General features: G+C 38.6%; 1 protein-coding gene across 2 annotated transcripts; it reads left to right on the forward strand.

The window, feature by feature from the left end:
• The first annotated feature begins 8,543 nt into the window (after window positions 1-8,543).
• LOC127422249 (cell adhesion molecule DSCAM-like) lies at window positions 8,544-236,709 on the forward strand. 2 transcript variants are annotated; one of them, XM_051665620.1, is made up of 33 exons: window positions 8,544-8,607; window positions 44,217-44,534; window positions 45,545-45,691; window positions 141,262-141,408; window positions 145,679-145,957; window positions 150,147-150,422; window positions 160,004-160,300; window positions 166,123-166,395; window positions 168,055-168,333; window positions 171,253-171,372; window positions 177,289-177,468; window positions 195,655-195,851; window positions 198,298-198,394; window positions 198,925-199,053; window positions 199,826-199,993; window positions 201,208-201,278; window positions 202,646-202,886; window positions 205,979-206,125; window positions 207,200-207,355; window positions 207,458-207,591; window positions 210,749-210,902; window positions 211,363-211,480; window positions 211,907-212,070; window positions 212,894-212,992; window positions 213,529-213,717; window positions 215,129-215,419; window positions 216,280-216,456; window positions 217,041-217,071; window positions 217,161-217,276; window positions 221,641-221,790; window positions 222,071-222,268; window positions 224,425-224,727; window positions 235,483-236,709. In XM_051665620.1, exons 1-33 carry the CDS (start codon window positions 8,565-8,567, stop codon window positions 235,854-235,856), a joined length of 6,063 nt encoding a protein of 2,020 aa, XP_051521580.1. In that variant the 5' UTR covers window positions 8,544-8,564; the 3' UTR covers window positions 235,857-236,709. The 2 variants fall into 2 exon arrangements, with proteins under 2 accessions (XP_051521580.1, XP_051521581.1); XM_051665621.1 differs by having other exon boundaries at window positions 221,641-221,784.
• The last annotated feature ends 51,649 nt before the right edge of the window (window positions 236,710-288,358 follow it).

The raw sequence follows: 288,358 nt of genomic DNA on the forward strand, positions 1-288,358 counted from the left end.
TGGCTACTGTTTCAAGTCGGACATTACTTCCTTATGCCACGAGGCTGCACCGGAGAGCAGCAAAAAGCTACATCCGTATTCGGTGAACTAAGTCACTGGAAGCAACTCTGGAAGCATTTCAGAATTATTTGAAGTCCTAATGATGTCATGTTTGAGGGACGTTCTGTGGTGTGCCTCATCCAATAGGAGTTGAGAGCTCTATCCTTTAGAGGGCAAGGCTTCATGGATCTGTAGTCTGTTTTGGACTCCCTTTGTTTGATTTTGGCGTGATTTTTATCAGTAAAATTTACGACTTAGAAGGTGGGGGCTTGAGTTATGTTTTTATGACTGTTAGGCCTGCCTTTGTCTTCTATCTGAACACATGAGGCCCAACATTTTGATTAAAAGAAATACATAAAAATCAATGACAATACTTTAAACAAGCCTAATGTAACAAATCATTCATTTAAGTCGCTTTGGATAACAGTGTCTTCTAAATTAATACATGTAAAGTAAGTCTTGTTTTACTTCACACATGTTATTGATTCTTTGTGACTGAATGTTGTCTTCCTGTGCTGTATATTGAGGATCTGCAGTACCCTGATTTATGACATGACAATAGTGGTCAGTAGCTCATGTGTTATGCTCATGAGAGTGGATTGGTGTATTGAGTTTCACACTAAGTTTTCCAGTTGTCGTTGTCATAAAAGTATGTCACATTAAAACACCTGTTCTCTTCATTGTGTCTGGATAAAAATACGCTTTCATTAGATTTCATAGAATCATATATCAATTTTGATGATTATGGAAACAATAATGCTACAAATCAATGACATTATATTTATAATTACTTTAAATATACTTTCACTATGTACTGTATTTGATGTGCAGTTTTAATTGTCAATGAAGAGTTGTCAAATTGTTCAGAAGATAAAGGTTGACTGAATGTGAATTTGGGCCATGGTCAAAACATCAATTGACATATATCTTCTAAATGGTTTGACAAATCAAAATTCTTTTGATCACTTTTTGTCATGAGATCCTCTAGGTAGTACATACAAAATGTTGTGCAAATTGGACCAATAGTGTAGGAGGAGTTCGATTTTTTTTTTTCTTTTTTTTTTCTGAAAACTCAAAACGGCAGATGGAAATAAAATTCAAGATATTCATTTTGCTTCGCTACTCCTTGTAAGTTTGCTAACACCATACAAACAAATTAACCAGAGTGCTTAATGAAATTACTTTGTCCCTGACAGACCATTTTCTCCACTTTTCTAGATTGCTTGTACCACAATGATTGTCGCTTACGGCTATATTTTGTTTATGACATTGGATGGAGATGGACAGTCAAGATAAGCAGGTAGCCTCACACAAACAAAGACAGGGAAATACAGATAAATAAATAAATAAAAGTGTTTTGATACTCTTCTGTTATGCAATTTTACCATGCAATTTTTCCCTTATTTGTTTTCAGGGTATCTTGGAGGGGGCTGGTGTCCTCTAACTACTGATATACCTCAAGGTTCAGTGCTTGGTCCTCTCCTAATCTTGATAAACACAAAATCACTGGGACGTCACATCCATGCTTATGTTTTTTCCACTGCTACACTGATGACACAAGTCTGACTTCTACTCTAGTCCCACAGTGATTGCATGGATCTTGGCTTGCCTGTACAAGACATTTTGGCCTGAATGAAAGAACATTACCTCTAATCTAGCCTGGCGAAGACAGAGCTCTTTGCCACCATAGTAGTTCAAAACAACATCACTGTTCAGCTCAGTTCATCAACAATAAGGTAATTTATGTCAGCTGGGAAGTTGGGACAATGTTGATGACCAGTTTAACTTCACAGACCACACTGCAATGATGGCGGGATCATGAAGACTCTATAACATCAGGAAGACATCTCCTCGTCCAGACATTTGTCATCTCTAGACTGGACTACAGCAATGCTCTGTTAGCTGGACTTCATGTACCAGTATGTGCAAATAAACCATGTAGAACAGTGATTGGATCTGCACCTTCCTAGTCAGGGGTGTAAAAAGTACTCAGAAATTATACTTGAGGATGGATACTGAGTGAAACTTTTACTCAATTAAAAGTCCAAGAATCTTGCCAAAAACATACTTGAGTTAAAGTAAAAAGTATTCACATTAAGCTGTATTTGAGGATTAAAAGCTGGAATGAAATCAAGAGAAGAGACTGTGTGAGAGAGGATGTTGTTAAACTCAATTGGTCTGTTAAAGGATTAGTTCACCCAAAAATGAAAATTCTCTCATGATTTACTCACCTTTAAGCCATCCCAGATGTGTATGTCTTTCCTGAAGAAGAACCTATCAAACCTATTGATTTGATTCTGAAGACATTCATTGATCGACTGGAGCCATGTGGATTACTTTTATGCTGTCTAAATATGACTTTTGGGCCATCAAACAGCTAGCAGTGTCATGGCACACATTCACTTTCATTGTATTGACAAACAGAGCTGAAATGTGTTTATAAAAACCTTAACTTCGGTTCTGCTGAAGAAGGAAAGACGTACACATCTGGGATGGCTTAAAGGTGAGTAAATCATGAGAGAATTATCATTTTTGGGTGAACTAATCCTTTAAGTCGCCTTTTTACTGTCACTGATGACTGTCATACTTCTCCCCCAGTGGCATTCGCAACCTGGTCATACAATCATGTTACAATAACTAAATTTTTTGCAAAATAATTTATTTATGTGGCCTGTTGTACGTTACACTGCAATTTTCTGGTGGAATGAGCACTATAGGCACCAAAACAACAATGACTTGTATCTCCTTTTACTCAAATCACGAGTAAAACGACAGATTATTAGTTCATAAACACTTACTTTTCACTCTATTCCTCACACAATGCTCTCTTATAACATATAAACAATTTTACTATAGTGCATGACTAATTTTAACATTTGCATACATAACCGACTTCATTTACAAATGAAGCTCAACTGACAGAGTGTTGCATATGCAATACAAAGGACTGGGGTACGAATCCCAAAGAGAACGTGAGTTGACACGTGAGCTGAAAGTGTCATAGAAGCACCACAAAATGAACTGGTTGCTTCAGAAATTGTGTTTTTCATCTCACATTTGAGACTGCCCTGAGATGTAATGAACCACATAATTTTATTTTGCAAAAACATTGCCACAGTCACACAATGTGCGTTGCATGAGAAAAGGCACTCATGAATTGCAATGTCGAGCACCCAGCCCCTTGAGACATAAAAAAAATTCAAGTGAAGCTTTGAAGAAAGTTAGTATTGTTGGTTTTGTGAACTGTTTTCTGAGGTTTGCTACCAAACCTTGCTGCTGAACATGTGAATTAATATTTACTCAGATTCCATTATTTTTTATTATCATTATTATTATCATTATCATTGCTGGTTTTATTATTATAATTAATTGTTGCCTAACAACAACAACAACTACAATTCAGCAAGGGAGTAGAAATTCAGCATGGGAGTAGAAATTCATAGATATTATTTAAATATTTCAGTGTATCCGAAGCTCAAATCAGATCTGAAATTCCGCCTCTGCAGATGGTCAGAACTCCACACAGCATACCATACGACACTCCATTTGAAATTACTGACCTCTAGTCTGCCTTCTGTCATTTGTTGCATGCAGTAAAAGGGCGGCTTTAGTCCAGTAAGACGAAAGATGTAATGAGTACTTTCCAAATTTAAATAAAATCATAAGGAGTGGGGGCCTGGGTAGCTCAGTGGCAAAGACACTGGCTACCACCCCTGGAGTTCACCAGTTCACTAGTTCAAATCCCAGGGTGTGCTAAGTGACTCCATCCAGGTCTCCTAAGCAACCAAATTGGCCCGGTTGCTAGAGAGGGTAGTCACATGGGGTAACCTCCTCGTGATCGGCATAATGTGGTTCGTTCTCGGTGGCGCCTGGTGATTGGGCGTGGTTGCCACGGTGGATGGCGTGAAGCCTCCACACGCGCTATGTCTCCATGGCAACACGCACAACAAGCCACATGATAAGATGCACAGGTTGATGTCTCAGATGCAGAGGCAACTGAAATTTGTCCTCCACCATCCAGACTGAGGTGAATCACTACGTGACTATGAGGACTTAAAAGCACACTGGGAATTTGGCATTCCAAATTGGGAGGAAAAAGGGAAGAAAATCCAATAAAAAATAAAATGTAAATGTAAAAAAGTGTAAAAAATGTGGAATGTAATTAAGAAAATGTACAAGTATTCAGTTTAAATTGTACTCGAGTAATGTACAAATACCAAAAAATTGTTCTTAAGTATAATACTTTTTTTTTAATAATAATTTTTACTCAATTACTTTACACCCCTGTTCCTACTTAACACTCACTTTTGCAAGTCTACAATCCCTTCAGAAGTCTAGAATTATTGAGTGGGTGACACCTCATGGAACCAACACAAAGAGGCACAGAATCACTATGATGAACATTCACTGTATCTTGATGGTGGAATGACCTTCCCAACCCCTCTTTCAAGAAACATCCAAAGATTTCCAAACTCCTCCGTGAGCACTTGACTCACAACTTTTAATGAACTTTCAAAGCATCACCTACATGTCTGTCCTAACTTGAATTTTCATAACTAATTTTGTATCAAAGCATTTCTTAGGTTACAGTCTCCTTAGAGTGAATTGCATGTGTTTTAGCATTCCTCATTTCAGTGTTGCTTTGGATAAAAGCATAAGATAACTGAATAAATGGCTTAAAGGTGCAAATAGTAAGTTGCTTATAAAAATGAAAAAAGTTGCTAAATATAATTTTTTACACAAAGACATGAAAAGCACTTTTGAGAAATCTGCATAAAACGATGTACACATCATGTGATGAAGACACTGGTCATATCAGTAGTCCTATAAAAGCTCATACTGTAGATCATATGCGACAGCCTGACTGGATGTGATGTACTCTATTCAAAACTATGAGCGCGAAGTGAGAAATATTATCAGGTTTTGTCCTAAAACACCTGCCGTTTTGGCAGATTGGATGATCATGAATGTAAGTAAAACTTTCATATTTAAATCATATTTATGAATTTGTACTCCCTATAGAGCTGTTCATGTTGTAGTCCAAAAACCCAGAAGAGAATTCACTATGGGTTCCCATGGGATTTTCCTATGGGAAGTATCGTCAAGTAATGTTTACCACAGACCTTATTATACACATAAGTTCAAAAACCCTATTATAAAAACCAATAGGAAAATCCTGAGGGAACCCATGGCGAATTAGACTCTATTTGATGAATTTTTGTTGTTATTATTATTATTATTATTATAATTCTTATTATCAATTATCATAATAACAACTAAAACAACAGCAATATTAATCATAATAACAGCAAGTTTAATTTATTTTTTATTTTTTATGTTTCTATATTCCTCTATTCCTCAAGGAACTAAAAGCTCTGACGTCGTGATTCGTGAGTGCCTTCTCCCTTGCAACGAATACATTTTATTGAGAGCAAGTTCATCATGACTGCCTCTAGGGGGTGAAATGCGAGAGTCGTATGTGAGTGCCGTAGACAGTGAAAAGGTGGCTTCACGCTGCAGATCACAGATAAACTCTAAGACATAAGGCTAGAGTAAGTTCAAGATGGTCACTGCATAGAGCTTGCGGCAGTCCCATCACAGAGCAGTGCGTGACAACATGCGAAAATTTGTTTGAACTGATCCAAGAATCCATTATATGTGAACACACGTGAATGTGTGTAGTATAAGATGAAGAAAAACACAGACTAAAAGTAAAGCAGTAAGTAAACAAAGTCCAGATTTTAAAGTCCAATACCACTTGTACTAATTAGACAAAAAAGAGCCAGCTAAACACACACACACACACACACACACACACACAGAGTGCACCTTTAAATGTGTAAATTTTTAATTAACCAAGTAATAATGACATCTGTACTATGAGATATGTTTTGCACATTTTATCAGATGTTTTTATTATGTTAGATAATTGAGAATCAGCCAGGCAAATGCATTTAGATGAATCACCCTCATAGAATGGTGACATCATTGCAACTGCATTTCAGTGTTCCGACACAATGCAAGTTAGAACAACAAAATGGGTTTTGTACTCATCCAAACATGTTTTCCAAATAGATGTGTATTTTACTCAAGCCTGGAGGGTTGGTTGCTCACAAGGCCTTGTTTTTGTCATGAAGATGCAGTGCTACAGGTGTGTTGCTCACAGTAGGATGCAGAGGTAAGGTGTTGTTTTTGGGCACAGGTAATGCTGTACTCTAATGAGTATTGTTATTCATAAGAAGATCCAGTCTTCAATCTATGCAATCATAATTGCACTGCATTGCCCTTTGCCTCAGGTGATTATAACAGCATCTAATTGGTTGGCTACTACAACATTTCCAGGAGTACAGGTTTTTATCACTCTGTAAGAAAACAAAGTAGTGCTTACAAGGTTTACCTTATACATGTATACATTTTGAATTTTAATCCTTGAATAATTACACACCAAGACACACTGAAACTGAGTGATACTACCAGATTTGACAGTTTTCTTTTTAAAATATAAGTATATTGTATATACATTCCAAATTTACTGTGATGGGATTTAAATAATAAAACAGCTTTTGTTAGGGTACTGATAGTCTGGAGTCTCCATGTGAATATACATTATTTTAATAAAGTACTTTGGGTACACAATGACACATAAGGATTTCTGAGATGATGAAAAGAGAAATCTTTAGCAAAAAAGTTTGAAACGCATGTGGCAAATTTTAGGAAATTCAATCTTTAATCAATGTTGGTTTCGTACATAATTGAAAATCATACAAGGTAAAAAATGTATATACTGTATATTTTACAAACCTAATTCAATTTGAATCACAAATGTCATGATTTTTTCTTAGGGTTACTCCATTTGACCTGAACTCACCCTGCCTTTTAAAAAATTACTTATCTGATGGTTTTAAAAAACTTAAAGACATTGACATGGTCATGAGGGTCTACAGGGGTCCTCTCTGTGATCTAATTTCCTTCTAACTTCCAAAGACTTCAAAACTCCGCCATGAGTCAGAGTTTTAAAATCAACTTTTAATGAACTTTCAAAGCATCACCTACATGTCTGTCCTAGCTTGAATTTTCATGACAAATTTTTCTCATTGAGCAATTGCTATGCTAATCAAAGCACTGTAAAAAAATAAAAAATAAATAAAAAAAAAATCTGTAATTTTAACGGTAAAAAACTGTATAAATGTAAATTGTTTAATGAGTAGTTACCAAATAGTAAACAGTAAAAAGACAATACTGTATGGTAAAATGTTGTAAAAATGAAAAAAAATTTAGATATAAAAAGTACGATTTTCCTGTATAATTAACGTTAAAAACAAGGCAACCACATCTGCCAGTTTTATTTATTTATTTATTGTAAAAAGCAGTACTAGCTAGGTTTCCTCTACTTGAAGTATTTAAGTTGAGAGTACTTGTTAATTTTAAATTCAGCTAAAGAATTACATTTTAAGTTAAGTGCCATCAAAATCTGACAGATCTGCTTACTTAAACTTGTAATTTATTAACTGACTGCTAAAGTTCTGCTAATTTATTCAGTTTTACAGTACAGACATGGGCTTAAAGCCACAAAACTCCTATTTAAAGTGTTTATTACATGCAGAGTCCTCATTCCAGGAAGGACGCACCTGAAATAGGTATATCCTCATCCATCCGCCATCAGGGGAGTGTCTCGGCTCCTTTAAGGCAGTGAGCAGTGAGCCGGGTTGTAGAGAGAGAGAGAGAGAGAGAGAGAGAGAGAGAGAGAGAGAGAGAGAGAGAGAGAGAGAGAGAGAGAGAGAGAGAGAGAGAGAGAGAGAGAGAGAGAGAGAGAGAGAGAGAGAGAGAGAGAGAGAGAGAGGTTATTCTCTAATGTTCTGAGGCAGAGAGGGTGAGCAGCACACGAACCAATGCGATTAAAGCACCACGCAGAAGGAAGATGCGCTTGCTTGCAGCCTGCTGGACGGCGAGAGGTGCTGAACAAGATGGTCTGACTCTGGGATCTCACCTTTATTCCTGCCGCTTCAGCTTCTCCGGACTTTTTTCCCATTCCCATTTCTGATTCAACATTTATAATTTACTCTCCCCTATTTAGTTATTTTTCTTCCCTCTTTTTTGAAAATAGCTTTGGTCCCCCCTTGGTTTAAATGACACACTTGAAAGGTACCGTTGATTTTGCTTTGAAAGTTTTCCTTCTCCTTCGCATCAGCACCTGCTCTGATGAAAGACGTGCCTGACTCAGCATCGCACCTGCATCTAGCATCCCCCCTGAAGCACAGCAGCATCCGGAGAGCATCCGAGCTTTAACCAAGACAATCACACCAAAAACAGCCGCACATCCTTCATGCGCAACGACCGGGCGCAGAAGCGCACAGATAATACGCACGGTGGAGATATTCTCAAGTCATTGGCACACAAAAGCCGGACTGGGTTTTGTTTTCACCTTACCGTTGGCATACGGAGTCGGGGATCAGGAAAAAAGCAGTGGGCAAAGTGTGCGGAGTGAAACGAGGAAAATCTAGCTTGGGGATTGAACGGAGCGGGGCATGTGGATATTGGCATTTCTCTTTCTCCAGAGCATTCTGAATGGTTAGTCTTAATTTTTTCACACTGATTTCAAACTTATTTTACCCTTTATTAGGGCATTCAAATAGAGCTGTCCAGCAAATAGGGCTGTATGCTAATTAATTTCAACATTTAAATGGGTGGTCACCTATGCTAGGAGAGTCCCCCCCCCCCCTCCCCCCCCCCAATAATTTATAACACCACCTTATTAGTCACATTATTGCCTTTATGATGCCAACTATAAGCACTACATACTGCAAAAGCTCAATATAATGATCTTTGTGTACACACACGGGCTTCCAGCAGGTATTGCACAGGTTTCGTGTCGTTTGTTTTACGCATGACGAGATGTTAATGAATGTGACCTCTTGTTTATCACTTTGAGTGTTTTGGAAGCAGCTCATCCATGCATTTTCCATTTCCAATTTTGCATTTACAAATGAAAAGGTCTTATTTAATTTAATTATATATATATATATATATATATATATATATATATATATATATATATATATATATATATATTATTTTTTTTGTTTTGTTTTGTTTTGTTTTTTTGCATTTGGTATATGTTAAAGTGACTGACGTATTTTCCGTATTTGACGTATGACCCTCCTCCATCTGTTTAACTGTTTTATATCAACTAGCCTAATTTAATTTAACTGTGGACAGCAAGATGTTTTTTTCTTTTAATTGGCAAAGACTGTTAATTTAAGAAAAAGAGATTTTAAATACATCTATGGACAGTGTTTAATTGATTAATCATATATGCATAATAATTTGCTGGCATGCAAATTACGTTTTGGCTATTTATACATTTCAGCTATGCACGTTAAATTAAGTTATTTCTTTCAGTAATTTTTGAGAGAGACCCCTGTTGTGCACTTGAGCCTCACAGTGGGTGGATGGTAGAGAAAAAAATTATATTTATTTTGTATAATTTAATCACTTTGAAATGTTAACTGATGAAATATTTTAACTGATAAAAAATAAATAAACAAATAAAAAACCACCAGACCTTTTTAATTACACAATATGTTATATGGTTTACTTAGAGTCTTTAAAGACAGATTATGTGTAAGTAGCTTCTAAATCATACTTTCTGAAATATATTTCTTATATATTTCACATACCAATTAATGAGTCACATAAAAAGACTAGAAAAAGGGTATACAAGACAAATGCAGGGCATAACTAAAAAAAAAAAAATACTACACAACGCCTTAATAGCTGTGTGTGTGTGTGTGAATGTGTGCGTGTGGGACTGCGCCTGCGTGGATGCTTGTGTGTGCAGTGAGAAATTTAAAGCCTTCTTTATGTTTTATTTTAGGTCGATTGTGTATTAAGCATAATTCTTTGTATCTTTCCTATCTTTTTTATCATAGTGTATATTTGCAACAATGTAAAATGGTGTGATTCAACGGTTGTGAAGAAATGGTCAGTAGGTAAAAACATGGAAGGGTGTGTATGGAAGGAGGGAACCATGGAGGTAGAAAAACAGAATGAAGGGAGACTGATCGCCATGAAAAATTGCAGACAGACAGACAAACAGGCGAGCATTATTGAGGGAATGTGACTACATGATGCAAAAGAAGCTAGGAAAAAAACATTATTTGAGGATTTGAAGCAAAATGACATTTGGGCAAATGCTAGCATGGAGTCCTGAATGTGAAGATTTGAATGGCAGTCATGTTGAGGCGGTGAGGATGTTATGAAAGCTTTCCCTCAGAAAACAACAGAAAATAATCCCCCTCTTCAGAGGAGGGAGACAAATATACCCCTGCTCTTGCTGTTTGAGCACCAAACATTGAGCTCTCCGAGGCATCTCTAACTTGGGGCGAATATGAAATAAAATATATTGAGATGTATTTTGTAATAACTTTGAATTGAAATTGCGCCACCCTGCCTCAGCTGAAACTCATAAAAGAACACTAAGATCTCATCAGTCACCATCGCCCAGCACAGCACACTGTGAAATGAGACACAAGCTTTTCTGCTCTTTCTGGGTGTGCTGTGGCTTTTGCTTTGCCATATTCGTATACACATACTGTATGTGCAATGTGTTTATTTGTTAATTGGGAAAAAGTTAAGCATATACAGTGTAAGTGGAATTTTTCCATGCCATTTTGTATGTTAAAAACCTTCCTATTCTAAGCAGCCCCTTTCCTTCTCTTAAAGCAACTGCATTCTAGAAAATTCGAGCTCTCTAGAAGGTTTATCACATGCTGCTTGATCTGTCACTATGGAAACCTCTATTATGAGAGCCATTGTTGCGTGTTTGATCAAATAAGGCGCGTGAATACATGACCCCTGACGTATAACGAAAGGGCACAGATTGAATTGTTATCTACCTGATTTGAGTGCCGTTTGTTAGTATTTTATTGTGTGTTACAGTGTGTGTGTGTGTCCACCATTTTCAATAAGTTGAGATTAAAAATTCTTTATTGCCTACCAAGGCTTAATTTTCCTGAACCTAATTTGAGATATGCAGTTTAATTATCTTTGTCTAACACATATTGTTTTTTTTTTGTTGTTTTTTTTTCTGTAATTATAATAAAGAAAACTGTTGCATGTGGAGTTGACCTAAAATTTCAAGCAGTTTCAAAAATGGCTTGCCTTGTGACATGCTATATTAAAAATGTTAAACATTTTGTTCCCCCAAATTTTTCTATAATTATTATATATGCAGTTTTTAGATGTAGAGAGAGACTACATGGAACATATTTAGGCTTCTTTAAAATTGCTTACCGGGACAATTTTAACCTAAAATCCTAATGTTGAATTTTAAAGACATGTTATAGGTCAACTATGTTGCTCATTACAGCCATGTTGTGAAAAGAAATACATTTAGTATAGTACTGTTTACATTTTATTTCAGCTGTTCAGCTCAAGGTGATCAGGATGAGGCACGTAACTGCCTGAGATCTGTGGCTCGAACATTTTAATCTGCCACTTGTTGTCCACAAAAACACATGCAATCACATGCAGGCACAACGGATTATAATCTCAGCCGTCTAAATCCCGTATTAAAACATGCTGCTGTTATAAGAGATTATGGAACAGCTCTCACAGTAACTGGTCTTATATGAAGCAATCAAAATGATATCATCCGCAATAATTACTTTATTGCACATTTAACTGGGATTTCTTGAAGAGACTAAGGAGAAACACGAAGAATGATTGACTAAATTTGGCTATGAGGAGCTGTGTTTGGTGGTAGTAAATCTGTTGGGGGCAATTAAGGCAGTGTGCTGATTAGAGGCCCATCTGTTCAAGTTTGTTAGATACTCCGGTAAGACCTGTGTACTGGACTCCTCTATTACCTATTTAAAGAGCCCCCCCACCCCCCACCCCATTCCTCAAGTGCAAATCCAACCGTTAAAATACACTGTACTATTTATTTATTTTATGCTCTTTTACTTCAGTTCTGTAGTAATTTCTAATACAAATAGATGTTTTTGCTTGACGTCTGAGGAAAAACAATATCAAGTCATGGACATTTTAAACATGTCAAACCTCCCACTGATTTTAATTTCACTGGCTATCTTACAACACTGGCTATCTTATGGATACAACACACTCTCGCAGTGAAATCGTAAGGATTCGTACGACTTTTCTAAATTTGGCTAATCCGTATGATATCGTACGACTACAGCCAATGACGTCGCTGAACATCGTTTCCATCTAATACGCGACAATTACTTGCTTCTGTCACACACAACAGCATCCTATCATTTTTACACACTCTACTGATCGGTTATGTTTAGATAAGGGGTTTGGGTAAGGGCATGTAACAAGATCCTGAGGTTCAGGGAATGAGGAAGCAGGAGACAGAGATTCCAACACAGGAATGTCTTTTTATTCAACACAAAACTCGTTTGCTTCAAAGCGCAACGGTACAGCTTCACACGCACACAACTCAAGGTGCTTCAACATAAATGAATACGGCAGTGGCCAACATGCATGTAGCTTCTCAGCTGGGCTCTCTCTCTCCACTGCCGCTGTCTCCTCTCCATAAAAGCCCCCATCACTCCTCACAGAAACACAAGACAGGTGTTAAGCACAGGTGGAAATCATTCACCACTCATCTCCTATGCTTCACTCTCCACAGCATGGGGGTTGGCCACGCCTCCGCCCCCACAGGGCATAATATTAATAAGCATGTCCTTGACACCTCGCTTTCGGAACTCACGCTTACTTCCGCATTACACATCCAGGCATTTGCAGGTCATGAAATCATAAGAATTCATATGAATTAAATCAAACGAAATAGCCAACTCATAAAATATGTATGTATATTCATGAGATCAGGTTGCTGGATAATATTAGATTACAATTCTTTTTTTTTTTTAAAACAAATAGAGTGTACCCAATTTATAAAATTGGACTGTAAACCATGTTCACTTACTCATTGAAATTCCATCACAACAATCAATAAAATAGCTTTGTTCTATTAAAATGGACTGTATTGCTGTAAATATTTTGTGGAAGGAATGTCAGATTTGTGTCGCTGTGAAATGCTGTTATAGTCAGTTAGTGGAGGACCATATTTAAAGGTCATTTTGAGAACATGGTGGTATGGCATCCCTAACACATTATGATGACTATTTACTACATTTCATTCATTATGTATGAATTGTAGTTTACTGTACTGTATCTCCAACATGATTTATTATTTCATTAATTGTAATTCTTGCTGATATAGCTGAAGACAGCTACAATTTATTATTTTCAAATACAAGCACATTTATGGAGACCATCTACTGTAGGTTGTTTTAAAGACAATTCTTTAAAGTTATTTGGTTATTATGTAGGCTGCAAAATGCAGTTTTCTTTGACAATCACAAATCACTGTCCAGTGTTCGGTGTAATCTAATTACAAATGAATTAGTTAACACATGCATTGTATTGAACATTACACTGTTTCTTCATTTTAATAATTTTTAAATACATGTATTTATTTTATTACTTTTAATTCTCATTTCTTGTTCTTAATTGGTTTAAAACTTGATTTGTATGTATCTTGTATTTTCGTTATGTAAAGCACTTTGAATTACCATTGTGTATGTAATGTGCTATATATATAAACTTGCCTTGCCTTGCCTAATTGTACATTTTAGTTATCAGATTACAGTTACTGACTTTCAGTTAAGTTAATTACTTTGAAGTACATTACTTGGGTTACAAATTTCTAAAACAGTATTATTTATGCCTAATTTAAAACATGAATTATGTTAAACAGTATGTACGTCTGCTTGTATTTGTGCAACAGAAGAAAGGCCTACGCCCCTAATAAGTCATTATAGTCAAAAACGTGAGCTGCTGAATTTATGACTTGTGTGTGACAAAGAACAAGTAGGAAATATAGACTTTATTTTGAATTTATTGAGCAAGAAACAAAAAACCTGTCTGTGAAGTGTTTTAGAAAGTAACGTAAATAAAGTAATAAATTATATTATTACTTTTTGACAAAGTCATCAGTAATCTAATTATAATTGTATATAAGTTATTAGTAATTTGTAGTTGCGATTACTTTTTTGAAAAACTTACCCAACACTGAAAAATTATATTAATTTCATATTCAATGCATATCTCTCGTTTGTCTTGACCAAAACTTATTTTAGATGCTTTGCCTGCATGCAGACAGTACACTCTCAGAGAACTCTCTCAAAGTTCGAATTTGTAACAAATGTAAAGTTGTATTTTTTAAAGTGTAAAGATTAAGTGAAGTAATTTTTTCAATGCTAAAATGTTTGTAAACCAGCTTAATATTTAGAGACAAGTATAAGAAAGCCATTTGAAAGTTGATTTCCATGAACACTGTAAATACTGTTTGTTTGAGCATCCCAACCAGCCAGAAATAGCAACACTGACTCAAAAACTGCATGAGTTTGGGGCGGGACTATCTTTTTGTCAGACCAATGGCAGATGGGATGAGCGTTCAGAAAACCTGTTTAAAATACAGACAAATCTGTATGTCATCAATGCCTTTTGAAAAATATCATCATATGACTTTTATCGGTAGTATGCATATACTGTATGTCTGCTCTCCCCTCACTGTGCTGTCTTGTTATTTTAAAAATGAAACACAGGGAGAGGTATGTAGGCTAAGATATATCTGACCTAGGTAGGAGAGTGACAGGGTGACAAATGACCATAGCTTGCTTTTTCAGCATTGTGATATATTTTTAAACATGGCATAGACTGTAAGAAGTAAGACCAAATCGGTGGCTGGTATTTTTAGCTGGCGCCTTTCAGAGCACTGTCACTTTTATTAGGTATTTGCGGGCAATGTGTGTGTACATGTGTATTTGATACTGTGGAAGGACGTGCAAATGTTCATGAGCCACAATGTTCTTGCATGTTGTGATTCACACCAATATCATTCATGTATTAACTGTATTTACTGATGTAAATGCACCTGTAGAATCTTTACCACTGCAATCTTTTAATTACTGAAAATATGCCACCAACCATATGTTTGAGATCTTTTAGGTCATAAATTCACAACCAGGATCAAAATGGTTTCAAATATGTATCCACGTAGAAGTCATAGTTTCTGCTAAAATACCAAGATACTTCAGTGATTGTTGCTCCTGTAATGTGTGTGTAATAAATTAAGAGAGATCCAGGTTTTTTTTTTTTGTTTTTTTTAATGACAGTTGGTGGCTAATATCAATTTACCACAATTTTATTGAAACCTGTGTAGGTTTTGACTTTGATTTTGCATGCTAGTTTCAAACACCTAGTTTAAAACCAGCTTAGAGATTTTTTTTATTTTTTTTGTATTCTGTCCTCCAATCTAAAATTCCAGTACAATTTGCTATAGCTGGTGGGTAAACACACACACACACACACACACACACACACACACACACACACATGTTGGTGCGGCTATACTTATTAGGACTCTCCATAGACATAATAATTTTTGTACTGTACGAAATATAAATTCTATCCCCTAACCCTACCCCTAAACCTAACCCTCACAAAAAACATTTTTACATTTTCAAAAAATACATAGTTTAGTATGTTTTTTTTTTTTTAAGCTATTTGAATTATGGGGACACTAGAAATGTCATCATAAACCACATTTATTACATAATATCCTTGTAATTACCAGTTTGTAACCTAAAACAAAATTTCCTAGTAAACCACCCAAACCCGCCCACACACACACACACACACACACACACACACACATATGAACAGAATCACATATGAATATAATTCATGTTTAAAATTTGACATAATACTATTTTAGAAATGTGTAACCCAAGTAATGTCATTAACTTAATTGAAAGTCAGTAACTGTTATCTGATTATTTGAATATTAAATTTGAATATCCAAATTTAAATATTTGAATTTAAAATGTAATGTATTACACTACTTTTTGACTAAAAAGTTAATTTGATTACAGTAACTAATTACTTTGTAATCAGATTACACCCAACACTGCCCAGGGCAAGGGTATTTGTTTTTTTACTGTGGCAAGTTGTCACATTAATTTTCTTTTTAATATATTTATACTTACTGTTTAAATTCTGCATATAAACAGATGTTTAATGGCAGGTTAGTGACAACATGCCCTGCTATTGGGGCAATGTCAATGTGTGTTCAGTGAACTGTATGTTTTTTTTGTTTGTTTGTTTTTGTTTTTTCTGTATGGACAAAAAGAGTTAAAACATTCAATAGCTTTTTCGAATAAAAAAAAATAAAAATACTTTCAAAAATAACCCTTAGAAATATTCACAGCAGTATAAACTGTGACAACAAGCCCCTTTCTCCCCTACTGACTATCTGTTGTTGCTTTTTTTTATTTAATTTTTTTTTTTACTTAGATCATGTTATCATAGAAACATTTTTTTTCCCATTTCATCAACTGCTTGAAAACATTCACAATAATTTAGTGCACCTTTCAGCGTGATTTCCATTTTAAATGATTGCATTTGAACACTCTGTACTTCATTTCATTACAGCTGTCTGGGCTCCAGACGCATGAAGATGTTGCATTTTGATGTGTGTTTTAGCAGTTAAATGTCTCATTAGAGCGCCAGTTGCCTGAGGTTTATTATGTGGTGCTCTCTCCTCTCTATCAGCTGTTCCCCAGAAGTGATTATGCTAATTGCTGTTTGATCAGATGATTAAATTATAATTTGATTAATCCAGGGTACTAAATGCTCTGAATATATTTGGGTTGGCTGGCTGGCTGGTTGTGTAGAGCAGCGGTCCTGTCACCTTGCTAGCACACACACACACAAAAAAAAAGGTGGTGTGACAACCTGAAATGGAAAGAGAAGTGAGGGAAGGGTGTAAAAAGACTCCTAAAGAAATGGAGGCACCTCGTTGTCTTTCACAAAAAAAAAAAAAAAAGAAAAGAAAAAAGAAAAGATTGAATTTTTTAATACACTGTGTAACAATTTTTTTTATTTTTTTTTTATGGGTAGTAAGTGTTATTTCCTAATTGCTTATGCTTCAAAAGTATAGACAATGGCTATTATTCCCCACAAACTTTGCTTTTGTGACCAGGACAGTGATATTTTGAAATGTACCTATTTCCAATGAGGAACAAAAATTGTGTTACATAGTGATATTGATGGAGCAACATCATTTGTGTGAAAATAAATAATGATGGAAGGTTGTTTTTATTGTTTTATTTTTATTTATTTTTTTAAAGGTAGCGAGGGGGCCTTTTACGCCACATTTGGGATATAGTGGGATATATAGGAATATAGCGTAGATATAGGGGTAATAGGCATTCACATTATACATTTCATAACATCATAAACAAGTATTCTATAAACAAATTAATCTCCATTCTGATTGGATCAGTCAGTGTGAGACCACTTCGAACATTCTTTATAACAAATCTGTTCTTTTTATAGGGGGCCTTTAACACATGTAACAAGGGGTATTTTTACTCCAAACACTATTCTATCACTTTTCGGACAGTTATTGATTTTGATTTATTCACCTTGAAAAATAAATAAATAAATAAATAAAAAATACATATTTTTTCTCAAAATAAATGTGATAATTTCAGGGATTCTCATTAGCTACATAAAACTGCAAGATTTAAAAAGTTATTAAATGTTAGATAAAAATTACCACCATTACAAGGATACAGATAGCAAATGAAGCAACCATAAACAGTGGTTTAGATGTAGTGAGGAATGAGTGGACTACCAGATAACTTAAGGCCTGCTCACACCAAATTAATGTTGAATTTGCGAGATGAACTTCTGATGAAAGGTCTATTCACACTGAGACTGTAATGAACGAACTGAAAATCTATTTTTACCCCTGTACAGTAGGCGGTGTTGGATTTTATAACACAAGGCATAGTGATATAAATACAAGTGAAATAAGGTACATAAAGAATAACAGGTAAAGAACATATGATGCATAATATAAAAAAATAATATAAAAGAAAACACTAGCTCACAGTCATTTCTGTATTTAATTATTGCATATTTGTATTGAATTCAGGGTTTCTTGTGCGATGTTAGAAAAGAACACCATTACAGGAATACTTTGTTATATTATCCTTACTATAAAAATAGCAGCAAGGTTCAGCAATTAGTTTTTCTACACTCGTAGTAAAATATAGCATGTAAGTCTTTTTATGGGATATTTCACTACAAGCTTAGTCCAAACAAATTGCCGAGCCTTGCTACTATTTTTTAATGCCAGGAAAATATAACAGGCACAGTGATATACATATTAAATAATGAACATTAAGACAAAACACCAGATGTAATATAAAATCTGATGTATCAGTACACTACTGTAATGTCTAGATGTGTTTTTGTTCATGTTTTGTGTTCATGTCTTTTATTTTAAAGTTTAGTTCCTGTTCCTGTTCAGGTCATGTGGTTTCATGTCATGTTATTTCCTGTTTCTATGCCATGTTTGTTCCTGTTTCCTTGGTCATGAGATTTCATGTTACCCTCCATGTTCATGTGTCTTGTTTTCATTGGTTTGTTGTCTTGTTACTTTGTTATCAGTTCTGTCTTGTCATTGGTTATCATTGTCATGTTTCTCCCTTGTCCATGTATTTAAGCCTCATGTTTGCCATTATCCATTGTCAGGTATTGTGAATGTAACTTTGTTGGATTGGTCAAGTCAAGTCAAGTCATGTTCATGTTTTTGTATTTTGTTCACGTTGGGAGTTGCGAGTTTATGAGTTATGAATATTTATGGCACATGCACATATATTATATGCAGACCCTTAAAAACATAGACTGGGTTTACGTTTGCAGTACAAAAGGTTCATGAACTGAAACTTTCAGGGGTGTATCAGCTACACGTCCAATGTAGGTGTTTGCCAGTTGATTAGCCCCACCAACATGCTGGATTGAGCAGCTTTAGCGACTCTGGAAATGTGACAAAATGCTTGTACCTCATTGGTCAATCAGTTTTCTTCAGATTGTCAGAGGACGATTTGTGGGACCCGGTGTGAATAGGCCATATGAATCCATTGTTCCAATTCAAAAGCTCATTTGGAACAAACATTCTCACTGAAAAAACTGACCTTGTGTGAATAGCCCTTTACACTGACAGAAGCTATCAGTAATTCCGGTTAGTCTGTGTCAGAATCCTGCCATCTCTGTCTAGTCTTGTCTTACTCTTTAGTGGCAGGATCCTGACACTCCTGTTATGTTATATTATGTTATGTTATGTTATTTGACTACTGCTGTTTTGTATATCGTGTTCTTTGCCCTGCTTGTTTCTGTCCTTGTCGTTCCCTGGCCCCACCCCCTTTTTTCCCTCACTATCTGTTCATTTGCCACACCTGCCCTCCTCGTTTGCCTCTGGATTTCTCCCTATTTTTATTCCCCTTGGGTACTTTGTTCTGTGTTGGATTATTCCTTGTGGTTTCCTCCTGTTTCAGTGTGTTTTTCTGTCATCTTGGTTAGTTCTTGTTTTTCAAGTGTTATTTTGTCAGTATATATTTTGCTTTTCGTTTTTTACCCTTTCATTGGTTATTTTGTTTTTGCCACATTTTTGCCTGGGGCTTTTGTATTTAGCGTTTTTTTCCAAAATAAAGCAATTTTTTGAGTTTGAAACTGTCCACATTTGGGTTCTCCAGCAGCAAAACCTAACAGAAGCCTATTTGGGGTTTATGCCCAGGCGCTTCTTGATGCTATTAAGACCAGCCTTATTCATCTTTTCCTTGCCAGACTGGTTGAGCCCTTTGACTTGGAGGTGTTTGGGAACTAGACTGTTGGACTTATTAGGAGGTGGTTGAAAAAATATGCCAACACAGGGAAATGGAGCTCCTAATCGGAGATTGGGACCCCATCTTCGACGATCCCACCTCCCAGCCCCTGTCTGCCTCCTAGTCAATGCTCAGACCAGTCGCTGCTTTCCGAGCATGCCTGCCCTTATAAGCTGTCAGTCTGGAAGAAACAGGAGGAATACTAGGAAATGCACTTCCACCGACTTCACTGCAGTTCTCCTGGAGCTGCCGGCGCCAGCCTCTGCTGTAGCCCCCCAGAGAAACCCTCCCTCTTCGCTGCAGCCCCCCTGGAGGTGCTTGCCCTCTCAGCTGCAGCCGCCCTTGGAGGTTCCTCTTTCTTGGAGACCCCTCTTCCTGACCCCATCCCCTTTTCCCAGGTGTCCCCAACTTTTCTCCAGATCTGGAGCCACCTAATCTCTCCCCCTCCTCAGTGCAACTCCCCTGGCTTTCCCCACCCATCCTCCCTTGGTGTCAAGCTCTACCAGCACCCCCGTGGTCTCAAGCTCTGCCTGTGCCCCATGGTCTGCTAAACTGGATGATCCCTTGACAACATGGGGAGATGGAGCTCCAAATCAGAGATTGGGACACCATCTTCGATGATCCCACCTCCCAGTCCCTGTCTGCCTCCTAGTCAATGCCCAACCCTGTCACTGCTTCCTCAGACATGCCTGCCCTTGTGATTTGTCCATCCAGAAGAAACAGGAGGAGGAAATGCACCTCCACTGACTTTACTGCAGCTCTCCTGGAGGTGCCTGCTTTCGTAGCAGCTCACCTGAAGGTGCCTTCCCACTCAGCTGCAGCCACCCTGGAGGTGCCGGCCCTCTCCACTGCAGCCATCCTGGCAGCACCCACCCACTCAGCTCCAGGCACCCTGGAGGCACCTGAACCTCTCAGCTGCAGCCGCTCTGGAGGCACCGGCCCTTTCAGCTGCAGCCACCCTTGAAGATGCCCGCATCTCTGCTGCAGCCCCCCTGGAGGCACCTGACGACTCAGCTGCAGCCACCCTGGAGGCACTGACCCTCACCACTGCAGTCTCCCTTACCATTGTGGAGCCACCTAATCTTGCCCATTCCTCAGAGCAACTCTCATGGCTTCTCCCACCCACACTCCACTGGCTTCCCCCACCCATCCTCCTTTGGTGTCCAGCTCAAGCGCCACCCCCATGGTCTGCTCTGCCCTTCCTGGTTGGTCCTGCCTAAATCCCCATGGCCTGTCTTGTCTGAACTCCCCTGCTCTGTCCCACTAACTATCACCTGGATTGTTCTGCCCACTTTGCCTAGGTCTGTGTCCTGCTTTCTGCTCCACCGGCGCCCCCCTGGTCCATCCCTTTGAAATCCTCCTGGTCTGTTCCGCTGGCCCCGCCCTGGACTGTTCCTTCAGCCCTGCCCCGGACTGTTCTGCTGGCCATGCCTTGGACTTTCCTGCCAACCCCTGTAATTTCTGTTTTGTTTTTGTAATGTTGGGACACCAGTTGGTGTTTCACCTGGGTTCCCAGGTGGAGTCCTAAAGTACCCCCAAAACTGCACACTTTGGATGTCTCCCTTATATAACACACCTCATTCAACTCATCAGCTCAGTAGGAGAGCCCCCATGAGTATAACTGGGTATGTCAAATAAGAGAGATGTCCAAAATGTGCAGTGTTGGGGGTACTCCAGGAACAAAGTTGGGAACCACTACCTTAGAGAGGGGGTAGTGTCAGGATCCTGCCATCTCTGTCTAGTCGTGTCTAACTCTTTAGTGGCAGGATCCTGACACACCTGTTATATTATGTTATTTGACTTCTGTTGTGTTGTCTATTGTGTTTTCTCCCCTGCTTGTTTCTGTCCTTGTCATTCCCTGGCCCCACCCCTTGTTTCCCTTATTATCTGCTTATTTTCTACACTTGCTCTCCTTGTTTGCCTCCTGATTTCTCCCAATTTATATATCCCCTTGTGATCATTGTCCTTTGTTGGATCATTCCATGTGGTGTCCTCCTGTCTGAGCATGTTTTCCCATCGTCCTGGTTAGTTCTTGTTTTCTCAGTTATTTTGTTTGCCCTGGCCTTTTGTATTTTTATTTTTTTAAAGAACTTTTTTGAGTTTTAATCAGTCTGCATTAGGGTTGACATTTTGACATTTTGTCCCTGGAAACCAGTTTCATCATGTTGATGGTGTAATATAGGTAAATATTGCAGTCAACATGAAGCGGCTTTACAACCCATTTTTTTTCTGTAATTTGACATATTCCTAAAAGAAACAGTATATTTAAAAAACAAAATGGAGGGCAGGACTTTTATGCATCCGGAAATGATTAGATAATGAAAAGTGCTCACTACGTATATGACAGATAGTTGGAGGAGGTGTATTCATGACATCAACCAAAAATAACATTTGTTTCAGAGGCGTAGCAAGTTATTACATTTAAAAAAAACTTGTTATCTTGCTATGCACATATATTACACCAGTCACATCCAGTGTTGGGCAAGTTACAAAAAAAGAAGTAATCCACTACCGGTTGCTTATCTAAAATTGCAATCGGATTACATTACTGATTACTCCATGGGAAAAGTCTTTAGCTTTCTAGTTGCTTTCTAAAACCCATCAAGCCTGCCAAAAAAATAAATAAATATACAAATATGACACTCATAGTTCTTTCTGTACTTTATATCGACTGAAAACAATAACAATTACAGTAACATGACATAAAAAAGATCCAATGCATTTCTAAAAATATAAAATCCCGTTGCGGTGGGGACAATTCATTTTCTTTTGATTACATCCTCAGCTAGCTCTAAGGCCACTGTTATATTGCCAATAACACTTCTGTATAGACTTTTGGATTTGCTTTTGGTTGCTAGCCATTTATCTACATCATTACCTGACACCAAGTTAAGCATGTGGGAAGCACAGCTCAGGTGAGGGGGAAGAGTAAACTGTCCATCTGAATCGGAGGAGAGAGCCTGTCATCATCAGAATCCCATTCTGTATTTTCAGCAGGTTTATACTTTCTGAAGGCTTTTAGTAAATTTGATCCATTGTCTGTGAGTGTCGCTGTGACTTTACCTGACAGTCCAAATGCTTGAATGCACCTGCTTTATGTTGCTTTCAATCACATCATATGTGTGACGTCCCTTAATTCTTTTATAGGCTATGGCAACTTTTCACAGCTAAAAATCACAGGGTTAATCCAATGGGCTGTTATCCAAAATAATCTATTATTATGAATAGTCCAAATGTTTGCAGTTTTAGAGACATACTCTAAACACTCAAATGTCTTTTTAAGTTCAGACTCCATGTCAACATAACATTTTTCCAAATACCTTGCAAATGCCTTTCGGTCTGGTAGAGGCATGCATCTTTTTGTCACTGGTTTCTTTGTAACTATGTCTCCAAATGAGTGGTTCTCAACTGGTTTTGCTTCGAGAACCAAATTTTACATTTGACATCAAGGGGCGACCCACCATACTAAAAAACATAACCTGTATTTAATGTAGCCTGGGATGCATTTTCTTTTATCGTGCATAATTTTGTTAATGGTTTTCAAGTATAAGGGCATATATCAAGTGACACTGTTTTTGATGTTAATGTCAACAACAAAAATAAGTGGTCTTTCCCCCTTTTAAGTTGATGAGCCAATTAAATTTATTATGTAGTTTATTTCCGAATATCAGCATAATTCAAACAAAACATATATTACACAGCAGGATACCTGTCCATAATTTGTCCTTAAGTCTTGAAGGTCCAGACTTTAAAGCCCTTTTTGAATTTGCCCTTATATTTACAGTGCAATGCAATATTAAGCACAGGTAAGAACATAGACAGCTCCTCTTTACTGTGATTAGGTCAATGTTCCTCTTTACTATGATTAGGTCAATATTACTAGTCTTTCAAATAATAATAATAATAATAATAATAACCATAATAAATTATAATATTTGTAAAAAAAAAAAAAAAAAAAAAAAAAATAGTAGCCGGAACACATTTAAAAACTTTTACTACAGTTGCCACTGTTCTAATAAAAATGAGGTCTAATAGATACCTAATAGATTATTTAATATGAAGCTATAACATTTTTGTAAAAATACCACAGTTACTGTTACTGCTGTAAAATCATGTAACAGTTCTGTAAGGGTGATGATGTGCAAATAAAAAAAGCAAAACTTTATTTTGGCGCATAGCACAGTTTCTTCACAATATGACAGTTTTAAAGATTTGTTTTTATTTTTTTACAATATGTTTTATGTTTTGAAGAATATGTGATATAATTTGAAAGAAAGCATATCAACTGAACTTTTAAGAAGCATCAGCATTTTTTATGATAGAACTTGGCAGCCCGGAATTTCACTTGGCCGTGAAAAATTTCCAATGGGGGAATTATGACATGTTCTTTCCATGCCATCCATGACCCAGTCCGAACAGACCTGTGACCCACTTTCTTCATCTGCTCTGGAGTTACTTTTCCTCCCTATCCTGAGCAAAAATCCAGTTAGGTGAGGTTAGACCATTTTCTTCTTGTGTGTGGGAATCCTCCTTTGCAATAATTTTTGCCATAGAATGTTTTCTGTTTAAGTGCTTTGACAAATTGCTGCTCGAGTTAAGAGTGGTAGAAAGTTCTTTGAAAATTAGATACAGTTTGCATTTAACAGTACAATTTTTGTTTTTACATTCAATGACATCAAAATAATGTCTGTTTTTCCATTTGAAGAAACAACCATACTCTTCTGCATCCATTGTAACACGCCGTTCACTCATCTGCCGTCGCATCGATGTGTGTCCTCTATGGTGGTTTGTTAGAACACATGCTCATAAGCTGACACTGCAACGCAAACACAAGTACTTACATAGGAATGCAATTCATTTTAAAGGCATTCTACTTAATTAATATTATTGTCTTAGCAATAAATGTGTAATCCAAGTAATGTAATTTTATTTATGTAAGAAACTGTAGTCATATTACATAAATTGAAAATGCAATGTGTTACATTACTGCGTTATCACAAAATGTAATTATAATACAGTAGCAATACTTTATTATGCCTTACTCCCAACACTGGTCACAACATATACACAACAAGTGGTTATGTGTTGCTACAACATACTAACTAAATTTGGTATAGCATACTATAATACTATTCTTACTATTGCTACAGTATATACAGTAGTATTCATACTGTGCATAGTATGTGAATCCATATGCATTGGAAACCTGAATGACCTACCACATTTGGCAAAATGTGCAGCATACAATGGAGAATACGGCACTGGATAAGAGTATGACTTGACCTTTAATTTCCAGTATGACAAATAAACTGGAAGTAATATCAATGGGGATTCTTGACTTATGCTTCTTTCACATGCTATCAGAATTATCCTACTTCTGACGTCAGAATTACGAGTACTTCACGTACAAATGCTTAGCTATTGGAATCATTGACGACACCAGATTCATTCTCCTCTTGTTTTGACAACATAATATATGTTAGTCAGCATGCTAACGTCAATGGAATTTTGGTTAAATACATGTTATTTTCTCTATGTAAAAATTACAATATGCATCAAATAGTTACTGACATACGTAAGTGTTTATGACTGAAACAGCAAGCAGGTAGCTGAATGCTGGTATCAAAATTAAAATATCAAAATTAGAGTAGGAAACTCATATTTATGATAATTCTGATAGCATGTAAAGGTAGCATTATTATTTGATCACGCTTCCAAGAGTTAAGACATTATACTCATTTGTAAACATTAAGAGTTGCATATTGTATACATAGTAGCAATTCTATTACGAACATTCTAATTTAGTTCTTTATTCTAGAGAATATTTTGTAGCTTCATTAGTTTTATAATCTGGTTTAGAACACAAATCCTAGAAATCTTTGCTGCTGATACAAATGAACTGATGTCAGGAATACATTAATCATTGTATAGGATTTAAATGAATTATATTTCATTACTTTATTGCTATTTGTTGTAGAGATACTGAGATATTGCCTTAAATGGGCCGTCAGGGATGAACAGGTGTACTGAGATGTGGACTGTGAGGTTTGGCATCTTTGTGTCACAAGTTGACTGGCGCACACAGCAATCCGAGCCGGCCATTTGCTCTGCAAGCTCAAATAGACGGATGTGTACAGATGCCATTTAAATAAACACCTGCACCATGATAAAGACACACAGAGGATGTCTTTCACTGAACCCAGAACAGTTTTACATGCCAGGGAGGGAAAAAGCTACTATCCGGAATTTCAGTGACCACAATGAGTGTTCTTGTTGAAGCTAATGAAGGCAGGATGCTTGTTTGTGAAGATGTTCTACATCATTTTGAAGCGCCTCTCTGCACACCGGCCTAATAGTCTTCCCTTTGAGCTGTTAAATAAAGGCTTCTCTGTATTTTCAAAGATGAAATTTGACTACCAACGAAGCACTTCCGACTATGTCCCCTAATTCCCATTCCCTCTGCTGCTGTCCACTAACAGACTCTTATTTAGAGAACGCCAAGATAAAAGTCTGATTTTACTGATTAGACACGTTTTCATAATACTTTACTTGACAACCAATGGAGCAAAAATCATGCTTATAAGCTAACATATCCCATATACTACAGACATTAAAAGTAGTTTGTGTATTTTGTCAATGTTTAAATACTTCTATCTCAGCTTATATGCAGCGACAACTATAAGTAAGCCATTTGTAGGTTGATTTCTCTAAAAAGTGTAAACAGAAGACTTTACTTGACAACTAAAGGATCAAATATCATGCTATTAAGATAACATATTCCATATACAACTGATATTAAAGGTGATTTATGTATTTTTTCAGTTTTTTACACTCTTCTGTCCCAGCTTATATGTAGAGACAACTATAAGTGCAGTTAACCTTTTGTAAAGAAGGTTGATTCCTCCAAAAATTGTACCCTTACGAAGATTGAGAGTTCATGGCAAATTTGCCGCAAACTTGCAGCAAATTCACCACTGATAATTTTCACATGCAAATGAGCTTTGCAGCAAACTTGCGGCAAATTATCAATTGTTGCCAAAGGTTTGCCGGAGGTTCACCACTACCGATGAAGAGCTGCAAACTTCTGGCAAACATTTGTGGCTATTTCAAAAGCTCATTTGCATGTGAAAATAAGGAGTGGCAAATTTGCAGAAAGTTTGCAGCTAGTTTCGATTTTTTGTAAGGCTATACATAAAACTTGAATTGACAACCAAAGGAGCAGAAATCATGCTAATAAGCTAACATAACTCACTTACATTAAAGGTTGTATGTGTTATTTTTCAATGTTTAAATACATCTATCCCAGCTTAATATACAGAGACTATAAGTAAGCCTTTTTAGGTTGATTCCGCCAATAATAAACACTGTTGATGTGTGGTGCTATCAAAACATTACTCTGTTTGTTTGAGTATCCTGACCAGCCCATTGTAGCAACATTAGCTCAACTAACCACATGAGTTTATGGGGTGTGCTTGGAAAACCTGTTGAAAAGTCATTATTTTTGCAATTCCATTTGTGCTAGTCCCTTACAAAACTCGAGAGTTCATGGCAAATTTGCTTCAAACTTGCCGCAAATTCGCAACTAATAATTTTAATAATTTACTTGCTGCAAATTGTCCATGGTTGCCAAAGGTTTGCTGCAGGTTCACCACTACCGGTGAAGAGCTGCAAACTTTTGGCAAACATTTGCGGCTAATCACAAGCCCATTTGCATGTGAAAATAAGGAGTGGCAAATCTGCTGCAAATTTGTGGCAAGTTTGCAGCTAGTTTGCCAGAACTCTAGATTTTTTGTAAGGGGTGGCACAGAAATTACAGCTTCAGCTTTAAGAAGATTCAAATAACCTATATCAATGCTGTTCCATTCAAAGTTGGATCACCAACTATAAAGGCATTCCATTGCTGGTGCTCGGATGATGATGAAAAAGCAAGCAAAGCAGCAAAACTCTTGTTAGCTGTGCAGGAATTTAGTTGTCAATGGAGACATCTCCTAGCAACCAAATCGATAAACAATGATGCAAAGCTAGCATTTGTTCTGTAATGAATTCTAGTAACTTAGATTATAGGACTGATTATATTTAATAAAAGTAAATATTTAACATCTGTACTTTTTCTTGGGAGCCGACATGTTTCTGTGACTTCATGAACCTGCATCACGGTGAAGTCGGAGTTCCACATTTCCACACGAGTTTCTGAGTTGGAAGTCAGAGTTTAAGTGTCTTTCCATCGCATTTTTCCTTATAGGAAGTAGGAAATTCTGACTTTCTGAGTTGAAATTCAGCATTAGTATCAAAATACTTTGTATTTCTGAGTGTCAAATGTATCAAAAATGACTATGGCACATCTGGCCTGTTGTAACATAAACTAATGAAATATGGTGGGAGCTAATTGTGCAGCAATCTAAAAGTGTTTTGAGTTTTTAATATTCAATTATTATCAGAATGAATTAACATTTATTTAAGCAGTTGTGTTCACCATCTGTTTGTGCACTTAGAATGAATAGAAATGATCTGGGTGTGTAGGGTTTGTTTTAGGTTAAATGAGTTTGATAATTAGTAATTATTTATGGTATTAAGAGATGTCAGTCATTGTATGAGCTCTTAGCTATACGCAGTTCTGTAGATGCTGTCTGACAATGTGGTTGATGAATTTCATCATGATTTACTTCACAAAAGTGACATGTCTTAAAGCTGAAGTGTATAATATCTGCACCACTAGCACCACCAAATAGAATTGCAAAAATAATAACTGTTTGGAAACATGTTTCTAATTTAACTGACTGCCTTAATTTTTTTAGGAGTTTGGTTAACATGTGCTGTAGGAACGGAACCTTACTTTAGAACAAGTTGTTAGTCACAGAAGTACACATACAGTGTGATAGCATTGGATTGCTCACATGCTTGTCTCTAAAGAGATATAAGCTGTTTGTCAACCCCTAATGTGCTACACTCAAGTTAAAATAAAAAAAATAAATATTTATAAACACAGACAATTAATTAAGATTCGACAAAAGAACTTGTGTTTCCATTAGACTCATTTATTAAATAAGATTGTGTCAGTTGTGATGAGATTTGGTGTTATGTCACTATATGTGATAATCACTTTAGTCACTATCACTATCATTACAGGTGTTATTCAAGGTTACCTTACAACCTGGTCTCAAAGAATCCCGTTACCATATCTAAATTTTGGCTAAATTACTTTTACGTACCTTGTTATACATATTGTGGCAGTTTTCTGGTAAAATAAAGACTAGAGGTGCTATAACAATAAAAATTACTGTTATTCACTTTCACACTAATTACGAGTAAAATGCAGATTATCACTTCATAAACACTTACTTTTCACCCTGTTCCTCACACAATGCTTTTTATGACTTAAAACATTTCAAAATAGTGTAGAGCATGATGCAAGTTGACATGTGAGTCGAAACACCACAAAATGAGATGGCTGCTTCGGCAACTGTTTTTTTCATCTCACATTTGCCATTATGAATGTATAAGTTAGGTTTAGGTTTAAAGTTTAGGGTAAGGATGTAGGTTTTGTTGATTTAAAACTTGATAGAGCATTAACCTTCATCATTTGTTTTGGAGACCTTTTAACCACGCAGTGCCCATTTCACTTGGAACTGGCGCGATACATATAATGAACCACGAAATATCATTTTGCAAATATATCGCCTCAGTGACATAATTTTCATGAGATTAGACTGTTATCGTAAAACTAGCAGCAAACTTGCCACAAATTTGCAGCAAATTATTTTCACATGCAAATGAGTAGTGTTGGGTTCGAGTCCACCTTAGTCGAGTCCGAGTCAAGTCCGACTCTTTAAACAATCATGCCCGAGTCGAGTCTGAGTCCAAAAGGGTCCGAGTTGGACTCAAGACCGAGTCCATAACAGTCCATGTCCGAGTTGAGTCATAGTTCGAATTAATCTTTTCATGAATTTGAATTAAAATTGTAACTGTAAACTCAACATCAATATTTTAAGCTTATTTTAACTTCACAACTAAGAAAAACAATTTGTCAATATAAATGTAACAAAAACACCCCGTTGCATTTCATATATACATTTTATGATTAGTATACTGCTGTATAAACTTCAAAGTGGTTTCAGAATGAAAGCATATGCATTGTGTATGAAGACAAAACTGTCCTTCAACACACTTCTTATTGCGTCCTGTTGACATTTCAATTATTTGTTGCTTTTTCCCCTAAAACATAGACTAAAGAAAGTGAAAGCTTCATTAGTCATTACAACCAGAGTTATTATTATTTCAAATTTTAATTTAGCTACTTCATTTTCAATTTGTCCATTCAATTTAGTTGAGTTTTATCAAAAATTATGGGTGAAATACATTTTATGTAATTAAATAAATACAATGAACGCATTTAAAACATTTAATAAATGGTAATATTAACACATTTAATAATGCCCATACAATTAAATACAATAACATTAAATAAAAACAGAAAGGATCAGATACCATAACATTTTTTATTTTTATTCTACTACACCACACTTTTTAGTCCTCCTGCTGTGTCCAGGTGTAGCCTACTTCCCTTAAATCAAGATCAGATTTTTATGACAAACTCTCCTTGGGCTGACATTTCTTTTCACATTATATTTAGTATGGATAATAGGTAAATAGAGACTTCTCCCCTCACTTGTGTTCTTCATTGTATTTTCTGACTTTTTTTGCCATTGAAACAAGTGCCAGCTTTACAGGTAACACACAGAGGTTGCGCAACAAATATGTTACGGACTGAGTTGTAGTACAATTTCCATCATGGTCTATTTTATCCAGCATATTAGTTTAAATATCCCTGATACATAGTAAATTTTAATTTGTCTCAATATAGTCAACATTTTCAGTAGAAATGACTGTGTTGTAAGCGAGAGTCTGATAAAACATGTGTTCTATTTAATAATTTGCAGAGTTGGGGAACGTACTTTTTAAACATACATAATTGATATTTCTGGATGAGAGCGGCAGATCATGTCTCGCGAATGGCGATCTCTTTCCCGCACACACATACAGCACGGGCGCAGACGAGAGAGCCAGAAATGTACTGTGAAAGAGTGCGCACTGCTGCTCTCAGCCAGAATAATCACACGTAAGGACATATATGCGTGAAAACTGATGTGCAGTATCAAATACACAGAATGTATCATAGTACTAACTGTAGAGAGCACATCAATAAGAAGACAAAGACAAATCCCGAACATTTAGAGGCAATTTTGAAATCCCAGCCGGATGCTTTTTTCAGGTCTGAAAAAGAGGACATGTCTGGGGAAAAGAGGACGTATGGTCTCCCTATGTTACGTTATTTTTCCGAGTCAAGTCCGAGAAAAATGCATTAGAGTCCGTGACAAGTCCAAGTCCATTCAAATTAGACTCGTGACTCCGAGTCCGAACTTGAGTACCCCAACTCTACAAATGAGCTTGTGATTCACCTCTAATGTTTGCCAGAAGTTTGCAGCTCTCCACCACTAGTGATGAACCTCCGGAAAACCTTTGGCAACAATGGACAATTTGCCTTAAGTTTGCCGCAAAGCTCATTTGCATGTGAAAATTATCAGTGGCGAATTTGCAGCAAGTTTATGGCAAATTTGCCATGAACTCTCAATTTTTGTAATGGTAGACATGTGATGACATGTTTTTTCTTCATATAGACAGTATTCGAACCATGACACGACACTTTGAACACAAACATTTTAGAGTCACACTTGTTTGTAAATACAGTTTTAAATCCCATGCACTGACTACGTGAATTTAGCATTATTGTCTCTACATATTAAACTGGATATTTAAATGTTTGAATCCCCCATGATACAAAAACCTTTAGGGTTAAACATCAGAAAAAAACACACTCTATAGTGTTTAGAATATCGAATGCTTCGACTGAAATTGCCTGACGAGAAGTTCATGCCATCAGCAGGGCAAATTCAGACATTAAAGTCAACAGCGCTTCCGCTCCGATCTCAGCCCGCTGCCAAGTCGGCTCTTAATGAGCTGCTCACGTTCGCTTGTTTAAAACATGACAACTGGAATCAGTGGCATACCACAGGGCCACACTCTGCGCGCTTTACCCTTCGCCGACATCAGAGAGCCGATCTGTCTGCACATATCACAGGCTAGCAGACGGCAGGCCTTTTCTCGACTGTCATGTCCCGCTTAATATTCATGAAAGCAAATTGGGAGACAGTCATTTGGCAAGTGCTGCGAGTGCTAAAGCCTGTGGGGGTTGTAGGAGAGAAGTGCATACTCACAGTGGCAAAAATGCTGTCCCACTCGTCCCTACCTTGTCCTCGATCCTTGTCCACTGTCGGCAGTTGCTCCCTTCAGCACCTTGTCTCATAACACCCCTCCACTGAACCCAACACCCCCCAGGCGGTGTGCTGAGTGCAGCTTTAATTACCCTGGGCCCCTGACAGAGCCTGTCATTGTGGAGCAGATATGCCATGATCCCGTGCAGCAGTGACAGGGTAGACAGTGGTGCTCCTATGCTCACCAGACCTGGCACAAACAGTAGCACATGAACAAAGTTCAACATTGGCTCAGACAGAGAGCACTCATATTGTTGGAGTTATGAGCATAAAGTATGTATCACTTTATTGTAAATTTTTGCTGGATCAAAGATATTGGTTCTGTTTCAAAAACGACTAGGCTTCCTATGTAGAATGATTATGATGCCTTCTAAAGGGCGAAGATTATCTTCGTTCTTAGCTCATAGCTAGAAAGAAGGTTGAAACAGCTGAGCAACAATATACAGTTTGCGAACATTTAGACACATTGCCCACACCGGTGGGGCCAGTGTTTAGAGGAGCATTTAAAAATGAGACGCATGTTGTAAAATATAAACCCATGTGGAATTAAATTGTTAAAATTACTACATGCCTTATTCTACGAATATAATACACACGGGAGTTGTTTTAACCACTTGGTAATGATTTAATATACAGGTATATGCAATAGATAATGTATAACTTGCCATGTTTACATTCTGCATTCAAGGCGCTAATGCTAATGCTAACACACTATACATGGCTATAGTATGCACTGATTAACATCATTTGTTGTATTTTATAGACTTTTGTAGACTTAAACACAAAAATAAAAAAATAAATAATTAAATGGCCTTGGAAAATATTCCCTTTAAAAAATCTCGACTTTTGGCAAATTCATTATTTTCACATGCAAATAAGCTTTGTGGCAAACTCCCCTTACGAAAATCGAGAGTTCACTTGCAACTGATCATTTTCACATGCAAATGAGCTTTGTGGCAAACTTGCAGCAAATTGTTCATTGTTGCCAAATGTTTGCCGGAGGTTCACCGCTTCCAGCGAAGAGCTGCAAACTTCTGACAAACATTTGCGGTGAATCAAAAGCTAATTTGCATGTGAAAATAACAAGCTGCAAATTTGCTGCAAGTTTGTGGCTAGCTTAGATGTTTTGTAAGGGTCTTCACTGTTGCCAAAGATTTGCTGCAAGTCATCACTACCAGTGAACAGCTGCAAACTTCTGGTGAATTTGCAGCAGATCACAAGCTCATTTGCATGTGAAAATAATGAGTGGCACATTTGCGGCAAATTTGCAGCCAGAACTCCAATTTCTTTGTAAGGGGTCTCTACGTGAATTATTGTACAGATGTAGTTTTATTTGCACCAGCTCTGTAACTCTGCACTCCAGTGTGTTCATGTTGAGTGATCTTGACTGAGTAAAGAAATCAACCAGAAAAAAAATGTTGTCCTCAAAGTAGCTGGAGCATAAGGTCACACCCACCGATGACCATTACAAACCCACCTGAAAGTTTGCACTGACGAGCTGTTTCAAACCACAGCAACGAACACGAAAACAAATTTTTTTTCTGGCCAGATTGTGTTTAAAATGTCACACCTATTCTTTCTTCGATTTTGCCTAAAGTATATTTGCAGCCTAAGACACCTTCTTTTGCATTAAAACACACATTGCACAAATACAGACGCAAATGTTTGGCGAACACATTGCAGGTGTGTGGACTTTGAACATACTTAACATGCACTCTTGCATGTGGCAGTAACAGAACTAAAAGCTCTATGTGGACAAGTTGAAATAAATGTGGATTATAAATATATTCCATTCAATGCTAAAAGGTATTGATATTGTTTTGTTTTTTTTCCCCTTAGTGCTTAGTGTGAGGGTACTCTCCTAGGGTTTCCAGCTGTCCTGTACTAGTTGGGATGTTCAATAAACTCTTCAAAGTAAATCAGCTAATAAATGATGAAATCCATCAATTGTAAGATCTTAGTTATTGGCTTATTTGAATAGTTCTTGGTAGACATAGATTCATTTCTGTATTTGGATTGTTAGTGTTTGCCTCATCAGCATTGATTGCACCTTTGCTCAGATCAAATGCATCAGTGGCCCTGAGAGCAGTTTGTGATGGCTGATTAGACAGATGAACATGATAAACGCTGTTGTGTGTGACTGTCAGTGACTTCTGCATTATGTGTTCTTTAATTAAATGGATGCTTGTTTTTCTTTCATATATATACAGGGTTGGGAGGGTTACTTTTGAAATGTATTCCACTACAGATTGCAGAATACATGCTGTAAAATGTAATTTGTAATGCATACCGTTAGATTACTCAAGGTCAGTAATGTATTCTAAATACTTTGGATTACTTCTTCAGCACTGGTAGATTTTTTCACTTGTTTGACTATAAAGTAAGACATGTTAAAAACACATCCTCTGAAAAACCTAAATATCTTATGCAGTGTTGTTTCTAAAACAAGATCAATCAAGATATTTTTACAGGAAAACAATACAAAAAATATTATCAAGAATAAGATATTTGCCCTAATAAAGGTCTTACTAGAAAAAAGAAATTATGATACAACATGAATTTTCTTGGTAAAAAAAATATGATTGTGTCTGGTAACGTGCATGTAAAATGGATAGAAATAGCATTTTAGCTTAGCGTAAAGATGACGATTTACACAAGGTTTATTTCTATTTCTTCTGCTCCAAACTTACTTCAAACTTACTTCTCTGTCTGCTCGTATGAATGTAACACATCATAAGAAAGTGTTTCACCGCTGTTCAAATGCACTTTGGATTGCATCATTTGTATGTATAAATGTTTTCCATCTGAAAGGACTAAATATTAAATGAAACAAATGACAATAAAATGCAAAGTAATCTCTTCAGTAATCAAAATGCTTTTTGAATGTAACTGTATTCTAAATACCTGTGTGGAATACAGTTACTTATATTTTCAATTTTAAATACGTAATCCCGTTACATGTATTTCGTTACTCCCCAACCTTATATATATATATATATATATATATATATATATATATATATATATATATATATACTGTATATATGTATATATATTTACTTTTAGCCTTTAGTGCATGACTTGGAAGTAGATACATTTTAAGTAGTGCTGTCTGTTGATTAAAATATTTAATCACATTCAATTGCATGATTTTCCATAGTTAACCGTGATTAATCACAGATTTTAAAGTGCTGTTTTTTATTTATTTATTATTATTTGGCTATTATTATTATTTATTATTATCAGTGCTCTTTAATTCCTTGTGAATCGAATTGAGTGAACTATTCACCTCAGTACAGCCTCAACACATTTAAGGAGCAATGTAATATTATTTTGCAAAAACTTTGTCAGACACTTTTTTTTTCATGAGATCAGGCAGCATATGAACTATCAACATGAAACAAAATTAAAAGATACACTGTACCTGAACATGACCTGGAGGCCAGAGAGAAACTATAAGTGTGGACATTTCCATTCACAAATTTGAAGTTGATTTGACACGTTCAGTGAATTCTGGGCTTAAACAATGAGCAGATTTTCACGTGGAGGCCATTAGATTGTGACTGGCAGTCTGCCTCTGGCGTAAAGCTAATCTCCTGGTGCTCTCCAAGCCGGTGCTCTTTAGCATACTGTCAGTACTCAAAAACTCTTTTCTCCATTCCCAATTCTACTTCCTTCCTGTGACAATATCCTCATGCAGCACTGAACAGTAAATCTGTGTATGAGTGAATCTCACAAAACATGTGAGAACACATCCTGGCCAGAGAGAAAGAAAGAAATCTTACATTTTTATTTTAATATTAGGAACAGTTAATTTTTTTTTTTTTATGTAAAAAAATAAAATAAAAATCTCATTCCCATTGTAATGCAAAAAAAGCAATGACATATTATTGAAATGGTAAAGTATTCATAAGTCATTGTATATTTGTTGTACTGCCTTGCAATTTATGCTGATTGTAATGCAAAAAATAATTGTATTGCTGTAATTTGTTTTAACTGCAATTTAGTACTTTTTATTCCACTGGCTGGAACTGTGCTTAATTGTCATGTATTTTCATGACACAATGAAAAAATATTAAGGTTTTAAAAAAGGTTTCATTTTCTTTATTAAAAACATATAATCAATTTTTGGTGTAAAATGTGACCTGAATATGTTTTCCCAAGTTTGCACCTTGGTTTGCAATGTTTGGGCAGGTTGGCAGCTTGTTAAATCCTTCTTCTTTATAGAAATACCGAAATTCTGGTCACACTTTACATTAAAGTTCCCTTTGTTAAGGGTATATATAGGGATTCATTAATGACGAATACATTAGTTACAAATGCATTATACATAATTTATATGCAGTTATAACAGCATGAATACTTGCAGAATTTTAACTTACATTTTAACTTACATGTTATAAATGCTTAATAAATACTCTGGACCCACTTTATATTCAGTGTCTTTAACTACCATATACTAAGCATTTAATACAATGTACTTATTATATATTATATATATATATATATATATATATATATATATATATATATATATATATATATATATAATTTCTTTCTTTATTTATTTATTTTTTATTATTTAATTACTGTATGTACACATTAAAATGTTCAGTTTTTCTTGAGGATATAGTTAAATTAGAAAAAACTTTCCTGGTGAAAATCTTTGATAAAAGTATACATGTCATAAAATAAGTAGACATGCTGCAATAAATAGTACATTTTTTCTGCCGTTTTCCTGTAGACTTTTTTTTTATTAATGTTTTTATAATAAGGATCAAATGTGCGAATTAAATTCATATCAAGCTTTTTTTGGCAAGATAAACTTAAGTGTACATTTCCAATGCATTTTTAGACACTATACATATAGATACAAACCAAATTGAATGCTGAAGTTTAATTTGCTGAAGTTTAAAATCTCAAAACTATTTTTTTCTCTGGCTGCCGTTTAGTCTCTATCACGTACACACTGGGACTCTCTCCTGTGGTCTCGCTTTTGGCACTAGTTTAGATGACAGTGAGAGCGCATTTACGGGCGATGCGGAGAGATACGGCAGCTTGCCCGTATCTTTCCCACACCTAGCTCACCGAAAATGCTCATTACTCTTTGAATTAAAATGTCAATGTTCACTAATTATTATGTACGATATGCGTACTTCAGTATGTGTGCAGAGAAGGTTTTTACAAAACATACATTTGTTCCTAGTCTCGTTCCACTAATGTTGATCAATTTGGATTTTTATGAATAAGGGAGCACATGCCCGCAGTTAGTAATTAGCATACATAAGGTCTTTTCCGCAAAACCTCACCTATTCGTTACTTCCTGCAAATGTGTCCTTGTGCTCTCGTCTGAGAGAATGCGTATGCCATTCTTTTAATTAGCTGAAACTAGAGCTATCAAAATTAACGTGTTAACGCATGCAATTTAAAAAAAAAAAAAAAATGCATGTAAATTTTTCTTTAACACTATTAATGAATTTTCCAGTTTTTCCATTAGACACTGACATTTTATCCAGTTCTGAACACTGGATGGAATAGGGCAGATCCTTTGCAATTTGTCAGGGGTTATTTCATCGATGCACACACCATAAGCGACAAACACAACAGCGATTCCGTGTCAATGATCATGTAATGGAGAAAGGACCTCTTACAAAACAAACACAGTTGGGACTTGTGACAAAAATCAAGTACTTCACAGCTTTTGTAAGGTGGAATATAATTACCACAGGAGATCTTTAAGTCTTAACTAAAACCTAAAAACAAATCACACGATAAATGGCACTGATGAGGGACTGTTATGGTAGGCTAACTTGTTCTCCCCTGTACGGTCTGTCATCGCGCTGTTAGGAGTTCAAACAATTTAAACTTTGAACCTGTTGTCACCTGATCTTTTGAAGCATCAGCTAATGATTACCGGACAATTCAGATGAAGTATCATTAAGTGGTCAGTACCAGCACTAAAAACAGCTTTGGACGTGTTCGGAATGGCATACTAACAAACCACTCTTACTATATATAGATATGAAAGAATCTGTAATAATAGTATGGGTAGTATGCCATTCCGAACTCTCCCATTCTCTGAAGCACTTTTCAGCTATGCAGTATGTGCAACTCAAGCTGTACAGGCATCACACAGTTGTGCAGGCAAGAAACCACACCAGAGACAGTTTAGCTGAGATGGACCACTTGAATTAAAATTAATGGGAAAAAATTGGAATGCCCAATATCATAGGTGTAGAAAAGTAATTCCTGCCTTACAGGTCAAAGAGCCAATCACATTTTCAAAGTTAATTCTCATGCGCATTAGATGGACCAGTCTGAAAAATATATATATATATTATTTTTTTTTATTTATTTTTTTTCATTATCCTAACCAACTGTTCTGGAGGTTTCAGTCTTTCCTCATTAAAGTAGATAGGAGCTGTACTTTTATGTTGTTTGTATCAATAGAAAATAGCTGCCCAGGAGCATTTCCAACATGGCCGCCAGGTGGACTAACTTGCCTTGAAAGGGACTTACATTTTCATTTAGTCATTTAGCAGACGCTTTTATCCAAAGTGATGTATAATATGAGGAACAGAAGCAATTTGTCATACAAAAGCCAACAATATCCACAGTATCGCACTGCTAAGTTCTAATCACATCTGGAGTAGGACAGAAGTTAGAAGTCAGAATATTTATAAATATAGACTTTGAGCACACACCAAGTGTAAGCAGCACAACATGAGTTTTAACTTGACACAGCATCCTAAAATGTTGCACAAGATGCTATATGCCAGTGAAATGCATTGCAACTACATTGAGACGCCCAAAAAGCATCAGTCTGACGAATGTGTACTGTACATAGACCAATAAAAATAGCCAGACAGAGAACAGCGTCTACCTCGGACAGACTGACAAACTCAATTGCAAATTGCAAATTGCAAATTGCAAATTGCAGTGCTATGGACTTTAGGCTAGTGATAGGCTTATGATCAGTGATAAGGAAATAAAGCAAACAATATAATAACTTCTAAAGCCATTTATTGTATTGTCTAATAAATCATCTGTCACAATAATGTAATGTCTGAATTATTATAGGCCTATTTGTTATAACTATTATTATATTTATAATTATTTTGAATATATATATATGTATATATATATATATATATATATATATATATATATATATAATTATATTTATCATCATTTTGATTATTATATATTGAATTATCTTTATTTGGGGGCCTATCTCAGCAAATATTGATATATACAGTTAACTGTGATTAATTCTAATGATTATCAGCAACTCCTTAATATATTTAAGTCTGTGATTTTTGCATACAAGTTGGTTCTAAATTGTAGCCTACATTTAGAATACATTTAAGGGCAAACTCGTTGATGAATAAGTTTTATGCACAAATATGTGAGTACACACGGTTAGTGAGTGAGACCCCATGATTGCCAATGACTGTGTATAACAGCGCGAGTAATAAAATTCTTATTGCATTAAGATCAGAATGTTTTCACACCGTTTAATATGAGACCATACACTCAGCCAAGCCACTTGCTGGCAAAACAAGATATTTTAACAGATGGTTGCTTCAGTGTGCCACTTGATGAATGAAACCATATGCCTCTGATTGCCACAGTAAAGATTATCACCATTATGAGCAGTTGTTCACTGCTTTCAATTGTTTGCTTGTCAGTGTTTGCTTATCAAGTGTACCAATGACTGGGGTGTTATATCCGAGCATGTGGGCACACATGTGGTTATGAAAACATGTTTTCTTCTACAGTATGTGCAACTTCTGCTTTGAGTGAAAGCCGCTGAACCTAAGAAAAGGTTGAAACTGCTGCGATTTGAAACCTTGTTAGAAATTTATGAAGTGCTAAAATGTTTGGTCCCGAGGGAAGCGCTGCCAGCTGTCACTAGTGAGCCATTTACTGCCAAACAGAGATTGTACTGGAGCACGGATGGGGCTGTGGCACTGAACACTTAATAGACAGAAATTAGCAAGAGGTCATACAGCATCTTGAACTTTTATTTGGTTGTGATTGGTTAAATTAAACAAATGATGTGATAACAAAAGTTCTCTTAGTGTTGACCTTTACTGCTTTATATACTGCGTATGCATTTGTACACATGTTGTGCATTCACTATAGGCTTATCAGTCAGTTATTTCTCTGCCTCAGAACACCCCCTCATTTTCCAGGGATGCTCAGTATTAACAAATAGTTAACCTACAAACAAAAATGATGTAATTATTTACTCACCTTCATGTCATTTAGGCAGCGATAAAGGGGGAGATCATTTGCATACACTGTGTGCACTGGTAGTGCACCGGGCAATTTTTGTGAATGAAGCACAATCCATAATAAGCCTAAAAAGAATGACAATTACTTAATTTAAATACTGAAGACGCAGCACAATTTCAGCCCTGATTGCGCATGTTTAAACTAGATTGGGGGTGGTTAGTGAATAAGACACAGCTTTTTGCGCTAAAATACCATGCCCAAAAGTGGCACAACTGTTTAGTGAATCCAATTCCACCAACCCCCCCCCAACCCCACTCCCAGTTGTTTGTTCTGAAACCTAGTGAGCTGCCTCCGGAGGCAGCACTTTAAGGCATCATTGGTGTGCTTCCGACGTAAAGTTTGTTCCAACAGGTAGGTATCTTAATGATGGTGCCTTCTAAGATATCTTGTTTTGGCCAAATTCAATGGAAGCATTGTATGTATCCTTCCCCAGGTTGGCAATCCCCAAATGCAATATAATGAGCTTGGTGAAAAAATTAATTTATTTGAAAATAATAGAAAACTGTCTATTTTAATTAAGTATGTGTGTGTGCAATGTATATTAATGCTAATTCGAGTATGACATCGTTTCTCTCGCGTCACCTGTATTGAAATCAGTTGGAGTGCGGAGTGCTATTTAAATGATGTGTGGAGTTGCCTTCTATGAAGCATTTTAAATCGGTGTCTAATGATTCAGTTGGGATACTGCCATGAAACATTTAGGAACCAAATGGCTGTTTTTATTTGACATATTATAGAACTGCTCAATTTAGACGGTTGTTCAGAAGCAAGTAATATATATATATATATATATATATATATATATATATATATATACATATACAGTGGTGTGAAAAAGTGTTTGCCACCTTCATGATTTCTTATTTTTTTGCATGTTTGTCACACTTAAATGTTTCAGATCATCAAACAAGTTTAAATATTAGTCAAAGATAACACAAGTAAACACAAAATGCAGTTTTTAAATGAAGGTTGTTATTATTAAGGGAAACCAAACCTACATGGCCCTGTGTGAAAAAGGGTTTGCCCCACCTGTTAAAACATAACTTAACTGTGGTTTATCACACCTGAGTTCAATTTCTCTAGCCACACTCAGACCTGTTTACTGCTACACCTGTTCTCAATCAAGAAATCACTTAAATAGGACCTGCCTGACAAAGTGAAGTAGACCAAAAGATCTTCAAAAGCTAGACATCATGCCGAGATCCAAAGAAATTCAGGAACAAATGAGAAAGAAAGTATTTGAGATCTATCAGTCTGGAAAAGGTTATAAAGCCATTTCTAAAGCTTTGGGACTCCAGAGAACCACAGTGAGAGCCATTATCCACAAATGGCGAAAACATGGAACAGTGGTGAACCTTCCCAGGAGTGGCTGGCCGACCAAAATTACCCCAAGAGCGCAGTGATGACTCATCCAAGAGGTCACAAAAGACCCCACAACAACATCCAAAGAACTGCAGGCCTCACTTGCCTCAGTTAAGGTCAGTGTTCATGACTCCACCATAAGAAAGAGACTGGGCAAAAATGGCCTGCATGGCAGAGTTCCAAGACGAAAACCACTGCTGAGCAAAAAGAACAGGCTCGTCTCATTTTTGCCAGAAAACATCTTGATGGTCCCCAAGACTTTTGGGAAAATACTCTGTGGACTGACGAGACAAAAGTTGAACTTTTTGGAAGGTGTGTGTCCCATTACATCTGGCGTAAAAGTAACACCGCATTTCAGAAAAAGAACATCATACTAACAGTAAAATATGGTGGTGGTAGTGTGATGGTCTGGGGCTGTTTTGCTGCTTCAGGACCTGGAAGACTTGCTGTGATAAATGGAACCATGAATTCTGCTGTCTACCAAAAAATCCTGAAGGAGAATGTCCGGCCATCTGTTCGTGACCTCAAGCTGAAGCGAACTTGGGTTCTGCAGCAGGACAATGATCCAAAACACACCAGCAAGTCCACCTCTGAAAGGCTGAAGAAAAACAAAATGAAGACTTTGGAGTGGCCTAGTCAAAGTCCTGACCTGAATCCTATTGAGATGCTGTGGCATGACCTTAAAAAGGCAGTTCATGCTCGAAAACCCTCCAATGTGGCTGAATTACAACAATTCTGCAAAGATGAGTGGGCCAAAATTCCTCCACAGCGCTGTAAAAGACTCATAGCAAGTTATCGCAAATGCTTGATTGCAGTTGTTGCTGCTAAGGGTGGCTCAACCAGTTATTAGGTTTAGGGGGCAATCACTTTTTCACACAGGGCCATGTAGGTTTGGATTTTGTTTTCCCTTAATAATAACAACCTTCATTTAAAAACTGCATTTTGTGTTTACTTGTGTTATCTTTGACTAATATTTAAACTTGTTTGATGATCTGAAACATTTAAGTGTGACAAACATGCAAAAAAATAAGAAATCAGGAAGGGGGCAAACACTTTTTCACACCACTGTAATACGTTAAATGGGTTAAAAAAATCATCTCTTGCTGCATTCCATTTAAGTCAGATGTGAAATACTCCTACTCGATATCTCCGATCTCTGACCATAAAGGCATTCCATTGAATTTCATATGTTCGGAACATGATGTATAAGGAAACAAAACTGCGATGATCCTGTTAGCTTAGCAGAGGTTCGATTGTCAACGGAGATGTCTCCTTGTCACCGAATTGCGGAGGAAAAAACGATGCTATGCAATGCTTGCAATGTTGAATGGAATGCAACATAGGCTACGTCTTTTCTTACTGTGACAGGGCAGCCCAGACACAGAGGCTATAGGAGTCCAAATTGAATGAAATCCCAGATGCAGTTTATTGTGCTACAAAAATACCAATAATATAAAATAAAAAAAAAGACATTACACAGGACTTTTAATTATGAACAAGCCCAAAATACACCAGGGAATCTTATTTTGAAATGTCTGGGCTCCCAGGAGCTCTCACAACACATAAGGAAAACTAAATATGCATTTTTACAGTCATTTACAATGTGTCACAAAATAAACACTATAAAGTGAACATTTTCATATAACAAAATGAGTAGTAATTCATTAATAGTAGATCATCAGCAATTGTATGTTATAAATATCTTGTATTCCGATAATCCGGCAGTCAGTTATGAACTCACTGACAGCTGATTAACTGTATGATTCGCTTAAAGGTGCACGCAGTAATTTTTTCCTCATTAAAAAAGTTTAACTCCTAAAGACATGAACTGTAATTTTGCAATATATGTAGGAAATCATGACCACTCACATTAAAATGAAGACTCCAGTCATATCAGTAACCTTATGAAAGCTGTTTTATTCTACATGGAGAGGGTCCGCACGTGGGGGCTGCCATGTTAGAATCACATGACCAGCTGAATAATACACACTTAAACTAAATATATTATTTTATTTATTTATTTATTTATTTTGTTGTTGCTTTTTTTAATAGCCAATAGCCTTTAGTTTGCATCAAAGCTATGAACAATGATTTGCCTCTTGCTATTGCTAGTCAGAGGCAGGTGATATTAGGGAGAAGAGTTTCTCATTCTAGAAAGGATTTGATTGGACAAAAATTTGGATAAGTCCCTGAGTGCAAGATGAGTTGTCGATATTTTTGGTCAATAAATAAATATATATATATATATACTGTATATATTAAATGTGTATATGTGCTTTTGTGTATATGTGCTTTTAGGAGTACACTAACATACAGATGTTCTCAAAGCTAACAGACATAGACTAAAAGCCACAAAACTCCAATTGTAATTTCATTTTTGACTTTAATAGCAATTTGTCACTTGTTCTGTCTTTTGCAGTTTTCGGTGAAGATCTACGTTCCAGCTTATATTTTGTCAATGCATCTCTGCAAGAGGTAGTGTTCTCCAGCACCACAGGGGCACTGGTGCCCTGCCCTGCTGCAGCCGTGCCCCCCGCCACGCTGCGCTGGTACCTTGCCACCGGGGAAGAGATCTACGATGTCCCAGGCATCCGCCATGTGCATCCCAATGGCACGCTGCAGATCTACGGCTTCCTGCCGTCCAGCTTTAGTAACCTAATCAATGACAATACCTACTATTGCACAGCGGAAAACCCAGCAGGAAAGATCAGGAGTCAAGATCTCCACATTAATGCTGGTGAGTCAGAGCAACAGTGTACATGTAATCAAGGAATAGTTTTATCACTAAAGGAATAGTTCCAAAAAGTCAGAAACTCTTTTATGTTCCATGAAAAAAGTCATATAGGTATAATGACGATGATAACAATAGAAATAAAGTACAAAAGAGAGAAATTCAAGAACTAAAATGTGTAATGTTGAGTGCTCCTTATAGTTTTGTACCTTAAGAGTTTACATAGCACTGTGATGCTTTATGATAGACAGCTGAAAAACACTGAAATATTAATGAATCTTTGCTCTGGTCAATTGGGTCAGTTTTTTCTTTTCTTTTTTTTATTTTATTTTTTTTTTATTTTATCCAGGCCAATTTGCATTATCAATATATTTTAGTCACCTGAAACAAAAAGCAAGTGACCCCCAACTTCTTGTTAAATATACAGTATTTAACAAGCATTTATAATACAGTTAGATTTTATTTTGTTTTATTAAAATGTTATTAGAAATTTACATTTATTTATTTTTGCCAGAGTTGGAGTACATTTTAAAACTGAAAAAGAAATAGATTATAGATATTGCCATATTTAAATATGTATAATAATAATCATGCCTATTATATTCATTTAATGTATTTGTTACATATATTTATTTTTTAACAAACTGAATATAAACTACACAAATATTGGTCTTTTGTAATTATATATATATATATATATATATTACCAGAGTTAGAGTACCCTTTAAAACTGAAAAAGAAATAGATTATAGACATTTTAATGTTGATATAGGTATAATAATCATACCTAATATATTTATACAATATATATTTGTATATATATATATTCATATTTATTTTTTAACAAACTGAGTTGATTACACATTTAAACAGAAATAGTAATAGATTATAGATTTTAATATTGGAATATGCATTGTAAATCAAAGATAGATAAAACTACATTTTTAAATTTAATTAAACAACCCTTATGGGCTGCCCTTGAGATCACAGTTTCGATGAATTATTTTCATCTGCAGTATTCCGGGAGCCGTACACAGTTCGTGTGGCTGACCAGAGAGTCATGCGGGGGAATACGGCTGTCTTCAAGTGCATTATCCCGGCCTCAGTCGAGGAGTACGTCACTGTTTTATCATGGGAGAAAGACACAGTATCACTTGTCTCAGGTAGGGCTCAAGTTGCGCTCTCAGGTCATTGCTCATGTTTTTGGGAAAACTCAAACAAAGACTCTTGTACCACAACACAATGCATCATGACAAGTATGATTTATCATTGTCACAAAGTCAGTATCTGGATATGATGTTTTGATTGGTATAATGCATAGGAATTAGATTTTTTTTATTTTTTTTTTTTTATTTTTTTTACTGGATTAAAGTCTAGAGTATTTGGCTGTCATACCCTTTGGCTTGGAAATGGCACTCTCCCTTTGGTAGGGATGGGTCATGATTCTGTTTGATTCTGGTGTGATCCATCTAGCTTTTTAAAAACTCAGTAGCACATTGTATGTGAATGCTCCCTCAGCGTCCAAAAACACATCCAGCCAGATTAAGGTAAACCCCAAATCAGCATAATTTAGACCAATTGTTTGACTGGTCTTTCAGACAACCCAACAACTTGTCGATTTGAAAATATGTAGTTTTGCACATCCCAAACTGACCCCAAAAGCTTGCGAATAAATGCCCTTCACTTTCTAGCTATGACTTTGTGCCCCAGTCTCCCAATGTTGGAAAAAGTGGGTTCCTTAAAGGGATAGTTCACCCAAAAATGAAACATTTTATCATTGTTTACTTACCCATTATATTATTACAAACCTGTTTGACTCTCTTTCTTCCATTGAACATAAAAGGAGATGTAAGGGAGAATGTTAGCAACTGACAACCCCAGTCACCATTCACTTTCATTGCATATTTTTTTCCAAATAATAAACAAGTGGTTGGTGACTGAGGCTGTCAGACAGGGTGTCAACATCTCCTTTTGTGTTCCATGAAAAAAAAAACCAAAGTCATATAGGTTTAGAATGACATAAGAGAGGGTAAATGATGACAGAATTTTCCTTTTTGGGTGAACTTATCCTTTAACATGTTAATGCTGGCTTATCTCAGCTGTATTGAATTAGTTGAGTGCTTCACTTTACGGCTTATTTTTGTGTCATCTCTCTGATTGACTGGCTCTCCCAGGCTGTATTTGCTTTAAATATGAGCAGTTCAAGTGCATTTTTTGGATTCAGGTGTGCAGAAAAGCTACTCCAAGTTCTTCAAAAACTCTGGGACACCCATCTGCAAAGAATCTGGCCATGACAGACTGCAACATCTTGTTCCAATGGCTTTACTGAGCTTTGAAAAATCCATTCTCTCACTAATCAATGTACATCACCGGTTATGACCGGCTGATGACATTTCCATGGTAACAGTCCTGTCAAAATTGGCATGCATGGTTGGTGAAATATGGAGTATTATGCATGATATTTGTCATACCTGTTCTACAGTCTGCTCCTTTATGAGTGGTTCTGCCATTACATGGTCAGTTTTATTTATAAAGATGAATAACTGCTTCATCTGATGTGGTCATGGCACATGCCAATATCAAAGCGTGATGTGAGATGTCAGAAGCATTAGACCCATCCAACACACATCCCACACTAAATTTTTAATGATGAAGGACCGCAGATGCGTGGCTGAAAGCTCTCTGGCCTGTCAAGGTGAAGAATTGTTTACTCTTGCAGAGAAATATGCAATGAGATTTATATGCTGGTATGTCTTTAATTTTCTTTCTTTTTTTTTTTTTTTTTTTTTTTTTTTTTTTTAATAAAGCAAGTTTGGTGAATCATTATGTTATGCTAGTATGGTCAACTTGAAGACTATAAGTTCATGAAAATATTACATAGCATGCTCCTAGGTTAGTTGTGGCGATTTTGGTCTATTTAAACATGTATTTTACACTATACAACAGTTAGTTCTGTGATACATTTGTGCAGTTAAACCAGTTACAGGCACTGATTTTAAAGGTTAAATTGATAAACCATCTAAAAACAACAATGTACATTGTATTACATTGACTTGATGCGAAACGCATGTGTTAGTCTACACAAAATAAAAATTCACTGTACAGTTTTCTTTCTTAATATACATGCCTCATCTTTTTGTGCATGATTCATCAATGCACACTCAAAAGAAAAAAAAAATGCTTGTCTTCTTAAACTTCCATCAATGTAATAAATTGTTCCACATTTGAAACGGCTTTTCTTTTTGGCTGACACTGAAAACTAAAATGGTAACCTGCAATTGTTACCTCAAGGACCTATTTCTACTTGATTTAACTCATAAATATTGCTTTCATTGGTGTAGCTTAATTTTTCAGGTAAATTATTCAGATAAAAGTTTTGAATTGGATAAAAACAGTTTATATAGATGTTGCCACATGAAGCTAATGCTTTAGGTTACCTGATAATAATGTTAACCAATAGCCTAAAAGCTATTTAGGCATTGTTTTAAGCTACTGTTGTTGGCAATACACCTTTTAAAAAATTTGCCCAAATATCAATTAGTAGCAACTAATGCTGTCAGTCGATTAAAATTTCTAATCACATTTAATTGCATAATTTTTGTAGTTCATCACGATTAAACAGATTTTGAAAGTGCTGAAATTTGATACTAGATATACTTCTTTTCCTATCAAAATGCATTTATTTTCATCTTAGTAAAGAAAACAAAACAATATGTAACAATATAATGCTTTATTAACATTTTCAAAACAATGCCTTCCACAGTCTAAAGATAGAAATGCACTAAAATAGCACCAATTCAAGTAACATTAAACATTTCCTGAAGTTTAAGTGGGAGTTTGACTAATTGAAAGAACTAGTCTCCCCATATGTTTTCATTCCAATGGGCATTAAATCTCTTAAACTCTCATCCTCCACAATATTAATCTGCTGGTAGACTGTGGCTATCCGCTTTCCTAGGAATTGTGAAGCCGTGTTCATGATTCGCGTCAGGGCATCACGCCTGCTTCAAGCACCGCTTTGAACTTCACATGAAAAGCGCTTGCAGGCAAAAACATCTCATTCTGCATTTTGGTGTTAGCTAAGACTTGACTTGCTTCTGTGCTAATTAAAATTTGCCTTACATAGGCTGAAAAATACTTGATTTCTATATTTTAAAGTCCCATCTGGGCTTGTTTTGTACATCAAACAGCGTTAAGAGCTCCTTTCTCCATCATTTTATCACTGACAGGGAAGTGCTGTTGTGTGTGTGAGTGCTGTTAAGTGTGCGTCAGTGTAATGACTCCAGGGCGGACACACTACAGAGTTTCCACCCTTCCAGCAAGTGTTTATGCTGGTTTATGCTGTATTAACAGTAAATGTGTTAATCGCGATTAAGAAACATTAACACATTGAACTTTTTAAATTAATTGCTTGCATTAAAAAATTTATTCTGACAGCTCTAATAGCAACAATATTGTAATAATAGCAAATAACAATTACTTTAGCATTGGGATACGCCAATATGCTTTCGAGATCACAGTGACTACAGTTGTTCCAGAATTACCAAACAAATACCATAAAAGCACCATAAAAGTAGTCTGTATGATTTATGAGCAGTATTCCAAGTCTTCTGAAGTCATATGGTAGCTTTGTGTGAGGAACAGGCCGAATTGTTATTCACTCAAATCTCATTCTCCATCCCGCATATTAAAACTAGCATGTTGCGTTTGCTTATGACTGATGTTAGAATCAATGGTGTATTGACATCAAAGTCATCAAACCTGAATGCGATTGCGATGAGATTGGTGATATTTCAGAACTTTGATGAAAGGGGAAAATTAAGTGAACAACAACTTAAATTTTGGTAGGTTCCAGCAGACGAGATTTATAGACCAGTTTTATTGTGTTTTTATGGCATTATGGTGAACATAAACAAATGCTGAGATGAAAACACCTTAGTAGTCCTTTTTCCATTTTACACTGTAAATCATTAATGACACACTAAATACTGTACATCCGAACAGAGCGATTGTGCTTTTAGCAAGGAGAGTTCGATCACTTTTCCTCGTCTACTTAGCATAAATCAGTGTTCGCGAGTTATTTCGGCCCTATAATTCTGCCTTATGCTGGCGATTGTTCTGCAAATCACAGAGAATATGAAATGCATGATTACAGAGTGGGACTTGTCTTAATTAATGAACTGTGATTGAAAATATAATTACAATATGAATTACCTCTCAAAATAAAGACTGCTCCCTAGTCATTTTAAGCGAGGGCCTGTTTTAAATGTGAATGAACGGGGCCTAATGATACTCTAACTTACCATTAACCTGTCATGCATTTTAAAATGGACCTTTCTGTGAGCCCTTTCAAATTCATGGCCACGTATCCGTCCCCTCCCGGCTTTTGATAAACAATTGACAGCTCTTATAAAGAGATGAAAGGCAGCACAGGTGAAAGGGATGCGTGTGTGCGCGTTTGTGAGTGTATCTTCCTCTTGAGTGTCTGGGTCCTAATGCACCTTGCAGGCTGTTTTTGTGTGTATTTCGGTGGCTTGGCTACTGAATATTGATGGTGGACGGGGAGAAGGCCATTTTTCTTTTGTTACCTGGTCTTTTATCCATTGGATCACCCATTTGATCTAGTTTTGCTTTACTGAATGGACGCAATGAAGCACTGGGATGCAACAAACAGTTAAAGTTGACATGAAATCAAAACTGATTGATTGATCGCTCCTGGTCTTAATAATGTTGTAGACTTTACTACCATCTGTATAATGTTCTCACTCCATACAAAACAATCCAGATGATTTTTTTTATTACTATTATTTTATGTTATTTATGCAGATGATCACATACCAGTACTCACACTGATATTTATTTATGTGATTTGGGTCATATACTTTGATTGGCATGACTGGAAGCTTGAATAATAAATAATAAGCGCCATCTTCCATAGCTGTTATGGAACTTTGACCATTCACAATCCAGTCAGTCAGTCTTGATGCTTCTTTCCAAAATATATCACATAATGGAGATAAAATGGGTTGCGATTGCTGTTTCATGCTGACTTTTAAAAGCTTTGGAAAGTAACACATTTTTGACCAAGAAACTGACAGCTCCTGTAATAACAATTACAATGCTTTCGTGCTAAACTTTGGTCCCTCTGTCATATATTACACTGATTTGCCTTTGGCTCCTCTCATTACCGTTTGCTTCATGGCCGCAGAAGTGTCTCTTTCTCCAAGCTGACATTCACTGACATTTGTCAAACCATTAAACTTAATTCACTTTCCCTCCCAGCACAGTTAGAAGGGAAATTACAAGCTCATGCACTTTACTTACTTAATGGTCTGTTTCTAATGGGGCTTTGCCGTAAACATAGAGGGTTTACATTTGCAAATGCATCAATAAGTTATTTTTTTTAAAGGTGACATCATAGATTGACACTAAAGATGTTAACTGCATAATGAATGAATAATTTTTGCTGTCACTGTATTAGTCAGTGGAAATAGTACAAAATTAATTGGTTTGAGCACAGTCCTTGGACAACATGTTTGTACAAATCATCAGCCACACTTAAAATGGGCTGAGCTGGAATCAATTGTTTCAAAATGTGGCAAATAATTTTAGGAACATTAATATAACAAAATAATAATATAAACTATATTTTTAAATTTTCTGAAAAATAAAACAAAATGAAGTTAAAATACCACCATGATGCTCGGTATTGCTAAAGTATTCTGAATGCTTTTAGCACAATGCTATTGGTTACTAGGGTGTTCTGGGTCATTCCTAAGGCATTGCTATGCAGTTGCTAAGGTGTTCTGAGAGGCTTTTAGTGTTTTGCTATCAGTGTTTAATCCGATTACAAAGTAATTCGTTACTCAAAAAGTTTTACATTTTAAATTCTTATGATCAGATAACAGTTACTGACTGATTATTCTAATTACTTTTAAGTACATTACTAGGGTTAGAAAATTATAAAATAATATTATTTATATAGAACACATCTAAAATATGAATTATGTTCATACAGTATGTGCATCTGTTTGCATTTCTGTGATAGATGAAGGACGTGCGCCCTCTAACAAGTCATTGTAAGGGAGAAAAAGTAGACATTTGAATTTGTTGAGCAGAAAAGTGTTTAAGGCCACGTCCACACTAATTTTCGTTTGAAAATGCATCTTTTTCTCTACGTTTTGGCCTACGGTCCACACTGTGTTGACTTTTTTGACAGTGAAAATGCTCTTCCAAGTGGGAAAATTTGGAAGTGCCATCTTTGCGTTGTAGTGTGGACAGGGGAAATGTCCTGGTTACTTTCGTAACCTCCGTTCCCTGATGGAGGGAACGAGACGTTGTGTCGATGTAGTGACACTAGGGGTCACTCTTGGGAGCCCCAAACACCTCTGCTTTTTTGAAAAAAGGCCAATGAGAATTGGCGAGTGGAATTTTCATGCCACTCCCCCGGACTTACGGGTATAAAAGGAGCTGGTATGCAACCACTCATTCAGGTTTTGTGCTGAGGAGCCGAGACCGGGTCCCGGCCATTTCAGCAGGTAGTTCAGCGTTGTGGCAAGAGGGACACAACGTCTCGTTCCCTCCATCAGGGAACGGAGGTTACAAAAGTAACCAGGATGTTCCCTATCTATCACTCACTCGACGTTGTGTCGATGTAGTGACACTAGGGGTCCCTATACAAAACGCCACAACTAGCTGAACTGTGTTGAGTGAACTGGCAGTGTGTGACGGGCAGACTGCTGTGTGCCTCGTAGCCAGCACACCAGGCCATCACGTAACCTCCCCCAATGCTCTTATGAGCGTCGAACGGTCCATCAGGAACAAGTCGACTGCCCAACTATAGGGACAGGCTAGCCCAGCCGAGGCCTCTTTTCCCTCTCTTTTCTCCCCCAAAAAAGTGGAATTTGTTAACTGACTGGGAGCCATAAGTGTCTGCATCGGGGGGTGTCCCTCCCAAGGGGAAGACACCGCGGAGACCACACCCTGCCCAAAAAGAGGGGGGGGGGGTATTTTGTGTGTAATACGTCACATGGTCTTACCGAGTCTTGTCGGAAGTATGTCATGTGGAGAGGTCCCATGGTAGGTCCTACCTGAAGGGGGAGGAGTTTCTACAGAACATGGAGACCCGAGGCAGAGGGGCCTCTGCCCAAGGAAGATGCAGTTTGCCGTCAGGGAAACAATTTTGTGGAAGATATCACATGGGGTCACCTTCGGGGAATGTGGAGCACCTACCTCAGTACAGGGGCTCATTAGCGCACATATTGTGCAGGTCAGTGAGTTTCTCCGCAAACTCAGCTGCCAGAGGGCTAAGGAGGAAAGTCATCCAGGGATTATAGCCTGTGAACACGACTGGGAGTCAAGAGCACACGTCTTCACCTCAAGGGAGGGGAAAGGCACTATGTGCAAGCGGTACACCCGGCCAGTTTCCCGGAACTTACATGCTCGTGCCTGCCAATACACAGGATGAGACCGGCTCAACCCGAAGATTGTAGAACCTCGCAAAGGTGTTGGGTGTTGCCCAGCCCGCTGCTCTGCAGATGTCTGCCAAAGAGGCGCCACTGGCCAGGGCCCAGGAGGCCGCCACACTCCTGGTGGAGTGGGCTCGTAACCCCACAGGGGGTGGCTTTTCCTGAGCCTGATATGCCATCGTGATGGCATCGATGACCCAGTGTGTGATCCTCTGTTTGGAGACAGCACTTCCTTTCCGCTGTCCACCAAAGCAAACAAAGAGCTGCTCGGAGCTTCTAAGGCTCTGCGTGTGATCCAAATAGATGCGTAAAGCTCACACCGGACACAGCAGCTTGGGACAGCACTTGCAGGTTCACCACCTGATCCCTAAAAGGAGTTGTGGGAACCTTGGGCACATAGCCCGGTCAGGATCTCAGGATCACGTGAGAGTAACCCGGACCAAACTCCAGGCATGATTTTCTAACAGAGAACACCTACAGTTCTCCTACCCTTTTGATGGAAGTGAGCGCAGTTAGGAGGGCAGTCTTCAAAGAGAGTACCTTAAGCTCAGCTGACTCCAAGGGCTCAAAGGGAGCTCCCTGTAGAACCTGAAGAACTACGGAGAGGTCCCATGAGGGGACGAGGCGCAGTCTGGAGGGATTCAACCTACTAGCGCCTCTCAGGAACCTGATGATCAAGTCATGCTTCCCCAAATACACTACTGCCCTCCTGCAGGAAGGAAAGCACCGATCCGACTGCGCATCTCTGGGGGTCTTCGTGTCAGGAAGAACACCACTTAACAAACAGCCGCCACTTCAAGGCATACAGGCACCTCGTAGAGGGAGCCCTAGCCTGAGTGATCGTGTCTACAGCCGCGGGTGGTAGGCCACTTAGGTCTTCCGCGTTCCGTCCAGGGCCCAGACGTGGAGATTCCAGAGGTCTGGTCATGGGTGCCAGATGGTGCCCCGTCCCTGAGAAAGAAGGTCCTTCCACAGGGGAATTTGCCGGGGGGGGGGGCTGTCACGAGGAGCGTGAGATCAGAGAACCACGTCTCTGTGGGCCAGTAGGGTGCTACTAGGATGAACTGCTCCTCGTCCTCCCTGACCTTGCACAGAGTCTGTGCAAGTAGGCTCAATGGGGGAAACGCGTATTTGCATAGACCAGGGGGCCAGCTGTGTGCCAGTGCATCTTTACCAAGGGGTGCCTCGGTCAGGGCGTACCAAAGCGGGCAGTGGGAGGATTCCCGGGAAGCAAACAGGTCTACCTTTGCTCGACTGAATCAACTCTAAATCAGCTGGACCACCTGAGGGAGGAGTCTCCACTCTCCCCTGAGGGTAACCTGACATGACAGCGTGTCCGCTATGGTGTTGAGGTCGCCCGGGATGCGAGTGGCTCATAGCGACTTGAGGCGCTGCTGACTCCAGAGGAGGAGATGGCGGGCGAGTTGTGACAAGCAATGGGAGCATAGACCGCTTTGGCTGTTGATGTAAGCTACCGATGCTGTGTTGTCTGTCCGGACCAACACGTGCTTTCCCTGGATCAACGGCCGAAACCTCCACAGGGCGAGCAGTACTGCCAATAACTCTAGGCAGTTGATGTTCCAACGCAGCTGCGGGCCAGTCCAGGAGCCGGCGCCCGTTGTGCCCGTTGCATATGGCACCCCAGCCTGTCTTGGAGGCATCTGTTGTAACCACGACGTGCCTGGAGAGGTCCAAGGGTTGAAGAGGCGGCGACAGATCGGCGTGATGACCATGCGATGTGTCCCACGGCGCCATGCCCATCTCGGGACTCGAGTCTGAAGCGGTCTCATATGCATCAACCCGAGCGGTGTGGCCACTGCTGAGGATGCCATATGCCCCAGGAGCCTCTGAAAAACTTTCAGTGGAACCGCTGTTCTCCATCTGAATGCCTTCAGACAGTTCAGCACCAACTGTGAACGCTCGTTCGTGAGGCGCGCTGTCATCAAGAGTCCAACTCCAGACTGAGAAAAGAGATGCTCTGAACTGGGCAGAGCTTGCTCTTTTCCCAGGTGACCCGAAGCCCCAGTCGGCTGAGGTGCCAGAGCACAAGGTCCCTGTGTGCGCACAGCAACTCTTGAGAGTGAGCTAGGAATAGCCAGTTGTCAAGATAGTTGAGGATGCGGATGCCCACTTCCCTTAGCGGGGCAAGGGCAGTCTCTGCTTCCTTCATGAAGATGTGAGGGGACAGGGACAGGCCGAAGGGGAGGACCTTGTACTGGTACACCTGGCCTTCAAAGGCAAACCGCAGGATGGGTCTGTGTCAAGGTAAGACCGAGACGTGAAAGTACACGTCCTTCAGGTCTACCGCTGCGAACCAGTCTTGATGCCGGACACTTGCTAGAATGTGTTTTGCATCAGCATCTTGAACGGGAGTCTGTGCAAAGCCCGGTTCAGTACTTGCAGGTCCAGGATTGGTCGTAACCCACCGCCTTTCTTCGGTACGATGAAGTAAGGGCTGTAGAACCCTTTCTTCATCTCAGCTGGAGGGACAGGCTCTACGTAGCGATCTCCGCATGCAAGGTTCTCGCCCTTCACCAAGGTGAAGCGGACACCGCTGAACCTGGGTGGGCTCCTGGCAAACTGAATCGCGTAGACGAGTCGGATGATCTGGGTCAGCCACCGCGACGGGTTGGAAAGCACAAGCCACGTGTCCAAACTCTGGGTGAGTGGGACCAAGGGAATGATCACGTCGGACGTACCGGTGGGTGGTGCCTTGCGGCAGGATGGAGCTCGAGGTGCCACGTCAAGGGGATTCGAGCCCCGTGGCCGTGCTGAGTCCAGGGACATCGAAGCACTTACCTGGCTCCTGCCGCCCACCATAAGATTGGCTAAGGAGGGGGGAGGAGGAGTCTCGTCCCCGTAGTCCACCGGACCCAATCTCCGTCTGCTGCTTCACCACCGAGAACTGCTGGCCATCGAGGGTAGCGAGAGTGGGGGAGCTGAAAGACCGGGACCAGGCAGTAAAAAGTGCCTCCCACAATCTTGTCAGCTCCTCATGCACTTCCGGGAAGAAAGAAACAGGGGTGGGGCGTGGCCATGGGTGGCGCTCCAAGCCCAGGAAACAATCATCGAGCCGCGAGGGTTCAGGGGAGAGCGGAGGGTTCCACTCTAGCCCAATGCTCGTGGCCGCCCGAGAAAGCATGTCTGTCATTTCCGCATCGGCCTGGGACTGGGCGACCACTCCCGAAGGAGGAAGCCCAGTCGAAGCCTCTGCATCCGACTGGATGAGCCCGCTCTCTGATGCTTCGCTCGATAACTCGTCCTCTTCCCGGGCTCCGAACGAGATGTCGAACTCGCCCTGAGATGAGCCGGCGATCTCATCCGAGCACCCGACCCGAGCAAGCGAGCGTGCTGGGGAATTGGAGGTCCGTGGGGGGATATCCGGTGGAGGTGGTCCCATTGAGGTCCCCAAATCGCCCCCAGTGCTAACCGGCACGGCCTCATACCCATAGGTAGAAGGAATGAGGTGGGGAGCCGCTGGGATGGCTTGCTTTCTTACGAATGCAAGCCGCGACCGTAACGTTGCCATGGTCATGTTCTCACAGTGAGGACAAGACCCAACCACGAACCATGTCTCTGCGTGGGCAGTGCCCAGACACATAAGACAGCGATCGTGGCTATCAGAAGCGGAGAGATATCGACCGCACCCAGGAATAACACACAGACGGAAAGGCATCTTTAAAAAGATATTCCGTGTGTCCCGCTCTTTTAGAAAGAAAATATTCACTTTTTTTTTTATATACTCTTTTAGTTGTTTCTGCCGAAGCGTCCAGGGGCATTCTCTGCACTACACGGGTGCAGAGGGGGAGAAGCCGCTGAAATGCGCCGTAGAATCCAGCAGATGAGGTGAATGAACTTCGCAGATGAATTCTGCTTCAATGAATAGAACCACTTGGCTCTGAAGAGAAAATCTGAATGAATTGTTGCATACCAGTTCCTTTTATACCCATATGTCCGGGGGAGTGGCATGCAAATTCCACTCGCCAAATCTCATTGGCCTTTTTTCAAAAACGCAGAGGTGTTTGGGGCTACCAAGAGTGACCCCTAGTGTCACTACATCGACACAATGTTGAGTGAGTGACAGATAGGGAACGGAGATATCTGAAAGCGGTGACATATTTGTTGTCATGTGACACAGTCATGTGATCTATTCAACCCAAAACAATCAAGATGGTGGCCCATGTTGTATCGGTGTTGTTGGGCCTGCTATACACTTTAACAGCATTGTTAAAGATAAATGCTACTTTGTATAACTTTCACATTGCATTCCTTCAAAGGCGACGGGAAGTTTACTCGCAATTGCTGTCCAGTGACGGAACACAAGGACAATTGTGTTTCAGGCCGAACATGTAGCGGTGATTTTTCACATGCGCAGTTAGGGGATTTATGAGTTTTCATACGTTTTAGTGTGGATGAGCAACTTTTGGAAAACGCTTGAAAATGGCAGTGTGGACATTTTCAAATGTATCCGGATGAATACGGACGCAAGTAAAGTAATTAGTTATGTGATTTTTTCAAAAAGTACTCTGCAAAGTAAACTGATTACAATTTTAGATAAGTAATTTGTCATTTGTAGTGTGTTTTTTTATTGAGTAACATTCCTAACACTGGTTAGTATGAGGTTGCTAGGGTTTTCTGGGTGGTTGCTTACTTGCCCAAGTTAAAAGAGCCCACCCCCAAGAGTCCATAGATATTGAGGTGTCATTCATGTCCATAACATTGTTATGTGCAGATGTGTAACACTAAGAACAAACCCTAACTATAAATATGAGCATTAGCAATAGTGATGCTTGCCTTAACATGCACCACTAAATATTCAAAAAATCACCCAAGCCCTATATAAACCATAGTTATATCAAAAACAGAGGTTGCTAGTAGCACTTCATAATAATGCGTTTCCATGACCCTCACTTTAGAATAATGGTCTAGCTCATTAGTAATTCCTTCATATTTATGTGGTAACACTTGACTCATTGCTTATGGGTTACCAAAATTATTAAAAAAGACCTCCATCTAACATGCTGAAGTTAATAATTTTTAATGAACAGAAGAGATATCCCAAGGAATACATAGGCTGGGTACACACATTCCTATATTTCTGTAAGGGAAGCTGATTATGATACCATGACCAGACACTGTAGCCTTGATTTAGAGAGCTGTTACATTTCTAAATTAATTCCCGCAAAGGACACAATTGAGGCGCATGTTTCTCTGAAGGTGCATTTCATGATCTTATTCACAATAAATACATAATCATTAACATTTTAGACACATGCAAATATTCTGATTAGTAATGAACTAGTAATAATTTTAAATTAGCCATAGTTAGTTAATAGTTCTCAATAAGGCAAATCGAATTCAGTAATTGTTGATTACCTATTATTTAACTACCTCAGTCATCTGTTCGCTATTACTAACTGATTAGTTAATCATGTTTCCATATTAGTTAATAGTAGTAAATAAAGTGTTAATGTTGTACTACTCATTTGTCCTGCATTAATTCCTGCATAGGTTATTAATGATGCACCATTATTATAAAGTGTTACCAGGTTGCCCTTTCATTTTAGAACCTTCATTTTGTAGCTAGAAACATTAATGATGTAAAAATAACTGAAAAAACTAAAAATAAAAAAAATCTCTGTGAAAAGCACTGTTCAGATTTCCTACCTCCATATATCAAAATTTGACCTGTAGAAGTGTAAAGCTTTTGTAAATAATGAGCGCCTGAGTAGAGGAAGGAATATGCAAGCTCCTCGCTGTGAGCGACTGCCGCTACTTATAGACTATATCAAAGGGGCGGTCAGACATGTTGAAAACCCAGCGCCATGTTTGAGTGAGTGCGGCTGGACCAGAGACAGTGACTGCAAAGCCTATAGTGCATTCTCATTAGAACAAACCCACATGCCTTTCATCTTTCTCAAGCCTATAGATTAAATTGGAGATGGTGAAGCATAAGGCTTAAAGGCTGAAGCTCTCTGTCTCTCTGCTCTACTTTCTCTTTGTGTGTACACCAAATGTTCTAGGAAGTGGGAATTGTGGATGTTTTTCTCTGCTGTATAGGAGTAATGTTAAGATTTCACACAGGTTTAACCTCATGTTTTTCCTTAGCCATATTTCTGTCAAAATTCCTGATTTCATTTTTTAACCTCTGTGGCTCTGCAAGATGAAAAAAACAAAACAAAAAACTTTAGCATCTTCTTTTTGGTCTAGATAAATGAGACACTGTGCATTGTAAAAAATATATATATATATATATATATTTTTTAAATTTATTTTTTTTTTTTTTTGTATTTTTGTCTTGTTTTCCACTAAAAATGTCTAAGGATCTTTTTATTTGTTTTTTCGTTTTGCACCCAAATTTGAATGCCCAATTCCCAATGTGCTTTTAAGTCCTCGTGGTCGCCTAAGTCCAGGTGGCAGGGGACGAATCCCAGCTGCCTCTGCATCTGAGACCGTCAACCTGCGCATCTTATCACGTGGCTTGTTGAGCGCGTTGCCATGGAGACATAGCGCATGTGGAGGCTTCACACCATCCATCACGCTCAACTCACCACGCGCCCCACCGAGAACTAACCACATTATAGCAACCACGAGGAGGTTACCTCATGAGACTCTACCCTCCCTAGAAACTGGGCCAATTTAGTTGCTTTGGAGACCTGGCTGGAATCACTCAGCATGCCCTGGGATTTGAACTAGCGAACTCCAGGGGTGGTAGCCAGCATCTTTTACCACTGAGCTACCCAGGCCCCTAATGTCTAAGGATCTTTAAAATAAGACACATGCACTCACTGACCACTTTTTTAGGAACACTAAGTTCTGTTTTCTGCTGTTGTAGCACATCTGCCTCAACGTTCGACGTGTCATGCATTTTGCGATGCTATTCTGCTCACTACAATTGTACAGAGTGGTTATCTGTGTTACCGTAGCCTTTCTGTCAGCTCGAACCAGTCTGGCCACTCTCCGTTGACCTCTCTCATCAACAAAGCGTTTCCGTCCGCAGAACTGCTGCTCACTGTATGTTTTTGTTTATGGCACCATTCTGAATAAACTCTAGAGACTGTTGTGTGTGAAAATCCCAGGAGAAGAGTTCAGAAATATTCAAACCAGCCCGTCTGGCATCAACAATCATGCCACGGTCGAAATCATTGATATCAAATTTTTTCCCCATTCTGATGGTTGATGTGAACATTAACTGAAGCTCCTGACCCGTTTCTGCATGATAATGCACTGCACTGCTGCCACACAATTGTACAGGTGTACAGGTGTTCCTAATAAAGTTCTCAGTGAGTGTATACTAAAAACAAGTCTTAATAGCTTTCTAATTTTTTCTTCTGAATGAGTATGTCTTGAATTTAGTTTATTTTTTAACCTCAAATTGGCAAATAGTTTTCTTTAAGCCTGAACCTCACTCAATTTTGTTAATTTATTGCTCTTTTGCAGTTAGAGTGGTGTTATTTATACTGCAAAATGCTAGTCTTTAACAGTATTTTTGTCATTTTCCAGTAAAAATGTCCAAATATCCTTAAAACAGGACACATTTACTTGAGAAGCAAAATTGTGTGAGACATTAAAACTTGTTTCCAAAGAAAATATCTTGAATTATGTTTATTTTTCTTACCCCATGATCATTTCTTTCTTTTCTTTTTTTTTTTTTTTTTTTCAGAAATAACCCTCACAAAATGTTGTTGGATTTATTGCTCTTTTGCAATAAGAGTAGAGTATTTATTTATTTACACACATAGCAAAATGCTAGTCTTTAATAGTATCTTGTTTTCTAGTAAAAATATCTAAGCATCCTTCAAATTTACCTGTAAAGCAAAATATATTACATAACAGTTTAGTTGGTGCTTTCATTAGATATAATGTGACAGATAAACAAAAGCATTAAAGTTAGCCTTATCCGTTTTGTGCAGCATTTTTTTTTTTTTTTTTTTTTTTTTCAAATTGCACTTCTCACTGATTTACACATGGGATTCAAACCCATGTCTCCCATGCTGCTGACACAATGCACTTCCAGTCGCACCACATGAGAAGGTAAACACATTGGAGCTGACACAAAAATGTCTAACAGGAGATGCCTGTTGTTAGTGAGTCTGCATAATGTGGCCAAATTCCACGGTGTTGGAACTCTCGAAAAAAAAAAAAAAAACACGTCAGTGAGAGAGAGAGAGAGAGCGAGAGAGAGAGAGAGAGAGAGAGAGAGCAAAAGAAAGATGGATATAGAGTAGAGGGGGAAAAAGAACCTCAAAAATCAATAGCTATGTACATTAATCACACAACTGCCACTGAGAATTATGGGAGCATAAGCTGAAGGATGCATTTGTGCATTTGCAGCATGAGTGCTGGTGAACGTTTAGGGAATACAGAGCAAGAGAGAGAGGTATTGGTTTTCTGATGTCTCCTTTAAGGGTGTGGTGTTCCTATAGAAATAGCTGTTTGCTTTTTGATTTGTATGTAAACAGTGGACGCCATTCTACCTTTATCTTGTTCATATACTTAGAGCGAGTGATAAAAAGTCAGATGAGAAAACAATATCTAAGCTACATTGCAAAAAAAAAAAAAATAAAAAAACATCTTAACAAGTATTTATTTTGTTTTCCAGTACAGATATATAAACATCTGAGATAAATTCACCTGATAAGCAAAACTGTTGAGATTAGTTAAATAAATATATATATATATATATATATATATATATATATATATATATATATATATATATATATATATATATATATATATATCTTGAATATAAGTGTATTTGGTGTGGTGGCACTGTCAGACTTCTTCCACATGTTTTATTTACATTTATGCTGAAAACAAATGAAAAAAGTGAATTTATCTTGCTTTAAGAATGTTTACATATTTTTACCCAGACAAATACTCATTGAGAACATGATTTTTTTAGTGTTGAAACCAGAGTAAGCAACATGATCTCATTCGTATTTGGGCATGTGATGAATACACATTTTATATAAATATATGGATTTTATATAAATGTTTAATCCACTGTCAATCAAAAATAAAAATAAAAAATGTACGACATGCCGATTAAATAAACAAATTAAACATATATATCAGTGTTAGCCCCCCAAATAAATATAATTCAAAATAAAAAATACATTATGATTCAAATAATTAAAAATGTTACAAATATATAATTCTTATATTCATGTTATTTATACTTATATATATATATATATGTAATTAATATATATTATATATTAACATGTTTTTTTATATAATCACACAAAATAAACATGTTAAATAGACTATATATATATATATATATATATATATATATATATATATATATATATATATACAAAACATACAAAAATGTATGTGTACACAACATAAATACAAATTAGATCACCCTGGATTAAGCCCTCTTACATGACTGTTTACTGATAAATAAGAGCAGTATGGTGGCAATTAGGCTGTTTAGGGTAAATATGATTACCGGACGGTCTGGCCAGGCCACTGGGGACTAAGCGAGTCTTAATCTTTAATAAACACTGATTGCTTCGTTACCACCTGATGCTATGCTGCCGCTTGGCTCCGCTCCCCAGAACAGGACTTTTCCCGAGTTTATGGATTGCACTTCGTTGATGCACTGGACCACGGCCAGGGCATAAAATGGCAGCACTCCAAATAGCAGATTAGTAATAAGTGTGGCGTGAGCTAATTAAGGGTGGAACAACCAATTAATTTCAGTTTATAAACGCCTGTAGATTTGGCCTCGTTTTTACCCCAGGTGCCCTGGAATGGGGTCTGTCTATCTCTATCGCTTGGGGAGGTTGGTGGCAGGTATTTTGGGCCATGGTTGAGCTCCTCCATATGATGCAGAGGTGCTTTTGGAGGCTGTTGAGAGAGATGCTGCTTCAGTTTCATGTTTGAATAGAGGGTCTGATCGCGTTTTAAAAGCATGATGTTTAAAAAGGCACTTGAAAGAACAAAGTGCTCTCAGACAAAAGAGTTGTTTGTACTGAATCTTGCTGCCATATATCGTGGATGTGGTCATAGACTGTGTTTATGACTTACTTTTGAATGATGAGGATCAAAGTCAAAACATTTTACTTCCTCCGTAGTCTTAAAATCATTTCCTGATCATTGAAAATTCTCAAGATTCCCTCGTTCTAAGCAGAAAAACATATTGACATTTGTATCATAGATACCTCCCCATTAGGAGTGAAAAAATGCATTGTAATGCATCTAACAATGAAAACTCGATGCATCAATTATGCAGTGTTGGGTGTAATCTGATTACAAAGTTATAAGTTACTGAAATCAATTTACTTTTTAGTCAAAAAGTAGTGCAATGCATTACATTTTTAATTCTAGTAATCAGATTACAGTTACTGTTATTTTTATTTAAGTACATTACTTGGGTTATACAGTTCTAAAATAGGATTATTTATGTAGAATTTAAAACATGAATTATGTTCATGTGTGTCTGTGTGACTGTGACCCTACGTTTCTGTGTAATGAGTCATTGTGAAGGAGAAACGTGTGGTGCTGAGTGTATGACTTGCTTCCAACAATGAACAAAATATAGACATTATTTTAAAACATTTTTTGAGAAAAAAAAACTTCTGTGAAAAGTGTTTTAGAAAGTAACTTAAAAGTTAAATCATTAGTAATGTGATTACTTTTTTGATGAAGTGATTAGTAAAGTAATCTGTTTACAATTTTAGAGAAGTAATTAGTCATTTGTAGTGGATTACCTGCTTGAGTAACTTACCCAACACAGAATTTTTTTTAAATAATCAATTAATATAATAATATATTACAGTTTCATATTATATCCAAAATACAATTCTCGACCTGTTTTCATTTGTAAAAACCCTCCAAATTCAGATTCCAATCTTCTAGTGTGAATGTGTTTGATTGTCCTTCCAGTTACATATGTGTCTTCAGCATATTTTTGAACATAGCTGTTTTAAAATACTTGAATCAAAGTTAACGACATGAAATTGTGACCAGAATTTCATGACTCAGACATAATGCATAACACTGATTGAAACACCAAACACCATGCCACTCAAATCTTCATATCATGCTATATCCTTGTATATATGGACTGCCCTGTATGTATAGGCCTATATATACATATATATATATATATATATATATATATATATATACACGTATATACTTCCCTCAGTCATATCTCTCTCTGTTTTATTTGACCTTCCATTTGTTCATTTTGTACTATGTTAACAATCAGTAACAAGCCATTTAGTTCCTGCAGCCCCTTCTTAACAAACTAAAATTAGTCTGTTTCACTTATTTGCGTTCAGTAAACGTACATTAATATGCCTTATATATATATATAAAAAAAAATGCTATATCATATTGTGCTTGCTATTTAAGAATTTGTGAGCAGATCACTGTGTTCCCTCAGGATCTGAGAGGTCATAAGTATCAGATTTGCAGGTCAAAAAATCACGCAGACCTTAATAAACAACATAATAAATATACATGTCCAAAAAATAAATAAAAAAGGCATGGTTCACTGTAAAAAGTGAAATTGGGCCGTTAAGGAGCTATTTCTACTTGATTACTTTTGTTGGCGGTTGTTTCAGTCATATTAAATAATACTTTTTACTTGGAAAAGCCCCCCAGCTAATTTAGTTGTTACCACATGAAGCATTTTTTAGGTTTCCTTACTAAATTTAATGCCATGTAATACCATGGTACATTTTGTTAAAGCTTTTTATTTTTTTGAAAAATAATTAACTGTTAATACAGAAAGTAACGAGCATCTGCAATTGTCAACATCACAACAGGTTTTTCCTCCCAGTCTCTTGTAACCGGTGATGATGATCATGGCAGGGTGACCTTTGACTCTTGATGACGTACCGTACAAACTTAGTTGTCTCATGGGTGTCGTGTCAGCCAATCATGATGTTTCTTCAGCTACATTTACCTATCACCTGAATTTTTATGCAAGTCACTTTATGTTTCACGATCAAATGTGTAACAAACTGCACTTGTTCCATGCAGTTGCATGTTTTATTTAAATGATCATTTGCAGTATTCTGAATGCACAAGAGTGAAGGGAAGGTCTATTGCATCTGTGCTGAAAAACAGAGAGAGAGAAAAAAAATTTGGAATTGATTTTCTCGTTACTTTCTGCTGTACTTGTGTTGCCATGGCAACATGGTCAGGTTTCTCCATCCTCCCAGGGCAAATGTAATTGTTGTCTGTTTCTCAAAGCTAGAGTCAACATTCACGGCTTCTCCACACATCAAAATCATACACATTTTCCAAGATACTATCGAAGTGTCCAGAATTAGTGCTGGGGGGTTGATGCTGTTTTTCACATAATATCTATAAATGAATTACTATCATGCTGTGTTAATGTCCATAATGATGCTGCCGGATGGAGGGATGTGTCCATATATTTTACATGAATATAATTTGATTTTAATTTAAGATTTGTTTTATAAAATATTTGTAGATATTATTATATTTAAGATGATTTATTATTTACATTTTTCTTTTATCAACAGATTTATCCAGATAACATTCAAGCAGCATACATTTCATTTTCTATAGCGGTAAGCATTGTTTTTAGGGAGGAATTAGATTGTTACGCTATGTATAAAAAAAGTTATCGTTGTGTTATAACAATGTTATAGCAATGTTGTAGCAACATCTTTGTTTTGGTACAAGTGAAGTGGCGTTAGGGGTGAATTAGTGGTGATGGATTTGGAATTTACTTTTCACACAATATCAGTGCATTCCTAGCATGTTGTATTAATGTCCATAATGACACTTATGGATGGAGGAATGCATCCACAGGTTTTACATTGATATAATTTGTTTTGAATTTATTGTAAAATTTTGAGATACTTTCAGATTTAAGATATGTATATATTTGCATGTAATTTCTTGCTTTCATTTATTTAAGAAAAAAAAATTAATCCAGATAACATTCAAGCAGCATACATTTAATGTTCCATAGCTTTAAGCATTGTTTTCAGGGAGCAATTTGATTGTTATACTGTATAAAAAAGTTATAATTATGTTAAAACATTGTTATAGCAATGTTGTAGCAACATCTTTGTTATGGTACAAGTGAAGTGGTATTAGTGGTGAATTAGTGGTGACTGTTTTGGTACTGACTTTTCACACAATATCAGTGCATTTCTATCATGTTGTATTAATGTCCATAATGACACTTATGGATGGAGTGATGTGTCCACAGGTTTTCCACTGATATCATTTGTTTTGAATTTATTGTAAGATTTTTTAGATACTTTAAGATTTAAAATCATTTTGATTTACTTTTAATTTCTTGTTTTAATTAATTTTAGCAACAAATCCATCCAATAACATTTAGGGAGCATACATTTAATTTTCCATAGCTTTAAGCATTGTTTTGAGGGAGGAATTTGATTTTTGCTCTGTATAAAAAGTCATCATTATGTTATAACATTGTTATAGCAATGTTATAGCAACGTCTTTGTTTTGGTACAAGTGTAGTGGCATTGTGGTGAATTAGTGCTGTCCATGCATTTCTAGCATATTGTGTTCATGTCCATAATGACACTTATGGATGGATGAATGTGTCTACAGGTTTTCGATTGATATAATTTGTTTTGAATTTATTGTAAGATTTACATATGCTTTAAGATTTAATTTATTTTAGCAATGACTCTATCCAGATAACATTAAAGGAGATTTTCCATAGCTGTAAGCATTGTTTTCTGTGTGAAATTTGATCATTGTGTTATGACATTGTTATAACATTATAGCAACATCTTTGTTCTGGTCCAGTTAAAGTAGGAGATTAGTGGTGATGGTTTTGATAATTATTTTTTTAAACGTAATATCTACTGTATGCATTACTAGCATGTTGTGGTTATGATTATAATGATGCTTCCAAATGGTGGGATGTGTCCACAGTTCTTTTTATTGACATATAGTTTGCTTTTAATTTATTTTATGATAAAAAAAAACAAAAACAAAAAACATTTTAGATGCCTTAAGATTTAAAGATAAGGTGTGTAATCTTGCCACCACTGGTGCCACCAAATTGAATTGCAAAAATAAAGATTGTTTTCAAACAGCTTTCTGAACACACACTTCATCTGCTATTGATCGAACTAACAGATAGCCCTGCCCCAAATTCATCCCATTGCTTGAGTCAATGTTGTGTCAGGCTGCACGGACCACTCAAAATACAGATGGTTTCTTTATCTTTTAGCAATGATTCTAGAAATGCACTTACATTGTGTGAAAGGTCAATACCAAAACCGTCACCACTAATTAATTCCACTTCCCTTGTACCAAAACAAAGATGTTGCTACAACATTGCTATAACAATATTATAACATAATGATAACTTTTTTTATACAGTGTAACAATCAAATTCCTCCCTGAAAACAATGCTTACAGCTATGGAAATTTAAATGTATGCTGCTTGAATGTTATCCGGATGGATTTGTTAAAAAAAAAAAAAAAAAATTACATGTAAAACAACAATATGACCTTTAAAGCATCTAAAAATATTACAATAAATTCAAAACAAATTATATCAATGTGTTACAGTAGCCAGCTGGTGGGTAGCTGTGCAATGTGTAAACCTCACTCCCTTGGCCTCAAGAGCTGTAGCATTTAGCATCCTTGTTAGCGCACCCCATTCAGAGCGGGCTGGCAGGACCAGTTACAGTGGTGCCGTGACCCGGATGGGAGTGAGGTTTAGGGGAGTGAGTGTAACAGGAGCCAGCTGGTAGGTAGCTGTGCAGTGTGTAAACCTCACTCCCCTGGCCTCAAGAGGTGCACTAGCAATTGACGCTAGAGGGTGTAGCCTTTAGCATCCTTGTTAGCATGCCCACCTCCCATGCTGGAGATGCTGGTTCTAATCCCATTTGGCACGGGTTGGCAGGACCGGTTACAAATGGAAAACCTGTAGACATTCTTCCATCCATAAGTGTCATTATAGACATTATGCTAAGGAAATAATTGTTTCCATACGTATAAAATGGGCTGATATGGTGCAAAGAATTTATAACTGTAAGTTGTATCTTGGGCACCACATTAATTTTACCAAACACTTAAACAATAAAACTTCAGTTGTCAAGTTGAAGAGGGTTGAAAGTTTCTGCAATGTACCAAAAATGCAAGCTTGTCTTGATCAAAAAGACTGTACAGTATAAATTAGCGGTGAGGAGCAAATGGGAGCAGTCTGTTTTCCTGCAGGAGTAATTAGCTGAAACAGTAGCAGGCTGAATGGTCTGGGAGTAAACTAGCTCAGTGTCTGATTCAAACAGGCCTCTGGCTAATATGAGTGTCTCATATGTAATTGTCTCTTGGTGATGCTACCTCTGCACCCTCCCTTTCTAAATTAAATAATTAATACTCATTCCTCAGGGACGTAAAGCTATCCACATGAGTATTACAGATGGCTGTTGATTTTCTCTATTGTTATTTTTGGCTAATGAATTACCAAAAAGGACTTTGGTTGGCAAGGCATGGTTACTACAATCGACTGATAGTTTACCAGAATTCATTCACCACTTTTGTTTTAGTTTTTTGTTGTAATTTGGAAAAGGGTGACCATAGGAATTTGGTAATTAAGTGTATTTTTTTTAAAGCAGTATATACCTGCACCCTATATATAAAATACTATGGCAATAGCATGTAGTCAAGGATTATCATATCTATATGACATGGTATTTACATGGTACTCTAAGGTACAGTAAAAGCCTGATACTACCATAATACATTACACGTCAAAACAACCTTTGCACATGATCTAGTGGCAGAATGGAGCTGTTGACCTTACAGGGACCCCGGTTTAAGTTTAGACTGGGTTAATTATTATCATACTAATTTTAGCTTTGTTTTGTTAGTGTTTAAACTTCAAAATATTTCACCCAAAAAAATTAAGATTATGTCATTATTTACATGTCAAATTGTCATATTTGGGTGAACTATTCCTTTAAATATGTCATAAACATAAAATATGACTTTTAAAGACACTTAGTTACAAATAACTTTTTTCCATATTTTACCAGGGTGCATTTAAATGTACAGAAAAAATATGAAAACGGTAAGTACAGTAAATTAGCACACCAGTCAAATAATACTATTAGTTTGGATTTTAAAAAACTCCAAGTGTTCTCTTAATAGCTCTGTGCTGATAGCTATTAGGACTAATTCCTGCTAATTGCTGGGTTATTAGGTCAGATCCATTCCACATGAGTCTGCCTGCACACTAAGGTCACTTCCATTTCAGATAAGCATCTACATTTCTACAAAGTACACAGATTATGGTCTGTCCCTACAATAGATCAGCCTGTAAAGATTAATTTTGTTTTAAAAATTATTTTATTGACTCCACAATTGCTCCTTCCTGAGAAATGAAGGCCAAAAACAAAACAAAATAATAATTTTATCTAAAAATGCATCCACTGTTTTTTTGACTGCAAAAACTGGATATGTTATCATATGGCCTGTTTAAGCCATTCAGTTCTGATTTTTATTTTATGATATATTAAAATACCTTCTCTTATCCCAGCTAAATATGCAGAGACAAATAAAGACCAAAGTATACTTCGGGTTTCCGCATGCCGGAACTTCTTGCGCACAGTATGCATGACACACAGTATGCATGACGTGGATGCATGCACCTGCCACTGACAATACTAATGTGTATCACAAACAAGTCGTAGTGCACATGCATTGAATGCATTCGTATGCGCTCGCATTTAAAAGAGTTTACTTTGAAAGGCTGAGCGCTCAACTGTGCAAGAGAGGGAACGGTAGGCAGAAAAACGAGGTATACCCGAGCCTTAAGAGTAAGCCGGTTCTCTGGTTCTCCTGGCCAGCTACACAAAGTAACACTGGCTCAACCAATGGCTTGAGTTTGGGTCAGTTCTTCTTCTTCCATACACATTTCAGCATCTCATCCTGCGCCGATTGTGCTACGGACATGAATGATTCCTTTCAAATCATGCAGCTTATTAAGGAGATGGTTGCTAAGTCTTGTATAAGCGGTCAGGTGTACGACGCTTAAAAAATCCCATACACTCAAAAAATATTTTTAAGATTTGCAAATTTCAATTTCTTTTAAATATAAAATTATTGTGTCAATTTGTATTTAAAGATAACACAATTCAATTTAATGGAAATTTGTTATAACATTTAAATGTGAATATCTTAAAGGCTTAATATAACATTGAGGGGGCCTGGGTAGCTCAGTGAGTAAAGACGCTGACTACCACCCCTGGAGTCGTGAGTTCGAATCCAGGGCATGCTGAGTGACTCCAGCCTAAGCAACCAAATTGGCCCAGTTGCTAGGGAGGGTAGAGTCACATGGGGTAACTTCCTCATGGTCGCTATAATATGGTTCTTGCTCTCGGTGGGGCACGTGGTGAGTTGTGGGTGGATGCCGCAGAGAATAGCATGAAGCCTCCACACGAGCTATGTCTCCACGGTAACTCGCTCAGCAAACCACGTGATAAGATGCACAGACTGACGGTCTCAGAAGCGGAGGCAACTGAGATTCGTCCTCCACCACCCGGATTGAGGTAAGTCAATACGCCACCACAAGGTCTTAGAGCACATTGGGAATTCGGCATTCCAAATTGGGTAGAAAAAAAAAACAACAACTTGAAAAGTAAACATGGGGATGGTCTCTTTTCACGTAGTAAGGCAAGGTTAGTGACACCCTAGCAACTACCCACATCACCCTAGCAACCACCCATAACACCATATCCCTGCACTAGAACATCATAGATATGTGAGGGTGGGCTCTTTTGACTCAGGACAATGTACTGAGGCTCTATATGGGACCCATGATGCCCTCGTGGGCCCTTGAAATATCTCAGCTCCAAATATTGTGGTGGGCTCTTTTGACTTGTGGCGGTGTATTGAGGCCCTTTGTGGGCCCCTTAAGACCTGTGAGGGACCCTGGAGGAAGAAGCGGCCCCCTCTATAACTCGGCACTGGAACATTGTAGAGGCAAGGGGGTGAGCTTGTATGTTTTGGGACAGTGTACCTAAGCCTTTGGTAGGCACTGTAAGGCCCTTGGGAACACTTAGGGGCCCTCACCTTATCTTTGCACAAGAACATTGTAGAGATGTGTGGGTGGGCTTGTTTGACTTGAACCTAAATTTACCTATCTTTTTATTTTTTGCAATTCTGTTTGGAGACGCTAGTGTGCAAAAATGACATCATTCATCTTTAAACAGTTTACCTTATTATTCATTACTACCGCAGCCATTTTACTTGAGACAGCCCTCAACCCACTTAAAATGCCTTGTGGACAGATAGAGAGGAGCATAACTAGTGATACTTCTGAAGTGGGTGAAATCTATTTGCTTATTGAAGCTGCTTGCATAATCCTTTAGTTCCAGTTGCCAGCTGTGAGCAAAGATATGCCACTGTGAGAATTTGCATGAATATCATTGAGGGAACAAAGAAATGAGTGAGATAAGCAGACTCCTTTGCATAATCCCACCTAATCCATAATCTGAGCTCTTAGAAAATATCACTGAAATATAAGTGAGGAGAAAACCCATTAATAAGTGCATACAATTAAAAAAAACAAGTATGGACAAAAAAGTCAAATAACTTTTTGTAGACCCGGACAATCCATTATCAGTATTTTTATCATTCACCTTCAATGTTACCACAGTGACGAAGCAACAAAAAAAAGAAGAAATAAAATAAAAACAGGTATGATGCATGCCCAGAGGAATATTTTATTCCTCACAGGTTGCTCGTTCATGGCTGAACATGCTTCATTCGAGTATGAACATTGTCTCAGACGTTTCCCCTAAAACTCCTTAGGAGAAATAAAAAGACATAAATGAGACAATTGTATTATGAAGTGAATGTTGATAGCATAGCTCAGATTATTTGGTCTCAAGAAATTTGACCATAAATATATGCCTTTAATGCACTGTAAGTCACTTTGCAGGACACATCTGTAGTGTGTAGTTTTTTCATTGTTAAAATACTTTCTCATATCCTAATTTAATATGCAGAGAGAACTTTAAGTAAGCCACTAGCAGGCAGATTTCCTTGAAAAGTGTAATTACTGTGACTCTGTGGCACTATTAGTATATTCATCTGTTTGTTTGGGCATTCTGACCAGCCGGACACAGCAACATTTGCTCAAACAATGGCATGAGTTTGGGGCGGGACTATCTCTTTGCCCCAACAAATAAAGGAAAGACAGGGAGAGTGTGAGTCATTATTTAAGGTTTATAAGGTTTATCTCATTATAGGTGGATATCATATATAATTTATCTCTAAACCTTTGGCAGATCTTTTCTTTATGTGCTATTTCATGGCCCCCTCCATCAGCCTGTACAATATTAACATTTCATCCTAAAAGTGATGGAATAATAATGTAAAGGAAAAAAATATATAAAAAGAAGACAATTCTGTTTGAAATATTTATGTGTGTAGAGAAGAAAATGTCCCAAAGGTGAGACACGAGCAGAACTGGGGGGAAATGGCAGGAAAACATGACGTGTGGAGTGTGTGAGAGAAAGAGATGAGAAGATGTGTCTTGTAAGCGGCTCACTCTGGAGCTGTGGCGCATAATCAATGAAGAGAAGTGAGCGCTGTAACCTCTGTGTTCGAGCGGTCTCACTGAGGCCCAGCCTATTTTTATAGGGAGGGCAGGTCTGTTGCTATGCTCCAGCTGAGCAGGACTACTGCAGAGAAAAGACCACACGCCACCAGCACTGGTGCTGCGACTCTGCCGACACCCTCAATGTTGTTGCAGACATTTTGCATTGTCAATTTTTGCGTAATTTTATTACATGTGTGGCGGAAAATTGCATGCACATTAGCCACTGGTTTGTCATAATTGATTAAGCGGTATTAAATTAACAGGAGTGCGGTTGTACTGAATATCAGCACTGTTGTGATTCAGCCAGAGGTAATCACAGTTGAAATAGAGTGTTAATTGGTTTGGCAGATATATTTGACCAGTGTTCATAGTTTTCTGTAACACTTTACATTAATGTTCCCTTTGTGAAGGGTTAATAAAGAGGTTCATTAATGACCAATAACTCATTTACAAATGCATTATATATCTTTAATATGCGGTTATAATGACATGAATAAAAAGGGCAACTGTCATGCACTACCTGCCAAAGAGTAATTTTGCCTCACATGTTATAAATGTTTAATAACACTAATTTAACAATAGTAACCTATGAAAATGTACACTAATGTGGATACATATGAAGAATTAAGGAGAAAATTATAAACCTATTTACATACAGTTCAGTATGGTTTTGAAGTACAGTACAGTAATGAATATATGCGGACTGTAGCAAAATGACAGAATCCCTCTTTTTAATCTGACTTTAATAAACCATTTTTGCATTGTGACAAATCATGAGTTAGGGCATTTTATGTTTTGCAAGTACAAATAAGTGTATTTATTAAGCATTTTTAAAATGCTTACTATTTGGAAAGTATTGCATGAAAGTCCTCCTTTTAATGTTGTTATAACCGCATATCAATAATTTATAATGCATTTGTAAATCAGTAATGATCCCCTTTATAAACCCTTAACAAAGAGAACATTAATGCAAAGTGTTACCCACTTTTCTACCTTATCGGTCATCGGTTCATATCAGGTGTACCAATAAATGGCAACATCTTGTTTTGGAAACATTTCACTTTGTTGTTATTGACAAACAATTAACACACCAAGGTTTCTGTCAATGAATAAGCAGTGCTCTTATAGGTTTTTGAAGAATGTGCATGTACTCGTGCGCGCCGGAGGAATCCCAGAATTTGATGTGCTATTGCAGTGCAATACCGCTGCAGGTGTTGATGAAATGTTAATGAAACAAACACAGCAGCAACTGTACATATGGAAATAAAGCGAATCATCCTCAGACGCCATGTTCATTATTTACACAAGCATCACAGGATAATTACTGTACACTGTAAAAAAATGTCCATAATTTTAACAGTAAAAGACTGTAAACATTTTACGGTAAAAAAAACCCCCTTAATTGGTAAATGTGTAGTTACCTTAAAATGTATGGTACACAATTGTAATATATTTAAAAAGACAAAACATGCAGTTTTACGGAAAATGTTTGTACAAATTAAAATTTTCAGATGTAATAAGTCTGATTTTCCCATATAATTAACGGTAAAAATTTATATCATGGATAACAAGAGAGTACATTAACTTTTTACGGTAAATTATTGTTAAAATTACAGTAAAAAACAATAATTGGGCATTCCCAGAATTCCCTGTGTGACCTACTACATTTAATTATATTTTATGGGAATAGTTATGTTTCTTCTTATTTTTTATATCAGTTATGTACTTTGGGTACATAACTTCTGTTCTGTGTTATATTTGATGTAGTTTAGTTAATGTTTATTGCATAATTTTAATTTCACATGTGTTACCCTGATGGTGTTAAGTGTTTGTGTGAGTGACACTGAGCACTGTCTCTACATGTTTATTTGTCATTGCTCCTGGAAGAGCCTCTATTGATGAACTTAATGTCATCATGCCCTTCTGTAATTACTACAGTGATTAACAATACATTATAAAGTAAAAAGCCGATTTTTACAGTTTTAGAGGGTTAATATCAAGTTTGTCGTTTAATAATATAAAAACGACGATAATGCACCTTAAAATATACAGGCATCAAAATTACATCCTGTAAAGCCTGAAACATGGTTACTGTATTTTTTACAATGAATTTCTAGCAACCACAGCTGCCAGTTTCTTACCGTAAATTTAACAGGATTTTTTTTACAGTGTACGTTATATCCCCTGTTACACGGGCATGTAAACGTGATCACCCCTTATGTGTCTTAAGCAGCTTTCATTTGCTTGAAACGAGCTCACTGTTATTAATATAATTATTATCAGGATCAACTGCTGTGTGCCACAGAGTACCAAACTAGCTAACAGCCTGTCTGGTGTCAAGAACAGACAAGCGCAGTGATAAAAACAGTGAAGCGTTCCAGTGCCATTATATGAAATATCAGCACTCTTGAAACTCGTTCAATCAGATTAGAGGACTGAACTAAGGTTTAGGGTTTGGGTTATGTCTAGGACTATCCAATAACATAATTACTACTCAAATGTTGCCAATAATCAGATGTGATGCGCCTTTCACGTCACATCCATTCAATGAAGAGAATTAACAATGTTTTGCTCTCAGTACCGTTTGTATGGAAGCAGAGGAAAGCCAATTAAAAAAGAATAAAGGAATAAATGATCAATCTATTAATTTGAAAATAAAAATGTGAATAAATAAACCAATTTATAAATGGACAAATGAATATACACATTTAAATGTCTATTTAATGTGCGTTTAAAAATGTAATTGTATTTAGCAATTAAACAGCACATTCATTTTTTATGCACCTTTTAAAGTGCATTTTAAAAAAGCATTTGGAAATTGCTTTTATTCATTTATTTGCCAATTGCTTTTCATGATTGTTTGACTTTTCCTTTTATTTTTCCATTTGCCAATCCATACCTGCTGAAGCCGAGGGGTGCCAATTAAAAAAGAATAAATCAATCTATTAATTTGAAAATAAAAATGTGAATAAACAAACCAATTTATAAATGGACAAATAAATAGACACATTTAAATGTGTTTATTTAATTCATGTTTAAACATGTTATTATATTTAACAATAAAAATTGCATTAAATAAATCTGGCATTTAATTCATGTTTAAAATGCAATTAAATGTAACAATAAAGTAGCACATTAATAAGTCATTTTTAAATTCACCATTGAATTCATTTTAAAAAAATGTTTGGAAATTGCTTTTCTTCATCCATTTGCCAGTTGCTTTTCTTCATCTATTTGCCAATGGCTTTTATTTTTCATTTTACTTTGGCTTTTCTTTATCCATTTGACAATCGAGTTTAATAATGACATTGGACAGTTGACATGTGGGAGCAACCAATGAACTTTCAACTCAGTTTTAAGACACACCCCCTCTACCATGTCCCACTCGAAGGAGATGTAAGATGGTCTGTCATTGGACAGCTATTGATAGAGGTTTACGTGGTCTATGAAGGCAGCGCAAAAGAAACGGTCACGAGGCATATCAGAAGTTAATGGTCATTTGTTGATGCTGCAGTTAAATGCTGTGTGCGGCCCTCCCCAAATGTGCACAGTGGTACGTGTCCAGGAAGGGAGCCGGTAACCGCGATGACATCAACAGAACCGACCCGTGCCACTGACTGAAAGCATGCTCGCGCTCCACCGGCGTGAGGTACCGAGCAGCTGGAGAAAGACGCCGGACCTCCAGGCTGCAGTGGCTGCTAGATCCTACCTGAAGTGAATGCTTCTCTGTGTGGCTAGATCTTCCAGTTATTAATCTATTTCACATGACTTTACTCTATGACCACTCTCTGTGCCATATTTGTGAACAAATCCCCCATATACTGTACCTGGATCATCCACAACCATTGGGATTCGATAAAACTTTACTAAAATGTTTCTATTCATATAGCTTGATAAAGTAATAATGCTGTTCGCTTACACAACCAGAAATGTTTTTTTTTTCTTTCAATTAAAGTTATACCTTTTAAGTGACATGGCTTTATTTCACACAATTCAAGCAGTAAAAGGGGAGAACGGGGGTAAAACACTTTTTTTTTAATCATTTTTATTCAGAAAATGTTTAGCCTAAAGCAGCATTTCTTAAACCATGGGTCATGACCCAAATTGGGTCACATAGCCATACATGTTAGGTCACAATGCATTTTAAAATTAGTGTAATTATTTCCTTAGTAAGTGTAACTGAAATTGCTAAGAGCACATGCGCTCTTTTCAGAGCACTCTTCCATGCTGTTGCACTCTCCAGGACTGTCTTTTGGCTTTTTTTCACAATATAATTTGATAGGCACGCTCTCTTTCTCCGTGAAATCAGGCGAGGCAAGAGTTCTATCAGGTGCTGTGATCAACAGGTTACTCAGCTCAACATTTTTCATGACACCACGATTAATGTGTACAATTAGCCAAATATAAAGATGACACCTTCCATGATTAATTTGTTTGTCTTGGTTTTATATCAAGGATCAGAAAGGTGAGGAGAGCAGCACAAACAATGCATTTTATGGGCAAGTTCAAAGTAATAAGTCGCTCATAATAAGAAGACATCCACAGGAGGCACCTGCAGTTTAAGAGAAAGCTGCGAAAATTCTGTCAGAACAAGATGAAAAGCAGTTTTTCCAAGTGTAACACTTCTCAGTGAAAGGAGGAGGCAAGAACCGGCTTGAGAACTTAAATAATAATTTAATGAACAACTTAATCAAAAACACACAACCATAAACACACACACACAGTACAGCTGCCTGTAATTCTCTCTCTCTCTCAAACTGTCGTCCCCGGCCGCCTTTATCCCTCGCGCGCCCCATCAGGCTGATTGGGGATCGGGCGTGCATCAATCCAGCCCGGCCCCGCCCTCCTCGGCTCTACACCAAGTTACAATAATAGTTAAGAATTTATGTACTGCTGAACATGAGCAGAGTACTGTCTATCAAAGTGTTGCTGGAGAGGTATGTGATAAAAGTAGCAATACTTCACAAAGCACTTTAATGCCAATTTTTAATACAGTGTGTTTAATGTGGGTATAGCTTCTGTTATACTCAATTAACATCTTTATGAAAAGGTGCACAACACAAGATTAAGACATTTGCAACATTATAAATAGTCTTGTACACAATAGATAGATGTGGAAAATACAGTATTTTTAAATTAGCATTCCAAAGAGTCCGCTTTTAAATGCTTGACAACAAGTAAAACACAACAGTAGTTTAAGATCTACCATTTTCAACAAAGTGTGCTTGTCTTCTGTGTATCAGCTGGTCCGCCTTTTCCCAATCATACTCAGGCAATTCTTTCAATAAAAAAATTAACTTAAAATATTAAAAAGGTTAATATAAAGTGTCTTAAGTGGAATGTGATGTCACTGAAAGTGGACGTGGTATCATCACTTGATAGGAGTGAATGAGGTAAGGTCTAGCCACACAGAGAAGCATTCGCTTCAGGTAGGATCTAAAGGCCACTGCAGCCCGGAGGTCCAGCGTCTTTCACCAGCTGCTCGGTAACTCACGGCAGTGGAGTGCGAGAATGAGGGCCACATGCTTTCAGTCAGTGGCACGGATCGGTTCTGTTGACGGCATTATGGTTACCGTATTTTGTGGGAATGTGAGGAGTTGCGTGTGACAGCAGCCTTGCCGGTAATCCTGTTTGTTGCATAGAACGCTTTGTATAGGCAAAATACTCTGAATAGGATATACTTAAAACACTACTACTGTCTCTATACTGATGTTTTCATCTGTTTGTGTGTAAGCATATGTGTTTTGGTGTCCAGTGTGTTTGACTGGCCAACATTGATCACGTATCTTCTTCTTTTGGCTGTTCCTGTTAGGGGTTGCCACAGCAGACCATCCGTGATCCACATATTTGACTTGGCACAGGTTTTATGCTGGATACCTTTCCTGACACAACCCACAATGGCTGGTGAACTCTCACTCACACCTATGGGGCAATTTAGAGTCTCTGGTTCACTTAACCTGCATGTTTTTGGACTTGTGTGGAAAACTGGAGCACCTGGAGAAACCCCACACAAACATGGGAGAACATGCAAAATCCACACAGTTGAGCCAGGACTCAAAATTGGGACCTTCTTGCTGTGAGGCAACAGTGCTACCCACTGAGGCACCATGCTGCCCCCCAACACTGATTAAGTTATAAGATATAACTGATATAAGTTGCAAGGAAACAAACAAACAAACAAACAAAAAACATTACTTATATTCAAGAAAAATAGGGTAGCATGATTTTGTTTCCTGGTAGACCAATAAAAACCTGTGGATCTCATGGAAATATCAATCAGGCAACTTTAGGAACTTAAAGGAACTTGACTATTGCTAGTGGTTAAAATTTTTTTGTGCAATACCACAAGCAGAAGCTAACACATACCTTAATTAGCCAAGCAGGCATGTTTATTAACCAATGCCTCATCTCAAAATTTTAAAATTTATCGGTCATGCCGATATATCGGTCTATAACTTCTGAGAATCCATTAGGTTTTCTGAAATTATGCATGTTGATATAGGTGCATATTTGATATGTCAAGTGACATAGTGATTGTTTTGTATAGATGGCTTTCAACAGTTTTTGATAGCATGAGTATTGTATACAATGCCATTACGAGTGTTCATCTGGGTTAGATGAAGTTATTTCAGTCAAATGTAGTGAGCGAGTGCTAGAGCAGAGATGTAATTATCTTGTGACTGCTAAACTGCATGTCTTAGCAGTTATTACAAAGGTTTATACAATTTAGTCGTTGTCTCTCGTGTGTTTGATATAGCCGCTGCATTGCCAGTCAGTCGCGGGTAAGGCGTTTGTCAAGTCTGATTAGAGTTAACCCCTTAGACGGTGGCGTGTGCATGTGTCACACCCGCTCTGTCCTCCGCTCTCCTCCCTACCCCTCCTTCTCCTCTGGTTATTTTCAGACAGCGCAGCAGAAGAATATTTCCCCCTTCAAGGTCTCCCGCCCACTCCTGTGGGTGCCGTTTCCCTGGAAACCATGTCAGAGTTGACTCCAGGACCGCAGATTGATTGCCCTTTACCAGGTTACACAATTGGCCCATTAAAGAGAGGCAGCCTGCCATTCTAATGACAAGACAAGCCCCCCCCCCCACCCCACACACACACACACACACACACACACAAACACACACACAACCCATCAGTTACCCATCTACGTCTGGACACTGGACTGGACACAGCTTATGAGCTTGTTTATGTGTGGATTACACCTCTCTAGGGACAGGATTGCATGCCAAACTTGACCTGGCTAATATAATTTAAATAGAAAATTTTACATTCTACGATTGGACCGCCTGACTTTACAAGGGTTTGGTCTTACTTTGGCTGTGTCCGACACTGTAGGCAGTTGCCTTAATAGACAGCATTTTTGTATAGAATGTATCTTCTATGGAAACTTTTTCAGCTGTCTTGGTTCTGGAAGTATTTTCTTCCATTCCTTTTTTTTTCTTAGGGTTGTAAGTACTTCATAAAAGAGTCCTTAGCCATGAACCAAACCAACCAGCTCTATGTGAGTCACAACATTACAAACTTTGATTTAAAAAAAAAAAAAAAGTGTTTGAAATTTGGACAAAAAGACAAAGGGACAAGACTGAGTACTTACCGTCTTTAATGAGAGAATAAACTACAATCCCAAAAAGCATTGCAGAATGATGTAATTGAATTAAAAATGATGGAACAATTTAAAGCAATTAACTGTACAAAATATTAATCTAAATACAAATATATATATATAAGCAGTTTGAGAGTGTAGGGAAACCAACTTCGTAGCTTCATTCGCTGTGTGTTATGGAAGAGGCCGGTTGCTGCTGGACTCTTTTGCCGCAGTTTATTTGCCGCAATCCTTTGATTGGTGGATTTTTCTCATCGGGATCATGGTTAGTGTAGTTCTTCACCACAAATTCTGCTATTAAACACAGTTTTTAAAAAATGAATTTGAAGTAATGTGGACTGTTGGTTTCAGCCGGAAAACATACCATAAATTAACAACCTCTGAGATAACAGTAGGTCTGTCTTTAAAGGTTTGTGATTTATCATTAATAATCAGTTCCCATACGAAAAATTAATGGGATTTTTACTTCCGGAACCAGACTGTTGCACTCTATCAAATATGTTGTGATCAGCTGACTGATTGAGTCACATTGCGACAGACAAATGACTTGTTGCTATAAAACTTGTTAGGTTGCGATTGTTAAAGACCATAAAATGTGTGCTGTTTCTTTACATCCATGGAAGAATGTCAGGGATAGGCTGCTCAGATCAGATGGTGAGTTTCTGTATGGCAGGATCTCTAAAGTCATTATGGCATGCTTCATCTAGACATCAGTCTGGGGTGAGAAGCTAATCCCTCAAACATATGGAGATGGCGAGAATTGGTACAACGGACAGAAAATGAATTCTGTCTTAGGAATTATCTGTGTTCTAATGACATAGGCAAATATATCTTCAGGATACCAGGAAGATATTTCATCTTCAAAACATTTCGACAACCATAGACCTAAAATATTCTGTGCAAATATCATTAGTTGAGTGTAGGATACAAGTCTTGATGCTGTTTATTTACATTGTCGAGATGATGGGAGAGGCCATAACCTAATTCCTGGTGCTCTGTTTGCTGACCTAGCTGACCTATACTTTCCGAGCAAAGCTTTCTCAGATTAATCGTGATCAAAGGGCTGTCAGGCCAACTCCTTGTTTTTAAAGAGGTCCAAATCCATTAGGGTTCATAGATGGGTTCCTTAACAACAATTAAAGGTTGAGTCTTGGCTTTATATCCAATATTTATTTGAAACTGTCTAAAGTGTGGAAAAAATCATGTGTTGATAATACAGTCACTTGTTACATGGGTGCAGCATGTGTAGTTAAAGATGTAAGCTGTGATTCTGTACCTCTTTAATAAGGTTATACAAGCATGTGATGCAACTTTTTGCATGAGGACAGCCATCTGAAGCTTGACTTCCTGAAGAGTGTAAACACTGTGGTTCTGTGACGTTTTCAAACCATTTAACTGTTTGTGGATCACCATGTCAGCTTTGGCTACACCAATGGCTTAAGTTTGGAGCGGGACTGCCTGTTCAGAAGATTGGGAAACCTGTTTGGAAACAATCATTATTTTTGCAATTCCGTTTTGTGCCATTAGTGGCGCGGAAATGACACAATTTACCTTAAAAAATGAAATGAAATGGTATTTGCAGTTAGTTTTTTAAGTTAACAAACCTTGTACTTCAAATAAAAATCCCATTCATTTTTTCCATAGACAATTTTTTGAACGATATTTTAACTTATAATTTTGTATATATCTGAATATTCTGCAAATATTATGCACTTTATTAGGAACACCTGTACATCTACTTATTCATGTGACTATCTAATCAGCCAATTGTGTGGTTGCAGTGCAATGAATAAAATAATTCAGATATGGGTCAGGAGATTCAATTAATGTTCACATTAACCATCAGAACGGGGGGGAAAAAATTATCTCAGTGATTTTGACCGTGGCATGATTTTTGGTGCCAGGCGGGCTGGTTTGAGTATTTCTGTAACTGCTGATCTCCTGGGATTTTCATGCATAACAGTCTCTAGAATTTACTCAGAATGGTGCCAAAAACAAAAACATCCAGTGAGCGGCAGTTCTGTGGATGGAAACAACCTGTTGATGAGAGAGGTCAACAGACAATGGCCAGACTGGTTTGAGCTGACAGAAAGGCTACAGTAACTCAAATAACCACTCTGTACAATTGTAGTTAGCAGAATAGCATCTCAGAATGCACAACACATCGAACATTGAGGCAGATGGGCTACAACAGCAGAAGACCAAGTCAGGACCACAGTGTTCTTAATAAAGTTCTCAATGAGTGTATATTGTTTCTATACTTATAATCAACAACCTAAAATCAATAGTTTTATGTTTTTCCATAGTTTTTAATTTGATTGTGTAATTCACAATGCATTATGGCATTGTAGTTCACTCCCTAATTACGCTATGTACACAGTCTTGTACCTTTGTCTTTTTGTCCGATTTTCAATTACTTCTTTGCTTCAAGTTTATAATTTGTTGCTGTTTGGTTTGGTTCATGGCTTAGAATGCTTTATTAAGGATTTTATGAAATCCCTATGGAAAAGATAAATAGGGAAAATTTGTAGATCCTGGTTAAGTTCCACGACCTCAAAATGACTGTAGAGAATATGAACATTTATACAATTCATTTAATTAACACCTTCTACCTTCTCGTTTGTCTTGTCAGATGTTCTAAGCCATTAAAAAAACTTAGTGTATCACAAGCGTAGTTTATGTAATCATTCAGCTCTCTTTTTGGCATATTTTGCAGCCTCATTGGCATCAGTAAACAGCAGTGAGTATGGCTTTTTAATGCCTAATTGGGATCTAATAAGTGGTCATATTATTGCGAGTGCCGGGGTTCAACCCTATTAGTTGCTTGGCTGCCCATAACATTTGCTTCCTTCCTCAGTACCTCAGTGTTGCACGCGTGATTGTGAATGAGATTTCTCTCTCCCTATTTCTCTCTCTCTCTCTCTCTCTCTCTCTCTCTCTCTCTCTCTCTGTCTCCCTCTTTATCGTTTTATATTTGAAGTGCTAAAAATATACCCCCCCCCCCCCCCATTAGCCACATCGTCTCTTACAATGTGTCAGCAATCAGTATGGAAAGCATGCTGTGCAGAAATTACAATGGTCGCTTTTTTCATCTTGCTCTCTCTCTCTTTCTCTTTAGCACCCCACCCCCCACCCACACACACTCCCGCCAGAGCTCTCAAAACCTCTTCCCTGGAGAAACAATCGGGCCTAATTTATGGGTGAGGTGGGGAGAGGCTTTTATCTTAGAATTGCATCTGATCTCAATTCTCATCTCTGATGTTTCAGTATGGTGCAAATAGGCTTGAAGTCTGTAAGGTGATGCTAATTCTCCATCAGCACCATTGCCCTGGTAATTTCTCCACACTGAGCTTTAGTTTAGAAAATGGCACTTAGAGCGGATATCTCGGGCTTGAAGAAAAGATGGTATGATTTGAATAAACTGGTCAATAATAAGTAAGCAGAAATATAGCAGCTGTGCAGCTGTGAAGTTTGTATATACATTTTAGATTGAAAGCTGTTGAAAATATTTTAGAGCTAATTTGTATTGTGTCAATATTGGTTAATGAAAGATTAATCTAACATATTTTATTTATTTATTTTTTTAGCTTACTTTCTCTTTTTGTTATTTTATGGTATTATTATGCTGGGTTGACGAAGCCAACATACTGTTATCCTACAGACTTTTTCCCCCCAAAATCCCTCAACCAAGACCAAAATAATAAATTGCAACTCCTACAAGAACTTTCAAGCTAAATCAACCAAATATGGTACAGACCTTCAGGCAGTCCTGACTCAGGTTGTTATGTCTTTTCTAAGTGAACTGACTTACTGATTTACTGACTTCCTGTAACAGACAAGCAAACATGCCAAAAATCCCATAGACTTAAATTGATGGAATGTCTAAATAGGCCAAGAGCTAGCTAGCTAGCTGGCAACACTCTGTCAACTAGCTAGAATGCCACAGCAATGATCAGTCCCCAGCTAGAACACCCTAGCGATGCCATATACAGGAAGCATATCAATATACAGTCTATATAAGGTACTAGAACCTGCAATATCATTTTCCATGGTGCTGATCACATGAGCTAAAAAACCTCATTAATTCAAAATTTGAGTTTTGTACAATGTGTTGGCTTGGAGGCCTCTATTTCTTTACAAACACAAAATTAAATTTAACTGATAAACAGATTCAGATATATAAAGATAATTTACATCAAAATGTAAAATCATAATTACATTGATAATTCAGTTTGTATTCATAGGCATATGAAATTTTGCTAGTGTGTCTTTGGTTGCACTTATGCTCATACTTTCCCAGGCAAAAATTTGCTGTGATGGAAGTTGCTGGAATTTATTTATATTGAAAATATTTTCTTTTATTTCTTTAAAGTGTGGTTTTGCCTGGTTGTAACAAAGACAATTGCCTATTTATAAAAAAGGGCAGATAGCTTCAATATGACCTACCCCAAATTCCTGTTTAAACAGGAAATACACAACATGGCCAAAAGTAAGTGGACACCTTAAAACCACACCCATATGTGCTTGTTGAATTTTATATTACAAAATCATCAGCAGACGGTCTTAGGGGGTGACAGTGGTCCGGTGGGAAGATGTCAATTAACAGCAGAAAGAGGAAGCCCCATTTAGCTGTGTTTTCAATTGTAATTTAATAAAAAATTGGAGCGGCTACCTGAGGCAACTGTTGACACTGCATTGTGAGCTGTGGCACCACTAAGCAATTGCAGGTTTTTTTTTTCTCTAATGCATTTATACATCATTGCTGAACAGAGGACTCTGTTACTAATTCATCTACATAAAGGAGTACTGTAGTGCCTGAGGGCACAAACAAATGAGAGCAGTTAGCGTAGCATGCTCGGTTCTCCACCCCTCCTCCTCGCGTATACCCACTGCCGACTGCTCTGTTAACTTGTCACTTGTCATCGCCAAAATGGAAGGAACCATATGCCACAGTGTTTGTTGGAACAACCACCCCCAACCTCCCTGCACGCTGCTGGTGCTTCACTGCTATCAAAAAACAAAGTGCCGCTACAAAGGGAGCGATCCCTCACGCAAAGTGACTTCAATCGAGGATAAAAGCTTCGCCTGCTTCTAGTTGCCGTCTGATTCCCCGATTTGCCATCGATGATCAGAGTGAGTCTCTGAGCTCATTTTTATCTCTTGCATAATGCAGGAGTGTATTTCGCTCCAGCGATGGCGAGGGAATATCTGCCCTAGCAGGCTAACACTCTCGCAGCTGTTAACTCTTCTGCTAGTGCCATATACTGTGTGACAGTCTGTGTTCTGAGAGGGAATCCTCTACGTAGACGTCACCAAGTAATCAAGTACAACTGTAAACTTTTCTATTTGCACTTTTGCAATCGGTTACCAGACATCAGCTTGCGCACAGTTAGTGTTAACGTAGCATTAACGTTAATGGGCCTCCAAGTATGAGTTAGCCGTGAACATGTCGCATGAATGTGTGTGTGGATGGTATTGCGTGTCACTTACTGATTTATGGCGTGTGCTTCCGACGAGGCCAGGCTCATTTGCCGCGGAATAATCAAAGCATAACCTGATGCCTTATGTGTCTTTCCCTGGGCTTTTATGGGTTAGAGTCGTACACCCATCAGCAGAGCCCACTAGCACTTCCAGTACATGCAAGGTTAGCTCTGGCAGAGGAGATAGTGTATAAGTACTGTTGGAAAGCTCATCCATCGCTGCTGACTGCATTTCACCCTTCCATTGGCAGCCTGTAATGTATGTTAATGGCACTCTGGAACATTAAGAGAGCGTTGCACAGACGTTTGTCTGGCGGCTCCGAGCGTGTGTACACATGTAGGGGAAGGCTCATAAAACACAGCAACAAGGGCCGTCTGTGGCAGCTGCTTCTTAATCTGATTACATCTCATTCAATCTGAAGAGACCGCTGTCTAATATCTGCAAGTTACATACGGCCACAGCTGTGCATATGTTACAGGATCAGGACCATATGGGCCAGTGCCGATCGCATGCCTCACATGCTGATGTGAGCCAGCAATTGCAGAGATGGTGGTCTTAGGTCTCATGATGTACTTATGAAAAGGTGGAGGAATTTTTTTTTTATTTTAAAGTATTGCTATATTTTACTGTATCAATATTCTTACGCCATGAATCAATATTTCGGGATAAAAGCAGGGGTTTTCAAACTTTTTGATGTCGGGGACCCTGAAATATGATGATCTCCTTGTGATTGATACTATGGAGGCAACTATATTTTCATGTATAAAGTCCCATTTTAGACCACATGTTGTTTGCAAACTTAAATAAATGACTTGTGTATTGTCATTATACTAAAGTCAGAAATGATTTGAATTCTATCTGGAAAATAATTACTTTGTATTAAGTTGACTTGATTTTCTACCCACTATTAGAGGAATGTTACATGTACAAAACTGAGGAAAAACATTTTCAATTCAAATTACATTTATTTGTATTTATTTGTCTGAATGAAAAATTAATAGCCAATTTTTTTTTTTTTAACTTTTTTTCTCTGAAATTTTTAGAGGACCCCCTAGCATTACCTTGTGGGCCACTGGATCCCACTTTAAAAACCACTGTATTAAGTTAAAAATACATTAAAAAATGCAATTCACAAAAAAATTACATGAATATGCTTCTTCTGTGATGAACATGTTTTTTAAAGCTAATTTTGATATTTTTTATGGGTCACACTGTCTGAAGATTCTAGGAAAGAAAATGTCTAAAATACTTGAATTTTGTTTATGTTGCCATAAGTAGTTTGGGACAATATTTCATTTATATTTATTTAAAAAAAATAAGCAGTGAAACAATTTTGTTTGAAAACATTTTGAATACTTGAAAAACACTTATTTTGGAAAGGTAGATTGAGCATCATTCATATTGTGGCATTAGGTCAACAAATTCTCAATTGTTTCTATTCAACCAAAATCCAAAATCAGAATAAGCTAAGAATGTAATTCTGCAAAACACTGAAGTCCAAAGTAAAGTAAAAGATCTTGATATCTTAGTTTTGAATCGCAATACACTAAACAATCGCAATATTATTGTATCATGACCCAGATATGAATATAATATCATATATCACCAGGTGCCTGCTGATTCCCTCCTCTAATGCAGTTCTTTTAATGAATATTGCCCTCATTCTTGCCTCTCACCCACTTCTGTCTGCCTCTGAGCCCTGCTGCCCGTCTCTGCTGACTGTTCCTTGCTTTGACAGTAATTAGTCTTGAAAAGGACATTTTTAGTGGAGGATTTCAATGAAATGTAGACAGTCCTCCCTGCTCCCAGCCCAGTCTCACAACAGAAGCACTCCAGCGAAAATGCAAGTAGCGAAAACAACAATATGGTTAGATATTTTTCATGACAGTACTGTATAATTTACATTAGCTGGGTTGATATTATATTGGATTAGCATAGCTTTTATACAGTAAATTTGAATGCAAAACTCTAATAATCCATTTAATTTGTTAGTATATACATCCAACAGTCAGAGGCATATATAATATGATTGTTAAAGAGAAGAGAGCAGGCGTGTGGTGAACTGTCATAGTGCTGACACAGCATGAAGGTCATCCACACTGTAGGTGGCAGCATTTTTGTTTCAATCCCCTGCTGAGACCTTCACTCTGGCCTTCTGTTTTCCCCCCAGGTTCTGCCTGACCTTTCTTCACTGGGTCAGGAAGACATCTCTCTCTGTCATAGCTAAGAGCCACCAGCAAGCACACACACACAAGTTTAAGGGTGTAACATTGAGTTTAAAGGAATAGTACCCCCCCCCCCCACTATTTAAAAAAAAAATATATGTGTCATTATTTACTCAACTTCACATTGTTCCCAACATGATACCATCAGACTATTTTCAATGTGCTTTTCACATCAGTTCAAATGTGTTTACCTTTTCCTGTGGCGTGACTGATAGCATGTTGCATCAGCAGCATCAGAGACACAAGTTCTCAACCCACGTGGAAACCAGGAAGTAATCGTGTTCATATAATCAATGATGAGCATGGAGGTTGCATTTTCCTCTAAGATTACATTTTTACTCCACTGACGGTTAGGTTTAGGCTTGGGGTTGGGTGTAGAATTCATAAAATATACATCCTTGTTGACTGTACTACATCATTAACAGCTAAAAACATCTCTTTTTACAACTTGCTTTTGGCGCCCCCTGTGGAAATTTCACCCATATGCTTAAAAACATTACCTGCTTCAGCCACTGGGGGCAGTGCATAAAATTTCTGTAAGCAAAAACTTTAACCATAGATTTTAGCTGAAGGACTTTTTACGGATTCACATCTGTTGTTCCAAATCTGTATGCTGTTATTTTTTTTATGTGCAACAGAATAGTAGACACTTTTGACAAATCTTTACAGAGCACTTGTCATTCAAAGACACTGAGTTAAAAAAAAAAAAAAAAAAAAAAAAACTCATAAAAATGTCATATAAATTGTCCATTGACTAATGACCTATATTCCTAGTCTTATATAGCCAAACATTAGCTCTGTGTGAGGAACAGACTGAAATTAAAATTTTTATTTACAGAAAATGTTGCTTTTTGCCCAAGCACTCAAATATAATTCTCCATTATGCTAATTTTAATTGCTGCTCCACGTTTGTTTATGACACAAGCAGGAACTAATGGCATTTTGCCGTCAAAAGTGTTGAGTAAGTTACTTCAAAAAAGTAATCCACTACAGATTACTGAATACTTTTATTTTATTGCATTCAGATTACTTTACTGATTACTTAATGAGAAAAGTAATCAGATTACTAACTATTTTACTTTCAAGTTACTTAGAAATAACAGTTGCATGTACTGTATTCACTTTTTACAGTGTAGTGGCTTACCTGAACAATTTTTCTGGCAGACCAGCTGTCATCCCAGAAAGGCATCTGCCGCTGAATGCTAGCAAATATGTGTTTTGTCTGCATGCTCTAAATTGCAAGTAGGAATTTATTACATTTAATAAAAGAGCCACAGTGGCTTCAGCTTCCATTTTCATTTCTATTTTGTGACAATTTAGACAATTTTATTCGCAATTGTTTTTTGTGCTATTCCTATTTTTCCATAATTTTAATTTGTAACTTAGATGGAAACATGACTATTGGATGGCAAGAGCCACATGAAAAAAAAAAAAATCTACTAATTTGTTCCACAAAAAAAAAATAAAAAATAAAAAAAAAAATCTACTAATGTGTTCCACAAAATTATTATTATTTTAATTTTTTGGGTGAACTATTCATTTAAACCGTGTATCTGTGTGTGTTGCCGTATAAACATATAGGAGTGATGGCTAAAACGGCTTATATTCCGGAAGTGACATCTTTGTTGCAGCTTTCCTTTGCATTATTCTTCTGATATGAACAGGATACAGTTCTTTTCCAAGTCACAATCCTGACACATTACACTCTCAGAGTTTGCCACAGACATGCTTAGCCCTTTCTGTCTCGCTCTCTCTCTGGTTGTCACAGTAACTGTCTCACCTCCACTCTCCAGGCACACCTAATGAGGTGAGTGCAACATGGGCGTAAGAGGGGAGACGGGAAGTAACAGGGTGTTTGCACAAAAGAACACGATTTATTGAAGTCATGCCAAATATGTGTTTTGCATTCTCTGGGTTTCTGTCATATATTTTCAGTGTGCAGTAAGTGTTGATGTCAGTGAATGCCTCCTCCTTTCAAAGACAAACACAGGAGATGCAAAAAAATGCATGATCAGATAGGTAGAGAGAGAAATGGAGGAGAAAGGCAAGTGTGTGACATGGCATGTGATGTCTTGAGGTTGTTAACACAGTGCTCCTCTACATGTGTGTATCTGTGCTCTGTGTGGCTATTTGCTATCTTGCAGTCTCTGTAAGAAGGAAGTCCCTTTAATACACTTACTGTAATGCACAATGGAATAACTTGTGCACAAACTGTTCATTAGCATCTTTTGAACCTATTTTTACTTCATCCCTCCAAAGTCAGATTTGATCATGCCATAAAAAAATCTTATGACCTACTGATATATGGCAGGTTTTTAAAAAATCTGTAAGAACATTTATTGCTATATTTGGAACAGCAAACTACATATTACTAGTACTGTTTGTAACAATTTAGATCTGGCTTTATTAACTGTATATGATATATGAAGTATATTTGCAGGGGACTTAGGACACCATTCGGAGTGGCACCATTCTTTTCACATAAACATGACAAAGAAAGTGACATCACAAGTGAGTCAATACACGACAGTTATTAATATAAACACAAATAACAGTGTAGAAAAATGGCATAATTTCTCTTTTTAATATCAGTATAATAGTCTATTTTTGCTGCATTGTTACAAAAATCATGAATTGATTAATATTATTATTAAGCATTTATAACACATAAGTTACAATGCTAACTGTTTGGCAAGTATTGCATAAAAGTCACCCTTTTAATTCATGTTGTTATAACAGTATAGCAATGATTTTTAATGCTTTTGTAAATGACTTATTAGTCATTTATGAACCCCTTCATAAACCCTTAACCCTCCAATTACATTCAGAATCTGCATACACCTTTTGCATTCGCGGGTCAATTTTGAACCGGTGGAAATCAAATTTATAAATCATTCATAACCCGATGGTTTTCATCTAAATCTATATTGTAATTCATTAATATGTTCTTAACTGTTCATATATGTAAAAAGATTGAACTTTTTGCCATGTTAACTGACAAATATAAAAGTTAAAGTTAATAAAAATGAATATGCCATTTTTTTTAATAATCAAATGTTCAAATTCTTTGACATTTCAAAATATACATTAACTACACCAAAACCAACTGCTCAATACAACTTTGACCTACAAATTTCAAAACTGACCTGCAAACAAAAAATATGTTTTTTATTTTTTTATTGTTATAACTCTTAAACAATTTTTATAAAAAAAAAAATATGAAGAAAAAAAATGATTGTGTATTTTAATAGTCTTCACAAAGTCACAAACATTGGTTCCCGTACTAAAAACTATGAGGTATTTAAAATTATTATATACTGTACCTCTCCGGGTCAAAAATGACCAGTACGCAATAGAAGGGTTAAGGGAAAGGGAACATTAATGTAAAGCAGCAGTCACCAAATAGTGGACCGCGGTCCAGGTCCGGACCACGGCTTGGTTCCACCTGGACCACGGGACATCTTGACATTTGCAGCCCCATCTCACTGTTTCTATAGTTCAAGTGATCAGTTCGACAAAACAATGGAGCTGTGTACAGCGCAAGCGCTCGGACGCAGATAACACTGATCTTTCAGCGCTGCATCCTCGAATAATTTTCTCTTTTACAGAACATGCTTCATTTATACCCTTTCGCGCACTTCACGCAGAGTTGCAGATGCGGTTATTTTAAAAACAGTAGACCATAGCGGAGAAATACTGTGAGCAGCAATATAGATGGATACTGGCATTTTTCGTAAAACACACTGCAGAAAATGAGAAGAAAGCAAAATTAATTCAATTTCATGTGTCTGAAATGAATCAAGACAATGTGCTTCCAGAGCGCCTTTAAACTATAATGTTTTTTCCATCTAAAATTATCTTTATTAATCAGCATGTTTGAGCCTTTCACAAACAGATTATTTTTGTGAAAATTAATCAAAGATCATCTCTCGCATAAATGGCAAGGAAAAACAAGCAAAACTGTGATTTTAATAGTAGCATAGTGGAGTTCTCATGAGAACGTTTCCATTATTTGATAGTCTGACCATTTATAGGCCTACTTAACTTTAGCTAACATTATTTTTAAGCTTCACTATTGCGCTGTGCATTGTTTGTTGTTAGATTTCCATTTTAAGGAAAATATAAAAATGGTCCATTCAGACTTTTACATTTTCTAAATTTTCTATCAGGGTATACCCCTTAACCCCCCAAAATAATATAATTCCTTAACAGTCACAAGGCCTCCTATGCCCCTTGAGTATCTAAAAATATTTAAACACAAATACTGGACTGTTGTCATTCAGCTTCAAAATGAAGCTAATTTTTAGGGTGGCCACCCCGTGCCACCCTTCTGGCCCCACCCCTGCTGGATGCCAGTTTAGTATTTTATAATGCATAAAAACAGTAGACAGTATACAGTGTGGTTTTATTGTGTTCACTTGTTTTTCCAAGATTAAAGGAAAATATGATGGTATTGGAATTTTTGTTTGGAGGATAAAATTCTAATTTAAGAGAGTTTAGAACTAGGGATTTGAAGCTTGCTAAATTTGATCATGCCATTAGAATTGTTAAGTGAATACGTGCTGCTCGCTGTGAGAAGTACTCATCTCTAGTGTGAAAAAATGCCCTGGAAATGACGATGTACTGTCTTCAACATGGCGCAAAATAGTGGATCATTTGGAATGTTTCATGCTATCTGACTGGTGATTCGTGTAATTGTTTTATGTCAAAATTGGGTATGGGAATAGAAAAGAATTTAACAATTATGGTTCTGATTCCAGTTGCTAAATGTTTACATTATGATTGAGGAAGAAATATGTGAAAAGCAGATCATATTTTAACAGAACAGATTCTTGCAAATGGTGGTTACCCAGACTTTTAAATTAAGATTATTAATAAAATACCACTGATTACGACAAAACTCACAATGTGTCATAGTTAACGCTTTAAGCAATTAAGGTGTTTTTAAAGATTTCCAGTTTAAGTGGCATACCCAAAATTAAAGGCTTAAAAAAACTAAACAAAAAAACAAAGAGGGTCAAGTGTATCATTGTAAAGAAAACATATATAGATTATGATACATTCTGAGACTCACAGCATAAGAAATAGCAAAAAAAGTACTTATTTCAGTACTTCAGTACTTATTTCTCTTATTTGACATTATATATCTCTGGGTGTAAATAAGTTGGCTCCAAAAAACTTACCCAATCATGTCAACTGTATCTGAGAAAACATTTATGTTGATATGACAAAGCAATCAAAAGCTATAGCATTACAAAAATAATTTATCATAGTGTCAAAAACATCTCCATGGCTGTGTCTCGTTTGGAAGGCTGCGTCCTCTGGAGGTCGCATTTGTCGGCCGCATACATCATCGAGGCTGTCTCGTTTCATAAACACGAATTGGACACTTCGAATGCAGCCTTCAAATGCGACCTTCTTTCACAGGATTTCAGAGAATGCATGAGGTGTATCCTTCGTGGGCACTCACAACCCACAATTCTTTGCTTCAACGGAAATGTCTAAAAAAAAATTATGCCAATTTGCCCATAAATATGATGTTCAAACGCAAGGAATGTTAATTCCCAAGTTGAAGTACCTCAGTAGATGGGTGCAGAGTATATAATATGTATAATTATATTAATATATAATATAAATAAAGTATTAGACTAAAAATACACCTGTAAAATCTATTTTCTTTTCTCTTTACATCATTATAACTCTCCTAAAATGTACCTCATACATTCCCTTCCAGAGGGACTTTGTTCCCTTCTCACTCAAAGCACTTGCGCTTGTTAAAGAGTGGGTGCTGTCATAGCAACCATGTTACATTCCATTTCTGTTTGTCCTACGAAGGCCGTCTTGTTTAAATGAGGCTTGTTTAAAGGAGGACACTCGGTATACTGCAGCCTTCAAAGGACACGTCCTACCTAGCACGCAGCCTTCGAAACGAGACACAGCCCATGTGTCCAATAGCCTCTCCAAACAAATATGTGGTGGAGTGGAAATGTGCACTGTTACTTTAAGGATCCGCCACCCAATTACCACGAGAAAAAGGCTGCATCCAAAAACGTAGGCATCTGACATGCTGCCTTGCTGCCTAATCAGTTAATGGCTTAACTGATAGCTGTTTTGAATTAATGGAACTCTTAAGAAACTTTTCATCCTGCCTCTGTATACAGCCTCCGAAGGCAGCATTTTCCTGGTCAGCAACCGAGTTAAGACGGAGCCAAGCAGCATCTGCGATGCCAGTTGATTATGTAAGGCCTTCAACCTGCTCATTTCCCCGTTTCGTGACTTCCTCTGCGTCCTGCAAGCCTCACACACACTCAGGTACATGTGAACACTCCTAAAGCCCCCAAAGTACCTAAATCTCACAGAAACCTTCTGGCATTTTTACATTTAAAAAAACAAAAACATGGTGTAGAATGTTTTTTAAGCTGTTTGAATTACAGGGACACCAGGGGTGTCCTCACAAACCACATTTATAGCATAATACCTTCGAATTACTAGTGTTGCAACCTAAAAAAATGTCCTTGTAAGCCAAAAAAAAACAAAAAAAACAACAAACACACACACACACACACACACACACACACACAGACACAAACACACTGAAATATTTACAGCTTTGGTGTTAATTTTTGCTTTGTTGTGCTATTGATCTTTTTTGTTTCTTTTAGTATTTCTGTGAGTCACTTGAATTGAAATTGATTTGCCTTTGTTTTGTGGAACAATATATAATTTTGAAATCTGAATCCTTATTGTGGTGAATTTATTAAAACTCATACTGTATATTCTTCATTTTTATGGACATTTATTTAAGTGTTTTTGTGGGTAAAAAGAAAATACCATTTATTCACTTGAACCCTTTTTGTAACTGGTGGCTTGGAGCTATCTAGGGTCAAATCATTTTTTTTACAGGCCTAAGCCTGTCTGGCGACTAAATATTTTAATTCAGTTTAATTCATTTAACTGAATTATTTGTTTAAATTTCCTTTGGGGGCTGCCACATTACAAATAAAACATAATAATTGTACATAAAAAACTAATTACACATCCAAACACAACAATGACTAAAGGTATGCATAGCATGGAGACATGATTTTAGTAATGAGATTTCACAGAACGAGTTTCATTCTGTGCCATCTGAGCCATCATTGAGTTTGTGTCATTTACATGGCGCCATCTCCTGGTGGCCTTATGTAACATTGTGTTTTGTGTGGATTATGTAGTTATCTATGCATCCGATTACCTTGTGTGTGGGCTCGTTTAAAAGATAATCACCTCATCTAAATAATGTTATGTGATATTTTATGTTCCTTTTAATTTTCGTGAAGTTATAAGTGAAAATGCGGCATACATGCAACATACATGCATCATATGACACATGGCTATTTGATGAGCTTGATGTTTTTACTGATTGCAGTAGTAAGTACTGTGGCATTTGTTTATTATTTTTTTATTTATTTTTTATAAATTATCAAAATGGAACACTTCTGATTTGCCTGCAAATTTCAAAGCACTTGTTCAGTTTTGGCCATAATGCCTACATGCATGTTGATTCAAATGAACTGAGTCATAAGAGTCATTTGTTCAGGAATCGGACTACACTTGTCACGTTGCATGTTTTACGCTGTAGATCTAAAAGAACTGACTCCAAAGAGTCGTTCAGTCAGGAATCAGACTTCACTGGTCATGCTGTTTTCGAGCTGTAGATTCAAATGAACCAGCTCATAAGAGCTATTTATTTGAGAAACGGACTACATAGGTCACACTTTGTTTCGTGCTGTAGATTCAATTGAACCGGCTCATAAGAGTCATTCGTTTGGGAATCAGACTACTGTACACTGGTCATCTTGTATTCATGCTGTAGATTCAAATGAACCGACTCATAAGAGTTATTCATTAAAGAAACAGACTACACTGGTCGCGATGTATGTTTCATGCTCTAGATTCCAAAGAGCCTACTCATAAGAGTAATTTGTCCAGGAATCGGACTACACTGGTCGCGCTGTATGTTTCATGCCACTAATTTAAAGCATCTGCATAAGAATGCACGTTCGAAAGCTGTTTATTTATTATGGAACCGAATGTCAACCATACATTCGGTTCCGGTATTTCTTTAAAAATATAACTGAATAAGAACTGGTTCTTGGTTTCCAACCGTAGTTAAAATATATCCCAATGTAATATGCAAAGACAACTATAAGTAAGTCATTCGTAGGTTGATTTCCCCTAAAAGTGTGAACGCTGTGGCCATACAGTGTGCGGCATTTCAGTGCAAAAACTGGTGTCTTATTCAGTAACCTCACACACTAGTTTAACTAGACATGAAGTGCACTGAAATAACATTTCAGTCATTTTGAAGCTGCTCCCTGTGTCTGTTTTGAAGACCCCCAAAAAGTTTTCAGCATATTAAAGAGAAGCAGTGAGATGCAACTAGCATCCATGACCTCATTTCTGCTCTAAAGAATATGGCGAAGACATTTTAATGAACAATGCTCAGAATGAGCATGGTAACCTTGTGTCCTGCAGGTCTAAGTGACCTAGCCTTTTCATTAAAAAAAATACCACGTGGTGTCACAGTGCAGCTTTAGTTGGGATACACATGAGTAACTTTGATGGTGCATATTCAACATAGCGCTGCTTTCAGGAGAAAATAACCTTCTGTGATGGTCAGAGTAAAGGTTAAGTCCTCCGTATGAGATCAGAATGTTCCTCCAGTCAGATGTTACCTCTCTTAGATAATCAACCCTTACACAAATAAATTCACCTTCACAGTTTTATCAGGGGAGGCAGACAGAGAATGTTTTCTTAAAGTCGCAGTAAAGTGCCATGACGAGTGCAGTTCTATCTTAACATATTTCCTACTAAAACACGAAATGGGGGTGGGACATGTCAAACAGCTCATCCCTTTTAAAACAAAATAGCTAATAGGCTTTAGTTTACAGCCACACACACATACGCCTTTCCACCATGCTGCTCATGCCAGAGCCGATTACTGGGGAAACAGAACTGATCTCAATACCGGCCCGCTTTTCCACTGACTTGAGAACCGAAAGATGATCTAACTAGCAACATTAATACATTACCAGCCCACAAAAGCATACAACATATTGCAGTCTTTGCTAGCGACAGGGCTGGAGCCATTCAAGTCTATTGCAGATGAATGAGAAACAGGCGGGTAAAAGATCAAAATATTACAAATCACAATCGTTTTGAATCACAATAAACTAAATGTAAAGAATAAAGAGCACTTACTCATGCTGTACATCCTAAGATGCTTCTGAAAAATGCCTGCATTCAAAAATATGAATAAACTCCAGCCACTTTCACCGTATTCGACTCCCGTTTCAAAAGTGATCACCTCTGGATGCATTCAAGCGTGAAATTATTCAAACACAACTGTGAAATCACAATTATTCTACTTCTACGAAATGTAAAAATTTAAGCCAGTAGGCCCGTAACCAAGGTAAGTTATGGTATGAAAGATGGTTTTGGGAGGAAATATGATGAAAATACACCTCTTCAACATCTCTATGTTTACAGCTTTGACCGATGCTGTGTACAATGACAGGCTCATGAAGGGTTGGGGTAAAAACTTTTGACTATGAGCTTAACAGCCTAACGGTCTCGCATATGTCAGCAGCAGGGGTAATGGTGGACATGAGTAACAGGTGCCCTCGCTAAAGGGGGGCCATAGAAAGGCTATATTGATATTCTATGATTTTATCATGAAAATGTGATATGTAAAGGATAATGTACAGTCAGCTGGTGGTTATCACAAAGACAGGGTGATCAGGACCCCGACTCGAAGCCTACTGTACTTTATCAATGGCTACTAACCAAATAAATAAATAATTTGACATGAAATATTGATTTGCGTTGAAATTATGTTATAATGTGAGAAGTAAAAAAATCATTGAACAGCTGAGTTACACCTCCAATTTGTTCTGGAAGTGTTTATTTTGTTAAAATGATTCATCTGACCGCTCATTATCCTACAAGACTAATATATAAATAAAGGGACATGAAACATTGACGCGAGTTGAAATTATTTTATTAGCTTACTTGTAGAGATCACAGAGTGTTACGAGAAGTAGGAACGATGACTTACAATACCCGGATGACCAAACGTTGCTCTGTTTTCCATTGGTAAAAATGGTGATCCACACCCCCAGTGAAAACTGTCCTTATGAAATCGGACTTTAAAAAGAGAAAGGTGGGGAGAAAGAGTGAGAGTTAGCAGACAATTTGAGTTTCTTACAGAAGAAAGGCCAGTCATACCTGTCAACATAGCTATGAAGGTAAAATATTTGTTAGATATTCCTGTAAACAGGGTCCATAATTAACACTTTGTACACACCAAATGCATGACAAAATTGGCTTTGGTGAGGAAATAGAATGGAATTATTCACCAGATTGCTGGTAACATTATTAGCAACTACTGAACATAATTTACATTGAACTGTGAGAACAATAATCTGACTCTTGCTAAATACTCTGTTAAAGGATACATCTTCAGTGACTCAAACATTTTGATGGCTGCCTCGGTGTGGAGCGCTTCTATTGTTTTGTTGTTTTTGTTTGTTTGTCCTGTGTTTAGTAATATTTTTCCAGTCAGTTTTTACCAGAGATGAACTGCTGAACATTCGACAGCATATATCAGTCAATCTTTTCCCGGATTTTGAATATTCGGACGTTTTGTTTGACATTTTAGTCGGAGGCGCGGCTGTGTTGTTTAAACGCGCTATGAGACGCAAGCGAGGGAGACGAGCAGGCACGCTGGTCAAACTCCGTCGGTGGGGCTTTCGAACAACGCTGCCGAGCTTTCATCTAGCGAATCTCCGCTCTCTCCCTAACAAAACGGACGAACTACATCTCCTCACCCTCACAAACAAGGACTTTTCAACCTCTGCTGCCTCGTGCTTCACAGAAACCTGGCTGAGTGAAGCTCATGAACAGTTAAAACTGCCCCTTTGAGCAATAATTAATGTGCAATACACAGCTTAGTCTTTTTATATTATCCAACACATCCTACCTATTCTGCCATTACATTCCCTTGCACGTTACATCTGCCGGGCTTCCAGCTGTTCAGAGTGGATCGCATTGCAGAGTTAACAGGGAAATCAAGAGGCAGTGGAACATGCTTTTATATCAGTGAAAGTTGGTGTACAGATTTAACAACGTTAAAGAAGATGTGCTGTCCTAATTTGGAAGCGCTCTTTATTAACTGTAAGTCTTTCTACTTGCCGCTGGAATTTTCCTCATTTATTCTGGCGAGTGTGCACATCGCGCCAAACGCGTGTTTGAATGCAGCACTGCAACAGCTGGCTGATCAAATCACAGACACAGAACAACAATACCCGGACTCAGTTATTATTATTCTTGGGGATTTTAACAAAGCAAACCTCACACGTGAACTGCCCAAATACAAACAGCATATTACATGCCCAACCAGAGACAGAAATATACTGGATCACTGCTACACAACAATAAAGGATGCATATCGCTCTGTTCCTAGAGCAGCTTTGGGACTATCTGATCACTGTCTGGTTCATCTTCTTCCAACCAACAGACAGAAATTAAAATCTGCTAAGCCTGTAGTAAGGACTGTAAAGAGATGGACCAACGAAGCAGAGCTAGAACTACAAGCCTGTTTTGACTGCACTGATTGGAGTGTTTTTGAGGCTGCAGCCACAGACTTGGACGAGCTTACAGATAATGTTACATCATATATCAGTTTCTGTGAGGATATGTGCATTCCTGCTAGGACTTATTTAACATTTAACAATGACAAACCATGGTTTACAGCGGAACTCAGGCAGCTTCATCAGGCCAAAGAGGATGCTTACAGAGTTGGGGATAAAGTCTTGTACATTCAGGCCAGGAACACACTGAATAAGGGAATCAGAGTGGCTAAAATAAGATGCTCTGAGAAGCAGAAAAACAAGTTTTCAGCTAACGACCCCGCATCAGTGTGGAGGGGCATGAAACAACTTACAAATTACAGGACCAACTCCTAACCCCAACTGTGTGGTGGACCAACAACTTGCTGATGACATGAATGTGTTCTACTGCAGATTTGAAAGGCCTAATCTCACACCCCACACCCATTCTGACCTTCACTTCACACAAACACCAACACCTCCTGCAACCCCCCTCCTCCCCCCTCCTGCTACTCAACCTGCACTTAAGATCTGTGAAGATGATTTGAGCCGCGTCTTTCGAAAACAAAGGATAAGGAAAGCACAGGGCCCAGATGGCGTTTCACCTGCATGTCTTAGATCCTGTGTTAACCAACTGGCCTCCATCTTCACACAGATCTTCAATAGATCACTGGAGCAGTGTGAAGTCCCATGCTGCTTCAAACATTCCACTATCATCCCCATCCCAAAGAAACCAAAAATCACTGGACTTAATTACTACAGACCTGTCTCCCTGACGTCTGTGGTCATGAAGTCATTTGAGAGACTGGTGTTGGCCCACCTGAAGGACATCACTGGACCCTTTCTAGACCCCCTTCAATTTGCTTAGTGAGCAAAGGTCTGTGGATGATGCAGTCAACATGGGATTGCATCATATCCTGCAACATCTGGACAGACCAGGGACATATGCAAGGATCCTTTTTGTGGACTTCAGTTTGGCTTTCAACACCATCATCCCAGCTATTCTCCGGACTAATTTACACCAACACTCTGTTCCCACGTCTATCTGTCAGTGGATTACCAGCTTTCTGACAGATAGGCAGCAGCTTGTGAGACAGGGGAAATTCACTTCCAGCACCTGTACAATCAGCACTGGTGCCCCCCAGGGATGTGTGCTCTCCCCACTACTCTTCTCCCTCTACACCAACAACTGCATCGCCAAGGACCCCTCTGTCAAGCTCCTGAAGTTTGCAGATGACACCACTGTCATCGGCCTCATCCGAGATGACGATGAGTCTGCATACAGAAGGGAGGTTAAACAGCTGGCTGTCTGGTGCAGTCAAAACAACCTTGAGCTGAACACGCTCAAAACGGTGCAAATGATTGTGGACTTTAGGAGGAACCCCCCAACACTGTCCCCCCTCACCATTCTAAACAGCACTGTGGCAGCAGTGGAGTCATTCAGGTTCCTGGGCACTACCATCTCACAGGACCTGAAGTGGGAGACCAACTATGACTCCATTGCGAATAAGGCCCAGCAGAGGTTGTACTTCCTTTGCCAGTTGAGGAAGTTCAACCTGCCACTGGCGCTGCTGATACAGTTCTACTCAGCGGTCATCGAGTCTGTCCTCTGCACTTCAATAACTGTCTGGTTTGGTTCAGCTACGAAATCACACATCAGAAGACTACAAAGGACAGTTCAGACTGCTGAGAGGATTATTGGTTGCCCCCTGCCCCCCCTTCAAGAAATATACATTTCCAGATTGAGGAAAAGGCTGAAAAAATCACTCTGGACCCACACTCACCCTGCCCACTACCTTTTTGAACTGTTGCCTTCTGGCTGACGCTTCAGAGCTCTGAGCACCAGAACCGTCAGGCACAGGAACAGTTTTTTCCTCCAGGCTATCCAACTCATTAACAGTTAAAACTGCCCCTTTGAGCAATAATTAATGTGCAATACACAGCTTATTCTTTTTATATTATCCAACACATCCTACCTCTTCTGCCATTACATTCCCTTGCACTGTACATAAACGATTTGTATTTAGATTTGCACTACGTATGTGTATGTGTGTGTGTATGTATGTATATGTATGTATATATATATTCATATGTGTATATGTGTATATATGCGTGTGTGTATGTATGTATATGTATGTATGTGTGTATGTATGTGTATATATATATATATATATATATATATATATATATATATATATATATATATATATATGTGTGTGTGTGTGTGTGTGTGTGTGTGTGTGTGTGTGTGTGTGTGTGTGTGTGTGTGTATGTATGTGTATATGTATGTATATGTGTATGTGTATGTATGTGTGTGTGTGTGTGTGTGTATATATGTATATTGTGTTTATATATGTATATATTGTCTATTGTGTATTCTATATATACTTTTTACTTTTCAGTATTTATCAATTCTTTTTATTAAATTTTAATTATTTTTTAAAAGTCTTGTTGCTGTTTTTGTATTGTTGTGTACTGGAAGCTCCTGTCACCAAGACAAATTCCTCATATGTGTAAGCACACTTGGCAATAAAGCTCATTCTGATTCTGATTCTGATTCTGATTTTCAAAATCTTTTACCTCAGTGGAAAATTTACCATCAGAAGTTTATCTATAATAATTTTTTTTCTTCTTTTTTTTTCTCCAGAACTCCATGAAATACATGTGGAATATTCCTCACACTACGGCACCAAAAAAACCCAAAAAAACATGTGATGAACTAAATCATGATCATGAATCTTTTTTCATGAGTTTTTTTTTCTGAAAGATGAAATTTCACTTTACTGACACAATGAATAACCTGTGTTGTTGGTCACTGATTTACAAGGACATTTATATAATGCAAAATATAGTTTCATGGATAGAAAGAAATACATATTGTTTTCAATAAACAAATTATAATAAATATTGTAATTTGTTTTATAATATTTTTTGTTAAGTTTTGGACCCTGTAGAAATGTCAGTTAAGAAGTTAAGACTTGCTAAATGTACCTGAGAGCAGTAATGCCTCAGGATAGACTGAACAACCTGGCACTCTTCTCGCTTCTGAGACCTTATGGTGACTTTGACCAAAAAGAAAACTCGTAAATTGAAATTGATTGATTCAAAGAATATTTTTAAGTGTTTGAAAATTAAAATAAATAAATTGTGAAATAATTATACATAATACAGCACTGTATTTCCATCTAAAAAAAATAATTATAAATTACCTCCACTGGCCCTAAATATTTCTGTGCCTAGGGCCCAACATTTGGTGCTATGCCCCTGATCAGCAGAGAATATATATATATATATATATATATATATATATATATATATATATATATATATATATATATATGCTCAAAATTTTGCATACCCTGGCAGAAATTGTGAAATTTTGGCATTGACTTTGAAAATATGACTGATCATGCAAAAAAAACTATTTTATTTAAGGATAGTGATCATATAACATAGCACTTATGGTTGTAACCATAAAGCTCTATTTTGGTCTCGTCACTCCAAATTACAGTGTGCCAGAAGCTGTGAGGCGTGTCAAGGTGTTGTCGGGCATATTGTAACCGGGCTTTTTTGTGGCATTGGCTTCTTTCTGGCAACTCGACCATGCAGCTCATTTTTGTTCAAGTACCATCATCTTGTGCTTCTTGAAACAACCACACCGTCTTTTTTCCAGAGCAGCCTGTATTTCTCCTGAGGTTACCTGTGGGTTTTTCTTTGTATCCTGAACAATTCTTCTGGCAGTTGTGGCTGAAATGTTTCTTGGTCTACCTGACCTTGGCTTGGTATCAAGAGATCCCAGAATTTTCCACTGTGATTGAACAGTACTGACTGGCATTTTCAAGGCTTTGGATATCTTTTTATATCCTTTTCCATCTATATAAAGATCCATTACCTTTGTTACACAGGTCTTTTGACAGTTTTTTTCTGCTCCCCATGGCTCAGTATCTAGCCTGCTCAGTGCATCCATGTGAGAGCTAACAAACTCATTGACTATTTATACACAGACACTAATTGCAGTTTAAAAAGCCACAGGTGTGGGAAATTAACCTTTAATTGCCATTTAAACCTGTGTGTGTCACCTTGTGTGTCTGTAACAAGGCCAAACATTCAAGGGTATGTAAAATTTGATCAGGGCCATTTGGGTGATTTCTGTTATCATTATGATTTAAAAAGGAGCCAAACAACTATGTTATGATAAATGGCTTCATATGATCACTTTCCTTAAATAAAAGACAGTCATATTTTCAAAATCAATGCCAAAATTTCACAATTTCTGCCAGGGTATGCAAACTCTTGAGCACAACTGTGTGTATATATATATATATATATATATATATATATATATATATATATATTATTACACACACACTGGTGGCTAAAAGTTTAGAATAATGTACAGATTTTGCTCTAATGGAAACAAATTGGTACTTTTATTCACCAAAGTGGCATTCAACTGATCACAATATATAGTCAGGACATTAATAACGTGAAAAATTAATATTACAATTTAAAAAAAAATAAAAAAGAAAAAACTTCTTCAGAACTTCTTAAACTACTTCAAAGAGTTCTCATCAAAAAATCCTCCACATGCAGCAATGACAGCTTTGCAGATCCTTGGCGTTCTAGCTGTCAGTTTGTCCAGATACTCAGGTGACATTTCACCCCACGCTTCCTGTAGCACTTACCATAGATGTGGCTGTCTTGTCAGGCACTTCTCACACACCTTACAGTCCAGCTAATCCCACAAAAGCTCAATGGGGTTAAGATCCATAACACTCTTTTCCAATTATCTGTTGTCCAAGTCTGTTTCTTTGCCCACTCTAACCATTTCTTTTTGTCTTTCTTTTAAAAAGTGGCTTTTCTTTGCAATTCTTCCCATAAGGCCTGCACCCCTGAGTCTTCTCTTTACTGTTGTACATGAAACTGGTGTTGAGCGGGTAGAATTCAATGAAGCTGTCAGCTGGGGACATGTAAGGCGTCTATTTCTCAAACTAAACACTCTGATGTACTTATCCTCTTTAGTTGTAAATCTGGCTTCCACATCTCTTTCTGTCCTTGTTAGAGCCAGTTGTCCTTTGTTTTTGAAGACTGTAGTGTACACATTTATATGAAATCTTCAGTTTTTTGACAATTTCAAGCATCGTATAACCTTCATTCCTCAAAACAATGACTGACTGATGAGTTTCTAGAGAAAGCTGTTTCTCTTTTGCCATTTTTGACCTAATAGTGGCCTCAAGACACGCCAGTCTATTGCATACTGTGGCAACTCAAAAACAAACACTAAGACAATGTTAAGCTTCATTTAATGAACCAAATAGCTTTCAACTGTGTTTAATATAATGGTAAGTGATTTTCTAGTACCAAATTAGTAATTTAGCATGATTACTCAAGGATAAGGTGTTGGAGTGATGGTTGCTGGAAATGGGGCCTGTCTAGATTTGATTAAAAATGACTTTTTTTTTTTTTTTTTCAAATAGTCATGGTGCTGTTTTTTACATCAGTAATGTCCTGACTATACTTTGTGATCAGTTGAATGCCACTTTGGTGAATTAAAGTACACATTTCCTTCTGAAACAGCAAAACATGTACATTAATCCAAACTTTTGGCCACCAGTGTAAATATATTATTAGTCTCAAAAATATGGTGGCCAATATGGTGAAGGCAAAACTGAAATCCACATTTTCTTATTTTCTTCTTTATTGTCACACAATAAAGCAATACTTGTAATACACTATAGTACGACAGCTTTACAGATCTGCAGCTTTACAAAAAACTCCATACAAGTTTATATATAGAAAGAGAGATTATATATTTATGATAGAAAAGTAAGAAATATGTCACGAAGAAATATTGACTAAATTTATTAGATGTGTCATAATACAACAATTATGAGTAAAATAAAAATATGTGTAAAGATGAACAATGTTCCAAATCCATATGACTTTCATTCTTATATGGAATACAAAAGGAAGTGTTTTAATTAAAATCTCAGTCTGTATTTTCAATACAGTGGCAGTATAGTGCCTCACTTTACATCTTAAAAAGGCATCGTAAAAGAAGTCTATAGGCTTTGATGAAAAACAACCTGGAATTCAAGTAATTTTTCATTGAAAACTTTGCCATCTGTTGCATTCATGAGAGAAGCTTGTTCACTGTGGAATGCATTCATGCAAGAATTTGTGTTGTTTTTAATACTAAACAAGTTCTTGTGTGAGGAATGGGTGAAGTATTCCTTTAAGAAAGTAAATAGGATCAATTTTGATTTGATGAATGACACAGACTTTAAAAAATAACAAAAATAATCCAGTTTTTTTTTTTTTTTTTTACAAAACATGGGCATGAACAACACTAAATCAGTTCCAAGTAGTTTTCCCTAATGGACCAAATGGACTGCTAGTTACTGTATTTGAATTTTTTAATGTAGAGTGCATTTTCTTTAATCTTTAATATGGAATTACTGTGCTACCTATCTTGTTAATAGACTGCCATGAGGAATAGATAAGATAAACAACAAAAGATTTGGGGACTTTTCTTGTTGCGCCATTGTGAGAGATGCTGTGAGAGGAGCTTAGTGCACACATGTTTGTGCAAAGTCTTTTTTTATTAAGGCAATACTCAGTCTCATACAGTAAGAATACACAATACATCTCCAGCTTTGAATACTGTGCTCATAGTTGATTCTTCAGTTTGCTTGTTTGCATACCACCTCCACAGTCATATTAAATGTTTGCTGAACAACCCCAAACAATAAGTCACCATTACTTGCAGCAATAGATACAGCCAATATTAAACTGTAAATATTAAATATTAAAGCTGCGATTCAAAGCGGACATGCAACGCCCCTGGGTAGCAGCTATAATCCCGCAGTTTAAGTCGTGTTTGTTTTGAAGCAATTGGTGTCTCTAAACGGTGCTAAATTAGCCTTTGATGGCCGTGTTTAATTCATGGCTGCGTTGCACAAACAGAGATTGCGCAGAGCGGGGCCTATGAATGATTAAACAGTTCTAATTTTGTTTGATAATCGCACATAACTTGGCTTTCACCCCCGTGCCATCCCGGTAGGTCAGACAGCAGCGGTTCTGGGGTGGGAATGGTGAAGGCGTTCTGATTCAGACAGATGTTTATATCAGCTGTCTACTCAGTTCTTTCAGTCCCTAAAGCATCCCTCCTCAGTCTGTGTTCTGAGCATGCACTGCTGGGATTTGCAGAAGTGCATACAAAGACAGAGTCACTGTTAAAATCACAGTCTGATCAAACCAAATAGCTGCAGGCAAGATTGTAATTAGATCAGCCTGAGGCAGTTCAGAATGAACATCTTATAAAAACATACGGCCAACGTCATTTTACATTCTTATACAAGAATTTAAATTAGCCTTGGTTACTGTTTATACTAAATGAACATCGGGTATCATTTTGCATGAATGTTCCCCTTGTTAAGGGGTTATAAAGGGGTTCATTAACGACCAATAACCCATTTACAAATGCATTATAAATAACTGATATGCAGTTATAACAATATGAATAAAAAGATTTCCAAATAGTGAGCCGCTTGATAAAAATGCTTAAAAACACGTATTCAACATTAGTTACCTAATAAACTGTACTCTTATGTAAAGTAGACATATATGAAGAATTTATAAAAGAGTTGCCAACATTAGAAACCTATGTACATAAAGTTCTGAATTGTCATCAGACTTTATTAGATGATGCATGCTGTGAATGGGCATTAAGACCTGAAAAGTGTTTTTGCAGAGGACTTTAGGTAACTAGGACTAGGTAAGTTGGGACACCACTCAGAGTAGCACCATTCTTTTGACATCAACGTGACAAGGAAGGTGAAAATACAACTGAGTCAAGACATTACAATAATACATATAAACTAGGGTTGTCAATCGATCATTTTTTTTAATCGAATTAATTACATGGTATGCCAATTAATTAACAAAATTAATCGCATGCATAAACATTTGCTGAGAAAGCCCCTCAAATAATAATTATTTAATATATAATGAATAAATAATTATAAATAGTTATATTTAAATAATTATAAATAAAATATATATTATAAAAATAATAATACAGATAATTAAAATGTTGGTGTTGTTCTAAGTGGTTTTTAGAGCATTGCCATGTACTGTAATTTCTAATGTGTTCTGGGGGGTTGCTTACTGACCCATGTTTTTTTGTTTTGTTTTTTAACTAATTTTACACTGTATTCCTATATAAATTATTTAGGAATATGTTCAGTAAATGTGTTTCCATAGTAGTTCTGCGCATGTCTTCTTATTGAATTAAAAATGTATCCACCTACATTTTTGGGAGTTGTGGCCAAACCTCATAAGCATTCTTCAATGTATCTCTTATAAATATTGCAAAACAAAAAGAAAAGAAAAATGTCAAAATCGCAAAAAAATTTTTTTTATTTTCATAATGGTTTAAGACTAAACGTGTATAGGGTTTTTAGAGACCTGAGGTATGTAAGAGTGTGTTTTTTTTGTTGTTGTTGTTGTTTTTTTTTTTTTTTTTTCAAACTTCCATAAATTATATTTTCTATGATTATTTCATATCAATTAAAGTTAATCAACACAGGATATCTATTTCTTTTTTTATTACAAGAGAAATGAGTACTATATTCATACTATATTCATACAAATAAACACAATATCACATTGATGTTCTGTGCAACAATGGTGAATTATCAGTATCCCAAATGCTTGTACACATACATATTAAACTTGTTATTTCTTACTCAAGGTGGCACTGATGTTTCAGTGATTGATTTGATTTACATTTGATATTGCTAGCAGATGTAGAAACAACATTGAAGTAAACTATAGCAAGTGTAACACATGAACAGTATGATATGACTATTGTCGTTTGGGTGTACTACTGTTGTTGTTCATCTGTTTAGACTCAATAATGCCTGAGAAAATACATATGTGTAACATATGTGTAACTTAGATGTAGCATGATGTGTATTGAGCTACATATAACACATAAGATACACAGGTGCCGATTTAAGTTTCTGAACGTGGATGCCCTAATAACTGTGGGGAGGGGCACCACGGGCACGACGAGTTGTTTCGTCAGTTGTTGCGACGAGAAGACATATACTGCATTCCAAACGGCATAAATGATGCCTTCACAGTGCAATTCGAAGGGAATTTTCAATAAATGTATAGTTACAAGAGTATTCAATTAAAAATGACTTGAAAAGTGAGTTAGAATGATCATTTTATAACATCTTTCAGCCCTCCGACAGTGGAAGGTAAAGTCTATGAGGGGCATAGGGATTATCACTTCTGAATGGAACACTCTCATTATGTCAGGTATGTTACAAGGCAGACAAAGCAGTGAAAATATCTTTTAAAATAATACAGACATTGGCTTTACTCTGCAAAAGAAATGCGCTAAGGTAACAAACACTGGCTGCAAGCCACCACAATGCGATAAGGTTTCACGCAATGCAGAACACTTGAGCATTTTGAGCGCTTCACTTAAGGATGGGAGTCCTCTTCAAGAGTCTCGCTGTCAGACTCTTTTTTTCCTTCAATACAAGACACAAAGCCTTCAATATGGGACGTTAGGCATCCTGTATGGGATAAAATATGGGGTGTCTGGCAAAAACGGCATAGGCTAGTTGTAAACCTTAGCAGCAATAAACATTGCATATGCCACCTCTCCCGTTTTTTAAGCATTCTGTGAAGAATGTGTTAATATTTGGATGCCTTCATGAAAAACATCCATAAACTCTCCTACACGGTAAACATATGCAAGTTTGCATTGTTACAATGACAACTAATGTGAACGTGCTAGCAAAAGTGACTTCAGTCAGAACAGAAAAAAAAATCTAATTTTTACACATATAATCTGCAGTTTGAACAGTCAGTCTAAAAAAATAGTATTTGAAAAAAATGATTTTCCTGCAGTGAGAGCAAAGCAGTGTAATTTGGGCTAAGCACAGTGCGTGCACGAACACTTCCACGGACGTAACAAATGCCCATTAACTATAAAAAATTTTATCCTAAGTAATAGGAATGAATATAAGATTGTGCATGCTCAACCTGCTGAATTACAAAGTTTTTTTTCCGTGCGGCAGTGCGCTTGATGAATTCCATTATTCAAGAGTTCAATCTGCAGTTGTGTCTTGTAAAATCCAACGAATAATTCCTCTGGGTCCAGATATCCCGACGGAATAGCGATCTCTAAGTAAGATCCACCAATCAGAGAAGTTCCCAATTACCGTTCGCTTTTTTTATTTTTGAAAATGATTTGCTTCAAATCAAATGCTTTAATGTCGTTAATTAATAATAGAGGTTTCTGGAATGGGTCAAGGCTGAGAAATTATATATATATATATATATATATATATATATATATATATATATATATATATATATATATTTTTAATGCCTTTAGAAAAAATTTATGGGGAATATCGTGTGCTTTTCCATGGGTGCTCGAGCGCCCGAGCAATTGAAATCAGAAGTTTACATGCACTTAGGTTGAAGTCATTAAAACTCATTTTTTAACCAATCCACAGATTTCATATTAGCAAACTATAGTTTTGGCAAGTCGTTTAGGATATCTACTTTGTGCATGACACAAGTAATTTTTATAACAATTGTTTACAGATAGATTGTTTCACTTTGAATTGACTATATCACAATTCCAGTGGGTCAGAAATGTACATACACTAAGTTAACTGTGCCTTTAAGCAGCTTGGAAAATTCCAGAAAATTATGTCAAGCCTTTAGACAATTAGCTAATTAACTTCTGATAGGCTAATTGGCTAATTGGAGTCAATTGGAGGTGTACCTGTGGATGTATTTTAAGGCCTACCTTCAAACTCAGTACCTCTTTGCTTGACATCATGGGAAAATCAAAAGAAATCAGCATCAGAAAAAAATGTTTGGACCTCCACAAGTCTGGTTTATCCTTGGGAGCAATTTCCAAATGCCTGAAGTACAAACAATAGTATGCAAGTATAAATACCATGAGACCATACAGCCATCATACCGCTCAAGATGGAGACACATTCTGTATCCTAGAGATGAATGTAGTTTGGTGCGACCTTGTGAAGATGCTTGAGGAAACAGGTAGACAAGTATCTATATCCACAGTAAAACAAGTTCTATATCGACATAACCTGAAAGGCTGCTCAGCAAGGATGAAGCCAGTGCTCCAAAACCACCATAAAAAAGCCAGACTACAGTTTGCAAGTGCACATGGGGACAAATATCTTACTTTTTGGAGAAATGTCCTCTGGTCTGATGAAACAAAAATTGAACTGTTTGGCCATAATGACCATTGTTATGTTTGGAGGAAAAAGGGTGAGGCTTACAAGCCGAAGAACACCATCCCAACCGTGAAGCATGGGGGTGGCAGCATCATGTCGTAGGGGTGCTTTGCTGCAGGAGGAACTGGTGCACTTCACAAAATAGATGGCATCACTAGGAATGAAAATTATGTGGATATATTGAAGCAACATCTCAAGACATCAGCCAGGAAGATAAAGCTCATCACAAATGGGTCTTCCAAATGGACAATGACCCCAAGCATACCTCCAAAGTTGTGGAAAAATGGCTTAAGGACAACAAAGTCATGGTATTGGAGTGGACATCACAAAGCCCTGACCTCAATCCGATAACAAATTTGTGGGCAGAACTGAAAAAGCATGTGCGAGCAAGGAGGCCTACAAACCTGACTCAGTTACACCAGTTCTGTCTGGAGGAATGGGCCAGAATTTCAGCAACTTATTGTGAGAAGCTTGTGGAAGGCTACCCAAAATGTTTGACCCAAGTTAAACAATTTAAAGGCAATGCTACCAAATACTAACAAAGTGTATGTAAACTTCTGACCCACTGGGAATGTGATGAAAGAAATACAAGCTGAAATAAATAATTCTCTCTACTATTATTCTGACATTTCACATTCTTAAAATAAAGTAGTGATCCTAACTGACCTAAGACAGAGAGTGTTTTCTATGATTAAATGTCAGGAATTGTGAAAAACTGAGTTTAAATGTATTTGGCCATGGTGTATGTAAACTTCTTTTCCCGGAGCAATCGAGAAGGGTATAGCTGCAGGCATTGCTCCAAAAAGGGGCGTGAGCTCCAAATCACCAATGAAGATATAGGGAGCCCCTAACCTAACCCTTTCCCTGACCTTAACTGTGAGTGGAAGTGACGCCCCCTTTTGGAGTTGCCGCAATCCCTTTTTGGATTAAACCCACCCCTTTTAGGAGTAACCCCACCCTCTTTTGGAGATTCCGCACCCATTTGGAGTTCTCCGGCTTGAAGCTATATCTACTTGGAGCAATCAGGGAAAAGCTTCAGAGCTTAACAAGGCTTCATTTGCCCATTCCTACTGGACTGGACTAGAAGATACAAAAGACAGACTTGACTAGTTTCCAACATTACAAGAACAATACTCAACCAGGTACAAAGGCAAACATCATGGCTTAAATACACAAAGACTAACAATGTTTCCTGCAGAAATAGGAACAGGAAACAGTTACAAGACAAGAACCTTAAAGTAAACTTCAAAATTAAAGTTCAACATGACTAGTGCCCCTAATGGCCACTAGGAAGAACACATATGTTACATATACTGTACATGAGCATCAGAAAGTCATGTGACTTTGCCTCAACAAACAAAGTGAATACATAATTCGCTCATCGTTAATATCATCGCATGGCTGCTATTACCTCCCAAAACTGTCTAACAAGCTTTCACATCTAGACATAAGGCATCTGCCGCTGAATGCTAGAAAACCTGAAGATCTTCAGAGCATTTTGTTTGCACACTCTTAACCCCACGTTTATCAAATTTATTTACATTATTAACTTCCATTTTCATTTCTATTTTGCGCCAGTTTCCCCAAAAGTAACCATTTTTTCTTAAACACATTGGATGGAAATGCTGCTTTATTCGTAAATTGTTTTTGCGATTTTCCAATTTTGAGCATAAATTAAATTCGTAACTTGAATGGAAAAATGACTAATCCTGGTCCCTAGATATGCCTTGGGTAAATTATGAACAACTTAAAGGAATGTAAATAATGTCAGAATTTTCTATGCTCATAAACATAATAAACAACCTACCAATGGCTTACTTATAGTTGTCCATGCACACATTCATTATAGGAAAATGTATTTTAACAAAAAAATGGCACGCTTCACCTTTAACAGTGGGATGTTGATGAAACCTGAATAAAAAGAGCTGTTTATTGCCAGAAAAGAAAAAAGGAGCTAACCTGCACAGCTAGCAAGATGGAGTCCAAATATAGATAGATTTCCTCTCTGCGCTCACACATCAGCTTGATTCTTATTTCATGAGGTAATGACATAGAAATGAACACAGATTGTGCATAATTGATCCTGCTGACTGCAATTAAGCACTAACAAGCTACATTGCAAAGGAAGCCCACTCTGAAAAAAACACAAAGCCTCAGTAAAAGAAGATACAGGCTGCAGATATTGTGTGTTAAAATATGTTTGTGTGTTTGAGTGTTAGACTGACAGATGAAAGAAAAGTATAAACTTATGCACTGAACAGCTGGAGTATTCTCTGCGTTTCATGCAGGAAGAGTTGTTGCGGACAGTTTCACCATCTTTCATCTTGAACAACATGCTCTGGGGGAGCGTGGGGCATTGTGAATTTTATGTGAAGAATTTCAAAGGCCTTGCACTGCAGCGGCTAATACTTGTCAGTTTCAGTGGTTGTGCTGTTCAGAATAGTAAGGAATGGTGACTAATTATTCCTCGAATGGATACATCTTTTGTTTAACCAAAAAAAATAAAAAAATAATTTCATAATAAATAATGACAGAATAATGACAGAATGTTAATTTCTGTCATGATCATATCATGACTGTAACATTAACTATAAGCTATTGGTTATTTGTTCCTCCTAAACTTTTCAATAGAAAATAATTTTCCAACACAGGAAAGAAAACTTTACTTGCAAGGTGATTTCAATGGGTCTTTAAATTAATAATTGATGTAAAATATATACAATTAAATATATAAATATGTAAAATATCTAAAATAAAATGTTAAATATTAAAAATATTATCTAATTCTGTTTTTATACAATTAATAATTATTAAACCCCTTAAATCTATGGGGTGCTATATCACGAAACACCAACACTTCTGCATTTATTTTCATTAAAATAACAAAATAAGGCATCAATACATTTGCGTTGAAAATTAGCACCCCCTAGAGATTAATGTCCTTCACATAGCACCTAAATGGATAAGTATATATCAAATGAAAGCTCTCATTCTCAGGAATGTGACTGTACTGTTAATTTTGTTGCCCTAATACCACAGTTTGAAAGATGAAAGTGAAATATGAATTCTGTAAGTCATCAAATACAAACTGATAACTGCTGCTGTAAGCCCCAAGCAGCCAAAAACTTTATATCTGCTTGTACCTTAGGGAGTCTTCCAAAAAATTTGCAATTTTTTACTTGTCTGTGAGCTTGCTTGGCTGAATAATCCAATGTTACATCTTAGATGTCCAGAAAAAAAAAAAACACAAAAAAAAAACATGCAAAACAAATCATCAGAAAAATATGTTTTTTGACTATTGATGATAAAATGTTATATATCATCGCAAAGGAGAGGATCCTCTAATGACACCTAGATTGAGCTTGTAGTACACTCAGAGGCTAAGATATTCAATGAAACAATGAGGGTGGTGCTCGGGGATGAGCCTGAAGCTGAATACCTTATTCGGAAAGGCACGAACAATGACTTCAGAATGAATAACGGATTAATCCGAATAATATAAAAAATATTTGTATAACTGATTATCCAAGAAGCACAAGGATAAAGCAACATTTTAAATAAACATATTCAAAATTACGACAAATTTTTGAATTTCAGAACGGATGACCGTGGTCACAACTCTCGGTCTCTGTAAATTGTGCACGCCTGGAGCTTATCAAGTGTAATATTAATTAAGATACAACATCATATACACTTTCCACTTCTTGAAATGTCTATGTTAATGTATCACATGATTCACAAGTGATTCTCATGTATTTAATTATAGCCTAAATCTGAGCGCAATGTTTTAAATTCCTGACCTGAAGTGATGATTTCATGTCGGCACTCATGATCCATCTCTTAAAGTTGACCACATTTATATCCACATCAGCGATTATGGTTAGTATCTGGTTAAGACTTTATTCCAAAAAAAAGTTAAAATGCTCCATAAAGTTTTCATCTATTAGGAATATATCTCCTTATGTAAAACGAAGAAACTGAAACATGCTTTTTTTTATTATTATTATTTAAACTGTGCTAAATTTGAGAATGTTCAGTGTTCTTGAACTAGAAAGGCGCTATATAAATGTAACATTATTATTATTAATATCATTATTATTATTATTATTATTATTATTATTATTATTATTATCAGAATCAGAATGAGCTTTATTGCCAAGTGAGCTTCCACATACAAGGATTTTTTTTTTCTTGGTGACAGAAGCTTCCAGTGCACAAAAAATACAACAATACAGAGATAATAAAAAACTAAAATAAAAAGCAATAGAAAACATAAGTATATATATAAATACCCAGTAAGACTATATATATATATATATATATATATATATATATATATATATATATATATATATATATATATATATATATATATATACACACACACGTATGTTCAAATAGAAATCTGTTATACAGTATACAGAAGCAAGGGAATGTAATGGCAGAAGAGATAGGATATGTTGGATAAATATATATAGACTAAGCTGTGTATTGCACATAATTATTGCTCAATGGGGCACTTTCAACTATTCATGAGATGGATGGCCTGAGGGAAAAAACTGTTCTTGTGCCTGACGGTTCTGGTTCTCAGTGCTCTGTTGCGCCGGCCAGAAGGCAACAGTTCAAAAATATAGTGGGCAGGGTGAGTGGGGTCCAGAGTGATTTTTCCAGCCCTTTTACTCACTCTTGAAGTGTACAGCTCTTGAAGGGAGGGCAGGGGGCAACCAATAATCCGCTCAGCTGTCCAAACTGTCCTTTGTAGTTTTCTGATGTCCAGTTTCGTAGCTGAACTAAACCAGACAGTTACTGAAGTGAAGAAGACAGACTCAGTGACTGCTGAGTAGAACTGTATCAGCAGCAACTATGGCAGGTTGAACTTCCTCAGCTGGCGAAGGAAGTACAACCTCTGCTGGTGTTTTTCACAATGGAGTCAGTGAGTCTCCCACTTCAGGTCCTGTGAGATGGTAGTGCCCAGGAACCTGAATGGCTCCACTGTTTTTGTATTTATATTGCATTTTTGTACATTTGTATTTATAATTCACTGCAAAATATGTGCTTGACATTTCACATTTTGCTTGAAACCTCCTGCCTCCAGAATAATTATGTTATACATGCAAAGACAAATGTATTATTATAATTATTATTAGGCTTTTATTATAAAAATGCATATACAAGGCATATTTTATTAATATAATCTATAACATTTAAAATGTGCATTTCATTTAGTTTTGACGCACTTCCACTTTAAGCCCCCCAAACCTGGTTCTATCCGAATACAGAGACAGATACAGATAATTTTGTCATATGAACAGTTACAGATTCAAATACAAATACAGATAATGGCTTCGCTGAACACTCCATGTGGTGCTTGAACTGATAATTAGACTGAATGTCTATGGATGAGCTCATCTGTGAGGGCTAAAATGCGTTAGAGCGCCACCTAAATTTCAGATCTGTATATTGTGATGGAATGTGACAGAATTTTTTTTTTTCTAGTCTTACTGCCATCTTGTGGAATAAAATGAGAATTTTCAAAGTACAGTAAAGTGCACAGAAATGTAAGTGTAAGTGTAGTTCTAGCAGCAGACTCGCAGCTGTACATCATCACAACATTACCTAGTTAGCTCCTAGCCAATAATACATCAGCCATTGCTTTAAAAGCTTGCTTTCAATCTACCACTTTGCTGTTTCAGTGTGCCAACACGGTTTCAATCGACAGCTACTATGTCTGAAGACGATTCAGCTTCGCTCCCCGAAGAGCTTACACCCGCTCTGGACTTGGATTCAGTACCGTGCTCCTTACCTTCCATCCAGGATCAGTCAGCTCCTCATCTCCAAGCTTCAGAGTCTCAGTGGGGTCGTTGCCCTCACAGAAGGATCATAGAACCAGCTCGCCAGTAACATCCTGGGAAGCCCGCCTCCCCTCTCCGACGATGTCATCACTCCATTTCAACACTCTGCACCAGCCTCAAAAACCATGATCAGCAAAATCTGGATCGCCGCTCAGTCACGAAGGAGACCTCTTCCGTTCAAAGCCAACACGTCTACTTCATCCGGAATGCACGGCCCATTGATGGAAGCCGTACATTCCACAGCTGAGTCTGTTAAAACAGTTGGCTCAAGGCTCTCATTCCTCAAGTCTTCTTTTCCCTCCTTTTCTTCAAATACAGCTCAAACGGCTTTTCTCTCTACAGAAATTTCAGCCAGCCCTCTATAGCGATTTCAGCCAGCCCTCTATATATGCATGCCGGTCCCAATTTCTCTCTGGCAAGCTCCTCCCCCCGCTCTCACTACAGGTAGGAGTTTTGTCTTACAATCAGTAAGACAATTGACTCAAAGGGTCACACCATCGATTATGTCAATGGAAGCCCCATCTGTAACAATTTTAATGAATCAGTGTGTGTATTCTCTAACTGTGTTTCTCTCATGTTTGTAGTTTTTGCAAGGACCCGCATCCAAAATCTGTGTGTGCCCTTGATGCTTCCGTTCCTTTCGGGGGAAACGAGAAGCTTCTTTCAGGAAATTCTAACCCATTATCCCTCCACCCCAGTCAATGTTTAGTTCTTTCTGAGTATCTCTCCACATACCCCCACCCCATTTTTGTTGATTTTCTCCTAAGTGGCATGGCACAAGGATTTCGGGTCAGCGTCCTTTCCCCCTCTCTCATACACATAGAACTGACCGAACCTGTGGTCGTTTTTGATCTGCTGGAGATAGAATTAAGTAAAGGTTACCTAATTGGCCCTTTCAGTTCTGCTACTTTCTTTCCTTTTAGAGTTAATCCCATTGGCCTAGCCACTCGCAAATATACATGCAAGAAAAGACTGATTTTTGACACGTCCGCTCTGTGGTCAGGCCATATGGCTAGTGTAAATGACATGACTCCACTAGAGGTGTTTTCACTTTATTACGCTTCAGTTAATCATGCCATTCAATTAATTATCAAGGCTTGGCATGGCACCCTCCTCGCCAAAGCAGACATCAAAGATGCTTTCAAAGTCATGCCCATTCAAACTGCCAACTGGCCCCTTTTCAGCATTAAGTGGCAGTCAAAATCTTTTCTTCGCTGTCCGGCTCACTTTTGGTTGTAGAAGTAGCCCGCACATTTCAATTCACTGTCAGAAGGCTTATGCTGGATCTTTCTAAATAAATTCAAGCTCCCATTTGTACTGCACCTGCTCAACGACTTCCTGCTCATTGATTTCCCTGCCTCTCACAGTTTCACTCTGGAGGTTTTAACCAAGCTTTTTCACAAGCTGGATGTTCCACTCTCTGGTTAAAACATTTCTGGTCCTGTTATGTCTTTCGAACTCCTCGGCATTGCGTTCGATACCCTGAATATGCAAGCTTCCCTGCCTCAGGATAAACTAGTCAGGATCAGGTCAGCTTGCACATTCTTCCTCTCATCAGTTTCAGTCTCCAAACGTGATCTTCTGTCCCTCCTGGGCCACCTAAATTTCGCCATGCGCATTATTCCTCAATGCTGCTCCTTCATCTCTTGCCTTCTCACGTTAGCCCATTCTGTCGATAAACTCTCCGACAATGTATCTATTGATGACGACTGCCAATTGGACCTCAAATTTTGGTCCCTGTTACTAAATCACTGGAACGGCATTTCATTTTTCCAAAATGAAAACCTGAAACCTCAGACGGTGTGTCCTTTTTCATGGATGCCGTGCCCCTCTTAGGTTTTGGGTGCTATTTCAAAGGATCATGGTTCACAGGGAAATGACCAGATGGATTTCATACTCTCGCGCTCAACTCTCCTTCATCCAAATTATTCTAAATTTACCCCATTGTCGTTGGCAGTGTATTATGGGGTCCCCTCTGGGCACACAAACACATCATCGTCAATAAATGCTGGCCATCATGCCTCTACTGAGACGTTTGATATGGCAAAGCATCAACTGCAACTTCATTCTCTCAGCCAAGCACATTCCTGGGTTTTTCCAATTCAATCGCTGACTCCCTATCTCGTTTTCAGGAGTTTTATTGACTATGTACCTCCATCAGTAAACCTCTTGTCCCCTGCCCAAATCTTTCAGACCTCCTACTGGACCAAGCCCTTCACTCCTACCCCTTTTAGATTCCAATAAAACTCTCATGCAGAAAGGACTCGCCCAGTCCACACTCAATTCCTATAACTCTGCCTGGGCTCATTATTCCTCCTTTTGCCAAGCACTCCTTTATTTCCCATTTTGGTCTCCTTCCTTTTGCTTCAACACCAGACTCCTGAAATTTTTATTCATCACCCAAATGGTGGCTCCATGCTAGATGTCATTCCCCTGACACCCCCAGTATTTTTTTCCAATCCCTCCATTCACCTGCTGCTCAAAGGAATCAAAAACTCCTGCCCCTCTCTCCCCGAAAAGAGGTTACCTATCACTCTAGACTTCATCACATGATTTCATCACTCAGATCAGGTCTTTTTACCAAGTATATTGACATTCTTTCAGAAGCAGCCTTCCTTTTAGCCTTTTATGGTTTTTGAGCTCTCTCTGAGAACTCTCTCTCCTTCCTGCCTTATCGCGACCTTTCCTTTTCTGGTAATTTTCTTTTCTCCTAACCATTTCTACCTTTTTCTCAAACACTCTAAAACAGAACACTCTGGGACCAGTTGTAGCATAATGATATCTAAAACCCCCAGCTCCTTCTGCCCCTACACCTCCATGGTTAAATATCAGCAAACTCATTCACATTTCGCATTTGACTCTCCCCATTCACCACCCCATCACGAGAACCTATGTCACGCTACTGTTTCAGAAATCACCTTTCCGCAACCCTCAAACATTGCAGTCTCTCCCCCCGTGTCTTCTCGGGGCATTCATTCCATATTGGTGTGGCCACAGCCACTGCCCATCAAGGACTATCAGAATCAAGATGCTCAGCCGCTGGTCTTCCTCATCTTACCAGAAATATATTCGACCCAACCTTCAATCATCACACACGCTCAACTCTCCATCAGCCACAAGTTTCATCTGGTGGCAGCCTGGGGACACTCACTGCTTCATCCACACATTCAACCACATCCACCAAAGTTTGGAAATTATATAGTTGCTCATTTTGAATGTCATAATCAGTTTTTCAAATTACAGATAAAACTGACCAGACATAGTATGTCAATGCTATTACATGTTTGTGAGGGAACTGTGAAGAAGGAAATGTTAGTGTATTTTAAATCAAAGATCTAAAGTGCAGAATTAAGAAATAATGATAAAAAGGGTTGGGGTTCTGCCAAAGCAAATGGAACAGAGAAAATAAGACCAAAGGGAGCCCTGTATTAATAGCAGTGGTTTAATGGCGTGAATCTAACTCAAGCCAATTAAAAGGCAGGCGGAGAGCACAGGGTGGGCTTCCATTCATTTGAGAGAAATTGAGGTTGAAATTAGGCATTGTGCGACCATGTGGCCTGTACAGGGCCTGAACCAACTTTCAATATCAATTGGCCGACTATGATCTGCTTATGGAGATAGAGAGATCGCCAGGAAAGGGGAAAACAGGGGTAGAATTGTACAAATGGCCCAGATCAAAGGACGATTGGGCCTTGGGACACAAACATCACAAGGTCTCCCAAACTCAAACCACATATATAACTTTTGTGAAATGATATGGTCCTTTTTAGGATTAACTTTTCAGTTAAGGGTGATATTGACAACATTGGATGATAACGAGCCCCTGTGCTGGAAGATGTGGCCCTCCATAGCATTTTGTTGAGAGTAGTGATGAAAGGATAGGGTCTTCAGTTGTGTTTTGTTTTTCTCTGTTTGTTTCATACATGATCATGAAACATCAATGGAAGTGGATGTTGTTCATGTTCCCTTATGTTGTTCCTGAAGGGTGATTAATATGGACAGCAACAGTGCCCGTCTATCAGCTGTCCAGGTTCCGGAAATGTTTTTCCCATTAATTTCTTCTATACAGATTTCATAAAATCCTTCATAAAAAAGTTCTAAGCCATGAACAAAACTAACCAGCTCAGAGGTGAATCACAATATTTAAAACCTTGATTTGAAGTGAAAAATATTTTTAAATCGGACAAAAAACAATTAAGCAAGTGAACTGTGTACTTAACATCTTTAATGAGGGAATGAGCTTCAATCCAATGAACCATTACGCATGATTTAAACAAATTATAAATGATGGAAATATATAAAACTATTGATTTAAAGTTGTTGATTATAAGTATGGAATCAATATTTTTACGTTTTTTGCATAATATTCAGACATTTACAAATATATAAATAGTTTGAGAGTGAAGGGAGGACTGACTTGATTGCATCATTTGCAGTGTGTCATGGAAGTGGGTGGTCGATGTTGGGCTCTTTTGCCGATGTTTGTTTGCTGCGACTCTCTGATTGGTGGATTTTTCCCCAAAGTATCATGAATAGTAAAGTTATTTACCAGGAATTCCACTATGAAACACAATTTAAGTTGATATAACATGGACTGATGGCCTCAGCAATAGCATATGTTATCTATTAACAACCTTAGTTTGTCTTAAGGGTTGTCTTTAAAGGTTTATAAGCTATAGCTTTTTCAGACTGGTCCAGCTAATAAATATATGCATTTTAGAGTAAACAAACACAAAAAGATGAATGGCTCTTTTAAATGAAAGGTGGGATTTTCATTTAGCTGCCATATTAAGTATTGTCATGCTAATGCCAATCTTAATTGGAATCAACTGTAAGTAAGCCACATCTCTTTTTCGCTTCAGATGAGTAACACTGTTTGTGTGATGCTGTCGGTGTAGGCAGTAGGCAGCAAGGCTAGTACTCACTATTGGTTTTGTAACAGCTAACATGTTTTAGGCCCAGAGGGAAGTTAAATTCTCCAGCTGTTGTGTGATTCTGGAAATGACCTTTAGTTAATGTCACACATCACACACTTTAATATCACTCTACGACTATACGTCATGACACAAATCTCTTCTGTATTTTACTTCACAGTTTCTATTAAGAAAATTGGAGGCTTCATCAGAATATATTTTTTCTCATGGTAATTATCACGTGTTGAGGATGAGAGGATTCTAATCATGTGGAAGTGGCTGGCGATGAGATGTAGCTAAAAGCTGTAGGCACAAATAGACTGAATGTCCTGAAATGCCCTCTAACCTCTTAAAATACAATGTTCAGGATTTATAATAGAGCTGATCCTGTGTCTTGTTACTAATGAGACTGTGAGCTCATTCATAAGATTTGGGCAGGTTTAAGTTACTACACAAATCTAATCACTTATCAACATGTCTTGCTAACTATGTAATTTTTATTTATTTATTTATTAAATAAAATTTGTACCTAGGAAAAAGATTTGAAACTAAATTTGATTAATTACTGTAAGTGTCAGTTGGCATCAATGTCTGTTCTTATATGTGAGAAACAAAATGTTATACCATAACACACGTCTTGCATATAGGCTAGCTTAGCTAAACCCAAAGGTAGTTTAGTACCCCAAATAGGTAGTTTAAGAAAAAATGAACTGCCAGTGAAAGATCCATTCACACCGAGACCGTAACAGATAAAATGAAAAACAATTTCACCCCTGTACAATAGGAGGTGCTGTCTTTAAATATTTAGCTGTCAGTGCATTAGACTGATATATTTAATGCAGTTAAGGCAGTTATTTGTTTCATTATGTTCTTTCCGTGTTTTGATGCATTTTGAGGAATAGAGTCAGTTTTTTGTGCAAGTGAGATGAGTAAAGAGTGCTGGTGCACTGGTCCCATGTCTTCTGTCTTTATACTTATGCATGCATTTTACAATGAGTATATTCCAAACAAACTTCCGAACACAGCTTCTCTTTTTTTTTTTAATGCCTGGATAATATAACACAAGTTACAGTGATATAAATACACGTGAAATAATGTACATTAAGTAAAACAAATATAGCATAACATATGATGCATAGCATTAAAACTAATATAAAAGAAGACACAGCCTCATGGCCTTTTCTTTATTTAATTATTACATATTTGTTTTGAATTCAGGGTTTCTTGTGCATGGTAAGAAAAAGAGCATTGTAACAGAAATACTTTGTGTTATTTTATCCTTGCAATAAAAATAGCAATGAGGTTAGGCAATTTGTTTGTCTACTCTTGTAGTGAATTATTGCATGTAAAGAGTCTTTTAATGTGTTATTTCACTACGAGCTTACTGCAAACGAATTGCCAAACCTCACAGCTGTCAGTAATATAAATATTTAAATAATGTACCTTAAGATAAAAAACGGGTATATTACATAGTGGCCAGATGTGGAAATAGCCGAGCTCTTCTCAGACAGACAGCAGCTGGTCAGGCGAGATGGACGTGCCCTCAGGCTGCAGGTAGTGTTTAACAAGCTTCAGTATAATGAAGCCATGTGTGTCATTTGTTCACAGCCTCTCTCTGTCTCACACAAACACGCATATCCTTAGTGTGCTTCGGTTTTTGTCTCACTTCCACTTTGGTTCTTTTTCTGTAAAGGAATAGTTCATCCAAAATGAAAATTATATCATTATTTACTCACCCTTGCAAAAATGTTTTTTTTTTTTTTTTTAGCACTAGTGCAACAAAATGAAGAGCACTAGGTGTGTAATTAATGCTTTAACAATGCATTTGATAATTTTCAACGATGGGAAATGTAGTTTGATCACACAAGCCAAAATGACTAAATGAGTAATAATTTCTTGCAACTTTGTTGTTAATCAACAGTACAAAAAATGCATACAAGCTAAATTGTACAGTCAACATTGACTATTAAAACTGTTTAAAATTGCTTCTAAAATGAACTCTGGGTTAAAGAAAATCCAGAGTTTAAAAAAATAATAATTTAGCTTTGGTTGGCCTCAGTTTTAGATTTAATTAAAGAAATTTGTCCGATATTGACTATAAAAATTAATGTATGAATCTTGAGTCAGCATTAGGCATTTGCAGAGTGTAGCGGAGCATGTTTTCTTATGCTCTCTTCTGTTAAACGCCAATGCTTAGCACAACAGAATATCCTCTCGTCGCATTTGAGAGTCACTTCACTAATTGAACTCATTTGAAATAAATGTGTTAATTGCTTTAGTTGAGCAAGCGTTGTAATTGGGTCATGATTGCTCTTGCACTCCTCTTCAGCTTGCACGCTTCCGTTAATAATATCAATAAAAATATCTTGAGAGCTGTGAATACAGCTTTTTTTTGTATTTTTTTTTTTTTTATAGAATCTCTGTTGTAAATACAGCATACTGTAGCTGTCTATCTTTTCTGTTTCATGCTCATAATTCTAGTATACCTCAAGTAAGTGGAATGATATTTCAGAGTGACCATGTCTGTCAAACTCCAAAAAGGAAAAGTATCATAAAAGTAATCCATGCAACTCATGCCCTATATTCCAAGTAGGTATGGGAGAAATTGAACGATTCCGGTTCCAATTCCAATTCTTAAAGGTTACATCAACTATTCTTTAAATAGTTTTCAGAAAGAAATATCTGGATATATGGAACCAAAATAACAGAAAATGTTATATTTTAACAGATTCTTGCAAAAGGTGTGATTATGAATTTGTTCAGGAACATGCTACACTGGTCGTGCTGTATGTTTTGTGCTGCAGATTGTAAGTTCCACTGGTTGTTTAGATCAGTGTTACTATCAGAAATAATTAATAATTATTTATTTAGTTATTAATTAATATTTAAATTAAATAATAGAATCTAACTCATTAAAGCCTCACACGGCGCACCATTAAATGTAGTGCGCCACGTTCAGGAGCGGGTTGGGTTAGCAATAATTAATAATTATCAAAGATAATTATTAATTATTAAAATCAATAGAACATTGATGAGAATCAGTGTTAGCTTTTTTAATCCTTTAAATCAACAATTATCAAAGATAATCATTAATTATTAACATCAATGAAACATTGATTAAATTTAACACTAGCTTATTGATCCTTCAAATTCAACAATCATCAAAGATAACTATCAATTATCAAAAATCAATAGAATATTAATAAGGATTAATATCGCCGGGGCACCACCCTGGAATCAGGGACTAATAACCAGATAGTATAACAGTCTCAATATTAGATTGTTCTCTTAAGAAAATCGATATTCAAAAGGAAACAATGAAGGCTTGAATCTGAGCACTGACATCCCCTGTCAGCATTTGACACAGGTGTATGCAAAACAAACTAAAACACTTCTCTTTGAAATATAAAAAAGTTTATTTATGCAGTAATATCAATTAATAATCAATACAATGCAGTCAATAAACTTCCGACTTACAACTACAAACTAAACAGTGATATGATTAGATATGGTAACCAAAATAAGCCTATAACACATGAGAGGAAGGTGTGTGTGTGTGTGTGTGTGTGTGTGTGAATGTCTGAGTGTGTATAAGGAGTGACGCGCACAAAATGGCGGACGTGACTCTCGTGAAGAGTACGTCACGCAAGATTTCTGGCCAGAGAATATGGCCACAAATGTGGGCAGAGAGAAGCCAGTTAATGGTGTCCGCCCATTTACCGCGTGTCTCGGCTTGTACGATAACTTAGGGACAAAGCTGAACTTTATCACAAAGTTATCTACTAGCCAAAAGTATGTGCGAGAATGTTTGTGAGGGGTCGCGTGTGTGTGTGGTTAGTACGAGAGAGAGAGAATAAAGTGGCGGCACCAAAGCTGGTTTCGCGATCATGGGAGAGAAAGCAACTGTTAGTTTATCACTCAGAGACGAGGTGGACGGCTTGTAAACCATCCCGCGGTCTTTGATTCTTTAATAGATAAACTCAGTGTGCTGGTCTCACCCACAATGGCGGAAATACACAACAGTCCAATGTGGTTGGACTACAACACAGCAGATCTCATTTGTGATAACAGTACATTACAGTAATACCTTGAGTATTATTAGCAGCAATGAGCGGACTTGGCGGTCTGTAAACTGTATAAGCAATAACCTTGATACACAAGAATAACACACTATAATATTCTATCTCTGCCCAGGTGTAAACCTCTAACTTGAATTGCATGAGGATGCAGGTAGAATGTGTGTTCATCCGTCCTTTAACTCCGACTCGGTTCCTCGAGGCTTGGGTGATGACGGGAGGCCGTTTCATCGCTATTTCTGCGGACGGTACGGCTGCTGATTCTCGGTGGGCCGGCGGAGAAATCAGCGACGTCGACTTGATTGAAGAGAAATCTTTTCTCTTCACTTCTGCAAGCAAACGGATGAAGATGCGGATTGCTCGGCGGTCTCCTTCGGATCCATTAGATTATGTTTCGGTGGAACACAGAGTAATCTCAACTCATCCAGCGAGAAGGAGATTGTATGGCCACAGTTTCAAGTCGGATGTTACTTCCTTGTGCCACGAGGCTACACCTGAGAGCAGCGATGAGCTGCGTCTATGCATGGTGAGCAAAGTTGCTGGAAGCAATTCCCGGAAGCATCTCAGAGGTATTTCTACTCCTGATGACTTAATGGTTGAGGGGCGTTCTGTCGTGTGCTCATCCAATAGGAGTTGAGAGTTCGATCCTTTAGTGAGCAAGGCTTCATGGGATTTGTAGTCTGTTTTGGACTCCCTTTGTTTGATTTTGGCGCGGTTTTTATCAGTAAGATTTATGACTGTTTGTGGGCCTCAGTCAGGTTTTACGGCTGTGTTAGGCCTGCCTTTGTCGTCTATCTGAATATTTGAGGCCCAACAAGATTTAAAGGAACAGTCTCATACAGAAAGTGTCATTCATGCAGGAATCAAGCTACACTGGTCACGCAGTTTGTTTCGCACTGTAGATTCCAAAGAACTTGCTTATAAGAGTCAATTGTTCGGGAATTGGGCTACGCTGGTAGCAGCTTGTTTCACACTGTTGTTGGGCCTCATGTATTCAAATAGAAGACAAAGGCAGGCTTAACACAGTAGTAAAAACCTAACTCAGGCCCCCACATAAAATAAAAATCACACCAAAATCAAACAAAGGGTGTCCAAAACAGACTACAAATCCCATGAAGCCTTGCTCACTAAAGGATCGAACTCTCAATTCCTATTGGATGAGACACACAACAGAACGTCCCTCAAACCATGACATCATCAGGAGTAGAAATACCTCTGAAATGCTTCCGGGATTTGCTTCCAGCAACTTTGTTTGCAGCGTGTAGACGCAGCTCATCGCTGCTCTCAGGTGCAACCTCATGGCACAAGGAAGTAACGTCCGACTTGAAACTGTGGCCATACAATCTCCATCTCGCTGGACGAGTTGAGATTACTCTGTGTTCAACCGCACACTAACGGATCTGAAGGAGACCGCTGAGCAATCCGCATCTTCATCCGTTTGCCTGCAGAAGTGAAGAGAAAAGATTTCTCTTCCATCTTCAGTCAAGTCGACATTTCTGAGTTCTCCGCCAGCCCGCCGAGAATCAACAGCCGTGCCCGCCAACAGAGCGAGGAAACAGCCTCCCGTCATCACCCGAGCCTCAAGGAACTGGGTTGGAATTAAAGGACGGATGAACACACATTCTGCATCCTCATGCGATTCAAGTAAGAGGTTTACGTCTGGGCAGAGATAGAATATTATAGTGTGTTATTCTTGTGTTTCAATGTTTTTGTTTGTACAGTTTACGGACCACCATGTCCGCTCATTATTAATACTCAGGGTATTAATTATCACGAATTTGTTTTACTGTATTGTGGTCCAACCAAATTGGACTGTTGTGCATTTTCGCCATCCCAGGTGAGACCGGCAAACTGAGTTATCCATTAAAGAGTCAAAGAACGCTGGACTTTTACAGGCCGTCCACCGCGTCTCTGAGCGATAAACTAACAGCTACTTTCTCTCCCATGATCGTGAAACCGGCTTTAGGGCCATCACTTTATTCTCTCTCTCTCTCTCTCGTACTAACCACACACACACACACACACTCTCACACACACACCCTCATGTGTTATAGGATTATTTTGATTTCCATATCTAATCATATCACTGTTTAGTTTGTAGTTGTAAGTCAGAAGTTTATTGACTGCATTGTATTAATTATTAATTGATATTACTGCATAAATAAACTTTGTTTATATTGCAAAGAGAAGTGTTTTGGTTTGTTTTGCATACACCTGTGTCATGCTGACGGTATGTCAGTGCTCGGATTCAAGCCTTCATTCATTGTTTTTGCTTTTTTTCCCAAAAATCGATATTCTTCGGATGTCGATTTTCCTAAGAAAACAATCTAATATTGAGACTGTTATACTATCTGGTTATTAGTCCCTGATTCCAGGGTGGTGTCCCGTCAATGTTAATCTTTATTAATATTCTATTGATTTTTGATAATTGCTAATTATCTTTGATGATTGTTGAATTTGAATGATCAATAAGCTAGTGTTAATTTTAATTAATGTTTCATCGATGTTAACAGTTAACGATTATCTTTGATAATTGTTGATTTAAAGGATTAGAAAAGCTAACATTGATTCTCATCAATGTTCTATTGATTTTAATAATTAATAATTATCTTTGATAATTATTAATTATTGCTAATAACCAAACTTGCTCCTAAACATAGCGCACTACATTTACTGGAGCCCCATGAGGTTTTAATGAGTTAGATTCAATTAATTAATTTAAATATGAATTAATAACTAAAGAAATAATTATTAATTATTTCTGATAGTAACACTGATCTAAACAACCAGTAAAGCCCTACACTGTAGATTCAAAAGAAATGGCTTATAAGAGTCATTTGTTTGGCAATCGGGCTACAGTGGTCTCACTATATATTTTGCTCTTCAGATTCAAAAGAACCAGCTTCTAAAAGTAATTTGTTCAGGAATTGGGCTACACTGGTTGTGCAGTATATTTTGCACTGTATGTTTTGCACTGCAGATTCAAAAGAACTGGCTAGTAAGAGTAATTTGTTTGGGAATCGAGCTACACTGGTCATGCTGTATGTTTTGCGCTGCAAATTCAAAAGAACCTGCTTATGAGAGTCATTTGTTCAGGAATCGGGCTACACTAATCAGTAGCTGTTTTAACGACCACACAAACAATGCAATTGCATGGGGCTCTGGATGTGGGGGGGGGTCCGCCCCGCCCCGCCCTGCCCCGTTAGGAAAAAACGCTTGAGGATGACGTGTTGTTCTGGGTACACAAGCGAATAAGCTGTTGTCAGCACTCTCAGAGCAGTTCACGTTAGAAGCCACTGGGATCGGGTCTGTTTTTCAAGTAGGACTTTGTGAAATATACAGGCCTTCCTAACTTGTTTCGCCCACACGCTCTCATTCACAGATACGTGCGAACGGATTCGTTCACACCAAACATGGTTTTGCGTGCATCTGCTCTGTTTTTTCATTGTTTTGTAAACGTGCTGGACAAACATTCTTGACTGCTGCACCACGTGTCTCACCCTGCACATTTTTAGACACTGTGTCAAGTTAATTAGAACTTCAGGTTTCCAAAATGCATGTCAAGACACCTGTGTCCTGTTTAATTCATTGTGCTGTGTCTAGATTGTTTTTAGTGAAGTGTCACAAAGATTTAACTTTCTGAACAAGTTCAGGTTGCAAAGAGGGGACTGTTACAATGTTTAACATTATTCCAGATTAGTCGCGTGGCACCATGCGAGGGTCGGACCTGTGAAAGGCGAGCTCTGTGCACTTTGCTATTTTTTGTATTAATGTGAGATTCGATACACTCGGTTCCATAACTCTTCTATGAAGACAATATGTCAAAGAATTAGAAATCCTCAGGCTCTGGAGACACTAAAAGACACTTATGGGCTCAAGCTGACACCCCTGACAGGGCCGCGGACCAGGGACTCAATTTGGACGGTGCAGCGGGAAAGATTCAGCGTCAACTGTCGAGCATGTCGGCAATGCTGGAGAAGGCCGTTGCTGACTTAGAGGATCTTGCTGTAATACGTCGATCAGTCACTGCCATGGAGACGAAATTCACCGAAGTGGTTACAAGAGTGTCGGATGTTGAGAAGAGGATTGTTTATCTGGAGTAATCGGAGAGGGAATTAGCTGCTAATCCGCTATCGACCAAGGTGGACTTGGAACGCGTTTGGGAAAAGTTGGAAGATATGGAGAATCTGGAAGATCTTTTGTTATGTGAGGCGAGGAGTAAAGGAAGGCTTTCTTGGAAGAACAACATCATTTTCTTGCTCCCAGACTTTGCAAATTTTTTTCTTTGCTCTCTTTGCAAGAGAAAAACGTGATCCATTCAAGGAATGCAAGAAAATCTGTAACACAGTTCAGTGGAAAGGATGAGGCGAGAACTGGCTTAACAATATAAATAATATTTAATGAGAAACTGAACCAAAAAGACAAACACACATAGGTGTCAGAAAGCTATCCGTAACTCTCTCTCTCTGCCGCACTGCTGTCTCCAGTCAACCTTTATCACTCTCGGGCTAATCAGCCCAATCAGGGGCCGGGTGTGCGGAATTACGACCCGACCATGCCCTCCGCCCTGGCACACTCTTACATCAACGGAAGGTCGCTTTTGCACTGATGTTCCCGACCAAAATGAGAATAGATACTAAGGATGGCCGCAAAATATTTACATGCCCACAGCAAGTGATGTCCTTGGAGTCAATGGAATGAGTAAGTCATTGTGTGATGCTCTTGATACAGACGAGTGGACCTGACTCACTGAACATTCACTTGATTGTCCGAGGAAACTGGGCGCCTTCTTTGTTTCTTTTTGTGTTGTTCCGACTAGCGGCTGGAGTTTGTATTGTGGAATAACACTCCTTCGGGACAGTTTGTGGATGTATTTGCATGTTCTTTGTGCTTATGCCTCCTATTGGATGGAGCTTGTTTTGTGGAATATTTCTTGCAAATCATTAGGTGGCACCTGAGAGAGCCCCTCCCTGGTTTTGTATTGAACATGAAGTTCTTGCTCCTATTTTGCCATTGCAAAGCCTTTCTATCAAACTAATCGGAGAAGTTAAGTTATAACCCCCGTTATCTCGCATTTGCACTCGGTATGGACAAGTGTCCAAAGTGTTTAATTTGGACATTTATTTAAATGTTGCCTCAAGCAATGGCTGAACCCTAAATTATGTATCAATAAGTCACCTTTCTGCTGGTCAGAGTGGATTGTGAGGGGGGTTACTACACTCGGTGACCTATATGAGAGTGGAGTGTTGAGGTCTTTTGAAAATTTGGTTCAACATTTTGGTATTCCCAGATCTCAATACTATAGGTATTTACAGCTGCACCACCTGCTCTGTATTGTTTTTGGGAGTAGCACACACACCCCTAAAGTGGCAGATACTCTGGGAGTTGTGATTACTGCTTTGGAACAGGTCATGAGGCATCAGTGTATTACTCCCTGCTAATTCAGAGTCTGGGGGATGGAACTTCAATTTCTCTCAAGAGATTATGGGAGAATGATTTAAATTTGGTATTGGAGGAGGGAGTGTGGGCTAGGATTCTAAAAAAAATTCAAGTCTGCATCTAGAGATGCAAGGGTTCGCCTTATGCAATTCAAGATTTTACATAGATTCTATTGGACCCCCTCTAGATTGTATAAGCTTGGTCTTAAAGACACACCCACCTGCTAGCGATGCCAATCAGAGGATGGAGACACAACCCATGACTTTTGGGGGTGTGTTAAGATCCAAGAATTTTGATTGAAGGTTCAGAGTTGTATGTGTGAGGTGTGTGTGTGTGTGTGTATTATTATATGTGACCACAAGGGTGTTCGTTGGGGGTCAGGGTGGGGTTGGTGATTGGGGAGGGATATTAGTTGGGGTTAAATGTTAAATGTTGATTCGATGTGTTATGTTTTTCTCTTTTGTGTATTTTTGAATCAATAAAAAAATATTAATTGGAAAAAAAAAACATTATTCCAGATTGTTCTGCACCAAGCAAAGTTTTACCACTTGAGAAACGGCAATGTTTTGTTTTTTGTTTTTTGGTAAAAAACACAGGAATATGCTACTTTTGTATACAACAAAATACAATTTTCAAAATGATGCCCCAGGTAGGTCGGTTGCTTGGGGCCTCAGAAATCATAAATCAGCCCCTGGCACTAGTCGCCCAGTTTGTTTCATGCTGTAGATTAAAAAGAACCAGCTTATAAGAGTAATTTGTTCGTGAATCAGTCTACACTGGCTGCACTGTATGTTTTGTGCTGCAGATTCAAAAGAACCGGCTTCTAAGAGTCCTTTGTTCAGGAATCGAGCCTCATTGGTCATGCAATATGTTTTGCTCTGTAGAACCATCTCATTAAAGTCATTTGTTCAGGAATCAGATTACACTGGTCACGCTGTATGTTTCACGCTGCTGATTCAGCAGTGGTGTTGCAGTGCCACTGAAAGGTAGTGCAGGAAACACTGTCAGTGTATTTAAGTATTTCAGTTAAAAATCATTCGGTTCTGGTATAAAAGCAATGGAATAGATTCTTAATAAGAACTGGTTCTCGGTTCGCAACCCTAATTCCAAGTTTCTAAGCCATTTGTAACCAGAATTAAAAAATGGTGTGCCACATTTAAATATTACACACACAAGAACCAAAACCTAACACAAAAGCTATTGTATGGGTTCAAATGGCTTGGAATGTAGTGCACAAGTCGTGCTGACTATTTTTATGGTCTTTTTATTAGGTCCCAAGCACTGAAAGTCCAGGGAGTCCTTATTCTTCTTCTAAGGATTATTATAATTAGGGCCCAAGCTCTGAAAGGGCGGAGGCCCTATTGTTCTTCTAAGGATTATTATTATTATTATTATTATTATTATTATTATTAGGGCCGAAGCACTGGAAGTGTGGAGGCCCTATTGTTCTTCTAAGGATTATTATTATTATTATTATTATTATTATTATTATTAGGGCCCAAGCACTGAAAGTGCAGAGGCCCTATTGTTCTTCTAAGGATTATTATTATTTTTATCATTATTATTTCAAGGTTTCGGGGGCTTTTGGGGCACTTAGCATGCCCAAAAAATTTAGAGTCAGAGTCGTCGGCCATTGGGGCTTGGCAAAAGTTCATACATGGGCGTGTAGTGGGGGCTCTGTACTGCCATCTAGAAAATGGGCATGTTCGGGGGTGCTCTTTAGCACATCTCTTTTGAGCAACAGTCACCAAACTTTGTATTTATATAGAAATTGAGCGAAATGTTTGGCCTTGCGGGCTGATCACATTGATGTGGCTATTGTGGGTCACGGTCATGGTGCCACCAACTGGCAAAAGGAAGTGTGGCACTTTTAACAGACTTTAAAATATCCCTCTTATGTTTACCTAAATTGCTTCAATTGTTTTTAGAATAATGTCAAGACAGTGCAGATTTAAAATTCTGAAGGGATTCTTGATAGCTTAAACAGTGTTGCCATGGCAACACATTAAATGTCATTCCTTTTTATGTATATTCACATGTTTTTGAGGTAATTCATGCTTGAATTTCCATGATATTTTGCACACACATCAGAGTTGTCTGCCATCAGGCCTGGGCAAAAGTTAACAAATGGCTGTGGCTGGGGAGTTCTGCAGTGCGACCTTTTGACACAAGTGGTGGGGTCTGTTTCTTCTACAGTCACCATACTTGCTACATATATTGCTCTCATCAAGCTGGACAACTTTCAAAATTACAGTCATTAGCTCCACCCAACAGGAAATCTGCCATTTTGGATTGAATGTGCATTTTTTGAAAATTGCAGGACCTGAACTTTTGAATACTCCTCCTAGGGAATTCATGTTACTGCCACCAAACTTAGGTAATATTATGCCAAGACATTGAAGATGCTAAATTGCGAATGGATTTTTGATATATTGAACGGTGTTGCCATGGTGATGCATTAAATTAAGGGCGAAAAATGGGAAACAGGAAGTGTCTCATATCTTATGTATGCAATGCGTGATTTTTATTAAAATTGGGATGAATATTTAGTCTTGGGGGCTAATCACATGGATTTGACTATTTTGAGTCACGGTCATAGCGCCACCACCTGGCAGCAGGAAGTGTGACCCTTAAAACAAACTTTAAAATATTATTAAAAAATTATATTAACTCAAATTGCTTCAAAATTGTTTAGAATAATGTCAAATGCCAAATGCATGTTTCCACCTTGCATTGTTTTCCGAAATCCACCAGGTGGAAATGGACCAGTTGTGCTTAGGCCTGTATTTTTTTTTTTTTTTTTTTTTTTGGAGACAGACATGATATGAATTGTTGTTTATATGGAAAAAGCTGTGTAAAAATTCTACTTTTATGTTCCACACATATGGGTTTGGAACAACATGAGGGTGAGTAAAAGAATGACAGAATTTTCATTTTTGGGTGCAAAAAGCATTTAAATTTTGTCTGAAATTCTTTCTATATACACATTTGAAGTATTAGCCAACAGATGTAGAAATCCAATTGATTTTAAACTAATTTCAGTGCTCCTGCTTTCCCCCCACTTTCCCAGCATGCAACAGATATCTACTGTTGTCAGTCCAGAGACGAAGGGCCTCTGAATTCATTTCATCATCTTAACTCAAGTACCCTGCTGAGTTCGAACACTTGCATTGTGGGGGCACAAATTGAGACACATTAATTTTCTGGTGTGGGCTTGTACAGGTCCAGCTCCACATTTCTAAATTTTATTTATTAGCCATTTCATTGCTTATAATTTTCAATAAATATTTATGTATTGTGTTGATTGTGCATACCACACACTGCAGCTAAGCTAGTAAGCAGTCAGATATTCCTTTTTAATCAAACCCTTATAAATCACTAAAATGATGCCAGTAACCCACTTTTGCATCAGTTTTGAGTCAACATGAAGAGGAATTCGCAACCAACATGGGGTGACATTTGTTCCCTATCTGTCACTCACTCGATGTTGTGTCAATGTAATGACACTAGGGGTCACTCTTGGGAGCCCAAAACACCTCTGGTCATTGAAAAAAGGCCAATGAAAATTGGCGAGTTGTATTTGCATACCACTCCCCCGAACATACGGGTATAAAAGGAGCTGGTATGCAACCACTCATTCAGATTTTCTCTTCGGAGCCGAACGGTCGATGCTCACTGGGATTAATTCTCACGGCTGTTCATTCAACTCTGCTGAATCTGACGGCGCATTTCAGTGGCTTCTCCCCCTCTGCACTGGTGCACTGCAGAGAACGGCCCTGGGTGCTTCAGCAGAAATAAAAGAGTATATTCTAAAAGAGTATATTTCACTAAAAGAGCGGCACACACTGAACGTCTTTTTAAAGATGCCCTTCCGTTTGAGTGTTATTGAGTGCTAGTGATATGACCAGGCTATGTGCCAAAGGTTCCCACGACCCCTTTTAGGGATCAGGTAGTGAACCTGCAAGCGCTGCCCCAGGAGGAGGCAGACCCAGCCCTGACGTTGCTGTGTCCGGTGCGTGCTTTACGCAACTATTTGGATCGCACGCAGAGCTTTAGTGTCTCTGAGCAGCTCTTTGTCTGCTTTGGTGGACAGCGGAAAGGAAGCGCTGTCTCCAAGCAGAGGATCGCCCACTGGGTCATTGAAGCCATAGCAATGGCATATCACGCTCAGGACGTGCCGCCCCCGGCAGGGCTACGAGCCCATTCTACCAGGAGTGTGGCGGCCTCCTGGGCCTTGACCAGTGGCGCCTCTCTAACAGACATTTGCAGAGCAGCAGGCTGGCCAACACCCAACACCTTTGCGAGGTCCTACAATCTCCAGGTGGAACCGTTTCGTCCCGTGTAGTGGCAGGCACAAGCAGGTAAGTCCGGGACAGCTTGCCAGGTGTATCGCTTGCGCATAGCGCCTTTCATCTCCCCTGAGCTGAAGACGTGCGCTGTTGACTCCCAGTAGTGTTCACAATCTGTGTTCCCTGGATGACTTCCTCCGAGCCCTGTGGCAGACGAGTTTGCAGAGAAACTCGCTGCCAGCTCAGTACATGTGCTAACTAAGCTCTGTACTGGGGTAGGTGCTCCGCATGTGTTGGTTCCCCATAGGTAACCCCATGCGACATATATCTTCCACTAATTCATTTCCCTGTTGGTAAACTGTGTCATCCTTGGGCAGAGGCCCCTCTTCCCCAGTCACCATGTTTGTAGAAACTCCTCCCCCGTAGGATAGGACCTACCATGGGACTTCTCCACATGACATACTTCCGACAAAGCTCGGCAAGACCATGTGACGTATTTCCACTGAAAATAGCCCCCCACACCGGGGCGGGGTGTGGTCTCTGCGGTGTCTTCCCCTTGGGAGTGACACCCTCCCAACGTAGACCTGGTGGCCCCAGTCGGTTAACAAATTTCACTCTTTTTTTTGGGGGGGGGGAAAGAAAAAAAAAAGAGAGGATAAGAGGCCAGGACTGGGCTAGCCTGTCTCTATCTTTTGGGCAGTCGACTTGTTCCCGAAGGGCCATTCGACACTCATAACAGCATTGGGGGAGGTTACGTGTCGGCCTGGTGCGCTGGCTAGTTGTGGCATTTTGTATAGGGACCCCTAGTGTCACTACATCGACACAACGTCAAGTGAGTGACAGATAGGGAACGTCCTGGTTACTTACGTAACCTCCATTCCCTGATAGAGGGAACGAGACGTTGTGTCCCTCCTGTCACAATGCTGGACTACCCGCTGAAATGGCCAGGACCTTGTCTCGGCTCCTCAGCACAAAACCTGAATGAGTGGTTGCATACCAGCTCCTTTTATACCCGTATGTTCGTGGGAGTGGTATGCAAATACCACTCGCCAATATTCACTGGCCTTTTTTCAAAGACCAGAGGTGTTTCAGGCTCCCAAGAGTGACCCTGAGTGTCACTAAAGCGACACAATGACTCGTTCCCTCCATCAGGGAATGGAGGTTACGCAAGTAACCAGGACGTTTTCCCATTACTTCCATAATGTGACATATTTCAGAGTGATTTTATCCATCTGGAGTTAATTTTATCATGACAAGTAAGCATTCCATGCCAAAAATGATATAATAAAAAAATAAAAAAATAAAAAAAAATTAAAAAAGGAAAGTTATTTTAGAGGTGTTATTTTTTTTGAAAGGTCAAAATCTTTTCTTTCTTTCTTTCTTTCTTTCTTTTTTTTTTGAGTAATATAAATTGAAGAATTGTGCACAATAACATGCATTAAGAAAGTAAATACTGTCAGTTTTGCTTTCATGTTGACTGTATCCCAGTGTCCACTGTAAATCATGCTCAGTGAATACAGTATCAGTCTCACTCGAGACGCATGATTATTTCATATGGCACATCATGCACAATGTATTCATCCTTTTTAAATATACATGAATAATTTTTGTGGTTGCTGGTCATTTTTTGCATGGTTTGCAACAAAATTAAATAATTTATCGAGGAAATACGAGATGCTGCCTTTTTGGTTGAATGACACAAGAGCACAAACGCAACCCAAACAGTGGAGTCATGCAGCAGAGACGCAGCTTTGTTAGATGCAATGTTTGAGATTGCGCTTGTACATGGAGCCGAGATTCATCAGTCTGTTCAACTTCATGAGCTTTTAGTTAATTTACACACACAGACTGTTTTGGGTGTTTTTCTATGTCAAATCTTGGAGATGGCTGTGAAATGGAAATGGTTATTGTGTTGTGTCTTGGTGCACTACCAGGGCTGCGCTGCAAATTAATTATTCATGCTAAGAATCGGACAGGGGAGCAGGAGACAGAGCAAAGAGCAAAAAGAATGAAAGACAAAAACAGGATGAGAGAGAAAGAGAAAAATGTGTGTGAACTACTGTCTACAGCATTTAATTACATAAAACAGTGTTTATTTTTAACAGTATATACATTGTTACTGGCCTATTACCATATTGTACCATATACATTTTGCTGTTAAAAATGTTATTTGGGTGAATCTAACACAAAACATTTTCAGGTCACATTACACAGCATAAAAAAAAAAAGATTATTTTCATGACAATTAATATAAATATTAATATTTTTTATGATAATTCTCATAAAATTCTCATTGCTGTAATACAGTAATACATTTTATTTAAATCAGCATAAATTAAATGCAGTACAACAAATACTGCCATGATGTATAAATATTTACAATTTAAATATTCTATTTTTCATTAAATTATAAATAACAAGAATCATGAGAATGGGGGAATATACATGAAAATAATGTCACAATTGCTAAAATATACCTCTTGCACTATATTATCAGTATGTTTTTGCATCTGCCTGGTGGCAGGAGGGTGTGGTGAGGGGGTTGAGAAATCCCAAGTCCAGAGTTAACCAGGAACCCTGACCTTAATCATGCCTGATTAGTGCTCTCATCCCCTGAGGAACAGGCAGTCTGGATCCTGGATTTAACATTGATTAGCTGGGAACATGTTGTCCGGCCTTCTGTTGCCCACATGTAGAGTCAGTAGAAGACAGAGTAAAATATGTTGTTAGTTAGTCAACTAAGAAAATGCTGAGTTTATACTATTTTTTATTTTTTTATTTTATTTTTTTAGCTGCAAATGACTAGTTTTGTGCCTCTTGCATAATCTTTTTAATAGAATTTTCTTAGTTCTAATGTGAAATGATGCATATGTGAATTGAATGGCCTTTTTTTCTTCCATATGACAGATTACAATTAGGAGCTTGACGGAGGCCTAGTCATGAGTCGGCCCACACACAATCTGCATAATGTTATATTTTTTTATCTGATTGTGTGTAAAGTTCTGTGAAATTCTCCAAAATAGAGCTGAGAGAATAATTATTTTTGGTAAAGCAGTATCAAATTTGTCTTCATACATATATAAAACAAATATCAGCTATTTGTATGCATTGTTATTGCATTTCACCTGAATTGTCTGACATGAAAGGAAATTGAATGAAATATGTCAAATGATTTGAAACCCTTACAAAAAAGTACTCTGGTTACCATGGTGCTCTGATGGTGTCAGATGGTAATAATATATTAAGTGAATGAATGAAATGTCAGATGCAATCCTTGAAATTTCCTACACATATGATTGGTGAGGACATGTTTTTTTTTTTTATTTTTTTTTTTAAATTATTTTATTTTATTTTATTTAGTAGAAGTATTTTAGGTAAAGTTTTCAAAGAAAGAGTGTGTAATTGTATAGAAGATGAATAATACATTCAAAAGGTGAAATAAATTCAATTAGGTGGAACTCAATTCTACCAGACATACAGATTCTATTCTATTCTATTCTATTCTTTTAAATGTCAGATAAAAATGTTTTGATCACGCATATACTCAGTGTATAGTAGTATAGTAAAACAGGGCCAGCTTAGAGAACAAACCATGAAATAACTGTGAAATTATGTGATCCTCAAATTCCACAGCACAGCTCAGCTAATCTAAGAATCATGCTTATTTATTTATTTATTTATTTATTTCAAAACAACAACACAGATGCTTTTTCCCAGTTTTCTGTTTGCATTGCTGGTAGCAGGTCTCACAACTGCACGTAAACTAGAAGCTATAACCCCCTCTAGGGTATCAAATCCTGGACTCTCATTTCTAACTAGGTCAATGCTTGCAATAGCTGTAGACTCTTGATCTCGATCTCTCTTTCTTCTTTTCTGTCTCTCTTCTCAACCCCTATGCACCGCAAGATCCACTTCTCTTGTATGCATCAACATTAAATACATTTGTGTCCATACTGTCATTTAAAAAAAAAAAAAAAAAAGTTCACTCAAAAGAATAAAAATTCTGTCATAATTTTCTCACACTCATGTCATTCCAAACCTGTATTATTTTCATTTTCCTTGGAAGACAAAATTTAGCAGAATGTTGGCACTGCTCTTTTCTATACAATAAAAGTGAATGGTGATCAGGGGCTGTCAAGCTCCAAAAATTGGAGGTCTGCGCGGGCATTAAGATTAAGCTCAAACCTGGTCCATACCTGAGACCATGTGACTCGAGTAGACCCGACCACTACCGTCAAATTTTAAACCCGAACCCGGAAATGCTCACTCTTTATATTTTATAATAAAAGCAAATTTGCTTCAATAGGTTGTATTTCATTTAAAGGTGCACGCAGTAATTTTTTCCTCATTAAAAAGTTGAACTTCTAAAGACATGAACTGTAATTTTGCAATATATGTAGGAAATCATGAGCACTCACATTAAAATGAAGACTCCAGTCATATCAGTAACCTTATGAAAGCTGTTTTATTCTACATGGAGAGGGTCCACACATGGGGGCTGCCATGTTAGAATCACATGGCCAGCCAAATACTGCTCACTTAATCTCAGTAACCGTGCTGTTATTTGACACTTTCACTCACTGATTAAAGTAATCATGGCTGACTGTGAATACTACATTTCTACAATGGCATCTGAAACTGAAAACTATTGACTATTGATTTTAAATGATGCTGCATTCAAGCCACTCGTTGTCAGTTCAAGTCCAAGATGACACAAAGACAAAAGTTACTACGTGCACCTTTAAGCATTGTAGGCAACATTCGTAAACATATAGTAAAAGTAAACATACACAGTTTTAACAAGGCACGGCGGCACCTCAGCACACCAGAGCAAAAGGGGAAAAAAACATTGACTTACTGTTTATGAACAATCTGGAATCATGTGTAACAGTTTAGCACTCACATGAGGTCCTCTTCACAACCTGAACTACCCCCAAACATCAAGTCTTTGTGACACCTGCACTAAAAAGCTAGACGCAGCGCAACAAATGAAACAAGAAGCAGGCGTCAAAAGATGTGTTTTTACAAATTCTTACAAATACTTTTAGACTTAACACAGCAGTCCTGCATGAGACACTGAAAAAAGACGTGGTGCAGTGGACAAAGACGTCCGTCTTGCTTGTGTTTGAATAGAAAAATGATGGAAATACAGAGCAGATGCACCCAAAAAGTGTACAGCCCTTAACTCTCTCTGTGTGCAGCATTTTTAATTAATTATAAACCCAAACCTTAAATTTTACTTGACTCGAACTCAGCCCAAAACCAGACCGGAGCCATCAAATTTTAAGCCTGAACCTGGAGATATAGAAATATTGGAAGGAGTTGGAATATTGTGCACAAGTCGTATGGAATTCTGTTATGGTACTTTCATGGTGGTCTGGTCGCCATTCACTTTCATTGTATGGAAAAGAACAGAAGAACATCTCTGTTTGTATATTTTAAAATATAAAATATTAAAAAATATATAGAATATCAACAATAAAATTAAAAAATTAAAAAATAAATACATAAATATAAATATAAATTAAAGAAATATCACTCAATAGCACTCTTTCTGTTTGAAGCTCGGGGCGATGAACTGAACAATCGGCTCACTTGCAAGCCAGTCACGTTCAATAGTTCAATACTGCTCTCCCTCAGGTCTGCCAGTGCCTGCTTCAAAGAGACATCACGTGTGAATTCTCTTACCTGACGAAAGGAATAAATGTTTTACATGCATCTGTTATTAATGGAACAGAGAATAGTACAGAATATTGTAATGCCTTAGCAAGAAGGTTAGCAAGAAGCATAATTGTTTTTAAGATCTGTCTCTGTGTCTCTTTCTCAGGATCAAGATATCTTATTACATCCACGGGGGCCTTGTATATTCTGGATGTGCAGTCAGAGGATGCAGTGAATATTTATCGCTGTACCACGCGGCACCGATACACAGGGGAGACCAGACAGAGCAACAGTGCCCGACTACTTTTATCAGGTGAGGAGCCTTTGTGCTGATGTCAAGTCCCCACCAGCCAATTAGGTCATAAAAATAATTTAGGCATTAGGCACAACATGCATAAAAGTACCTGCAACCCCTTTAGCTGTGAATATATTCACATTATTAGCATAGCCTAGAGTGCCTTTTTGCTTTTATAAAACATTCGGCATCTACGGGTGCTGTGCAGTGATATTGTGAACAGGTGTTTTATGTGCTAGCTGTTACAATAGTGTAGTATAGCATGACTGGATCACTGTTTTGACAAGGTTGGGCATAATTAAAATTTTAAGAATTGTCTCTCTTTCAGTTCATGAGTTCATTTTAATTGAATTTGCAATGCCCCACAGGAAGTTGAATTAGAATAATATGAAGTGGTATTTACTGAAGTGCAATTTATAAAAATTCAACACAGTGATTTATTTAAATATAGCCTATTCATTGTCCAATGTAGAATTACATTTGTTTGACTAATTATACATCATATTTATCTAATATTAATATTAATATTATATTAATGATCTAATATTTCTCTAATAAATAAATAATTATAATTAACACAGCCATGGAAAATTTTACCATACAGCACCAGAAATGGTCCACCTTATAGTTTTCAGATTGTGTAATATACTGAGTAAATTAGAGCTTTCCAGGTAATGAGGTGTCCTTCCACCATAGTCCATAAAATTAAAATGTATTAAATATAGTGGAATAAATGTAATTCAAACTTATAAAGATGGCATTTCAATTTCTTTTTAAATATTTGTATTATGTTTTTTACTTTTCCTCCATTTGCTATCTGAAAAAAAAAAAAAAAATTGTTCTCGATTCGATAAGTCTAAGTGGTCGTTAAAAAAAAAAAAAAAAAAAAAAAAAATGCGACACCTTTGGTATTCGTGGTCAGAATTGACGACCAATGAAAATTAATGGGAAAGCTTTTTTATCTGTCAAATACAATCAATAAATCAGCCATAATTCAGAAAAAAACAGAGAGAAATTACAGGGTAAGACTCTAAAACATCCTCAGTGCAAAACACACATACACATACACATACACACACACACACACACACAAACATGTTGGTGCAGCTATCATTATGAGGACTCTCCATAGACATAATGATTTTTATACTGTACGAACTATAGATTCTGTCCCCTAACCCTACCCTTAAACCTAACCCTCACAAAAAAACGTTCTGCATTTTTACATTTTCGATAAAACATCATTTAGTATGTTTTTTAAGCTATTTGAATTATGGGGACACTAGAAATGTCCTCCTAAACCACATTTATAGCATAATACCCTTGTAATTACCAGTTTGTAACCTAAAAAAAAGTCCTCGTAAACCACTTAAACCTGCCCACACACACACACGTTAGCAAAATACATTTTTATTTTAGAAAGTTTGAAATTGCAAAATGTTTACTCTGATTCTTCTGTTTTATACTTTAATAGAATTTTCTGAATTTTGCAGTTCATTTCTGTTTATTGATGTTCATTTTTTTGACATTATTATGCATTTATTTTGAGTTATTACATATTTATGTTTGAAATAAATTATTGGTAGAAAAATGCTAATTCTGTGTCTTCTCTTTGTAACACCATGGTCAGGTTTGATTGCAAGCATAATGACATTAACTGCAAAAATGGACACTTCAAATCAATTTTAAAATGCTAAACTTTGACAAATAATAGTCTGATAATGTCTATATATATATATATATATATATATATACAGGTGCATCTCAATAAATTAGAATGTCGTGGAAAAGTTCATTTATTTCAGTAATTCAACTCAAATTGTGAAACTCGTGTATTAAATAAATTCAATGCACACAGACTGAAGTAGTTTAAGTCTTTGGTTCTTTTAATTGTGATGATTTTGCTCACATTTAACAAAAACCCACCAATTCACTATCTCAAAATATTAGAATACATCATAAGACCAATAAAAAAAAAACATTTTTAGTGAATTGTTGGCCTTCTGGAAAGTATGTTCATTTACTGTATATGTACTCAATACTTGGTAGGGGCTCCTTTTGCTTTAATTACTGCCTCAATTTGGCGTGGCATGGAGGTGATCAGTTTGTGGCACTGCTGAGGTGGTATGGAAGCCCAGGTTTCTTTGACAGTGGCCTTCAGCTCATCTGCATTTTTTGGTCTCTTGTTTCTCATTTTCCTCTTGACAATACCCCATAGATTCTCTATGGGGTTCAGGTCTGGTGAGTTTGCTGGCCAGTCAAGCACACCAACACCATGGTCATTTAACCAGCTTTTGGTGCTTTTGGCAGTGTGGGCAGGTGCCAAATCCTGCTGGAAAATGAAATCAGCATCTTTAAAAAGCTGGTCGGCAGAAGGAAGCCTAAAGTGCTCCAAAATTTCTTGGTAAACGGGTGCAGTGACTTTGGTTTTCAAAAAACAAAATGGACCAACACCAGCAGATGACATTGCACCCCAAATCATCACAGACTGTGGAAACTTAACACTGGACTTCAAGCAACTTGGGCTATGAGCTTCTCCACCCTTCCTCCAGACTCTAGGACCTTGGTTTCCAAATGAAATACAAAACTTGCTCTCATCTGATAAGAGGACTTTGGACCACTGGGCAACAGTCCAGTTCTTCTTCTCCTTAGCCCAGGTAAGACGCCACTGACGTTGTCTGTGGTTCAGGAGTGGCTTAACAAGAAGAATACGACAACTGTAGCCAAATTCCTTGACACGTCTGTGTGTGGTGGCTCTTGATGCCTTGACCCCAGCCTCAGTCCATTCCTTGTGAAGTTCACCCAAATTCTTGAATCGATTTTGCTTGACAATCATAAGGCTGCGGTTCTCTCGGTTGGTTGTGCATCTTTTTCTTCAACACTTTTTCCTTCCACTCAACTTTCTGTTAACATGCTTGGATACAGCACTCTGTGAACAGCCAGCTTCTTTGGCAATGAATGTTTGTGGCTTACCCTCCTTGTGAAGGGTGTCAATGATTGTCTTCTGGACAACTGTCAGATCAGCAGTCTTCCCCATGATTGTGTAGCCTAGTGAACCAAACTGAGAGACCATTTTGAAGGCTCAGGAAACCTTTGCAGGTGTTTTGAGTTGATTAGCTGATTGGCATGTCACCATATTCTAATTTTTTGAGATAGTGAATTGGTGGGTTTTTGTTAAATGTGAGCCAAAATCATCACAATTAAAAGAACCAAAGACTTAAACTACTTCAGTCTGTGTGCATTGAATTTATTTAATACACGAGTTTCACAATTTGAGTTGAATTACTGAAATAAATGAACTTTTCCACGACATTCTAATTTATTGAGATGCACCTGTATATATATATATATCCAAATGCATATCTTGTGAAATATAAAATTAGGTTACAACAAGCTATCAGACTACACAGTAGGTTGCTACAGCCATCTACTGGCTGTTACTGGAATGACATGGTTTTCAAGTTATGTTATTAATATTTTGTTCACCAGATGGCAGCAGTCTGCCTCCAATTTATGTCACATTCTCATATTTTCTTAATGTTTCAACTTATAGAAGAGTAGGTTCTGATTTACATGTAAATAATCAAAACAGCATAAAATCCCAAAATAATTTATTGTTCTTATTTCAGGGAACAAGAATATATTTGGTATTCGCATTCACCAAAGGGAGGTGCCAGTTTTCAATATCATAGGAGGGTTCAAATCTGACATCATGGAAACTATTACCTATTTAGACGAAGTATCTATGTGGATTTAAGTGGAGTCCTATGACATTTGCATCCTTTCAAATCAAATCATATGTATTATTAAAAACTAAACTTAACAACAGTTAAATATTTTTTGAATTTCATTCCATTTTAATTCAACTCCCTTAAATTCTAATAGCACTTCTACATCCAGTTTGCTACCTCAATTCAAATGAAATTAAATTCAAATTTAAAAACAGCCAATAATCAGGGCCAATTATTTCCTGTCAAAAGGGGGCGTAAAAACGGGTTGGACAATTAGCCTACATCTGTAATGTGCCTTTCGTTTCATCGTTTTATTTATAACTGAGACCAGTTACTCTGAAACATAGAAGACATGTAGAGACATAAAGTAAAAAGTCATTTTGTTTCTTTTGAAATTGCATCATTAATTATCAATGATTTGAAACAAGGAAGCATAAAAAACAGAACCACCAGACTAACGGCATTGGCAGATGTTATTCTAAATAATGAGATATTGGTATTGCCACACACATTTTGTATCCCTAACACTATATACCAATATGTTCTTTGTTTTGTAGAACCTGTGGACTCTGCTCCAGTGATTCTGGATGGCTTTGAGAGGAGGGAGGTTATGGTAGGTCATCGGGTGGAGCTCCCGTGTAAAGCATCTGGTCACCCGCCACCCAGGTACCGCTGGCTGAGGGACAACAGCCCCATAGAGTCAGACAGCCGGTACCACCAGAGTGTGTCAGGCCTTCTCATCGAGGCCACACGACCCAGTGACGGAGGCAGTTATGTGTGTGAGGTGTGGAACAGCTTCGGTAATGCCAAAGTAGTTGGACGACTCGTGGTCAAACGTAAGTTATCCCTTACAGGGGCCATCTTCTACACTTTTGTGGCATTTTATTTTATAAATTCTTTATGCTACCCTCTCTATGACTTTAAGAATTATGTAAATATACCTACAGTATATTTACATTTAAGACTTTTATATGTTAATATCTATTATGATTGGCTAACCACTTTGCTTATGAAAAGTGCAGGGTTGGGGAATAACAGAATAGATGTAACAGTGTTACGTATTTAAAATGCAAAATATGAGTAACTGTATTCCACTACAGTTACAATTGAAATAATTGGTAATCTGAATACAGTTACTTTTAAACAATTATTTTGATTACTGAAGATTACTTTGCATTTTATTGTCATTTGTTTAATTGTATATTTAGTCTATTCAGTTGGAAAACATTTATGCTTTTAAATGAATCTGAAGAGCGATCTGGGGAGCGTTTTAACAGTGGGTAAATTTAAACACTTTTCTTATGATGTGTTACATTCATACGATCAGACAGAGGGCACTCTCATACTGTAATGAGTGAAAAGGTGGATCTGACGCCATTGAGGATCCACCTTTGTCATGAATGTGGAAGTGTTCCATGATTCACCTGTTTTGAGTTTCCGTTCTCCAGTGTTATCACCCACATCGGTGTAAATTCTTAGCTGGTCAAGTATTACATTTGAAGAAATTGTCAAAAACATGTGGCTCTATTGTGCCGATACTTCACAGAGTCGAAATGACCATTTTATTTTTTTCAGTGCTTCACCTGTATGTATATGACATGAAGCGATGGCCCAAGGTTAGTTACGTTGATATCATTAACTACTTTGAGTTGTTATGAGAGCCAACAACTACACATGTGGAGTGTGAAATTAATTTTTACTCCAAATAACACTTAAATGGTTGTTGTTCTCCATCTGGATCGCTCGTTTCGGTTAGTTTTACATTGCGTCTCGAGACCAGAAACAGAAAACAGGCAGCTAGAATCATCCTGGTGCCGCCCAGTGGTTGCTCAGGAAAACTGTGGATAGCAACAAAAATAGAGTTAGAAACGCTCTGTTAGATATAATATAAATCCAATAAATATACGATCACAAGGTATTTTTACAAGAATAAAGGATGCTTATATGAGAAATAATAACCAATGTAGCCTGTAGCATCATATAGAAAGCTACAAATAATAGATTTTCTGCCTAATTCTATGAACAGAATCCACAAACGATGTTGTTGTGTACACTCTGTGGGGTTTTGAAGTAAGTTTGGAGCATTAGAAATAGTTCCTTGTGTAAATTGCCATGTGAACATTTAGCATTATGTCAAGGTAAAATGGTATTTCTAGTCATGATTAGATGCACCTGTGTTACCAGTCACGATTAAATTTTATAATGAATTCTATCAAGAAAATCCACGTTAGATCTTCTTTTTTTTTTTTTTTTCTCTAGTAAGACATTTCATATTAGTGCAAAGATGTACTGCAAAAATATTACTTTTAATAAGAATTTTTTGTCCTGTAAAAAAAAAAAAAAAAAAGAAAAAAATTGAGAAGCTACACTGCATAAGAAATTTAGGCTTTTTCAGAGCATGTACATTTTATACAAGTGTATTTTGTTTTACTATACTGAGATATTTTTTTTCTTTACATTTTTCAAAATCTGCAAAATGTAAACCAAAGTAAACCAACGTATTTAGATTACGTTACTGACAATGAGAATCTAAGGGAATATGTTACAGCATGTATTCTGTAATCTGTAGTGGAATACATTTTAAAAGTAACCCTCCCAACCAGTGGTGTAGTAGTGTCTGAAGAGGTGGGCATACTGTGAAAAAAAATAAATAAATAATAATAAAGAAAAAATGCATCTGGTCTCTAAAATTCATATAATTTACATTATATACAGTACATATGTAAAATGTGTAAAAAATATATTTTTTCCATTTAATTTTTTTTTTGTTTTTTTTGTTTTTGTTTTTTTGGCTGTTGTAATTATAGTCCCACATGAATTTAGAAAATATACTGTATATCAGGGTAAGTTTCTTGCTGGCATAATGTACAGAAGAACTAAGAACCATGGTATGGGAACTTGATGTTGAATATGTATTTAAATTTATAGGGCTTATTAATGTTCCTTTCATTAGGCTACTATGAAAATTACTCTAATTAATAAACTAATACATACATAATACACAAAAAACTGTTAAGTATTGTATAGCTTATATGAGTGTGTTCACGTTAACACGTTGTTTTGTATTATCATATAAAGTCTACGTAAGAATTAATGGTTATTTGTTTTATTAGTGTACTATAATGTGCTTTTCTGTGTATAGTTAAATTGTTTTCATTCTTTGAAATATAAATTGAAATTATTTGATATCATGAGAAAATGGACCACTGACTGCAGAAAAATAAATACTGAAGTAAAAGGCACACACAAAAAATACATTTGATATAATTAAGGGACACGGTAGTCCAGGATCTGCAATGAGCATCAAAAACTAGCATGGGTGCAATAACATGCAGTATTTTCACAAATTTTAATTGCACAAGTTAAATTTAAATGTATATATTTACATTTAGCAGGGAAATAAATTTACAGTGCAAATTATGGTTACTTTAGGGATGCTTGTGCATCAGCATTAGATGCTGGGAATGTCCCGCCCCTTACTGAAATGGAAAATATGATTGGTTAGCAAATATACAATCACATCTGAAATGAACGATTGGTGGATGAGCTCAGTCGGACTGTATGTCTTGGCCGTGCCATCAATTGCGCTCCCACCTCCTGCAGCTCTGTGCGCATTTAGAGAGAATCTCTGTACACTTTTTAAAATAAAATAAAAAACACAATTCACTCATCGGTGCTGTGGCATCATGTTATTAGACTGAAAAAGTTCTGGGTCAAAAGCTTACTTGTATTGGCGGCCATACGTATCATCACTTATTTTCAGAACTGTTTAAAGAATGTTTTAAATATAATATAATAGTTCAAGTCAATACATTATATATTTATATATATATATATATATATATATATATATATATATATATATATATATATATATGCATATTAATTATTTAATTTTTTTTTTTTTTACCACTCTCAGCACCTCCCCTGACATGCTCTAGCACCCCCTGGGGAGGCGCACCCCACACTTTGAAAATCATTGCCCTAGACTACACTACTGCTCCCAACCCTGGAAATGCACAATAATAAAGGTCCAATACAGTAGCTGCGACCCCATCCCTCAATAATGGCATGTGCAGTCTTTGCAAAGCCTGCTTTACATTGTGACAGCCAGGAACGGTTGCACAACGTTTGGCAAACTTCTTCCACTTTTACAGTATATACCAGCTGGAATAATAGTATCTATCCTATTTCCTGCTTATTACTTCTACTTGAATGGGTGGGCCAAGTTGCTTAATACTGAATGGTTGTTGATATGCAAAGATTCATAGTAGCAGGGGTGTGTGTTCCCATTATTTATACAATGATCAGTGGAAACATGCTTCATGCTGTTTTCTAGGCACTATTCATACTTTTGTCTTGCTGTACAGGTATATCTGATTTTTAAAAGTGCCCCATTCATCCCAGGTTCATGATTAATGTGATGGGCTATTAACAAGTTATTGTCATTCATTCTTATATTTACATTTATTTATTTAGCAGACACTTTTATCGACTTAACAACAAACAGTAATATTTAAAATAAGTCATATTTCATATTTATTATAATTTTTTTAATAATATTTATTTTATTTTTATTTATAAATATTTTTACGTAATTTTGACTATAATAATAATTAATTAAGGTAGTCAATAGATTGCAAATGAATCTCAACAAATCTGTGAAAGAATATCATAAAAGAATATCATAAAAGACAACAAAGTTTGGGATGAGAACCCTCATCTGTTGAGTTTTTAGTCCGGTGGGACTGAAACATTTGTGTCTTTTTTAATATGCACAGAGCATTTAAATTGCATATGTCTGTGTTGATGGAATAATAAAATAAGAACATTGGATATCTCAGCTGACAATCCCTCTTTTTGTGGATAAATAAAAGTGAGTTGCATTTATTCCATTTGGATTGTATTGTGTTTTTAGTCCCAGTCCTATTTAAGAACATGGTATGCATAAAGACTAGTCCTTTTTTGTGTTTAATCATAATTCTTTTATTTAATGGTATATATGTGTGTTTCCTTCTTCCCCAGAGCCTTTGAAAGCAGTGGTGAGCCCGCGCAAAGTGCGTGGCAGCGTGGGTAGCCAAGTGTCGCTGTTCTGCAGTGTGACTGGTTCTGATGAGTATGACATCACCTGGTACAGGAACGGTGAGAGGATTTATCCCGGTATAAATGTACGCATCACAGGCATCAACAACGAGAATCTAGTGATGGAGGGAATGGCTAAAAGTGATGGAGGAGCATATCAGTGCTTCGCCCGAAATGGAAAGATGTCCACACAAGATTTAGTTCAGGTCATCTTGGAAGGTGAGTCCAACTATGTGGAAATAATTATGCTGTATTTGCATGAAGGTACACTAAGTAAGTGGTTGCTTATAAAAAAAAGTTTTACACATAAACCTGAATAGAATTTTTTTAGAAATATGTTAAAAATGATGTTATGTTCACTCACATAAGATAATGACTACAGTCATATCAGTAATGAAATGAAAGCTGTTTAATTGTACATGGAGCAGTTCACCCCCTCATGGGCGCTGCCATGTTGATAGCACATGACAATGTGTCATGCAGTTAACTGAGTGACTTCCAGTAATAATGACAATAACATTAAAAAGGTAACTTTATATAACGCTTTCAGCTAATGCTCAAAAATAAAAGTACATGTAAACAAAACAAACAAACCAAACAATATAACAACAAACACAATATACTTACTACAGACATTAACAACAGTATATTCCAGAGTAATGGTATCAACAGGATTGTGATCCAACAGTGCAAGTGAAATGATAAAATACCCAAACAAGAGGGAATCATGAAACAAACCACTACATCCTACAGCTCTCGCGGCCAGGATCACAGATAAATCACGGCGAACAACTGCCAACAAAGAGCTTGTGATCAAGACGCGGCTGCATGGTCACAGTCCTAATTCGTTTCGATTAAATCCAAGAATGTCCATAATGGGCATGTGTGTAGTATGAGATGGGGAAAAACACAGACTTAAAGTAAAAAAACAGAAGATAAATAAACATCTTCAGTGTAAAGTGGCAGTGTTAAAGAAATAGTTCACCCAAAAATGAAAATTCTCTCATCGTTTACTCACCCTCTTGCCATCCCAGATGTGTATGACTTTCTTTCTTCTGTAGAACACAAATTAAGATTTTTATAAGAATATCTCAGCTCTGTAGGTCCATACAATGCAAGTGAATGGGTGCCAAAATGTTGACACTCCATAAAGCACATAAAGGCAGCATAAAAGTAATCCATATGACTCCAGTGGTTAAATCCATTTCTTCAGAAGCTATATAATAGGTGTGGGTGAGAAACAGATCAATATTTAAGTCAAATGTAGGGGGCGTATGCATGAAGAATGTGAACGCAAGAAGAAGAATGTGAACGTGAAAGTTAAAGTGGAGATTGACTGAGCCAAAAGTACTACGGGGACCGATGGGATGAGTAAGAGCTTGCTAAAATCTTACTAAGTGCACTGTGCTGGCTGATATGGCAGTCATCTTGGACTTATACTGACACCTAGCCTGGATGCAGTTCCATGCAAAAGAAATAGTTTACATTTAATGCCATTGTAGCACATTTTTATAAGTGTAAAATTAATTCAAATTCATTCATTGTAGAAATGCACTGTACATTAACTAGTACATGGCTTGTAAGGCCATACATTTTAACATTTGCATTACTTCACCAACTACATTTGCAAGCTTGTTCAAGCACAATCAAGTTGTGTGATAGCTCTTCTGAATATCTTTGAGAGTCGCCAAAATGCAGTATACAACAAAGCTCACTGAAATGCACTTGAATTTGCCTTTTCATTTCATGTCTGACAAATAAACCAGACATAATTTTATTTGTGATTTTGTGAAGAGAACATCTCTTTCTTGACTAATATGATTGGACATATGTAATATATCTAATATGTAAAAGACATTTTTTGGATTTAAATTGCAAATTAGACACGGACATCACTCACTGAATTAAACATGTAAAGGTCATATGACAACTATGCAGCACACTATTCTTTGAAACATTTATTGTAAAATAAAGCCTACTGTTTCACTTACTATTGTTAAAAAAAAAAAAAAAAGTAAGCAGTATACTTTGTATACTACACACTATTCAATACGTAGTAAGTGAGTTTTCCATTCCAAAAATAGCCAGTGTGCAAGAATTGGTATGTACTACCACATCATAAAAATGTGTCTTGATACAACAAACCACCTTTTTGCACCTGTTTGTGGCAAAGCAAATGTGAGATGAAAAACGCTGAATGAAGCAACCACATCATTTTGTAGTGCCTCTATGACACCTGTTTCAGACCGCATGCTGAAGCAGAGCACGAGCAGCGCCAAAGCAGCGTGTAGGGATAACAAGCAACACTTGTGCTTTCTCACCGGGAGCATTTCTGCTGCATAAACTGCAGCGCTCTATACAGAAAATGAAGTTATAAAACGATCATCAGGAATGAGATATTGATAAGTATATAAAACTTGATTGTCATAAAATCTTATTTACATGATGCTGGTGTAACTTAATGAGGTCTTGTAAAATTATTTTGTGTAGTGACAGACAACACAATAAGCTTTGCTCATTTCAAACATCATCATACAGTTTTATGGAGAGGCAGAGGATAATGAGCCACTGAGTGTTGTTTTGCACAACAGATGATTACACGGCTTGGCTCAACCATTCGATTTTACACTAATGAGCAAAAACATTATGACCACCTGCCTAATTTGCTGTTGGTCCTCTGCATGCCGCCAAAACAGTGCGACTCTACAAGATCCCTGAAGTTGTCCTGTGGTATCTGGAACCAAGACATTAGCAGTAGATCCTTCAAGTCCTGTTAGTTGTGAGGTGAAGCCGCTGTGACTCAGACTTGTTGGTCCAGCACATCTCACAGATGCTCAATCAGATTGAGATCTGGGGAATTTGGAGGCAAGGGCAACACCTTGAACTCTTCATCATGTTCCTCAAACCATTCCCGAACAATGTGAGCAGTGTGGCAGGGCGCATTATCCTGCTGAAAGAGGCCACTGCGATCAGGGAATACCATTGCCATGAAGGGGTGTACCTGGTCTGCAACGACGTTTAGGTACTGTAGGTGGCACGTGTCAAATTGACGTCCACATGAATGGCCAGACACAGTGTTTCCCAGCAGAACATTGCCCAGAGCATCACACTCCCTCACTCGTCTTCCCACAGTGCATCCTGGTGCCATGTCTTTCCCAGGTAAACGGCACACACATACACGTCTGTCAACGTGATGTAAAAGAAAACAGACTCATCGGACCAGGCGACCTTCTTCCACTGCTCCATGGTCCAGTTCCGACGCTCACGTTCCCATCGTAGGCTATGCAGCCCCATATGCAGCAGGGTGTGATGCACTGTGTGTTGTGACACATTACTCCCATAACCATCATTAAAATGTTCTGTGACTTGTGCCATAGTAGAACTTCTGTCAGTTCAGAACAGACGGGACAGCCTTCGTTGCCCTTATGAATTGACTAGCCTTGGGTGCCAAAAACCCTGTTGACGGTTTGTGGTTTGTCCCTCCATGGGCCACTGTCGGTAGGTACTCACCACTGCTGACCAGGAGCACCCCACAAGCCTTGTCATTTCAAAGATGTTGAATGGCCATAACAATTTGGCCCTTGTCAAATTAGCTCAGGTATTTACTCCTGCCCATTTCACCTGCATTCAACACGTTGACTGCAATACTGTAACTTATTGTTTACTTACTGTATCTAATATATCCAGACCTTGACTTGTGACCTTGTTAGGAGATGATCAACATTATTCACTTCACCTGTGAGTGGTCATAATTTTTTGGCTCATCAGTGTATAATATTGTTCGAAATAAGTAATTATGTACAAATATTGCATAGCGATATCTCTTTGTTCAAATACCAGCCAAAACTTTAAGTGTTAAGTAGGCCTAATTTCCTCACAAAAAGGACAATCTTCCAAAAAAGGTTTTAGCTTACTATCTGCACAAACAGTCGAGGTAACTGCATCCCAAACTTTTTCCTTTGTTAATTTATCCTTATGAAAAGAATGTTGAGGGTCTTAGAGCATTTTGTTTCTCCATAATCTCAAAAGTCTTATGTCATCCATCAGCAATAAAAGAATGAGGTAGGTTCTGAATTTACTGACCATATGGGCTGTTGCATACATTTGTTTACCATTGTTGATAGTTAGGGTGAAACTTCGGGTCAATTGAACCAGTTGCTTCAGGAAATGATTCCTTGTTTTTAAAGCACTCAAAACACCACACACTGAGGAAATCTGCTGGTCACAGGCATGCAAATGCAATGAGAAGACTTAAAGGTGCACTCAGTAATTCTAATCCAATACACTTTTTGTCAAATTCTCCTCACAGTCTGCTAGCTGTCCGTTCTGTGGGTGGGCTGGAAAAAAAAATCTAGTATTTTACACAGCCCTGCTCTGTAAATGGAACAAAAGTGGAACAGACCGATCCAAACAACACTACTCCAACCAGTCAGCAACAGGGGTGGTTCTTGCACGTGCATAGGATGGGGGGTGGGGGCAGAGCGAGAGGGAAATAAATTAGAAGAGCGAATCTGGCTGATGCGAACTTTCTAAACTCCATGGAGGACAAATGGCTGAGAAACAAACCAAGATAAAAAGGTCAGATGAATATAAACTAAAAAACAAGGATTATGATAAGTCGAGGGCTAGGAGCCACGTCAACATCGGTGAGGCTTTTCAGCAGTGGAGAGGTAAAAGGCTTGAAGATGGGAGCAGAAGTTGCTCTTTTTCTTCTCAAGTTGGCCTTTTTATGATTACTGTTTTATAATTATTTTAATTACCAAACTATTTATTTTATTTTAAATTATAAAATGACACTTTGTTGTATAAAGAAATTTTACAAATATTAATGCTTTGACAGATTGTGCATAAACATTTGAAAATGAAACGTTATGGTACACTCTGACAGCATGGTACTCAAATCTATGCATCGAATGCCTTAGGCTAATTGACGAGTGTTTAACCACTACTCTAAGCAGCAATTTTAGAATTGACAATCGTGGTGTACTAAATAAAAAATAAGAAAGTGAAGGTGCATTATCATGTACAATAGTCACATGGATAAATGGATAAATCTCTTTATCACAAAATATCTAAGTCTCCCTCAAAATTTGTTTTCATAAACACAACATTTACATTTTTTTTTCCTTCGGGAACACAACTCAAGATGATCGACAGAGAAATTCAAATGACTAAAATTCAAATCAGAAACTAGTCTGATTTTACAGATCTAATTTATTTCAGCACTGAATCGAGATCAGTTACAGCCTGCATTTAACATTAATTCAGGGTTACACTGTGGGGTAAACGCCCCCTAGCGTAACCGCGAAACATTTAGAAACTGTTTCGAAACAGTATGACAAAACAAAGCCTCGTTTGCTGAAATCACGTGACTTGTGCCAAATTGATAAGCACTCTGAAGCATTAGTTTGAAACAAATAATTCGTAAAGGTTTTGAAGCTTCATGAACCGTGTTTTGAAAGGGCCCATCACTACTCAATAGTAAGGGCGCTTACACACTAGGGAAAGCTCAGATGGAGCATTGGATGCATGGGACTGCGAAAGGTCTGTTTGGAAGGCATGCAGAACATAGGGTAGAAGTGGTCACGGATAGAGATGGCTATTTAAACTACATCTTTTTGACAATGTACCAGTAAACATTGAAATTCTTCTCCAGGCTCTCTCTCCACAATTACTATCTTTTTAGCCTGACAGAAAAAGATAATAGAGGACAGGGAATGAATACACCGTATGCTTGAGCTTTTCCGCCATTTTTTTTCTATTTCACAGTGCAGCTAATCCTGCCTTTCTGAGATTCTCATTGGTCAACGGATGCCTACAGCAGAGTGCGTTGCAGCAAAAGTTGAAATGTTCTCAACTTTTCGTCGCATGGCGGAGCTTCACTATCAGAAACCCTTGCGCTGTTGACGTTGTTTATAGTTTTTTTGGCTGGATCCTGACACTCATATGTGTCTCCCTTGTTTTATGAATGCACATGGCTTTGTTGGTTTTTCATTACCATGTGCGCTTGTGTCAATTCAGTCTTGAGTTAAACCCCACCTCCCTCATTTGTCTTGTTATCAGTTTATCAGTTACACCTGCCTTCCCTTGCTACCCTCATTATTTGCTTCCCTATTTATTTCCCCTGTTGTGCTCTGCTCTGTCCTGTGCTGGTTGGTCTGGTTTGTGTCAGTTGGTATTAGTTTGTTTTCATTTCTCAGTTTTTCCATCTTAAGGGTAATTTCATTAATCTGCCATGTTTGGCTTAGACTGGGCCTTTTGTGTTAGATGCCCAGTTTTTGTGTTTTATTTACTTCCTTATAAAGGATTTTTAGTTTATATGACTGTCTGCATGTGGGCTCATTCACATATCGTGACATGTCCCTCCTACCTTTGCATCATCCCTTTTGAAATCAATGCGTTCGCAGCGTTCTCTGACGCAGCTTTAAATCTAGTGTGTAGGTGCCCTTAGTCCTGTTTGCAGATACTATACAAATGAATGGGGAGAGCTTGTTTTCAGCCTTCCTGTTGCAGCCTACAGAAAAAAAGTGTTCAATGGGTGCATGAACTTACATTAAAGTGAAATGTGATTTGAGCTTAGAAGACATCAGGTTATACATCAAAGTTAAAATATTATTTGACCTTACAGGGCAAATCAAATTGTATCTACTGAAAGTTATGCCTTAGTAAAACCTTGGAATTTCAGATTGGTTAAATTCAGTTATATTCAGTATCTTAAACACTTTCTTTCATTTCAATAAAACCAGTTAATTTAGATGTTACCACATGAAGTACATTTTCTTAGTTGAACTGACAAAACATTTTTTTTTTCAGAGTGTGTGTATTGCTGTTAAGCCTGTGGACCAGCTCTTTACATAATAGTATAGCATAGGCAGTTTTATTTTGTTTAAGCCTATAACTTGTAGTATACTGTAGTTTAATATGAGAAAATCATACATTACTTAAGCTATATAGTTAAAATAATTTAATTTTGTTTAGTGTCATTCTACATCCGAAAATACTGTTTTAATATTTTTTTTTCAAGTGCTCTAATTCATATAAAAACACTAGACTAAACTTATATGCTTATTCTGTTCTACTTTTTCATGTCAGTTCATGTTCATAATATTCATCAACGTTGCGCTATCACTTTAATTCAGCACGCGACGCTCCTGAAACAGTCTGCCTATGCTTTCAATGTGAATACTCTAACCTGTTAACATGGGCCCCAAAAAAATACACGCTACTTATGCCCTGCCTTGGCGTGTGAAACAGGCATGACACTTTTGGCTCATGTGTCGACCCTTCAGGACTTGTATCCCGATCCTTTGCATCAAAAGTTGAGAACGCGCAATTTGATTGCAATCCGAGCTTGTAAAATTAGTTGATCATGTAATGCATATGTGAAAATGCGTCACCTTACTGGTCATGTGCTGTAGTAAAAGTGTTTTGAAGTACAGTAATAAGATAGCATTGTGTGAGGAACAGGGCAAAAAAAATAATTGTTTATGAACTGATAATCTGCCGTTTTATTTGTGGTTTGTTTAAAAGGGAATAAAAGTAATTAAGAGTCTACTTTTGCGAAATATACAACGAGTCACATAAAAATTCTTTAGCAAAAATGTAGGTATACTGTAGTAATGTAATTCTATGAGACCAGGGCTGCGTTTCCCAAAAGCATCGTAAGCCTAAGTAGATCGTAGAAACCATTGGCGCGAATGGTCCCTACGATAAATTTAGGCTTGCGATGCTTTTGGGAAATGCAGCCCAGGATGGTAAATAGCCCCAGCATTTGGCACTATTAAAGCTGAAGTGTGTCATTTCTGCGACACTAGCGCCTCCGAATGTAATTGCAAAAATAAACAATGTTTTCAAACAGCTTTCTGAATATGCTCCTCATCTGCCGTTGATAAAACAAAGAGTCCACTGGATGAGTAATGTTGTTGGGGCGGGTCTAAGCGGGTCGCTCAAAACCAACAATTGAATTCTCATAGCGCCACAGAGACACAGTGTTTACAGTTTTCGGGAAAATGTACCTATGAATAGCTTACTTATAGTTACATACTTCAGCTTTAACTGAAAGGCGGAACTTCCATTCCTACAGCCGCCGAATGGAGTGTTATGAATTCTTTCATTCATTATTCTACAGTAAGTCTCTCTCTTCCCCTTTATACTGTCACTGTTTTAAAATATCAATACTAATTGTGAAAAAGTTATCACTTTTGATTTAATTTATCATAAATGGTGAAATTCTGAGTGTGATGAAAATATGTGTAACTGTGCATATGTTTTAATATAGCCTAACACTGCACAGGACTATTGTGTATCATTGTACTTGGCCCCTCGGCTGAAACGATTTGATGCTTGAGCCTGGTTGCTGGGGCAACTGTCTCGTATTGCCACAGGACTGTATAAGGAGGATATTGATAATCTATAATGATGTTAAAAAGCCAGAATGATCAGAGACTAAGATTGTACAGGCTCTAAGCTTGAAAACACAGCTGTTTTTGCTAAGTGCCATGCTAAAAGAAAAAAAGAAAAAGATGGTAAGAATTGTCTATTTTTTAGCATTTGTTCATTGTTGTTAATTTGCTAGAAGAAGAGGCAGTTCTGTGAAAATTATTTTTCTGGTTGTTTGGTATCTAGTTTTGTTCAGCTGGCTATTAAATCCATGTTTAAAGTACTTCTGACTTCCATGGGCATGCATTCAGAGAATTCTGCACCATTTTGTAGCCCTCAGGTATAAAAGCCCTTCTTAAACCTGGTCACAATAAATAAAACCAAAGATTGACATGATGTCATGACATCTGTAAACACAATATCATAATGCACTTAAACTGACTCTCTTGTTGTCATTCAAGTCATGAAAGTACACTGGATTTTGGGAAGGAGTGTAATAAGTGTGTGTAATTTCTGCACAACATGCATCAACAAATAGTGCTGCAAAAATAATGATTGTTCCCAACCAGGTAGTCCCGCCCCAAGCTCATGCCATTGGCGCAGTCATAAGTTGACATGCCGTACCTAATCACAGTTTTTTCACTCTTCAGGAAGTCAACTACGAATGGCTTATAGTTGTTTCTTTACATTAACCTCTTCAGGTCTGATACATATTTTTTCTGCCGCCTGCATTGTTCACACCCAGATTTATAAGTGTACACAAATACAGTGGTTTATTTGCAGAATATTGGTCTCATTTAAAAAAAAAAAAAAAAAAAAAAAAAAGATTCCAATAATTCATAAATTACAGTCTTATGATAAACAAATTTTCTATCCTATTTTTGAAAGCCTATGATTCAGGCTCTGTTTTCCTCTGTCCATGCAAAAATTGTTAGTTAATTCCATTAGATGGCAGTAAGTACTTAGAAAAATACATTTTCTTCTATCACCTTCTCTCACAATATACAGAAATGAAATGCAGGTGGCACTGTAATGCAGCTAAGCACTCACCATGTGCTCGTCCATAGGCATTCAGTCTATTTTGTGATCCCACACCTTCCCCAATGTTTTGTAGAATTTCTCAGCCTCTGAGTAGACTAGAAGCTTAATTTAGGTGTCGGTGGAAAGCTCAGATTCTCATCTATGCGATGATGTATATAATATTTCACCATCTGTAGTTGGGAACATATGGTGCCAAGTCTGCTGATGATTTGTTTTTCATGCTTGTTCTGCTTGACTGCATAATTTGTTCTGGACACCTAAGGTTAAACAAGCTCACAGATAAGTAGAAAATGGCAAATTTTGAAGAAAACAGCCTAAGGTAAGAGCTAATAAAGAGTTTGTCGCTTAACGTGTTTTATCAATGTCTTCCATTTCTTTAGATGGGACACCAAAGATCCTCTCTGCTTTCAGTGAGAAGGTGGTGAGCCCGAACGAGCCCATCTCGCTGGTGTGTCACGTGAAAGGAACCCCTCTCCCCACAGTTACCTGGACCCTGGACGACGACCCTGTCATCAAAGACAGCAACCATCGCATGGATCGCATCATCACCACGGAAGGCCACGTGCTCAGCTACCTGAATGTGTCACATACGCAAGTCAGTGACGGCGGCGTCTACCGCTGCACCTGCAACAACTCCGCAGGATCGGTCTCGTACCAGGCTCGAATAAACGTAAGAGGTGCTTGTCAGATCAGCTCCTCAAAACACACCCACACCACATGATTACCACATACAACCATTTCTGTGTTCCACAATTTTCTGCTTTTATTTTCTGTATCTATTTGAAGGTTTTAGTTAGAAGACTTTATTTAGCAATGCTGTCAAAGCAGACAAGCAGTCAAAGGGCTTTCAAACAATAACATTTTTTAAGCAAATAACTAGACAATATGTTGATTTATTAATCAAATTAATGCATGTATAAACATCTTAATCCTGGATGTGCAGTTGATATTGAGAGGTATCTAACCACTAGATGGTGCCATTGACCAATCAGAATCAAGTATTCCAGAGCGCTGTGTAACAACTAATGTTAATGAATAGAACCTTTTGTAAAGTGTTACCAAAATTCCTTATTATGGTCTGGGGGCATGATTAATTGCGTCAGTTTTTATTTTTATTTTTTAAATGTTATGGTATGTTTTATATAATTAATTACACTAAATTAAAACATTAAATCAACAGCCCTAATTTAAATGCTTGTTTTTGATCATGGCAGCAGTAATTCATAAAATGATGATCAAATGATGGAAAAGAGTATTATAGCTGGACATACAGTATACAGTATTTAGATGTGAGGTGTAGTCAACTTTTCCACATTTTAAAGAGGCGATTCAGGTGCTGGATTATAGTGGTGTAGTAATGTGGTACAGTCTTAGTAAAGTACTGTATGCTAGATTGCGGTAGCCTGCTTCATCCTCCACAACCTTGCATTTAGAACTGGCCTGTGAAACGAAGAACTGCAGCATGAATATTGCATTCACTACAGATATTTTTGCGTGTTTGCGTTGCACCTGATTTGCATAATTCCTTTAGTGAATTCAGGTGCTAAAACAATGCAGACAGTGGGTGCTTCTCATTTCTTAAATTGTGCTTCCTCGTTTCCTCGCTCCTCTGTCCTCAAGCCAGTGACCCGGAAACAGATCAAAGTCCGCCATCATGAAGGACATATCAATTCTCTAAATGCACCGCGAGGAGGCACAGGAGCATCCTATGCGGAAGACTTTTTTGTCTAAACAATTGACGCATGCATAAATTCTCCACCCTCTTCACATCTGACACAACAGTTTAAATTCATGTTTCACCTTTGGAGTTTAAATAAACAATGATTGTCACATACTTTAACAGTGCATTTTGAATTATTAGGTTTTATTATGAAAATATCAATTACTGAAGTTTCCAGAACATAATGTCATGCGCCCCGAGGTAATGCAGCATAGTTATGGCAGTTATGGCATAGCCTGCAGCGTGCACCTCTTCAAAAATGTAACTGCGTGTCACATCAACACAGACGACAACAGCTGTGATTGGTCCGTTGTGTTTCCAGAGACCACCCCCAGCATGACAAGAAATTATCTGTAGTAGTGTTTTTTTTTCTCCAAGATTATTTGATGTATTCATCTATATCCACTGATCAGTGATGGTGTCACATTGTGTTTGGACCCGTTTAGTTTTTTGTGAGCATCTGCTGTTTTTATATTCTGTTTCATATAAACAAGCCAAAATGTGTAAAAGACACATTTGTTAACTTTTCTCGGGTCTTTTACTCTTTCTCTCTCTCTCGCTATATATATAAACTCAGCAAAAAAAGAAACGTCCTCTCACTTTCAACTGCTTTTATTTTCAGCAAACTTAACATGTGTAAATATTTGTATGAACATAAAAAGATTCAACAAATACGACATAAACTGAACAAGTTTCACAGACATGTGACTAACAGAAATGGAATAATGTGTCCCTGAACAAAGGGGGGTCAAAATCAAAAGTAACAGTCAGTATCTGGTGTGGCCACCAGCTGCATTAAGTACTGCAGTGCATCTCCTCCTCATGGACTGCACCAGATTTGCCAGTTATTGCTGTGAGATGTTACCCCACTCTTCCACCAAGGCACTTGCAAGTTCCCGGACATTTCTGGGGGAATGGCCCTAGCCCTCACCATCTGATCCAACAGGTCCCAGACGTGTTCAATGGGATTAAGATCCAGGCTCTTCGCTGGCCATGGCAGAACACTGTCATTCCTGTCTTGCAGGAAATCACGCACAGAACGAGCAGTATGGCTGGTGGCATTGTCATGCTGGAGGGTCATGTCAGGATGAGCATGCAGGAAGGGTACCACGTGAGGGAGGAGGATGTCTTCCCTGTAAAGCACAGCATTGAGATTGCCTGCAATGACAACAAGCTCAGTCCGATGATGCTGTGACACGCGGCCCCAGAACATGACAGACCCTCCACCTCCAAATTGATCCCGCTCCAGAGTACAGGCCTTGGTGTAACACTCATTCCTTCGACAATAAACATGAGTCTGACCATCACCCCTTGGTGAGACAAAATCACACTTCGTCAGTGAAGAGCACTTTTTGCCAGGCCTGTCTGGTCCAGCGAAGGTGGGTTTGTGCCCATAGGCAATGTTGTTGCTGGTGATGTCTGGTAAGGACCTGCCTTACAACAGGCCTACAAGCCCTCAGTCCAGCCTATTGCGGACAGTCTGAGCACTGATGGAGGGATTGTGCATTCCTGATGTAACTCGGGCACTTGTTGTTGCCATCCTGTACCTGTCCCACAGCAGGTGTGATATTCGGATAAACCGATCTTGTGCAGGTGTTGTTACATGTGGTCTGCCACTGCGAGGATGATCAGCTGTCCTTCCTGTCTCCCTGTAGCGCTGTCTTAGGTGTCTCACTGTACTGACATTGCAATTTATTGCCCTGGCCACATCTGCAGTCCTCATGCCTCCATACAGCATGTCTAAGGCATGTTCACGCAGATGAGCAGGGACCCTGGGCATCTTCTTTTGGTGTTTTTCAGAGTCAGTAGAAAGGTCTCTTTAGTGTCCTAAGTTTTTATAACTGTGACCTTAATTGCATACCGTCTGTAAGCTTTTAGTGTCTTAACGACCATTCCAAAGGTCCATGTTCATTAATTGTTTAAGGTTCATCGAACAAGCATGGAAAACATTGTTTAAACCCTTTACAATAAAGATATGTAAAGTTATTTGGATTTTTACAAAATTCTTTAAAATACAGTGTCCTGAAAAAGGGACGTTTTTCCCTGAGTTTTTTGCTGATTTTATATATATATACAGTTGTGCTCAAAAGTTTGCATACCCTGGCAGAAATTGTGACATTTTGGCATTGATTTTGAAAATATGACTGATCATGCATATGATCGTGATCATATGAAGCCATTTATTATCACATAGTTGTTTGGCTCCTTTTTAAATCATAATGATAACAGAAATCACCCAAATGGCCTGATCAAAAGTTTATATACCCTTGAATGTTTGGCCTTGTTACAGACACACAAGGTGACACATACAGGTTTAAATGGCAATTAAATGTTAATTTCCCACACCTGTGGCTTTTTAAATTGCAATTAGTGTCTGTGTATAAATAGTCAATGAGTTTGTTAGCTCTCATGTGGATGCACTGAGAAGGCTAGATACTGAGCCATGGGGAGCAGAAAAGAACTGTCAAAAGACCTGCGTAACAAGGTAATGGAACTTTATAAAGATGGAAAAGGATATAAAAAGATATCCAAAGCCTTGAAAATGCCAGTCAGTACTGTTCAATCACTTATTAAGAAGTGGAAAATTCAGGGATCTCTTGATACCAAGCTAAGATCAGGTAGACCAAGAAAGATTTCAGCCACAACTGCCAGAAGAATTGTTCGGAACAAAGAAAAACCCACAGGTAACCTCAGGAGAAATACAAGCTGCTCTGGAAAAAGATGGTGTGGTTGTTTCAAGGAGCACAATACGACAATACTTGAACAAAAATGAGCTGCATGGTCGAGTTGCCAGAAAGAAGCCTTTACTGCGCCAGTGCCACAAAGAAGCCCGGTTACAATATGCCCGACAACACCTTAACACTCCTCACAACTTCTGACACACTGTAATTTGGAGTGACGAGACCAAAACAGAGCTTTATGTTCACAACCATAAGTGCTATGTTTGGAGAGGGGTCAACAAGGCCTATTGTGAAAAGAATACCATCCCCACTGTGAAGCATGGTGGTGGCTCACTGATGTTTTGAGGGTGTGTGAGCTCTAAAGGCATGGGAATCTTGTGAAAATTGATGGCAAGATGAATGCAGCATGTTATCAGAAAATACTGGCAGACAATTTGCATTCTTCTGCACAAAAGCTGCGCATGGGACGCTCTTGGACTTTCCAGCACGACAATGACCCTAAGCACAAGGCCAAGCTGACCCTCCAGTGGTTACAGCAGAAAAAGGTGAAGGTTCTGGAGTGGCCATCACAGTCTCCTGACCTTAATATCATCGAGCCGCTCTGGGGAGATCTCAAACGTGCAGTTCATGCAAGACGACCAAAGACTTTGCATGACCCGGAGGCATTTTGCCAAGACGAATGGGCAGCTATACCACCTGCAAGAATTTGGGGCCTCATAGACAACTATTACAAAAGACTGCACGCTGTCATTGATGCTAAAGGGGGCAATACACAGTATTAAGAACTAAGGGTATGCAGACTTTTGAACAGGGGTCATTTCATTTTTTTCTTTGTTGCCATGTTTTGTTTTATGATTGTGCCATTCTGTTATAACCTACAGTTGAATATGAATCCCATAAGAAATAAAATAAATGTGTTTTGCCTGCTCACTCATGTTTTCTTTAAAAATGGTACATATATTACCAATTCTTCAAGGGTATGCAAACTTTTGAGCACAACTGTATATATCAGGTATGTGAGTGAAACAATACTTATCGTATTCTAATCCAGAACTTTCCGATCTATATGTTGTTTTGAATGTATGTTTGACTGTATGGTTTACAGTAAATAATCATATTTCATAAGTTATGAAAACGGAAAACTTCTAATTTGTCAGCAGATTAAAAAAGCACCTGTTAAGAGTTGGTTATTTTACCTAAATGCATAGTAAATATTTTAAGCTTTAAAACGACATCCAATGTGTGTTGGTCAAGCAAGCAGTTACTGATTAAATTGATAACTTTTTCAGCACAGAGCATCAAAGTATACCACAATATTTTTTTATTATTATTTAAGCGACTCAAAAGCAAGCATACAGTCTAGGCCTTATTTATTGTCTCTCTTCATGGCAGGCAACATGTATAATAAACAATATGTACCTAAATACTACATATATTAACTCGTTTTAATGCTTCAATAATTTAATAAATACTTTTGAATCCATGAATACCATTGCATTGCCTTTATTTCTAAAATGTACAGTTATTTCATAAATTAAGGCATTTTTTGTCCCGATACAATAGCATTTTGGCTGTGTACTCACAAAATGATGCAAACACACCAACGAAGAACTATAAATGCAAACCAATGCGTTGGCCACTACGCGAAGCCTATGTTCGACGCAGAAGTATACAGTAAATCAGCCTTAGAAGGAGGTATTAGGAAGCAAGGAAAGGAATTTCATAAATGAGAAGCACCCAGTGTATAGTAATAAATGAAGCTATCAGCAGGCACAATGCATTATTAGTGAACTCTGTCCTTACTGTTTTACTAAGTTAAAGTTAATTAAAGAATGTTGAAATCTCGTTACCATCTACAAAGTTGTTGTCTTTGTTTATGTATGTGTATTTTGGAGTTGGCATGGTTGTGACTGTTTGATCTTCTTTTTTCTTTCTTCCTTTTTTGGCACACCATAATAGGATTATTTGTTAGTTACTGTATATTTGTTCAGAATGTGTAGCTAGCAGGTAAAAAACATAAAATATTGTCATGCACTACATAGGCTTATCACGTGACTTCAAGGGGTTTTTGTATACTGATGTCTCTTTCTCACAACAGGTCCTGCCAGTATTCGACCAATGAAAAATGTCACTGCCATCGCTGGGAGAGACACATACATTCACTGTCGCATCATTGGTTACCCGTACTACTCTATTAAGTGGTATAAGGATTCCAATCTGCTCCCGTTCAACCATCGCCAACGTGCCTTTGAGAACAACGGCACACTGAAGCTGTCCAATGTGCAGAACTCTGATGAGGGAGAGTACACATGCTATGTGCTGGTCGACCCAGAGAAACAAATTCACAGGAGTGTCCATGTGACAGTGAAAGGTAGGGTTATGCAGATGGTTGTCAGCCATTACTATTTCAAGCAACATAACTGTGTTATTTTTAATGCTGATCATGCAAAACCCATATTGTATCTGTTTAACTGAAAGTATTAAACTTCGTGTATTTCTGTTATGAACCTGAATGAGATCATCACCTGGCAGATGATACAATGGGCAAAAAATCCAATAGACCTACTGTATATTGAAATAGGGATCCAAGCCATATCTAGAGACCAGAATATCATAGAGACTTGGGGGTCAGCACTTTAGTAATTCAGACATGACACAAACACAGCATTCAATACCTCATGCAGTTATCGCACAAATTAGATGAATCTCTGACATTACAGATTTATGTTGTTAAAGTTAATTCGTTTATAGCTAGTTAAATGGTAAATATGTGGTCTTGTTGTTATGTAATAACCAAGCAAGTTTGTGTTTTAGTGAGAGTCATAAAGACAGAAAAAAGCTGATGTGATTGAGTTAGCTAATTTAATTCATTCATGCTTAAAATTCTGAAGTGTGCATGGGGATTCCCTGGAGTCCATTATCCCCATTTTGTTGTGAATTAAATAAGAGCTGAAGTGCTGCTTTATTTCAATGTTATTTTAACTCATTGATTCTCAAATGCGACAGGCTGACTAGCACCACAGTTGCAAAGTCCCCAGAGAAAGCATTATGCCGAATTTACTGCTAGACGAAATAACCCTTTTATTGTCTTTATTTTGTCTGTCTTTACGGTGTTTCTCCCCTCATTAGTTCATATTATGCCTCCTCCTCTCCTATGGATTTGGAGCCGCAATGACTTGTTGTGCAGGCAGAATATAGCTATATTATTGCAAATCACACATACTGTAATTGTACATGTGTGATGATCACATGTGTTCTGTCTACCTGCCCATATTGCGTTTGTTCTGAGCTGTTTGTCAGGCGACTAACCTCTCATCACAAAAAGTCTGAGACCACTCTGATAATCTACAACTCAGAGAAAGATTTTGACATAAATTGATGTTATTTTAATATTCTGTGTCAGGTTAAAAAGAACAACACATTTTTTAAACGTGTCTCACTTCACCTGTGTTCAGTTGTATTCACTGCACCGCATCTACCTTTTTTTTGGTGCCGGAAAGCGATCGGTTTGAATGGCCCCAAATATTGTCAAAATGTTACCATTTTTTTTTTTTTTCTTTACTTTATTTTCTCTGAGATTTTCTGTGGACCCCCAAGCACCCTAATTCCAGGCCACTGAAGGTCCCGTACCCCAGTTTAAAAACCCACAAGCACAAGCAAATATTTCAGAAAAACTAGTTTGTTGGGTTTAAATTATATGTAGTGTGCTAAATAAAGACATAAATATCTGTCATTATGTTTGTCGTTATTTTGGAACAAAAGTGTTGAGGAATCTTGACACAGATCTTTCTATAAAACAACAGTTCGTAGTGACCACATCTGTCAAGCTCCAAAAAAGTAGTCCACACATCATCTTCTGAAGCCAAACTATAGGTTTGTGTGATTGTTTGTGAACTGATTGAAATTAAAGTTGTATTTCATTGATAAGCTTCTCCTCCATCAAAGCTCACCATTAATGAATCTGTATGAATCTGTAATTTTTTTCCTGTGGTTCATCTCTTGCTCTGTCTGTGATGTGTCTTTCTCTCAGTGCCGCCTCTGATTCAACACTCGGACTCTCAGAGCGCTTCCATTGGTCAGCGTGTCTTCATCCCCTGTGTGGTCATATCTGGCGATCTGCCCATGTCTATCACCTGGCACAAAGACGGACGGCCAATCAATGCCAGCCTGGGCGTCACCATCGACAACATAGACTTTACAAGCTCTTTACGCATTTCAAACCTGTCGGAAATTCATAACGGCAGTTACACCTGCATTGCCCGCAACGAGGCGGCAGCCGTTGAGCACAGTATCCAGCTCATTGTTAAAGGTTTGACATTAATTTGCCCAATTCTTTACAATTTATTACACTCAGGAGGGAATTCACTAAACTGTTAATAACAATGTTACTATAATGACGTTTTTGCAAAATCACTTTTACTTGCCTTGTTCTTCGTATTATTGCAGTTTTCTGGTGAAATAATCACTAGAGGCACTACAACAGCAATGAGTTTTATTATATTTCACTCACATTACGAGTAAAACAGCAGATTACCAGTTCATAAAACGTATTTCCCACTCTGTTCCCCACACAATGCTATTTTATTACATCGAAAACACATTTACTATAACACATGATTTGGAAGACGATATATTTTAACACTTGCATTTAGGCTTGGGATCGATGCCTTTTTCACGCATAGATAATCTGAAGATTTTCCCGATGATTATCAATATATATATATATATATATATATATATATATATAAAAATTCCAAATATAAATAGAGCTGCTTGTTGAACAATAGTCTCTGTCACTTCAGACATATTTCTCAACACAACTTTATCTTAATCATTATCAAAGTACAAAGATTGTTTACTCTGGTATAGTATAACTAGTATAACTGGATTATATATTGTGCATAAGTGTCTTTCATAGGGCCTACACAATGTATTTTCAATAAAAAAAATTGTGCTTTGACAGCTTGAATGAAAGACCTATTCATGGCTACATACAGAAAAATTGCATAATAAACATCGCGCAGTTACACAAGTTTCTCTAACCTGCAAATTCATCAACGTCACTTTGTTCATTCTTGAAGAAGTACAAAAACCTTTGTAACTTTGGGCTGCCATCTGCACCGCTTCAGCTCATCCTGTGTGTGTGTGTGTGTGTGTGTGTGTGTTTGTGTGTGATTGTGACAGCGACCAGCCTCAGTAAATGGTAGATCGCCCTCTTGTGGTCTCTGAATGCTATTACATCCCTACTTCCATTACATAACCAACTACAAATACAAGCTTACTCAAGACTAACTTGAACCTGGAAGACAGTTTGTTCATGTCAAAATAGAAAAAAAATATCATCTCACAATTGCTTTTTATGACACTATTGGTTAGGTTAAAGGTCTAGGTTTGGGAGGTAGGTTTTATTCATTTAAACTCCATAAAGCATTAACCTTAAATACCCCATTGTAATGGGTATGGATGGGCAAGGAGGAGGCGGGAACTGGCTGAACAGCAACGTAAACTTTAATGACAGAACATAACTCAAACAAAACATAAAAGTGTTTTGCAGCAAACAAAGATGCACACACACAACACGTGCGTCTCTTTCTCTCAAACTTGTGTCCCGGCCCCTCCTTATCTCTTTCCCGCTGATTAGACAACTCAGTGCCAGGCGTGGCCCGGCACTGTCCCTTTTGGGAGAACAGTAAACCCGCTATTAGCGCCCCTCAGTGGACATTTCACCTTAAAACTGCAGCGATACATGTAATGAACCACATAACTTTATTTTGCTAAATGTTTTCCACCGTCATGTAATTTTTATAAAATCAGGCTGGTTAATAAATATCCTCCTGCAATTTAACCAGGAGCTATTGCTGCACGATGTATATTTAAACATGCCTCCTTTCTATATAAATTATGCTTATTATGGATTTCGCTTTATTCACAAGTCAGTGGTAATTACCTAGCACAAATAACGTTGCGCTTTTTCGCTATAACACTGCACTATTAAGCTATTATATTGCGCTATTAAAGTCATTGCCATTCTTTTCAGCGCAAACATGCCTCCTTTCTGTGTAAATTAGGCATGTTATACAGTAGACTGGGCTTAATCACAAAAGTCAACAGTACTTGCCTGGCACAATTAACATTGCACTATTATGTTGTAATGTTGCGCTATTACGCTATAACTGCGCTATTAAGCTATTATGTTGCGCTATTAAAGTCATTGCCATTTTTTTCACTGCAAACATGCCTCCTCTCTATGTAAATTAGACTTGTTATAGATTGCAATTTATTCACAAATGTCAGCTGTAATTGCCTGGCACAATTAACGTTGCGCAATTACACTAATACATTGCAGTAATATTAAGTCATTGCTGTTCTTTTCAGCACAAACATGCCTCCTTTCTATGTGCATTAGGTTTATTATAGACTGTGCTTTATTCACAAAAGTGTTCTTTAATTGCCTGGTGTAGTTAACATTGCAGTATAACGCAATTAAAGTCATTGCCATTCTTTTCAGCGCAAACATGCCACCTTTCTATGTAAATTAACTGGACCTTTTGTCTCAGGCCCAGGCTTTGGGGGGGGGCGGGTTTCCACAAAAAGGTTATTCCATATTGTATAACGCATCTAAACACGTTCAGCGAGAGACACGGATATAGGGAGATAGCACGCAATCGCGAAATCCATCAGATAGCACACATTGATGTGAAAACTTTACGCACCACCCCAACCCCACCTCCGTCTGACAATGGACTGGGCCCAAGAATTCCTATCTGCAGCCCTGATTAGGCTTATTATAAATTTTGATTTTTTTAGAAAAGGCATTTGTAATTACCTGGCACAATAAACATTGTGCTATTACCCTGTTATGTCACAGCGCAAACATGCCTCCTTTCTATGTAAATTAGGCGTATTATAGTAATTTATTTACAAAAGTCAATTGCAATTAATAAACAAATCAAATGATGATGCACAGTTTCTGCATTTTAAAGAGCCTATTCAAGTGCTTGGATCACAGTGGTGAAGTGATACTGTACATTACACTTGCGCTGTTACCTGATATGCATAATATTCATTTGAGTTGGGTGCTAAAGCAATTTACACAGTATGTTCAAATAAACGAAGCTATCAGCAGGTTCAGTTGTTTTTTTGTTTTTTTTATGTATTTAAACAAATACATTTTGGTTGGTACTTTGATATTATTACGTTTTTAACATTAATGTTCTTTTCTGCACAGTTCCACCACATTTTGAGGTGCAGCCGAGAGACCAGGATGGCATTTATGGGAAATCAGTGATCCTGAATTGTTCGGCAAAGGGAAATCCAATCCCCACTATAGTGTGGAACCACTCGAAAGGTATACAGTTGTATGCATATGTATCATTTGATGTCATTTCCTGTTGCACATTGTCACATAATGTTATAAAAGTTTCTTTGCACCAAAACAGTCTCAATTTAGAAATATATTAACATTTTCCACTCTGTTTTTGGCCCTCTGTCTGAAGCTCTTGCTTTTGGCCTAAGCACCTCCTTAAAACCACAACGTAAACGCCCACTGTTCTGACTGTCTAACAACCCCTCAGATTCAGCAACCTCAATCTAAAGAAAATGAATAAAACCCAAAACAAAATATCAGGGTTTGAACAATGCACATCCAAAACATTGCATCCGTATATATTAAACTGTTCATCTCAAGCACAGCTGTTAACACTCAGCACCATAAACTATCAAACAGTCACATTTGAAAACATTTGAAATATTCATGATTGAAACGGTTTACTTACATTTTTGAAGTGTTTTTAACTGCCCCATCCTTCAATAACAGTTTCTTTGCAAAGCTTGAATCGTATTATGACTGTTTCACAAACAATCGATGCTGACATGAGCTGGATCATCATCCGGCTCATGTAGTCCAAAGAACTACATCATAGTCCAAAGAATGGTGAAATGACACATACACATACAGTAGGCGCACTGAGGTGCACATCGCCGGAAACACGCTGAAACAAAGACATCAATCATCCATCGTCAAAGACGTCCAATGTTTACATACACCAACAATTAAAAATAGAATTGTCCATGATGCCGCAAGAGGCAACAGCTGAATGAATGAGAACTGCTTCTCCCTTTTAGAGTTTTAACTTGAAACCGCTTCTATTAAAAATGGCAAGATACATGGCAGTGGTCAAAGAGTCTGTGTAGTTCATGTCATATAAAAAATTATTCAAAATAATTCAGAATAGTCCAGATGGGTCCCCTTTGGTGTTATGTTAGGCCTGCTCTCTTGACTTGAACCGTGCGGCAGTGGGCGGGGCCAAGGGTCATATGACACATGTTGTGGGATGTATAAATACAAATGAGCAATGTTTCGTGATGTCACAAACAGACAGATTTCAAAATGCTGTGTTTTAGCAGGGTGGCAACTACAAATGTTCTTTTTAGACTGGGAGGAAGTTTTGAAATTTACTGTATGTTTTATAGTACAGTTACCTCTTATGTCTAAATATCAAGGAAAATTTGATTCTCCATTTCATGGCCCCTTTAAAGCATATTCCCATCTCCAAAATTCTCATTGCCATAATGCATCCAGAGTTTTTTGTTATTTCCATTATTCTCGAAGGTGATTCTCTTTAGTTTATCATTACTGTAATATAGTATTTTTTACTGTATTACAGTAAAGATGAACTTGAATACAATACAGTTTGAATCTTATACAGTAAACGAAATATATGAATAATATATCAACTGTTTTTGAAGTATGGTTTTGAGAACTGCAAAAAAATCTAAATGATCCTAAAATATGGCTTCATTTTATTTACTCAAAATATAATATCTAATACATTTCTATGGATTTTAGAGGTGAAATATGACCCTTGACAGGGTTCATGATATTCCCTCCAATTATAGCTGTTCTGAAGCTGACATTACACTTTTGGTACATTAAAGACAGGTTGTCAAGACTCACAAACCCAATTTTGTGTTTGGTTTTCTGTGTGATTTTAAGAGGAAGGCCATGTAGTTATACTACATTTGGTTTGGACATAATTTTAGTCAGGTTTGGTAGTAATGTAGTATAGGGGTTATAAGGACAGGTGTGCTGGGCACAGGTGTATGTTTGCATTGAGGCCATGCACTGGATTACTGGATTAGACCGAGAGCGAGTGACTCACTCGACCTTGACTCTTCCTGAAGGGAAAGCGCAGCGTTTGAAGCCCTCGGTATGCGTTGTACATGAAAGCTCAAAAATGTAAATTTTTGCTTTTTTTTTTTTTTTTTTTTTTTAAATGTGGCGCACATTGTGGAGAGTGAAGTTCTAGTTCAGCTGAAAAGCTTCTATGATATTGGGGATATCATGTTCTTGCAGATGAAATTACTGAATTCTTGAAAGTATACTAAAATGAGTGTCCATTTACATTACCAAAAACTCAAAATGCTCTGAATTTCTTGGAGATCTTAACAATCCAATATGTTCGTAAAAGGGTATGTTTAAAATACTATATAAAAATACTATATTGTTTTCACAAAGCCAGCCAAAGACAATAATCACATATGACTCATTAATGTGCATGTGGAATGTTAATGTTTGGAGTAACACAGGTTATGCATTCTGATTACCTTTTAGAATTAAGAAGTGAAGTAACATATTATAGTAAGACTTTTAAATGAGGTTCTATTTGTTAACATTAGTTAATGAATTTTGAATGATGAAAAACAGTGAACCAAGATATTTTACAGGATTTATTAATCCTGGTTAATATTAATTTACTAATGTACTATTGTTCATTGTTAGTTAATTGTGCATTTACTGTGTTTACATAATTATTTTTATATTTTAACATACTAATGTTATACAACTTTTAATGTAAATAATGTATTAGTATATGGGTCAATGACGTGATGCTTATTTATTATGTCTGATCTATTAAGTTAATTAAAAATACATTAAAAAAATGCAATTCACACAAAACAATTACTTCTGGTGTAGCTGTTCGAATACAATGAAAACTATAGCTGCAAGCGGAAATCATCGGGGTCCAAGCACGTATGGCCAGGACATGATAAATAATCATTAATTAATTAATTAATAATTAAATTGGACATAAAAGATCCTGTGGATACTGTGAACACAGCTGTTTTTGTGTAGAATTTCTTTCAAAAGTTTTTATCACAGTTGCAAAATTAGAATTTAATTGGAATGACATCAGAATGACAATAGAAGTAGTGGTAGTAGAAGAAGAAGAAGAAGAAGAAGAAATGTTGGATTGCTGTACAACAGCACATTACAAGGTCAAAAAGCTAAATCAAAGAGGACTTACAAGGATTTTTAATCTTGGTGCTCCATCTAGCGGACAAAATCGGTAATACATCCTTGATTTATCATGCATAAATTAGATTTTGGATTGCTGGACAATGAAAGAAAAAAACTGAATTTGAGAAAAACAGATTTCATAGGGCTCTTTATTTGTGGGATAGCTGTTGATATTTTTACTGCACAGATATTACGTTACAAGAGCAATAACTCAAAATCAGAGGATTTAATGGAATTTCTTAACTTGGTGCTCCATCTAGTGGACAAAATCAGTAGTATATCCTTCATCTGTCATTTACAGTTCACATAAATAATATTTTTATTTGCTGTTGACAAAAGAAAATTAATGAAATTTAGCACATGTCCACAGACTATCCTGGTGTGTATATGTTTTAAGTTTTGTCATGTTTGGACCTTGTGCACACAAATATAGGCATGGTAGTAGTTACAGTTCAAACCCAAAGAATGTATTGGCTTATATCTTCTAAACAATTTGATGAATCAAAATTCTTTGATCAACTTTTTGTCAGGAGGGTCTGTAGATGATGTATACAACATTTTGTACACATTGGGAAAACAGCCTAGGACAAGTTAGAAAAAGTATGTTTTTAAAAAAATCAAAGGGGTAGAAAAGTTTACTTTCGGAAATTTAAATACACATGACAAAATGATTTGGGGACACTGGTGGATTCAGAAGAAACATATTTTTTTATTCTTGCCCTTGCGGTTCGGAAGTCATAAGCAAAAATGCAAATTAGCCAGTAAAGAGCCACCTTGTGGCCGATTCTCTCCAAATTTGGTATACAGCCTATTTTTGGCAACTTAGTGTACCATAATTTCAAAATGATTGGCCATTCGCAACGCAAGTTATTAGCTTCTGAAATATGATTGGATGCTGGCAGACATTTTTGTTGATTTGTCAAATCGTTTAAACATGTAACATTCAAGTGTTTTATACTCCTGTGATTTTCATTACTGTGTATATACATTTACAGTACAGGTATGTTTTTTGCAGCATTATAATGTCAGTTTAAATGCATGCTTGTGTTGTATCCTCCTGAGACCCGTGCGTGACTGCTGTGTGCATTTTCCATTTCCCTTTTTGATTTGTAACTAGTAGCACCTAATAAACAAGTAAAAAAAAAAATGAATAACAAAAAAATTCTATAGCAAATAGTTTTCCTAAAAAATTAATGTCCACATATTTGGACAGCGAGACTACGTTGCGAAATTTTAAATAACACTAAGCTATAGAAAGTCAGATTTTTTTTTTTCATCAAATTGTTTATGTTTTCAAGAGTGATGGTTATTCATGACATTACAGCTGATTTTCTGTAAAGCTGAATAATTAATTCGTATTCAAAGTAATGTCCAGCATCATCCAATCACTGCCAACACTGTTAAAATAAATGTAGCATTATAAAATTCTGAATCTATGTACTGATTACCATTGTCCCATGTCTGCTAAACATGTCTAAACATCATCTGCAGCCTGAAACTGAACTTTTGGTCGGATTTTAGGATTGAATGCACTTAGCTGCATAGAAAGCTATAGGATGCTCCCTTTCTCACTATTTAGTGTATGACTTAACCTCCAGTGTGCTGTTTGTCTGCACTGGTCTTAGAATAGTTTAAAATGCATCCTATTTTCATCCTAAGTCCATATAATGCCTCTGAAAGCAACATTTTTCTGCTTTTGGATGAACCCATTTATTCTCAATGTGAAAATGCACAGTAAATATAAGGGAATGCATTTACTAATGTTAAAGAATAGAATCATATTGCACAGAGTTAACAAAATTAAACATAACAAAATGTATATTAAAATTAAGTGAAATGACCCACAGATGTGTTAGAGTTGAAATTTATTCAAAATAACTAACATGTTTTTTTCTACTTTGAGTTTCCACATACTGTATGTGGACATAGGTTTATCAGGGCGCTTACGTGTGGAAAATGAACAGATTTTTTAAAGCGGCATATCAAACGAAACTAGAGATGCTACTCTTTACAACCAAACAGGTTTCCATGAAAAAAACTTTGAGATTTCTTACCAGAGGCACTTTTGTTGGCACTGTGTCCATAGGAGCTCTTCAAGGAAATTGACGGTATGCTGTTGTGTCACGTGACTTGGTGCGGCAGAAGTTTAATACTTAAATGACAGTGTTGAGTCTTGTGAACAGTATTCAGTCGGTTTTTATTCATTTAAATTATGCATTGCATATAGTGAAGCCAAAATACAGTGTCCACACATCTTGTGGCATCTGTTCCTTTTGCAGTGTAAAGATGGCTCTAGAGAATCAGCTTTCCCATACACTTTTTTTTTTTAAAATAACGCCTAATGCCTTACTTTCCATAAAAAGTACTAATGTACGTTATTAGTTCATTTTTATTAGCAGAAGCACAATAATGTAACACATTACTTTTAAAAGTAATTCCCAACACTGTTTGTAAGGCATAACTGGTCAATTCCATAAACAAAATTAAGAGATTTACTCTTAAAATAAAATAAAATAAAAATAAAAATGCTGGAACTGTGTGCCTTTTTTCTACATGTTGCCAGTCAAAAGTCTTTTATTTTGTTGCTCAGGCAAACAGACAGACTGTAGCTTTGGCAGATTAAGTTGCCTGGCTTTATGTGGCATTATGGTGTATTTCATATTATTGAATCGCACAATATCTTTTAATCCTATTCAAGATATGACACACCAGATACAAAACACTTCTGCATTTTAAATCCAATAAAGACATCATCAAATGTAAACACACTGCATAATCCAAATCAATATTGATCATGAAACCATGAAAGTAGTATTTCAGGCATAGATATCCAAAGATATCTTATTATGACTCAAAGGTCAATTAGAAAATGTAGAAAGACATGGACCGATTTAGTCTAATGCCTTATTGTATTTGACTGCACAGGCTACATTTCTTACTTATCCAAATTAATTTCTCTCACAGGTGCTGGTGTACCACAGTTCCAGCCCATTGCCCTGAACTCTGGCTCTCGTATCCAACTGTTGGAAAAGGGCTCTCTGCTCATCAAACACGTCCTGGAGGAAGATGCTGGATTTTATCTGTGCAAGGTCAGCAATGACGTGGGAGCCGATATCAGCAAGAGCATGTACCTCACCGTTAAAAGTAAGACCCTGTCATGTTGTGTTAGTTTGTGTGTTTGCAAATATGTGTGTATATATGAAATAATGCTGGGTGATTTGATGTCATCTGATTGCTATTAAAGGAATCTCAGAAAATTATGTCATTGTTTATTCACCCTTATAGTCCAAACCCGAATGCTCATTTTATTTTTCTGGAGGAGACATACTGAAGAATCATTACACAGCTATTTTCAATATAATGACAGTTCACATTTCAAGGTGACCATATCTGTCAAACTCCATAAAAGTAGTTCATATGACTATATTTTAAGATGTCTGAAGCCATACAATAGCTTTTTGTGATGAACAGACATACATTTAAGTTCAGTTTTTTCAAAAATGGTGCCTATGGAACAGGTTGGATGTCAATTATTTGTACATAAAATTACATTTGTTCTCATTTATCACATGACCAAATGCCATGGCATCCGATCTGCACCATAGATTCAATGTTTGATTTGAGAGCTGCAGAGTGATTGAGAGTGAATAATGACTTAAATTTTGGCCTCAACACACAAAGCTATCATACAGAATTACTTTAAAAGACTTGGAATATAGCTCACAAATAGCCTGGACTACTTTTATGCTAGATTTGTTTGTGTGTTTTTTTGTTTTGTTTTGTTTTTTGTAACGTTTGGAGCTTGGCAGGCTTATGAAGCTGCATAAAGATTCTTTTTTTTTTTTTTTTATGGGCCTTTTTAATTCCCAATTTGGAATGCCCAATTCCCAATGCGCTCTAAGTCCTCGTTTTATTGAAAATGGAAAAATGAAGAAAGTTTTTTGTGAGGGTTAGGTTTAGGAGTAGGGTTATGATTAGGGGATAGAATCTGTAGTTCGTACAGTATAAAAATCATTATGTCTATGGAGAGTCCTCATAATGATAGCTGCACCAACATGTGTGTGTGTGTGTGTGTGTCTGTGTGACTCAGTGTGCGTATGGGCCCGAGGGCAGTCTTCTGCCCAGTTGACTGCTGTGTGTACGGTACTGTGCTCCTTGGTGAACTGTTTATTTGTTGAGCAGGCAAAGACTTACGTCCCCTCCATTAAACCCAGCACACAACATTTATGCCCACTGTTCCATGAGCAAATGACCAGACCAGCAGAGCAGTACCACTCGTATTTGCATTACATCACTTTCCTTTTGTCTAAACCTCACCATCCTTGTAGACTGAAGGAAATTTAAAATAATAATTCAGCCAAAAATGCTAATTCTGCCATAACCGTCATGTCGTTCCAAATATGTATGATTTTCTATCTTCCATGGAACACAAAAGAAGATATGTTAAAGAACATACTGGCCACTCTTTTCCATATAATGAAAGTAAACTGGCACTAAGGCTGTCAAGCTCGTACTATAGTTATGTTTCCTTCTTAGATGCTAATTTTATTTGGGCCGAAAATCGGAATATCGCAAAAACATTTTTGCAAATAAAGAAGCTTTTCCATCCCATGTGTTTAAGAGAACAAAACTGTCACTTCTGGGGAAAAATAAAAAAATAAAGTTGAAGCCATGTAATAAATTACCTACGCTTAAGGGCATGCAAACAAAACTCTCTGATGAACTTCATGTTTGCTAGCGTTCAGTGGCAGACGCCTTATGTCTGGGAGCAAAAGCGTGTCTGACAGTTCTGGGAGGTAATAGTAGCCAACCATTTTGATGACAGGCTTTTGCTCTGGCTTTTCAGAATTTGAAATGCTATGCAATAATATTGCTGAGCAAATTATTATTTACATGGCTTGATAAGGCAGAGTCACATGACTTTTTTGATGCGCATCTATATTCTTATATAAATTCTATATGAAAATATTCAGTAAATGTGTTTTCCTTCATAGTTTATGTGCATGTCTTTTACAAAATAAAACATTCGTTTTTTCCATCCAGCATTTTTTACACTATATACCAAAATTCCCATAAAAATATGGATGGAAACTAATGATAAAAAAAGCACCATAAAAGTAGTTCTATACAGTACATTACAATACATGTGTTGTATTCCATGCCTTCTAAAGCCATATGATAGCTTTATGTGAGAAACAGGCCTTACAAATTTAAGTTGTACTCTGATTTGAGATATTCAGATCATATGATACATATTCAGACTTGGTACAACGCTAAAGGTCATGACGTATGCAAGAACCTATGGCATTTGAATGTATTTGAATGTATGAGAACGTAAATGAGATTGAGGGCTGTGGTAGAGGGGAACATTTCTAGCAAATAACAATAAAATATTTTGGCTGAAATATTCCTTTAAAATGTGCCATATATTGAATCATGTATCATATATGGCATATCATTTTGTTCAAGTTACAGCCTAGCAGCTAGTGCTGTCATATGGTAGATACAGGCTCCAACCTGAAAGTGTCTACCTTATGGGGTTTCATTAGGTCAAACATATGCATGATGGTTGTGAAGTGTTAAGTGAATACTGTAAGGAGCCGAGGACATAGCCTTGGGGAACACCAAGGCACAATCTTTCTTTTTTTATTATTATAATTTATATATATATATATGTTGTCATTGACTAGCATCTAGCATCAGCATGCTAGATTTCTTGCATCAGTTTGCGCGTGGAATTGAAAATGTCTGCATGATCTCATTGAAATTATGCAACTGTGGCAACATTTTTGCAAATGGTTCCTTACACGTATCGTGCCAGTTCCACAGTTAAATGTTCACTGTGTGAATATAAAAGGGAGTTAGATTTTCTCCCAAACAGATTGAGGTTTTTAAGGTTAAAGCTCTATCTAGATGTAAATCTATAAAATGTAACTACTCTAAACCTTAAACTTAAACCTAACCAATAGTTTTATAAAAAACAAATGTGACATGAAAAACACAATTGGTAAAACAACCATGTCATTTTGTGGTGCTTCTATGAAATTTTCTGCTCACGTGTCAAGCAAGTGCAACGCTTTATCGGTTCAGCTACCACACAATTCAATAACATTAAAATGTATTGCCTTACAAGTCATGCGCTATAGTAAAAGTGTTTAGATGTCAAGAGAGAGCATTGTGTGAGAAACAGGGTGAAAAGTAACTGTTTATGAATTGATAATCTGCCATTTTACTCATAATTTGTGTGAAAGGGAATAAAAGTCATTGTTGTTGTAGCACATCTTTCACCAGAAAACTGCTACAATAAGTACAACAAGTCACGTAAAAATCATTCTGCAAAAATATAGTATAGTAACGTCATTCTATGAGACCGGTTTGCATGAAAATGGCATTCTGACTTGAAATTTCAAGGGCAGTGTGCAAGGTCATAGTGAAAACATTACATTATATTCTGATGCATGTGCAAACTGAACAGTGCTGTTGAATAGTGCAGACTGAATCATTATTATTTCCAGTCTCTGCAATGTGTGACAGAAGGTGTTTTTTTGTTTTTGTTTTTTTGTTTTTTGCTTGTTTTTTAGAAAAGTAGGATTATTATGGTTCATTATTAATTACAGACAGATCTAGAGATTAAACAGAGGGGATTTATGAAGAATTGTGCAAATTTTAAGCACATATGTTATGTGTATGCTTTATAGAGGAAAACAAGGAGTTGATTTGCTTCTGTAGAGAGTATTTTTGCCATCTTATTTTGCTTTATATTGTCATCTTTCTCCTCATGTTTGGGGTCGCTGCCTCGCCTTCAGTATCAGAGAGAAGCACATGCTCAGACTGTGACCAATTGTGCAAGAAAAAGGGGGAATTGCTTCAGCATGGAAGCTTGCTGCACTCTACCAACCACACACACAACACACACACACACACACACACACAGTCCCTCCTAGTCCAGCGAATATACCTCATTCTATTGGCTAGCACACAGAAGACTAGATCAGTGTGTGTGAGTGAGTGAGGGAGAAAGAGAGAGAGAGAGAGAGAGAGAAGGGGGAAGATGGCCAACTCAGGCGTGGCGACGTGGCCTAGTTTCCCAGGGTGCCCCTGTACTGGTGATAAAATGAGTGCTGAAATGGATTATGTACACCTAGAGTTGCCGACACAGCCTCACCATTCATACGGCATGATACACCATACACACTAATCATATTCAACATGGCCATCAAAGTGGAAAATGCTAATGGGGTTATCATAGCTAAACACCCAGCTATAAATGCTGGACTGGTCCAAATTGGCAGAAATATTTTAAGGCTCACTTGCTGAGTGTGCACTGGAAAAATCACAATGATCTGGCATTACAGTTTTGGCATTATCACTGTATTCATACTGTATACAAATATGAATATTTGCTCATTTTTTTCATTGACTGCTCAGTCACTATTATGAGTCTCTGCAGCACTGATCAGATGATCATAATTCATGCTTTTTAGCTCATATGCCTCTCTTAACTGCACTTTTATGCTTCATTGCAATGACACTAAAGACCATTAAAGGCTACATATGTGCCACTGTCTGACTCATCTGTTGTTTGTGTGTGTGTGTGTGTGTGTGTGTGTGTGTGTGTGTGTGTGTGTGTGTGTGGGCAGGTTTAACTGGTATACGAGGACTTTTTTTTAGGTTACAAACTGGTAATTACTAAGGTATTATGCTATAAATGTGGTTTATGAGGACATTTCTAGTGTCCCCATAATTCAAATCGCTTAACAAACATATTAAACGATGTTTTATTGAAAATGTAAAAATGCAGAATGTTTTTTGTGAGGGTTAGGTTTAGGGGTAGGGTTGGGGTTAGGGGATAGAATCTATAGTTCGTACAGTATAAAAATCATTATGTCTATGGAGAGTCTCCATAGTGTGTGTTTTTGTGTGTGTGTGTGTGTGTGTGTGTGTGTGTGAGTACGTGTACATATTAGCCGTTTTTCTCTTGCTGTCACGCTGTATGTTTTTTGCATGTTTGACTTCATGTGCTTTGATTAAATATGCAGCTTTCAATAGAAACACACAATGCAACAGTAGCTGAACAACATTTTCTTGGACCACATACTGTAAAATGATTTAGAAGACCATAAAAAATGAGTAGGCTCATTTTACAAAATTACTTTTATCAATGACTTTGACCGCGGTAGTTAAAGAACCTGCATTTAGTATTTGTGTGACCTTTGGTTCATTCTATGAAGCGGGTGCCTTTTTTGACTTTATATACTGTAGGTATGTATGTGTGTGTGAATGACTTTAACAATAAATTATTTGCTTGGTTCCATCCGCATATTTTTATGCGTGCATAAAAAGTGCTGGATGGAAACACAAACAAATTATTGCATATAAACTATGATGGAGACACATTTAACAAGTATAATCCTATAGAATTTATATAGGAATATAGATGTGCATCAAAAAAATCATGTGACTTTACCTTAACAAGCCATGTAAATACATAATTCGCTCAGAGATTTTCATCAATATCATCGCATAGCATCTTAAATGTTGCTCTGGTTATTCTGAAATGCCGGAGTCAAAGTCCGCGTAACAAAAATGGGGGTTTCCCAATCAGTGGGCATTTTCAAACCAAGATGTGTGTTTTTCAACCACATTACATGATTTGCTTAATTCGAGTGGTCGGATTCCAAAACCTTTCTCACCTCAATGATGTCTGAGCTTACAAATATTTTGATTAAATGGTTGAAAAATGCCCATTCTGGTTAGAAAATGCCCACTGATTGGGAAACCCCCATTTTTGTTCCGCAGAGACATCAGTCTCAAATGACTGGCTACTATTACCTCCCAGAAATTTGTGACACACTGTCACTTGCAGACATAAGGCATCTGCATTTTGAAGTTCATCAGAGCATTTTTTCTGCACACTCTAATCCACAAGTATTTTATTAATTTTAATAAAAGAGCCACAATGGCTTCATTTCATTTCTATTTTGTGGCAATTTCCCAATGAGTGAAGATTTTGTTCTCTTGAACACATGGGATGGAAACATTGCTTTATTCACAAATTGTTTTTGCGATATTCCAATTTTGTGCATAAATTAAATTTGTAATTTTTTGTCCTCTTCTCTCTACTTTTTCTTTTATTAAAAAATGCCTGTGAAAGCCCTGTGTTATCAACTCCTTGCGAATTCGCAAATATGCTCATTTTCATTCTGTGGAATAATGCACATTAAACTGTTTAATTGACTACTGTCCCAGGCAACCAATTCCTTTACGATTTGCTGTGTTAGTTTCATGCCTCTCTTTACTGTATCACTTTACTACAGAGCTCCTTAGATAACAGAATTAGAATATTTTCAGAAATAGTTTTGTGTTTCCTCACATGGAGAAACATAATTTGATTGAAAACAAATAATAATGGAAGGTTGTTTCGATTTAAATATTTTTAATTTTTTTAAAGGTGGGGTAAAAGGCCCCCACACCTGGGGTAAAAGGGCCCCAGGGGGGTTATAGTGATATCGTGTAGATACTGGGACCAGTGGTGGATATAGGCATGGGTGACATGGGCCAATGACCTTTGGCCCGCAGATTACCCCTGGGTCAAACAAGACCAACTGGGGATTTAGCTCCAGCAATAGGGGGGCTTTTTATCCCTAAATACCTTTCACTTATTGGACAGTTATTAAAAAACTTTTGATTGAATCACCTTGAACTAAACTGAAAATGACAAATAAATATTTTGTCTCAAAATAAATGTGATAATTTCAGGGATTTTCATTAGCTATATACATTTGCAATATTTGAAAAATTATTAAATATTAGATCAAATTACCTCAAAACAGTAGCATAGCGAAGGGTGACCCAGGCCCACCCAGAATATTATAAATTATTCTTTGACTTGATATATATTTATAAAACAGTTTAAAAATGCATGAATTCTTATTTCTGAAAGTGTGAAAGAACTGTTTGAATGTGCCACTTCTCTGTTGTTGAGGAAAATTAGGTAAAAAAAAAAAAAAAAATATGGGCAAAAACTTGGCCCATCCATTTTTATTTAGATCCACCCAAAAGTAAATTCCTGGCTACGCCCTTGCCTCAAAATCAGCCTTTAGACATTGCACGCGATGATCTCATGGATCAGGTACATTTTACAGTGCATAGTGACAAACAGGTGTTAAGGAAAGTACTGTGGTAGTTTTTGTTGCTATTTAGTGTTTTGGGAGAAAATAAAATCGAGTGTCTTTTACCCCGGAGGACCTTTAGCCTCGTTGTACCCTACTGTTTTTGATGAAGGATGCACTTTTTGGCCGGTAGAAAAATACCTTCTTTAGGTATGCAAGCAAATAGTATGAATAGATTCCGGACATACTCCATCCGGGAACGTGGAAATTGTCCCGTGACGCGAATACAGTATATGACTTTGGTTATGGTTTTGTTAAACAAGCACCATTTAAGCACAAGGAACAACTTTCTTGGTATATATATATATATATAGCACTTGCAGTTGGGAAGAGCCGTCCGACTCGAGCTTCTCTGCCGTTCTTTTTTTTTTTTTAATTTTTTTTATACAGCATTTGAACGTGATATCTCCTCAGCTCCCGGGGCATTATGGGTAAATAGTAGGTCAACCGGGTAAAAATAACTATGGTAAAAAAATCATTCTGCCAAAAAACATGGTTAGTTTTACAGTAGTAACACCATGGTTCATTTGTGGTGGTTACTACATGGTTAATTTCTTAAGGGCATTTCATAAGTTTTTTGGTGGAAAACATGGTTTTAAAACATGGTACTTGTGCCAGACATTAACCATGTTGTGACTATAGTAAAACTGTAGATACTGTATCATGATTTTATTACCATAGTTTTGGTTTTCCAGTATTTTTCCTGTGGTTTTACCTTAAATATCATATAGTTACTGTTGTAAACCATGATACATTTTTGTGGTTATGGTTTTACTACAAATGCCATAGTAAAACTATAGTTACTTTAACAAAACATGGTAAATTGTGTCAATATTTCCATAAAACAGGTTGATATGAAGTCTTATTAAAATACATGAAGCTGTGTCCCCAGGTTATAATGAAACTAGTGAAATACAGAATTCTGTCAAAACATCAACATCATCCTTTCAGTAAGTGAACTCTTCAAGGATAAGTAAATGTCTCCTTTTTTATCATTTTATTAAAAAAAAAAAAAAAAAAATCAATCCTGATACCATGATATTTAAAGTGAACAAGTGATTATTGAAAAGTAGATTTTTGTAGAAATATTCAGATTAAATTATCCTTCTAAAAAGCACCAGAACAGAAAAACTGTCAACACTGTTACTTTTGTGAAGGCATGGTTAAATTACAACAGTAGGTTTAATATAAGTACAGAAATGTACTTTAAAAATCACCCTTTCAAAATACAAAAGACATGTTTCATAGAATGACTATAAAAACACATCCATGTTGTTAGTGAAAGACAACATTTACTCAGACACTGTTGTGAACATCAAACTCTCTTCTCCCTGTGGCTTTCCCTGGTTTGTTTAATAACAGTAAGGTGATGTTCTATGACTGCTGAAACGAATAAAGGGAGAGTCTGTTTGATGTGCGTGCGGTTATAGCTGCCATCAGTGCTCCCCCCTCTCTCTTTATTACAGAAGCCCGTAATATTGTTGGATATTAAAAATATACATCAACTAAGCTGTTATGGGAATACCATTTAGAGCCTCTCTTGCCTGAAGCCCCTCAGCTGCTGACTGCAAGACTTTAAATGAGATTATACACACTCTTTTCACTGTGTATTAAGGAGAATTTTCTTGGAACTGAGAAATCTCCTTATTTTGGCCTTCTTTGACATTGCATTCAAATGCAACATCAAAATGTGACATCATATGAAATGCATCAGTAAATAATAATCTGTGTTGAAATAGAGCGCAACAAAAAGGTTCCGGCTGAAAAAATCACATTCATTTTCTCCATACAGAGATGTATTTTTAGCGATAACATTTTAACCTTTCTACACTGAACAGGCTTGAGGTTGTTAAGCAATCATATATGCTTCTGTAGAAAACACAAGTTGAAACAAGTGTTAAACTTTAAAGGAATTTTACGAGTTCAATACAAGTTAAGCTCAGTTGACAGTATTTGTAAAATAATTATTATTGACTCTTTTCTCCTTTTCATAAAAAAGAAAATGAAAGTTGTTTAAATATAATAAAGAGGAGTGTCTTTTTGTCACGTTTTTTCCTCATTGCTTCCTGAAACATACATACAGTATAACATAGACAGTGACATGTCATAACTACAGCAGACTATCCCGATTCAAATGAGCCCAAACACAACATAATATGATAAGTAGATCTTTAAATATTCCTCAAAGAGTGTACATGAAAAGAAGATGCACAAACGGGCGCTCAACACACATTGTTTGTGTGTGTGTGTGTGTGTGTGTGTGTGTGTGTGTGTGTGTGTGTGTGTGGGCAGGTTTAACTGGTTTACGAGGACTTTTTTTTAGGTTACAAACTGGTAATTACAAGGGTATTATGCTATGAATGTGGTTTATGAGGATATTTCTAGTGTCCCCATAATTCAAATCACTTAAAAAACATACTAAACGATGTTTTATTGAAAATGTAAAAATGCAGAACGTTTTTTGTGAGGGTTAGGTTTAGGGGTAGGGTTAGGGTTAGGGGATAGAATCTATAGTTTCTATAGCAGAGTCCTCATAATGATAGCTGCACCAACATGTGTGTTTGAGTTTTTTTTTTTTTTTGTGGTTTACGATTTTTTTAGGTTGCACACTAGTAATTATGAGGGTATTATGTTATAAATGTGGTTTATGAGGACACCCCTAGTGTCCCTGTAATTCAAACGGTTAAAAAAACATACTAAACAATGTATTTTTTTAAATGGAAAATTGTCAAAAGGTTTCTATCAGGGTTAGGGGATAGAATATATAGTTTGTATAGTATAAAAATCATTATATCTATGGAGAGTCCTCGTAATGATAGGAGTACCAATGTGTGTGTGTGTGTGTGTGTGGGTGGGTTTAGGTGGTTTACTAGAACGTTTTGTTTAGGTTACAAACTGGTAATTACAAGGGTATTATGCTATAAATGTGGTTTATGAGGATATTTCAAGTGTCCCCATATTTCAAATTGCTTAAAAAACATACTAAATTATGTTTTTTGGAAAATGTAAAAATGCAGAACATTTTTTGTGAGGGTTAGGTTTAGGGGTAGGGTTAGGGTTAGGGGATAGAATCTTTAGTTCGTACAGTATAAAAATCATTATGTCTATGGAGAGTCCTCATAATGATAGCTGCACCAACATATAAGTGTGTGTGTGTGTGTGTGTGTGTGTGTGTGTGTGCAAACACACATCCACATATGTGCTCATATAAAGGATTAAAATGGTCCTGAACACTTCATATTTCTGTATTTTGTAGTCTAATCCATTAATTTCCAATAGCTGGTCATTTTTGACCAGGAACACAACAAGTGTAACAAAGTGAAATAAAACAAAATAAATAAAAATAATAATAATAATAATAATAATAATAATAATAATAATAATAATAATAATATATACAGTGTATATATATATATATATATATAAGAAAATGATAAAAAATAATTTTTATATGTGTTTTTATATACCATATTGAAACAAATTCAAGGAATTTTATTCCAATTGGATTAAGTAAAAAAAAAAATAAAAAATTTACAAATCGTAAGAAGAAAAAAAAAGTCGCCTGGGTCAAAATGACCACAACACAACATAAGGGTTAACATTTGTGTAATGGGAAATATATTTGGTCATTGCAGGTTCATACATACAGAGTTAATGACAAGCAGTGACACAGAGGAGGAGACGAGGATATGTTTCTTTGGAGATGATGGCAGCTGTGTAGTCAGATATATCTTGGCTGTTTCAAGCTTATCTTGGTCTTGTTTTGCTGCTGTCAGTATGGAGAAAAGTGATTGGAATACTACGGACTATTGGATTAGCGATCGATTATTCAAGTTTTTTGCAAATTTTTTTTTTTAAAGATAGCAAAATCCTGGAGGGACATAAAATCAACCTCAATACATTAAGTTACACCAACATAAGTAATTTTTAAGGTTCATATAAAGTAAATATAGCACCTTAAATGTTACAACTGCATGTAACCACTTTTTACATTGTAGAACATTCACAGTCGCAAAAATAACACACTCCATTACCAAAATAATTTTTCCACTCATACCTTCATGATTTTACTTCAGCACAAGTCTCATACTAGCATCAGATTTTCAGAGGAAAATCCACTCCATTAAAAAGTAATAACATTTAGAGAAGGCGGAGTGATATTTTTAATGTGCCATACTTAAAATTCATAGTTGTCATGCAAAATAAATCAGCATTCTCTGCTATGGCGGCGCTGCACTTAGCTTGTGAGTGAATAAGAGATGAGAGTTAAATGTTCACAGCCCTGACTCTGACAGTCTTGATCATGTCAGCTTCCACCACCTTACACTGCACTAAACCCCAGCAGTGTAATACTCTAAGACCCCTGGCAATTGTACACAAATATCTAATTAATTGATTTTTATACATTTGTTACAAAGAGGAAGTTTGGGTGGGTAACAAAATAACAAAAATTACATGGGTTTATGTATTTAAAATCATCCTAAGGGACAGAAAAGTTCCCTTTTTTTGAGAGTCCAGCCTGATCTCATGAAAATTACATGACTGTGTCGACATTTTTGCGAAATTATTTTACGTGGTTCATTACATGTATTGCGAAATATCTGCTGTTTGGCACAAAATGCAAGTTAAATGTTCTCCCAAACAGATGAGGTTTTAAAGGATAATGCTTTATCAAGTTTGAAATCATCAAAACGTACCTCCCTACCCTAAACCTCAAACCTAAACCTAACCAATAGTGTCATAAAAAGCAAATGTGACATGAGAAACAATGATATTTTTAAGGTTAATGCTCTGTTTGTAATGTTACGAAGGGAAACACAAGAGCAGGATCTAGGTGCAGCTTAAGAAGTTTAATTAAGAAACAAAGTGTGGTATAAATTAACATAGAAAACTCAGGAACACGGCACAACAAAGAACTGGGGAATAAAACAAACAAAACATCCACGGAACTAGGTAAACGAACTGGAGAGAAACACATAACAACTGACAACAACTGGGTAGAAATCAGGGCATTATATACACACAGGGGTTAATGAGTGAATGAAACACAGGTGAGAACAATAGGGAACAGCTGGCAGAGATGAGGGGAGAGAATTATGGGAAGTATAGTCCGGGGGAAACAGATGACAGGGGAAAACACAAGGCAAACAACAGTGAATCATGACATAACCCACCCCCCCCCCCCCCCGCCAATGGGTGGCTCCTGACACCCAAGGAAGGCTGGTAAGGGAGGCAGGGCCAAGATGGAGCCGGAGACCAAAGAGGCTAGCGCAGATCAGGCAGAAGGCTGAAAGACCAAGAAGTCCAGAGCAGCTCAGGCGGACGGCCAGGAGACCAAGGAGACCAGGGCAGATCAGGCGGACAGCCATGAGACCAAGGAGACCAGGGCAGATCAGACGGATGGCCAGGAGACCCAGGAGACCAGAGCAGATCAGGCAGCTGGCCAGGAGACCAGAGCAGATCAGGCGGCTGGCCAGTAGACCCAGAAGACCTGAGCAGGTCAGGCGGCCGGCCAGGGCACCCAGGAGACCAGAGCATATCATGCGGACGGCCAGGGGACCCAGAAGGCCAGAGCAGATCAGGCAGATGGCCAGGAGATCCAGAAGACTAGAGCAGATCAGGCAGACGGCCAGGAGACCCAGAAGACCACCTCAGGGTAGGGACTGGATCAGTAGGCCTGGGTGGCAACCACAGGCTCAAGATAGGGTTAGGAGGCCTGGGAGGCAGCCACAGATTAGAGACTGGAACCGTGGAAGACTCTGAGGGTGGAGCCATAGGAGGCTCGAGGGGCGAAGCCGTGGTAGGCGGAGCCTTGGGAGGCTCGGGGGCGAAGCCGTGGGAGGCTTGAGGGGCGAAGCCATGGCAGGCGGAGCCGTGGGAGGCACGAGGGGCAGAGCTGTGGAAGGCGGATCCATAGGAGGCTCGAGGGGCAGAGCCTTGGAAGGCGGAGCCATAGGAGGCTCGAGACAAAGAGTACTGGATGACTGGGAAACGACCTCCATAGTCGCAAACATGGGAAGAGACACAGGAACGACCTCTGTGGTCGTGAACACAGGCAGAGACTCGGGAACGACCTCTGTGGTTGTGAGCATGGGCAGAGACTAGGAGACGACCTCTGAGGTTGTGAGCATGGGCAGAGACTAGGAGACGACCTCTGTGGTCGTGAGCATGGGCAGAGACTCGGAGACGACCTCTGTGGTTGTGAGCATGGGCAGAGACTCTGAAACGACCTCTGTGGTCATGAACACTGGCAGAGACTCTGAAACGACCTCTGTGGTTGTGAGCATGGGCAGAGACTCAGGAACGACCTCTGTGATCGTGGGCATGGGCGGAGACTTGGAAACAGAAGCCTTTCTTCTCCTCCTCCTCCGGATGGCCGAAGTTGGCAACACTGGCTCTGGGACGGACAAGGCCGGCAACGCTGGCTCTGGGACGGACGAGGCTGGCAGCGCAGGTTCTGGGATGGACGAGGCTGGCAACGCAGGTTCTGGGACAGACGAGGATGGTAACGCAGGTTCTGGGACAGACGAGGCTGGCAACGCAGGCTCTGAGACAGACAAGGCTGGCAACGCAGGCTCTGAGACGGACGAGGCTGGCAACGCAGGCTCTGAGACGGACGAGGCTGGCAACGCAGGCTCTGAGACGGACGAGGCTGGCAACACAGACTCTGAGACGGATGAGGCTGGCAACACAGGCTCTGAGACAGATGAGGCTTCCAGCTCATTGGCCGTGGCAGGCATGGGCATTGGCTCGTTGGCTGTGGCAGGTGTGGGCGGTGGTCGTGGCAGGTGTGGCCGTTGGCTCATTGGCCGTGGCAGGCGTGGGCACTGGCAATTTGTGAGGTAGGGTTTTCATGGCCCTACGCACCGACATCAATGGCAGATCATTCAACTTGGAGACAGGGGCCACGAAAGGCTTCGAGACAGGGGCTGTGAGATGGCATGGAGCAGAATCAGACGTGGCTGTGACATAGTGTGGAGCAGACTCAGGTGTGGCTGTGACATGGTATGGAGCAGACTCAGGTGTGGCTGTGACATGGCGTGAAAGCAGACTCAGGTGTGGGAGGCTCGGAAGCCGGGATCAGGACAGAGAGAGGAGGATCCTCAGAAGCGAGAGTTTCCTGGGTTAACCTCATGTATTCCCTCCATGTGTGGTCTCCCATCTCAGGCAATTCCCTCCATCGGTGAGCTGTTAAACCAATCCGGTATATTGCCTTGAGAAGGGAGTCCGCAAAATCTGTGAGGCAGGCAATGGTGCAGAAACAGCGGGAATACTCCATAATGGGTAAGTCCTCCCAGCTCAACTGAATGAACATCGCCGCTAGATCCATTTGTGTGGTCAGCTGTTCTGTAATGTTACAAAGGGAAACACAAGAGCAGGATTTAGGTGCGGCTTAAGAAATTAAATTAAGAAACAAAGTGTGGTATAAATTAACATAGAAAACTCAGGAACTTGGCAGAACAAAGAACTGGGGAATAAAGCAAACAAAACATCCACGATGGGAACTAGGTAAATGAACGGGAGAGAAACACATAACAACTGACAACGACTGGGTTGAAATCAGGGCATTATATACACACAGGGTTAATGAGTGAATGAAACACAGGTGAGAACAATAGGGAACAGCTGGCAGAGATGAGGGCAGGGAATTATGGGAAGTGTAGTCCGGGGGAAACAGATGACAGGGGCAAAACACAAGGCAAAACAACAGTGGATCATGACACTATTGAGTTTTAAATCAACAAAACCGATATCTCTACCCTAAACTTTTAACCTAAACCTAACTGATAGTGTCATAAAAGCACTTGTGGGATGAAAAACACATCATTTTGTGGTGCTTCTATGACACTTAAAGCTCAGGTGTTGACTTGCATGATCTTTTGGACTCATACTCTGGTCCTTTGCATTGCAAGTACAAATTTGAACAAGCTTATAAATGTATTTGGTTATGAACTAGGGCTGTCGATTTAACTTGTTAATTTGGTGCGATTAATTATACAAAAAATAACCTGTTAAAAATTTTACCCAATTAATCATGTCCCCAGACCGTAATAAGGAACGTTTTTTATATCTCAGCAATTCAAGCTTGAAGTACCATCTGTTTTCTCTAGGGGGCAGTAAGCGAAACTCCAGCTGTATAGGCAACGTGCAGCTTATACAGACAGAAAACAAACCGTACTTACCGAGAGCAGACAACACAAGATAAAAACACGTTCTTGCATTCAAACACAGCTTGGAGTGCAAATCCGAACGCAGGGATCTCAAGATGTGTTTTTCTTAGTTTGAAACTGATTTTTTACTTGACAGTGACCTAAAAATGGTATGTTTATGACGCAATGCAACCGAGACGCTCCAAAAGCATCCCTATGACGCAGGTGTACATTGACACATCTTCAAACAAGCCCTTATAATAAATCTCAGACTGACTGACAAATTCAGTTGCAAAATGGATTGCTGTGAGCTGTAGGCCAATGAGGGGCTTATGTTCAATAATATGGAAATAAACAATATATTGCATTCTAAAGCCGCTTTTTGTATTGTCTTTTTTAATGCTATTAAAAAATAACTATTATAATTATTTAATCATTATTTATTGAATTATTGTTACTTGAGGTGCTCGGCATACCATATAATAAATTTGATTAAAAATTCACATAAATTGACAGCCCTATTATGTACAATGCGTACAAAAGGGCACATAAATATAATTTTTTACTATAGCAGGGTCTGTAAACTACAGCTGGTAGGCCAGCAATAGCGAGAGAGAAGAATATACAATATTTTATTTACTTCATGTAATTGTTCCTCATAATCAATAATGGGAAGCTAAAAACTATTAAAGTGTGATGAGACTGCGGTAGTCAACAGATGAGCGCAGCGCGTGCAAGCCACTCATTCATCGCGGCGCATGTCAGTTCAGTCACTTTTGCTGAATTGCGCGAGTAAATGCGTCCACTTTGCTTTAGTCGCGCTGCACAGTTGAGTGGATGACTGAGTGTGTTTCATGTTGGGTGTGGGGGTGGTTATATTTTAGGAAAATTAAAAATGGCACTCTGTTGCCAACCTCTGAGCTAGTAATGTGATTCTATGAGACCAGGTTGGAAGAATTTTTTATAATAATTTTCTTTATTTATCACACATTATACATTTGCACATATACAGTGAAATTCTTCTTTTTCACATATCCCAGCTAGGCTGGGGTCAGAGTGCAGGGTCAGCCATGATGTGGCGCCCCTGGAGCAGATAGGGTCTAGGGCCTTGCTCAAGGGCCCAACAGTGGCATCTTGGTGGTGCTGGGGCTTGAACCCCTGACCTTCTGATCAGTAACCCAGAGCCTTAACTGCTGAGCTACCACTGCCCCCCCAGAATCCCCCATATCTACCACAGTTTAAATATAATAGCAAAATGTCACATTTCTGTGGTATATCATGCTACATACAGTCATACTGCTCAGTCCTAGTGTGTGCTAATTTGGTGATTTTTATTCACTCACCAATGTCACCAGTTTTGGTATTGCTGAGCGAGACAAGCAGAAAGATCTATATGAATAATCGAAGTGTGCTCATCATTTAATTATAGCTGTGTCTACCAGCAGAGAGAAGGAGAAAGAGACAGACAGATCTTTCACACTGCTCCAGGGTAGCAAGTTCTCAGACAGTGGAGGGGGTGTGACAGGCCTGAACTTTGTCGTCTCGCGGCTCTTTTCATGTCTGGGCTTGCAGTGTGAACTTGCGAACAGTTTGGTTTCAGCTTGGCACAGTTACTAATGTAGATATGCAGATATATGTAGGCACAAGGCCGCAGGTAATCACTGGCCTGCTGATATTTAGTACAAAAGCTCTCTTTCTTGTGTGATATTGCTTAACCCTTGTACACTTATCAATAGAGAACCCCATTACATGTGTTTGGGTTCAAATTTGACCCTAAACATCAAATGTGGAACCACCAACTTTTTTTAAAGAAATGTAATAATAACACTATCTTCACTAAAGTAAAAACACTAAAGTTATGCATTTCTATTGGGATTTTATGGTGTTTTTGACCTTGTTTACCTTTAAATTTCTTTATTACTCAATTCATGTTTATATCAAATAAGCACATTTAATGTTATCTTCACTTCAATAAAAACCTTTATTTCAGGAAATGTAATGATAGTCAAAACATCACAATATGTCATGCATTGGGGGTCTCTACTGATATCTGCTGGAATAAAAATAACAATTACATAAAATGACAACAATGGCCAGTTGATCTTTAAAAGCCAATGGTGTAACAAGCTTAATTTCTACATATTATCACAAGTTATGCATTGGATATATATTTTGGACAATACTTGTAGAATTGTGCTTTTGTTTTAAGCCAGTTGTGTTGAAGGGTGAGATATTGCAATTATGCCACAATATGCTTACAGTCACACCTGACTATGGTGCGCAGCTCCTACACCTAAACAAAAAACTTTCTCACAGTGGGTCAGATTTAGACTTTGATCTGACCTTGAAGTGTGTGTTCTGCATTGTGGCTGATTGATTAAAAGAAAAAGAAAAATTAATCTGTTATAGTCCCATACATTTCTTTGTGTGTGTGTGTGTGTTCTGCATTGTGGCTGATTGATTTTTATTGGAAAAAATTCAAATATTTTGCTCTTTTATAGTCTCACCCATTCATTTCTTTGTGTGTGTCTGTGTATATGTGTTTGTACTGTATGTGTGTGTGTTGTGCATTGTAGATGTTGTATAGTCTCATCCCTTCATTTATGTGTATGTGTGTTCTTCATTGTGTCTGATATATTGATTTTTATTTGAAAAAAAAAAAAAATGCTCTGTGTAATAGTCTCACCCATTCATTTCCTATGGCAGGTCAAATTTGACCTGAACATTTCGAACGGGGGACTGTTTGATAAACCACATAGACTCATTGAATCTAGTCCTTTTGTGTGTGTGTGTGTGTGTGTGTGTGTATGTATGTATGTTCAGGTGGAAAGTTTCGGAAAAGTCACTAAGCCTTGTACCACTCAGATTAAGAAAAAAAAAAAAATAATATTCAGAAAAAAAAATGACCAGAACAGTGATTAAGGGTTAAATCTATTACTTATTTATAAATAAATGCTAATAAATATAATTTCATGTTTAACATCACATCTCTTTCCCCTCCTCTTCAGTTCCTGCCATGATCACCTCTTACCCCAACACTACACGAGCAGAGCAGGGTCATATGACTGAGATGAGCTGCACTGCTCATGGTGAAAAGCCCATCAAGGTTCGGTGGGAAAAGGAATCTCATATCATTAACCCAGACATGAACCGCTATGTGGTGGCTGTGAAGGAAGTGGGCGATGAGGTCATATCCACCCTGCAGGTGAGCTAAACTCAAGAAACATCCTCAATTCTCAAAAACTTGTGTTTGTTTGTTCTGCAGCTTTTAGTCAAAGACCCCGTTTACACCTATTATTAAGACGTGTCTCGGGTGATCTGATCACATGTGATCAGGTGAGAAAATTTGCTGTTTTCACCTGGTCTCTTAAATGCATCTCCTGTGACCAGTTGTGTTCAGATTTGAAAGGAAATGTCTGTTTCATGACGACATACTTCAGTCACTGTGTTAGTGTACTACTGCATGATATTCAACCACAAAAAAATCATAAAAGACAAATAAAGCGCAAATAAAGCCGGCGTGCTGTTTCTTTCAGATGCAGCTGAAATTTTATCTAAGCACAAACGCAACAAATCTCCATTATTTTAGTAAAGTACCTGTATTAAAGGAGCTTCAGATGTCCATGCTTCTTATTTGTTTCTCTGGGTGTTGCTATCAGACAAGATCTGTGAAGTTCTCGTGCTTGTGTATGTATCCGCTTTTTCAAATTTTCCGATCAGACGTTTTTTTTTTTTCCTTTTAAAGCTGCTCGTAACCAGCAAAGTTTAAACTCTTGTTTTAGCGCAGCGGTTGATTGACAGGTGAGAGGTGGTACTTCACTGCTGCCGGGACGCATTCAGGACAAATGAGCATTTACACTTCAAATGCGATGTGGTCACGTGTTTTTGACCATATTCGTATGTGGTATTTGTGATCTGATCACAAAAGGTTTTAGACCCCGTTTAGACCTATATTTAGCACTGAACATATGTGATCAGATCACCCGAAATGCATCTTAATACCAGGTGCAAACGGGGTCTATGTGTGTAAGGCCAGTGTTATGCTAGTGTACTTCTAAACGTTGACAAAATTCACTTTTTTCAAATATACTCAATTAAAATTAACAGTCTTTCTGAGGAGAAAAATATTAATGATTCAGCCTGCACTACACAGATTTTTGTCCAATCAAATGCTTTCTGAAATGAGAAAGTCCCTCCTCCAAATACCACTCACAACAGACCAGCAAGTAACAAATCATGGACTAAATTTGGAATCACATACTTCCATATTACTCTTCTTATTTCTATGTCGAGTCTCGCGCAGGATCTGCAACTTTTTTAGACTCTGTGTAAGGTTAAAAAGAACTTCAGGTTTTATTAACGGATCTCGAGGCACCTGCATTATTTTTTATTTGTTGTTATGCATCTAGCGTCTACCGTCTAGCCGGTGTCACAAAGATTTGACGTTCTGAAGAAGTTAAGGTTACAAAGAAGACTTCGTGTGACTACTATCACAAATGACATACACTGCCTGGCCAAAAAAAAAGTTGCCATTTGGATTTAAATAATGGTTATGATCTGGGGTTGCTTCAGTTGATCATGTCTAGGCTCAGCAACATTATGCGGCAATAAAATGAAGTCAGCTGAGTATCTGAATGTACTGAATGACCAGGCTATCCCGTCAATGGATTTCTTCTTCTCTGACGGCACGGGCATATTCCAGGACGACAATGGCAAAATTCATCGGGCTCAAATTTTGAAAGAGTGGTTCAGGGAGCACAAGGAATAATTTTCACACATGAATTAGCCATCACAGAGTCCTGACCTTAACCCCATTGAAAGTCTTTGGGATGTGCTGGAGAAGGCTTTACAGAGTGGTTTGACTCTCCTGTCGTCAATACTGCCTTTAGCTTTGATTACGGCGCGCATTTGTCATGGCATTGTTTCGAAAATGCCATGACAATGTCACAACATTATTTCCATCCAGAGTTGCATTTTTGGCTGAGATCTTGAATTGATGACAGGAGAGTTGAATAAGGGATAACCTGGTCATTCGGTACATTCAGATACTCAGCTGACTTCATTTTATTGTCGCATTATTTATAGCTTAGACCTGACCAACTGAAGCAACCCCAGATCTTAACCATTATTTAAATCCAAACGCTGACTTTTTTTGGTTTTGTTTTTTTGGCCAGGCCGTGTATTTTTCGTTGGTTAATACTATATTACAGGCAGTGACAGTTTGATTATTTTGATTTGATTTTAATGTGAGTGATTTTACCATTTGAAGATCTATGTATTGTGCTGTTTAGGCTCATATCTCACTGTGCACTGTATACCCTGTTTGATGCATATCCATTGCAATAAACGTTTTTTCTTTCCAAGTCCCAACTCCCATTTCATATCTGAATGTTACAAATGGCTACCGTGCACATCCCTAATCTAAGGCGCCATTTTTAAATAGATGCGGACAGCAGAGGGCAAGATTTTCAGTAACTTTCCAAGTCCATATTCACTTTCATTCATTTTTACTGGAAAAGAGTGACCAGTACATTCAGCATTTTTCCTATTGTGTTCCACAGAAGACAGAAATTAATTCAGGTTTGGGACAACATTAGGGTGAGTTTTCATTTTTGGTTGAACCAAACCTTTAATTTTGTGTGTCTTGACAGATCTTACACACTGTCAGAGAGGATTCTGGCTTTTTCTCTTGCATTGCCATCAACTCTTATGGTGAAGATAAGGGAATCATTCAGCTCATAGTGCAAGGTAAAAATTCTGATTTGTTTAGGTTTTAACTTAAAGGTGCACTTTTTATTCTTTAAAAAGTTTAACTCCTAAAGACAAGAACTGTAATTTTGCAATATATGTAGGAAATCATGACCACTTACATTAAAATGTAAACTCCAGTCATATCAGTAACCTTATAAAAGCTGTTTTTTTTTTTCCTACATGGAGAGGGTCCACACATGGGGGCTACCATTTTAGAATCCCATGACCAGCCGAATACTACTCACTTAATCTCAGTAACCGTCCTGTTATTTGACACTTTCACTCATTGATTAAAGCAATCATGGCTGTCTGTGAATACTACATTTCTACAGTGGCATCTGAAACTGAAAATTATTTATTTTAAATTATGCTGCACCCAAGCCGCTGGGTGTTAATGTAATTCCAAGATGATATAAAGACAAAAGTTACTGAGTGCACCTTTAAGAGTACATAATCAAATTAATGTATCCCAAAAGCTGATTTTGTCTATATTTGTAAGTATGTTATGACTTGTCATTCCTCCACAGATCGTCCAGACCCTCCAGAGGTTGAGATCAGAGAGGTTAAGGATCGCACCATTGCCCTCCGCTGGACGATGGGCTTTGATGGCAACAGCCCTATTACAGGATATGACATCAACTATAAGAACAAATCAGGTAGGATGTTTTAAATGAATTCAATGTTATTATTTGTACTCCGAAATGAATGTGGCAATAATTTGTTGCAAATTACTAATTTCTTGGTGTAAGGACTGTTTATTGTGATTTGTATTATTGTGAGGTGATATTATTATTAATTAAAGGTGCTGTAAGCTATTTTTTTTATTATTTATTTATTTTATGGGAAGGTATGCAAAAAATTGTCCTACTCCCTGAAAGATATTAATGAAATAAATTTTGTGAGATATCTCACTGGTCTCTGTGAAAACTCTAGACTCTGTAAACAGCAAACAAAACTGTGTCTGCGGCCCACGGACAGTGATGCTTTCTGTCTGTCAATAATTTTACGCATTCTTATAGTTGCAGTGAATTATTGAGGCATAATGCATTTTTATGCCATGTTGCTCATAACAGTTGTCAGTTGAGGGTGCTATTTTGCTACTGTTGTTTTTAACAACCGTTTCTGCTCTCAGTAAAGCTCATTTTGGTATCTTTGGAGTTCTGGGTTTTGGAAAGAGGGGACGTAGCTAATCCAACGGCTCAGTCTCATGGAAGTAGAACGGCTGTAATCGCTTACAGCACCTTTGAGTAACGTAATTATTTCTTGAACATTTGTGTCTTTTATCATATTGCTGTTGCCACTGTTTAGTCTGCTACGCATTGTGGCAAACCACATTGTGGTATAAAATCTGTGGTAAAATCACTGCAACATTCATCCTCTCATGTCTGATTTATCATGCACTCTTTGTCTCATTTCTCTTTTTAATAGCCTCATGGGCCTCATCTCAAATGACCAAAGACGTCTCCCCTCAACTGAATCAGGCCACCATCATTGAACTCCACCCTGCCTCTACCTACAACATCCGAATGTTTGCCAAAAACCAGATTGGAGAAAGCAGACCAAGCAATGAGCTCACAATCACCACAGATGAAGCTCGTGTGTATTACTACATGATCTTTACAGTAGAACTGTGGTGAAGAAACTCCTTTTCTGTTGGTCTAGAGATGTTCCTTTTTGTAATAAGACCCTTTATACATAATCAGCTTGACTCAAGATGATTGAAAATGATATAATTTGCTTCAGGACCTAAATTTTACACTGGACAGTTCCAAAATTGCCCATCAGATTAAAGTGAACAAAAAATGCCCTTAAAATCAAAAATCAAAATTAGGGCTGTGGATTTAATGTGTCAATATAGTTAAAATATTTATATAAAAAATAACACAATTAATCATGTACACTGACCCGTATGTAAATTTTGTAAATAAAGTACATATTTTGCTACAATCTAAGCAATTCAAAGGACAAAGCATAACAGAATGCAGGGATCTCAAAATGAGATTTTCATAGTTTATGGCGCAGCAAACCAGTGAGACTCCAAAAGTGTGTCTGACGCATATGTACTACTGTACATATATTGACAATACAATTAAAAATAGCGCAGATAGAAAATAAGAACATGTAAGAATGTAACGGTTACGTAAAAAAAAAAACAAAAAAAAAATTTATTCAATATATTTACAGTATATATATATATAATTCAGATATTCATATTAAAATATATTGTATTATAGTGGCAGACATGTAAAGCATTGATTAGACAATACAAACAGTGGCTTATTTATATACATTAAAATTACTGTATTATGTACTATTCATATGGAATTTTATGGAATTTAATATGCAATATACTACATTATTAACATGACATAGGCTGAACTGGAAAATGCACAATTTTGGACAAATATATTAATAATAATTCATTAAAAATGTAATATAAATAAATATTGTATTAGTATTATCCAGTGACCAACGAATTTGCACTAAAATAGTGTAAAGTCTGTTGGACAACCACAAAAAAAGCCACAAAAAAGGCAAGCATATTCTCCCCCATTTAAAAAGGTGATAAGCCTATTTATTTTTCCATCATAAATGTACAAATATATTGTTAATTACATCTTATTACTTCTTTTTCGCTGCTAAATGTAAATAATGGTAATAATTTTGCCCTATCAGAACAGACCTGCAATCCATCAGTTGAGAACCACTGCTCCACATTAGTTGCCATATGAGACTTTTTAGTATCTATGTCCCCACCTAGTGGTACAGTCCAGTGTTGACTCTGTTTGACCCGCATTTGATCTTTGCAGCACCTGATGGCACTCCTCAAGACGTGCAGCTAGAGGCAATATTATCCCAAAGCATCAAAGTCACATGGAAGGTACTGTTCTGGCCATGACTACATCGAAATTTGCATACTATCTTAAATATTAAGAAAGGTTTTTAATTGGTGCATCCAATTTTGGTATGTTGAAAATAGTATGCCAGAGGTCCCCCATATGGTACAAATTGTGATTTTGCTCTTTTAGGTCAATACTGTATTACTGGTTGAGGATATTCTTTATTGACAGTTTCAATTTAGATAAATAGCGAATGAAGATGGCGTAGAAAAATGGCAAAGGAATATGAGGCCAATACTGCCACAGCAGTTTTTAAATGTATGAACCTAAACATGAAGCAATAATAAATATTAAGTCGATAAATTTAGCTAGATGCTAGCATGTTTTATTTTTAAATTTTTTATTATTAAATCAAGTTCTGCCATCATCTAACAAAAAGGCAAATATTGCTGAAAACATTAGTTATTACAGACAGAGATCACATTGTAAAAACCTGTAGCTACACAGACATACAAATTAAATAACAAGGGGGGAAAAAAAAGAGGTTATATTTTATAAAACTATATTTGTCTAAAAGAAAATGATAATTATTGGCTTGTGGATTTTTCATAATTTTTAACGCATTAAAATACTGGGACAGCTCGATTTTAAAAACATGCAGTTGGGGTGGTGTGTTTAAAAAGCTACATCTGTGAATAAACAATTTTAATAAATTAAATTATTTAAAACAAAATAAATATGTTTCTCCTCAATTATTAGACAAAATTTCACAAGATCCCAAGAAATAATAAGTCCAATTGTTTTAATTTATATAATATATAATTATCACAAAAACTGCACAAAATTGCAATAAAAAAACAACTAAAAGAAAAAAACAGATGTTCTAATGTTTCTGCACCAGTCATATATTTGAGTTAACAATATGAAAACACATAAAAAATGTGTCTGTGCTACAGCGTTTACATGCGTTTTTACACAAATTATGCTTAACCTGTTGATGTGCATGCCCGTTTACATTTTGACATCTAAAGCAGGTAAGAATCCAATGATTTCCAATCTTATGTAAGCGTGGGTTTCTTATGTTGTTAGGTTTTTTGAAAAAGCAGATTTGTTTAGTTCTCAGCAAATTGGTGTTCATGTAAATGCACTCACTTATATCCAAACACAAACGGTATATGATAAGGCAGTCTGCGGTATTCAAACACAATTTTATGACGTTGTAGTATATCCCAAAACTGGCATACTATTTTTTTACATATCAAAAAATATGTACTTTCCCATCACCATTTATAATAATAATAATAATATAAATATTTTTACAAGTATTACTATATAATCAATTTAAACTATCCTTCAGTTGGCAATGCTTTGCTGAAATGATTCTATTCTGGTCTATTTAAATATTCAGCCCCCCCTCAAACACCTGCAGAACGGTTTGATCCGTAGCTACCAAGTGTGTTATCGGGAGTTCGGGACAGGGGGTAGCCCACAGTACAACACCATCAACGTCGACACCACGGGGGACACTGAAACCATCACACTGGACAACTTGAAGAAGTACACTCAGTATGAGGTGCGGGTGCAGGCGGCCAACCGCGCAGGCATGGGTCCTACCTCAGAGGAGATGACCATCACCACACTAGAGGACGGTCAGTCACTGATTGATTGTTGCTTGTGTTTTATTTGTGATGTTTGCTGATGCTTTACTTAAGTACTATTGCTCAATCTTATTTATTTTTTTTAAACCCTTAAATATTATACTTCGGTGAGATAGTCGTCCTGCACCGTTTGAGCTACCGTTTTACAGACATGAATAATACCTGAAATTGTGTGGCTTATTACTTTTTGAAGCAATCATTATGCTGCCATAATGCTAGGTTGCTTTTATAATATTTATACAAACAAAAGTTAATATTGAGTACTTTTTTTACACAATATTTGACCAGTTAGTATGTATATTTTTTATCAGTTAATGAAAATTGTTCCAAAAGGAGCCACAACTTTGCTTGTTGCCAATTAATGCACAGACTGACAGCCTGACAAGTGGAGTGATACAAACAGCAAAACTTTCCAGTACTTTTATACTAAATATCAGCCTCTTGGAACAACGCTAGAGGATCAGATTAGAGGACTGAAACTAAATGTTGCATTAATCTTTATTATTAGTTATTAAATTGATCTTACTAATTAGCTTCCAGTTTTATTAGAAACAAATAGGATACATTAATGCACATGTTTTGACATTGCATTATGACTTAAATGACCCACTTTATATTAGGTGTTTTTACTACTATGAACTTAAGCATTTGATACAATGTACATATATTATATATGTAGTTTCAATGTTAACCTTACCCCTAACCTACCGTACCTCAACCTCAGTAGCAGCAAATGTAAATCTTGTGAGAATTTTGCAGAACAACATAGTTACACAATGAATACATTGTATTGTATGAATATTAATGATAGTACATAGTAGTTAAAGACACCTAATATAAAGTGGGACCACTTACATTACATATATTGGCTAGAGGTCGACTGATATTGGATTTTGCGCATACCGTTAACTAAGGTGGTGGAAAAAGCTGATAACTGATTAATCAGCTGATCGTTTTTAAAAATCAATTTACTGAATGCGTTTTCTTTTTAAGTAAACTTTCTTCGCCTTTCCTTACTGTGATGGACACAGACATAGAGGCCACAAGATTTCCGACTGAATGAAATCCCAAAAGAATTGAACTTTTAACCATAAACAAGACCAAAATACACAATGGACTAGGCCTGTCACGATTATTAAATAATAGTCTGATTGCGGTTATTTGATCTAACCGTGGTTATTTGAGATGTCAACTGAAGCAGCTCCTGTCCGGTGTCTCAAATGAGTCCGCCCTTGAGAATGAATCCGCATCTGACTTCATAGTGCTTTCTAGCGATTCCATTGGCTCATAGAACTTTTAATGAGTACTACTGTATATTCACTGCCTGAATCCTTGTATGATGTATGTCAATATAACTTTGTAAATACAACATTTAATGACTTTTAAATCATATGTTACACATAATAATATATTACCACATAGATTGTGAAATTAAACATTTCTTCTTCTGTTTGTTTTTCTGTTAGCTTACATCTAGCAAGCTATGTGCCACAGAATTACTAAATCACAGTATTACAAAATATTTGACATATTTACACACCTTAAAATCGTGATGCACACCAGCAATTATGATGGGAAAATAACTGGACCTGAGCAGATCTGAGTACATTTAAGAACATTTAGCTAAAACCAACTTTCCTAAAACATGTCTTTAATGCATGATTGTTCTTTTTAAATAAACATGTTCCTTAATTATGTGAAGCCAGTCAAGTTATTGTCATATCTACAGTTCTTTTCACCATTTCAAAGCGTCGCGATAACAAACTATTTCATGGGCGGACTCATTTGATTATGACACCAGAAGAGCGCGTGAAGTGCTTTTCAAGCGCTCTGATGTACGCGCCTTCAGCAGAGGCTTGCGCTAAACTCCCATGAAAATATAAACAAACATAAACTTTGATAGTGAATGCAAAGAGCTCCGGCTTCACTTTAAACGATCGTGAAATATCAAATGTTCCATAACCGGTTCATATACGCAATGTTAAATACAACAAGTGACACAGAGGAGACTCACTCTTACTCTATTTCTGTGGAGTAATAAAATGATGAAACAAAATCTTAAAGGTTTTCCTTAATGAGAAATAAGGGCTCATGGGTTTAATCAAAGAGCATCAAAATAACATGTGAAAGTGAAGAAATTATGACAGAAATATTTTACTATTGCAAAATATAATATAAAAAATATATATAAAAAATTATATTTTATTTTAAAATATGTATATATGATAAAAAATATTTGAGTTCCAAAAACAACTTATTTTAAGTATTTAGAAATATTTTGATATTTGATGATATACGTTCTTAACGTCTTAAAAGGAAATCATACTATATTCCTATTTTATTATTTGATTTGTATATTTTTGAAGTTAAATATGTAAAAATGACATCTTAAGGTGTATGAAGCACACATGGGCCTTAAGAAATATGACATTTTTTATGACAATTAATCGTGAAAGCCCTAAAAGAGACAATTAATCATCACACCCTAAGACAGACAATTTATCTTTATAATCGCAATTATTTGTTTGACAATTAATCGTCAGCCAAATTTCATAATTGTGACAGCCCCATGGACTCTTATTTTGAAATGCCTGTGCTCCAGCCTGCACAAGCATATGAGGTAAACAAAACATGGGACAAGTTAGGAATGGCATGCTACCAAATATAGATATGGCATAAGAAGTGAGAGTAGTATGAGTAGTATGCCATTCCAAACTCAGTCATGCACTCTTAAAATCATCTATGTTCTGCGTATTACAATATAAACACTATAAAGTAAACATTGCCATATAATACATACGAGCAGTAATCCATCAACAGTAGATCATCAGTGATCGCTTGTTAAAAATCTCCAGTATTCCAGTGATCCGGGTTTATTAAGAGACTTTTTGGTTGTACTCCAGAACCCTCCAACACTGCCCACAGGAAAAAAGTGTACTACATTATCACTGGTCATTTCTCCCGATAACAGATCCAAAGGTTCCAATAGTAGCTATCGGCACCAGTTGAGCGGCAAAACCGATATATCAGTCAACCTCTAATATTGGATAACATGTATCTATTTGTCCTGTGTTTCCTCACAGTGCCCAGTCGCCCACCTGAGAATGTTGTGACCACAGCGACCACCCCCGAAACCATCTCTCTGTCCTGGTCTGCTTTGCCAAAAGAGGCACTCAATGGCATGCTCCTGGGGTACCGGGTCATCTACTGGGCCAACCTACCCGATGGAGGTCAGAGAGGGTTATGACTTTTTCAGCTTATGTGGAGATTTTATGCATTTATATATTATGTGGCCCACAGATGTCAACCCACCACAGCAAATGAATTTTTAAAAGTTCAAATATTTTATGTAGTCTCTCAAATAATATGAAATCAGTTGTCAAAAAGCATAATTATTATACATTTTATTTATTAAATTAACTGAATGCTGATTCATATAGTTTTAGTGAGTATTTAGTATAAGTATTAAGTATTTCAATATTAGCTAAATCCACAGAAATGTATGTCTGTCAAATGTCTTCAAACTTTTATTCATATTTATTTATATTTGAATGTGCACGAAATATGACATGTTAAAACATCATATAGTGTTTTTAATGACTCAAGTGTTATATGGAATTTAATAACTGGAAGTTACAATTCAGTGGTATTTGTACTTCAGACCACTAGGAGACACTGTGGCTTTGTTTTACAGAGGACAGGAAGTGAAGGAACAGGGACCAGTAGTTTTTGAGTGAGAATTGATGAAACATACTGTGCTGAAATGCTGTCTTATCCTGTATTATTTTCTACATTCCTAGAGCATATAAACATTTGATTATGTCAGAGGGAATCACTCTGAGCAAACAATTTCTCCATAAATTGGTCATGCCAAAGGCATACACGTAAAGTTGTGAAGAAATCACATTCAGTATTTAAATTAATATTTATAACTTTTTGTATAATATTCCTGCTGTTGTCCTCATTATCAAAGCCTGTTTTACAGTTTAGTTTGAGACTTTCATAAATGTATGCATGTTTTTTTTTGTTTGTTTTTTTTTTTGTTTTTTTTTTGTTTTTTGTGACCAACAGATGCCCAACCTCCTAGTTCCTTAGACATAGGGTGTTTTTAGATTGTTTTGACTCTTTTTATGGAATTTTTTGCTTGAAATATTTGCTTGTGCTATATTTCTTGTATATACTGTACTGCCTCTGCAAAAGTACTGATTGACAGTTGTGTGCAGTGTTGTGAGTTTGTTGTATTTCTGTATTATCAAATCTCTCACTCACGTGTGTGTGTGTGTGTGTGTGTGTGTGTGTTTCAGAGCTGGGAGATATCAGGAATATCACCACCACCAAACCTTCATTAGAGCTAGAACGGCTGGAAAAATACACTAACTACAGTATCCAGGTGTTGGCCTTCACTCGGGCTGGAGATGGTGTCCGCAGTGAGCAGATTTATACACACACTAAAGAGGATGGTGAGAAAGACTTCAATTACACACGCTCATTCTCTATGTCTTTCAATTCAAAAAGGATTTTAGATATTTAAAGGTGAATTGATATTTGTCTTGATAAACCAGTTCCTGGCCCTCCGGCTGGAGTTAAAGCTGCTGCCTCCACCAGCTCTGTAGTGTTTGTGTCCTGGTTGCCTCCACTCAAGCTCAATGGAATCATCCGGAAATACACCGTCTTCTGCTCCAACCCTTACCCCACGGTAAGGCCCTTAACTGTGAATCCGTGCAACTCTACACAAACCCATACTGCCCCAAAAAAGTTCATTATTAATTATTCATAACGTTGTTGTCTTAGGATTTTCAGACACTTCAGGAAGTAATGAAATAATGATATGGCCCCAACATAGGCTACATTCAGAATAGCGTGCTAACATACTAGTCTTACTATTTCTGCAGTATACAGTAGGGGTTGCACCACTGATATATACTGTAAATAGAACTGGATTGCTAATGACTTCAAAACATTGAAGCCACTGCGCCGCCATATTGCGATGACCAAATATTCCAATGTCCTTATTGACATAATAGAATATAATTTTCATTTCAGTGAGTAAACAGCCATTCAATCACAATTTTATCCGGAGTCGGAGACGGTGAAATGGTGGCGTTATCAGCTGTCAGTCATTGAGGATCTATGGCAGTTTGGGCCTCTGTTTGGGCACACCAAGATGGCCACTCAAACACTTCAAGTGGCTTCACCTCCTGCTAGCAGTTTACCGTTGCTTCAGCGATTCAGTTCTATATATACAGTACATATCAGAGGGGTTGCACAACTACTGATTTTTAATAGTCATCTAGTCACTCCCCGGTCCGCAAAACAGCTTTCATATTACAGATTTTTCATGCTAACCGTGCTCTTTTTCATACTAAACTGCCAGTGTGAAAGCCCCAAGACATGCGTGCCAACATTGGTACGTGGAGGGGTAATTATTGGCATGCGTGCAATAGCGAGAGAGTTGACAAACCATTTGCATGACCCACAGAGCGCCAAGCACATCTCTACACTTTAAGTGGGTCGCACAAGTACAAAAGGCTCGGCTTTGCATTGTTCTCTCTGCATAGTTGAGTGGATGATAGGGGTTTGATCTCTGCTGGTTGACAGAAGTTTTTTCTCTATTTACAAAGCATACTCACAATAAACTATTGTGATCTGTCCTGAATTGCTATTCATTTCCTTTTAAATTAAGGGTTATTAATATTTTCTTATGCATTAAGACCTTTATATGGAACTTGTAATTTATATATAATATTCATTTCTAACTGGCAGGAAACTGTCACTAATGGTGGCTGGCCGAGTGAAGAGCTCAGAATTCCAAAAATTAATTGCAAGCAAATTCCTTATAAAGGCGTTAATACATAGATCCATAAGAATAAATTTATGTAATTTTTTTGAATGATAAGGCAGAATGTGGGGCTCTTTAACACAATAGTGGCAGGCTAGACTGACTAACTGGTATGAGTGGCAGTTTTCTGCCAGTTCGGTAATTCGACTGCTGTATGACAAGTAAATTCCATAAAAGCATTAATGCACAAAAATAGATCCATAAGAATACATTTATGTAATTTCTTAAGAGTAAGAGTGCACAAAGAGGGCAAAATTCTGAGCTGATCTTTAGCAGCTGGCACTCAGCAAGCCACTGTGAGGCAGTTTTCTTCCAGTTAGGAATGAATATCGTACAAGGAGAAAATAACCTGGTAAATTGCAAGGAAGCTTCAAATAAAGGCCTTAATGTAAATAGCAATTCAATTCACAATCATTTATTGCGAGTATGCTTTGTAAATAGACTTGGAGGAAGAAAATAATCAAAGTGGCAGGTGGACTGACTCATGTGATCCATTAATGGCAGCTTCTGCCAGCCAGCGAGTGATCGAACCCCTATCATCCATTCAACTGCGCAAAGTGAACGACACAAGGCCGAACCTTTTATACTTGCGAAAACCAATTAAAATGTAGAGATGTGCTTGGTGCTCTGTGGGACTCGCATATGGTTTGTCCACTCTCTTGCGCACCAATAATTTCCCCTCCGTGTGCCACCATTGGCCTTAGGTAGCCGACTCCTGGGCTAGCCTTTTAAAATTCTCCTCAATGTCTGTGCAGTAATAAACAGTCTGTTCCCCAATCCACACCCCGTGCTAATGGTACAGCCCACAGCGCAAATTATAAGACACAAAAATGGAAAAGTAGAAAACTGGCTGCAGGTCATTTATTCACAAAATTAATACTTAAGTAACAATTTTGAAAAAAGTCAAATTGAAGAGAGGTAGAAAAGGTCAATTATCCATTTAAGAAGTAACCGGGGGAAAAAACGATTTTAACACCTATATAAAACGTCCCACTAAAGTTGCAGTTTGGTCTAGTTTTTTTTTTTCTGTATTAAAAACACATTATATTTAAGCTTTGTGACTAGTAAAAGAAAACATACCAGGTTGGTACTTTCACAACATTTTTAAAATGGTTTATTTTGGTTATATTATTCTGGTGTAGTTTCTAGGACGTTTTTAAAAGGTTGTAATGCAAAATTACCTAACTTTCAGTCAGCGCACAATATTCAAAGAACCCCCAAACGCAGGTATGTCTCTTCCCGGCCATAAGGTTTCTCCTGCTAGAGAATCATTGCCAGCAGATGGCGTGTTTGCAATGTAACAACAAATGAAGATGATAAAAGACATAAAAACGATTTTGTAACATTCACAAGTCAATGTTTTAAAAACGAAAATCGCTTTCATTTTAGTTAGTTTTGAAGCAATGCAGAACAGTTTCAGGTTAGTTTTAGTCTATATGGAAGATATAGTTGTAATTTTTTATTCCCATTTTCAAGCTTATTTTTTGTAATTTCATTTCAGTTTCAGTTAATTATAATAAACTTGGTGTTTCCTAATGAATATATATATTTTTTTCTCCCCAATTTGGAATGCCCAATTCCTAATGCACTCTAAGTCCTCATGGTGGCTTAGTGACTCGCCTCAATCCGGGTGGCGGAGGACGAATCTCAGTTGCCTTCGCGTCTGAGACCGTCAATTCGCACATCTTATCACCTGGCTTGTTTAGTGTGTTACCGCGGAGATATAGTGCGTGTGGAGGCTTCACGCTATTCTCCGCGGCATCCATGCACAACTCACCACGTGCCCCACTGAGAGCGAACCACATTATAGTGACCACAAGGAGGTTAAACCAACGTGACTCTACCCTCCCTAGCAACCGGGCCAATTTGGTTGCTTAGGAGACCTGGCTGGAGTCACTCAGCACACCTTGGATTCGAACATGCGACTTTACTCGCTGAGCTACCCAGGCCCCTCCTAATGAATTTTTGATGTTTATGTTATTCTCATGAAAACCATTTTAATTCGCCTCTACAGGTGATCAGTGAGTTCGAGGCTGCTCCTGATGTTTACTTCCGTCGTTTGACCAACTTGAATCAGAACTGGCAGTATAGCATCTGGGTGGTGGCAGTGACTGCAGCAGGTCGTGGGAATGCCAGTGAAATTATCACTGTAGAGCCTCAAGCTAAAGGTATGGACAATGATTCACCCTCTGTATAGCTCTGTATGGGTACAAAAAATTAATTCCCATCTTTTGGTATTTATTTAAAATTATAACAGCAGATTTTAGGTACAAATACATTTGTGCAGAAACCACAATTCTATGCATGTTTTTTTTTTTTTTGTGTCTTCAACAGTCATATACTGTACAGTGGCCCCAAAAAGTATTCCCCACTTTAAAAAAATATATTGTATGAACGTCACTGCATTAGATCACAAAATATGAAAACAAGTGGCTTCTGCAAACAAATGATGCTTTTCTTAGAACTAAATTGCTTTTATGAGCCCTATATTTCAGTATGTCCTAATACTGGGACTGTCTAACCACACACAGCCATACTGTACCATTATTAGGATCAGCAGTTGTTTTGTATCAGCACAAAGATACAGTAGGATTGGTTTAAAGAGCTGTTTCCTAATGGTTCCATTAGCCCCCGCTCGAATCCTGACGTTCAGTGGCACTGTGACCACACCCTGGATGAGAGACATCGTCCTTCCCTGCAAAGCTGTTGGAGATCCTCCACCAACCATCAAGTGGCTGAAGGGAAAGTATGTTCAATGAATGTATCTGGTATCTATCTATTGGATTAACATTAGTTCAGTCATGTCAACTCTCTTTAAATGTTTGACAAAGAGAGAGTACGCAAATTGATTAGATTACTTTCAGATTGTACACATTACATGCAAAGGACCTATCAGGTTGCATCATGTAGAGTTTCATGACTGAACTGAAAATCATTCATCTATAATCATCAAATTTGTTTGTAAAAGAACATTAAAAAAGTTTGTAAACTTTGATTAACAGTTTGGTAAAACAACATTTTGTATCATTTTGATCAATCTAAAATTTTGTAAAGCTCACAGAATGAGAAGTGTTAACGTCTGCCCATGAAAAGGAAGACAACTGCCAGGCCATTCCCCTGAATAAATTAGTCCTTGTTATATTTCTTATAGTTTTTAATGGTTTCTCCACAGTAATGGTACACCCGTTCCGGTTTCCATTGATGGCCGCCGCAGTGCCCACAGCAATGGCAGCTTTGTTATTCGCACAGTGAAAGCAGAAGATTCTGGGTACTACAGCTGTGTTGCCAGTAACAACTGGGGTTCAGATGAGATCATGCTTAACCTTCAAGTCCAAGGTGCATTTGATTAAATATTCAAACATACTCTGTAGTGCTGAGTGCTTTAGTATATTGGTAATTCTCAGGATTTTTTCATCATTTAATTTCAGCAGAAACCTTTTCAACTTTCATATTTTCCCACATTTGTCCCAAAGTATCAGGGCCATAACTGTCCTGCCCTATGGGATACAACTTCCAACCTCAACATTTAGATAAAGTATTACCCCCTATGCTAAATATGTGGTTACAGCCTGGAAAATTATAAATAGTTATTTATCATTACTAAGCCTAAAATACTGCATTATTTCAAACCCTGTACATATTTAAACAGTACGTTTGGAATTCATATACTTGTAAAATGGGGTTCATGTAGCTTAACTGGCAGAGCATGGTGATAGCAACAGCAAGATCATGGGTTCAATTCACAGGGAACATACAAACTGATAAAATAATTACCTTGACTGCAATTTGCTTTGAATAAAAGCGTCTGGCAAAAAAACACACACACAAAAAAAATGCCTATAAATTAATTATGCAATATATCTCATTATATTTAAAAAAAAAAAAAAATAAAAAAAAAAAATAAATCTTACTCATGACATTTCTCTTTCAAAACATGTTTTGTGCTTACCCATTTAAATTGTTACAGGGATTTATGTTAAAGGGTCAGTGCAAAAATGGATAGTAATGGCCTTAATTTGAAAATATCATTGCACCACATTATTCAGAGTCAATATTTTTGTACTTTGTGTTCATTGTGATTTTTTTTTTCCAATAACAGATTTCAAATATTGTGGTTGACACACTATTATTTTTTGTGTATACTCTCAAACCATTTTAGTACCTCCTGACCAACCACGCCTGACAGTTACAAAAACCACCACCACTTCCATCACACTGTCCTGGATCCCTGGAGATAATGGAGGAAGCTCCATCAGAGGTTGGACTGCACTCGTATTTACATTCACCTCTTTACTTTAGTCCCAGGCCTTTTCTTGGGCTTAGCCAAATTTTCCATTAAATCTCTTTGGCCCATTTAAGTGACGTAAAAAAGCTGCGTAATAATTTTGCACATCTGAATAGAGGGTGTTAGTCACTTTAAGCCTTACACTTCCTCATCAAGAATGAAATATCACTTTTACTAAGTAACTATTCAGGTTGATATTCGGGGTTTGAAATCAGAGAAATATGCTTGGAAATAATAAATGATAAGGATACTGACTTGCCTAATAATTATGCATGCATTCTTTACTGAAGTCAGCAACATAAAAACAGACCTGTCAAATACTTTTTCAGTAAAGTATTATATATATATATATATCACAAGCAATATTATTTTAATCAAGTTCAGCTTTGCATGTTAAGTGTCCTGTATGAACAATACCTATAAGTGTGAATAAATAAAGTGTGACATTTGGGGTTTATTTGTCATATTGAACACAAATGCTTAGCAGAAAAGTGGTGTTTTCTGTTTAGGGTACATTCTGCAGTATTCTGAGGATAACAGTGAAGAGTGGGGCAGTTTCTCCATCAGCCCCAGTGAGCGAGCTTACCGTTTGGAAAATCTGAAGTGTGGCACCTGGTACAAATTTACTCTGACTGCTCAGAATGCTGTTGGTCCTGGCCGTATCAGTGAGATAATTGAGGCTAAAACCCACGGGAAAGGTACACAATCAATTTTTTTTTATTTTATTTTTTTTTATACTGTTTTGTGCACAGTTTAGCATTTGTTAGTTACACTAGACAGTACACAGACTGGTGGAGTTGTGCTGTATATGACCAACCAAATATTACTCTGAGAACTTTTGCTCTTATGCAAAGATGCATCTACTCTGCACAATGGTGTCAACACAACATAAACAAAACAAAAGAATTACTGAATGCACCTTTCTAAAATAGCCAATAGTCTTTAGTTTACATCACAGCACAGCAACATCATGATTTGCTACTTGCTATTGTTAAGTGGTAAGTATAATTAAGTTGAGGGACATTGACATTTCCCTTTGGATAAATGTCTGTTAAATGACTACATTTTGTCCAATGTATTTGAGCTATAATATTAGTGTTTCTTCAACTTATGGCACTTTTAGCACTGTTGATTTATAAAAAGTAGTCTCATTAAAACATTTTTCACACACTCAATACATTTTTTTAATTTGTCATGTCACAATGTCCAATGGTGTATGTTCATGCATCACAGGAGATTTACTGTATGTCATTTCCAGCACATCTCAAATTCTAAATTGTGTTAATAGAATTATGTGGTGAAAATGACGTTGATGGAAATGCCATTGTTAATGTTTTTTTTTTGTTTTGTTTTTATGGTCAACTCTTCTGTCCTGCTAAGGCTAATTTTATATCTAACATTTTAAGTATCCTAAATGCATACAATTAAATAATATTTTTACACTGGTGTAGTTTGGTAAAATTACAGCTTGATTGCAAATGACACCCGATAAAAATACTCTCCAACAAGTAATATTTACCTTGATTATTATTTTTTTTTTTTTTTTAACCACTTGTCATCCCAAGCATACTCTTCACTGACACATTTGTTGACTTGGTAAATAAGTACACTAACTAGAAAAAATTATTTGGTGCAGAATTGTTTGGTGTGGTGGAAATTATGTATGTCACAACTGTGGGACAGTCATACTTAAAAAAATAAAAATAAAAATGATAAATCATTTTCACACAATAAATATTGATGTGGTTTATGTTTATTTCACTCTTTGTTAAGATTATCATCATTTTAAACATGTTATTTTTGTATTTTAATAATGTATTTTCATAGTTTAATAATGAAGTCTGTGTCTGGGAAAAGGCTAAAACAGTCAAATCTTTTATTGAGTTTTAAAATGTACTTTTAAAAGGCATTTGAAAAAGTACCACAAAAAATTTGATGAAGGCGTGGTAAAAACATTCTAATTCAGTTTTAAGGAGACCTTCATATAACAAAAAGTAATATGCTGAAATCCATTAGTTTGAATAAAAATCAACCCCTGGGACATGAAAGTGTCTGAAGTTTAAAAAACACTCAGAATAACTCTATCTATTTCTTCTCCACGTTCTTCAGAGCCACAGTTCGCCAAAGACCACGAGCTTTTCACAAGTGTCAACTCTACCCGTGTGGAGCTCAACCTGATTGGCTGGAACAACGGTGGCTGTCCAATCGACTCTTTCACACTGGAGTATCGGCCGGTGGACACTACGAAGTGGACCATGGTGAAGCGAGATTCCCTCACCAAGAGCCATGCTCTGTATGATCTGCAGGAGGCCACCTGGTATGAGCTGCAGATGAGGGTGGGCAACAGTGCGGGAATGGCAGAGAAGAGGGTGATGTTCGCTACTCTGAATGTGGATGGCAGTGAGTACTCGCTTGTGTTTTACCACTCGGGGTCAAACGAAATGTTGTCTCAATTAAAAGTTTAGAGGCATTTTCAAGACATGATTGAGGCTCAATGACAAATAAGGGTGTCCTAGATGAAGGGAAAAGGTAAACGTTTATTTAAATCTTGTTTAAAACCCATGTACCAAGTTCTTAGAAATGTAATCTGAACACTTCATGCATTCAGCAGTCACGGCTTGCTCAGCGCTAAAGGCCAAAATATATTTTGCGAGTCCACGTTGCTGATTGCTCCACGCACAGTATGCATGATGCAAATTTGTCATCAGCATGGCCCTAGAATTTCTTGACTCGTGCACGTGGTCCTCGGCTGTGCATGTCGTCTGCGCATGCACTGCCCAGTGACTGTACTAAAAGAGTGTCACAAAGCAGTTGTAGTGTGCATGCGTTGAATGCGTTCCTGTTCGCTCGCGGTCAGGAAAGTATACTCACAAAGGCAATGTGGTCAGCTGGAGTACTACATTTTGAAAATCCATACACTAGATTGCTGATTGCATAGTGCATAGTGTATAGTATTACATTTGGGATGCAGCTTATCTATAATAGAATATTAACAACATTTTAAAACAATTCTGCTTCATTGCAACATTAATTTGAATTTAGATATTGAAATTATAGAAGAGGTAAATTGAAGTGATTTTCTTTATAAATGGCATTTTAATGTAATATGATATTTTTTTAAATTAATTAATAGATGTAGACACAAAAATAAGCGGCATGCCATTGACCCATGAATGTGTTGCAGTTGTTTGGGATTAACTGGTAGAAAATTATATAAAATCTTTATTCATTCCCTAAACTTCTCGGTCTTCTGTTTCCAGGCACAATTGCTCCATTGCCAAAGACGGTGGACCCCAGTCAGGAGAATAGACAGGGCAACGAGGGACTGAAGATGATGGTCACAATCATCTGCATTCTGGTAGCCATCTCCATGGTCTTCATTGTTCTTCTGGTGTTGAGGAGGAGGAGGAGAGAGCAGAGACTCAAGAGGCTACGAGGTGTGCAGAAACAAACATCACAACAGAAAATACTGCAGACTTTATGTGAAGTTTATGAAATGTTTTCTTTAAATTATTTTCTTCATTTCTGGTTGAGGCATTTAGCCCAAGCAACACCAGCTCCTTTGCTGAACAGACTTTGTGAACCTTCCAAACTGGGTCCAAAATTTACATGCCACACCTGCCAGTGGTGGGTAAATTGAGAAAATCTATTAGTTATTAGTAATTGTTTTTTATTAATAAAGCATGTACGCACATTCTTTCGCTAACTGGCATTTATAAAGTGAACTGTGCTCAGCAGGCTCTGGCGTACGTACGGTTTTTATCTTCTGTGCGAAAGCAAAGTCTGATTTCTGTGTGTTCGCAAACTTTTATGATGAAATGTATGGCAAGTTTGAGATAAGTTCTAGCATCATTTGCTTGCAATTTCTACTTGCTTTGATATTGTGTTATCTGATGCAACAACATTCACACACTTCTAAGTTGGACTTATGTAGCCAGTGTATATGCCAGGGTGGAACACACATACTCTTAAACAATGTTTTGCTAGTCATATATTTCTCTTTTCTCTCAATATTAAACAGATGCAAAGAGCCTGGCGGAAATGCTAATGAGGTATCCATCAAATATGATATTGCCCTATAAATCAGTACTTTTTCATAAAGTAGCGGCTGTTATTGAATTTTTTGCATGTGTTTCTGCAGTAAAAATGCTCGTACACCAGACACCGCGAACAAACAGCAGCAGACGCTGAGAATGCACATCGATATCCCACGAGCTCAGCTACTCATCGAGGAGAGAGACACTATGGAGACAATTGGTAAGACACTCACTGGATTCCATGTCATTATATTAGTGGTGTTTACTAAGGCAAGAATAACTACAATATTACTAGAGCTGATACTAGTGTTGTCACAATACCAAAATTTCAGTAGTCGGTACAAATCCAAGTAAAAATTATCAATTCTCGATACCAATTTCCAATTAGTTAATGATATAAAAAATGTTTTTACTTAAGTAAACATTGTTTCACCTTCTCAAGTAATAATTAAAGACAAGTAAACAGTAAGTAATAAAATAAGAACAAAGAGACAAATTACAAGCAATAGAAGTAAAGCAAAAGGTACAAATTAAGAAAACAGTCCCTTAAGTTTTTAACAGCAGTATCAAATATTCAAGTAAACATTCAGAAATTAATGTTACAAAGTAATGAATTGTAACATAAATATATTTAAACTACTGGTATACTGTCTTAACTGATTATTTAAAGCTTCTAAAGTTATCCAGCCAAGAGCAGTGATTTTCTCGTTTTCTTGTTAATATTGTTTGATTAATATTAATGACACAATAGAAAGTGGCAGGTCTATTAGGCTGCATTTACACTGCAAGTCCTAATGAACAGTTCTAATATTTTGATAAAAATCTCTCTTTAGACATAACTGACTGTGTTTACATTTATACCTCGTCAAGACTGGTATTTTGAATTAATTTTGATCAAATAAAAAATAAAAATAGAAAGAAGCTGCCTGTCAGTCAAAGTGCGCAGATACCGAAATAAGTCAGTACTTAGTACTACCTGTACTGCAGTAGTTTAGTATAGTTATATCTTTTTAATTGTAGTATCGAGTTAGTATCTTGGTTTCTGACTAAAATCCTAAAAATCTGATTTGTTGAGTCGTGTGGCGCCATGCGAGCTGCGGACGTGTGAACGGTGAGCTCTGCGCACTTTGCTAGTTTTAATTCAATTTAAATTTTTGAATGAATTTTAATTCAAAATCCTCAGGCTCTGGAGACATTAAAAGACACTTACGTGCTCAAGCTGAAGCCCCTGAGCAGCAGGCCTCAGACCAGGGACTCAATTTGTTTCAGCGTCAACTGTCCAACATGTCGGTAATGCTGATGAAGGTCGTTGCTGACTTGGAGGATCTTGCTGTAATACGTCGATCGATCACTGCCATGGAGATTAAATTCACTGAGTTGGTTACAAGAGTGGCGGATGTTGAGAAACAGATTGATTATCTGGAGTCACTGGAGAGGGAATTAGCTGCTAATCCACTAGCGAAAAAGGCGGACTTGGAACGCATTTGGGAAAAGTTGGAAGACCTCGAGAATCATAACTGGTGAAACAACATCCGAATTGTTGGAATTCCTGAGCGAGCAAAGGGTCAGAATATGGTGGAATTTCTGGATGGGCTCTTTCCGAGTCTGCTCGACATAACAGGCCATAAGCTGGAAATCGAGCGAGCTCACAGGGTTCCAGCTTGGCGATCCGCTGAGGGAGACAGGCATCAATCAATTCTGGCCAAATTTCTGAGATCATCCGATAAAGATCTTGTGTTACGTGAGGCGAGGAGTAAATGAAGGCTTTCTTGGAAGAACCACAACATTTTCTTGTTCCCAGACTTTGCAAATTTGACAAGAGAAAAACGTGATCGATTCAAGGAATGCAAGAAACTCTTACATCAACAGAAGGTCACTTTTGCACTGATGATCTGTAGGCATACATGGACTGTTTGAGTTTAGAGGGACACTGGTTGGCACTGTCGTACGCGGGGTTAATGCATACGTTTTTCTTTTTTCTGTTTATTTGGTTCTGGGGGAAGTTTGGGGTTTGATTGTTGAACTAATGTTGGAATGTGGTCTTTATAATTTTGTTTTTGACACACAATCTATTTTTTCTAATATGTAAAATGTTAATATGAGTGGATTGTCTCTCTTCACGTGGAATGTGAATGGGTTGGGGCACCCCATAAAAAGAAGGAAGGTTATTTCTTTTCTTAAAGGAAAGAAATATGATATATTGTTTCTTCAAGAAATGCATCTTTCCCTGCTAGAAGCTGAAAAATTTGGGAAGATATGGGATGGGCCTGTTTTCTTTAGTGCTGGCTCAAGTAAGAGCAAGGGAGTCATTACGTTGATAAGTAAACATCTAAAATTCAAATGTCTCAAACACAGCAAAGATAAATTAGGAAGAGTCATTATTGTTTTAGCAGAAATTCAGGGGCAAAAGTTGATTTTGGCTAATATTTACGCACCTAATGCTGAAGATCAGGGCTTTTTTATAGATCTTGAAGGGATGTTGCAAGCCGCTGGCACCCCTCATGATATAATATTGGGAGGAGACTTTAATCTATTGATGGACTCAGTCCTTGATCATAGTGAAGCAAAAGTGTCTAAGCCCCCTGGAGCAGCACTGACGCTTCACAGGATGTGTAAAAAATCTTGATCTTATAGATATTTGGAGACTTTTGAACCCATCTGGTAGGGACTATACATTCTTTTCATCAGTCCATAAGATTTATTCTAGAATAGATTTTTTTTTAAGTCCCTCATTTCATCTGTTGTTGACTGCTCAGTTGGAAACATCTTAGTCTCAGATCACACCCTGGTGAGCTTAGAGGTGTTGCCACATATGGAGAAAAAGAAATCATATAGTTGCCGCTTTAATGTAACCCTTTTGCAAAATCCTGAATTCCAACAAATGTTAAAGGCTGAAATCAATGTTTATATGGAGACCAGCTGGTCCTCAGTATCCTCTGTGGGCGTGGCTTGGGAGGCACTTAAGGCAGTTCTTAGGGGTCGGATCATACAGTATGCCTCATTCATCAAAAATCCAAAGCACAAGAACTCGTGGAGTTGGAAGGGAATATTAAAAGTGCCGAGGCAGAGCTGAAGCACCGAATGTCATCTGATGGCCTCAGAGAATTGACCTGATTAAAATACAGATATAATACTATTTTTTCGCGGAAGGAGTTTTGGCTATTCTGGGCAAGAATCATATTTTGAGTCTGAGGACAAAGCTTTTGGCTAGATATATAAAGCAGAGAGACTCTTTTTCTACCAATCCCTCTGTGAAATCTGCTGGTGGTGAAATGTTTACGTCGGCCATAGATATTAATAATGCTTTTAAAGAATTCTATCTTGATCTCCATAGTTCCACGTCTTCGTCTACTGATGAAGATATTAGAAACTTTGTGGAACCATTAGAACTCCCTAAAATGACGACTGAGCAAACAAATTCTCTTGATTCTGAGATAACCTTGGAGGAGCTTGGCGAGATAATTAAGGCCTTGCCTACAGGCAAGGCTCCAGGGCCAGATGGCTTTGCCGCTGAGTTTTTTAGATCTTATGCTACAGAATTGGCTCCACTTTTGCTAGATGTTTATACGGAATCATTAAAGAATGGAAAGCTTCCGCCAACCGTGACGCAAGCCCGGATCAGTCTGAAAGGACAAAGATCCAAGTGAGTGCTAGAGTTACCATCCAATTTCCCTGATCCAGCTAGACGTTAAAATATTGTCAAACATTTTGGCTAATCGATTAAGTTATGACATCTCTTATACATATAGATCAGGTGGGGTTTATTTGGGAGCGTAGCTCTTCTGATAACATTAGGCGTTTCATCAATATCATGTGGTCAGTGGCGAATGAACAGACTCTGGTCGCTGCCATCTCACTTGGCACTGAAAAGGCGTTTGATATGGTAGAATGGGATTATTTTTTCACGATTTTAGAAATGTATGGGTTTGGGAGTACATTTATTGGATATATTAAGTTACTTTATAGACACCCAGTAGTGGCAGTACAAACAAATGGATTAATTTCAGATTATTTTTCTCTGGATAGGGGCTCCCGGCAGGGTTGCCCTCTTTCCCCATTATTGTTCTGTCTTGCCCTGGAAACATTAGCAGCCGTGATAAGAAAGGAGGATGATTTTCCAGGGGTGATGGCAGGAGGTGTGGTGCAAAAGCTTCTGCTTTATGCAGATTATATTTTATTATTCATCTCCGACCCTTCTAGATCTATGCCTTGCCTCCACAGAATTAATAATTCCTTTTCTAAGTTCTCGGGATACAGAGTTAATTGGTCTAATTCCGAAGCTTTGGCTCTGACAGTGTACTGCCCAATGATGACTTGTGTGATGGACTTTTATGACTTGGGCCAGTAAACAACCACCAGGTAACCAGCCAGAATACCCTAGCCAGCAACTGCAGAGCCACACGTTAAGGAACACTCAGAACATTTTAGAAATTGCGTAGCAACACTCTGGCAACCACGACATCCTAATATTTTGGTGGGGACTTTTGCATGAACAAGCACCGCTCACATTTTCTTCACAAAATGTAAAACTTTTGTTTGTCTTCTCTGCTTTCTTTAACCTGATCATGGTTCTTTCTCTTTCAGATGACCGCTCCACGGTGCTGTTGACGGACAATGACTTTGGAGAAACATCTAAACAGAAGTCTTCAACCGTCACGCATACAGTGCACTACCAGTCTCTGTCCCAGGCCACTGGACCACTTGTAGACGTGTCTGACGTTAGACCTGGTACAAGTAAGAACTTAACTAGTCTGGGCGGTATTGTTGGTCTGATTTACACAAAGCTGCCCATGTGTGTAGATGCTTTGACTAAAACTCAGACAATCGAGTAGTCTTTAGTAAATACCTCATATACTGCACTCCGTGTGCCCCCCCCCCCCCCCCAAAAAATACTACCTTCAAATTAATTACTGAAGCAATACTTTTTCTATACTGGGACTGGGATTTGGTCTCATACTTTACATTGGACACTTTGATTATCTTCAAACGGCTGTGTGTGTCTCTGTCCCATCAGACCCTACGGCCCGCCGCACAGCTAAAGCCGGCCCTGCCACACGCAGCCGCTATGCCAGCCAGTGGACCCTGAACCGCCCCCATCCTCCCGTCTCTTCACACACTCTCACTACAGACTGGAGGCTGCCCACACCCCGTGCCACAGGCTCAGTCGATAAAGAGAGTGACAGCTACAGTGTCAGTCCCTCTCAGGACACAGGTAAAAGAAAATCTGTCAGATTAATGGGGTCACATCATAAGGGTATGTTCCGAACACTTAACACTGTGGATTTTTTAGAAAGTAAAGTCTTGTTAAAACATTTTTCACACTATTAATATTCTTTTTTTTTACTTGTTTAACAGTGTATGCACATGCATAATTTATGCAATTTTTTCTGAAAGTCATGAAAATTCCCACCACAATGTAATTTCCTCAAATTCTGTTGAATAGAATTCTGTGGTGGAAATGACGCTGATGGAAATTACATTTTTAAAGTTTTTGAGTGGCAGATTCCTTTGTCTTATGAAGGCTAATTTCATTGCTAACATTTTATGTATCCTAAATACACACAAATAACCTCCCGAGACCCGAACGTGACAGCTTTGTGCATTTTCCATTTCCCTTTTTAAATGTGTAACTACTAGCACATAATAAACAAGCAAAAAAAAAAAAAAAAAAAAAAAAAAAACATGAATAGAGCAAATAGTTTTCCTAAAAATTGATGTCCACATTAAGTATGTGGACAGCAAGACTATGTTGTGAAATTTCAAATAACACCAACTAAAGAAAGTCTGATTTTTTTCATCAGACTGTTTATTATGTTTCCAGGAGTGTTTGGTTATTTATGTTTTTGAGACATTACAGACATGACAGCTGATTTTCTGTAAAGCTGAATAAATAATTCTTATTCAAAATAATGTCCAGCATCATCCAATCACTGCCAAACATGTTAAAATAAAATGTTTTATTATAAAATTCTGAATCTATGTACTGATTACCATTGTCCCATGTCTGCCAAACATGTTGAGAGGTCCGAACATCATCAGCAGCCTGAAACTGAACTTTTGGTCGGATTTTAGGATTGAATGCACTTAGCAGCATAGAAAGCTATAGGATGCTCCCTTGCTTACTTGCTTAATATTTAGTGAATGACTTAACCTCCAGTGTGCTGAATGTCTGCACTGGTCTCAGAACAGTTCAAAATGTACCTTATTTTCATTCTAACTCCATATATTGTAAAGCCTCTGAAAGCAAAATTTTTCAGCTTTTGGATAAGCCCATTTATTCTCACTGTGAAAATGCACAGTAAATATACAGGAATGCATTTACTAATGTTAATGAATAGAATCATATTGTACAGTGATAACAAATAAAATATAACAAAATGTATATTAAAATTAAGCGAAATGACCCACAGGTTGTTATTCAAAATAACTAACAGGTTTTTTTCTACTTTTGAGGAAGTGTGGTTCCAGTTACCATCAGTTATGATGTCCACATCATATTAATCAGCAAAATTGACCAATTTTTTAAAGCGGCATTTCAAACTAAACTAGAGACTCTACTCTTTACAACCAAACAGGTTTCAGTGAAAAAAGTGATTGTTTACCAGAGGCACTTTTGTTGGCGCTGCGTCCACAGGAGCGCTTCACGGAAATCGATGGCATGCTGTTGTGTCACGTGACTTGGTGCACCAGATGTTTAACCCTTAAATGACAGTCTAGTCTTGTGAAAAGTATTCAGTCAGTTTTTATTCATTTAAATTATGAGTTGCGTGTAGCGAAGCCAAAATAAAATATCCACACATGTGGGCGTGGGGTCGCATGGTGTTAAGTAATATTTTCACACTTTTTGTGTAATTTAGCAAAATTACAGCTTGATTTGAAATAATACCCAATTAAAATACTCTGCTCACAAGTGATATTTACCTTAACATTACTTAAATTTCAAGAAAATTAAAATTTTAGAGAAATGATTGTTATCTTTGGCAACACTGAATGTTTCCTACAGTATACTGTATATCAGTGTTCTGTCTCTCTGTAGTCTCTACAAGTATTTTTTAATTTGATAAGTAGCTGTGTGATAAGCAGGATAATGTACAGTTAGCCAGTCATTATTACAAACTCCTGATAACACTGTCAATGATTATTTTGCTGACTGTACATTATACCTTACTGATGGTATAGCCTACTCGTTGGGTACAGGGGGCCAACCCATAAAATTTATTTTTCGACAAATATCGGTTGATTCTCAAATTATTACATTCAAGATTTGAGGACTTTTTTCAATGTTTTGCTATGAAATGGCACTCAAGCATTGTTGGTGATTTCACTGCTTACTCATTGCAATTCAATTGCTTATGTGTTTTCTCTCAGATCGCGCTCGCAGCAGTATGGTGTCCACAGAGAGCGCCTCTTCCACATACGAGGAGTTAGCCCGTGCCTACGAACACGCCAAGATGGAGGAACAGCTGCGACACGCAAAGTTCACAATCACAGAATGCTTCATCTCAGACACTTCCTCAGAGCAGATGACCGCCGGGACCAATGACTACACAGACAGCCTGACGTCCAGCACACCGTCAGAGTCCGGCATCTGCCGATTCACCGCCTCCCCACCCAAACCACAGGATGCCAATAGGGTCATGAATATGGCCGTGCCCAAAGCACACAGACCCGGTAAGACTAGAAAAGAGGGAAAGCGTTAACTGTCTTCCATCATTTTTATTAACACATTGCTTAGCTGTGTCGTTACTATGATGATATGGGTATTGTTGGGTTTAATGCCATTACAAAGTAATTAGTTAAAGTTATCTCATGCCTTTTTTGTCAAAAGGTAGTGTTTACATTTACTACATATAAAAGTAGTGATTACATTTTAAATTCTTGATATTATAGTTACTTACTTTTAGTTACATTACAATGACATTATTTAGGTTACACACTTTTATAAAATAATATAAATCGCCTTGTGCTCAAGGGGTTCGAAATGGAAGTGCAATATATTTGAGTATTAGTTCCAGTTCTTAGCTAGCTTGGCTTTTATTATGAACAAATGGTGCCCTTTACTGTGAGTATTACTGACCGAACCTCACATATTCCACCGGTCCGTATTTTCTGTAATGATACCAATTTGAACATATGTTGCTAAGGTATTCTTCCATGTTTTGGCCATTTGTTGCCCTGGTAAGTAATCTACTCAAGGATTTAGTCAGAGGACATTTTCACACCCAAGGGTCATTTGAGTTTCACACCTTTGTGCCACTCTGCTCTCCCCTATTGGTCATTCATGTCAAACTGGATTGGTTAATTTGAAGCAGAAACCACCCTCATACCAGACAGCTATTAGGGCTCTGGACACATTAATTTTTCTTCAAAAGTCATTTCATACCTTACAAACATTAACAATGGTTTTACTACAGGAACCATAGTTTAATCATGGTATTTATAGTAAAACCATAGTAACCACAAAATTAACCATGGTTACTACAGTCATGGTTATTAGGCTTGAGAAAGCCAACCTACTGAAATCCTATTTAAACTTATTATTATTATTATTATTATTATTATGAGACTAAAATTTCTGACTTTAACTCCACCTAGAGCTTTTAAGCTACATGCACCAAACTTGGCACAGACCTTCAGACTAATCCCGAATAGTGTGCTATGTCTTTTCTAACTGATCGGAATTACGGTATTCCAGTATCGGACTTCCGAATAGGCCTCATGTCTCTTTGACTTCCATTCAAGGTATGAAAACTTTTTCCTGTAATAACTCCTTTAGAGAATTCAAGCTGCATCCTATAACTGCACCACTCATACTTTCTGTCTATCACTCCATCACTTCCTTTTTATATCTTTACATCACTCTTTTTATTCTTTCTTTCACTCTATCACTTCAACACCCTAGCAACTGCATACAACCGAGCAACCATTTAGTGCACCCTAGCAACCAAACCCCTTTGACTTCAATTCAAAAAGGCTGAGTGTGATATCTTCAGATCAGATTGTCCTACAGACATGAGATTTGGCTTGTTTGAATTGGGTGAGCAATCAGTCTTCAAGTATCATCATGGAAACTACTTAGCCACGCCCTAGCAACCGTTTAGAGCAACCTAGCAACCAAACACCATTGACTTCCATTCAAAATCACTAAGATGGGTATCTCAGGATCAGAATGTCGTAGAGACTTCCGGGTTGACTTATTTCACTCAGGATAGCAAGGACCCATGTTAAGTATCACTCTGGTAACTGCCTAGCAACCACATGGGCTTACCCTAGCAACCAAGTAACAAAACACATATCTCTGCACCAGAAAATCGTAGAGACTTCCAAGTTGACTTATTTCACTCAGGATAGCAAGGAGCCTCATTAAGTATCACTCTGGTAACTGCCTACTACCACATGGGCTTACCCTAGCAACCAAGTAACAAAACACATATCTCTGCACCAGAAAATCGTAGAGACTTCCAAGTTGACTTATTTCACTCAGGATAGCAAGGAACCTTATTAAGTATCACCCTGGTAACTGCCTAGCAACCAGATGGGGTTACCCTAGCAACCAAGTAACAAATCACATATCTCTGCACCAGAACATCATAGAGACTTCCGAGTTGACATATTTCACTTAGGATGGCAAGTAGCCTTGTTCAGTATCACCTTGGTAACTGCCTAGCAACCAGATGGGCTTACCCTAGCAACCAAGTAACAAATCACATATCTCTGCACCAGAACATCATAGAGACATCAGGATGCTTTCATTTGAATAAGGGTAGCAAGCTGCCTTTTGAGTATCACCTTGGTAACTGCCTAGCAACCAGATGGGGTTACCCTTGCAACCAAGTTACTTATCACATATCTCTTCACCAGAATATTGTAGAGACTTCCGGGTTGACTTGTTTTACTCAGGATGGAAAGGAGGCTTGATAAGTATCACCCTGGTAACTGCATAGCAACCAGATGGGGTTACCCAAGCAACCAAGTAACAAATCACATATCTCTGCACCAGAACATCATAGAGACTTTGGGTTTCTTTCATTTGACTCAGGGTAGCAAGGAGCCTTTTGAGTATCACCTTGGTAACTGCCTAGCAACCAAATGATCTATCTATCTATCTATCTATCTATCTATCTATCTATCTATCTGATAGACTGAATGGTCTTATAATCTTTAAACTTTGAACTTTTAAAACTACTACTTAAACTTATAACTACTTCAAACTTAAAACCTTCAAACTTCAAGCTTTTACAGCTACTTCAAACTTTCAGGATAGGCTTTCTCAAGCCAATCTAAAGTTTGTCCACAAACCTTTCAATCTAGTTACAATATTACTACAGTAAACCATGGTTACTATACAGGTACTACACTATTACTGTAGTAAAACCATTGTTAATTGTAGGCCTATCAAAGCAATGGTTTCTGCCGAAAAACCATAAGGGTTAAACAAATAGGTTGACAACATTAAAATTAACATAGATTTATACATAATATACACTAATAAACTAGAAAAAACCATGTAATATAACTGAATCGATATAGCATAGAACAGCTGCAATACATAATATTATCTTAAAAAAAGAAGACAAAATCCCTTTAAGGCTGCTCAATGTTTAGTTCATTTACATGAACCGTTTGGTATTTTCAATGCTAAATATAAAGGAATCATTTATTTTTACCAATTCATTTACATGAACTGAATGAAAGAACTGATTCACTTAAATTATCTGGTTTCCCCAGCACTACATGAGAGAGAGAGAGAGAGAGGACAGTTTTGGTGAATTTTTGATTCCTCCCTCTGTTCCATTGCTGCATTCGCAACACATTGTGACAAATGTATTGTTTTGTGATGCTACAGCACTACTCATTAGAAAATTTAGCTTGTTACAGGAAAAGTTACACCATTGTAAAAATAGCTGAACTACTGTCAGGCTACTGAAAATATAGTTAAGTTAGTAGCATCACTACATTTAGTTAACTACTTCCCATCACTGGTCTGATGCATACTGCAAACAAAAAAGCAAGAGCTGAAAGAAATTGGCAGTTACAATCTGATTGGCTGGCTTTACAAGATGTCTGCAAGTCAGAGTGCACAGGTTTCTGTCAGTCTGCCTGGAAATGTTGATACAGTGAGCTCTTTTGAAGAACTACTAATCATTGGATTTGCCAAAGTTTAATGGCATCAAATCTCTGAAAGATACTCCTAGTTTTGTTTGAGGCAGTTAATAGAAAGTAAACTAGATGCCAACGAGCAAAACCGCTTGTATATTCGGCTTGTTTTCTGTCTGTAAAATAATCAGTACTTATTACTTTTGGATGTACAGAAATTCTGACCACAAAGTCAGCACATATTTCCATTAATTTCTAATGTCATTCACAGAACTAGACTGCTGCGACAAATATGAATGTTTTTATTACCTCGCCAGTCTATTATGATGATAGCATTAATTTAAGATTTACCTATCCCTAATCGGCACATAAAAACAATACGAACTGTGGTTGGTCTCTTTATATTTTGGTCAGACAGTTTTGTCCAGTGTAAGTGGGCTGTTCGCAGCCAGAATCATCTGCTAAGTGGACCAGACTTTATTGCTGATAATCAAAGGTCTGGTTATACTAGACTAATTGAAGTAAACTGGACACTGGTAAAATATTGAAAAATTGTTAACCTTCCTTAAAAGTTAAAAATGTATCAAGTCAGTTTATATACCATGCTACTCATTTTAATTGTGTATAGAATACTGCAAAAATGATAGTGCTATAGCTCAAATAATCATTTTTATTTGTTCTGAATTTGCATTATAAATTGACAATGTTGTTTTTGTACTTTTTAGTGTTTCAGATGTAGCACACTGGTTAGGACTGGTATATATGGTACAGTGCGGTCCAAAAGTCTGAGACCACATGAACTATCGTTCTTCCATTCAACTTAAACCTTGTAAGTTTTCAATAAAAGTTACCTGCAAACTGGTGAGAAATGTTTTATTTACTCACCAAAGCCAATTTCTACTTTGCATTTGGTGCTTGGCCGGAGTTAATACACCCTGATTGGACACTATTTGTTTGTAACACAGCAGTTTATTTAGTTTAATTTACCATTAAAAAGCTCTGTTGAAAAAAATTGAAATTGAATATATGCTGTTATGTTGGTATCAAACAGAAATGCTAAATAAAATTAAAAATAAATTTTTAAAAACAATCTTCAATGTTTATTCACTTTAGAGTGGACTGTGTAAAAGATTATGCATTTATACTTCATTAAGTATGTTTCCTTTTGTGTGTGTTCTTTTTCCACACATTCCTCCATTTACCGGTTCACCCCTAAGCTGTCACTCTTACAGTGTGCAGTAAGCTGCTGTGATGATAGCTGTTGGCTGGAAAGCTGCTGTCCAAACACATTCTGTATTCTTTTAGCATCAATGGGTCTAACGCAGCTGCCGTCTGGGCTCCCCAGGGCTGATTTCAGGCCCAGATGGCTCTTGGGCTACTGGATTGAGTTTAGGGTTACTGGCTCATTGTGAATGTATCTGGTTGCCATGTGCACCCACAGGAAGCATTTGGTCTGGACGGGCAAACAGGGGTGTCCTGCGCACATATTTTCTGTTTTTACAAGACAGCATTTTACAGCCACAGTGGAGTGGCTGAATGTGAGATGAATTTCAAGCAAAGGCCTTATTGGAGCGAATCAGTGAATAATGCTGATGTGTCCCAACTCATGCTTACAGTATCCCAGCACCCCCTTATTTAATTGACCAGATGCCTTGACTAGCTTGAGAAAAATTCAATCCACTAAGAGGGAAAGTTTATTTCTTTATTAAAATAATACTGTATCCACAACATTCCTGAGTCCCATGACCCTTTGCAGGCGATGTGGGCGGAACTTCAAGTTAAGAGTTAACAACCATTCTGTTCTGTACTAACGCAGCATTAAAAATGATAGAAACTTGGGAACAAATAAAAACAGAATTACAGCGAGGTGATATTGTTCTTCCCCACCCAACTGCTATCATCAAATAAAGTGTCAATAAAGTGAAAAAAAGAAAACTCAAAAAAAATTCTTCCAAAGCCAACCCTTCTGTAGGAAGCTAATAGGTGGAGAAGCATCTGCGGTAGTAGCGCTGTGCTTTTGCAAGTGGTTTCTGACCAAAACTTTCGTTTGGCTGCACACATTGTCCAAGACATTTTCAAAGACATCTTACAATGTTTAAAAAGCAATAATCTACCCGAATGGTTACACACATGTGGTGAACATTCAAACTCTGGAAACTGCATGGTTTACTGCATGGCAAGGAAAATGGCTTCATTTTGACTGGATCGTGGTGGACCAACACAAACATTTGCCAAGCAGCCATCAGATAAGTGGCTCAGACAACTACCAGACCTCAGAAAGAAGGCCTTGGACCTTCCAACACATTGGAAAGGAACTTCTCATTGGTCCACAAGTGATTTCTTAGCAACCTCTCAGTCCCCCCTCTTAAGACCAGAGGTGAGAAAGACCATAAAAATTCTTCAAGACCTCTCGAAGCAGCATTAACCTACCTTGTGGCAAAAGCTGAATCAAAGAAGCCACAAAGACAGATATTTACACACAAACGTTTACTCCTATAATGGACAACAGCTGCAACACATCCACTCCATGTTTGTTCACAGAACTGTTTATGTAAACTGCAGTTGTTTGATCAACACAATAGTTCACACAAATTGAACTATTAAGTTATAAACTTGTGCATTGGTAATATTTGATCTTTCAGTATCATATTTAGACTCTATGCAATCAGAATAATGGCAAGAATAATTTGGAAGTGGTTTGGTGACAGGAGCTTCCAGTACACAAAACAGCAACAAGACTTTTAAAAAATAATTAAAATTGAATAAAAAATAGATAAATATTGAAAAGAAAAAAGTATATGTAGAATACACAATAGACAATATATATATATATATATATATATATATATATATATATATATATATATATATATATATATATATACACATACATACACTACCGGTCAAAAGTTTTGAAACACTTACTCATTCTTTATTATATATATATATATATATATACAATTAAGCATACGCCTTCAGATCAAAAGATTTTTAAGATCATGAGAAACATTTCAGTCAAGTGTTTCAAAACTATATGAATATATATACATACATACATACACATACACATACGTAGTGCAAATATAAATACAAATCAGTTATGTACAGTGCAAGGGAATGTAATGGCAGAAGAGGTAGGATGTGTTGGATAATATAAAAAGACTAAGCTGTGTATTGCACATTAATTATTACACAAAGGGGCAGTTTTAACTGTTCATGAGATGGATAGCCTGGGGGAAAAAACTGTTCCTGTGCCTGATGGTTCTGGTGCTCAGAGCTCTGAAGTGTCGGCCAGAAGGCAACAGTTCAAAAAGGTAATGGGCTGGGTGAGTGGGGTCCAGAGTGATTTCTCTAGACTTTTTCCTCACTCTGGAAGTGTATAGTTCTTGAAGGGGGGGCAGGGGGCAATCAATAATCCTCTCAGCAGTCCGAACTGTCCTTTGTAGTCTTCTGATGTCTGATTTCGTAGCTGAACAAAACCAGACAGTTATTGAAGTGCAGAGGACAGACTCAATGACCACTGAGTAGAACTGTATCAGCAGCACCTATGGCAGGTTGAACTTCCTCAACTGGCAAAGGAAGTACAACCTCTGCTGGGCCTTATTCGCAATGGAGTCAATGTGGGTCTCCCACTTCAGGTCCTGTGAGATGGTAGTGCCCAGGAACCTGAATGACTCCACTGCTGCCACAGTGCTGTTTAGAATATTTACCTATTCATTTATATTATCCTTTAGCATTTTAGTACCATTTAGTAGTTGTTAGTTTTTCTTGTTTATCTTTTTGTAAATAAAACTTATTTTATTACAACTGTCTTCCTTGTGCTGATGTTACAAAAGTCCTCTAAAGTTTAGGTAGAATCTCACAAAACATTCAGATTAATCAAATGACCAACTCCCTCCAATTTACATATTTCTAATTTATTGAATGGTCCATTTGGATCATTCTTATACTTTAAAAGTGAAATTCTTTAGCTGGTGCCCAGAGGATGGAGGGAGGGGCCATCTGACATTTATAAACACACACACATACTCACCTTAACTGACGTGTGATCAAAATCACCAGTGCAGTTATCAATACACACAAAACACCAACCAACCGCACTTCCGCTAGCTAACTTGAAATTCCGCCCACCTGTCCAGATACAGTGGACCTACTGAAAATATTGTGGATACAAGGTTACTTTTATTCTTGTCTTGTCTGAGTAGTTAATGCATAATGTCTCATGCATAATTTTTGTCATTAGGTTAAAATTTTAATGAATGTACAGTATGAGGGAAAGTATATATCCTATGCTCTGTGACTGGTCACTGTTTAGAATATTTTGAGTTTTTCATGATTTTTAATGTTGTGCAAAAATTAAATTAGATTTCTCAGAGGATAACATAGTTAGCCAAAAATCAGTAGGTATTAGTGCCATATTTTTTACCAAGGTTGTGAGGGAAAACTCTGACATGTTTGATCTGGATGGGATTAAAGCTCTCAAAAACCTAATGTGGGTCAAATGGTATGAAGCAAGTTTTTCTTGTCCAACAAAACAAAGGTCTGAAGTATCAATTCTGTTAAAACTAGAAATGTACCTTTAATTATTCAAATTAAAACAATAATGTCAAAATATTGATTTCCGAGACTCCAATAGACATGTGACATGTGGCTTTTCAGTTAGTGCAATACCTATATCCAGTTTGTGGACTTCAGAAATGTATATCTGCAAAGCTTTGGAATTCATCATTATAGGGGTCCACGCACCAAAGATGCTGGAAATCTAATTTATTTGTACTGATAATTAGCTTTAAAGAAGAAAACTGCAATCTATATTTAGTTAAATCAGCTGGCTATTCATTATAGGATTTAATAAAACAATGAACACATTGTTAAATATGAAAATTAATACAGAAAATCAGTCAGCGTGTCAAAGGCAGATTAGAAGCTTTCTCTGTCAAACAATACAGTAATACTGAATAAAAAAAGACAAAAATGTACAGAAAAGTCAATCATATTTTTTTTCCTATTGCAATATAAAGTAGACCTTCTCAGTTTTGATGTTTTATTTAATTTTGTTTCCAAAGCAAATTGTGAATCGGAGTGAGAGACAAATCTACTGATCTCTAGCACTCCAAGACCAACGCTGCGTCCGAATTACAGTAGCAACTGTACTACTTTAATCCAATCCATCCTAAACAATATGCAAGAATAGAATTCATCTGTCCCAAATAATTGTATGTTTTAAATATGCCAAATGTGCCTGGATGATTTTTTATTAACTGGATTTTGTTAGTGTGCGTCTATGCAAGCTTTTTTTCTGATATTGCCAATAACCACTTAGAGCTGAAGTATGTCGTTTCTTTGACATTAGCGCCACTGAACGGACCTACACAATATTAGGCAGGTGGTTTTAATGTTGTGGCTGATCGGTGAATATAGTAATTAATAGTTTGTCAAAGTATTTTATGCGGTTTGGGTATTTTTTACAAGAATAAAGGATGTTTATATGGAAAATGCTAACCATATTAGCCTTTTGTATCATATAGAAAGATACAAATAATATATTTTCTGCCTCATTCTATGAACACAATCCACATACAGTCAGAAGAAAATGTTGTTGTATTACACTCTGTGAAGTAAGTTTTGAGCAGCAGAAATTGGTAACCTTGTTTAAATTGGCATGTGAATATTCAGCTTTATGCTAAGCTATAATTCTATATCTAGCCCTTACATACACCTGTTGCCAGGCATGATTATATTTTAAAATAAAAATGAGAAAATCCACATCAGATATACAGTGTGTGTGTGTGTGTGTGTGTGTGTGTATATATATATATATATATATATATATATATATATATATATATATATATATATATATATATATTATCCTAGTAAGACCTTTGGTATTAGGGCAAAGATTTACTGCAAAAATTCTATAATTAATAAGAAGTTTTGTATTGTTTTCCTGTAAAACATATCTAAAAATCCTTATAACCATTTATAGTCAAAACAAGTAAAATAGAATAAAAAAATAATAATAATCCAAAGAATTTAGATTACATTACTGACCTTGAGTAATCTAATGGCACTTTTCCACTGCACGTTACGGTTCGACTCGACTCGACTCTGCTCGCTTTACTTTTCTGAGCTTGCTTTTCCACTGCAGTTTAGTGCCGCATCAATGCTGGTGGGATTATAGGCTGATTGTCATAGTTGCGCCGCCTCTTCTGCCGTGACATCATCTTAAACGCGACACAAACATTACTGACCATAAACAATAACACGACCGCTAGCTGTTAGCTACTAGCTCATTGTGCTGCATAAAGCAGTTTTTGCATGGTGATTTTACACAAGTTTAACAGTTAAATTGGCCTGGTTGTTTTAGAAGCAAGCTTTCCAGTAGCTGGTCAACTTAATTAAGTGAAGCTTTCAAGCAGAATATAGAGTTAACGTAACAAAACGTTCCATCCTCCATGGTGGACTCCAATAATGCCAAGTCCAGGGCACTCTCCCGCCCATTGCCATAGCGTCCATTTGGTCGAACCACTTCCACTTTCTTCTGTTTGAACCACTCCGGCTGTATGGTTCTGTAGTCACTTAAGTTTTTTAACTTTTCCCTACACTGTTGGTAGGTCCGGTGGTAGCCGTGTGCGGCCAAAAGCTGAGATACTTCCTGAAAAACGTTTTCGTTTCGCGTCATTTTGTTCGTCGCTAACGAGAGGAACGTCTGCACCTCGTTTATTGACCACGGCGTGGTTTTGCGCACAGCCATTTCTTTTTACAATTCGAAAGTCGCGTGAACAAATTATATTGCTGTCGCTGTTGCTAACTTTAAAACTAGCAGGTTGATGTCCCATGTTGCAAATCCAGTGACGCTGGTAGTGACGATTCTCTCTGACCAATCAGTGATCTGCAGGGTTTTGACGTCACATTTAGTATCGGCTCGGCTCGCTTGGAACCTCGACCGAGGTGGTACTAAAAAAAGTATCAGGTACCAGGTACTATCCACAGTGGAAAACCCCCAAAAAGCGAGCAGAGTCGAGTTGAGTCGAGCTGTACCATGCAGTGGAAAAGCCCCATAACAGACTATGTTACAAATGACGTTACAGCATGTATTCTGGAATCTGTAGTGTAATACATTTTGAAAGTAACCCTCCCAGCCCTGCATATAGACAGCCTCAAATCTAACAGACTTAGACTAAAAGCTACAAAACTGCAATTTTGTTTCATGGAGTCTTTAAACACTAGATCCCTCATTGCATTGTTTCTCATTTATCATATTATTAGAAAGAAATCTGATTTTAGAGAACTGCTCACACTTACACAATTCTGTATGTCTCATAGCAGGTGAACTGGTCCATCTACCCCCTTACCTACGCATGGACTTCCTGCTGAACCGGGGAGCGCCCTCTTCAGGTCGGGAGGCCACAGGACAGACTTGTATGGACCCACAGAAGAGCCGAATGCCTAAGCGGCCGGCCCTGCTGGTCCCCACACCCTCCGAGACCCCCTCATCTGCCCTCTCGTCCTCCGGCCCTCCCAGCAAAGAGGCCGTACAGCAGTGGCAGCCGGGAACTTCGTCCACACTGCCACAGCGTGAGCCAGGCGACCTTGCCCAGGCCGCCAAACTCAGCAGCTCCCAGGAATCGCTGCTAGACTCCAGAGGACACCTAAAACAAAGCAACAATCCCTACGCAAAGTCCTACACACTGGTATAACACAGGACTATAGCTATGGACCACTCTGCACTGTCACACACAAACACACACATGAGGATCTGCTGCAAATACGAGCGCATTTCCGATTCAGAAATGAGTCCTGTACATACATTCTGAATTTCTAAAGAAGTGGATAGTTTTCTTTGCATCTTTCTTTCTATCTATCTCACTCTTTCTGCTGTTTTTTATTTTACACTTTCTTTCAACTTCTCTTGCCCTGTTTTCTGACTAAGTTGGATTTTTTACGTAATCATTCATTTATTTTAAATACCACCGTTATGAAGATTGCCAAAATTATTTATTTAAATTGACAGAGGAACTACTTTTGAATTTATATCAAGGATAATTATATAGTCACTATTATTATTATTCTATAAAAATAGAGAAAACTATAAAAAAAAAAAAAAAAAAATGGTTTAAAAAAGGCGGGTGTGGTGAGATTTTACAAGAAGATGTTGCTTTCTATATCCATGACTTTTGTTTTTGTTTAAACAAGGAGGTGCAACCGGCACGTTTGTTGCCATTTATCATGGCAACACGTCCGACGATCACCAAGGACATGGAGGAAGGATTACGAGTCCAACGTGGGAGACACACATCCACATTTTCAAGTCGTCTCAGAATGTTGTGCTTTCTAAGGACTGCATGGGGACCTAAAAATAGAAAATAAATTCCAAAAGAGACTTTTGTCACACTAATGACGGTATATGTTATAATACATGTTATAATATACATAAAAATATATACAGTGTGTGTATATACAGCTCTGGAAAAAATTAAGAGACCACTGCAAAATTATCAGTTTCTCTGGATTTACTATTTATACTGTAGGTATGTGTTTGAGTAAAATTACAATTTTTGTTTTATTCTATAAAGTACTGACAACATTTCTCCCAAATAAAAGTATTGTCATTTAGAGCATTTATTTGCAGAAAATGACAACTGGTCAAAATAACAAAAAAGATGCCGTGTTTTCAGACCTTGAATAATACAAAGAAAACAAGTTCCTATTCATTTTTAAACAACACAGTACTAATGTTTTAACTTAGGAAGAGTTCAGAAATCAGTATTTGCTGGAATAACCCTGGTTTTCAATCACATCTTTCATGCATCTTGGCATGCTCTCTACCAGTCTTTCACATTGCTGTTGGGTGACTTTATGCCACTCCTGGTGCAAAAATTCAAGCAGCTTGGCTTTGTTTGATGGCTTGTGGCCATCTATCTTTCTCTTGATCGCATTCCAGAGGTTTTCAATGGGGTTCAGGTCTGGAGATTGGGCTGGCCATGACAGGGTCTTGATCCGGTGGTCCTCCATCCACACCTTGATTGACCTGGCTGTGTGGCATGGAGCATTGTCCTGCTGGAAAATCCAATCCTGGTTGTCTAATGGTTAGACGGAGACCTGGAGAGGCCTTCAAGCCAGTATCTCGCACCCACTGTGAAATTTGGTGGAGGATCAGTGATGATCTGGGGGTGCTTCAGTATGGCTGGAATCGGGCAGATTTGTCTTTGTGAAGGACGCATGAATCAAGGCACATGCAAGGTTATCCTGGAAGAAAACTTGTTTCCTTCTGCTCTGATAATGTTCCCCAACTCTGAGGACTGTTTTTTTCCAGAAGGACAATGCTCCATGCCACACAGCCAGGTCAATCAAGGTGTATTTCACCAAATACTGATTTCTGAACTCTTCCTAAGATAAAACATTGGTATTGTGTTGTTTAAAAATGAATATGAACTTGATTTCTTTGCATTATTCATGGTCTGAAAACACTGCATCTTTTTTGTTATTTTGACAAGTTAAGAGCATTTATTTAGAGCAAATAAATGCTCTAAATGACAATATTTTCATTTGGAATTTGGGAGAAATGTTGTGAGTACTTTATAGAATAAAACAAAAATGTTCATTTTACTCAAACACATAACTATACAGTAAATAGTAAATCCAGAGAAACTGATAATTTTTGCAGTGGTCTCTTATTTTTTTCCAGAGCTGTATTTACTGTATATATAGACATACATATGAAGAGATCACTTTTATTTTGTGGATAATACAGGGGGAAAAAAGATTTGGTAAATAAAGTCCTTAGTCATGTTTGCACACATCTGGTTTGATTATAAAATTTTAATTGTTGGGTTCTCATCTTTTTTTTTTTTTTCTCTTTTGGAGATTTTTGAGACTGCGTAACTCCGGTAGTTTCTATTGAGCTGCAGATAACTGGGGGAGATATGCAAAAGTGAATTAATGGTAGATGGTGTGGCCTGTTTTTGTGTAAGACACATGACAAAGAGAAGATATTTTAATTGAGCAATATGACACTGGATTTACTAATAATTTCGTAATTCTTGGACATCTTAAAGTACTAACAGATATGAATGTATTCAGTACTGCATAATGAAAAATAAAGCCCAAGATGATTTAAAATAAAGAGACAAACTAATGACACAGTCTCTAAACTATAATTCACAAACATGCCTAAAAATGAAAGATGACACTAGTACAAAAAAGAAGAGAAGAATGAATGAATATTCATTTACAGTGCACAATATTGCCCTAATGTTTTATACTGTACTCTGCTTTATGCATACTTTTAGCCATTCATATCTTAAACCTGCTCTTCACATCTCCCGGTCAAATTCTATGAAGATATTATATTTTGCCTACTTTTAGGACCTGTTTTTAGATTTTTGCATTGTAACATTATTTTCAAGATAATTAACCAAATTTCTCTCTATGGTAATATAAGTAATAACATAATGCAAATGCACAACAATATAGACGTCATTACTGTTATGTTAGAAAGTAATGATATATTATTTAAATTGTAAATAATTTACACATAATTTATGTTGATTTAAATATAAATGGTACTACAGTATTTTTATTGGGGAACAGGGTGGGGGTGGGGGCTTAATTGTTGTGAATTGTTGTGAAAATAATGTCAATGCAAAAGATCGTTTGATCCTAAAACAGGCTTCGTTTTATTTGTTACATACAGTTGAAATCAGAAGTTTACATACACCCTGGCCAAATACATTTAAACTCAGTTTTTCACAATTCCTGACATTAAATCATAGAAAACATTCCCTGTTTTAGGTCAGTTATTATCACTATTTTAAGAATGTGAAATATCACAATAATAGTAGAGAGAATTATTTTTTCAGCTTTTATTTCTTTCATCACATTCCCAGTGGGTCAGAAGTTTACATACAATTTGTTAATATTTGGTAGCATTGCCTTTAAATTGTTTAACTTGGGTCAAATGTTTTGGGTAGCCTTCCACAAGCTTCTCACAATAAGTTGCTGGAATTTTGGACCATTCCTCCAGACAGAACTGGTGTAACTGAGTCAGGTTTTGTAGGCCTCCTTGCTCGCACATGCTTCTTCAGTTCTGCCCACAAATTTTTTTTCAGATTGAGGTCAGGGCTTTGTGATGGCCACTCCAATACCTTGACTTTGTTGTCCTTGAGCCATTTTTCCACAACTTTGGAGGTATGCTTGGGGTCATTGTCCATTTGGAAGACCCATTTGCAACCGAGCTTTAACTTCATGACTGATGTCTTGAGATGTTGCTTCAATATATCCACATAATTTTCCTTCCTCATGATGCCATCTAGTTTGTGAAGTGCAACAGTCCCTCCTGCAGCAAAGCACCCCCACAACATGATGCTGCCACCCCCATGCTTCACAGTTGGGATGGTGTTCTTTGGCTTGCAAGCCTCACCCTTTTTCCTCCAAACATAACAATGGTCATTATGGCCAAAAAGTTGCATTTTTGTTTCATCAGACCAGAGGAAATTTCTCCAAAAAGATCTTTGTCCCCATGTGCACTTTTTTATGGCCGTTTTGGAGCAGTGGCTTCTTCCTTGCTGAGCAGCCTTTCAGGTTATGTCAATATAGGATTTGTTTTACTGTGGATATAGATACTTGTCTACCTGTTTCCTCCAGCATCTTCACAAGGTCATCTGCTGTTGTTCTGGGATTAATTTGCACTTTTCGCACTAAACTACGTTCATCTCTAGGAGACAGAATGCGTCTCCTTCCTGACCGGTATTATAGCTGTGTGGTCCCATGGTATTTATACTTGCATACTATTGTTTGTACAGATGAATGTGGTACCTTCAGGCATTTGGAAATTGCTCCCAAGGATGAACTAGACTTGTGGAGGTCCAAAAATTTTTTCTGAGGTCTTGGCTGATTTCTTTTGATTTTCCCTTGATGTCAAGCAAAGAGGCACTGAGTTTGAAGGTAGGCCTTAAAATACATCCACAGGTACACCTCCAATTCAGTACACGTCCTATCAGAAGCTAATTGGCTAAATGTCTAAAGGCTTGACATCATTTTCTGGAATTTTCCAAGCTGCTAAAAGGCACAGTTAACTTAATGCATGTAAACTTCTGACCCACTGGAATTGTGATATAGTCAATTAAAAGTGAAACAATCTGTCTGTAAACAACTGTTGGAAAAATTACTTGTGTCATGCACAAAGTAGATGTCCTAAAAGACTTTTAATTTTAAGAGTTTTAATGACTTCAACCTAAGTGTATATAAACTTCTGACTTCAAATGTATATATATACATTCACTGGCCACTTTATTAGGAACACCTGTACATCTGCTGATTCATGTGATTATCTAATCAGCCAATCATGTGGCAGCAGTGTAATGTATAAAATCATGCAGCTATGGGTCAGGAGCTTCAGTTAATGTTCAAATCAAGCATTAGAATGGAGAAAAAAATTGGATCTCAGTGATTTAGTCCGTGGCATGATTGTTGGTGTCAGATGGGCTGGTTTGAATATTTCTGTAACTGCTGATCTCCTGGGATTTTCATGTGCAACAGTCTCTAGAGTGTAAAGAGAATGGTGCGGGGTGAAAAAACAAAAACCAGTGAGTGGCAGTTCTGTGAACTAAAACGCCTTGTTGATGAGAGAGGTCAACGGAGAATGGCCAGACTGGTTTGAGCTGACAGAAATGCTATAGTAACTCAGATAACCCCTCTGTACAACTATAGTAAGCAGAATAGCATCTCAGAATGCTAATTACTAATTCAAAAACATCACTTCAGAACTAGTAATGATGGCTTGGGCTGTTTCTAACAAGTTATTGGAGAAACAAGGATGAGTGTGTGTTTGAGAGAGAGAGAGAGAGAGATTGAGTTTGTGATTACCTGCATCTGTCGCGACTCCCAAGCAGTAGTATAGTATTAGTCAGTTTGCTGAAAATAATGGGAATTCTGGTCAAATACATCTTAGTTCCTCTGTGTAAAAATAGCAACCTGAGCAGGGGTCCCCCTGGTGTGCAAGAGTCATTCACTATAGAAACCATTCTCTTCTCTGCCATGTTGATTACATTTCCTCACAACGCGGAAACTCCGGTACCAGGTCAGCGCCTCAGGTCGGGCACTTTATTTGGAACACTATGGTCTGCTGTTGTAGCCCATCTGCCTCAAGGTTCGACATGTTGTGCATTCTGAGATGCTATTCTGCTAACTACAATTGTACAGAGTGGTTATCTGAGTTACCCTAGCCTTTCTGTCAGCTCAAACAAGTCTGGCCATTCTCTGTAGACCTCTCTCATTAACAAGGCATTTCCGTCCTCAGAGCTGCCACTCGCTGGATGTATTTTGTTTTTGGCACCATTCTGAGTAAATTCTAGAGACTGTTGTACGTGAAAATTCCAGGAGATCAGCAGTTACAGAAATACTCAAACCAGCCCGTCTGGTACTAATAATCATGTCACGGTCAAAATCACTGAGATCACATTTTTTCCCCATTGTGATGGTTGATGTGAACATTAACTGAAGCTCCTGACCCGTATCTGCAATTTTATGCATTGCACTACTGCCACACGATTGGCTGATTAGATAATCACATGAATAAGTAGGTGTATAGGTGCTCCTAATAAAGTGCTCAGTGAGCAAGGTCAAAAAGATAAGTCTTTAGTTTTGACTTGAATTCAACTATGGTGGAGGCAGATCTGAGGGACATAGGAAGACGGTTCTATAGCTTCGGGCCAACTACCGTAAAGGCAGGGGTGCCCCTCGTCTTTAGTCTAGATCTGGGAACAATCAGCAGTCTCTGATCAGACAATCTTAGACATCTAACTGATTTATTTTTTGCACAAAAGGTCAGCAAGATAAGAAGGTGCCATTCCATTTAAAAATAAATTCTGTGACGGATAGGCAGCCAATGTAGAGAAATTAAAACAGGGGTAATATGTTCATATTTGCAAATGCCAGCCAAGTCTAGCAGCAGCAGCGTTCTGGACCATTTGCAAATGAGCAATGTATGATTGGCCTATGTCTTTATAAAGATAGTTACAGTAATCAAGTCAAGATGAAACAAAAATATGAATAACTCACACAAACTCTTTAAACGAAGAAAAGGCTTAACCTTAGCCAAAAGTCTTAATTGGAAAAAGCTCGACTACTGCATTTATTTGTTTGTCAAATTTCCGTGCAGAGTCAAATACAACACCTCAATTTTTCACAGAGGGTTTAACATATCAGTTCAAATTACCAAGCTTGAGATTGATACTGCCTAAAATACCTGAAGGCCCAAACACAGTGATCTCTGTTTTACTCTAATTTTATTTTTATTTTTTTATCTAAATAAAAGACATCCCAGATTTGATTATCAGACAAGCAAGCAAATAAGGATTTTAACCCATCATGGTCATTTTGTTTCAATTTGAGTGTCATCTACATAGCAGTGAAAAGACACTCCATGTTTCTTAACAGAAGCATGTATAGTGAAAATAAAATTAAAGCAAGAATTGAGCCTTGAGGGACCCCACAGGTCAGAGGAGCTACGGAAGATGAGAAACCATCAATGGAAACTGAGAAACTTCTATAACTCATATATGATTTAAACCTACTGAGGACATGTCCTTTGATACCCACACACTGTTCAAGGTGAGAAATAAAGATACTGTCAAATGCTGCACTTAAGTCTAAAAGCAGGAGTATCACTGAATCCCCAGGGTCCACAGATAGAAAAATATAATTTAAAACTTTTAAAAGGGCGGACTCAGTACTATGATGTGTCCTAAACCCAGACTGAAATGCTTCAAAAGTAATATGTATCTCCATAAAACTCTGTAATTGAAATAGAACGACTTTCTCTAAAACGTTAGAAATAAAAGGTACATTTGAAAGTGGTCTAAAATTAGATAACACTGTCGGACCAAGGTTTGGCCTTTTAAGAAGTTGTAGAACAGAAGCATGCTTGAAATAATTTGGTACAGCCCCTATAAGGAGGCACTTATTAATTATTGCTAAGAGATTATATCCAACAGTGTCAAACACCCGACTAAGAAAACATGTGGGAACGATGTCATAAGAAGATGTTGTGGGCTTTAACTGCTAAACTATTTCATGTAACAACATAAGAGAAATTGGTTCAAAATCATTGAGGAACAAGGTGCAAAGAGGAGGATCAGATTGGTCATAGGTTGAGGGGAGAATATGCTGTCTAATGTCAACTATTTTGTCTGTGAAAAATCTATGAAAACTATCACATATTGTATAGTTGATGTAGCAGGGTGGACAGTTGCAGATGGATTAATGACAGAATTTATAGTGGTGAAGAGAGTCCTGGGCCTATGACAGTTTTTAGCAATAATGTCTGAGAAATACTTAGACTTAGCAGCTTTCACTGCTTTCTGATACGTAAACAAAGAATCTCGTAAATTTCAAAAGACACTTGTAACTTATCTTTTTTCCATCTACATTCTGCTGTTCTACAAGTGCCCCTTAGTGACTAGGTAGAGTTATTTAGCCAAGGCTCACTTGGGTTTAAGGTGTTTAGCCCTCAATGGAGCTACAGAATCTAATATGTCAGCACAGATAGAGTTAAATAGCATAAGGTGCTCCTCTGCATTCAAATTATTGGAAGGAGATTTAAGATTATGAATGTGACAGTTCCATTAAAAGCTACTGGAAACTCATCACTAGACATCGAACTGAACATATAAGACCAGTGTGCAGGCCTAGGAGTTTTTGCAGTTTGATATGGAAGAGAGAGAGTTAAAATATTAGGCTTATGATCAGAAAAACTCAAGTCACAGATTTCAGTGTCACAGATAGGCAGTCCATGTGACAAAACAAGATCTAATGTGTGACCTTGTTTGTGAGTGGGTCCTTTCAGCAGCTGTACAAAGTCAATTTAATCAATGAGACTAATAAATACTTTAGCCAAGGAGTTTGAGCCACAACAGACATAAATATTAAAATCACCAACAATTAAAAGTCTATCATGATTAGGCATAGTTCCTCCTAAAAAATCAGAAAACTCATTGATAAAGTCATTCTTAGATTTAGGTGGTCGATACACCACTGCAATCGCCAGTGATTGAGCTTGGTCCATTTGAAACAATTGTAGGAGTCTAATTCAAAACTTGAGTATAACTTGGTGGTTAAATTCTAGAAGCAGGAGCTACTTTTAAAAACTGATGCAAGCCCTCCACCTCTTCGCGTGGTTCTGGGGGAAATAAAAAAATTTGCAGTCCGATGGCACAGTTCAGAAAAGGGACTTATCCCCAAAATTCAGCCAAGTCTCAGTCACAAATAAAAGATCTAGATCATTAGAGGTGATGAAATCATTCAGAATAAACATCTTGTTTACCAGCGATCTAGCATTAACCAGAGCCATCCTGATTGGCATAGGGTTGCTGGCTGACTATGATGCACGACACAGTGGACGAAGATTACGTTGATTCACTCCACCTCGATGGAGACGAGGCGACAGATGTTGGGGAAATTTGACAGAAGAGTCTGGAGCCACAGGCAAAACCCATTGATGTGGTGCTTCTAGTGATCGCCACGAGATGAAGCGTCACAATCCAACACTCGTCCAAGGTAATCCAGGCACAGCTGAAGCAGTGATCAAAACACCAAATGAGATTTTATCTTAACCGCTATGCCTCCCCGATTTCCTTGTCTTCTGTGACGTTTCCTCCCGGGAAGAGACCACAGCAAGTGGCATAGACATACAGTCGCCAGAAAGGGAGGGGAAGAGAGACTAAAGTTTGATCCTCTCAAATCAAAAGTGTTTTTAATGTTGAGGAGCATCCAATGACGGTCATACACCAACAAAGTAAAAACATTTTGAATCAAAATGTTACACTATAACATTACACTATATAGGCCTGTGATTTTTTTTTAAATAATTAATAGCACAGTTTTCTGTGATTAATCATGATTAATCCTGGAACATGGTACTTTAAAGAAAACATTAAAATATAATCATTAATATATTTACTTTATACTTTATCTCAAAGAACTTGCAAGAAATTGGTTTTATTTAAATATAAACATGGAAAAGTTTTTTTTTCCACAACATCAGTTGACATGCTTTAGTAAAAAGTTCATGAACAGGCATTTCCAGTGGACTTTTTTAATAATGGGATCATTTCAAGCTTTATTGGCAAGAGTGCACATTGCTAATTCATTGTTAGACACTATATATACAGATAGTGTATACAGTAAAACATATTGAATGCTGACATTTAATTTGCTGAAGTTTAAAACCTCAAAACTATTACTTTCTCTGGCTGTGGTTCAGTCTCTGTCGTGCACACGCTGGGTCTCTCTTGCAAGGTTTCACTTTGACAATGGTTTAGATGACACTGAGAGAGCGTTTTCGGTTGATGCAAAGATATACGGCAGCTTGCCCGTATCTCTCCCACACCTGGCTTACCACTTGAGGGTGAAGTCTCAATTATCCATACAGTAAATCCGCTCCTGTGTTTATTATGCCCAGGACATATGTTGCACAGAATGAATACGCGTACACAATGGGCCTCATTCATGAAGCTCTTGTAAATATATGAGTAAATGTGGAGTAATTTGCATGTAAAACAGACCTTCCCAAAAAAAACTTTCCACCGGATTCACAAACACTTCATACTCCACAGATTTGTTAGTAAAATGTGTGTTTGTTAGTGAATTCCAAAAATTCATAAATAGGGGGAGTTTGCACATTCATTTACAATTATCATAATCCACGCCTGTTGTGTTTTTACACTTACACAAACAGTAAGAACAACAACCAGATCGGAGTTAACTCTTAACACATCTCACACTGTTTATTGGCATCAGTCCAATTCATAATGCTATTAGCTCAAAACATGACAGTTCCTCTCCTCCAGCCTTGATGTACTCCTACATCAAGCTACACAAACTTGAAATTTCTCAACATTTGTACATTAAACATATCCAGTATGTAACATACATCATATCTCAAAATAAGATATATTGCAATTCGTAATAAATTATTCAATTATGTAAACAACTGTTATTACTGTTTTCACATTACCTTTTCTCTTATATGCATTTGTGTAAATGTGTAAGTGATAATGTGTGTGTGTATATGTGTATCATTACAAGTCCAGTCTGTGAGGTGTTTTGTGAACACTCTGAGTAAGAGGTTGTGAGCTGGATTGTTCAACAGTTTCTGGTTGATTCACATCAGTGGTTTCTAGTGGAGCCTCTGGTGTTATGAAAGCATACTCATCTGATTATTAATGCTCTCTGCATTGTTTTGAGAGGTATTCATCTGTGTTGCAGCATCCAAAAGCTGATCAATGTGTCTGTGCCACAAAATGTTAGGACCAACTTGTACAGAATAAGTTAGGGGTCGAGTCTTTTCCAGTATTGTACCCAATTGCCACTTTGGGTGTGATTGTCTATAGTCTATGGCAAGCACATTTTGACCAACTTGAAAGGTTCTGAGTGGTGACTATTTTGGTCTTTGGCCACACTGCTTAGTTTGCACGTGTCGGGGCAGGTCAGGTTTTAGTAAGTCTAAACGTGCATGAAAAATTCTTCCCATGAAGAGTGTGGCTGGAGACTGACCAGTGGTTGAGTGAGCAGAGTTTCTATAGACCAAGAGGAAGTTTGCGATTATTTTCTTGCAGTGGTCCTCTCTATCCTCCCATGGCTTTCAGAGACTGTTTTAGAGACTGAATGAAGCGTTCAGTCAAGCCATTCGTTGCAGGGTGGTAAGGAGCAGATGTTATGTGTTTAATGCCATTTCCTTTAACGAATGACTGGAATTCCTCTGAGGTAAATTGTGTACCATTATCACTGATCAACTGCTCTGGTAAGCCAGTGCGGGAAAACAATGTGTGGAGCAGGTCAACAGTCTTTGTGGACATGGTGTTTTGACCAGAAATACTTCTGGCCATTTTGAAGATGCGTCCACTAATACAAGGAACATCTTGTCGAGGAAGGGTCCCGCATATTCGATGTGGACTCGCTGCCAGAGACTGGTGGGCCATTCCCACATGGAGAGGTGCTGCTTCAGGCTGTCGCTGAGTTTGTTGACACACCAGGCATGACTTGGCTAGATCTTCAATTTGGCAATCTAACCCAAACATACCTTCTCGCAAGGCTTTTCATTTTAACAACTCCCAGCTGTCCTTTATGGAGGGCATTAAGGATTTTGTCTTGGAGCTTAGGTGGCACGACCACCCTTATACCCCACATAATGCATCCCTATGTCACAGAAAGCTGTTCATGACGGTTTGAGTAGTCTGGGAGTTGTGGATCTCCTGAAACTGGCTATCCTTTCATTGTCAGGTCAAACACTTTAGCCAGTGTTGGATCACAGCTTGTCTCTCTTTGAATTTGTGCGCTTGTAACAGGTAAAGGCTCCATTTGAGTCATGTGAAACATATCGGTGTGGTCTTTTGAATCCTCTGTGGTCTCATAGGGCAGACGCGACAGTCTATCTGCATTTCCGTGAAACTTTGCACCCTTAAACTTAATGGTATAATCATGAGCACCGAGGAATAATGCCCAACGCTGTAGTCATGCCACTGCCATAGCTAGAACACCTTTGCTGGGGCTGAAAATTGCTACTAGGGGTTGGCGATCTGTAATTAATGTGAAGCGTTTTCTGTACAAATACTGATTAAACTTCTTTACTCCCCACAAAAAGCTTTGCCTTTCTCGATCAGTCTGGGTGTATTTGCGTTCTGCACCATTCAAGGACCTAGATGCAAATGCAATTGGCCTCTCAGATCCATCAGTCATCTTGTGAGGCAATATGGCAAATATTCCATATGGTGAAGCATCGCAAGCTAGGCGTAATGGCATACAGGTTTCATAGTGTGTTATACATTCTTAGAAGTGATCAGTTCTTTAGCTGCTTTAAAAGCTTTTTTTCATTCTCTTGACCACATCCATTTGCTTTTCAGTTGCAGCGATGCATTCAATGGGTGTAACACTGTAGACAAATTGGGTAAGAATTTGTGATAATAATTGACAAGTCCCAGAAATGAACAAAGCTGGTTTATATTTTCTGGCTTTGGTGCTTTTAGGACAGCGTTGATATTATCTGGAGATTTGTGAAGATGATACTCGTCAAGAATGTGTCCACAGTATTGAACTGAGTCTTTGAAAAACTCACATTTGCTTTTGTTTGCTGTCAATCCATAGTCCTTGCAAGAACAGCATCCAAGTTTGACAGGTGAGCATCGTCCTCATGGCCAGTGACTTTGATATCATCTAAATAACATTGCGTGCCTGGAATGCCGAGCAAAACTTGATCCATGGCCCTTTGCCACACCGCTGGGGCCGATGATACCCAAAAGATAAGTCTATTGTAGCAAAAGAGCACTTTGTGTCTGTTTATCATCAAATACTTCTTTGCAGACTCTTCGATCTTCATTTGTAAATACGCCTGGACTAGATTGATTTTTGAAAAGCATTGGCCACCTGATAGTGATGCAAAAATATCCTCTATCCAAGGCAATGGATACTGATCAACTTGCAGGACTGGGTTAATTGTGACCTTAAAGGAATAGTTCACCCAAAAATGAAAATTTGCTTATAATTTACTCACCCTCAGGCCATCCAAAATGTATCTGAGTTTCTTCATCAAAACAGAATTTAAGACTTTTAGGATTTCATTTCAGGCCTCCTCCTCTAAACAATGCAAGTGAATGTCCTCCATTTTTTGACGGTCCAAAATGCATATTTAGGGTGCATCAAAATAATCCACACGACTCCAGTTGACAAATAAAGTTATTCTGAACGCAAACGATTGATTATTTTTAGAAACGCTCCACCTGGCTGTATGTGAACTTAAAAGTGATCATGAGAGAGACGAACAAATATGGAGAAAGATGAACACACAGAATGCAGGCAGCTCCAAAACAAGTCAAATGCAGGAGGAATTAATTTTTGCATTAAAAGTTTTCTCAAGTTCTTGGATGAGAGCGCCTTCTGACGTGTGGGGAGATAGAGAGAGAGAACATCAGGTTGTAATCACTTTTCATTCCGAGAGAAAATGAGGAAGAGCTTTTTCATCAAATTTTTCATCAAATGGGAGCTCCGCTGCCATTCTGTTGCTGACACCGTCAACAAGCTTTCCTATCTGGCATCTGTACTTCCGCAAAAACACAGAGAGAAGCGATCACACTAAATTACTTAAGCAATTTTTAAATAACTCCTTGTCAACAGTGCATTTATATATAGTAGCCCATATATTTGACAAAAAAGTTTCCAGGATCCAATCGAAGGCTGAATCCAAAACAAATATGTGATGGAGGAGTTTGCTTCAGAATAAAAGCAAACACAAAGAAAAGCAGATTCAAAGTCAAATATTCAACTAGAGAGAAGCCTTATTATTGCTTGATTTGAAAATGGATTCAGAGTAGATAAAGCAGATCAGATGTTATTTTTAATAATTATTTATTGAGGTTTTATTTTTTTTATTGAAACTGACATGACAGGTCATTTTAAACGTTTTTGAAGAATTTGTAAACCTTTCATCAAAATTTGTGGGCTACTGAACATCGTCATGGCCTATATATTGTTATCGATTAAGAATTTCAAGAGTTATATATTATATATACAAGCTTTGCGGTCCTTCTGCAATCCATACACAGCGTCTTTGCCCATAGTATACACCAGCGATGATCTCTGTCCCTCTGTCAGGGTGCACAGCATGATCTCATTTGGCAGTTCCCTGGATGAGGATGTGATGTCTCTTGCAGCATCAGAAGGCAAGGCTTGATGTCAGAAGGTGGATGTTTTAGCCAACTGTCTCTCAAGTGAGGCATCCAAGCGGATTAATAAATCTAATGCAGAACTGATGTGTGTTTTATCATGGCCAGTCGAGGAGCTCGGTCTCGAGTGGTCTCTGCCACCTGAGCTGGAGCACTCTCGACTTGATGAATGGTTTCTGAACGCGGGATGGCGTCAAGCCACTTCCCAGCGTCCGGTGCCATTCTTACTGGAGGTGTACGATTAGCTCTCCAAAACATGGCATGCGCCTTACTCTGTGTGCACCCACGTTTCAGGAGATGCCACTTTCACGATGCAGGACCATAGCGAGCAGAAGTGTTAATCCAAGCTCCCCCAAGTTGAAAAAATTATCACGGTACACCGGTGCCCCTTCTGTTTGGAGACGCAATTAAACTTTATCCAAAAAGTTCCACACCACCAAGAAGCAATTGCATGCTATGAAGCATTTTTTTTCCAGATGAGCCACAGCCACCAGCCAGCCGCTGTGCTTGCGATCTTCTTCAGGGCAGTGCCTTGCTAAACCCCATGCTCCTCCTGCCATGGCTCTGTCGCAGACAAGCGCTGAGCCAGCGCTCATATCTCAGCACCCCTTGCCGAGATGTAAAGTGTCACTTTCAGGCACTCGCCCCAGCAGGAAGAGTCCCCCTGGGCAGCAGAAGCACTCCTGACGTTGCCAGCTATGTGAAGAGGAAATCGGAGCTCCCTCTTTCTCTCGCTCCGGCCCAGAAGATGGCCTTTTCAGTGACGTTTAGCGATTTATCCCCTCTCTTCACTACTGTTCCCTGCGAAAGAGGCAATGTTTGTTGCAGTGTTTCTCATGTAAATGTTCAGACAAAGAATGCATACCTCAAATGCGTGGCATATGTTACCAGGAGTTTCCAAGTGGGTTCTTAAAACAATCGAAAGTGGTTACACTCTTCAGCACGGTGACAGTGCAGGACACATCGATTTTACGTTTAGAGATCGAAAACCTCCTCGCCAAGGATACAGCTGACAATGTTCCCCCAAGTAATGCCCAGAGAGGCTTTTACAGCCATCACTGACTTGTTCCCAAGAAAGACAGCCGGCTTCATACCATTTAGGATTTTCACCTTTTGAATCGGACACTGCTCAGGTTTTCATTCAAAATTATCAATCTGAAGCAGATCCTGTCTCATGTTCACACATTAGTTTGGTTCATGTCTCTGGACTTGAAAGATGCTTACTTTCATGTGCGCATTTCCCCTCGCCACAGGCCTTTCTTGAGATTCGCCTTCGAAGGGAATGCTTTTTAGTTAAAGGTCCTCCCTTTCGGGTTGTCACTGGCTCCCTGTATGTTTACGGAGTGTGTCGATGTGGTGCTCGCCCCTCTCAAGCTGAGCGCCGTCCACGTTTTGAACTACCTCCATGAATGGCTGCTTTAAGTGCAGTCGAAGGCTAACGTTTGTGAACACAGAGGCATGCTGCTTGCACATCTGCAGCAGCTGCGTCTGAGAGTCAACTGTGCAAAGAGTTTTCTTGTACCAGTGCAGAATATCTCCTTTCTTTGAATGGAGATCGACTCAACCCAAATGCTTGCATGCCTATCAGATGTGCGCATTCACTCTATTCTCCAGATATGGAAATTCTTCAAACTGGGGAGAGCTCTTCCTCTGAAATAATTTCAAAGGGTGCTAGGGTTGATGGCTGCCGCAGCCGCTGTCACACAGCTGGGATTGTTGCAAATGAGACTTCTTCAGTGATGAGTCGGTGCGAGACTGCCGTGGCACACGTGGCATCAGGGCCGGGTGCGTCTTCTGGTAACGTGTTGTTTTTACACAGTTTTATCAAATGTGTGTCGCTTTGGGTAAGATGACCAAACTCAAAGTAGTCACCACGGACACATCCAGCAAGGACCTGGGAGGTCTGTGAGATGGCCATCCAGCCTTGAGCACCTGGACAGGAGAGAGGCTGACATGGCACATAAATTGCTGGGAATTGCTGGTGGTATTTCAGGCCCTGAAAACATTTTAACCAGAACCATAAAACATTTTAACCAGGCAAGTCATGTGTTGATCCGGATGGACAATATGTCAGTAGGAGCATACATAAATCACCAGGGCGGAGTCTGGTCGCATTCAGTGTTGAAATTGGCACTGCCGGCTCTCTGACTCAGGCTCAACTGGGCTTGGATGCTCTAGAACACAAGTGGCCTGCAGAGAAATGCAAGTACACATTTCCCCCTGTACATCTGCTGCATCAGGTGTTGTGCAAGATCAGGAAGGACCAGGAAACAGTGCTGCTGGTTGCACCGGAATGGCCCAACCAGCACTGGTTTCCGGGGGTGGTGGAGCTGTTGGAAGCTCCACGTTGGAAGATCCCAGTGAGAAGAGATTTACTCTCTCAGATGCAGAGCACGATTTGGCACCCTCAGCCAGAGCTGTGGAGAATCCATGTCTGGCCCTTGAACGGGGCCCACTGGAGGCAGATGCATTGTTGCAGCCAGTGCATGACACCATTTTACAAGCCAGAGCCCTCTCTACCAGGCACCTTTACGCCCTACAGTAGCGTGTATTTGCTTACTGCTTTTCTACGGGAAAAGAAGACCCAGTACATTGCTCTGTGAATGCAATGCTTCACTTTCTACAGGAGCGTTTGGATGCTGGCCTCACCCGCCAATGCTTCAGGTTTATGTTGCTGCGATCACAACGAATCACATCCCTGTTGGGGGTTTTTTGTCGGCAAGCATTGCCTTAAGTTATTGCGTGGTGCGAGGCGTAGGTTAGTTTGCCCATGCTCTCTCTTAAGACCGCACTGTTACTTGCTCTGGCTTCGTTGTAGTGCATGGGTGATCTCCAGGCTCTGTCAGTAAACAGTTTGGTCCAGGATTTTCAAAAGCCATTTTGAAACCTAGAGAAAGCTATGTTCTGAAGGTTTTGTCCACCGGCTTTTCCTCCTCCTCCTTTCGAGTCAAATGAGGGGCGCACGTTACACTCGCTCTGCGCTGTGCGAGCCTTGCGTATTTATGTTGAGTGTACCAGTCAGTTTAGTGAAAACACATGGGATTAGAAAATAAAAACAGGCTCAATTGAGAATCCTGAAACACTACTCATCTAAATACATATCAACTCATCACCAATGTGTACTAAAGCAACTCTATCCTTTGCTCCTTTATTGAGTAGAATATATGTCTTTCACTTGTTTTGAGATCCTTAAATAATTTTTATTTCATCAATATTACAGCTACATTTCATTGTATTCACCTGTCGCTTCAACCATATGTGGGCTTTATGACATACTAATGTGATACTGAAAACAGATTGGCTAGATAGGTCACCTCTGATAATGATAGGTTATTAATGAATTCGAAAGGAGGCAAATTCCATTTTGTCTCTGTCGGTCACATTTTGGGGCGTGAGCAAATTATGTTGCATCATTTGAATATACATTTTAATTAGTCCGTTTTCTGAGAGGAGCCTTTATGCTGTAAATATCCTCTTTAACATTATGCAGTAGATAAAAACTCACTTGGGGCTACCACGTATGAAAGAAAAATAAATCAAATACATATTTTCCACATTATATATATATATATATATATATATATATATATATATATATATATATTGGAGTTTTGCACATTATTAGGTAAATTGATCAAAACATATTATTTTAGTTTATTTTAGCACTTTTGTTACTTTCATTTTGATTACATTTATGGTGAGACACAGCCTTCTTTGCTTTCTCTGACAAACCGCCAGTTTATATAAAACAAAACATTACGACTGTTATCAGATGACTATTTTGTGGTACTCTGGTGTGAATGTCACTAATGAGTGAGAAAAGTCCCAAGTGTAAATCCCAAATGTGCATATTTCAAGAAACCAAATAAATATACTGCAGTTGCTGATATTAGGCACATGGCACATTATTTCTGTGATTTGATTAACTTGACATGTACTGTACAGTGCTATTATCATCCCTTTCAACATGTTTGGCTTTCAGCAGGTAAATACTTATTCCGTGGGCAGACTGCTTATACTATTTTTGTGATGCAAACACATAGCAGCTGAAGTGAGAGCAAGTGGCAAATAAAGCACAGGGAGCTGCTCGAAAAAGGTAAACAAGATAAATTAATTTTAAATGAAAACATGCTGAAAGCATGAAACATGCTTTGTGCATCTCATGTGCACAGTGGAGAGTCCTGCCCTGTCTTATAGAATGCTGCTGCCCTATGCAACTGCAAAATAGTTTCATTTTAGTTAATTTGTATACAGTATATTACTGTATACAAATTAACTAAAATTAAACTATTTTGTTAAGCAGAATAAGATGCATGGGAAAGATATAATCAGTCAGTCCCACCAAGATTTCATTGTACATTTTCCTGATAATTGCGTCCCAAAATGGTTGAATTTGCCAGGCTTTGATCAAATTGCAATGACGTTTACAGAGTTAGTTTTTTTTTTTTTTTAATTATTATTTTGCAATGAAAACTCACAATATGGTATTCTTGAATAATTTGTATCAATGACGGTAGAAGTGCAATTCCCTGTAATTATTTTAGTGCATAACCACCAAGTTTGCAGCTAGCAAGCAAAAAATAATAATAAATGCTCACCAAAATACATGAAAACTGTGATATGTGAGTAAACTGTGAGTAAAATGGAAAACCCTTAATTTTTTTAATATTAAAACTTTCTGCTTAAGACAATGCAAGTAAATGCTGGTACGGGTAAAATAGTGTCAGGTTTCTGTATCAGAGAAACAAAACGCAAGACAGTCATAACTCCTTAAGCATCTTTATTAAAAGGCGCACAGTTATTTTTTCCATATATATATTAAAAAAAAGTTGAACTCCTAAAAGACATGAATTATAATTTTGCAATACATGTAGAAAATCATGACTACACACATTAAACTGAAGACTCCAGTCATATCAATAACCTTATAAAAGATGTTTTATGCTACATGGGGAGGGTCCGCGCATGGGGGCTGCCATGTTAGAATCACATGACCAGCCAAATACGACTGGCTTAATCTAGGTAACCATGCTGTTATTTGACACTTTCATTTAAAGTAATCATGGTTGACTGAAACTGAAGTCTACAGATTTTAAATTATGCTGCATTCAAGCCACTAATTGTCCTTGTAAGTCCAAGATGACACAGAGACAAGTTACTGAATGCACCTTTAAGTAAAAGTAAAAACAAAAAGCCAAACCAAACACAAAAGCCCAGACAGGGGTCAAAAGGCTGAAAAACTAAAGTCTCATGTGAGGAAAAACATTCAACATAAAAACAAAAACACATATCAACTTACAAAATAAATCAGGAAACAAATCTTAACGAGACCTGAACAAGACCAACAAGGCAAGACACAGGAGAATGAATCCAACATAGGACAGAACACAAATGAGGAATATAAAGAGGCAGAAATCAAGAGGGCAAATGAGGAGGGCAGGTGGAGCAATTAAACAGATGATCAGGGAAACGAGAAGGGCGGGGCCAGGGAACAAGTGATGAGAACAGAAACAAGCAGGGCGGAGAAGCATATGGGTACAAAATACAAACAAGACCCAAAATAAAACCGATGACAGGAACCCGACACTATATAAAAACTGAACAAAAGCAAGTAAACCTACAATAAAACTGTACACTAAAAACATAAATAGGCCTGTTATTAGATCACCTGATCGCGATCTTTTGATTTAACAGTGATTATCTGAGAGATCTGCGATTATTGGGCACTTCAAATTCTAGTCACATTTTACTATCCAAACAAGGGATTTTTAAGCGAACTTAGAAATTCCAATCACGAATACGTTACATGAATGTTGAGTCTCATATTCTGGTGCAACAATTATGTGCAACCTGATCTCATGAGAATTTGTCAATTCATTAATGATGAGTAATTTGTTCGAGTTATACACCCACCAGTGGAGAAGCTTCCCTCGTGTCCTTGAAGTTACCGATGTAGCGTTTGTTCTATGTTAATCCAAAACACTGTTTTCGTAATTTAACCCCTAACCAAATCCCTAAACCTAACCATAAAGTTTAACACCTTACCCTACCCAGTGCATAAACATGATATTAATGTTAAAAGGCTTGGTGTGTAATATGGAAGAATATTGCGCTTGCGGGTTCAGAACATGTGTTTGTGAAGCGTATGTGATTGGTTGATGTACAAGTCAGACATATTTCGAATTTGTGTAAGAATTCACCACCTTGTAGTATTGTGATGAATTTTCATGAGACTATGCTGTTGTGTGAGCACTCCAAATGAACTGAGGCTGTCACCAACCCGCACCTTGGACCATTTAGAGCAGCTCCCAAAGAGCTTGTGAAGATTAAACACAAGCTGTGATGTTCGTGCCCCATTTAAAAACTAAGACAAGGCTTTCGGTTTTACTTTAACATTTGTGTAATAGCAAATGTTCTTGATTGTTGTGGGTTCATACATCGGGGGAATGACATGGTCAGTGACACAGAGGAAATGAGAAGATGCTTACTCTGTTATTGTGGAGATAATACAATTGCGTCTGTGAAGTAGGATATGTCTCGACTGCTTCAAGCTTTTTCAGCACTTGTTTTGCCACTGTCAATATGAAGAAATGCGATCGGATTACCTCAGATTCGTAGTTAATGCGGGTCCCTTTAGCTCCTGGGTTCCTTTAGCTCAACTGGCAGATCATGGCGCTAGGATCGATCAAGGGTTCGATTCCCAGGGAACACACAAACTCGGATTTGGTTGGTTTACGAGGACATTTTGTAGATTACAAACTGGTAATTACAAGGGTATTGTGCTATAAATGTGTTTTAGACATTTCTAGTGTCCCCATAAATCAAATCGCTTAAAAAACATACTTGGTTTATGGGAAGGGTTAGAGGATAGAATCTATAGTTTGTACAGTATAAAACTCATTATGTCTATGGAGAGTCCTCATAAGGATAGCCACACCAACATGTGTGTGTGTGTGTGTGTGTGTGTGTGTGTAGATGAGGGGGTCTGAGCTCTAACACAGGAGGATTCCATGTAAATAATATATTCCTCAGTACAATGTGTAAGCTTTACAGCATCTGAAGTGTAGATGTTCTATTTTTCCCAAAGGTGTTTTCACAAGGAATTCACTGAGGGAATATCATTGCTTACACTATAGCTCAGCCATTTTGACACAGAAATCTTTATAAAATACAGTGACCCCAAAAGTTGAACATCTAGTCAAAATCTAATTTACACCTGAAAATAAACACATTTTCATGATTTTGAAAAAATATCAAACATAAAATGTTTTTATATCAAATGATTCTGCACAATTTTTAGGTCACTTATCTAATGTAAGCACATTTTTGATAGTGATTATGTTAAATAATTTATACAAAAAGTCAGATTTCCTTGCTTCCATTGAAGCACACAAGATGCTCTTTGGAACATTCTCAAATCATGCTGGGATTACATGGATCATCAGGTTTTGCATAAACTTGTGGAGTCTATGCCAGCTCAAATGCATGTTTTCGTTCAAGCAAAAGGGTGACATACCAAAAATATACCAATTTAAATGAAATTCTAAAATTCATGTATATTCCTCAATTCAAAAGATTTGTAATCCCATTTATTCTAAATAACGATACTACTTTGAAAATAAGTAACTGAATGTCAAAACAATGTTGGATTCCAGAGACTCAAGGATTTTTATTAATTGTTTTCCTTTTGAATCAGACTTGATGTAAGTAAATGAGTGTTTGATTTGACTGATCTTTGTGCCGAAGGAAGAGAAGGAACAGAAATGTGATGTCATGTCACATCAAACCAGGACATTCTGACAATTAAACTCTTGCTCTCTACTCATTTTACCCACAAGGAAATTAAATCAAATCAAGAATCTAAAGAAAAGTGTGCATACGGTGAGCATTGGGATGATAAGATGAAAATTATTTAACAATATGGGTTTGAAAAGATTAACTATTTTTAGTTGCTCAATCTAAAGTTTTTCATCAGCTGAGGACTAATGGAGTGAAACAAAAATAAAAACCCTTGTCTATATTTATATACAGATGATGCTCATTATTGAACAAACAGTTTTTTACTAAAATCAATTTTGTAAGCAACTCACACTGAAAACATAGTGTGCTTTCACAAAAAAGGACAGACCTGAAATTTAGAGCTTAACACTTCTAAAATCCAGTACTTCAAGGTGAACATATGATGGACAATCAAGCATCAGACAGCTATACTAGAATAAATAATAATAATAAAAAAATTTAAAAAATCAACAGATTAATTTAAAAGTTATAGCAGTAAAATTACCTATGGAATTTCAGAGACATATCAGTGATTGACATTTTACAACCTTGATCCCCCCTTGAGTCCATTCTATTCTATTACATTCTATTACATGCAATATCAAACCAGGCCATCCTGATGGGCCGTCTGATGGAGTCCACTGGCAACTATTACTTTTCATCATGTTTCTTCTTCTGGAACTTCCTGAACTGCGATTGAATCGTGACCGCTGCCTTCTCTGTTTCAGGGGCGTCCATGTCAATGTCCTCGGGGATGTCTTTCTTGGACGTTTCTGGTGATAGAAAAATAAAAGTTTGTGTAAGACAAACACACCTGTCTTTTTAATGAAAACTATAGTAACACTTTACTTGAATGTCCCCTTTGTTAAGTGCACTTTATGGTTCTTTATTAACTAATAAGTCATTTTGACCTGACCTTTATAAGGTGTTTGTCTTAATTTTTTTTGTTATTTTCAAGTTTGACAAGTTTTTCTGAAAAACTCAATGAGGGTTTTGTGTTTGGTTGCTCGGGGAACAGATACAGTCTCTATATGATATCTATGTGATACGGTCTCTATGTGATGTAGTTTATGTGACCTCTATGACATCTCAATGCAGCTAGCAGACCGTCGGATTAGCCAGTCTGTCTGCTTTCTGACCTGGTCCCCAATTAGTCAAATACTATCACTTATAAGAAAACCATGAACCAGATTACTAGAGAGGAGAGTGGCCCTTCCCTGGAGGGATGGAGTCCATATCTCTTTAGCAGGTAAGGCTGCTAAACATTAGATCGCTTTAATCCAAAACACTAATTGTAAATAAAATTATTACTGGTTATAGTTTGTATTTGCTCTGTTTGACTGAAACCTGGCTTAAACCAGATGAATATATTAGTTAAAATGAGTCTACTTCCCCAGGTTATTGTTACATAAGCCTCATCTCAAGGGTCAAGTAGGAGATGTTGCTACAATTTACATTAATGTTTGTGGTGTTACTCAGAGGTCAGGGCACAAGTTTAATTATTTTAAAGTGATAGTGCTTAAATGGATAGTTCACCCAAAAATGAAAATTCTCTCATCATTTACTCACTCTCATGTCATCCCAGATGTGTATGACTTTCTTTCTTCTGCTGAACACAAACGAAGATTTTTAGAAGAATATCTCAGCTCTGGTCCTTACAATGTACGTGAATGGTGACCAGATCTATGAATCTCCAAAAATCACATTAAGGCAGAATAAAATTAATCCATCTGACTCCACTTGTTAAATATATGACTTCAAAAGCGATATTATAGGTGTAAAGGTTGAGAAACAGATAAATATTTAAGTCCTTTTTCTCTTTAAATGTCCACTTTCACATTCTAAAAGTGAAAGTGGAGATTTAGTATTCCTAGCATTGTTCGGGACTCAGACACTCTCTCAGTTTAAGTTTAGACTAAAGACTTTTCAGCCACCGGAAATGGAAACACTTCTCATATTCTATAACTCTGCATTAAAGTAAATGGCACTTATGCTAATATTATTTTATTTGTTTCCCTGTCACAACCTCGAGATACATATCCTGAGGTTACCAGAGCCTGCCAGATCCAGCTTTTGTCCTGCCTGATGTCCAAATCCCACTGCTATGTTTTGCTGAGTGATGACTACTAACTGCAGTCTGTGCCAGCCAGACATCACTTCTGTCTACTATGATGGACTTGGGGGCCTGGGTAGCTCAGCGAGTAAAGACGCTGACTACCACCCCTGGAGTCGTGAGTTCGAATCCAGGGCGTGCTGAATGACTCCAGCCAGGTCTAAGCAACCAAATTGGCCCAGTTGCTAGGGAGGGTAGAGTAATCTCCTCATGGTCGCTATAATGTGGTTCTCGCTCTCAGTGTGTGGTGAGTTGTGCGTGGATGCCGCAGAGAATAGCGTGAAGCCTCCACACGCGCTATGTCTCTGCGGTAACGCGCTCAACATGCCACGTGATAAGATGTGCGGATTGACAGTCTCAGATGCGGAGCCAACAGAGATTTGTCCTCCGCCACCCGGATAGAGGCGAGTTACTACGCGACCACGAGGACTTAGAGCGCATTGGGCATTCCAAATTGGGGTGAAAAGTGTATAAAAAAAACGTCATGGTTACTGGTGTAACCTCCGTTCCCTGATGGAGGGAACGAGACGTTGGTGTCGATGTAGTGACACTAGGGGTCACTCTTGGGAGCCCGAGACACCTCTGGTCTTTGATAAAAGGCCAATGAAAATTGGCGAGTGGTATTTGCATGCCACTCCCCCGAACATACGGGTATAAAAGGAGCTGGTATGCAACCACTCATTCAGGTTTTACGCTGAGGAGCCGATATAAGGTCCGGCCATTTCAGCGGGTAGTTCAGCGTTGTGGCAGGAGGGACCAACGTCTCGTTCCCTCCATCAGGGAACGGAGGTTACACCAGTAACCATGACGTTCCCTATCTGTCACTCACTCGACGTTGGTGTCGATGTAGTGACACTAGGGGTCCCTATACAAAACGCCACAAGGCTGAACTGTGTTACGTGAACTGGCGGTGTGTGGTGGGCAGACTTGCTGTGTGCCTCATAGCCAGCACACCAGGTCGACACGTAACCTCCCCCAACACAGTTATGAGTGTCGAACGGCCCTTTTTGGGGACAAGTCGACTACCCAGAGATAGAGACAGGCTTAACCCAGTCATGGCCTCTTTCCCCTTCTCTTTTTCCACTCCCTAAAAAAGAAGGGGGATTATCCGACTGGGCCGCCAGGTCTAGTCGGGGGGTGTCCCTCCCAAGGGGAGGACACCGCGGAGACCACACCTCGCCCCAAGAGAGGGGGGGATATTTAAGTGGAAGAATACACCACATGGTCTTTCCAACCATGTGGAGAGCCTTCAAGGTAGATCCTACCCAATGGGGGAGGAGTTACTACAACATGGAGACTGAGGGGCTCTGCCCAAGGAAGACGCAGTTTGCCAGTAGGGAAACGAACTAGCGGAAGATATAGATCGCATGGGGTTAGCCTTACAGGGAACCGCCACATGCGGAGCACCTACCCCAGAACCGGGCTCTTAGTTAGCGCGTGTACTGGGCCGGCAGCGAGTCTCTCCGAAAACTCGACTGCCACAGGGCTCGGAGGAAGTCAACCAGGGAACAACCTTTGTGAACACTACTGGGAATTAACAGCGCACGTCTTCAGCTCAAAGGAGGTGGAAGGCGCTATGTGCAAGCGATACACCCAGCCGGCTATCCCGGGCTTATCCGCTTGTGTTGCGTGCCACTACCTGGGACGAAACCGGTTCCACCCGGAGGTTGTAGAACCTTGCAAAGGTGTTGGGTGTTGCCCAGCCCGCTGCTCTGCAATGTCTGTTAGAGAGGCACCTCTGGCCAGGGCCCAAGAAGCCGCTACACCACGAGTAGAATGGGCTCGTAGCCCTACCGGGGGCGGCATGTTTTGGGCGAGACATGCCATAGTTATGGCGTCAATGAGCCAGTGGGCGATCCTCTGCTTGGAGACAGCGCTTCCTTTCCGCTGTGCACCGAAGCAGACAAAGAGCTGCTCAGAGAGTCTAAAGCTCTGCGTGCGATCCAGATAGATGCGCAAAGCGCGCACCGGACACAGCAACGCCAGGGCTGGGTCTGCCTCCTCCTGTGGCAGCGCTTGCAGGTTCACCACCTGGTCTCTAAAAGGAGTGGTGGGAACCTTGGGCACATAGCCCGGTCGGGGGTCTCAGGATCACATGAGAATAGCCCGGACCGAACTCCAGGCACGTTTCGCTGACAGAGAACGCTTGCAGGTCACCTACCCTCTTGATGGAAGTGAGCGCAGTCAGGAGGGCAGTCTTCAAGGAGAGTGCCTTAAGCCCGGCTGACTGCAAAACTCAAAGGGGGCTCTCTGTAGACCCTGAAAAACTACAGAGATCTGATGAGGGAACAAGGCGTGGCCTGGAGGGATTCAGCCTCCTGGCGCCTCTTAGGAACCTGATGATCAGATTATGCTTCCCTAAGGACTCACCGTCGACTGCGTCATGGTGTGCTGCTATGGCAGCAATGTACACCTTCAAGGTGGAAGGGGACAGCCTCCCTTCCAACCTCTCTTGCAGGAAGGAAAGCACTGATCTGACTGCGCACCTCTGGGGGTCTTCCTGATGGGAAGAACACCACTTAGCGAACAGACACCACTTAAAGGCATACAGGCGCCTCGTAGAGGGAGCCCTAGCCTGAGTGAATGTGTCTACCACCGCAGGTGGAAGACAGCTTAGGTCTTCCACGTCCCGTCCAGGGGCCAGACATGGAGATTCCAGAGGTCTGGGGGCGGGTGCCGGATGGTGCCCCTTCCCTGAGAAAGAAGGGCCTTTCTCAGGGGAATTTGCCCGGGGGGAGCTGTTACGAGGAGCGTGAGGTCCGAGCACCACGTCTGGGCGGGCCAGTAGGGTGCTTACCAGGACGACCTTCTCCTCGTCCTCCCTGACCTTGCACAGGGTCTGTGCGAGCAGGCTCACTGGGGGGAAAACGCATATTTGCGAATGCCAGGGGACCAGCTGTGTGCCAGCGCGTCTATGCCGAGGAAGGCCTCGGTGAGGTTTGCGTACCAGAGCGGGCAGTGGGAGGATTCTTGGGAGGCGAACAGGTGCACCTGTGCCTGACTGAATCGACTCCAAATCAGCTGGACCACCTGAAGGTGGAGTCTCCACTCTCCCTTGAGGGTAACCTGTTGTTACGGCGCGTCCGCCGAAGTGTTGAGGTTGCCCGGGATGTGAGTGGCTTGCAGCGACTTGGTGCTGCTAACTCCGTTGGAGGAGACGGCGGGTGAGTTATGACATACAGCGGGAGCGCAGACCGCCTTGGCGGTTGACATATGCTACCGCTGCCGTGCTGTCTGTCCGAACTAGCACGTGCTTGCCCTGGATCAACGGCCGGAACCTCCGCAGGGCGAGCAGAATTGCCAGTAACTCGAGGCAGTTGATGTGCCAACACAGCTGCGGACCCGTCTAGAGGCCGGCGGCTGCGTGCCCGTTGCCAACAGTGCCCCAGCCCATTTTGGAGGCGTCTGTCGTGACCACGACGCGCCTGGAGACCAGTTCTAGCGGAACACCTGCTCGTGGAAACGAGAGGTCGGTCCAAGGGCTGAAAAGACGGTGACAGACCGACGTAATGGCCACGCGGTGTGTCCCGTGGCGCCATGCCCGTCTCGGGACTCGAGTCTGGAGCCAGTGCTGAAGCGGCCTCATATGCATCAACCCGAGCGGGGTGGCCACCGCCGAGGACGCCATATGCCCCAGGAGCCTCTGAAAATGTTTCAGTGGAACCGCTGTTTTCTGTTTGAATGCCTTCAAACAGGCCAGCACCGACTGGGCGCGCTCGTTCGTAAGGTGCGCCGTCAAGGAGACTGAGTCCAACTCCAAACCGAGAAAAGAGATGCTCTGAACCGGGAGGAGCTTGCTCTTCTCCCAGCTGACCCGAAGCCCTAGTCGGCTGAGGTGTGAGAGCACCAGGTCCCTGTGTGCGCATAACCCGTCTCGAGAGTGAGCTAGGATTAGCCAGTCATCGAGATAGTTGAGAATGCGAATGCCCACCTCCCTTAACGGGGCAAGGGCAGCCTCTGCGATCTTCGTAAAGACGCGAGGAGACAGGGACAGGCCGAAAGGGAGGACTTGTACCGATACGCCTGACCCTCGAATGCAAACCGCAGGAAGGGTCTGTGTCGAGGAAGGATCGAGACGTGAAAGTACGCATCCTTCGGGTCTACCGCCGCGAACCAATCTTGATGCCGGACGCTCGCTAGAATGCGTCTTTGCGTCAGCATCTTGAACGGGAGTCTGTGTAAGGCCCGGTTCAGTACTCGCAGGTCCAAGATTGGCCGCAACCCACCGCCTTTTTTCGGTACAATGAAGTAGGGGCTGTAAAACCCCCTCTTCATCTCGGCTGGAGGGACAGGTTCTATCGCGTTCTTCCGTAGGAGGGTAGCGATCTCCGCGCAAGGTAGCAGCGTTTCCATCTTTCACCAAGGTGAAGTGGACACCGCTGGACCTGGGCGGATGCCCAGCGAAGTGAATCGTGCAGCCGAGTCAGACGGTCCGGACCAGCCCTCGCGACGGACTGGAAAGCGCAAGCCATGCACCCGAGTTCCGCGCAAGGGGGACCAAAGGGACAACGTCATCGGATGTACCGGCGGGTGGGGCCTCGCGGCGGGGCGGAGCTTGAGGTGCCACACCACATCGTGGCCGTGCTGAGTCCGAGGACATCGAAGCACTTACCTGGCTCCTTGTGACCACCCCCGGAACAGCCTGGGACGGGAGAGGAAGAGGCCTGTCCTCATGACCCGTGGAGACTGTCACATCGGGGGCGGATTTGTGCCACAGCTGGGCGCTCAGGGCGGGAGACCGCCGCTGGAGCGCCAACCTGCCAAATGGAGTGGTGGACGGTGGTCGTGATGCCAGCCGTACACACCGAATATGTGACCCAGGGAACAAGGAAACCACTCTTGCGGAGCTCTTGAGTACTGCAGCCACTTGGGCATGCAGCGCAATTAAATGCAAAAGGTAACAAAAAGAAGATCTGCTTACCAGCTCCAGAGCAGCGGGTTTTGTTGTCCCTGGGTCGCCCGTCTCAGGGGTGCTTCGAAGACCTCCGTGGGTTCTTCGGTGCCGGCTGTGAGACGGGTGGCGTCGGCTTCCTGCGGTGGGCTCCACGCCGGGGCCGGGCCGGAGGGGCGGGCTGCGGCGGAGCCGGTGCAGTCACCGCAGGGGGACGCCCTCGGCGATGAGTAGATGGGGGGATCTTGAGCCACGCCGGGGCAGGACAAGCCGGCTAACATCCATCTACTGCTCTACCATCAAGAACTGCTGGGCAAAGTCCTCGACAGTGTCGCCGAATAGGCCCGCCTGGAAAATGGGGGCAGCAAGGAATCGTGTCCTGTCGGCCTCACCCATCTCGACCAGGTTGAGCCAAAGGTGGCGCTCCTGGACCACTAGTGTGGCCATCGTCCGCCCGGGAGACCGCGCCGTGACCTCCGTCGCTCGGAGAGCGAGGTCGGTCGCCGAGCGCAGTTCCTGCATCAATCCCGGGGCGGAACTACCCTCGTGCAGTTCCTTTAGCGCCTTGGCGGACTTGCAGGAGAGCCATGGCATGCAGGGCGGAGGCGGCTTGTCCAGCAGCGCCGTAGGCTTTGACCGTCAGAGACGACGTAAACCTACAGGCCTTGGACGGGGGCTTTGGGCACCCACGCCAGGTGGCGGCGCTCTGCGGGCATAGGTGCACCGCGAGCGCCTTTATCCACCGGGGGATTGCCGAATAACCCTTGGCCGCCCCACCATCGAGGGTAGTGAGAGCGGGGAAGCTGAAAAGATCGGGACCGGGCAGTAAAGGGTGCCTCCCGCGATCTTGTCAGCTCTTCATGCACTTCCGGGAAGAAAGGAACGGGGCGGGGCGTGGCTTTGAGCGGCGCCGCGAGCCCAGGAACCAATCACAGAGCCGCGAGGGTTCAGGGAAGAGCGGTGAAATCCGCTCTAACCGACGCTCGCGGCTGTCCGGGAAAGCATGTCGTCATCTCCGCGTCAGCCTGTGACTGGGCGATCGACCCCGAAGGGAGGAGCCCAGCCGAGGCTTCCGACTGGACGAGCCCGCTCTCCGATGCTGCGCTCGAGAGCTCATCACTTTCGCGGGCTCCAAATAAGAGGTCGAACTCGCCGTGAGACGAGCCGGCAGACTCACCCGGAAGCCCGATCGGGGCAGACGAGCGTGCTGGGGAATGGGAGGTACGCGGGGGGATACCCGGCGGAGGCGGTCCCATTGGGGTCCCCAAATCGCCCCCAGTGCTAGCCACGCTGGCCTCAAACCCGTGGGTAAAAGGACCGAGGCGGGAGCCTCTGGGGTGGCTCGCTTCCTTACGAAGGCGAGCCGCGACCGCAACGTTGCCATGGACACATTCTCGCAATGAGAATGTGACCATCCACGAACGCTGTCTCCGCGTGAGCAGTGCCCAGACACGAAAGACAGTGATCGTGACCGTTAGAAGGCGAGAGATAACGAGCACAACCAGGAATAACACACAATCGGAAAAGCATCTTTAAAAAGACGCGTCTTTAAAAAGACGTTCCGTGTGTGCGCTCTTTTAGAGAAATATATACTCTTTTAGAGGGGAAAAATGCTCTTTCAGAAAATATACTCTCTAGTTTTTCTGCCGAAGCGCCCAGGGGCGTTCTCTGCAGTGCACCAGTGCAGAGGAGGGAGAAGCCGCTGAAATGCGCCGTCAGATCCAGCAGGTGAATGAACAGTAGTATTCAGGTCAATGAGCATGACCGTTCGGCTCCGAAGAGAAAATCTGAATGAGTGGTTGCATACCAGCTCCTTTTATACCCGTATGTTTGGGGGAGTGGCATGCAAATACCACTCGCCAATTTTCATTGGCCTTTTATCAAAGACCAGAGGTGTCTCGGGCTCCCAAGAGTGACCCCTAGTGTCACTACATCGACACCAACGTCGAGTGAGTGACAGATAGGGAACAATATATATATATATATATATATATATATATAACATTTTAAGTTCATCATTATATATATATATATATATATATTATGATGAACTTAAAATGAAAAAAAAAAAAAGGACTTAAATATTGAATTGTTTCTCACCCACACCTATCGTACCGCTTCTGAAGTTATGAATTTAACCACTGGAGTCATATGGATTACCTTTATACTGCCTTTATATGCTTTTTGGACCTTTCAAAGTTCTGGCCAACAATCACTTGCATTGTATGGACCTACAGAGCTGATATATTTATAAAAATCTTTGTGTTCAGCAGAAGAAAAAAGTCATACACATCTGGCATGAGAGTGAGTAAATGATGAGAGAATTTTCCTTTTTGGGTGAACTATCCCTTTTATAACATTTATTCCACATTAATAACCTATGAAAATTTACCTTAACGCAAAGTGGACACATTTGACAAATGTATAAAGGAGTTGCCTATATTAGAAAAATATATACATAAAATTGAATATGGTTTAATGGTCATCTGGTTTAATTATATGATACAGTATATGCTGTGAATGATCATGAAGATGTGTTTTTGCAGAGGTAACTAGGACTAGGTAAATTGTGACACCACTCAGTAGGGTTGCCAACTTTCTATCAGCCAAATATGGGACATTCCAGCTTTAAATAACTCCGGCAGCCATGAAAATATGTGCGCCTCTTACAGCCGCACCCCGCCCCCATTCCTTTCTTCCCGGAAGTGCATGAGGAGCTGACAAGGTCGTGGGAGGCACCTTTTACTGCCCGGTCCCGATCTTTCAGCTCCCCCGCTCTCGTTACCCTCGATGGTGGAGCGGCCAGGGGGTATTCGGTGATCCCCCAGGTAGAAAAGGTGCTCGTGGTGCACTTGTGTCCGCAGAGCGCCGCCACCTGGCGTGGGCACCCAAAGCTCCCGTCCAAGGCCTACGGTGCCACTGGACAAGCCACCTCCACCCTGCACCCATGAGTGACCCCTAGTGTCACTACATCGACACAATGTCTCGTTCCCTCCATCAGGGAACAGAGGTTAAAAAAGTAACCATGACGTTATCGAATAGTAAGAGCAAGTTTTTACACCCCTAATCGTCATGTTCTCTTCATGCAATATTATGCAGCACTTTGAAACTGTGACTATCACGTGACGCTGTCATCTCTATCAGGCGACGCAAGTTGGCTTTCAATCACTTGAGCAGTAGTAGACCAACACAATTAAATTTTATGAGACTCTTGCTTCTGCCAGCAAAACTAAAATCTAAAATATATTTGTATTTTGTTTTTTGCCTAAACCTGCCAGTTGGAAGTGACATGACTCCAAATACTGCAAAACTAAAGTACAGCGTTACACGACAAACCTTAAACTACCAGTATGCATGAACAATGGCAGGTAATTCAGCTCATCTTCCCTCTGACCTGTATGTTTTGGACCCTGTTCCCACCTGTATTTAGCACTATCCACTTTTGATTGGCTCTCCTGAGAAGAATGTTAATACCAGATCTGAACAGGGCAAGAGTGACATTTGACAAGAGATGTCATTGCTTAGACACAAAGATGTGCGCTTAAAGGAATATATTTGATTATATTTTGAAGAACAGACAAAAGAAAAGTGACCGGTACTCATGTCTTATTCGCTCATCTCTCAGCCAAGAAGTGGAAATTGCCAAAAATCTGCAGTGGAGGCATCATGGGTATCACATGCGAGGGTGAGTTAGACTAACTATATTAAGGAAATGCGATTGCAAGCTAATGTCTTTTCACTTGCTCTTATCATAGAATATTTTGCACTGCCTAATCTGTGACTCGTTCTGTGTTTTTCTGATCTCCTGGGATTTTCATGCACAACAGTCTCTAGAGTTTAAAAAAAAAAAAACATCCAGTGAGCAGCAGTTCTGCGGATGGAAAAGCTTTGTTGACGAGAGAGGTACACGGAGAATGGCCAGACTGGTTTGAGCTGACAGAAAGGCTACGGTAACTCAGATAACCGCTCTGTACAATTGTAGTGAGCAGAATAGAATCTCAGAATGCACAACTCATTGAACCTTGAGGTGGATAGGTTACAATAGCAGAAGACCACGTCGGGCACTTTATTATGACCATAGTGTTCCTAATAGTATTAATTATTTATTTTATTTTATTAATTTAAATTGTTATGCATTATATATAGTCTATAAAATAGGGGTCTAACAGTTAAATTTTCTCATGGTTTGGTTTAAATTTTTTAAAGAGCCACTTGCTACCATATTCATTGCAGTGTAGAAAACAGATGCGTGTTGGGTTTCCCAAATCACTAAGGTGGTTTTCAAACTGGGCACGTTTGCTGCATCCGAATCAGAGTGTGATTGTTCCCGGCACCCCCCGCAGCGTTGGTCTGGTTTCAGACTTTTCAGATTCTGTCGAACCCCGTTGCTTTTCTGCCATCAACTTCCAGGGGGTCTCAGACTGATTGTTTTGGTGCAGATCCGCCAGACAGTTTTATGTTCAAATGTTTTATGTTAACTGCATTATCAAATGTAATTACTGAAAAAGGCATGTATAGATGAAATACTTTGATTTTGTGCATAGTGAATTAAAAAGATGCTTATGCGTTTGAAAAAAATAAAATGCATTTTTGATGATCTGTTTAGAGATTACAACTTTAGAAATTCACCACTTGTAAAAATAATACCAAAGTGTGTTTGATTTTATTTAAGAGTTTCAATCCCTATATAGTACCCTATTTGTGGAAAGTGGCTGATGTTGAAGGTTATTTGTTGTTTATGAAAAAGCAATCACAATTCAAGAGTAAACACATATAAGATGAAACAACACATTAGACATTTGGAAAATTCAATAGCATTTTAAACAACAAGGAAAACCATAACAAAGAAATTAAGCACACACACAGAGAGAGAGAGAGAGAGAGAGAGAGAGAGAGCGAAACAATCTTTAAATATACCACTTGAGAGAGAAGGCCTGATGTTTCTGCCAATACATGAGAGGTCTTCTCAATCTACAGTATTCTATTTCTGCTTACTGCATAGGGTGACCATACTTCCTCTTTTTCCCGGACATGTCCTCTTTTTTGGACCTTAAAAAAGCGTCTGGCCGGGATTTCTAAATTTGCGAAATTGTCCAGGATTCGGTTTTAGTTGCATTACGATGTGCATCTGGTCTAATACCTCATTGTGTGTGCGCGCATATTTGCATTGCTTTAACCCCTCTTTGTAAGTCCCGCCTTCTCGCACACCGATTATAAGAGGCTTGCAGCAACTATTAGCCAAATTCCTGCCTGTCAAGCTCTCTGCGAACGCGCTGTTGTGTTCGGCATCAAACAGTTGCTTGACAGTAGCAGCAAATGACAGCTGAGTGGAAACAATGCCCAAACGAAAGTGCAAATTTACAGAAGATCTGCACAAAATTCCCATGCTTTCATCCAGGTCGAGATCCGTGGGAAGCAGATTGTATGACATGTAAAGCTGGCACTTATGTGTCAGTTGCTAATAAAGGTGCAAGTGATTTAGAAGCACACATTAGCTCTGCGAAGCATAAAGGATCAGCAAAAGGTGAAAGTTCATCAGGTAAATTAACGGACTACTTTTTGCGACCAGGTAAAATTGTTATCACATTGCTTCATTTTCCATGGCCATTCAAAATAATAGTAATAGTAAATGAAGGTACACTTATGGCATCAAATATTTTATTTTAGTTCATGGACATTCAAAAGAATGTTGGAAATGTTTTATTTATTTATATATATTTATGTTATGCTAATAGAGTGTCTTTTTCACTGTATTAAAGTTTGCATTCATAGTAACACTGTTTTGAACCCTATTATTCCACCCCACCTCCCAAAAAAGGTGTCCTCTTTTTGGAAAACCAGAATATGGTCTATTTTTCTAGTAAGACCTTTGATATTAGGGCAAAAAATCATATTCTTGATAATAATTTTTTTTATTGTTTTCCTGTAAAAATATCTAAAAATCCTTAAAACAAGATCAATTTGATTGACCTTGTTTTAGAAACAACACTGCATAAGATATTTAGGTTTTTCAGAGAATGTATTTTTAACATGTGTATTTTGTCACTGTACTGGCAAAATTTTTATAGTCAAAACAAGTGAAAAAATCTACCAGTGATGAAGAAGTAATCCAAAGTATTTAGAATAAGTTACTGACCTTGAGTAATCTAACGGAATACGTTACAAATTACATGTTACAAATGCAAACAGGATAAATTGCATCATGTGTGATTGAATGCATATGAATCTGTATTTTTTATTTTATTGTATAAATGTCCTTACACACGAGTGGCAGCGAGCACATCAGCAGCTTCAATGGAATTTCCTTCCATCACTTCAGTAACATTAGGAACTGTTAAATGCTGGAAAAGTAACTTGCCAACTGTATTTGAGGCAACAAATTAATGGCCTACAGGCACAAACAGCCCCTCACATCATTTGTCATACTATCGTATATGTGTTTAAAGAAATGTTAAGTTTTATCTGAATTTGTAAAAAAAAAAAAAAAAAAAAAAAAAAAACATGCTTATTCTCTGTTATTGCATAGTGGAAAGAGAAACTTGCATAATGCCTGTTTTTAAATTAATCATTTTATTACTTCATCAGGAAGAAAACCAACAATAACAGCAACAAAAACCTTTCCGTCTTATTTAAGATGTATGGACCTATTTGTTGGTTCAGGTCCATTAAGCTGCCCTTTTTATGAGAGTGTGCAGCTAAAACTCTAGGGAACGTGTTCATTACTTCAACGACTTTCATTTCTTCAGCTCCTTTTTAGCTTTTTCACACACAGGCACACATTTTTAAAATGCTTACCAGTGCTTTCTTGCTTTGGCGAGCACAGTGGAGAACATTTTTGTTTATGAGGGTGCTTTGGGAATACTTTAGAGATGCTTGTGAGAGGATACTGGGCTTTTCTGTTTTTGGGGAAAATGTAACAAAATGATTTATCTCTTTTTTTTCTAAGACAAAGAATTCCTGGGATGTACCATATGTTTCCAGTGTGGGAGCTGCCATATACATTTGAAAGACCTATGATGTGTTTGATTCTGGACTGGGAATATCTTCTCTTTACCTTGTGTCTCAGAGGTTTTGCTGTTGCCACCAGTAGCTCCAGATCCTTGCCTCTGTAGAAATAAATAAGAAAAGGAGAAATGAAGCATATTTGAAATGAAATGTATTTTATTTTTCAAAGTCTACTGGGGGAAAATACACAAAACAGTTAAAAGTTGGCACTTTTGCATGCAGCATTTCAGCGCAAAATTTGAAAGGAGTAGGGCATAGGAATGGTCACTTCTGAATGGAGTGCATCATAATAGTGCCAATATACGTCTAGTGAAATCAAAGAAAGAACGGGTGTAATGTCATAACAAACAAAATCTGGCCAAAGAGCCAAAAAGTTGTTTATACATATTTTGCAATGGTTCAAAACAGCTTGCTAGGACAAACTTTCAGGAAAACTTCATACTGACTGTTCAACACCTTCTTACTGCCATTGGTCAACATCATCAATGGGTGTGACCCATTGGCTCCACTTACTTTGACAAAAACATCTTTTTGGTAGGGCTGGGCAATAGACCAATCCTTTGGCAACGTCACTGCTTACGTCACACACAGCAGTGATAGCAAAAACCGTGCACAAACAGTAAATATTTATTGGATTCCGTTGTAGAAAAATTATTTTTAGGGCTCTCATAAATGGCTGTGGCTTCAAGCCATCAACAGAGCTGACTGGACTGAGGAGATCATTTCAACTCATGGCTTTGCAGGAAACATTTAAAGTGAACATTATTACAGGTATGTTATTAACTCATATTGTAATAATAATTGTATTGCTAAGAATATTTCTGTATGTATTATGGTTTTGTGTCAAACTTTTCTTTAATCTTCTAATCTGTCAAATCTAACACATCAGTTTGTCATCTTTCTGCCACTACTTACTGCACATGAGCTGAAAAATATTTTTCAGTTTATTGACAATATTCAATATATATCTGGATAATTGCCATTGTAGCCAAATAGATTCATGAGATGTTTAATGCATGAAATTATCTAGAAATAATTAAGGCATGTTTTCCACAGTTTATCACCAAATTAGCACAAGAATGATTTTAATCATTTAATTTAATCATTTTCATTTAGATGCACCAATAAAACAATACTGTAATAAAAAGCAATATTTACCTACATATTTTAACAATTAGTTCACACACTGGAGCCCAGTTACATTTTATTATAATACAATATAATACTAATACATTTTGTCATATTTACTTCACCTGGAGCTTTTATTTGGCGGAAAGTTGAAGTGCTGTTGGTTTTACTTCACCTTCACTTGGAGTTTTTATTTTGGCAGAAAATTTAAAGTGTAGTTTGTATATGTTGCTCATTACAAATTGTTGAAATGCTGCCATCTCCACCTTTTCTGTGATACTGTGTCTTGTTTTTAGATTTGTATAATAACTTGTAGCGGTTACAAATGTTTGGAATTGTGCTACTGTTTGAATGTATACAGACTGCCTTTTGCACATGTGTCTCCTGTGACCACTTGTTTTATATTTGTAACTGTGGCTTTGAAATTTGATTGATTATGCCTGTTGGTCATTCACAGTGGTGTGGATGATTATTTGTATATGTGCTAGGGAGAAATAAAGTGAAAAACAAAAGTTTGAAATAGCCTACATTCCGAATTTCCTGCTCTGCGTGTTTGGTTTATACATTTTGAGTTTCAGGCCTATTCCTGAAAATTAATTCAGACGCTACATAATTAATGTTAGTCACTGTAGAAATTGTAAGATAACATAGACATCAGTGTAAGTATACAGACTGTAAGCTACTATCATTGTGCTTCTGTGATCATTTTAATGTCTGTTACATTAAATTAACACATCATGTCAACAGGTTTGATCCAGTTAAAATTAAACATTGTTGCCTTTCGTAGGAACTCGAGCTGCATGATGACACAATTGGGACCAAGTCAGTGGTCACGTGGTCTGAAGCCCCTATACAATCACGGCAATTCATTGGCTGATGGCACTTAAGCAACGCCCATAAGGAGCTACATTATGTAGGTTTATAGTAGATTAGTGTCACTGAATGACTGAATGTCTGAGTGGTGTCTGGAGAATAGCATAGGATTTATAGACAATTGGAAGAGTTTTTGGGGTAGACCTGACCTGCTAAAGAGAGATGGACTCCATCCCTCCAAGGAAGGTGCCGCTCTCCTCTCTAGTAATTTGGCTCATAATCTTAATAATGATCGTATTTAACTAAAGATAAACATCATATAAAGGAAGGGCTACTAAACATTAGATTTCTTTCTACCAAAGCACTATCTGTAAATGCATTTATTACAGATCATAGTTTGGATGCGCTCTGTTTGACTGAAACCTGGCTTAAACCAGATGAATATATTCATGAATATAATATAAGAATGTGAAATGTCACAATAATAGTAGAGAGAATTATTTCTTTCAGCTTTTATTTCTTTCATCACATTCCCAGTGGGTCAGAAGTTTACATACACTTTGTTAGTATTTGGTAGCATTGCCTTTAAATTGTTTAACTTGGGTCAAACATTTTGGGTAGCCTTCCACAAGCTTCTCACAATAAGTTGCTGGAATTTTGGACCATTACTCCAGACAGAACTGGTGTAACTGAGTCAGGTTTGTAGGCCTCCTTGCTCGCTCACGCTTTTTCAGTTCTGCCCACAAATTTTCTATCGGATTGAGGTCAGGGCTTTGTGATGGCCACTCCAATACCTTGACTTTGTTGTCCTTAAGCCATTTTGCCACAACTTTGGAGGTATGCTTGTGGTCATTGTCCATTTGGAAGTCCCATTTGCGATCAAGCTTTAACTTCCTGGTTGATGTCTTGAGATGTTCCTTCAATATATCCACATAATTTTCCTTCCTCATGATGCCATCTATTTTGTGAAGTGCACCAGTCCCTCCTGCAGCAAAGCACCCCCACAACATGATGCTGCCACCCCCACCCCTCACGGTTGGGATGGTGTTCTTCGGCTTGCTAGCCTCACCTTTTTTCCTTCAAACATAACGTTGGTCATTATGGCCAAACAGTTCAATTTTTGTTTCATCAGACCAGAGGACATTTCTCCAAAAAGTAAGATCTTTGTCCCCATGTGCATTTGCAAACTGTAGTCTGGCTTTTTATGGTGGTTTTGGAGCAGTGGCTTCTTCCTTGCTGAGCAGCCTTTTAGGTTATGTTGATATAGGACTCGATTTACTGTGGATATAGATACTTGTCTACCTGTTTCCTCCAGCATCTTCACAAGGTCCTTTGCTGTTGTTCTGGGATTGATTTGCACTTTTCGCATCAAACTACATTCATCTCTAGGAGACATAATGTGTCTCCTTCCTGAGCGGTATGATTGCTGCATGGTCCCATGGTGCTTATACTTGTGCACTATTGTTTGTATATTTGAATGTGGTACCTTCAGGCTTTTGGAAATTGCTCCCAAGGATCAACCAGACTTGTGGAGGTCCACAATTATTTTTCTGAGGTCTTGGCTGATTTCTTTTTAATTTCCCATGATGTCAAGCAAAGAGGCACTGTGTTTGAAGCCTTAAAATACATCCACAGGTACACCTCCAATTCAGTACACCTCCTATCAGAAGCTAATTGGCTAATTGTCTAAAGGTTTGACATAATTTTCTGGAATTTTCCAAGCTGCTTAAACACACAGTTAACTTAGTGTACGTAAACTTCAGACCCACTGGAATTGTGATATAGTCAATTAAAAGTGAAACAATCTGTCTGTAAACAATTGTTGGAAAAATTAACTTCCTGGTTGATGAGTTCAACAAGAGGCGAGTTCGACCTCTTGTTCGGAGCCCGCAAAGGTGATGAGCTCTCGAGCGCAGCATCGGAGAGCGGGCTCATCTAGTCAGACGTGGAAGCCTCAGCTGGGCTTCCCCCCTCAGGTACGGTCGCCCAGTCACAGGCTGACATGGAGATGACGGACATGCTTTCCCAGGCAGCCGCGAGCATCGGGCTAGAGTGGAACCCTCTGCACTCCCCTGAACCCTTGTGGCTCGATGATTGGTTCCTGGGCCACGGCGCCGCTCACAGCCACGTCCCGCCCCAGTTCCTTTCTTCCCAGAAGTGCACGAGGAGCTGACAAGGTCATGGGAGGCACCTTTTACTGCCCGGTCCTGATCTTTTAGCTCCCCCGCCCTCACTACCCTCGATAGTGGGGTGGCCAAGGGGTATTCGGTGATCCCCCGGTGGATAAGGCACTCACGGTACACCTATGCCCACAGAGCGCTGCCACCTGGCGTGGGCGCCCGAAGATCCCGTCCAGGGCCTGTAGGTTTACGTTGTCCCTGACGGCCAAGGCCTACGGTGCCGCTGGAAAAGCCGCCTCCGCCCTACATGCCATGGCTCTCCTGCAAGTCCACCAAGCCAGCTAAAGGAACTGCACGAAGGTAGTTATGCCCCGGGATTGATGCAAGAACTCGGGCGGGCGATGTCCACCTTGGTGGTCCAGGAGCGCCATATTTAGCTCAACCTGGTCGAGATGGGAGAGGCCAACAAGGCACGGTTCCTTGGCGCCCCCATTTCCCAGGTTGGCCTGTTCGCGACACCATCGAGGACTTTGCCCAGCAGTTCTCGGCGGTGAAGCAGCAGACGGATGCTATCCAACACATCCTGCCCCGGCGCGGCTCAAGATCCCGCACCCCGTCTGCTTGTTGCCAAGGGCGTCCTCCTGCGGTGACTGCACCGGCTCCGCCGCAGCCCGCCACCTGCGGCCCGGCCGCGGTGTGGAACCCACCGCAGGAAGCAGACGCCACCCGTCTCACGGCCGGCCGCCAAGAACCCGAGGAAAGCTTCAAAGCGCCCCTGAGACGGGCGACCACTCCACCCCCCGGTGGAGGACTGGGAGGAGAATCTTTTTTTATCTTTTCATTTAATTTCACCGCATACCCAAGTGGCTGCGGTACCCAAAAGTTCAGCAAAAGAGCGGTTTCCTTGTTCCTTGGGTCACATACCCGTGCGTACGGCCGTCATCACGATCACCGTCCACCATTCCATTTCGGCAGGTTTGGCGCTCCAGCGGCGGTCTCCCCGCCCCTGCATACCCAGCTGTGGCACAAATCCACCCCCGATGTGACGGTCTCCACGGGTCACGAGGACAAGCCTCTTCCTCCCCGTCCCAGGCTGTTCCAGGGGTGGACACAAGGAGCCAGGTAAGTGCTTCGATGTCCCTGAACTCAGCACAGCCACGGCATGACATGGCACCTCAGGCTCCGCCCCGCCGCGAGGCCCCACCTGCCGGTATGTCCAACGAGATTGTCCCCTTGGTCCCCTTTGACCGGAGTTTGGAAGCATGGCTTGCGGTTTCCAACCCATCGCGATGGCTGGTCCGGACCATCTGACTCGGCTATGCGATTCAGTTCGCCAGGTGTCCGCCCAGGTTCAGCGGTGTCCACTTCAACCCAGTGAAGGCAGAGAATGGCGCTACCTTGCACGAGGAAACACCTACCCTCCTACGGAACTGTACAATAGAGCCTGTCCCTCTGGCCGAGATGAAGAAGGGTTTTTACAGCCCCTACTTCATTGTACCGAAGAAAGGCGGTGGGTTGCGGCCAATCTTGGACCTGTGATTACTGAACCGGGCTTTACGCAGACTTCTGTTCAAGATGCTGACGCAAAAACGCATCCTAGCGAGTGTCCGGCATCAAGATTGGTTCGTGGCAGTAGACCTGAAGGACGTGTACTTCCACGTCTCGATTCTACCTCGACACAGACCCTTCCTGCAGTTTGCATTTGAGGGTCGGGCGTATCAGTACAAGGTCCTCCCTTTCAGCCTGTCCTTGTCCCCTCGTGTCTTCACGAAGGTCAGAGAGGCAGCCCTTGCCCCTTTAAGGGAAGTGAGCATTCGCATCCTCAACTATCTCGATGACTGGCTAATCCTAGCTCACTCTCGGGATGTGTTGTGTGCGCACAGGGACCTGGTGTTCTCACACCTCAGCCGACTAGGGCTTTGGGTCAACTGGGAAAAGTGCAAGCTCCTCATGGTTCAGAGCATCTCTTTTCTCGGCTTGGAGTTTGACTCAGTCTAGATGACGGCGTGCCTCACAAACGAGCATGAACAGTCGGTGTTGACCTGTTTGAAGGCGTTCAGACAGAAGACAGCGGTTCCACTGAAACTGTTTCAGAGGCTCCTGGGGCATATGGCATCCTCAGCGGTGGACACTCCGCTCGGGTTGATGCATATGAGACAGCTTCAGCACTGGCTCCAGACTCGAGTCCCGAGATGGGCATGGCACTGTGGGACACATTGCATGGCCATCACGCCAGTCTGTCGCCGCCTCTTCAGTCCTTGGACCGATCTCACATTTCTACGGGCAGGCGTTCCCCTAGAGCAGGTCTCCAGGCACGTTGTGGTTACGACAGATGCCTCCAAGATGGGCTGGTGCACTGCCACGGGCACACAGCCACCGGCACCTGGACGGGCCCGCAGCTACTTTGGCACATCAACTGCCTCGAGTTGTTGGCAATTCTGCTCGCCTTGCAGATGTTTCAGACGTTGATCCAGTGTTAGTTCGAACAGACAACACGGCAACGGTGGCATACATCAACTGTCAAGGCGGTTTATGCTCCCGTTGTATGTCACAACTCGCCCGCCGTCTCATCCTCTGGAGTCAACAGCACCTCAAGTCGCTGCGAGCCACTCACATCCCGGGCAACTTCAACACTGCAGCGGACGCACTGTCACGACAGGTTACATTCAGGGGAGAGTGGAGACTCCACCCTCAGGTGGTCCAGCTGATTTGGAGTCAATTCGGGCAGGCACATGTAGACCTGTTCGCTTCCCGAGAATCCTCCCACTGCCCGCTCTGGTACGCCCTGACCGAGGCACCTCTCGGTATAGACGCGCTGGCACACAGCTGGCCCCCTGGACTACACAAATATGTGTTTCCCCCAGTGAGCCTACTTGCACAGACCCTGTGCAAGATCAGGGAGGACAAGGAGCAGGTCGTCCTAGTAGCACCCTACTGGCCCACCCAGACGTGGTTCTCGGACCTCACGCTCCTCGCGACATCCACCTGGTGAATTCCCCTGAGGAAGGACCTTCTTTCTCAGGGATGGGGCACCATCTGGCACCCGCGACCAGACCTCTGGAGTCTCCATGTCTGGTCCCTGGACAGGACGTGGAAGACTTAAGTGGCCTACTACCCGCGGTGGTAGACACGATCACTCAGGCTAACGCTCCCTCTACGAGGTGCCTGTATGCCTTGAAGTGGCGTCTGTTCGTTAAGTGATGTTCTTCTCAACGCAAAAACCCCCAGAGATGCGCAGTCGGATCGGTGCTTTCCTTCCTGCAGGAGAGGTTGGAGGGGCGGCTGTCCCCCTCCACCTTGAAGGTGTATGTAGCCGCTATAGCGGCACACCACGACACAGTGGACGGTAAGTCCTTAGGGAAGCACGACCTGATCATCAGGTTCCTGAGAGGTGCCAGGAGGTTGAATCCCTCCAGACCGCGCCTCATTCCCTCATGGGACCTCTCTGTAGATCTTCAGGGCATATGGGGAGCCCCCTTTGAGTCCCTGGAGTCAGCTGAGCTTAAGGCACTCTCTTTAAAGACTGACCTCCTGACTGCGCTCACTTCCATCAAGAGGGTAGGAGAACTGCAAGCGTTCTCTGTCAGCGAAATGTGCCTGGAGTTTGGTCCAGGCTACTCTCACGTGATCCTGTGTGCCCAAGGTTCCCACGACCCCATTTAGGGATCAGATGTTGATTCTGCAAGCGCTGCCCCCGTTGCTGTGTCCAGTGCGTGCTTTATGCATCTATTTGGATCGCACGCAGAGCTTAAGAGTCTCTGAACAGCCCTTTGTCTGCTTTGGTGGACAGTGGAAAGGAAGCACTGTCTCCAAGCAGAGGATCACCCACTGGGTCATTGACGCCATAACAATGGCATATCATGCTCAGGACATACCGCCTCCTGCAGGGCTATGAGCCCATTCTACCAGAAGTGTGGTGGCCTCCTGGGCCTTGACCAGTGGCGCCTCTCTAACAGACATTTGCAGAGCAGTGGGCTGGGCAACACCCAACACATTTGTTAGGTTCTACAATCTCCGGGTTGAGCCGGTTTCGTCCCGTGTAGTGGCAGGCACAAGCCGGTAAGTCCGGGACAGCTGGCCTGGTGTATCGCTTGTGCATAGCGCCTTTCCCCTCCCCTGAGCTGAAGACATGCGCTCTTGACTCCCAGTAGTGTTCACAAACTGTGTTCCCTGGATGACTTCCTCCGAGCCCTGTGGCAGACGAGTTTGCGGAGAAACTCGCTGCCGGCTCAGTACATGTGCTAACACGTGACGTATTTCAACTCAAAATACCCCCCCCCCCCTTCTCTCTGGGCGGGGTGTGGTCTCCGCGGTGTCTTCCCCTTGGGAGTGACACCCCCCCGATGTAGACACTGGTGAACCCAGTTGGTTAACAAATTACACTCTTTTTTTGGGGAGAGAAAAAAAAAAGAGGATAAGAGGCCACGACTGGGCTAGCCTGTCCCTATCTTTTGGGCAGTCGACTTGTCCCCGAAGGGCCATTCAACGCTCAAAACAGTATTGGGGGATGTTACGGGTCGGCCTGGTGTGCTGGCTACAAGGCACACAGTGGTCTGCCCATCTCGCACCGCCTGTCCACGTAACACAGTTCAGCTTATTGTGGCCTTTTATACCCGTATCTCCGGGGGGGTGGCATACAAATTCCACTCGCCAATTCCCATTGGCCTTTTCTCAAAGAACAGAGGTGTTTGGGGCTCCCAATGGCAACCCCTAGTGTCACTACATCGACACAATGTCTCATTCCCTCCATCAGGGAACGGAGGTTACGAAAGTAACCAGGACGTTTCTATGTCTCAACCTTGAGATTCATATCCCGAGGTTACCAGAGCCCACCAGATCCAGCTCCGTTCCTGCTTGGTGTCGGACTCCACTGCTACGTTTCGCTGAAAGATGACGACAAACTACAGCCGGTGCCAGCCAGACATCACTTCAGTCTTTTGTCTTTAGAGGATGAACTGATGCCAACTCCAACTGTAAGACATGGGATACTTCTTATGCCACTGCCTGAACCTTGGACCCCACCGAACCTCACCGAAATGATCTACAGGTTGAACTGCGATGCACCTCATTAATCTCTACCTGCATCACCTTTGTCTATTGATGGACTACACTCTTGAAATGGAATACATAGACTATCATTTAATTGCTAACAAAAGCCTTCAACAGCCAACTAACAAAGGACAATATATATATATATATATATATATATATATATATATATATATATACACACACACACACACACACACACACACACACACACAGGTGCATCTCAATAAATTAGAATGTCATGGAAAAGTTCATTTATTTCAGTAATTCAACTCAAATTGTGAAACTCGTGTATTAAATAAATTCAGTGCACACAGACTGAAGTAGTTTAAGTCTTTGGTTCTTTTAATTGTGATGATTTTGGCTCACATTTAACAAAAACCCACCAATTCACTATCTTAAAAAATTAGAATATGGTGACATGCCAATCAGCTAATCAACTCAAAACACCTGCAAAGGTTTCCTGAGCCTTCAAAATGGTCTCTTAGTTTGGTTCACTAGGCTACACAATCATGGGGAAGACTGCTGATCTGACAGTTGTCCAGAAGACAATCGTTGACAACCTTCACAAGGAGGGTAAGCCATAAACATTCATTGCCAAAGAAGCTGGCTGTTCACAGAGTGCTGTATCCAAGCATGTTAACAGAAAGTTGAGTGGAAGGAAAAAGTGTGGAAGAAAAAGATGCACAACCAACCGAGAGAACTGCAGCCTTATGAGGATTGTCAAGCAAAATCGATTCAAGAATTTGGGTGAACTTCACAAGGAATGGACTGAGGCTGGGGTCAAGGCATCAAGAGCCACCACACACAGACGTGTCAAGGAATTTGGTTACAGTTGTTGTATTCCTCTTGTTAAGCCACTCCTGAACCACAGACAACGTCAGAGGCGTCTTACCTGGGCTAAGGAGAAGAAGAACTGGACTGTTGCCCAGTGGTCCAAAGTCCTCTTTTCAGATGAGAGCAAGTTTTGTATTTCATTTGGAAACCAAGGTCCTAGAGTCTGGAGGAAGGGTGGAGAAGCTCATAGCCCAAGTTGCTTGAAGTCCAGTGTTAAGTTTCCACAGTCTGTGATGATTTGGGGTGCAATGTCATCTGCTGGTGTTGGTCCATTGTGTTTTTTGAAAATGCTGATTTCATTTTCCAGCAGGATTTGGCACCTGCCCACACTGCCAAAAGCACCAAAAGTTGGTTAAATGACCATGGTGTTGGTGTGCTTGACTGGCCAGCAAACTCACCAGACCTGAACCCCATAGAGAATCTATGGGGTATTTTCAAGAGGAAACTGAGAAACAAGAGACCAAAAAATGCAGATGAACTGAAGGCCACTGTCAAAGAAACCTGGGCTTCTATACCACCTCAGCAGTGCCACAAACTGATCACATCCATGCCACGCCGAATTGAGGCAGTAATTAAAGCAAAAGGAGCCCCTACCAAGTATTGAGTACATATACAGTAAATGAACATACTTTCCAGAAGGCCAACAATTCACTAAAAATGTTTTTTTTATTGGTCTTATGATGTATTCTAATTTTTTGAGATAGTGAATTGGTGGGTTTTTGTTTTATTTCAATATAAAATTATTTCTCAGTAGATTCACTAAATGTCATTTTTAAACATGTGTTTCAATTAGCAATTTAATTATGTTTTTCAGGTTAATGAACCTTAAAAATGGTGAGACATTTGCAATGTATTTGTTTCATTACCGAAAATGAAATGTGTGGGTTGAAATGAAATGATCCTCCTGTGTAGCATCTCAAAGAAATATTCTGGAAACTCAATGGTGTGCCTGACCATACCTGAATATTAGTTGGTGTGAGCTTCGTACAAATTCATTCAATTTTGTTTTTATTTTATACACATACAATACCTCACAATGCTTGAAGGCTTTTGCAAAGGCCAAACTTTATTTTATATAGGCTACTGTATATCAAGTATGTGAAGTTGCTGCCCAGATAAGGTCAGTTTCATTTATATTTAATTAAACACTGAAAAAAGTATCAATAAAAATAGTACATTGTAATTAAACAGACTATATTCCCCAATATTTGTAAGAGCTATGCTTAGTGTTAGGGAGTTGTTAAATAAAGGTAGCAACGCTGCAAACTTAAAAATGTTCAGTAGCATGACAGTAGTCACAACAATGTAGATTTTCCAGTAACAAGCTACATTTTCCAATGAGTAATGCTGTATAATCTCAAAACGCTACATTTGTCACATTGTATTGCGAATACTGAAATGTAGCCTTAGTATGAATCAAACTTACCTAAACCTTCCTCTCTTTTTCATGTAGCGCTGGGAAAACCAAATAATTTAAGTGAATCTGTTCTTTTGGACCGTTCATCTAAATCAACTGGTTAAAATAAATGATTCCCTTGTATTTAGCATTAGGCACTAAATATTTAAATAATTAATTTTAAATGAGTCTGTTCTTTCAAACATGTAAATTAACTAGTTCACATAAATGATTCACTGATTCACTTGAGCGCTGCACAGCCTTAAAGGGACTTTGCTATCTTTTTTAAAACAAAATATTAACAGAAGGTAATTGCTGCTGTTTATCAGTTTTATAAAATGTTTTTTTAAAAAAAAAATTTATCAGTGTATATTAAGTAAACATGTATGTTCAATTTAATGTTGTCACCCTATTTGTTTAACTAACATTGTAGTAACCATTATTGTAGTAATCATGATTAATTTTGTGATATGGTTTTACTACAAATACCATGGTTAAATCTATGGTTGCTGTAGTAAAATCATGGTTAATTAATGGTTAATAGTTGTTGTTTTTTTAAGTGTAGCTTGTCTGCTTTAAGTTATGAGTAGCTTATATAGGTGCATCTCAATAAATTAGAATGTCATGGAAAAATTCATTTATTTCAGTAATTCAACTCAAATTGTGAAACTCGTGTATTAAATAAATTCAATGCACACAGACTGAAGTAGTTTAAGTCTTTGGTTCTTTTAATTGTGATGATTTTGGCTCACATTTAACAAAAACCCACCAATTCACTGTCATCTTATAAAACCGGCTTAACTTACACCGATCAGCCACAACATTAAAACCATCTGCCTAATATTGTGTGGTGGGGCTTGGGTAGCTCAGCGAGTATTGACGCTGACTACCACTCCTGGAGTCGCGAGTTCAAATCCAGTGTGTGCTGAGTGACTCCAGCCAGGTCTCCTAAACAAACAAATTGGCCGGTTGCTAGGGAGGGTAGAGTCACATGGGGTAACTGCCTCGTGGTTGCGATTAGGGGTTCTCGCTCTCAATGGGGCATGTGGTAAGTTGTGCGTGGATCGCGGAGAGTAGCATGAGCCTCCATATGCATGGAGTCTCTGCAGTGTCATGCACAATGAGCCATGTGATAAAAATGCACAGACTGATGGTCTCAGAAGCGGAGGCAACTGAGACTTGTCCTCCACCACCCGGGTTGAGGTGAGTAACCGCGCCACCATGAGGACCTACTAAGTAGTGGGAATTGGGCATTCCAAATTGGGAGAAAAGGGGATAAAAAAAAATTATAAAAAAATATTTTGTAGGTCCCCCTTGTGCTGCCAAAACAGTGCCAACCAACATGCTATTCTTCTCACCACAATTGTACAGAGCGGTTATCTGAGTTACCGTAAATTTTGTCAGTTTGAACCAGTCTGGCCATTCTCTGTTGACCTCTCTCATCAACAAGGCATTTCTGTCCACAGAACTGCCGCTCACTGGATGTTTTTTGTTTTTGGCACCATTCTGAGTAAACTCTAGAGACTGTTGTGCATAAAAAACTCCCAGGAGATCAGCAGTTACAGAAATACTCACACCAGCCTGTCTGACACCAACAATCATGCACAGTCCAAATCACTGAGATCACATTTTTCCCCACATTTTTTAGCACCCAGTGCACAAAAGAAATAATGCAAATCAGCTAAAGGTGCAAACATGCCCGGGAAATCTGTTCTAAATGCAATTTGCACTAGGGCTATCAATTTTTCACTTAAATATTACTAATTATTGAATTATATTTTAAAGACATTATTTCAGTTAGGGGAAAAAAGCTATTTAGGCATCAGGCATAAGGAATCACCACATTTTTAAACTGATTTGAAATTAAAATGGTTAGAACCATGATTTAAACAACTTTACAGATCAAATAAAACACGTTTTAACAAAAAAGTTAACGTAAGTGCTTTAACCCTCAGGGGTTCACGGACGCGCCGGTGTGTCCTGCTAAATTTTTTCCTCATAACAGCGGAAACAAATACTCCGTCATTTTTGTGCATACAGATAAGTGTAAGACATCATTAGAAGCTATAAAGGGTCTACTTTTATTTGTGTACACTCACAATAACAACAAAACCTTGTGCTTTTGTAAAATAAAGAAAATAAACAGGGTGCGCTTTTAGCCGTCTCTGTCTCCGTGAGCATCTTTCTGAAACACGTCACAAAAATGAACTGAAATTCTGCGAATACTTATCAGACAAACATGAAATGTCTAAAGAAAGCTTAAAATGTCTAATAATAAAACAATTCAAATTTAAAACAAATATTATCCTGCAATGTAATCTGTATGAAACAAAGTGATGTTCAGTTTCTGCTGGCTCAACTAATTATCCCTAATGTGATCACACCCACCAGCAGAAAGCGCTATTCATATGGTAATGTACTGAGGCGATCAATGCAAATGGTAAACGCCCCGGAGGCAAGTTATATATATATATTAAAATGCAATTTATTCCTGTGATGTAAAGCTGAATTTTCAGCATCATTACTCCAGTCTTCAGTGTCACATGATCCTTCAGAAATTCTAATATGCTGATTTGATGCTCAAGAAACATTTATTATTATCAATGTTAAAAACATTGTGTACAATTTTTTTCAGGATTCTTTGATGAATAGAAAGGTTCAAAATAACAGCATTTATCTGAAATAGAAAGCTTTTGTAACATTATACATTACCGTTCAAAAGTATGGGGTCAGTAAGTTTTTTTTCTTTTTTTTTAAAAAAGATATTAAAACTTTTATTCAGCAAGGATGCATTATATTGATCAAAAGTGACAGTAAAGACATTTACAATGTTACAAAAGCTTATTATTTCAGATAAATGCTGTTATTTTGAATGTTCTATTCATCAAAGAATCCTGAATTTTTTTTTATATAATTGTATTCTGTTCCCAGGGGAATCACATCAATATTCATGATCATTCACGCCTCCTCGCATATGGCCTTTCTAACTCTAAAAGTGTCTTACAAAAGTTAAATGACTATAGTTCCCTATCTGTCACTCACTCGATGTTGGTGTCGATGTAGTGACACTAGGGGTCACTCTTGGGAGCCCGAGACACCTCTGGTCTTTGATAAAAGGCCAATGAAAATTGGCGAGTGGTATTTGCATGCCACTCCCCCAAACATACGGGTATAAAAGGAGCTGGTATGCAACCACTCATTCAGATTTTCTCTTCGGAGCCGAACAGTCATGCTCATTGAGCTGAATACTACTGTTCATTCACCTGCTGGATCTGACGGCGCATTTCAGCGGCTTCTCCCTCCTCTGCACTGGTGCACTGCAGAGAATGCCCCTGGGCGCTTCGGCAGAAAAACTAGAGAGTATATTTTCTGAAAGAGCATTTTTCCCCTCTAAAAGAGTATATATTTCTCTAAAAGAGCGCACACACGGAACGTCTTTTTAAAGACGCGTCTTTTTAAAGATGCTTTTCCGATTGTGTGTTATTCCTGGTTGTGCTCGTTATCTCTCGCCTTCTAACGGTCACGATCACTGTCTTTCGTGTCTGGGCACTGCTCACGCGGAGACAGCATTCGTGGATGGTCACATTCTCATTGCGAGAATGTGTCCATGGCAACGTTGCGGTCGCGGCTCGCCTTCGTAAGGAAGCGAGCCACCCCAGAGGCTCCCGCCTCGGTCCTTTTACCCACGGGTTTGAGGCCAGCGCGGCTAGCACTGGGGGCGATTTTGGGGACCCCAATGGGACTGCCTCCGCCGGGTATCCCCCCGCGGACCTCCCATTCCCCAGCACGCTCGTCTGCCCCGATCGGGCTTCCGGGTGAGTCCGCCGGCTCGTCTCACGGCGAGTTCGACCTCTTATTCGGAGCCCGCGAAAGTGATGAGCTCTCGAGCGCAGCATCGGAGAGCGGGCTCGTCTAGTCGGAAGCCTCGGCTGGGCTCCTCCCTTCGGGGTCGATCGCCCAGTCACAGGCTGACGCGGAGATGACGACATGCTTTCCCGGACAGCCGCGAGCGTCGGTTAGAGTGGATTTCACCGCACTTCCCTGAACCCTCGCGGCTCTGTGATTGGTTCCTGGGCTCGCGGCGCCGCTCAAAGCCACGCCCCGCCCCATTCCTTTCTTCCTGGAAGTGCATGAAGAGCTGACAAGGTCGCGGGAGGCACCTTTTACTGCCCGGTCCCGATCTTTTCAGCTTCCCCGCTCTCACTACCCTCGATGGTGGGGCGGCCAAGGGTTATTCGGCAATCCCCCGGTGGATAAAGGCGCTCGCGGGGCACCTATGCCCGCAGAGCGCCGCCACCTGGCGTGGGTGCCCAAAGCCCCGTCCAAGGCCTGTAGGTTTACGTCGTCTCTGACGGTCAAAGCCTACGGCGCTGCTGGACAAGCCGCCTCCGCCCTGCACGCCATGGCTCTCCTGCAATTCCGCCAAGGCGCTAAAGGAACTGCACGAGGGTAGTTCCGCCCCGGGATTGATGCAGGAACTGCGCTCGGCGACCGACCTCGCTCTCTGAGCGACGGAGGTCACGGCGCGGTCTCCCGGGCGGACGATGGCCACACTAGTGGTCCAGGAGCGCCACCTTTGGCTCAACCTGGTCGAGATGGGTGAGGCCGACAGGACACGATTCCTTGCTGCCCCCATTTTCCAGGCGGGCCTATTCGGCGACACCGTCGAGGACTTCGCCCAGCAGTTCTCGATGGTAGAGCAGTAGATGGATGCTAGCCGGCTTGTCCTGCCCCGGCGTGGCTCAAGATCCCCCCATCTACTCATCGCCGAGGGCGTCCCCCTGCGGTGACTGCACCGGCTCCGCCGCAGCCCGCCCCTCCGGCCCGGCCCCGGTGTGGAGCCCACCGCAGGAAGCTGACGCCACCCGTCTCACAGCCGGCACCGAAGAACCCACGGGGGTCTTCGAAGCGCCCCTGAGACGGGCGACCCAGGGACAACGAAACCCGCTGCTCTGGAGCTGGTAAGCAGATCTTCTTTTTGTTACCTTTTGCATTTAATTGCGCTGCATGCCCAAGTGGCTGCAGTACTCAAGAGCTCCGCAAGAGTGGTTTCCTTGTTCCCTGGGTCACATATTCGGTGTGTACGGCTGGCATCGCGACCACCGTCCACCACTCCATTTGGCAGGTTGGCGCTCCAGCGGCAGTCTCCCGCCCTGAGCGCCCAGCTGTGGCACAAATCCGCCCCCGATGTGACAGTCTCCACGGGTCATGAGGACAGGCCTCTTCCTCCCCCGTCCCAGGCTGTTCCGGGGGTGGTCACAAGGAGCCAGGTAAGTGCTTCGATGTCCTCGGACTCAGCACGGCCACGATGTGGTGTGGCACCTCAAGCTCCGCCCCGCCGTGAGGCCCCACCCG

This window comes from Myxocyprinus asiaticus, chromosome 31 (assembly GCF_019703515.2).
Source record: "Myxocyprinus asiaticus isolate MX2 ecotype Aquarium Trade chromosome 31, UBuf_Myxa_2, whole genome shotgun sequence".
Classification (NCBI taxonomy): Eukaryota; Metazoa; Chordata; class Actinopteri; order Cypriniformes; family Catostomidae; genus Myxocyprinus; species Myxocyprinus asiaticus.

Coding starts and splice junctions, on each gene's coding strand:
- LOC127422249 (XM_051665620.1), top strand. CDS start 8,565: ATGTGGATATTGGCATTTCTCTTTCTCCAGAGCATTCTGAATG. Junction 141,409..145,678: donor TGCCCGACTACTTTTATCAG/GTGAGGAGCCTT, acceptor TTTGTTTTGTAG/AACCTGTGGACTCTGCTCCA. Junction 217,277..221,640: donor AGACACTATGGAGACAATTG/GTAAGACACTCA, acceptor TTTCTCTTTCAG/ATGACCGCTCCACGGTGCTG.